This window comes from Pieris napi, chromosome 19 (assembly GCF_905475465.1).
Source record: "Pieris napi chromosome 19, ilPieNapi1.2, whole genome shotgun sequence".
NCBI lineage: Eukaryota > Metazoa > Arthropoda > Insecta > Lepidoptera > Pieridae > Pieris > Pieris napi.
Genome location: NC_062252.1, coordinates 536910 through 768948, shown reverse-complemented (window position 1 = coordinate 768948; position 232039 = coordinate 536910). Strand labels below are relative to the sequence as shown.

The following is a 232039-nucleotide window of genomic DNA, read 5'->3' as shown; positions in this document are numbered from 1 at the left end:
GTGATGAGTATTTACAGACCACTTAACAAATAGATAATTATATAGTCCGTTCCTAGATTTACTTATTTTACTTGTGTGCAGCAACATTTTATTTGTATTATTTTTAAACCAGGCAACTTTGTGTGCTTATCGATTTTATTTCAGATTGAATGTCCTGTTTCGGGTATCTATGCTTTTAATGTCTTAATTATGATAAATCTAAAATTGTATGCAAATTTGACATTTAAATAAATGATATTTTTAATTTACAATTCCGCCCACCCATCTGGGCTACACTTATCCATCGAAGTGGAATCATTAAAGCATTTTATCGCATGCAAATCCATGAATTATCATTGTTTATGTTAGTGCATCAGTCAGCATAGCGCTAAGAAATGCGATTAAGACATTATCTGGTTACTATCCGTGCGAGTGAGACGCAGCACAAATACGCCCGCATATAATTTGTACGAAAATAACTCCGCGTGTGAGTGGGATGGCGTTATTGAAATGTCATAGTCGCCGGCGCATAATGAGAAAACCTCTGTCCCTTTCCCTCTTGACGTCTTACAATCGTTTATTGTCATGTTACTGTCTCGTTTTGTCCGAGATTAAGATGAAATCGGCGAGCTGGGTCCGTGTCCTCCCGCTAGCGGCTAATAACACACGGCTTGCGGCCGGCGTAGGACGTGCGACACGCCATTTTTTCCCCGAAACTTTTTTAAAAACAAACGTTTGTTAACGTGATCTGTGTCTTTTGGATAGTGACCAGTGATGGATGATTGAATTTTATGTGAAGTTAATTGACAATAATTAGTGTGTGTGTTGTGTTAATTGCGAATGGATTGCTAGCGCTGCATTTAGTTAGTGATATAATTAATTACAAGTAAGTCCTTATTTGAATTGCAGTGTATAAATTTAGAATTTACATTTTCAGGATTCCAGGCTCTTTCATACTGATTTTTTTAGGAAAGTTCGGTTTAATTTTAAATAGTACTTTTAAGTATCCTAAGTTAAATTTAAATTATAAATATTAATTCAATTTTGAATAGTTTCTAACGGTTTTTTAAACCTCTTTTCAGTAAAGTGTTACCGTCCAGTGACACTTTAAGTCTTTTCTTTTCTACATGTGGCCCAAAGTATTTTGTACCTGCCTCAGTCCGGAGAAGGGATTACTTTTTGTAAGTTTAAAAACAAAGAGTCCCAGACGACACAGGGTGCCCCGACCGTGTTGTAGTGTAGTCACGTTTTCTGTCATTCCCAAGAAATGCCGGGTTTTTTTATTTATCACCTAACTCGACGGTTTTGCATTTTTATTAGGCGGGGTTTATATTTAGATTTAATGCGGTCTATTCATTTTATTAACGGATGTCAAGAGGTGCAAAGTGAATTATAAAGTAGTTGAACGTTCAAGCTAAAATCACTTTAGTTCTTTAAGCGCTGGTTATAGCATCAAGCATGGTGATACGTAGACGAGAACTAAATTAACGAAATCTTCAATTAAATAAGTTTTACTAAACTTTACACTTATATATTATATAAGACTTGGAATCGGCAGTCTAACATATTATTTTATTTGTTTGCACTGAGTTAGAAACTTATTTTATAAGACTTAGAAATAGATAGCTTATCAACCAATTTTAGCATTTATATCGTTGATTAAAATCTATTACTTAAAAGTAACCAATAAAACAAAATCTAAATGAAGCAGCCATATTTTTCCACAGAAAAATTGCGACGCAATTATAAGCGATATTTAAATTAAGAACACAACATAAACAAATTTAAAAATCTCTGAAGAATTATTTTTTTGAAAGTGACCTTTGGGGAATTGTTCAGGCAACATTGTAAGTTTGACAATGAGTTCGCATATCACGACCGTAACCGTCATGATCACGAACCATCGAGAAATTATTTGTTTATGATATACCTACTCTATGACCTTTGGTTCGAAAGTCTGATATACATTTGAATCGCATATCGCGTAGTGGTCACACTAATTTTGAGCACTAAACAGCTGAAATTCAATCAAAAATTCGGAGGAAAACGTTTCACATTTCAAATATTTATTTAGAAAAATCCACCGTTTGTTGTATGGTAGTAGCTCCTGGTATATATTTCTCAGTTTCCATGCGCATCGATGGTTTCTACTAAAAGTAAGAAAAACCCCTATTTCCTACATGCGCGATTACGCTAAATAAATGCTACTGAGTCTTTTTAATTAATAAAATACAAATCCTAATAGAAACTATAGTAAATATATACTATATCAAAAGTGCGTTGTCCGTCGGAAATATTTTATCAATTAAAGTTATTTTTGTTATTAATCTACTAACGATTTGCAAAAATAATTCTTTTAATTACTTTGAAATCTACAAACTCGAATTATCTTTTGTGTTTTAGTATGTGTGCCTAATTCTTCATTGCTCTATGGATAGGGCTGTCTCAATACGTATAATAATAATATTATTAGAAATAATAATTCCTAAGAAGGATTGGATGGAAGCAAATCGCTTAACGCAAGGATGTTTTGTTAGCAATAAACTCAAAAAGACTTGACCGATTTATATATTCTTTCACAATTTGATGGCTACATAATCCTTGAGTATCTAATAATATTTATTTCCAAAATATTTGGATAAATGAATGTACGGATGTGCAAAGCCGGGCCAGGACAGCAACGACTGTTATTAATATTGCTATATCTATAGTTTGTCACATTTAATAGACTTTTACGCAAGTAGATGATCAATGTTTTCTTTGTTCATACACCGTCGACTTTTGGAACTAAGGCATAAATTTCCTCACGATATTTTCCGAGCGAGGGTTTAATGCACATAGAAAGTTCATTAGAATGCATCCGGGGATCGAACCTACGACCACTAGGCCAACACTTAACTTACATATCATAATTTTTACCAATTTAAATACATACATAATTTCGTGCGTTAAAAAGAGCACCAAAAAGAAATAATGTCTAAATACAAGACCATTTTTGCTGTTGGCAACCCTATCCACCGCTCGGTCGATGACTGACTCGATTGAAGATCAATCAAGTTGATTAAGCAATTATCAAAACTATACGTTTCTATCGACATGTACCCAGCAAGGGTCTTTTGATTCGAGCCTCATTTTAATATTTTGATCCATCATTATTTCCTATATGATCAAGGTTTTGAATTTAATATGATTTTAAAGGACTTAAGAAATAAAAAAGCGGTCAACTAGAAAGTTATATGTATTTATGAAGTAGTTTAGGTTTCAAAATTTATGTTTTGATATTATAAAACGTTATAAACTAGCCCCGTCTCACCTCCGGAGAAGCACAAATCAGAAAATATAAGAGCTTTATCTCCAAATTTGATATTGTTCCCTTTGGAGAAGAGACTATTTAAAGATTTAAGTTGGCTGGTAGATAGTACCGGTAAACGCAGAGCTGGTGCTTTCCTCAACGAATAAGTATCGCAATACAGCGAGGAAATGCTGCCATCATTAAAGTTGCCACAGGGATTTTTAAATTTGTTTTAATTTTCTATTTGTCCATGTAGGTGAAGAATATTGTAAATACTGTATGTTTGTGTGTTTGAAATACATACTAAGATATACATAATAATAATAATTAAGCCTCATTTATTTCTTGAAAAATTTACAAAATAAAATTTATAAAAAGTTACAAAATATACACACACACAAAATACATACAAATATATACACGCTTCATGCATAGAGAGCAGAATCTCCACGCATATACTAAGATATACATAAACTAAAATATACATAAAATACTTTATCAATAAAGCCATTACTCAAATGAACTTGGTAACTATACCATCAACTTAATTTATAATTTCGTAACCATTTCCAAAGTGTAATACACAAATAGTTGTCCCGAAAACAGCATTATTTATTATATTGATTGATAGTTGCGTCGTCCAGTGATCGTGTATCATACATACAGTACTATCTATCACGGACAGGAATGTTTTCACCACATCATTAGTTATACCGAAAGCTGGTCTAGAACAAAAGCTTTCTTCAGCAGTAGAAATCAACTTTGTTTTCACCAATACCTTTACAGTACGAAATCCGTAATTTGTCCATAATTTTTTTTTGTCTTCATATAATATCGTCGTCCCCGTGGCAGTATTTTTTTATAGGGGCAAACGGGCAGGAGACTTACCTGATGTTAAGTGATACCGCCGCCCATGGACACATAATGCCAGAGGGCTCGCGAGTGCTTTGCCGGCCTTTTAAGAATTGGTACGCTTATTTAAAGGACCCAGTGTGCTGTCCTTTATACATACATATTTAGAAGAAGTTAAATTATGTAATTATTAAATACCGTGTCTGTTCCTGGTGAAACAAAACTTGTTAAAGGATTGTAGGAAAACCTTAATTTTAAAGAATCTAATAACATTAAAAAAAAATGACCGAGACAATAAAAAAAACTAGGTAAGTGGTGGTTGAATGGAGTCGTTAATCGATTCAATTGTCACTATTTATATGAATTTATAGCATTGCCGATATTTTAAATAGAAAATGGAAACTCTGGTGTATTCAAGAATGTTTTTCAAGTCAAAATCAAAGATAGTCTTGCGCTATCATGCATCTTAAAGAAGATTTTGACAGGTGTTTTATTCAAGTTGAGCGTAGTCCATGGTTAACTAAATTAACGAATTGGTGATAACTCCAAAGAATTTCGTTTGACGTTTTATTGAAGGGTTAATTTAGAAAGATGCCGTGGGAATGAATGTTAGCGTATTTTTATTCATTATCAAGCTTAAAATAAAAATTTAGTAATAATAGTTTGTTTATGGTTAATATTATATTTAATTATTCTTCTAATATACAGTATTCAAAATTTGCTTAACCTACATAGTAATAATAAAAATAAACAAAAAGAAAATTAAAACAAATTTAAAAAATTTGGTCTCTGTGACAGTGTGCCTTAAAGGCAGCATTTCCTCGCTGTATTGCGATACTTATTCGTTAAGTGAGGAAAGCACCAGCTCTGGCATCAACGGAACTGTCTACCAGGCGCCAACTTAAATCTTTAATAAGCGCCTGTTTCTTGAACCCCATGGAAGTCTCTACACCAAGGGGAACAAGATCGAAGTTGAAGGAAAGACTTTTATATTTATATTAGCCGTTTATTATTTTCCGCTCTGCGGCCGCCCCAGCTTTTTTGCTAGTCCGAGGGAGGTGAGACGAGGCAAATGTATGTTATACTTAATTTTGTAAAGTTAATAATGTTGGGTGAGGCAGAGAAAGAATGAGAGTAGAATTAATGCCGTGAAAATAAGAGCGTTAAGAAATATGCGTGGTAGGATAAGTAATAGAGATACGTGAGTAGTGAGAGTTAAAAGAGGAGAAGACAAGGATACGAAAGGAAATGCTTAGGTGGTTTGACCATGTAGAACGGATAGATGAGAGCGATAGAGAAATAGGATATACAAGGAAACCGTAGATGATAAAGTCAGGTTAGGTAGGCCTTGTCTTACATACCTGGAACAATCCAGGAGGTACTAGAGAAGGACAACACACACACACATGGTGAATGTCATGAAAGTAGATGAAGCGCTCTCGCTTCCTCTCTAGGAATGTCAGAACCGTAGAAAGTGAAGATCCGTGGTTTCTGCCTAGCCCTTCGGGAATAAGGTGTAATATAAATAAATATATTACACAAACAACTAATCATAAACATTCATTTCGTTAACTCGTTACTAACTAATCGAAATTAATTTAAACTATAAAAATTTCATTAAAAGTAAAACGTGTTTAAAAAAAACACGAAATCTCCATTAAATTTCAAAATTTTCAAACTCAATCGAAATTGCGTCAAACCATGACATTGCCAGAAAATACGGAACAAAATATTTGTACAGTCAGCAACGCAATAAACACACAGGAGCGTGACGGATTCCTCTATAAAAAAGCAAGACAGAGTCATCCTAGGGTAGAACTAATTGACCGGTCGTATAAAAAAGTTATTCGGTTGATTGGATAGAAAAAGTCGTGAATGTATTGGTTTTTTATTGTCAACATTAAATAACTATTTATTTACAATTATATTGAATACTTATATATACAAAGAGAGCCGCTTATAAAACTATGAACAGCCTGCATGAAATGTAAAATTAAAAATAAATCAGTGACGCTACAACCTTAGGTCTGGACCTCAGATTTCTGTATCTGTTTCATGATCTGTCAATCTTATAGGCAAGTGGGTGATCAGCCTCCTGTGCCTAAAACACGCCACTTTTTAGGTCTAAGGCAAGCCGGTTCACGATGTTTTTCCTTCACCGTTCGAGCGAATGTTAAATACGCACATAGAAAGAATGTCAATGGGTGCACAGCCGTGAATCGAACCTACGACCTCAGGGATGTGAGTCGCACGCTAAAGCGTGAAAAATAGCGGGAGAAATATATCAAAGTTATTATAATGTTATAATTTTGGTATAGAAAACTTGAGTATTGAAAGCCCAAATGTATATAGAAATATACAATATTTAGGTATAATTTCGACATATATCCGACAATATCAGCGCAAAATTAACATGGTTTTGAAACCTATTTAGTAAGAAATAGGCCCCAACTTTTCTCTATCACCAAGTACTACTCAATAAGCTTCCAATTGATACAGAACTTTGAGCTTTTTTTCAATACTATATCAATATCAGGCCTTCATCTTGATTGTTAGACACCTGTATATGTTGCTATTGTCCCGAAACCTGCCGACTTACTAACAAGATAGAAAAAAGTGAAGAGACCAAATGTCGAACAATGGTTGGGTTCAGGTAGAATAAATTCTATTGTGCCTCGCCTTTGGATTTCCTTGTAAATTCTATGAATGCGCCGAAAAACTGTGGATTTCGTCTTTAATTGCTTGGTGGATGTCGGCTCAATAGATTGCGAAATGTATAACATTTACACTAGTTAAGATTTTTTTGGAGGTTTTTAATTTGTCTTTTATTTTGGTGGCTAATGTACACATGCTATTAACGACTATCATTATATCTCTATTTACCATAGTGTAAATACAATTAGACAGAAAGTGATAAGTAATATTTTGTCAGTTTTGTTTTTATAAACGCACGAATTTCATAATTGGACTTCGAGGCAGAATTCTCGAAGCCTGGCGTTCCACAACACAGAGTTAAGGTACTTTCTGCCGCGCACCACCTCTGTGGAACTAGCTGCCAGAGATATATCCAAACCGATACGACTTCAAGACCGTACCATTCGTTGAAAGGTCGGCTACACATCCGCTAGCCCCTGGGTTTGCAGGTATTCACAGGCGGCGGTTATCACTTTATTCAGTTTTTATTGCATTTTTTGAAGTTATACTTCTTTAGGCGCGTTATGAAAATTTGATGAGAGTGAAATTTTACGATGCGCGCGCACCTATGACACAAAATTCGGAGTGTGATTATAGCGTGCGCAATCTACAAAAGAAATAGAATATAAGCTAACTTCACGCATATTCTATTTCTTAGCTTAGCAGCTTAACAAGAATTTTGAATATCCATGACAATTGACATCTGACATTGACATTTACCTTTTAAACAAATATAGGAGTTTGAATTATTGTTTAAAATAAAAGATTATCTATGTATCTAGTTATTTTCATTATACAAGTGCGAATTTTATATGTGCGTCTGAATTATAATCAGAAGTGATTTAAATTTAATATCTAAATCAAAACTAATTAATATGATAAAATATTTGTGAAAAAACTGTGCCAACCTTCCTGAGTGCTTCAATACAATTGAGGTTAACTATCCGTAGGTATTATCGAGTATTATTGTTGATTAAAACTGAAACATGAACCATTATTCATTGCTTATGTTTATTGCGTTTGTTACAGCAACGTTTTAGAAATATTCTATATATCAATAATTGAGAACAAAGATTTAAGCACGAATACTAATAAGGAGAAAATGAAGGCTTGGAGCGATATAACAGAGAAGTAAACATTTTAATAAGTACCTACCTGTATCTCAAAAAAATGACCACATTATTTAATCAAAACATGTAATTTTTCAGATTTAATCTAGCAAATATAAGGACAAGAGACAAAAAACAATTGATGAATCAGTGGAAGTGCACTAAATTGAATACAAAAAAAGAGTTGTCATCTTATCGCCGTGAAACATCTAAAACTGGAGGTGGAACAAAGCCACCATCACCTTCTCGAGACACAATGGATATGGCAGAGATGATACCGCAACGGTTTGAAGTAGATTTCAATGAATTTGATTGTGATGGTGTCGAGGTAGGAATGTTAATTATAAATATGATGTATGGTGATGTTCAAGGTTCAACCTTTCAAGCATAGGCATATGCTCACAACAGTACTTTATTCCCCTACAGGTAGTTAGAGATATTGTAATACCTCAAAACATCCATGTTGCACTTGTAGTACCGAAACTCTGTCCAGCCAGAAGTGAGCCCATTCCCACTTATAATGGACAGTGGGTATAATACACCTTAATACCTGAGTGCGAACCACTCACCATGATACTTAAATTAATAGATGTTATTTATATATTTCAGGATATTACAAATAAAATCATTTTGGAAACAATTGATATCCCAAAAGCCAACAATGACAAGGTAATAAATCAGTTTTGACATAACTTGAATACTAAAAAAGCCAAACAAAGGTGTGCACAACAGTGACAACATAACTTAACAATTTCATTATTTTGTAGGATTAAAGAAAGGTTAAAGAAAATCATGTCGAACTGAACAACAAGAATCCCCAAACAACTCCAAAGAAACCTACAAGGAAGACACCGGTATTATATTTAAATTATCTCTATCTCTAAATAGAATAAAAGAAAGTTGCTATCCAGGTCTGTAGCATGTGCTACAAATTATATTATTAACACATTTATATAATTATATTAATATAAATGTGTTAAAAAATTTATAATATGAATTATAAAAAAATTTAAGTTTTGCATGGACAGAGCTTAAATTAATATTCTCTTATTTGTTGCAGAAAGCCAGTAGTAGTTTTAGTTTTGGAGAAGCCTCGTAGATGCACAACCAAGTAATGATTAATTTAAAATTACAAACCGAAATTCTGATGAAGACAGTCACTTAAAAATAAATAGTATAATGAAATAAAAATGTTTTAAAGATAAATAGTGTTTTATTTGTTTAATGTAAGAGAATAATAATAAATATTTATTTAATTAATTTTTCAAATGTAAACTGAACTTTATTGACTTTAATGACTCCTTTTCCAGTCTTTGATTATTTAATTGTAATTAATTATTTGCATGCAATCAAAAACTATTTTTAATAATGCCAAAGAAGTATAACTTCTTACGCGCGTACATAAGTACACGCACCCTTTTTTTTTTTATATATAACACCGATAGACCTGAAGTTAAAAGGTACCCATGGACACTCACATTGTCAGAAGGCTCGAAGGTGCGTTGCCGGCCTTTATTAGTGACTCGCTTTGCCTCCTGTCCCATAAAAAAACGTATAGCATGTTCCTTAAGTTATACAGCCTTTATAAAGTTATAAAGCCTAAATATCTATACCTAAAAAAAGATGCCCAAAATCATGAATCGAATTCTATTTTATAAACACTTATAAACTTATCCAAAGCCGAATAGAAATGTCTCGTAGTCGAAGTATTCCAAGAAAGTATTAAACCTATATATTACATCGATCGAAGTTTCGATCGGCCGATAAAATTAATGGGTTGAGTGTTAGTTTTCTACCTGCTGTATTTAGACGTCAAAATATACTTTTTGTGAATAAAACTAGTTTCGGGAAACAAACCAATTTCCTTTGTGTTACACTTAATGATTTTTTCGTCACATTCAACAGTTTAGGGCCATACTGCGAAATTTTTGTACCTGAAGGTGTATTTTAACTGTCAAGTAGTTATTTATGAGGTACGTGGTGATTCCGACATGGTTTGGTTTAATAGTATGTGCAATTATAGCTCGTAAGCAAATCGGTTAAAATATGTTACGTTTAAAACAGCTTCAGCATTCGACTCTCATCCTTGAGGTCGTAGGTTCGATCCCCGGCTGTGCACCAATGGACTTTATTTCTATGTGCACATTTGAACGGTGAATCAATCTTTCCACTATAAATTCTAAACTCTAAATACATTGTAAAATATATTTATTCGTTCTATTAATCGAAGACTAGAACGGCTAAAACCGCATCGCACAGCCAGTAAAATAAGAAAATATTTGTTCTAGAAGATAAGTAAAACTCGTTTCACCACGGGATATGATATAAATTGTTGTATTAAACAATCAAGTGATGTTTGAGGACGCTATCTGACAGGAAGGGCCTGTTAGTATTCTGACAGGTTGATCTCCAAGGATTGTATAATTTGTTGGGATTGTCTTGTTGTAGCTTCTGCCCTGTTATGCGGACCGATATAGATTTAATCACCTTATATGTTCTGTCTTTATTGTTTTATATATAATAGAACATGAAATCAAATGCATATAAGCATGTTTATTAAGATTTTTTAGACAGGTGAACGGCTGCATTGGATACTCACAAATTAGAACGTTTTTTTATATATATCTTAAAAACTATGTAAACTTATAGAAACTTATGAAAATTCGAAACTGTTGTACTATGGAGGAATATTGTAGAATATATGAAACGGCGTTTAGACTGAATGTAGTTTAATTTACATAATTTAATTTTATATGGTCACGGTATATGTTTATGATGTTTTAAATATATAATTTATTACATGTAATAAATTTAAAATAAAACTGTGTCTAAGTAAATCGAACACGTGCATTCAGACACGCATAAATCTAGATTAGAAAAAGAGGTTAAATAAAAAAAAAACTTTGTTCAAAATGGAAATTTCAGCAATGAAGTTTTTTATACATTGAATATCAATTTCTTTATGTTTTTAATTATTATTGATAGGAATTGACTTGCTGGTGTCAAGTCTTAAGTCTTGGCATTGACTAGTCAACTATGTTTTTATACATTTTGTTGTAAAATCCTTGTGCGTCTGAATTAAAGCTGGATTTTATTATAATATCGGATTTAATAACTAAAATTAGAAAATGCGATTATAAATAAAATTAAAAACTATTTCTTATAGAGTTTCCGGTTAAAGTTAGTAATAAATGTCTGGCAATTCTATTTGCTGTTAAACGAATAGCTAAGATCGATGATCTAATATATTTTCTAACAGTTTTAATTAATACTCTGAAAGGTATGATTACTATTGTTATATGTGCATTAATTGGATGAAATATGTTTGAACTTACACAATAGCTATCGTATTGATTATTTCATATTAAAATTCGATTAAAAATGTCTGATAGTGTCTTGTTTTTTGACCCTTTGCACTTTCCTATGTATTTTACATTCGTATTTCATTCTTTGCCTCAGGGGATTGAATTTACTTAAAAGCTTTTTAAGCAACTTACTAAAAAAATATACAAACATTTCGCCACAATCCCACCATGTTAAGTGAGATGCGGCCTATAGGAGGGTACGCCTGTCCAGGAGATGCCTGTTTAACCGCTTAATTATATTTATTTAACATATTACGAATTTAAACATAAATTTATGTGACGGTGGAACATAATGAATTAATTTTTCTTACTAATTGTAAGAAGTACTTATAAGCAAAAATTACTAAAATTATAAATTCAGGCATATAATATTTTAATTATATCAAATTAAAAACAAATCATGACATTTATAGTCTAAAGTAAAGTACATAGGTAAAAAGAAATTTTCACAGTACATAAAACCTATATTGGTTTTTCTTATATCTACAAAGGCAATAAACGATCCATCATATGCATACCATTAGGTCCCGAGGTGATAAAAACGGTTTGTGCCCACAATTAGCACTAGTACGCGAGCTACTGAGCTATTTGAAAAATACATAATTTTGGGGATTACAACTTCCGCTTAGCCATAGACGGTCACGCATTACCGCGACTTTGTGTTAAAGAATTCTTGTTCTTGACCACAGATCTTTCTTCTTCTTCAATCGCACTCTTTACTTGAAGGTCATGTTAGTAGCGCCGCACTTCCTCTACTCTCTGTTCGGCAAGCCTGTGGTGATGGTAAGACCTGTAAAAGCCTTGATCGATCCAGCGAGTAGGGGATCGCCCTCTCATGGCCAGTCATGATAAGGTTACATGTCCATGTACTCAGAAAGTGTCGAAAGAAGGTTTTTTTTTACCTGTAACTCGTTTTATATATCGCCTATCTTTCTTTAAGATTATATCTTTTGTATCGCCAAACGCAGTGGCGCTACAAGTTCCTTCAGGTCTTTTCTCGTGGTTAATTGTGCACTAAAAAAGAAAAACCTTTAGTAGGACAGCCTCAGGGAGGCGCACGCATTAGCCTACATCCTTGCTTCACACACACACATCGTTAATTAGATCATATATACCGGTTTCCTCATGTTTTCATATAAGTAAAGACTTACTCTAGCCACTTGGCTAGTACAAAAATTTCTCGTTTTCTTTTTCATTTTTTATCCCTGAGATGGAAATGACGAGGGTTTTTTGTAAACTTGCATCACTGCACAGAGACTACTGTTTGAAATATTTACTGAAAGAGTTAAGTTGACGGCATCCGGTTAAGTTTAAACTGTTTGAACTTGTCACGGTTTTTACGTGATAATCCTGCTGTGAGAACAAATTTACACTGTTACAGTTTTATCTATTTCATCTGCGACTCAGCATTTTGATAAGTAACGTCGATGACAAACGGGACTCGAAAAACATTTAATTCACATAAGCCCATATTTATCAAAATAAACTAGTAAACAAATAGTCAAAATTTCCCAGTTAAAATTTGAACCTTCTCTTTGTCTTATAAATCGAAACGGAAATTTCACCTAGGGAGTAATGGTTAATTCAAAACCAGTTTACGGAATGCGAGTGGGCGGTGGGTTCTATTCCCGGCTATTTGGATAAGAATTTGAATGTCTTGATAACATTATTAAGTTGTTAAATTGGATCAATGTATTCTATATTTACAGCTTTATAATAAACAAAATAAATCAGTGGCGCTACAACCTTTTTAGGTCTGAGCCTCAGATTTCTGTATCTGTTTCATGATAATTTGTCTAATAGGCAAGCCTCTTGCCTGACACACGCCGTCTATATCTTGGGTCTAAGGTTAGCCGGTTTCCTAACAATGTTTTTCTTCATCGAAAGTTAAATGTCGAAAGTCCATTGATGCACAGCCGGGGATCGAACCTACGAGCTCAGGGATGAGAGTCAACGTAGCTAAACACTGTTGCGTTCTTACTTAATGCCGGCAGCATCCAGTAATAACTTCACTTGCATATTCCGAATAGAATTTAAACCTAAAAAAACGAATACTCGACCGTGCACTTATGGTCATAATTTTCGCAAATCGCCCCTTTGTCAACTAAACTGTCATCCCTTTTGTCATCGCACAAAGCCTTAAAGCCTTTTGAGTACCTACTTTATAATTCCTCAAATATTGCTATTAGGGAATTTAAATATTTTTTTACTTAAAATCCTTTTTGTAATTTTAAGTACCATTTCTATTAGTTTTTCAATATACACTTCGTCTATAAGGATTTAAAGCGAATTGTGGCCCTGGCATAGATTAAAGAGCATTGCATACCTCTAGCTCTGGTCGGAATATCACTCTTCCTATACCGTATTTTTTATCAACTAAAAAAATCGAAAGGGATTGAATTCGAAGAAATATTTTTGTTTGTTTAAGGTCCTTTAAAATATCATAGTCCTAAATTATATTTTGTATTATCTCGTAATAATAATAATAATTTATTTGCAAGAATATGGTACAAAAATATTATGCTGGTACAATCTAAAGTTCGCATATTTTGCCACTGTATATAATGGCGTGCAAATTTGTCTTAAAAGGAATTTTACATAGAAGTTACGTACATTATGAATCATATCATTATAGTTAATTCTTATATTATTATATCACTTCATCATCACATACACGTATTTTTTATAAACATACCATTGGCGTGTTTAGTACACTTTTGATTCCTAAATTTCCCTGTCAACGAAATACATATCTTTTCGTAAGTTTTTTTTTAATAGAACAGGAGGCAATACCGCCCATGGACACTCAATGCCAAGTCGCGAGTGCGTCGCTGGCCCTTTAGGAATTGGTACGCTTTTTTCTGGAAGGATAAGTCGAACTGGTTCGGAAATACTTCAGTGGGCAACTTTACATTGTGGTGGTGCGTGGCAGAAAACGCTCAGTTGTGAAACGACGGTTGAGGTGATACGGGTGGAATTTCGTATTCTGCCTCGTCGTCTGATGATGAAACTCAGCTGCTGCTCAATATCTATTAGAATAAAATAAAATAAAATCTGTTAAAAAATGAAATTTTTTACTTGGCAAGCCCAAGACCTTACATTGAAAAGTGTGATGTTCAAGGTACTTAGATGATTTTACCAGGAAAAGCAGTTTAGCACTGAGATAATATTGACTGAGTGGACCCGAGGTGAACAGTAGTCTATTAGTATTATAGATACTGCGTAGTTTAAATATTGATTTTACGAACTAGGGATTAGTAACTTTAAATATTTTTTTGTTAGGAATGCTGTTTGTGTAGTAAATGGGTTGAATTTGGGTAACTAACTTAAAATATGGTACTTGCAACCTTCTAGCAAAGTGACTGTCCATGGGCGGCAGTATCACTTAACATCAGGTGAGCGTCCTGCCCGTTTGCCATATTTATTATTACGCCTCTTATCTCTCTCTCTCTCTATTCTCTATCTTCTAGTAAAGATGGTTTTGTATGTTAAATATATCTATATATATGTTAAGCGCTGACTTCGCCACCTTGGGTTCGTGCGATAAAAAAGCAATAATCCAGCAGAAAGAAGTTCCAATAAACTATATTTCTTGCCTTAAGTTATAATATAGCCCGATTTTTAATCAAATTCGTCAAAACTATCTCTTTAGATTATCTTCATATTACCATGCATATAGAGCAGTGTTGGCCTAGTGGCTTCAGCGACTCTCATCCATGAAGTCGTAGATTCTATACCCGTCTGTGCACCAATGGAGTTTCTTTGTGCATATTTAACTTTCAATGGTGAAAGAAAACATCGTGAGAAAACCTTGCCTTAGACCCATAAAAAGTCGACTGCCTGCCGACAAATTATCATGAAACAGGTACAGAAACCTGAGGCCCAGACCTAAAAGCTTGTAGCGCCGCAAAGCAAACCTATACACGTTAAAACATACCTTATCAGATTACACAGTTGATTTATACACCTGATATTCGAATTCAAATAAAATCACATTACAAACATCTTTATAAAATTTCATTACAATCCATCGATCCGCAAATATAGACACAAGTGCAGGCAGGTTGTTATAAAGTAGCAATGCAGTGTAAACTGTTAACAGATTTTCGTCTGGCCCGTGAAAGCTTCTCGCTTTTGATGTAGGGTTGTCAAATGTGATTTTTTTAAAATATTGATTTGATATTTTGGGTTCGCAAGCCATCAGTATTTTTAATAAATCATATATAAATGGGGTATTTTAAAAGGTTTTTACAAATTCAAATTAAACATTCAAAAAATGCTTTAAAAGAACGCTTCTCTAGGCAACACTAAACACCAATCTAACGTCAAGTTTTTAAAGTATTATTCTTAAATTACACAAATAATATTTCATTGAAAAACAATCTCCGACGAAATAAAACTCTTAAATAGTATTAGGTTTAATTATGATTATTACTATGTAGGTTGAGATAATTGTAAATGACTTTATGTTGATACATTTTTATTTTACCGTAGTCTTTTGTGTACAATTAATTCGTGATAAAAAATAGAGCGTGCGCACATTAGTTAAACTATACTTTGTGAATTGGCCAACCCTGCGCGGGCGCAGCGTAAATATTGACACACTCAGTAAGCTGCAGCGAGGCGTCACGGCAAACTGCCACCAAACAAACATTTGTCAAACTGTGTTTGCTTACAGAAACCACGTTATAATGCTCCCCTATCATTCGAAATTGTCTTCCAATTAATAAATAATATATATCTCTATATATAAGCCTTATTTGGGGGCGTGACTATCAACTCTGATGTCGTATGTTTGAACCCTGGTTGTGGACCAATGAATTTTATATATGTTCGCAATTTATTCGTAAAGTGTGAGGAAACCAGCTAAGATCCAAAAATCTGAAAAATATATTGGTTCGAAAATAGTGGATACCTCGTCCTTCAAGAAAAGAGCCTATCAATTCTTAAAAGGCCGGCAATGCACTCGCGAGCCCTCTAGCATTGACTGTCCATGAGCATAAAATTGGATGAGCCTCCAGCCCGTTGTTTCTATAAATAAATAAAAACATAAATATGAGTTTTTAGAATATTTTTTATATGAATGATAACTATAGCAGTTATAAAACGTGGGATTAAGATAATTTGTTGCCATGGTAACCACGAAAACAAACGTTTCTTTTTGGTCCACGTCTTAGTAGCCCGTAGTGTTTTTAGTTTTTTTCTTATTAAGTAAAAAAATCAATACAATCTCATATGACGTGGTTCTTAAACTAATTAAATTAATAAAAAAAAAATATTAATCAGACACAACAAAAACTTTGTTAGAAATTTGGATAACATGTTCATTTGCGAATCCAAGATTACATTAGAACAGCTGTTAACACACAAACATTATTCGTAATAAAAGTATAGGACTGGTTCTAAATATTGCGCTCATTACTTGCTGGTTAAAAGAGAAGAGATTTGCACTATTCCGTCAATAAATTACACCTCGACCACCCCTCTCTGGCGCAGACAAATAAATATTACGATACACTTACAAGCAATACGTAAATATGCGCCCGCGCAGAGTGCACGTTTCAATACTCGCCGTGATAAAGTCGTGGAGCTGGAGGCTGCTAGTGACGTGCTTATATCGATAAGGTGTTAATATCGATACATTTGTCGAAACTTCACAAAACTGATAATGAACAATTTTATTTATGAAATTGACTTAATTACATAACTATTAAGACTACTATATGGAAAGGACCAAAGGGAAGAAGAAGAATGTGCCCTAAAAAAAGGTGGATAGAAGATATAGAAGCGTTTGAGAAGAGAATGGAGAATAAAATGATGGGAAGTCGAGGAACAAGAAAAAATAATTATACATTAACGCTGTATATTTAACTGTAATTTGTAAAGATTCGAAATAAAACGGCGGTATAATTATTTTTTCAAAATTTCTAATAAATATAAACGTTTACACAATATAAGATCTTGATAATTAAAATAATAATGAACCAGAAATAAACTTATGAACATTAGACTTGTTCCCAACAGACTAAGCTAACAATGAATCAAATCCAAATCCGAGATAACTCGAGACACTATTGAATACAAGAAAACTTCATTACAAAACAAAGGTACACGTTTACCAATATAATCGATAAAGCCTCTACGCTCATAATAGCCGGGGCGTGGTACAAAACGAAGAGCAGAACAGGTATTGTACGTGACGAATATGTGGGACGTACGCGCAATTCGTGTGCACAAATTAATAGGTGCATGATGTCTTTATTTTCTTGACGAAACATTACTCTTAATAAGTTTTACACTGCTTACGAAGTGATGAAAAGAGATACTTATTTAAACAAAGATTTAGTTTTTTCTGAATTATAGTTCACTATAAAGTTAGTCAGGGTTTGAACAATTCAGGTGAAAATTGATGTCCAACACACGCGGGGCCTGTGGGGCTGGGTGCACACTCAAAGCAGAGAGCTATTCAGAGGTGTAGCGAGACCCTACCCACTAAAGACACCTCAGCCCTCCACACGCCCTTAAGATGGACCCACGGGGTTCAGCAAGGCATTCAACCCAAGGGCTTTTATCCAACATAGCGATCAAGACCTACGGTCCCGGGCAGTTCAAGAGCGAGACTCCAGCCCTGAACCACAACCTCCCTTACCCAGGCCCACATGAGGGGAGTGTGGGGCTGGGTCTAAATTAAAATCCCTCTGCTATTCAGAGGGGTAGCTCCTACAGTAGGCATTGTACATGGCTTAGCAATTTCTAGGTTAGGTTATTTCTTAATATTTCTGCTATCACCTCTAAAATTTCATTAGAACTTTAATTTAGAACTCATTTACACCTTCTTAAATGTCGTGTTTTAATGAAAAGCGTTAGACACACCGTCACAGGGACCATTTAAAATTAGTTTTAATTATTATTCCTTAAGAATATTGTAAATAATAATATTTCTGTGTTTATACATTTTATGATACATTATGAACATCACAAGCAATGACTCACTACATCAATTCGAACGAACTTTAACGCTTGGCTCTATAATTGACCAAGGATTGAGTTATTAGAAGTAAGATACAAGTTTAATGCGGTAAGTATTCGGTTGTCTTAATGTCTTGAATATTCTTAGATTACGTTTATAAAGATGTCGGTGACGAAACTGAGGAACTAAATTACCTTTGAGCACATTTTTGTTGATACATTTACATTTTGAATACATTATCAGGTCATCAACGGAGTTAATTAAGTTATTAAACTGAGTATTTTTCCGAGTGGGTTATGATAAACTGTTCTGTTATTGTTTTGCTCATGTGCGGTGTGTAGAAATTATCCTAATCTTTCATAATTTTATCCAATAAATAAAATATCATACAATTGTTTAAAGAACGAGTATACTCCTTCCGCACTCTGAAATGGATGTCCATAACCATTTTTGAATAAGCTAATTAGTTTAACAATTGTTAAACTAATTAGCTTATTAAGTTTTGAATTAAATGTCGATAAAACCAAATATAAAAAGACATCGAAGAAATCATCAATAAATATATAGAATCATGCGCACACATACGAAGAATTAACTTAAATCTTCAAAACAGTCGAATAACTTTTTCAATATTTTCTTATGTCTATACTAATTAATTTTCTTTTATATTAGATGTCCCTTTGCCAATAGTCTGCCAGTCTTTTCCTGCTATTTCAAGTCATCAGCCCACCTTCTTTTTGGCCTCCTCACTCTTCTTTTGGTGGTTCCTTCCATCTGTTATCGAGGTATCGTGTTACATGATTGGCAATTCAGACAGTGCGTCGGTTGCTTAAGTTATAGTAAAGTTAGTAGTTACATACAGTAATCCCGTATAACGCGTTATTTTCCCCCATAACGCGGAAATTTCTCAAGTTATATTTCTGTATGAAATTTATAATGATTTGTCAATTCCATAATTAGTTTTGCGTACCTTTTCAATTGTATTGTTAAGTAATTAAACTAAAGAACTTTATTTTAGTTTAGTTTAAAAAAAGACGGGAATACTTCTACAACGCGGATTCCTATAACGCGGTCTAGGTCCACCGCGTTATAGAGGGTATTATACTGTATGTCTTTATAATAAACCTGTTCACTGCACCAGGCAATAATAGTCAAACATATATTAACGATATCAAAATCACTACCCAAACCTTCATAATTATCGAGTGTCGTTTTTGAAACGATATATTTTTTCTCACAAATTATCTCATTATTCGAGTCCTTTCGTGGGACGTGGGCGTAAGTTTGTCGCTTTCTTATGACCCTCTCTGAATTGATTACAGTTTTTTTCGTCCATTGTAGGGTAATCACCGCATGTCTGTATCTCTCTTAATGATCTAAGATTAACATGTTTCTAGGATGACGGCGCTCTTTTGGTGGTGTTTTAGAATTTGGTTTCGGTAATTAATGCTGGAGTTGATTGTGCATTGATAGAGCTGAATTAATAATCTGGGATGACTTTGTGGTTTTAAGTCTGTTATGAGTTATGACTTGTTTCTGATGGCTCTCGTTTGTAATTTAGTGAGAAAGTGAGTGGCGCCACAACCATTTTAGGTCTGGGCCTCAGATTTCTGTATCTGTTTCATGATATGGCAATCTAATAGGCAAGTAGGTGATCAGTCTTCTGTGCCTGACACACGCCGACGACTTTGGGTCGTCAATCATGAAACAGACAAAGAAATCTGAGTCCCAGACCTAAAAAAGGTGTAGCGCCACTGATTCATATTTAAGGCATTGCACATTACATCGCCCAAAAGAAATTATGATCCTTCGATTAGTTAAACATTCCAAAACTGTGCAACAATAACGTTTAAAAAACATTCAAACTATTGCATTGTAACACTGATATTAATTAAATTGAATTTAAGATCTACGGTTGCATCATAAAGCTTAAATAAACAGCGATATTAAATGTAAATTTATTCAACAAATTAATTGTACCTCTGACAATATGAAATCTAACGGGACATTTCATTGCAAGGTCTAGATATGCCCTGTCATCATGTGTTTATTCTTCGAGCGCACTAACGACGTCGGAATTGCTTTTGAGAAGCAATTAATTATTAATCTGTGGTTCGATTTTCATCCACGGCTTTGTAACAAAACAAAAGTTTCGAAAGCCAGTCGAGCCGGATCCTAACTAAGTCTTTTTTCTACGCCGTGAAGACAGCATGTCGGCGCACGAGACCCTTCGGGCGATTTGGGTATTTTTTCCTCCCATACCGTTGCCCTCGCCCGAGCTTGTTCTTGCTGTAATGGCTTCATTAAACCAATCGGAATCTCGGAGCGCGGCAAAAACTGGATATAACCCGACCCGATTGAGATGGGGAAAGCTTTTAACAGAATGTGTTTATAATTTAGTAAGGTTTTAAGTGGACACAATGTTAAATTTTTCAAGTATTTTTTGAAGTGAAACTTCTTTAGGCGCATGAGGGGTAAAATTTTTAAAAGATGTGCAACGAGAAAAAGCGAAGCGATTGAGACCAATTGAGAGAGAGTAAGAGTGGCGAATTACCTTATAGAAATTCTATTTTTAAAATTAAAATTAAAAGTATATAAAAATAAAAAAGACTTAAAAATTCGTTTGCCAAAATTAGTTTTGTACGCACGCACTTTTTTTATTAATATCACTTTAAGATTGTATTGTTAATAATGAAAATTATTCAAATAAACATTAAACGTCTAGTTTTTTACAATACGACATTACAGCATATTTGACTATACACCTTACCAATCGAAACCCGTTGTTACCGGTCAATCAAAACCGATTAATTATCGATACGCATGTCACATCACTAGCGTGGTGCCAAATTGTCCGTCATGGCGGTCCCGAATGAGGTAACATAATGACAGGGCTTGTAAATTCGTTGAACCATCGAATTTACTTTACAATCAAGTTTGAAGTGACTTCATTTCACTTCGCAATTAGTGAACCCGGTTATTACGCCTTCGTGGAAGCAAGATTTTTAACACAGATTCCACATTTTCGCTTCTTTTTATTGTCAAATAGCCTTAATGCTTTTTGGAAATCACAATTGTTGTAAGATTATTTCTTAAATTTTTAATTAAAATATAAGATTCGCCGACATTTCATTTTGCTCTCGCTTGAGACACTGTAACATGTGTTCTCCATGCATCCTCACAATAGCACACTTCTTTCGACTCTTTGTATTGAAGAAGTTGCATGGGTCCACTCTTACCTCACAAATAAAAGATAAATCGCTTTTGGACTACATTTGTCTAACAAACGTTACATTATGGTTTATTACAATTAAGAACCCAACTTTACAATTTCTCCCCTGTCATTAATTTCTTTTTAAGAATCCCACCATGTAACAAGATATTCACAATCTGCGTAATTCGCCATTGTTTCGGGTTTGATGTAGACATTTACAAATACTTTAGGAAGCGGGAAGAATTTGACTTTATTTAGCAGTAGCAATTCATTTTTTTAAAAACATTAAGTAGTTTGTTTAATGTTTAATTTCAGTTTTCTTTTGTGACTAGGTTTTCTGTTTCGTATAGGTATTTTGTTTAACAATGTAATCTGTTTTGGCTAGGTATGCTAAAAAAAATGTTTACTATGGAATATAAGATACAGGTATCACTTATTCCACGTCATTAAATTTCAATCGGTAAACATCCCTACTCATCAGTAAAGAAGACGAGGCCGAGTAGGCCGAGAGAAAAAGCCGGTGTAAAAAACTCTCGGTACTCTTTTAAAATAGCAAATCATCAAACAACACTTATTTTAAAAGAATTATGGCAAATTAATTAGAAGTAGCCTGTCTAGCACAAGTCCCAGGCCCTTTTATCAACTAGATAATCGTTAACTTTATAGTAAGCCTTAAGTGAGGGGTTCTTACTGTTTTCATTTTTAATAAAAGACTTAACCAAGTTATAGTTATACTAAATTATGAAAATAAGTAAGCTATCTATTAGGAGACCTAACACAAGGAAAATAGGCACTTCTGTAATGAGTATGCATTACTAACTCGTATCAAGATCTCGGCGATTATTAAGTGGCGTACATTTCAATTCACGGGACCACCGTATTTATTGCACCTTCATTGCTTGAATAGAGATAAACACATGTTGCGCGCAGATTAATGCGTCTTTTGTGTACAGAAACGCTCGCGCTGTTGCTGTGCTCAATTCTTACAATGCTTTATAAATTGAATTAATAGATCGTAGAGTAATTTAAGAATTTAAATCATCTTTTTTGAGAAGATTGAAAAGGACAAAACCATGCATTAGTGTTACGTTAGTCTTATGTGCTAAACAGTGGTAAGTGGAAAAATATTACTCATGAACTCAGTGTCTTCTCTTTAATAGAGACTGTAAGAAGTGTTATTGGACACATGTTAAGTATGCTTTTTAGTACTAGTAGTAGTTAAGCTAAATCGTAATGTTCCACGATGTCTCAGTAAAGACACATGTATTAAAAAAAACAATTCAAACACACAAAATATGACATCTAATCCTTAATTCACACGCATAGCTAGGATATTTATTCAATAATAATAATGATCAAGCCATTTTCCACCAAGTGACTGCAATTAAACGATACTAAACTAGTGCCTAAGCAATGAAAGTTGTCTTTAAAATGAGTAAGGTGGAGTGGAAGTTTCTGTGTTAAAACTCAATCTTTGTAGAATTAAATTGCTTACAATTTGATTTGTATGCGCATGCGCTCTGAATGTGCCAAAGAACTAAAACAAAATAAAAACATAAAAGAGTTATGTCTTAAAATAGTATCACGCCTCACAACTCAATACACTATCACTTAAGTAATCGATCAATTTGTACAAAACAATCGATTTTTATTCGAGTCACGTGTGGTCGCATTTTGAGATAATATCGATATTGCGATCACCGCACTGGTTGAATGCACGCTTAGGTTTGTTATAAGCTTAATAGTTAAAGATATTTTTTGAATACATAGTACGCATCCCTCATCAAGCAGATGTATGGCCAAGAAGTTGGGCAGCAGGGGAGAGTCAAGTCTCCCCTCTTAAAAAGGGGCTTTTGCTTTTTTAGGTCTGGTAGGCTTATGGCAAAAACTACTCCGGAAATATCCTCGTGATATATAGATATTTAAGTTCACCAATTAATTAATAGTAAGAATGTTCTCTCGCTCAAAGGCCCGCAACGCGCTTGCGAGCCTTTTGGCAATGTAAGTGCCCATGGGTATCACAACATCATGTGAGCCTGTTCTGCCACAGGACACAGACACAGACAAAGTATAAATAAGCAAAAACAGAGGTGAACTTAAAAATACTCAATAAATCCCAAAAATTTCGACAACCAAAATTATTTTTGAAGCTACCTTCCTCTTGAATCACATACACAATTCTAATACTGCTACTAAACGCCGGGTCAGTAATCACCCTATTGCAGCCGATCGCGTAGAATTATGCGTTAAATTGCTATACAATGTTGTGTGTTTGTGCTATGACATTATCCATAAAGAATTCCAGTTATTTTTGCATTGAATATGTGTGTGGACTTTTAGATACAGTAGCTGGTAGTAGTATCACGCCTAGGCAATATAAATAATTACAATAAAAATGTATTATATCTTTTTCATATTAATTAATAATTTAAATATAGCATTTAATACTTCATACACATTTCAGCAGTCAGTGATACTTTAGTACCACAAAAGTACGAGATACTTAGTACGCGTACGATTGTCTAATATTTTTTGTGTTTAAAATCATGTCCCTGATCGGTCAGACATGTCTGTGTCTCTCTATAATCATTAGATAACTCCACTTCAGGTGTTTCTGTGTCTACCAATCATAAAATATATATGTAAAAATACGTCTTATATGGGAAAAGTTTTTATTTGTTTTATGAATCTAAAGCCCGCTGCGCCCGTGACACATCTATTTTTGTAATCTTTGACACTGAGGTAATTTCTTTGTTTTTGCGAGTGTGTCGTCCAGGCGCGATCTCACCAGATTGAAACAGATAATGTAACTAGTATCAGGTTCTAAGATGTTAATCGTGAGCTGTATTAGCCAAGGTAGAGGGATCAAGTGACGCACTTTTATCGATATTGTCACAACACTATTAATAAATTTTCATTTCAAACATGGTATTTTTGTGTGCACTTAAGTGCTACAGAATTTTTTTTAGTATCTACTTCATCCTTAGAATTTTAATTGAGTAATATTTATGAATAAAGAAGACGTAATTTTTCGTAGATTAAGACCCAAATAGACTGGACGAACACACATGCGTTAGACAAAGAACAGTTTTAGACACAGCACCAATATAAAAGGCATACAAAAAAGCGTTGTATTCCAATCTTGTTTTAATCCGCTTCTACTTATGCCATAGATCTTGTATTATAAACACATATAAAGCATTGCTGGCAGTTAATTAACCCGCTCAGATTTATAGCGATGCGCTTGCGCCGATACAGCGATACATTTCGAGCTTCGAAAAACTTAAAATTGTTTTACAAAGTAGGAAGTATTCAATATTATACTTTACGTACTATAGAAAAGGGTTGATATAATTTGTATTTCTGTTTTTGACAACAACGGCCTGTTTTCCGGTTTCTATATCTTACCAATGTTGTCTTAAGCATTATTTTAAATGTTTAATATTACACAATAATTTAACTTTAACTACACGAGACAAAAAGTCTAGATATTGAATAAAAAAATTACTATGAAATAATATGTACTATATATTTTTTTTAATTCTATTGGTGCTGGTCTCTTCTTTCAGACAACAGGGTTTCTTTTTTTCAATACTTTTCTCTTGCTCTAATCACTGACATTCCTTTTCGCACAAAAGCCGCACAGACTATAACACTCGCTAAAATAAAAAAAAAAACCAGAAAATTGGGGTCGTGAAAAAGTCCACGTGACTTGCTATTGCAACCCTTTTGGCACAGAAGCCTTAAACGGCTACCGCAATCTTCTCAGAGTAATCTTCTTCCAGGATTTATGCTCGTTCGTTATGGTGGCCATTCACGGGCGATCCATATGGCTTTCGCGCCACGGGCTCGATACTCGACGTCGCGCCGAGCCAAATTCATGCCATTCACGAACGCGCCAGCGAGCCGTTCCATTTGATCATTTTGAGTATAGGCGTCGATAGCACCGGACGTGTTCATAATGAACTTCGATCCAGAAGATGAGTTTTATTTATCTACCATACCGATTTGTATAGTTTAAAAAAAAAGAAAGTGGTGTAAGGATTGGTTGCTAGAAAGATCGCAACTCACTCACATAAATTTAATGAAGGAGTTGACTTTTTTTTCTAAACTTATAAATACATTGAATAACAAAGTCACGGTTTGAACTCATTGCGAAAACGATTTATATTAACAATGCGTTACGTGCTTCCATCCAACGGCTAAACGCAAACTAAAATCAAAATGGCGTATTTGGCTCGCGAGTAACACCATTCACAAGCGAGCAAACCGTATGGCACGACGGCTCAGACCGATCGGTCCGTTGGTTTTCCGCATTCACGAGCGCGCCGCCTGCGTATGCGCGCCGTGCCAATTGACTAGGTGCGATGGACTTTCGCGCAGTTGGAATTCCATCGCGCCGAGCCAATCCATTTGGACCGACAGTGTTTTCACATTCATGGACGAATTTTGGATCGACAGCGTGCCAAATGTATCGATGGATTGCCCGTGAATGGCCACCATTAGCCAACTCCTCGGCTTTCCAGGATAATATCGATCACAATGTCTTCAGCTGATTTAGTTTACGTCATTAGTTAAAAATATGGGGAAGTACAAAGAGAAATGTCACGAGTTAAGGCGGCATCACACGAGCATTAAGGCGGGGCGCACACAGACTTGTTCGATAATTAAAGAGGCCAACGGATGATAAATAATCGACCGTCGCGTTTTTACAGCACATGTCATTATCGCGACCGACTCTATCAGCCGTCACTCGATTAGGCGCAGGAATTATATAGAGTTGCTACGTTTCAATAAAGTGTTATTTCCAAATAAATTAAAAAAAATAAGTAGACTAGATACATAATTTGATTCCTGACTCCGTCGTCCCCTTTCAAACAACGCTCATCTAGAAGCAAGCTGGAGTTGCACCCCATGTGCCGCTCTGCACGATTTAGATCGTCGTTCCTTGTTCACAGCAAAATATTGGTACTACTTGCCCCCTCCATCTTTCCAGTTTAATATGTGTTCATAGATAAAATAGATGATGGGTGGTTCGGATCCAAAATGTGATCGATTCTAAATTTTAAAAATAATAAAGCCTTTTATTCGTATAATAAAGTATACAAATTTAGCTCTTATTCTAATAATATTATATCTAGCACCAGCTCCTCATCCGCTTGCTAAGTGGCAAAGGCCTTCTTCTCCATTTCTATTAATAATTATTATTATCATTTATGGTCGGCACTTACTGTAAACTGGCATGGACAGAACTTCACCCATGTCTAAACCAGTCAATGGTCTCCTCCAAGCGTCTAAAAAAAACACTTACTTCTTATAATTTGGTAAATAGTACCGGTGACGCCAGAGCTGGTGCTTTGCTCAACGAACAAGTATCACACTACTGCGAGGAAATGCCCGCATTAAATGTACACTGCCAAAGGATCAAACTAGTAGATCAATTATTACTAGTAGGTTAAGAGTATTATAAATACAGTATATTTGTGTGTTGGAAATAAATTTAGTAAGTTGAAAGTTATATTAACTTATAAGAAGTATGCCGTGCTTTGCATACTGCTTTGTAAATGCGCCATACATCGAAAGCTCTATATAATTCCCGAAGCAGAGAGGACAGCGTAGCGCATGAATAATCAAAAACATCAACCTGATGAGACAGTGTAAGTGCTTTTTTGTATAGTCGATGAGAAGGTAGGCAAAGTATGAAAAAGTATATGGAGCCTATAATTTTGCTTGCCGTTTAAGTGTTAGCTACTGTAGTACGTGTAGGTCGAATCGATTAATCGATTTATTGACTCGATTATCAATCGACGCTTAAATAGACGTTTTAATTATGTCTAGCCAGCTCTGATGAATATAAACTTGTATCGTTTAACTTATAAGACTAATTGGATGTAGGGAAGAGAATACTGTATTGATAATTTTGAAGACACAACGGACCATCTTCCATATGCCGACGAATTATCTCATATTTCGGCCACACAAAGAGGCGATGCGAACTTGGAGAAACTGATCTTTGTTGGTAACACAGAATCACGTGGCTGTTCACCAATTAGACCGATTAAGTGAAGGACTTATTGTCCTCAAAACTGTAAACTGTAATAAGAGCTGGACAGAAACCGGTGGAAACACTCCGCTTCCAGATGTGTCCTTGCTGACCTCGACACTCAGGCATGAGCTACCGATTGAGGAGAGCGAGAAACAGCTCTGATCGTCTACTAACCTTTGTTGTGCCTGACAATCCAAAACTTAATTGATACTTTCAATAAATAAAACTGTGAAACGCCAAAAAACAATTACTTCAAGATGAGTGATTCTTATTGAAATTTACAACTTGTCCTCGCAATATGGCAAGACATACCATAACTTATGTGGCATCATTAAATCATCACGATTAACCAACTTAGCAAAAACGTATTAAGCAATAAACAAAGTGAAATCCAAACGCATAAATAAATATTGTAATCAACGCGCAAAAACAATAAATTGCATAGCGGTACCGCAATAAATAACAGACGCTCAGAAATTCAAATGACATTTATTAAAAAGCGCCATCTATGGATCGTTTTCGGCAGATGTAAATATTAAGAGCTGTTGAAACATTTCTCGATAATTATAAAGACATTACTTGTTAATTGCTTGTGGGTAAACATAACTGTGTGTTTTTATTATTTGTATTATGACTCAAACTCCACCTTGAATTGTCGTAATATAAAACAAAATATTAAACAGAATTTAGTTCAACAAATTTAAACCCTTTACTGGGCTTTTTTGCGTCTCTTCTGTTTTGGATTTGTGTTTTTAAGGAACACCATAAGCTTAGTCTAATCAAGACACTAACCCATCAAAGCGGCTTGCACATGGCTTTTTAACGAAACCATAATTCTTTTTTTATTTATTTATTATAATCAGAAAAGAAGTTTACGATAGTGTAGTGTAATCATAAATTGGACACAGTTTTTTGGTCCACCAGGAAGTCGATTTAAAACGTATATTATACCAATGATATGTCATAAAATTATAATTATTGTATCTATAAAGCGGCACACCCATTTAAACCTCGACGCTCAATTGATAACTGGTGCTAATTATATTATTTTTAAGATAATGAATAAAAAACCTAGAGCTGGTGCTTTCCTCAACGAATAAGTATCGCAATACAGCAGGGAAATGCTGCCAGCGTTAAAGGTACATTGGCCACAGGGACCAAACTTTTTAAATTTGTTTTAATTTTCTTTCTATTTATTTTTAATTATTTTTATTATTACTATGTAGCTTAAGAAAATAATGTTTAATAATAACAAATGTCATAGTTTCAATTGTCAATGTCAGACACTCATTTTTCACTACAACGAAAACAGTAATTATATAATAAATACTTATTTTGTAACGTCCGAATTTTTTCAATGAGTTACGAGCAAGTCACGGCAAGTGTTACCAGTGTTTAAAGGTCAAATTTTCCCATTTAAAATAATTACTTGAAAGTATTTCAAGCATAAATCAACCATTAGGCCACATCTCGTTGTCTTCAATTATGTCATTAATTTAAAAATTATTCTCGGTCGTGCAGTGTAATGAAACGCAATAAATAAAACATAATAAGGTAACACCTGCCAATCAAGTTCGGTGATACCATTTCGAGTTTTTAGAACATTTCGTTACTAATTACGTGCAAATAATTGTGCTTTTTAATTATTTATCGAGATAATTGATTAGATCGGTGGGAATATATTTAGGGTTTTTATGAAAAATTGCATTACAATTGCCTGTGATAAAGGGCTGGTCAACTTCTTGTTTTTATATTGGAAGACTTATTATGAAGGGTGAACTTATACTCAACCATTTTTAAATTAAAACTGGCAATACAATTGATCTGCTCTCAAAAGTAGTAGAAGTAGGAAAAAAGTCAAATCATTTATTTAAAAAGGCACGTTTGAAAGTCAAAACAAGTTAAAAATGTAAAAAACAAATATTAGTTGCCCCTTCCAAAAGGTATCATATGGTGAAGAATAGACAACTTAATAAATACTCATTTAATAGTTCTTACAATATTTTATATACATTGATTTGATATGTGAAGACCATGTACATAATTAGAACAAGAAAACAAAATAGGCGCATGGTGTTATAAAAAACAATGCAAAAACAACTATATTATTATGTAGATAACAATAATGGTTCCACAGCTCAGGTTTAAAGGTAATAATAATTCCAACTTAAACCATTTAGCTAGTTCCTACTAAGCTATGTTGGGGATGCTTCGTCGACAATCTGTCGAAACCTTCAGTGTTCGTACTCAAAATTTTTGTTTATTCTGCGCAGTGAAGACTTGAAGCAACTGAAAGAAAATTATCAATAACTAATGCAGGAATGTCTGCCCCATAAAAGATAGGATGAAATAAAAAATAAATAAATAAAATTTTTAATCCATCTTTTACGGGCATTTGTTAAAGATAGGATGAAAGTCGCAGAAAATACATATAACAGTAGAAAATGTATTAAGTTATTTATAAAATATTTCATTAAATAATGACCGCCTAATAAGGCTTTATCATCTAATTATCTTTGGTTTTAGTATTAAAATTTGCATTAACATAATTTTGCTATTAGAAGATTAAAATGTAGTAAAAGAACAGTAATTTAACTTAACGCTCTAGTCGACAATGTTTGTTTCAACAATTTTTATTAGCTGTGCTAAGCGGATTCAGTCACTTAATTCTAAAATAATAAAAATGAGTTTATTCATTATAACAATGGATTACAAAAACCCTTTTGAAGTAAAAATTAAGCTGTCCCAGGCTCTTCAATAACAAACTTAATAGTTCCAGAACAAAGTTAATAATTTTCTTTTGATTTTAACAATTACAATTAAAACAACACAATTTTATTGTTTTTTAAGAAACAATATTATGCGACGCGTAACACGAGTGGATGACTGGGTGTGTTGGTGCATGTGAGTGTGTGGTAATTCTGTGGTAAACATATGTATAATACAGCCTTAATCCAACACAAATAGTTATGTATTCATTTCAGAGAAATGTTTGGCAGATTAAAATGAAATAACATAACTTTAGTGTACGACTATGATTCAGTCCTCTCGGACTGACACACATTCTTTAAAGCTATCAATACGTGGGGCAGGGGTATATGTTTTTTTTTAATCTAGAGCTTACAGCCATTTTCGGTTTATTTATGTTTTTGGTAAAAAACTTCCTTAAAGTTTACTTCGTTATTTTAAAAATTAAAGGATCTCACGGAAAGCAGTTTCGTGACAAGAGTTAGTAATAAAGAAAAATATATGAAAATAAATATAACATTCTGGACAGTTATTGCGCTTTAAAACTGAAGTGAAAAACGTTTTACAAGAGTTAACACACATTAAATAATCCAAGTTACCGACCCGCGTCAAACAATTAAGATCTATAAAATACCCGGCCATATTAAAACAGCCCTATATTAAGAATTGTAAACTTACAATGTATTTGAGATATTTTTAAATGGCAACATTGTATATGTTTGAACTTGGTCACGCGCAGTGCAACTTATTGCCATATTTTGTAAAACGAAACCTATAATACGCCATTGAATTGTTCGCAATTAGACTTTGTTTAACTTTTTAAGTCTAAACCGATAAACTTATGCTCAGAGCCTAGCACGGGCTTGGCGATAGCTTCATCTCGTCAATAAATTTTGAAATACAAAAAAACAAAACACGGTAGCGATTGTCAATGGCGTTTCTGGACCAATCACAGACACGCGAAACTATCTTTGACGTCATCGTTTCGTCTTTCGACTCTCCAAACGGCTTCTGTCATAATGCCTTCCTGAGGTCCCAAATTCAATAAAAATATTGTACAAGCTTACACCGTTGAGCAATAAAATTAAAAGATATATGTCGATTTCGTAAAATATTTAAAAGGGCCGCAGGGTGCATCCGCAGGGCACAATAAGTGAGACCCGTTTGTCCCTGTTCCTATAATATTTCCTAGAACTGCGCCCGCGCATAATGCTACCTGATTAAGGCGAAGCGGTACAGCAGCTTATCTGTTGTATACGATTTTGTACAGTATTATTATATTTATGATTAGCAGTACTCAATTTTTGTTGTCAAAAAAATGTGTCTAATTACACAATTCTAAAGCAGTCTTACTCTTTTTATGACAGCGTAAACACAATTAGACAGAAAGGGACAAAATGGTACATTAGTAAAAAGCGCCATTACACTGAAGGCTATATGAACTAGACTGGCAGTCCGAAACAAACGTGTTTATTTATCAGATGAAAGTACTTTAACAGGTGCCCATAGTCTAAACGCAAATGAGAAAGACGATTTAGAAGGTGGATAGACCAAATTAAGGAGGTACATGACAGAGAATGTCACAGTGCAGACAGGAATAACGGGATTTGGAGGAGGCCTTTGCCTGACAAAAAGAATGAAACTATACTAATAATGTGTTTAATTGTAAAAGTAACTCTAATTAAAGTTTATTATAATTTATCAGATGATTCAAATCGATTGAATTAATAAATAAAATACATTATTTTTGTAATGCGAAATAGAGTTCTTTAAACATAATAAAGCTTCTATTTTCGAATAACCGTCCCCTTAAGCAGAGTGAGCCTACTTAAGTGGGCACTGTTAGAATATAAAGTCTGACCCTGGAGCGTACTAATATGAATAGAAAACATCTGTGTCCAAGTTATTTAAAGTATTTACGTTATCAAGTGCTCATCTCATCACGAGGTGGTTTATTTAGGTCCCATAGTTATCCCAGAGTTATTTTTCACGTTTTCAAAACTATGTACAGATAAAACCCACTACCATCTACTTTTATTATTGACTAGCTGCCCGTCCCGGCTTCGCACGAGTGTACATTTATGTGTATAACATTTTTGTAGACATTGATATAGTTCTTTAATATTGTGGAATTTTTTGTTCTATCGTCAATAGTTTTCGCAGCGAATGCGATGAAAGATATTTTATAGGCATTTTTTTACACCTTGGGTAGTAGTTGGGTAACATTATTGTAGTTTTAATTGGGTTCTTTATTTTTTTCCTTGCAATTAAAATAGCCTGTATTAATCAGTGATAATGTAGCATTCAAATGGTGAAATAATTTTTAAACTCGTTCCAGTACTTTTTAAACCAATTCACAACAAACATACACACAAATCTTTCCTCTTTATAATATTAGTATAGAAAAGGAGTTTGCCACTTTATACAATACAAGAAGTATTTAATTTGAATTGGGAATTATAAAACTACCTTGATTTCAAGTTTATAAATGCATCCTAAAAAGTAATAAAACTATTTACTACGTAGATATTTTTTATGTAACGCTCTCACGATTGTGATTGATTATTATCTGTCATAAAAATTATTTTAGAAGTTGGATTTTCTATAAAGATAATACGTTATTATAAATTATCATTGTAGGCCTCAAGCCTACATCTAGCGCAAACTTGTCTCTTCCCCGCGGCTTTGAACGTTTTCTCGTCGTTATAAAAATATATTGACTATTACTTCACTTGCCAAGATTAGAGGAAGATTGGCGTTTAGTTTAAGTATAAACCTTTATACACGAAATCTCACATCAAAAATGGCAATTTGATCTTATGTTTTACTAAACCAATCCTATGAAGTGTCGTAGTTGTTCGATAACTGACTAGATTTTTTTAATAGACAGATTCGGCAAGTAGGGGCCAGAGTCTGGCATGTGTTGATTCTTGGGTCTAAGACTTACAATGTAAAGAAAGAAAAAACTAATGATTTGAATAAAGCACACATATTTATAAAAGAAATACAAACACACTTTAAATTCACTTTAATAAAAAAAAAATTACAACAGAAACCACCATATATGTACGAGCAAGTGTTAATTTCCCACATTGAGAAAAAACATTGGTTTGGGTTTGGGATTAGGTTTGTCAACAACAACATGCCATTTTAAAACCATTTTCTAAATGCTCTATTTATACAAAAAACAACTAAACAATAATAATTTTAAGACCTTCTAGCTATCCGGAGGGGTAGAGGCCTGATGACCTGTAACACATGTACCTACTCTTACCTAGCCTTCACACTACAAGCATTGCCCTGAATGGAAGAAAGAAAATTATTAATTTAAAATTAATCAAAATATATTAATAATGAATGGAAATTTATCTAATATACATATTTGTGAACTAAGTTAAAGCCAAGACTTTAAACCGAGTTTAGTCCAAGTAAAATTTCATTGTTCGAGCTAAAACTATTCATCTTGCGGTCACCATTTTCACGGTCAGTTGGTGCCAACGAGTAATCTTTGTAAGTGACCACAAACTCGAGAATTGCATTCAGTGGTTACGTTTAACTGTACTTAGCTTTAATACCATAAACGATGTTCGAAAATTGAAACAAACATACATTTTTTATTAAAAAGTATTTTAGTTTTTGATACGTAGTCAGCAGTTTACCTAATCTTGGCCGAACTAGATTAAGCGTACTCAAATTCAAATTCAAAATCATATGTTCATTATACATTGTACAATTATGAACGTCAATTAAGAAATACATATTAAATGCTTCTAATTTTATATTTACTGCCAGTTCTCAAGGACGTCGAACGGACGAGAAGAACTGGCAATAAACTCTCCGCCACTCTTTTCCTTTCTTACTCTGAGGTTGTAGGTTCGAATGCCGGCAGTGGACCAATGGACTTTCTATCTATTTGTGGATTTAATACGCAATATGAAAACGCGAAGAAACTCGCATGCCCAGTTGACCAATAGACCTAGTTGATGGCGTGTGGCACAGACTTCAGGCACAGAAGGATCACCTGCCTATGAGAAATACCAAAATGATTATGAAACAGATTCATAAATCGGTGGCTAAGACCACTGGTTGTAATAACACTGTTTTTTGCACAATCAAGGAAGGAAAACGCGATAAAATTAGTATCTAAATCAAAATTCGAAAAGGCACTAGGCACGCTATAAAATATCTTATCTATAAAAAAAGTTAGTCTAATACCCTGCCCCCACACGGCATTTAGCTCATTACAAAAACACTGTCAAATTGAAAGCTTTTTTGTATTCACCTACGGGCTACGACAATATAATTTAACACCGCAAATGTGAACACCGTGTACATTTTAATTAGTTTGTCAGAAATCATTCGAAGTGATCGATTTATTTCCAACGGATGCGTCGAATTTTAATTCAATCTCGAAATAACTATTCAAACATAATCAAAGTAGCCAGCGAAAGTTTTAGAAAAAGATTTATTGGGGTTATTAATAAACTCGGACTCAATTAACGCATAAAGATTTATTTCTTAGATAAAGGAAAATACATTTTTACCCCAAGAGGTAACACTTCTGGTGCTGGAGAATGTCTGAGTATGCTCACTCAGGGTGCCCGCGTATTCTAAGGGGGACACAGTACTCCTCCCTCAAAGGTCGGCAACGCATCCACTAAAATGAGAGTCCATGGGGCTGCGATGACTGCCCTTTTTGGGCGTCCCGTAGGCTCGATTTCAATAATAAAAAAAAGAAAAACTGTGTCAAATAAAAAAGGTGGAATGGATGAAAAACTAGGCTTGTGCGACTTAGTATGGAGGTCATAGGTTCGATCCCCGCAGATGTCTGTGCACCCAATGGACTTCCTGTCTATGTGCGCAGTTAACACTCATATGCTGAAGGAAAATGACTCGAATAGAAAAATTCCCGACATGTGTCAGACAGAAGGCTGATCATACTTTTCTATAAAATAAAAATGATCAACAAAACGATGCCAATCTGACGATTGTTTTGCTCTCAATTGTTTTGCGTGGACCAAAACTGTTTAGACTTTAAGAGACGAAATAAAGTTCTAATAATGTAGAATTTTAACTATTAAAGTGTTCAATAAAACTATTTTATATCCAAGACTCTTAATAAAAATATTTTCGTTTCTAAAAATTATTACATTTGAAATGGATCCGCGCCAAATTTCTTCTATCGATTGCACTAGAAGCTGAGTGCCGACGTTTTTATATCACTTGTAGAATCAATTGAAATGTATTTTAAAAAATAAACTTCGTTTTATATAGAACGGGCGGGAGGCTCACCTGAAGTGATACCGCCCATGCACACTCTTAATAAGAGGGCTCGCGAGTGCATTGCCGGTCTTTAAATAATTTGTAGTTTTCTTGAAGGGCTCTACGTCGAATTGGTTTGAAAATCAGGGCAGCTGGTTGCGTGGCAAACTGCCTTAAAAACGCTTAGTTGTTGAACGACAGAAGTCGAGGTGATACGGGTGGAATTTCGTATTCGACGTGCTTAAATGTTCATGTACCTTCATAGTGGAAGTCTGATCATCCAAAATACATGACACCTGTATGTCATTCACCAATTCGTTATTGACTTATGCCATCAGTTTCGGGACTTCAACAATAATATACGTACTAGCTGATCCGGCAAACGTCGTTTCGCCATGTATATCATTTATAATAAAAAAATAGGGGTTGATCGTAGAGGGGTGAAAGTTAGGGGTTGTATGTATTTTTTAATGCTGTATCATAAAAAAATAGAAATTAAAAATTTTGTCTAAAAAATAAAAATAAAAATTTAGGGGTGGACTACCCTTAACATCTGGCGGGCTGATTTGTGAATCTAAACCATTCCCAGATCCCCTTGAAGACACACAAAAAATTTCATCAAAATTGGTCCAGTCGTTTAGGAGGAGTTCAGTCACATACACACGCACACAAGAAATATATATATTAAGATATGTACGCATAAACCGTGCAGGCCAACAAATGTCTTTTATCTTGTCAATTCCTAAAGTACTTACTATGAACATTATTCCGGTCATTCTCACTTCTACGAACAAATAAATTAACAAATAAAAAAGACAACAATCTATTTGTTATAAAACAAATAAAACACTCGTAAAATGTATGGGAACCGAATAAATCTGTGAAAATTAACTCTTGTATTGTATATATAACTTCCTACATTCGTGTGTTGAATAAAGTTATTTGTTAAAATAGCCCTTAATACTCTTTAAATATTCATAGATTATTAAAAATAAACTGTCACTCGAAAATGCGCTTTAATACTTAGAAGTTATTGGCTATTTTGTAACAAAGTTGTGTTCGCTACAAGTCATATATTATGTAGTCGACATGGTATAGCAATAAAAATGAGGACCATAAAATATATAGTGAGTTGCATTGCAATGTAACATCTAGATTCTAGTTTCGATCCAGACAGACTAACTTATTTACAGAAGAATAATTATAATTGTTCATTATCAGCACATAGTTTCGTTTGCTATTATTTCACAGCAACTTTTGGGGTATCCTTTATTTAACAAATATTAGGATCTTTCTTGAAAAAAAAAAGCACACAGATTTGAAATTAATATCGTTCTAAAAATTTATCTCATCTCTTCCTGCTTCTATTATCATTATGTAAGTGTTTAACTACAAGTCAGACAACTACATACAACTACATAGAATGATTTTATTAATTCTAAATACGGCTCTTAACTTTATTAATAATATATTATAATAATATTTAAGCGTTGATAATTTGTTAATATTTTTCTATAAATATGTATTTAAAAGACTTACATTGGTTAGTTCCATTAATTTTAAAGTTCAACCACTTAAGATTAAGCCCACTCAAGAATTAAACATAGCAAAACAAACAATTATGGCTTCCGTCAAGACATTTAAAATTCGCATCTGATAATCGCTAAATGAAAACTATAAAAACATATGAATTAATTTTTTATTGATTCCGAATTAATTCACGATCAAACTTGCCGCAAACAGCTGTATTTTTTGCTTTACGCACCTGCGTGTACCTTAGTGTTAATGAAGTAAAGTGTCTTTATAAATGCGAAAGTGTTTTTGATAATAAAAATAATCCTGTACCCCGTATATCTTAGCTCATTGCATTTCACTTGAACCACTCGAAGTGTAAATTGCGTACGTAAGAAAAATCGACTGTACGCACTTATACTTGGAGGAAATAAATAAGCCTCGCCCATGTGCTTTAAACAAAAGTCGAGTAATATAAATGTAAACATTTGAAACATCAGCGCTGAATATTACTCCTGGCACTCGACCAGTGGACAATCGTTGAATGGATCTATTAGCTTAACAAATGCTACACAATGGTTAAGATTGCTATCCAGTTGCTAATGCTATACATCCACGATTTATCTTAAATACAAATACAATTGTTATTTAATAATTATAAATGTACTGTAAGGCCAAAACGTCTATGTATTTATTTATTCATTGAGGCGTGTAATGTCCACTTTTATTTTATTTATAAAAAAACAATGACAATATATAAAGCCAAAACAGATTGTCACATTGATAAATAAAATATACGAAACAGAAAACATTAAGTTCGTACATTCATAGATAGAAAAAAGAAAACTGAAATAAGGCATTAAAAAAACAACATAATATTTTGAAGAAAAAACGAAATTGTTACTACTGCTAAGTAAAGTCAAAGTCCTCCCGCTTTTTAAAATATTTCCTCACACCCTTCCAATGTCTAAATCTTCATAATTTGTTGTTTAAGTTAGATAATAACGTTTTAACTTGGTTGTTAGGTGGCGGATAATGTAGTAAATTCTACCAATTAAGGCATATTATTGTCAGAATCTTTTACAGTTATACACTTTCAGTAATCTCCACCAAAACTCCTAACTTTTATCTGAATAGTTTAGCTTTTACTATACCGCAGGTATCATCCGGACGCACGTACGAAGCGCTTTTGGCCCTGCCGCTCAAAGGGCCTTATACGCAGAGTTAGGCTCAACTCATTGTAATTTATGGATGTCCACAGAACTGTGTATGGAATTCTAAACCTCGCGATAAAAGGATCAGCCGATACGGCTCGAAATGACCCCGTGACGGCGGTTTAAGTTTAGTAACAGTAGTACGCTTGAATGTTAAGTGTATTTGACGTTTAAAAAATGCGGTCAGGTGTAATTTACGTTTTAAACATGTCTACTAGTACTGTTCTAGTGTTAAGGATAATTCTTATATTTAAATGAATACAGGTCTTTGTATCGAAACAATTTCGCTACCTTAATTCTACTATGATTGATAGCATTGTAGATGAACTTACAATTATACAATACAGAAATTTAGCGCAGTTAATGTCTAGATTTAATGTCAGAGAAACAATTTTAGAACTCCTGAACTATTCAGTGTATTTTAAAATTTCATATAGAATCGTTTAATAAATAATAGACGACACTTTGGAAGGAGGTCGCCGCTTAAAAGGTTCTATATCGTCCTCAGAGTACCTAATATGAACGTGGAATTTTGACATGTATTCTTTTTGAGTGAAATCTATTTAACATATCAAACTATTCAGATTATTTAAACATTTTATAATACACGTTTAATTCACAATAGACAATACTTTGGAAGGAGGTCGCCGCTTAAAAGTTTCTATATCCTCCACAGATTAATATGAACGTGGAATTTTGACATGTTGTGTATTTAATCTAATTCCATTTTCAAAATTGAATTTATACCTCCGCAAGAGGCCGTAAATAAATTACCTCACCAATCCGAAGTAACGTTAATAAGTTAATTCGTGTTCCACTCGCGCGCGTGTTAGTTGAGGCCATATCTAATGAGCGACTATTGTGAATTGTCTGTGAATTATGGTCCGAGGTAAAAAATGCGTGATGTGGTGTATTAATGGGGTATTAGCGATCTACGGTAGTGTTTAGCATACTCGTGTAAGGGTTGGAACTTTCGTAATGTGAAACTAGGATAAATATTGCTTGCACATTGGAATAGTGATTAGTAGAAAAGATGTTATTGAAAATGATAATAAAACATATGGTACGTGTACATAGAAAGTTTCTCTCGAAAACATTCATGATAAACAATGCATTATAATGTGTAAGATTTGGGAACCCTTTTAAGAAAAAAAAAACTTTTCCATAACAATTTTTATTTTGTTTTTTAATTAGGTATGTTTATTTTTTTAGACTTGTACATATCTCAATTTTTTTAACAAAATGCATTACGTGAGTACATGAGTGAGCGTGTGGGTGCATGTGAATGAGTGAAATGTGTAACTTGTCTCAGGAGCATCTCCAACTCTGCGTAAAGGCCGATTTACATTATCTTAGTGTTTAGGAGAGTACAACTTGAAAGGCAAGTTCTTTAGTGCTTTAGTGCGTTGCAAGTGAACGTTTACATTTCTTCCAGTAGAGTATCATTTCAGCGCCACAATGAACGCGCAACGACGTCGGCAAATACGCTCTATACTACGCAACATACTAAATGAAATTATGGAACAGATAGAAGACGAGATTTTATTCGAAATAAATAAACTAAATATAAATAATAAACAAAATAGCTTCTTTTAAGGCAGTGTATGCCGAATGCCTAGCCGGTTTGTTTTTGTATAAATCGTTTTTAACGTTCCACAAACATTCGTGAACATCATATTCAGACACAAATTTGATAGTTGTATCTTCCGACCATTTAGCCATCTATAAAAATCAAAAAACACGAACGCGTTTCACGGCACTTATGCACTCTCCTAAAGATTTGACAAAATTACGTGTTTACACACAAGGAGGGAAGATCTCGGGGGGTGCGCGGGCGCGGGAGGGGTATCACTTGAAACAAAAATAAAAAGCGATTCCATTTTGATTCAACTTGAAAGTCAAGTAGAACCGTACTAAAGCAAGTAACGTTTACATGTTTCAACTAAAGTACTATCCTAAAGCACTCTCCTAAACACTAAGGGTGAGATCTATAGTGCGCACTTGGACTTTGCTCAGACTTTACTTACGAAAAACACTAAGGTTAAACTATGATTTAGTATATTTATAGACATTTTAACGGTGAGATTAAGCTAAGCTCAAGCTAAGACAGAAATTGATGTTTCATTTCATGCAATACCTTCTTTATTATCCTTTAAAAAAGTAAAGAATGGTTATAGTTAAGTCTGAGCAAAGTCCAAGTGCGCACTATAGATCTCACCCTAAGATAATGTAAATCGACCTTAAGGTGTGTTCATAAGCCAGTCGTTTAACCGTTTTTTGTGGCGGTGAGCGGGTAGATCAGCCTATTTAATTTATGATAGATGTAGTCTGTCTGCGAAATGAATTTGTTTCTTACATCAACATTCAATAGCTAAATAGATGTTTAAACAATAAACATAGATCATGGTCATCAGACAGGACTAATTGATTTTTTTTTAATTTCTGTTTTTAAAAATCCTGCATTTACATTTTTTTTTAAATCCCAAAACGTTTAATAAAATATTGCTTAATTATCACTGTAATTATTTACAGTTAAACTGAGTTTATCGACCCCATTCGATTACCAATGATGAAATATAGTTCAAGACACGCATCTCGACACCATAAAGACAAAATATTTCTCGGAATATTCGAGACAATCGCCTAAAAAACAATTAAATCGTAATTAAGGCCCGTATTAAGACGGTTGGCATGCGTCTGCGCATTACACTGTTTTTGGGGATAGGGAAGTGGCGCAATATCGCTATTTTATACTGACAATATTATACAAAAAGTACTACTTCGTCCAACACAAGTACACACACATACACAGTATTTACAATATTATTAACCTAAGTTACTATAATATACTGCGCAGTTTTTATATCATAATACGGGCAATACATTCTTTTTATTTACCAACAAATATACAGTATATAAACAATAAGTATATGAAATAATAATAAAAAATAGAAATTTAAAACATATTTTAAAAAATTGATCCTTTAAAGCTGGCTGCCATATTGCGATTGATGATCATATTGCTTATAAACTCATGTTATCTTAATAAATCTTTATACATTAACATATTTGAGTAGGTTGATAATTTTAAAACGAAAGGTGACTATGTCTTGGCGCTTCGTATAATATTGATATTACTATGAAAATTTCCTCAGTTTAAAGGTTTCTCAGCAATGTGTGAAACTAACATTTAGCGAGCAACATGCTATTTAGCTAATACATGCAAATTATAATCTGATAATCGTTTCTTATATATTTTACGATTCGCACATGTGCTTATATAAATGTCTTTAAATAGTAGGTCGTGTTTTACAAATTTATACAAGTTTCTTTCTCTGGTAAAGAATATTGCATGGTTTTTAGGTAATTTCTAGAAATACTAAAATTATTTCAGTACTGTAGCTGTATCTTTTATCTGAGTAGTACTAACGAAGTAACGGCAATAGTTTTCCTGTTTTTATTAACTGACGTATTAACTTATTGTTACACATATATCGTACTATATCTCTAATGATGCCACAGCAAAAGAGGAGACGCGAGTCCCGCCTGCCTGCGGGCTCCGACTTGCCCATAAATATCATGAGGATATTCCCTATGCCCAGGCCCGACTAGGTCGTCATTCACTGAATGAAGTCCCTATTTAGGAAAGGGGAGAATAGACACTCCCCTTCTGTGTAGCTTTTCAGCCACATATCTGCCTGATCGCGTGGTTGGTAGGCTATTAGGGGAATATATATATTTGGATGTTGCTACTTTCAAGTGTATTTATTGTATTTAAAATAAAAACAAATTTAAATCGCCACTACAATAGATTGCAATGTCCCACAAAACTATCGATACATACGAACATCACTGTTCGTACCATTTAAGGGACAATGCGGCTTCAAAACAATCACATCTTCATTAATTACGAGTGGAATTTTTACTAAGGCTACCTTAATAAGACAGGATAAAAACCTGTTGAATCCCAATGCTGTCCTTTTCAGGAGAAAACACGTCGTTATGATTTCATAATTCACTTTGCGTTTTTATGTCTATGTGTAGGAGCTTTGGATTTTACAATACGCCGTTTTTGGCAATCGTATATGGTATATAATAATAATAAAGCATGATTCAAATTTACTTTGCAATCAATTTATAACACAATAATGTTATTTACATTCACTTAAAAGCGGCAACTTATCAGCTTCTGCAAAGTGCCAATTAACTCTTCATTTATATAATTAAAGTGTGAATGAATCTGAGGCACTTTTGCCAGTTGCAATGGTGTAGAATTAATTGAGGTTTTGACTCACATTGAATTACTTGACCGAATTCAAGTAAAAGCGATTCGAATCATCGATGACCAGTCACTTTCCGAGAGTGTGGAGTCTCTCTGTATCTTCTTTCGAATTTACCATGGATAGTGTTCAGTGCAGTGTACACATCCTGTGTTCGGATTAATGCAGCTACATCATCGGACGTCGAGGGAGAATACGAAATTCAACCCGTATCGCCAAGAGGTCCGTCGTTTCAGGACTGAGCGTTTTTTAAGGCAGTTTCTGCGTACCACCACTATGTGGAACCGACTGCGACTTAGGTTCCTTCATGAAAAGAGCGTAGCAAATCTGAAAAGGCCGGCAACGCACTTGCGAGCCCTCTGACAATGTGAGCGTCTATGTGGTGGTATCACTTAGAATCAGATGAGCAGCCTGCCCGTTTGCCACTGTTATACATAAAAAGCAATATTAAATATAAATTAACGAACAGCTACTATGTGCTATTTAATATTATCGATATTTGAAACCAAAATAACCCGATCCATTTATCTTTGTTCCAGTTACAATGACATCAAAGAAACGGTACCGCGCTGCGAGATAGTGAAGAAATGACGCAGAAAACAGGGAAAGGGGTGGAGATGACTTGATTGTGCGAGTGTTTTAAATGATGATAGGACTTTATAATGCCTGATCGGGAAGTGCCTGGAAGCGGTTTCTTGCCTCTGCAGTTTCCTTCGGCTTTCGCTGCGTTCCACGCGACAGCTGCGCAGGCGCCGCCGGGCACCATGCACCACGCGACGCATTACCATCATCATGCTCAGTAAGTTAATTATATGTATTTTAAGCTATAATGCAACTCCACTAAAATATAAGTCTATAGAGTCTGCGAGTTAATATCGGTACGGAGAGTCCTTGATTTAATATATATAGTATGTCATTTGCAGGAACAAATGTTAATAATTCTAAATTGTCTATCTATATGTATCTATACAAATAAGTACATTTTTGATTATATAGGTTTTATTATAAACTTTAAGAACACATCTAATATTACGCTTTGGTATATAGAACCTTTGAAAAGAAGGCTTTGACTTTGATTCAAAGCTTGTTTACCATGTAAAGTAATAATAATAACACTTCATTTATCACAATAAGACAAAACAGGAAAAATAATATAAGGATGCAAATGGGCGGTCTTACTTAAGTCGTTTCTTCCAGACAAAGTATAGCATCTTTAAGTAAATTATAATATATGTATTTCGTTGGTTAACTTGACAAATGAATAATGAAATAGTTGCCACAGTAATCAACGTGCAGGTAAATTAATATCGAACAAATCGCGCTAATATATCAACTGTCATTTTGCTCATAATTACTTCATTCACGAATGCTTTGCATTTTTGCATCTCAATTTACAAACAGCTGCCTTTCGAGTCACCTTCAAGTAACACAAAATAGTTGTGCCTCCTTAACGTTACGACATTTTTGTCTACCACGTTTGTGACAAAGAATTCTTATGCTTCTCCCTAACATACAAAATGTTTAATATCAAGAATTGAACCGTTCGCTAAAAGAACTTAAATGATAGGTTTTAGGAAGAAATCGCTAGGAAATTAGTGTAAACGAAACACAATAAATAAATTTCAAAGCATAGTGAATAACGTCGAGTCAATTTTTGAATTGCTCCCTTAACAATCAAATTGACCCCACGTTGGGAAACACTGCGACTTAGGGTCCTTCAAGAAAAGAGCGCACCATTTCTTAAAAGGCCGGCAACGCACTGGTGTCCTGACAATGTGAGTGTCAATGGGCGGCGGTATCACTTAACATCAGGTGAGCCTCCTGTTGAAAAAAAAAAACTTTGGGCGTATTTTGAGCTATAAAATAATTTTCACTTAAAATAAATTTACTCCTTTTATGAAGACACCTTGCTAATTGCAATCTTCGCTTAGCCAATGAATTAATCGATACTTAACTACAATGTTATGTTTTAATAAAATTTAATTTACAGCTATTAAATAATCCAGTTTATCTTTGAGACTAAATTAATTTTAGTGCTTCTTGCATTAAAACTTGTTTGTTTTAATATCTTTTTCTTTATAGGTATTGAACACTTAAAATAACTAGAGTAGGAGTAAAATAATTACGAGAAAAAAATAAGCTCTTCTATCGTAAGCTTTTCAGTTCCACACGAACGATGAATTAATCGTGTAAAAACGATTAAGTATAAACATGCCTGGTTCTATTATTTTTAAAATTAACTGTCTATAAAACAGGACCAGAAAAATAATTACAACGTATGTACTGTGCATTAATTGCTTTATTTTTCACATGACATTCAAGTTAATAATTCTGCATTTAGTTTATTACATTTTAATTGCATTCACTTATCGTATTATATTCGAACGGGTTAAGCGTATCGGATGTATTCATCTACATAAGTAATTTTATCATTCGCGAGGCAAGTGTCTTTTCATATCGTTTCATGTCCTCGACTCATTCCGAAACGCCAGCTCCGTTTATTGGACTAGACCATAAAATTGAGTGGTTCATTAAGCATTTGTATTCATACACGCCGCAAGTTCATTGCGTAAGTGCTACCTTATAACGCGATAGTCCCTCACAATCTGCTAGCTTTGCTGTCATTAGGGAACCGATTTATTGAGCCGGGAGCAGGTAAAAATTTAGATTAGAGTCGCCATATTAAAGTTTACGGTCGCATAAAACTCGCTTCGGTGAGACAAGGTGTTACTTAATAATAATTTATTGCAATACGAGACCCTGACGATAACATTAATCTCCTCTAACCGGACAATGAAAAAAGGATCCATCGGAGGTATAGACAGGAAGTCATCAAAGGAATTGAGACATTTATGTTAGAACGGACGTAAATAAAAGCAATCGTTTCAACAAATGACTCGGTCGCAGTTTTCAAAGGATAGGTGATGTATGTAGGCGCACGGCTCGCTCGACTGCAATGATTAATGTTCTGACCGCAGCATCCCAGGATATTAAAATTTTAAAACGTTAATTTACTAAACAGTTCACTTTTAAAACGTTGAGTGATGTGACGGCCCGCGGGCCCGGTACAGTTGCAATATTTTAAACTTTATTGTTCTCAGTCTTAGCATCAATGGGGGCTTTGTGAAGAGAACTGGTGTAAATCAGAGCTGGGAAGTCTACTAAATCATTCGCTTGAGATGGAGTCGATCCAATAATTAGTTGTTCGTATTTCTAAAATTTACTACTAGGAGGTTTTCATACAATATTCTCATTATTAGACTGCAGTACTTCATCAGTGTTATCTTCTTTTTTTTTGGGAGAACAGGGTCCTGTTGGGCAGAAGGCTAGGACTTATCTGATGTTAAGTGATACCGCCGCCCATGGACACTCTCAATGCCAGAGGGCTCGCAAATGGGTTGCGGGCATTTTAAGAATTAGTAAGCTCTTTTCTTGAAGGACTGTTAGTTGAATTGTTTCGGAAATACTTCAGTGGGCAGCTGGTTCCATAAAGTGGTGGTTCGCAGAAACGGTCTTAAACACCCTCAGTAGTGGAACGACGTCAAGGTGAAGTTCTTCGCTATGATAGCCACTCTCCTATCATCCATTGCAATAAACTATACACGAGCGGAAGTCCCGATCGGGTGTACCCATTAACGGTTCCACGGTGCCTCATTTAACCCAGCCTCGATAATTGCCACCACGTGTTTATTTCTAAGCATTCTAATTATATCACGCACAATGGCTTGGACACGTATTTTCGTCTTCGCTTCGTCAAGTCGATTCTGTACTCGGTCGGTGTTCGTTTGATTCATTAATGTTTTGTCTAATGAATTAGTGTTACGTGTTAATAAGAAGTTTATGTTTTGTATATAGTTTTTAGGTGTTTAATTATTTTTATGTAATTTATTATGAATAACTATGAAAGAGTACTTACGGACACCTTTTTGAGACTTTTAAAGATTAATAATATAACCATGAATAAAGGTTGTTTGAAATATAAAACATAAAAAATTGCAGTCTGAGGTTTTTTGGCAAGTTCTTTAAGAATTAAACGACTTGAGTGACGATCAAATATTATACTTACATTTTAAGATTATTGATTTTATTAGCTGAGAATGTTATTAACTTATGGTCAATATTTAACATTGTTTTCATGCGTTGAAAATATTTTTGTATGTATATGCTTTCCTAGATGAGTCGTAAGATTAATTTTAGTATCGCATCCAAGATATTTTTACTGTGACAGAAATACAATTTAAATATTAATAATTCTTATCTAAATTCTTATGTCATTTTAAACCCAAATTTATTATGTGGCGTTGAATAAGTTGTTTACATAAATAATAGACGTCGTAATATTTTTAACAAAATCCCCGTGGGTAACATGAACCGGTTGGGTTCGAATCGATAAAAGTGATATTGAAGATACGAAGCTCAAGATAACTTTTCTTACGGCTTTATTCGTAGTTTTGACCCATCTCAGTATTTGTACGGATGTGATGAAACTTCTAAGTCTCGTAATGACACAAGAATTCTTCAAATAACCCTAGCAATCCCAACTAATGTTTAGCGACAGTTTCTTCTATTTATTCCAAAATAAAACTTATATATATATATTTGACATGGTATAGTGTCGGCTGTACTGACTATTTGATACAATTTTCTGCCAATTTGCCTACTGTATTATTCTTCCTTTTTACGCCATTGTAGTGTGCTATGTGTATATTAAATATTAAAAGAAAAATAATATATGAGCGTTATTTGAGAGCAAGCCTATTTAGGAGGTACCTTTTGAGTCATTGTGTAAATGAGCCCATAAATGACACTCTCTTGGGAAGTGGGAAAGACAAGAAGTGATAATTTATAGCATGAGTAGGGTCTTCTATGACTGCAAACCGAGATCATCACTATTTCGGAAAAGAACCCGGGACCTCCAGCCAATTACCGATACAGCATCGATAAAACTATATATATTAGATCAAGATATAAGGTATACTAATTTAACTGTTTTAAAAAAGAGTATTATGACAGCAAGTGTATATTTCAAACTAATAGATAGTTATTGGGTTGCCATAAGCAGTAAAAGCTTTTTTGAAGACCTTTATGCTACGCAAAATAGTTTATCAATTAAAAAAGGCTAATTATTATCATCATTCGCGATGGTAAGCAAAAGTAACATAAATAAATAATTTCTGATTGTATTGTAAAATATAGTCTATAAGTAAAAGCTTGCTAAGATATAAAGCAGCTTGAAAATTTAAAGTCATGTAAACGCGATCATCTTTACTTATCTGTTGTCCTATACATTTAGCTTAACAAACTTTAGACATTTTTCTTAAAGCATTATTAAATGTTTTCAATAGAAGGGTTTGATTTTGAGCTTTAGGAAGAGCTTAACATGTAACCCAACGCGTCTGATAGGGATCTAATTGTCAATGAACCACACACGGAGCTTTTGTTTTAGTTTGTGGATGCGGGTTGAAGAATGGCTTGTGGGAACATGTGTTTAGTGCTTTTTTTACGTTCGATTTTTAAAAATCTCTTGACACCTTACATTGTAAGATGCCAAAGGCCTAGTTTCTTTATCACAATTGTCAGAAGATTATTTCTGTTTTTTTTTGCACTATAATTTTTGCTATCATTAACCATTCGCAGTAATGTATTGTGTATAGAAAAGTCTGGTATTTTTTTATAGAACTCATCTAATGTTAAGTGTTTTCGTCACCCATGGACACACAATACCAGAGGGCTCGTGACTCGTGAGTGCGTTGCCGGGCCTTTTAAGAATTGGAACGCTCTTTTCTTGAAAGACCCTAAGTCGAATTGGTCAAAAAGTCACTTAAGTCAAAATGGCTTTTTCCCTACACAAAGTCAACATATAAAATCCTTTAAAAATAAAAAGGGCAGGAGGCTCATCTGATATTAAGTGATTAAGGCCCATGGACACTCAATGATAGAAGGCTCGCGAGTGCGCTACTGGCCTTTTAAGAATTTGAACGCTCTTTTCTTGAAGGACCCTAAGTCGCATTGGTTAAAAAGTCAGTAAAAAGTCACTTAAGTCAAAATGAATTCTTCCCTTCTACAGAAAGTCAACATATGAAATTAACCAATTCGACTATTAGGGTCCTTCATGAAAAGAGCGTACCAATTCATAAAAGCCCGGCAACGCATTGAGAGCCTTCTGGCAATGTGAGTGTCCATGGGCGGCGGTATCACTTAACATAAGTGAGCCTCCTGCCCGTTTACCTCCTATTACATAAAATATATAAAATCCTTTAAAAATAAAGCATTTACATCATAGTCATATATTAAGCCCATTGGGAAAGCTTTTATACTCGAACTTTCAAGTTAATAAATAAATTCCTTCCGCGCGTTTTTGTATTTCCAAGAATAATTTGTTAGCACGAGAAAACCCATAAATGTCCTATTCATATTTCATAGACTTGCTTCTAAACACGTCGCGACTAAACGTTCTTATATATTACTAACGGATGTTGACGTTTAAACCTCGTTTAAATATATTTTTATATGCCACTATAATCTATATAGCCTTGCCTTCCTTTATAACCGGACTAATCACAAAAATCATTATTTGACCAAACAAACTATTTAACTCAAACACAATAACTTATACGAGTTTTTTTAAACTTGACGAATGTAATTAAATAGCCAGGAAAGTTTAAATACAAATTTCTTTGAATCTTCTATTGTATCTTTATAAAACAATTAATCCAACTGAATCATTTACAAATGAGTCTTTTATGCTCCAAATCAAAGAAAACTTTGTCCTTTATAGTTCACTTCTTTAAGGAATATAAATGCGACTTTATTAGATTAACATGGCATGACAGACAGCAATTGGATATCATATATGTATATAATATAAAAGCCTATTGAAATTTTATATTAACATCCTCTATTGGCGCGATGTTATTATATGCAAAATTCCGCTGCATTATTGCTTAAACAATATAAAGTATGAAAATTAGCGTTGGCCTAGTGGCTTTAGCTCGCGACTCTCATCCGTGAAGTCGTAGGTTCGATCACCGGCAATGTGCGCATTTAACATTCGTTCGATCTCTGTAGAAAACATAGTGAGGAAACCGGCTTGCCTTAGATCCAAAAAGTCGACGGCGTGTGTAAGGCACAGGAAGCTGATCACCTACTCTCCTATTAGATTGACAAATGGTCATCAAATCTGAGGCGCAGACCTAAAAACGTTGTAGCGCCACAGATTTATTTTTATTCTAAAGTATGAAATAGATATACCAAGTTCCCGATTTATTAATAGTACGTTATTACAATAGACCTCTGTGAAGACCGGAAATACCAATTTATGACCGGAACTCGTTTAACGAGTGGCCGTCATAGATTTTTTGTTCAAGGGCCAGTGCAGTGATTGTTTAAATAGAAGACTGCCGATCTCAATAACTTTACCACGTATTTGAACCGAAGCACAGATCTTCGTAAAGGCAGATGTTAGACTGTTACAAAATTAAGTGTTTTAAGGCTTTTATGCTGCCCTTTACATACTATATGTTGCCTATATAACATTTATTCATTCATTTGTAAAACGTCTTTACAAAATGAACACCTAAATAATCATGTAAGAATTACAGTAAACACAATAGTGAAAAAAAATAGAGAACTGTCACTGTAAAAAAACTGTTGAGCAGTGTTGGCCTAGTGGCTGCAGCGTGTGACTCTCATCCCTGAGTAGTTCGTAGGTTCGATCCCCGGCTATGCTGCAATGGAGTTTCTTTCAATTTGCTCATTTAACATTGAAGTGAAGGAAAACATCGTGAGGAAACCGACATGTCAGACCCAAAAAGTCGACAGCGTGTGTCAGACACTGGAGGCTGATTACCTATTAGATTGACAAATGGTTAAGAAGCAGATTTAGAAATCTGAGGTCCAGATCTAAAGAGGTTGTAGCGCCACTGATTTATTTTTTATTTTTTTCACTGTAAAAAAACGATGGTGTTTTCAGGCAAAATTTACATTGTACTCAAGAATTTCTCTTAAAAGGCGAGTGAACCAACTATTTTATATCCAATTGCTCTTGTCAAAGTACAAAAGTTAATCTCGTAAGTGCAAGGATTGTATTAATCGAGCCACAATAAATCGCTTGAACTTTTTACGTTCGATTGTTCCCGCGCAGGCCGCGTGTCGTATTAAAACCTTTAATAAAATAGGTCTGATTAAGGGCGAAACTGGAATCGAGAAATGGGTTCTGTTTTAAAATTAAAAAATAAATAGGGCACTACAACCTTATTAGGTCTTGCCTTCAGTTTTCTGTATCTTTTTCATGATCATTTATCAATCTAATAGGCAAGTAGGTCGACTTTTAGGGTCTAAGGCAAGCCGGTTTCCTTCACCGTTCGAGCGAATGTTAAATGCGCACATAGTAAGAAAGTCCATTGGTGCACAACCGGGGATCAAACCTACGACCTCAGGGATGAGAGTCGTACGCTGAAGCCACTAGGCCAACACTGCTAAGCGGGTTCTCTTATTAGCCATGTAAAAACTTTGAAACGATTTGAAGTTTGAACTTCAATCTTACAAATTTAAAATGTTACGCAAAACAAATCAAAATACACTAGGTATATCTATTCATCTCATTTCTTGTAATATACGCTTCATAAAGATTAAAATATTGATTTAGGGAAATATCTAGATCTAGATCTAAGGCATGAAGGTTTCATCATCATTGGTGCATAGGGGTGAACTCACGGACGCAGAGTTGAGAGTCGGCCAGAATATTTAAAAGGATTAACGACTCTTTCAGAGAACTCCAAACCCATTCATTGTCAGGTGGCGTGTTAAAGCTGTTTTATTTACAGCAAATACGAGAGCAATAAAATATTGAGCACAATGGTATAATATCGTTTAATAATTATATCGATAATTTATATTTATTGACGAACATATAACCTATTATTGTTACACCCATACATACAGCCTTCACGACTAGTTAACATGGCGCATTTTATATTTTTATATATATAAGTCTACTGTACGTGTGTATGTCACTAAAAACTCCTCTTAAACGGCTGGACCGATTTAAATGATTTTTTTTGTATGCGTTGCGTACCTGGGCCACGTGTTGCGCCACTTCCATCAGCGAATTAAAATGGGTAAAATCCAGGGTAAACGGCGTGTAGAAGGAAGAAATCATGGCTTCGCAACGTTAGGGACGGGTATTGCAACTGCAGAAGAGTTGCTGCATCTGGCACAGGACAAGACACGCTTCACTAGAGAGGCACTAAAAGAAGAAGAAGAAGACTGCTCATGAACAACAATTGTATGCGTTGCCAACTTTTGAATGAATACAAACTTTGAAAAGTTAAAGCTCATATCTCCTTGAGAAGTCGTATGTAGATGTTGTTTTAAAAATAAAAAAGTTTATGCACAGTAGTCGAACCCATTATCCGTTTTAATGCGTTGAGATCGAATCCCATAATGCCTGGTTAAAAAATACAAAAGTGCGCATGCGATGTCGCGTGACGGAGCCAGTTGCGGTGCGTGTGGATTTAATTGGTCCCATAAATGCTTTGATTGCGCAAATATTTGCGAATTATGAGTATTAAGCGTAGCCGTTATTTAATTTACAGTTGTTGATATAATAATCCAGGGGCGTTTTATTGGTTTTGGCTTCGGAGAGGATCTGTTTATTTGAATTTGTAATCAGTCTGTGGTCATACAGGTCATAGCTAAGGTTGTGAAACGATGGTTAAGTCTGACTTCCGTACGGCAAATTACTTTGACACACCTTTTTATTTATTTTTGGTCTCAAACATCACACATGTCACAAGGAGGACAAACACCCTTTTGAAAATATGTTATAGAAAAGATATATATGTGTGGATTACAATCGAGTAGCCCCTAATATATCAGCACACAAGGGGACTCTTTGTATTGATGAATTCGCATGGGTCTGCCAAGCATCCGCGAATATACGGGAGTTTGTCTCGATTAAACATACTTCGTCTTTTCTCTGACTCTGAAGTTTAGGGTTTGCATTAACTTTCCTCATTGTAACTTTATTGCACTTCCCGCTGGACAGATATGTCTTAACACTTGGCCATTACTGCTTGTGACAATTTTTTGTAGACAGTTTAACACTCTAAACAGTATTTCGCCACTCGACAAGTTCCACTAAATTTAGATAATGAATCTTCGTTGTAATTCAACACTGACTTCAAAGTCGCAAACTTGATTCATGGCACCTGGATACGCTCCATGTTAAATTGTGAAACCTTCCGTACAGCTGTCATTAGCAAAATTTTTACACGACAACAACTTGGTATTGGGACACCCAATAATAAATTTGTAGCCTGATGAAGTTTTTTTTTCTACATAGGACTCCAAATAGTCTAAGATAGCAGGGAAGTGTTTCCTCTTTCCTAAAACGGGACTATTTACTTAGGTCTAGTGGGCTTGACATCTCCCGCTAACAACTGTGACTCGTCATATTAAGGGATGAATGGCTGGTTGAACCTGCATCACCTCTTGTGCTAACTCAAACTCAAAATATCTTTATTAATGTAGGTTTAGAGTACACTTATGAATTGTCAGAAACAAGTTAAATTAATTGTAAATTTATATTTACTACCACTTCGCAACTTAAAGGCGTAGAGCGGGTAAGAAGAATTTTCCGCGACTCTTTTTAATCGCCAAGTATTGTCATACAAATTGTTTGAACTGAAGCAAATAAATCTTACTGACATATTTGACAATTATGTAGCTGGATTTTACCAGCTATCAAGATTTATACCTCCTCGCCTCCCCATACCCAGGGATAAATGCCCTAGTCCGACCTGAATCAACAGGACGCGGAGAGGGAAGCGGATCTAAAAACTGTTAACAAATAATATTCACCGTAATATCCAATTAACACACAAAAATCCATAAATATTCGTATAATGAGAAAATTTGACCAAATCATAAAAATTTTACAATTTCATCTCGCGTGACATTTTATTGTGCTATAAAAAAGGCGTAATTTTTTATTATCATACCGGAATTGAGATCGCAGTGAAATATATAATGTTAATTAATATTATAATTATATTAACAAATTATTTATAAAAAAGTAGATTGTAAATAAACTAAAGTAGTAGTAAAAACTACATTTTCAAAGACAGAAAATAGAAGGCAATCAATATTAATATTTTTTTTTTTAAATTTTGACGTACTAACGTATGTATAATTATGTCACACCATTATATTTTAAAAAAAATCTTCATTTTTGGCATTTGGTGCGTTGCCGACCTTTTAGAGAAAAGTGTGCTCTTTATTTCATTTGGAGGTCGTATCTCCCAGAGAAGACCTCCACTGGAAGGCGATGCCACAAACCCAGTTTGCAATGCATAGAGAAGATGACCGTGGAAGACTGATGTTCCCATCACTCCTAGGTTCCAAATCACCCATATCATAAAGGTCGAACACCAAGGTCATTAAACCTTAATAAAAAACCCCTAGGCAACTTTACGACTCATTCAAAGTTTTATAACATGTTCGTATAAACATACAGTAAACTGAACACCTAAATGGGAAATTTAAAACTCGCTCTGTTTACAGAGTCTAATTGGGATTTTATTGGTTGTAAAATAGTTCCATGTGGTGATGGTGTCTCTGGTTTGTTTACCCATCCCGGTATTGTAATGTAAAATTGTATGGACGCTTACTTTCAACTGGCGTTAGTTGGTTACGCTTTTTGCAAGTTTTTGGACCCTGTATTATTAATTTGAGTTTTTGGATCGCTTGATAGCTCTTTTATTTACAAGAAAATATTGCATAACAGCTTCCATTCAATATTCTGGTCTAAAGAAAAAACGGAATACTATAAGGACAATACAATTTATTTACTTGTAGTATATTTATTGTATGAACCAGTATTCGAGAAAAGAGCGAACACATTCTTAAAAGGCCGGCAACGCATTCGCGAGCCCTCTGGCATTCAGAGTCTCCATGGGCACTTAGCATCCGGTGAGCCTCCTGCTCTTTTCATGAAGGACCTTAAGTCGAATTGGTTGGGAAATACTGGGGCAGCTTGTGGGTGAAATTTTGTATTCTGCCTCGACGTCCGATGATGAAACTCAGTTGCAGGTTCTATCCGAACTATTCATCTGAACACTCTCAATGGTAAATGGGGTAGAAGATGCAGAGTGACCCTACATATTTACGCAACGCCAACGGGTCAAAATCCAATATGTTTCTAGTATACCAGAGTCACACGTCAGCAAGTAAATTGATAAAAAGGCGTTAAGAAAATGTTACCAACTCTGCACTTATCTCGGGTCAGACGCCGATAGCCCCGTATTAATTACTAAATACTTGCACACTTATATAAAACATGGCTGATCGGAATTTTTTGTATTTATTAAATTTTTTTTACAATTAAAATCTTATTAAACACTTCTTTACTAGATAGATAGAGGACAAGTGTTTGTTTTTAATTAATTAATGTTATTATTATTAATTACGTAACATGTCATGTGTAACATGGTGTAATGGTTGCAGCTCCTTACAAATGCTGTGTAAAAAAAATTTCGATTAAAAAGAGTGGCGCAGAGTTTATTGCCAGTTCTTCTCTTCCGTTCTACGCCCTTGATTTGAGAACTGGCACTAATTGTAAAGTTACAAGCATTTCATATACATTTAATTTTTTTTGACGTTCATAAGTGTAGATAGCGATACCTATATGATTAAATGATTTTTGACAAATACAATTAAGATTGTTATGCAAAATAGTAAAATTAACAAATTGTTTGTTACAATAAGACTTGAATACATGATCATGTTTTATCATCGGACCTGGAGGCAGTTCGCCGTTCTACAACTGAGCTTTTTTTTACGGCCGTTTCTATCGCACCAAGACTATGTGGAACCAGCAGACCACTGAAGTATTCCGAACCCATTTGAAGAAAATACTTACCAACTTTCTGGCATAGAGTGTCCATGGGCGGCGGTATCATTTAATACCAGATGAGCCTCCTGCCCGTTTGCCCCCTGTTCTATAAAATAAAAAAATAAACCAGCCCCGTTACTCTGTAAATCCACTACACATTGCAATGATTGAGTCAATATTTAGTTAATAATTTTACTACAGTGAAAACGTCTACAATTTCGATGTCATTATCCTAAGAACTAATATCCTGAACTTGGAATTACGTGATACGATAACACATCATTAAAACTAACGCTATCACTTGTGAAGGTTGCGTGGTAGCATTACTGTGCTTTATTGGCGAAAAATATAAACGCACTTCAATAGAATAGCAATAAGCGCAAATAGACAGGTCGTTGGCTGTCAATTTCAGCCTTGTCCAGTCAATGCCCGTATTAACCCTATCTCTAAGTGCTCTGTATGCAGATGCGCCTGCGCATGACGTCATTGCAAAGACGACGATGATTTGCAAAAACGACGACGAATATAACGACAGAATATTCTACATTGACAGGTTTAAGCGATCTAAATCAGTCCTTTTGTGGCTATTTCATTTATCTACTTAGTGACTCCGCTGTCTCTGCGACCCAAAAAGGGTGTTGGCTTCCGATATGATAAACTTTCAGCGCTGTCCTGTACTACTTCCCGCCAATTGCTAGGTTTCAGCTGCAGCAGGTCTTTTCCATATCGGAGAGTACCTGCTGAATCTTTTTCTGAAACCATTTATTTCAATGGTCTAAGGGGTGATATAAATCCAAATAATGGATGTTCCTTTCAATTCTGTTTTGTCAGCAACTCTAGTCCCAACATGCGTAAATACGCAACACGATATGTACCTGATATTTTGTTCATTTTTCCAATGACAATAAATCGCAAAATAATCGTACAAAAATATAATTTATTCATATATGTAACTGGTACACATATGAACGATAGTTAAAAAATACATTTACTGCCAGTTCTCAAAGGGCGTAGAACGGACTTGAGGAACTGGCAATAACCTCTGCGTAACTTTTTTAATTGCCGAGGTTTTTCTACAAATAGGTACTTAATACGAAACAACTATTAGTTCATGATATTTGATTACAATTTTGTCAACATTTACTGCATTATAAAGCAGAATGTGGAGTAAAAATTGCTTTAATAGTAAATTTCGTAAGTGGATCAGCGATCGATCGATCGATCGATTGATCGACAAATCTTACATCTCTATGAATCAAGTCCTTAAATCCTTAAAGCTGGTTTATATAGTATTACCTAAGTAAAGTAGCTGATTAGTCTGGTCTTTATAACTCAGTGATAATATAATTTTTTTCTATATTTTATAGCACACTATTTATCAGCAGCCATTTGGTCAGGTTGTCTTTCCACTTGAGCTTCCCCTAGGTGTTTCCACTCGTCTCTTGACCTGATCTTCGCCTTTAAAGAAAACTACGCTGAAAAACTTTCCTTAAAGAAATGAGCGTACCATTTCTTAAATGACCGGCGACGCACTCGCGAGCCCTCTGGCATTGAGAGTGTCCATGGGCGGCAGTACACTTAACATCAGCTGAGCCTCCTGCCCGTTTGCCCCCTGTTCTATTAAAAAACTGAAATACATTAATACTTAAATATAATAATAATAATATAACTTACGTAACAGGTCTTCGTTGATACGCGGTGTTTATTAACAGTATAATCTCCGGCCTTAAAGCCTCAGTCACAAATTTCAGGTCACCGACCCCACCGGAAGTACATGGCTCGCCAGAGATTTATTTGTAAACACATGTGTCAACGCTCTCGCCCAATACACTGATTGTTTGGTTACATCTATATTGAACTTTATTACCTATATGCCATGTCTTGTCTTAACTCAGATTATGGGAGACTCATAATTATGGAAACGACTTAATGTTTTTATGGAGAAACTTCAAAGTTTATTACGATTAAATAATGTTCTCAAGTAAGTGCTCTCACAATTCCAAACTGTTGACGACGACTGGAGTTTGGCTGTCGCAGGATTGGAAACTTCAGGCTCGTACAAGGCATGTGGGTGTTTAAACACAGATATATTTTTCTAAGTAAAATGGCTTTTTTAATTCACTACCACCCCTGCGAATTTTGTAAACGTTTTTGACATTCATAAGCATGCCCTAAGACGTATCTAAACTGAATAAACGTACTTTGATTGATAACCACAAGACCATTTTAGCTGTTAAATATTTATTTATTGTTACTCGTACACCAGTATTAAGACGTAAGAAGTTCAATATCAGAGGAACGAATATATAAGGTGTTTTCAGGACCAGGAAAATGTATTCTTCTTATTTATTCTTTTTGTATTCACCTTGCAATTAAAAAAGCGCCAGTGGATATATAATTAAATATCGTTTACAAATCCTCAACTTAACAATTAACTATTGATTACTTAAGATGTCACGTACAGCACCTTACAAACATTGTGTTTAACAAAATACTTGGCGATTAAAAAGAGTGGCGTAGAGTTTATTGCCATTTCTTCTCTTCCGTTCTACGCCCATGATTTGAGAACTGGCAGTAAATTTAAAATTAGAAGCATTTAATATATATTTCTTTTTTGACGTTCATAGGTGTACGTTGTGTTACCTATATGAATAATTGACTTTTGACTTTTTCACGCTGCGTGTTACATGTCCAAAAAAAAAACCAGAATGCGTTGAGTTTATAAAAACGTGTCAAAAGACGGTTTTGTACCTGTTACTGTCTTAGTATGGACACGTTTTCTTAGCTGTCCAGAGGGACAAGCATCCGCCTCCAATACCACATTTCCAGAGCATCTATTTTTTCCCTTATCTTGACTAGACACCAAAAAAATATTTATTACGATGTATATTTACATTCAATTTATTACCGCATTTTGTCGGTGATTGTTTAGTTTGGACGTCCGTGTTTATTTTTTCTTCATATGGATTAAAAGGGAACATTAATGTACTGTTTAGTTATAGTCGAAAATGGAATCTTGTTCCTAAATTGGTAATGGATAAATTGGTATGCCTTTGGTTAAATATTATACTATAGGCTGAGTTTAACTTGAATGACGATACAGTACCCTCCCAGGTTAAATTGCCTCAGATTCTCATCATTATTGTTCGAACATATACTAAAAATATATAAGTATACTAGCGGACTTGACAGACATTGTCCTGTATGATATTTCAAGCGATTAGGATATTAAACAAAGAATGAAAGTACCGACTGCAGCGCTATCTGCCAGGCTGATTTGTGAATCTAAACCATCTAGGGCGCCACCCAAATGCATAACAAAAAAAAATCATTCAAATCGGTCCATCCGTTTAAGAGGAGTTCAGTGACATACACATACAGTAAAATTATATATGTAAAGATGAAACGTTATTATAACGTGTAATAACTATGCGAATGCTATGTTTTGGTTTGGTTTTGGAATGCAAATGAATTACAAAACACTTAATAAAGAAGTGATAGCTAAATTTAGTCCAAAATCATTTTTCATTAGCAAGATAAATACGTCCTGAAACATAACTACCAACCAAAAGCGTTAGCAAGCGTTTAGGCATACATAATATACAAAATATTTATTTATATAATTGCCTTTTTCCCGAAGGTGTAGGCAGTGACCACGGATCTCCACTTGCTACGGCCCTGACACACCTCTCTCGCTTCATCTACTTTCATGACATTCACCATGTGTGTGTGTTCTTCTTCTCTAGTACCTCCTGGATTTGGTCCAGGTTACGACAAACCCTGCCCAACCCCATTTCAACATCCAGGGTTGCCTTATATATCCTACTTCTCATTCTTGGCCAAACCACCTCAGCATTCTCTTTCATATCCTTGTCATTTCGTTCGTTAAACCCACACTGCTAATACAAAAGAATAATAAAAAGCACCTCGCACCTAAATTGCCGCATTAAATCTATTCAATATTACCATATAAAATGGGTCATAAAAAAAATAAAACCGATTTCGTAACTGATAAAACCAACATACTGTGTCAACGGTCATAATAAATTAAGCTATAACATAAAAATTATTTCGACACATACGCTATAAATCCATTATTTTTAGTACCACGGTTTATAGGTCTGCGCGAGAGTATTGTCTTAACAGGAGTGTAAAAATATTTTTATTGCGTAAAGATAATATTAAAAAGTCCACGCAATTGTTGATCTTCATAAATCTCTGCAGCTAAACGAAGAAGTTAAAGAAGAAAAGAGCTAGACAATATACCTTCGATAACAACGAATCATTAATTTAATTTACCTATTTTTATAAATTTAACTAGACATATGTCTATAAATCAAATTTAGCTGCGTTAATATGACTCGACTTAAGGTCCTATGTCCAGCGTAGAAAACCAGCCTGTCCAATCCAGTCATCCGGACCGATACTAATTTATTAGCCAATCATTTCGTACATATATTTAACAGAGAACTAGCGATTATGCATTTTATATATTCTTTGATGCACTATGTAAACATTAACATACACGGCTTGCTGTTTTTCTAGCTCTATCTATCTAGCTACATTTATAAGAAAAATAAACACTTAATTTCATGCATTTTATTACGTACATTGCGATCTATTTACTGACAAGTAATATTATAAACAGATCGTTACTTAACGAAATGCCATCTAAAGTTCGCTTTACAAAGAGCGCTGTGTACTCGGCTACACAAATAACTACAAAATAGTTTTAATTGGTACATCAATCATTTCTATTCACGATGTTAACTCATAAATATGATAAGTTATCACTTTCATTGACTCAGTTGAAATGGATATGATTTCGTCATCATTATTAATAAGTAATCCATTGTCCAATATATTTATTCCTCAGTATCCTTTATAGGTAATTTTTAAAGTATTTTAAATACCGTTAACCGTCTCTATCCGTGTATCTCTCTAGTAGTAGTATATACTTTATACAGTTTGGATTCGAACTCATGACCACTGGGTTGAGTAGTGAATCATTCTCAACTCTCTGCCACACTCTCAAATACAGAGTGCACACTGCACATATTATACGCAATCACACCCATTCGTATACTCATACACACATACGGCCTTATATGAATTTTGTTTGATTGGATATAACACTAAGACTACTTTTTCTTTTAAATAAAATGTTTTTACCACGCACCATGTAGGTGCCACGGAATAATTGTAATCTAGTTACCAACAACACAGGGGCTCCCTAGCGTTAGATAAATTTGGTCAAAACCATATTTCTGTCATGAATAAAGTTAAATTATGATTGTTATTATTAATTACTTAATAATATTTTTGCCATGATTGTATTTGGGAAATCTATTTGAGGTAAACTGTTTCGTGCGTTTGATTGTGAATATTACAGTTAGCTCGTGATGACACAATTCATTAAACGTTTATGAAATATCGGGTCAATATTATAAGCAAGTTATGGAAAACTGTTTTCCTAAATATATTTACTTTGTTAATTCAAATTATGAATCAAATCGTAATTATAGCGGACTCTTGTCGCGATCTTTGCTCTATAAACATTATCTTAATGATATTGTTAACATTTAGATCAAAACATTAATTATTATATTTTGATTAAGTTGTTTTGGTAATATGAATAAATGAAAAGGAGGTATTATTAAAATATATTATATAATGATAAATATTTCAAAATATATTTTTCTAATTTATATGTTAATTTAATGGGAATCATTATAATTTATTATTTTACCACCGCTGTCTATTCTATATTCGTATAAGTTTGTGGTCTCTTGGTGATGCAGCAACTCCTCTTACGGTGAAGTAAGACATTGGAAACCTTAGACACAAAAATCTATGGCATGCGATGGTCACGCAGATACAGAAAACTGCACTTAAAGCAATGGCGTTTTCATTTTACCCTGCTTTGGATGGTTGCCATCATAATAAGCAATAAAATCACATTAATTTTCTTCATCCTAAACCTCAAAGTCTCCTTCTAGGATTGATGCCCTTTGCATGCCTTAGAAAATCGACCGTGCCCGCCATGTATGGCTTAAGCCCGGTACCGGATAACCCCCCCAAAGGCAGAGAAAAAAATTAATTTAATAGAAATAAACATGCGCTTCGACTGGGAATCGAACCCGATCAATCTAATCCTAGTAGCACTAATCCTAGTGGCATTAATAGGTGTCCCCGCTAAGCTATGAGACCCTTTCCGAATCTTACCCTAAGATTATGAAAGAAAAGCTTACTAGATTTACCAGCTATCTATATTATTTTCAGTTATATAAAATAAATAGCAATAAATCTATTTAAAAAAAAACCTGTATCCCAAAGCTTTCACAAGTTAAGGTTCTCCGGTGTCAATAATTCACCAATTGTCAAACACAATAGTCGGTCACCCGCTGCCTTCTTCGAATATCGATACACCACAGGCAACACTTTTCATTTATTTTAATTGAGCTGTCATTTTGGCGCATTGAAAAATAAAATGTCAAAATTTTCCGTAAACTCGGCGGGGGTCTTTTAAAATAAAAACAATGTTTAATGTGTCAGCTTTGGAGTCTGAATGTAGACTGCGCAATAGATTTTATTTAACAAACAAAATGATAACATTAGGATTTTCACCGGCATAGTTCATAACGCATCCTTCGAAGCTGACTTCGATACCTGGTAAAACAATTGTTTTGCATTGGAAGATATGCTCGCATGTAACAAAAGTTATGAATACTTCAGCCGTAGAAATAGGTATATTTTTCCTACCCATACATACATTTAAGTCAAAGATATCATTTATTTGCCAATTAAATTATTAAATAACCTATAATTATTATGTTATTGTAAAAATTGCCTATAATTATTCTTCATTTCAATGACCATCGAAGCAAAGAGAAGGGAGGTCCCGCCCAATAGGAAGGTTCCGTTTTAATAAGGAAAAATATTTCATGCAATAATGACTCAATTAACTATGTGGCTACAAGGTCAAAGGGGCGTTTTGCCTTGTATATTAATGTTGTTTATGTATTATACTGCTTTAATTTAAAAAAATGTATTTTTAACGATGTTTTTCAACTGTAATATAATATAACAATTATTTTTAATCATACCACTAAAAAGTCCAAATGACATATATACATTATACAATGTATAATTAAGATATAAAAATGAAAATCTAATAATCATGAGCTTTTCTTACCAACCACGTATATAATTTTATTTACATAACTTGTACTATATTTTATATATATTCTAGTTTAAGGGAAATCAGTAACATTTCAATAAACGCATGATAAGAAAAAGAAGATAACGGTATATGTTCACGTTGAGGAGGTAAGATATTCTGGGCGAAGTTGGACGGCCTAGATGATCTGGTAAGGGTGGAGGGAATACGTTGGATGCAGAGCGCGGGGACGCGGTCGTAGTGGAAATTTTTGGGAAAGGCCAGATCCAGCAGTGGTCGACAACATGCTGCAACAATAAGAGAATATTGTTAAGTTATATGAAAATGTCCAGGCTAAACAAATATTCTGTGTATAATAAAATATATTTTTCTTGTACGTTCTATACTCAAATTATGTACTTAATTCCAACGATAACATTTTAAATGAAAGACTGTACATGTGCACCTGCAATTTTATTTGATTTTATTAGTATATTTTTTAAAACAACAAAATTATACGCCATATAAATCACGCTTAAACCACGGTTTAATAAAAATGTTAACACTAAGTTTTATGTCGCTTTAATAAGTTCGCAGTTCGTTTACCCGTATATAAATTAAGATTAGATAAAAAATAACAATGAATAAAGACAGATTTATCGTTTTGGGATTCTGCGAAAAATATCGGAATATCTTTGATATAAATATTTTATTAAATGCTATACTTCAACGCGTTGAACTTGGCGGGCCTTGGGTTCTATTTTTATGGAAATAGGCTGGCTTGCCTATTATTTATGGGACAGAATGTTACAAATAAGTTTCTCCCTGCAACGCCGGGAGGCAAGTGCGTTGTCGGCTTTTAAAACTACATAGTTATTATTTGAATAATAAACTCTTTATCCTGATTGATCTATCACCACCACCATATAGAGCCTATACCAATTGAGGCTGAAACCACTGTAGTGGTGTTTTTGTACCCTTAGTTTATTTATAATGTTTAGTAAAAAAACAATGTTGCGTACATTATTTTATTAATTTGTTTTTTCATGATTAATTTAGTAGTAATTGACAAGAGTTCTATAATATTTTTTTATTAATTACAAGAATATTACCATCCACTGTCGTAATGTCCAAAATGCCTGAAAACCTCATTAGTTTATTTATGGTCGGCTAAAATCCAGTAATTTTCGCAGCTACGAAAACATACCTGATGCGCAGTTACCACAAACCAGCTACTTATAAAGTGCTTTAGATTTGTAAGTTGACCAAGGATAAAAAAGATAATATTACATTACAAACTGGTTACATGAAAATACGTCTGTATTAACGATAATAATCTATGTTGATTGGCGTGTATGGACACGGTACATTAGGTAATAATATTACCACCTAAGTAGTTTTTGGTACCTAAAATTAGCTTTTTGAAACTGGTATTTTAATACGGCAGGCCATAGTTATATAAATGAAAGGTATATTTATGTGTTTAATGAAGCAGAGTTTATTGCCAGTTCTTCTCTTCAGTTCTACGCCCCTTGATTTGAGAACTGGTAGTAAATGTTAAATTAGAAGCATTTCATATATGTGTATATTTTTTTTGACGTTCATAAGTGTACATTGTGTTACCTATCTTTAATTGTTTATAACTTTTGCAATTTTTTATGTGCTAATACACGCTTTTGGCATTTTTCTAGACGTCATTCCGGATCCAATGAGCTATCGCACATAATTTCTCTATTTTGTGCAAGATCGAAGAAGAGCAATATCTCTATTTTGTACCATTTTCAACTTGTCGACTAAACTACTATATTAATAAATGATTTTGACTTTTGACTGTAACGTGGAAACTGTTAGGTCTATTAAGAATTTTTACGCTCTTTCTCGAACCCTAAGTCGAATTGGTTCGGAAACAATTCAGTGGGCAGCTGGTTCCACATAGTGGTGGTGCGCGGAAAAAATTGTGGCTTATTAACTTTGGCGCCGCCAATCGGATAATCACGTAATTATGTAATGTTTAACTGAAAATACTTTACTGCGCTGAATGACTTTATGGTTTAGGTGTAATATCTTGCTCCCCATAAATGATCACGAGCTTTCGAGCTTTCCGAACTTTGTTTACTTAGGTTCGATTTTGTAATTAACTCATATCAACAATTGTATTATTAAAATACGTGCGCAAGATTCCAGACAGTAATAAAACGTTCCAATGTTAATTAAACACAATAAATAATTAAGTTTCGCAATAAAATTATGAATAATTACCTCTGTAAAGTTTCTGTAATTATAACAATTGTAGATAATAACGTCGATTATATTTTATAGTCTACAATATGGCGTTGTTTGTTTATGGATAGAATAAAAGTATTATTTCTTGTCTCTAAGCAACACTTTTATACAATTTGTTAGTGCATTGGCTACTTAAATATAAATTACTTTGATGCTGTAGATTCAAAATATGTTCAAACACACAGGTCACAGGAAGGAACATTTTGATGTTTTTTCTTATATAACAGGCGGCAAACGGGTTGCTCATCTGATGTTAAGTGATAAGGCTCGCAAGTGCGTTGCCGGCCTTTGTCTACTTGATGAATGTATAGTGAAGTTCGTAAGGCCACAGAAGTGTGTCCCTTTCATGTCCTTATTACCCACAAAAAGACGTATACCCAACAGTACGAGCTGTCATCGCTTAATATTGAATGACTAAATAATTCTCACACAATGACCCTTAAAAACACAGACTGCGAAATCTGTAAAACTTGTTTCTACTTTCTTCCTGTTAGGCATTAGTCTGTCCTCCTCACACCCGGGATTCTAGTATGGACCGTGACGTGTCAGAGAGAGATAGATGTCATGAAGACGTCACGCTGTGCAATGGCGCGCGAGTTGCACTTTTTATTTTGTTGCCAGACATATTTTTGTTTTTTTTCGATCCCAACGTCTTTGTTCGTCTGGAGTTGGATAATTTCTTTATTCTGGGCAGACAATTTTCTGAGATGCATTATTATGTTATGATTCGCGTAATAATTTTATTACCGGCAATGGAATGCTTTTAGCTTTTATTCTTTTGCGTCGATGTATAACTGTTTTAACTGATTCAAATAAATGTTAAAATGTAGATATGTTAAGTGGATATTACTATGAATATATTAACGCTTCTAATAGTGTTTTATTTTATCTTTGAATACGTCATATTACGTCGACATTCGTCACGACGATTCAAGAGTTGCCTTTAAAGAATTATATTAATAAAGATATCCTCTTCTTCAGGTTAGCAGCAGCAGCGGCGGCGGCAGCAGGCGCTACCAGTGAGCTGAGTTATCTCGCAGCACTTCACCCGGCCTACAGGCCAGTACCGTACGACCATCCATTGTATGGCGCTAACACATTACGAGGTAAGTTGAGCTTAATTCACTGTAGTAAGAACAATATTAAAAAAAACATTATCCTAGCGTTAGCATGTGTTATGTAGACGCCTGTAGACAAGAATCTCTATCAAAAATCCCTCCAGCCTCGAGTAACCTAACATTAGTTAAGTAAGTTAATATTTATAAAATGTAATCAATCATCGCACACTTGAAGCCAATATGAGCCCTTTAGTTTTTGCCACACTCATAAATTCTATTGTTTCGTTTCCGATAATGTCAATAACATAAGTGTCTTTATAAAGTCAAGTTTATATTTATATATCTCTCTGAACATATACGTATACAACAACCGCTACCGAACTTAATTCTCGTTTCACACCGCATGAGCCGTGTTAACTCAAAATTTCTTACTCCTCCCCTTGGTGGCTGGAAGACTTCCACGGTCCGCTGCACAACTCATTATCTTTAGAAACGGTGGAAGAGACTAATGGTGGGGGTCTACCTTGGGAGATACGACCTCCATCTATTCAAACTCCCTCATAGGCCGGCAACGCACCCACTAAAATGGGTGTTCATGGGCTGCGATCACTGTTTAGGGCGCCCCGTAAGCTAGTTTGCGCTGTACTATAAAAAAATATTAAAATATATTTTAATAGTTGACGTACTATACTCACACAATACGAATTAGACCACTACCTGATTGTACACTGCGTAAAATATTTTTATGAGCTTGTAGTAGTTCGCACAAAGTAATAACAGTAAAGTAATAAGTTAACATTACGAACCAACCTAACTAATAATTAGTAATTTAAAACTAACCTTATAATTATAATTATTAATTACTTAAAAGGATATTTAATATAAGAAAACAATAACACTTAACTATATAAATAAACAAATATACTTACTGTCTCTATTAAGGGGAAGACACTATTCGTGTACTATTTTCCACTTACCACTGTCTAGCACTAACGTGCACTCACACTTAGTCACTAATTCGAACAGTTTTGCGCTTTTCAATTTTCTCACTAGGCTCATAGTGTCAACATGAATAGCCTCGACATTCACGGTGGAGCCTTTGTTCGTGGACTTCAGAAATTTATTTGATTATTGTGGCGTCGTCTTCTTTAAGGTCCCGATAGAGTTCGTCATTACGAATGTACCAGGGATGAACCTATTCCCCTAAGCACTCTGTTTTGGAATCGTTGCATTGGATGTATCTCTTATGGGTTATATTTGGTAACGATTTTATAAAATCACTAGCTGCTGCTCGAACTTCGTTTCTCCTTAACGTGATTTTACTTAGCCTACCTTTTTAGTACATACCAACATGGAACATTTTACTATGCTATCCCAGAGACTGTTCGGTTTTTTGGAATGACAACTTTTAAGGTTTCTCTGTGAATTTTTCTCTATATAAACCTCAGAGTTCCAGTCATAAGATTTTAATTAACCAATAAAAAATAGAGGTTGATCGTAGAGGGGTTGTATGTATTTTTGTATGCTGTATCATAAAAAAATAAAAACAAAAAAAAAATGTCTAAAAATAATAAAAAAAAATTTGGGGCACTTAGGGATTTGAAAGATATTCCGATTCTCAGACTTACTGAATATGCATAAAAAAATTCATAATCGGTCAAGCCGTTTCGGTGGAGTATGGGTACGAACATTGTGACACGAGAATTTGATATATATATAGAGATTATATATATTTCCTATATATAGGTAGGTATATATAATAATTTTCAATTCAAAACCAGCGTAGTTGATACTCGTATACGTCTCGTATCACTTTATGTGCACCTACGTGTAGTATTACTGAGTAGTCAGAACTGAGAACTGCACTTGATAAGGCTCACGTTTTATCGGTTTTGCAGTATTGCATAGACTTTAGTTCTTAGTATGTTGATATATGGATATACAAGCAATTTATACTCAAAACTTATTGTGATTAAACGATGTTTAAATAGTATATAATCGTACTTAAAAAATAATTTATTTTATTTATTTATTTGCTTATCAGTTTTTCTACAGCTATTTATTATAGAATATCTAAACAATTACATTATATACTTACGCAAGTGCCAAAAATGGAATACATATTCAAACATAAACATTGTTAACAATTATTACATATATATATATACAAAAAAAAGTAAGATTGCTCAATATTCAATATAAAAGAGGAATAATAAAGCCATTATTTCTAATAAAGGATACCAGAGTTTTTTATAATTAAGTAAAGTATTTTTAGTTACATTACTTAAATATATCTATTTGCTGGTATTTTTTTATAACATGAAGGTATACGATACATGACTGGAATTGGAATAATTTAATTAGTAAGACTTATTACTATTCACTTATGACCTACTCTGGCTTTGCACAGCCGATAATTTTTTAATTTAAAAAGATTATCGGATGTAGATCTCTGTTGTTTGATGTTATTTAATAAAAACAAGTGGCATTTTAATTTACACGACATTTGAGAATTCAATAAATTATTTTGCATAAAGTATAAAATACTAGTATTTTATAAATTCTTTTTACGAAATTTTAATTTCAAAAATAGAATGTCTATAATGTCCTTCTCACTCTCTTTCAATCGGTCTCAATAGCTCTCTACCGTTTCTTCGACAAAAACGCTGCACATCTTCGTGACGTTCCTAAAAAAATTACCCTCATTTGCGCCTGAAGAAGTTTCAATTTTAGTTTTTGGATTTGATACCATTAAATGTAAAAATAGAAACTACTAACGTCTTAATTGCAATGAAATCCCAACCCTTTCCATGCCAATTTTAAACCACGCTCGCTCCCTTAATAGTCACATTTGCGTATCTCACATCTAACTATTTTATATACAATTTTGTACTCTACCACATTGAATTAAAGTTTATTTTTATTTAAATTATATGTCGCAGTCGTGAGTTCAAATCCTAATTAACACCTTCGTGTTTAGATAAATTGAGACGATAGTGAGAACTCTACGGTTGCACAGTTTTGGGTCTTTCGGCAAACAATTTTACTTACATATATACGTAATATCGAGGAACTTTAGTTAGTATTCAAAATATATACTACTTCATCCAATGTAAATGCTCATGGAACATCAGTTCTACCAAATGGTAACAAATACGATATTTTACCTATAGGTACGGATTGTAATATTAAAAATGCTATCGACTTTTAGTAATCCCATCATCAGGTCCTGATCTGATGATCGTATTACATATGAAGATCATAAACAATAAAATAAATCAGTGGCACAACAACCTTTTTGGGTTTGGGTCTCAGATTTCTGTATTTCATGATCATTTGTCAATCTAATAGGCAAGTAGGTGATCACCCTAATGTGCCTGACACACGCCGTTATTTTTTTAATTAGAATTCAAATTTTTAATCGAATTAAGTCAAGAAGAAGCCTGTAAAGTTTGGGCAAAAACCCATGAATACTGCGCACAATTGTAATTTTGTTTGTCTATTTATTTTGGTTTCAATATTTCAAGGCCGTGTAAATAGACTGTTACACTTTAGTTTAATTAACTTTTTATCATATACATATTATGTAACAGGAAATTTATATAAATAAAAGCCGTTTGGAATATAGCGAGGCAAAACTATGGCTTAATGAATTTAATTAAGAAAGAAAGGGACAAACCATAACCTAAATATATGTATCATATATATATATTTTTTGTGTATAAATAATATTAATAATTATATATTACATATTATATTAATAAGGGAATAATAATTACTTTTTTATAACCTAGAAGAATATAGGTCTGTAGTGAACGCTCCTTCCGGTCACTGGTTTGTAATCCGATAGGGCTCCGGTCTCAAGTATAAACATAGCACCCGGCGGGATGGTGTCATGCCACCTTTGTTGGCTTTGCTTTTTGAATTAGAAATAACATTTTCAATTGATGTAGAAGAATCTAGAAGTTCTTTATTAATCTACTATATAAAAATATGTCGGGTTTTCCTTCCTGACGCTATAACTCCAGAACGCACGAACCGATTTCCACGGGTTTGCATTTGTTGGAAAGGTCTCGGGCTCCGTGAGGTTTATAGCAAAGAAAATTCAGGAGAAAAGCGGGATCACCAAACGAAATGTTACATAAAATGAAGCCATCTGGTGGCGAAACGGAGTTCGCCGAGTTTGCTAGTCTATTATATAAAATTCTCGTGTCACGGTGTTTGTAATTAAAGTCCTCCGAAATAGCTTGACCGATTTTTATGAAATTTTGTGTGCATATCGGCTAGGTCTCGAATCGAATAGCATTTATTTTTCACCCCCCTAAATGTTAAAGGTGACCCCTAATTTTTTTTCTTTTATGATACAAAACTACATACAACCCTTAATTTCACCCCTCTACGATCAACCCCTATTTTACTATAATAGTAGATAGTTATTTTTATTGCACTAAAAAAAATCTTAGAAATAATATACATGGCAAAACAACGTTTGCCGGGTCAGCTAGTTATTTATAAATAGGTTGATAATGAAAAACAGAAATAATAGCAAAAGATCTAAATTATTTTTCATATATTATATCTGTAACGGTTGAATAAAACCATCCAAGTTTGAAAAAATCGCACCTAATTGAGCGTTATCTAAGGTTGTAAGGCGAGTCGGTTGCGGTAAGTCGACACTCCAGGTCTCTGGACGATTTCGGGCAGCCGCCGAAGGTTGCCATCAGAACGGGTCGGCCTTTTTTTAAAAAAGATTTTCCGCGAAAGCGTAACTTAAGAAACAAAGGTTTGGTTATTTTTTAACGATTTTTAATTCTTCCTTTTACATATACCTATATATTATGTATAATTAAATTGAGATATCCATTTATCACTTCCTGTTAGCATTCGTTAAAAACCTGATTAAACGCTCTATCAAGCATGAAATATGATATTTAAATCACGGACTAAGTATTCAATTAATATAAAAAGGCACCGAGCAAAAAACCTTCGCAAAAAACCCCTATAATTTATTATAAAAACCTTAATATCATATAACATTTTAACAATATAATTAAAGCGGCTAGCTCACCCGACTGTTATGCTAAATATAGACCGCGGTCGACTGCAAAATTTCGCAAGCGAAGTGACACGCCGAAACTTAATAACTTACTCAGAAATGCACCAACAAATTGGGAGCCGGTCCTCCAACCGGCTCTGTAACCCTACACTGCCTTACCGAACTCTCCGACACATATAAATCGTATTTTTATTCAAATCGAGCTTGCGTGCCGCGATAAAGCCTTCTTAAAAACAAATAAGAACTCTCTTAACAAGCGACAATCGAATATCAACCTTATGTTCAACGTATAGAACATATAATTGTGTTGGAGATACTCAAGTTTTAAACGAGGCACACAAGAAGCTTTAAGATTGCAACGGGGATGTTCTTTCCGAAATAACAATTAAATTAAGCGGAACACGATAATTCGAACAAACTAATGTACTGACAATATATGATATACTATATGTTTAACAGTCACTTAGACAACGCTATTGCTGATAATATAATGATATTATTTTATTATTATTAATTACTTAAGATGTCATGTGGAACATGGTGTAATGGTTGCAGCTCCTTACAAACGCTGTGTAAATCAAAACACGTGGCGATTAAAAAGAGTGGCGGAGAGTTTATTGCCAGTTCTTCTCTTCGTGCTACGCCGCTTTTTTTACGTTTATAAGTGTACATCATGTAATACCTATATGAATAAATGATTAAAAATAAGTCAGGACGCCAAAAGGGAATTGATAATTCGCGTGTTAAAAGCTTAATTTTCGAGATTTCTACTCAATTTTTATTGGTTAGGGCTCAGCCTTGGCTAGAGTTAAAACAACTGAGTAATAACAGCACAGGTGATTAAGTACAAGCCCGTAAATGGGCGCGAAGTTAATTTACTGACGTCATTTTAACACCAATTAAATCACGACTCTGGAGTCATAACGAATCCCCAATCAAGAATTCCAATTTTCGATATATCGTTAAACGTCTTTAAAATCGATACGCCGAATTATTATTAATGTATTCGTATTGAATCGGCGTATACGTCTCCGTCCGATAATCGTAAATTAAGCTCCAACTGGTAACTGAGCGTAAAAACAGAACCAAAGATTGAGAGTTCATGTTACTTCGGAGTTACAAAAGGAAAAAGGCTCGAGTGAAAAAGTGAGAAGGATAGCAGATGTCAAGTGAGTGGATGGGTCTTTGGTACATTGTTAAAGTGATAAAGAAATTTATTATGATGAATTCTTGCTGGTTAACAATGGTGTTTATAGCCGATATGGTTTGTAATGTACTCACGCTGTACTGTGACATCAGTTATTGGACGTAGATTGTCTAAGCCCTGGAGAAATAATAATTAATTTATAATTCAACTTAGAACGTGGTTTAAGGATTCATCATACATGGTTAGGAATTTAACAGTTATTTTTAACTAACTATTAACAATATTTCGTTGTAAGTTGAGCAGTGTTCAGCATGCGACTCTCACCCTTGAGGTCGTAGGTTCGATCCCCAGCTGTGCACCAATGGACTGTCTATGTGCGCTTTTAACATTAGCTCGAACGGTGAAGGAAAAAATCGTGAGTAAACCTTGCCTTAGCGCAAAAAGTCGACACGAGTCAGGCATAGGAGGCTGTTCACCTACTTGCATATAAGATTGACAAATGATAATGAAACAGATACAGAAATCTGAGGCCCAGACCTAACAAGGTTGCAGCGCCACTGGTTTTTTTTAAACAATATTTACATACAGTGTTTTAACCCAAAATATAATCGAATAAACGTAGTTCTTAGTTTCTTTGTCAATTAATGCTTATAAAATATATTTATAAACAAAAAACTTTGAATTAATGTAAGTCAATTATCAATTTTACAATACGAATGTTACCGAGAACGGAACGCATTATGATTATTTAATCAACCCTTTATGTATTTAAAGGCACTTAAAAACGTTCCGTTTATCAAATGAACCGAATCCCAGACCCTAATCATTGTCATGGTGAAAGAGAAACCGGAACGAGTTTTAGAGCGAGATAGAACGAACATGACAAGTCGTCGGATTAAAGAAAACGAGATTGAATTCGATGCAATGTTTGGCTTAGCTATACATTGCTGTGTTTGTTTCGGTAATGTTTCTCAAAATTTAGTTTTTATAGAACGGGGGGCAAACGGGCGGGAGACTCACCTGATGTTAAGTGATAACGACAGCGACACACTCAATGCCAGAGAGCTCGCGAACGCTGCGTTTTGGTACGCTCTTTTCTTACATTCGACATACTTGAGTAGGCAGTTGGTTCCACATATTGGTGGAGCGCAAAACTGCCTTAAAGCGTTCAGTTGTGGAATGACGGACGTCGAGGTGATACGGGTGGAATATCGTATTCTGCCTCGACGTCTGATGATGTTATTATAATATACCTATGATAGTTAAGATAAAAGGTGACTGTTATTTGCAATTTTTAGATTATAGTTACTGCAACAGCTTGCTAATTTCTTTTAAATCGGTAATTAAATAAATCTCTTTCTTAATTTTTTAATAAGGATTCCAAAAATATCCTCTCGTGCCGCCGTACACTCAAAAATCGCTAGTTTTACAACTTTGTTAATTAACATTTTATTATCAAAGCTCGCCAACGCTCGGCGCACTGATACATTGGTAGAGAAGAGAAGAGAATAAAAGGAAAATTGATTTCAAAATATTAGGAGAAACTATGGGTATTCAGACCTAGCTCGTTTAGCAGAATGCACTTTCCAAGCTTTGGCCAAAACGCGTTCTTCTGAATGGAGGGACAAATACGATGCCTGAACAATGAACATGAAATAAATAAAACAGTTTTAGATCGTCGCCAGTGTACCTATTAATTAATGACAACCGTTATTAAATATAATGGTATATGTAAACATTATTCAATATACCATCGTAATAATTATAACCACAGATATTATTAATATAATCACGGAGCAATGTATTACGTGTTGATAAAAATTGTCACCAGCATACAGGATATTTTAAAAATCAGAAGGCTTAATTTTGATTTCGGCTTTAATTGAGCCACTTTTTATTAGAAATGTCTCTGGAATTTCATGTTATAAAATTGGGATACATTTGTGTATATTTTTTCTCGGTCGAGCAATGCGATTTTATGTCTTGTTGCGAATTTTAAGTGCGTCGGATTTGCATAATGGTTTTGGCATAATGTGATTTACAAATTACCTTCTTAAGTTTAATATTACGTTAAATTATACAAGGTTAAGGCTCTAAGCTTTTAAATTGAGTAACTGTAAAAAGCCCAAAGCTTTTTTAAAACAATTTATTATTAATTATCCAACAGAGACAAACTTCAAAGGAATAATGTTGAACAAAAGGATAGCCGTTCTAAAGATTCTGTAAATGATACATTATACAAGTTACAAATGTTATTTTGCTTATACAGACGACAATATAGACAGGAAGGCTAAAGAAAATATATATTAAAAAAAAAAACAATATCCCACTAAAGCTCCTAAGAGAGCGTGGTTATTCTTAGTAAGGCAGTATTGCCTGATTTAAAATCTAAACAAAACTCCTGGAGAAATAATGACGTCTTTTCTAGTTACTAAAGTTAATTATATTAATGCTATATTAGTTAACGACTGATTTTAGTATATTATGACAAAGACGATGTTTTTAACATACAACTGAATCTAAAAATTATAATATAATTCGACGTAGGGACAAAAAAGGGTGTACTAATATTTTAAAAGGCCGGCAACGGAACTGGCTTCAGGCAATGTGTGTGTTACAAAAAATAATATTTTTATAAAAATAAGTTTTAAGTCAGTGTTCACCAAATGCATTTAATTAGATTAATGCTTGATTATTAAAATACTTAAGTAATTCTTAATCGACTGTAGATACTATAAATTGCAAATACTTAATATTAACTTATAAGCTATCTATCAATGCCAATGCAACAAGGCCTGCTTTGTATGATTGACGATATACACCCCATAACCTGCTGTGTTCGTAAAGTAAAATACGTCTTCAGCTAAAGTTACAACCTTTGTGTTAATGTTATTATCATTTTATACAGCTTTATTAATATGAACTGGTTTTCATGTTAACAGTTCCAATTATAGAAGTTAAAATTAACTAAACTTGAATAATTAACTTCCAACCCACTAATATTAGTCCATTAATAATCGCCTTCAAAAACAGAACGTACCAACTTTTAAAAGGCCGGCAACGCATTTGCGGGCCTTCTGGCGATGTGAGTGTCAATGGGAGGCGGTATCACTTAACCCTTAATAGGTCGCGTGGGGTGTCATACACCCCAGAGCGGGTTCCCAGGCGCACAACTTTTTAAAATTTGAATTTAGCGCGCTGCTCTTCTAGGTAGCTTCGTAAACACGTAAAACGTACATGATTCAGTTGCGAGCGGCGCTCGGTTGTGGACGGTTGGGCTCGGAGAGTGTGTTTGGGGTGCACGACACCCCAGGTGACTGTTTGTGTGGTCTAAATTCCGAGTAAGTAAATAGTTGTTCATTTTATGTGCAACCTGAGTGCAACCTGATGGACCATTCAAACTACCCTCTGATACCAAAAGTCTAGTAAAACGATTGATAGAACCTATTTCCGGGACTGGAAGAAATGTTACCATGGACAACTGGTTCACTAGTGTCCCACTGGCCAAATCGCTTTTAGATGAACATACGCTTACCATGGTGGGCACACCGAGAAAAAACAAGCCCGAAATACCAAAGTGTTTCTTACCGGAAAAAAAACGAGAGACGACTTCTAGCATATTTGGTTTCCAAAAAGATATGACTTTGTGCTCATATGTGCCGAAACCAAGAAAAGCAGTTCTGCTTTTATCGACAATGCATCACGATGATAATGTTGAGGGTGAGAAAAGAAAGCCCGAAATTATTAATTTTTATAATAAAACGAAAGGGGGAGTTGATACGAACGACCAAATGTGCGCCACTTATAATGTAGGAAGACGTACCAAAAGATGGCCGATGGTAATATTTTTTCATATTTTCAATATCACAGGTATCAATTCTTATGTAATATACAAATCTAAAATTGACTCCAATATATCCCGAAGACTATTTATAAAGCTACTGGCTGTTGATTTAGTCAAACCTCACCAAATATCAAGAGCCAGCATACCCACACTACCACGACCGCTGCAAAAACGACTAAAAAGACAACATGAAATTCAGGACCAAGAATCTATTTCTGAAGCAGGCCGATCGCAATCATACATAAGGTGCCATGTATGTCCAAGAAGTAAGGACAGGAAAACAAAGACTGAATGTTTTAAATGCCATAAACATGTGTGCAATGACCATATGAATATAGTCTGTAAAAATTGCAACGATTAAAACTAGGATTTGTAAAAAATCTTTTTCATATTCAAAAAATAAGTTGATTATATTAAAAATATGTTTAAAAGTTGATTAATATGTAAGTTAAAATGTTCTAATTAATACAAGTGTGATTTTGCATGTATTTCGTATTTTATTTTATTTCCTAATTCTGGGGTGCTAAGCACCCCACGCGACCGCTTATGCAACTTTGTAGGCGCGCCCAATTAAGGGTTAACATCCGGTGAGCCTCCTGCCTCTTTAAAAATATATTTTGTTAGCTTTTTAAAGGCAAATCTTTTATGGCTCTGGGCTATGGCTATATATATAATATATATAGATACTTTATATATAATAAGGCTATATAATACTTATGTAACTTAAGCTTACTCGTATAGATCCTTGATATAGGCTAGTACGTCTCTTGTCGATTTTTATGTCTCACGACACCTGACGATTTCCTTACGATGAAGAGTTCTTGCACTTAGATAAATCAAGACTAGCGACAGACTACTAAAAAGCAAATTTAATATTTTTTAGTTTTATTAAAAGTAATTAAAAACTCAAAACTAAATTACTAGTTAACACCTAAACACAGAAAGAGGCTCAAAAATCATAGTTTAGTAAAATTAGCGGACCTGACAGACATCCCATCCCGTACACACGTTACATAAATACTAATTGTAAATCTAAACTCCACGAATCCACTTAAACACGCACAAAAGATTCATGGAAGTCGGTCCAAATATCAGGAGTTTAGTTACAAACACACGCACATATTTATATATACATACTTTATATAATATGGCCCGGAAGTATGCGCAGTAAGCTTTTTAATAATTTCCCAAAAGCTTAATATTATGTATAAAATCCAGGTATATATATATGTATATATATATATTTTTATATATTGTAATTGTAGATTTTTCGGCATAGTATTGTGTAGTTCAATCATATTAGTAGTCTGTTAAGATATTATATTAAATATGTGGAAAATAAATGGCCTTTGCCATATAAAAAGAGTTATATATTCCCAATAGTCCCGAATACTTGATATCTGGAGATTAACTAGTAGATAAGTTCATAATAAATGTTTTGAACGTTTCTCTACACACTGAGAACCAAACCCGTTTGATTACGATGAAAAAACCGTGAGTCGGAACGATTGATCAGCTTCGTATCGAGATTGAGACATCTTAAAACGAGTTCCAGTATCGGCTTGGTGTTTGGCGCAAGTTGGTGATGGCGGCGTTCTGTTTAAAAAATATATATATAGTTTGTTTATGTGCATGTATTAAACAAACCGTAATCTACATGCTTTATATTTTAGATTAATAATATCTTTTGTCAATTGTGGTTAGAAAATCTAGATTAAAATCTAACGGTTTATATTTTCGAACAAGAGATTTTGTTCATAAATTAATACCAATTCACAATTATAAAAGCAATGAAACAAACATGAAATGCTTCGGCAATCAGCCATTCAATGAGCAGTTTTACAATTCAACGCAATCATATAAATATTAGGTAATCATACAAATAATATAAAACTTTATGGGTATCATAACTACATATATTTATTTAAATATTTAAGTTTGCGCCTGGTCGAGAGTAACGGTGTCCCCAGAGCTGGTGCTTTCCTCAACGATTAAGTATCGCAATACAACGAGGAAATGCGAGTTAAAGGTACATTGCCACATGACCAAACTTTTTAAATTTGTGAAAGTTTTCTATTATTCAATTTGTTATTATTATTAAGTCTTAAATTATATGAATGCCATATAATGTTTCTTTTAAATGTCACGCTTTCCGGCAGTCATTTGATCTGTTCTGGTTCACTCTCCCGAACTGATTAACATAATCTATTTGACAGGCAAATTAAATTAATGATATCCCTTCATCGCATGACTTAGACCAAACAGTTCCGCCCACGACACACGCTTAATAATCGTTCTCAGAAAGTTTTCCAGTTTTTTAACCACACCGATAGAAACGTATAATAATTACTTCATGCGTTCGATACTAGTTTTATCCGATTGTTTTATTCGTTTCCTCTTTGATAATCGATTTCATAGGTTGTATTTCAATTAGCGGTATGATTCAAATTTGCGTAGATAGGAAATTAAAGGTTTTTATATGAATTCCGTGGTAATAAGGCGAAACGTTTATTAACAACGTCAATCAAAATCTTGCCTTGAATGCTTGAGTCATACAGAAAAGGTATAGCTCTTGACATAAGATTTAAGTTTTGATTGACCTGAATGAAGTTAAGTTAATATTTCCTATATTTGCATTTGTATTTTTATGTTATGTTAATCTGACTTGGACATACAAGATTACATAGTATTAAATAACTGAACATAGTAGAACGCGCCATATCGCTACTTAGCGAGCGAACTACGAGAAACAAAAGAAAATAAATATAAGAGGAATGTGAAGAAGAGCAAGAGTTCGAAAATTATAATACAAAATAATAATAATAATCTACTTAATATTAATAAAGACAGCCAAGAATAAACAAAACACATATCATGCATACAGCATTGTTATTAAAATGAGTATATACGAGTAGTAGACTCATCTAGGAAAATTTGTTTATGACAATTAAATGCAAAAACTACTCGACCGATTTCAGACATTGTTTCACCGTTAAAATACTGCATTATGAGTAACATAGTCTAAAAATAATTAAATAATAAATACCCGCCATATTTGCCGCTACTAAATATATCCAAAAAATACACAAATATAGTATTTACAATATTCTTAACCTACATAGTAATAATAATTAAAAATTGATAAATAGAAAATTTAAATAAGTCTAAGCAGCTTTAATGCTGGCAATTCCTCACTGTATTGCGATACCTATTCGTTGAGCGAGGAAACCACCAGCTTTGGGGTCACCGGTACTATCTACCAGGCGCCAACTTATATCTTTAAGTTTCTACCTCAAAGGAGCAAAATCAAATCAAGTTTTCCAAAGAAATTAGGAAAATAGAAATATAAATATATTAAGAAATTCTAGCTTTAGAAGACGAGAAAGGTTTTCAGCACCACAAACTATAATTTTTATAATTTCTCTCATACATCGAATCAATTAAGAAAGCATAATCTATCTCTAGGTTTATTTGTTTAGCAAAATATGTGTTGAGGGAAACATAAATCATTCAAAGAGCATCAAGCGGTAAGGTTGTTTCCGAGAAGGTTAATTAACAAGTTAACACGTGTTTTTGCGAATTCGCCCATGTGGTGACGATATGCTGCATAAAATTAGATATTTTGTCAACTGAACTTTTTTTAAATCATTGTTTAACAGGAATTGTAAAGGGATCGTTCAAGTAGGTAGGAGGGGTAGTTCAAGTAGAGGGGTGGGGGGGGGCTGGTCTTGTAAAATATCGATATCCAGTTACGATACGTTAAGAATAATTGTTTTTAATATTATTATTAAAGCGCTTAAAACAATACTAGGTATTTTAGAGACTTTCCGGTACTTTACGCCACATATTTGTGGTAAAAATGATCATGTAACGTTTTACTAGGGGAAGGGGTACAGAAAAACATTACGGTGCGTTACATAAGAGAGAGGGTGGGATACAGAAAAACGTTACGGGGCGTTACATGAGAGAGGGGGTAGAGTACAGAAAAAGTAACGGTGCGTTACATAAGAGAAGAGGGGTGTCCAATTTTTTTTTCGTTTTAACTAATAATATTTTCAATACACATTACCATTACCTTACATTACTTTGATGGCTGGAAGTCTTCCACAGTCTGCTTCACAAGACACAATCGACACCCGGTAAGGGGTTTCCCTGGGAAATACGACCTCCAATTGTTTAAATAAAGAGTATACTACTCCCTCAAAGGCCGGCAACGCACCCACTAAAGTGGGTGTCCATGGGCTGCGATAATTGTCCATTTTGGGCGTCCCCCTCGTTTGCCCCCTTATAATATAAAAAAGTTGGTTTTATCTCAAAATTCTATCACATATTTTTTAATCCAGGCTTATTAAAAATAGCCGCTATTTATTTCCAAGTATATAACAACAATGAAGCCATACATTAAGGCAGGTCGTATCTGTATATGATATCCCCATTACATTACATAGTCATGAATGAATTATCATAATTAGTAAAACAGTATTGGTTGGTAATACTTAAATATTTACCTTATAGTTGATTGGTTAGAGCTAACAAACATTGATTTAGTATTGCCGTGCTATGTATTGAGGTTATGGCCAATTACCTATAACACGGGTCACATACGAGGTTTTAAGTTCGAATCTCTAAGTATAAGTTTCAGTTAAAATTTGCATAGATATAAATCGGTGACATACTTCTATAGTTATATGTTTTCTATCTATAACTGTGTTAATAGCAAAAGATCTTAAATAGAGTCTCTACTCCGGGGAACAAAATCTAAGTTGAAAACTGTTATATAGTTTTAGGTGACCACAATCCATAGAAATATTACACACACACACATCATCATCATAGCACATCGGTTTCCTCAAGATGTGTACCATCACTGTTCGAGAAAGTTTATTTGCGTTTAGAAAGAAAAATCCCTTACTAATACAATTTCTTTGAATAAGCTTACATTTCTTGGTCAGCATTTTCTTCATCAAAGAAACATCACAAAATTTTAAACAAGCTTTTGGAGGGGACTTTTTCCCAGACAGATGCGGTTTTGAACCGAGCCCACCTTCGGAAGACGTGTAAAAGCACAAAAAAGTTACGGAAGCTCACTAGTTAACAAGTTTCGAAATAAACCCCTAAATCTATTTCGGAACGTAATTAAATCACCCTTCGGATAATTGGTTCAGAATTCCGGAAGAGCATGTGCACACAGCTTGGGGTATCAGTTTCAATAATTACTGTTTACCCCACACCAATTATCACTTTAATTTAAACGAAAAACACTATTTCCAAAGTCTTTTAAATTGTGATTACCTAATCACTAACCAGCCATAATTGTTTAATATGTTGTCTACAGGTTGTATATATAATTTAAATCGCTATATACAAGTATATATCGCACACATAATATGTGTGCGATATATACGTGTTTTTACAGATTAATTTATCTTATTTGTTGCAAGTGTTTTCGTATATCAACTTAAATATATTTTTATAATTTTCTTTCATTTATAGTATTGCAACAAAATATTTAATATCATAACCATATTTTGCTATTTTGCGAAATTAAAACGAAGGCTGTAAACATTTCTATAACGTTTACGAGACGTAGCAATTACGAGTCGTATTGTACACACGGGTGTGTATTTAAATTATGAACTAATAACATTATGATGAATTAAGCGGGCGACGTGTAAAATAAATTGTTTGGTTAACGAAAAGCCACTGGTCATATCAATCAAAGCCTCAAATTATAATTTTTTACCTTTTTGGTTCTGAGAAGGTCTACCTGCTATCAAGTATCACCTTTGATTATAACATAAAAACCTCGTTATAATAGGGTTGTCTATACACTTTTTATTAGTTCTCGCTAATAATAAGGTTAGGAAACAACCAATTCTAACATTCGTGTTTCATATTTTATTGCCTGCTGTCAAGTATTTTCTCTATACGAAAATTATTAGTAAATGTTTTTTAGGAATAGGAATAGGTTTTTTAATAAAATAACACATGACTTGGCAGGAATTATTTAGAATTACAGGCTGATATTAAATTTAGCTTATAAGTGTTTAAATTATCGCGCATTATGATGTTATCGTAGTTAATTAATGAAAGTACAACACAGTTGAGTGACATATTTTAAGATTAGAAATAAAGTTCTTTATTTATTTTTTAAGTACACCACATCATATATAATTAAAAAAATATATAGTTTAAGTAACAATTTATTGTTTTATAATATATAACAATTACAGTAAACATAAAGTTTGGAAAGAATATAAACTTTTACAAAAACGAGAAGACAAATTAATTCAGAAAATAATAAATATCTTAAACATAAAAAGTCTAAATTTATGAGGAATAAAAACAGCTTGTGTGTCTCCAAAGTCTCATCCACACTGACACACTCAACAGTTAGTCAAAACCAAGGAGTAATTTGATATATAATCTGTGTTAAACATGTGGCAACCCTGAATGTGGCTAAAACAACGCAGACTAATCAGTTTTATGACATTTGATGTTTTAATGCTATTTGGTAGCAATTTAATTTTACGCCAACATTTTGGAAAACTTAAATTAACTGGCAATATTATTTTACGAGTTGTAATTGCGGGTTTTCGAGATTTTTCTCTCTGGACGGATTAAGTTAGTGCTCAGTGCATTTTTGGTTTTCTAAGTAACGCCATTTTGTGGCAATTATGCCAACGCGATAAATAACATGGGAACAAAAAATTAAATAAATCAGCTGCGCTACAACCTTTTTAGGTCTGAGCCTCAGATTTCTGTATCTGTTTCATAATCATTTGTCAATCTAATAGGCAAGTAGGTGACCAGCCTCCTGTGCCTGACACACGCCGCCAACTTTTTGGGTCTAATGCAAGCCGGTTTCTCACGATGTTTTCCTTCACCGTTCGAGCGAATGTTAAATTCGTACATAGAAAGAAAGTCCATTAGTGCACAGCCGGGGATCGAACCTACAACCTCAGGAATAAGAGTCGCACGCTGATGTCATTAGTCCGACACTGCATTAAAAAAAGTGATTAAATATGTGAAAAAATCATTTATACATATTTTCACAGATCTTTAAACGTTTCAAATAATATTATACTTTGAATTATATTAAACATTAAATCATTGATCATGCCGCCGAACCTAATTAAAATATCAGGTCGCCATGGACAATTTTACGCCCGATCGGAGACGATAACACATTCGAATAAAAAGCGACTCAATCGAATTAATATTCGACTATTCGAATAGAATTCCCTAAGACGGCATTCGTAAGTTTTTATTGATTCTCACGGAATGAAGACGTACTCGGCACGACAAAAGGGACCACACTATACGCGATTTTCGGAATCGCGATTTCTTGAGTGTCCCCTAAATTGGTGGTCTCTCACGCCTACACGCCATTATTTGGAAACTTAATCAAGACGTTTAAATCTTTAGGTGTATGGTATAATGATATAGGGTTTTAACACTGGACTACAAACTCTTGCAGTCCAAAGTCTAGTTTTATAAATTTATAAGGCTTTTGGACTGATGTGACTTTAATTTTGTTATTTATAATAAAGTTCAATAACACTCAGTAGATAGTAACGCTCCGTCATAGATAATAAGTAATAATCAGAGACTTAACATGTAGTTACACATTACACTCACTCATTCACTCACTCACTCACACACTCACTCACACAAAGGGTTCCCAAATCTTTTTTATAATGAATTGTTTATAGTGAATGAAACCTTTCCTATGTACAATAAAATAAATATAAAAGCGTAAATTACAACTCCTAAAAAGCACCGTCAAAGATTCGCCCAAAACCATTCAGTTAAATATTTTCTGCCATGTTCAAACATATAATTAACTGGCATCACGTACTGTTGATTAATAACTAAATAATCACTTTGCAGTAATCGTTTTTGTAAGCAAATATATATCTTGTTAGCGTTTTTATATTATTAAGACAAGAATTATTTGTATTTTTAATTTATTAAAGATTTATATTATTAACGTCCAATTAGTCAATTAGTGTGACGTTAGTCGTAAGTGGTAAATGGACAATTTTTTACACAAGAACGTAGTGTCTTCTTAATAGAGACTGTAAGTCGTGTTATTGGACACTTTCTTATGTTAAATATCCTTTTTAGTAAACTAGGTTAGTTATTAGTATTGAGTAAGGCTAGATCGTAATGTTAAATGTTGTCTGTGCAGAGACAAATTAAAAAAAAAACATGTGTTTGCACTTATTTACACGCGTTAGAAGTTCTACTTCTTTGGCGTAACAAGATAAAAAATATTTCTACATAATTAATGCAATGGACATTTTTTATTTTAAAATGTTTACTATGTTCACTTCAGGGTGTCAGTTTTTTGTGACGGTTTGCGGGTGTCGGTGTTTTGTGAAGGTGTGCGCGCGCATCATAAAAAATTACTGTCATCATTTTTCCCTAACGCGCCAAAAGAAGTATAACTTCAAAAATACGCCCAAATTCCCTCTGCCTGTTTCACAAACATAAATTTGATTTTTAAAGCAGTTTTTGTCATGCACTATAATGTGGAACCAGCTACTCATCTAGGTATTTAACCAAGATATATAATATCTTAATAAATACGTTTGTCTTTTGTTCTATATAAAATATTCAAGTTCTATTACTAACAATCAACAACAAAATTCAACAAAGAAGTCGAATTAAAACCATAATATTCTATTCAATAACACTTATAACCAAGTAGGATCTACAAAAATAACTACGCATATATAATATTAGTCAAAATTTTTAAGTCAAACTATTAAAAATACTACATAAATTAAATCTAAGATTTTAATACAAATAGCTTATGGCGGCTTTTTACACAAAGATCTAGATCGACGGATACCAATACGATAAAATAAGAATAAATCAGTGTTAATGCGATGTTGCGTGAACTAGTTTCATTTCTAAGAAAATTAAGTTATTAATCTTTTACGCCATTTTATATTCGAGTTGACATATTAATATATATGTCTCGATTCGTCATAGCGGCGATTAGCTCCTAACGAGCTGTGACCTCAGACGTGGTAATTTAAGATTGTAATAAATTACCGTTTTTTAAATTATATTTAAATACAATTAAGATTATATTTGGATAATATATATATTAGATATCATTTGGACTTAAATTGATGAATTGAAATTGCAATAAATATGCAAATAAATTTCACCTATTTATGTATTAAATGCAGTATGAATTTCCTTCTCTCACTGAATTACTTTTCAGGTCTCGAGTACTTGAGTGCTGCTAGGAGTCTTCATCCAGAACTACACGCGGGTAGTACACTTGCGAGTCAAGACTTTCAATTGGGTTTAGAAGGTAATTCTTCTATTAACATTTTCTTTAAAAAACACCTCTACTTTGATACTAGCTGTACAGATAACCTTCCAGGAGGTTCTAAAGTCGGTTCTCATTGAAACAATGATTATATTAAATAGATGCGAGGTGGAAAATAAAATAAAGAAATTGAATGGAAAAAGGAAGAAAGCTGTACCACATTCAAATGCATTTGACGCTGGACGCAGTATTTAATACTAATATTATTAATACTGTATCATTTCAGGTTCTAGATTAGCATCACCAAATCGTCTGCGTCTCTCTGGCGGAGCGATAAGTGCATCAGCTAATAGAAAACGAGCTGTTTCCTGGAGCCCCTACTCTGCGGAGTCATTGGATCTGGCTGCCGTCATCAGGGCGTCTCCGGCTAGCTTAGCTGTGCGGGCACCTTCTGCTGCCTCTACGGGGAGTTATGGGCACCTTAGTGCTGGTGAGATTTGCACTGATATTATTTGCACTAGGTCGAAATCTGACGCCCTTATTGGAGCTTCTTTTCATTACTTATACGGTAATTCCTATTAACTCCAACATTCTTATGTAATCTTGTACTTACGGATTCAGCTTCTTTGCTGTTGGTATGCAAAAACATAAGGAAATATTTTGTTTTTCTGATAAAACGGGCAGGAGGCTCATCTAAGTGATACCGCCCATGGACACTCACATTGCCAGAAAGCTGGCAAGTGGGTTGCCGAACTTTTATGAATTGGTACGCTCATTATTGAAGGATTCTCTATAATGTATGTAGCAGCGTTGCATGTCGCAGTGCTCAATACAACAAGAGGTCTTGTCATCTGAAGATGTCTTCTATAATTTTTTTTCAGGTGCAATATCACCGGCTCTATCACTCTCCCACGCATCGCTAGCGCAACAAATTCTGGCTCGCGGAGGTAGTGGGGTGCTGCCTGCTGGTGTGCTGTTGGACCCCGCACATCAGCAGGCGGCGGCTGCCGCTGCGCATCATGCTGCTCATGCGCACCTCGTTGCTGGTATCCATAGGTAAGAACTATAAATTTTTAATTGACCATCTTTATAATTCCCTGATTGTAAATATATACATTAATATGGAGAAGTGTTAGCCTAGTGGCTTCAGCGTGCGACTCTCATCCCTGAGGTCGTAGGTTCGATCACCGGCTGTGCACCAATGGACTTTCTTTCTATGTGCGCATTTAACATTAGCTCGAACGGTGAAGGAAAACATCGTGAGGAAACCGGCTTGCCTTAGACCCGAAAAGTCGCCGCCGTGTGTCAGGGCCAGTAGTGATACACCTATTTGCCTTACCTTACCTTGCCAGACATGCAACTATTATTTTCTAAACAGTTATTATATTTATGTAACATCGGCTTACAGATCTCACATATCGTCACCAACCCAGTTACTGATAGGCGCTCCAGTGGATGTCGGGCAAGGTTTGAGGTTAGATGGAACACCACCACAGCACATGCAGCAACCTCCACAACCACAGGAAATCACCAGTGTTATGGAAGCTGATAGGTAATTAAATGTTTTAGTTAATTTACTAAGGAATAACATTTCGTAAGACCTCAAAACATGTTTTTTTTTAATATTTACGTTATGTATGGCAAAAGAGTCTTTCCTACAAAGGGCGAGAACCTCGGACCGTGGGATTCATATGCACAGGCGTTAATTAATGATTTAAGTTGGCGCCTTTCCTTAACAAATAAGTATCGTTTTACAGCGAGCGTTTTACAACTTTTAAAATTTATTTTAGATTAGTATTTGGGTCGTTCTTCTTTTAAACCTACAATTTGATAAAGCTTTAGCTCAATTTTTAAAATAAAAATATAAAGCTTTCTTGTCAGTTTATATATATATTCTGATAGCAGATTTTCTATTCTATTGGAAAAAGTGGTTTGCCGAGATGTTTACAGATTTTTGTACGATTTTCTAGGCCTGAAAGAAAAATTCGACAAAAAAATTTACTATTTCGGCACGAAATCTTTTATTTTATTCTATCGAATACTCTTTGTCAAATAACTTGTACTTTTGTAATACATTAATTAACTAAATGAGCTTTTAGAAAATATATTAATATAATACATTTGTATGTATAAATATGATTTATTCGTGACCTAATTCCACTCCGTCACATTTTCTGCTAATATAAATGTATTTTTTGCTATAAATCAATTTTTACTATCATTTAAAAATAAATACCAATATCACAGATAGCAATATAATCAAATAATATAAATATAAATTTTAAATGTTGCACAAGTCATAACAAAATATATAAAAGACAAAAATAATTTTCCTATCAGGAGACAACATCGTGACGGAGTTTGATATTCTAGGGGACACCAGGCTGCGTTTTGGTATAAAACAGGTTTATTTTTCTAAAATTATTTATTTTGTTATGTACATCTTTTCAGTCTTCATCATTGTCATATAATAATATGAGATCGAACTTAGATAATTATTGAAATCACATTTGAGAACCTTTAGAATAAGAGATTCATATTAAATGACTACTCATTCGTTTTAAGTAATTAAAGTCTAGTATAGCTGGACATCAAATTAACGTTTCCAAAAACATAAAATAACATAATCATTAAGCCATTGATAGAAAGTCTTATTTTTCGAATATTAATAGTGGCTCTTCGAACTAGAAATATTGTCTCTTCCCTTTTTATTAACATTCGGAGCCTGGAGTGTTTGGTAAGAAGTACCGCAGACAGCAGTTTGATCAGTTGGATCTTTCGTTTTAAGCGTGGCGAAAGGCTGATCTTCATTGGTTGATTCATCTGGGCTGGATTATGTATACATAATATCGTAAAATCTTTTTCGGGGCATTTTAATTGTGTTCATAATATCAGTGAGCATGAAATCTTCCACATCATGAATTATATCGTCTTCTTTTTCGTTAGATAAGAACACGCCCACAGTATATATATACATAGGCAGAGGCTGATAAATTTAGAATAAGACAACAACGTCGTAAGAACAGAATTGTTCACAGCAACAACTAAATACCCTATGGTTTAAGACGAGTATCCGTGAACATTTGGTGAACTTGCTTTGTTCCTTTCAGGGGCACAATATTATTTGGAATCGTTGTTGCTACCTTTTCTAAGTCTTAGTCTGTCAAAACGAACCGTTTCAATTTGTTGGCATCTTGAAAGTGGATAAGAATTCGAACATCTGCAATATAGTTTCCTCTACCTACTATGGCATCACCTTGGCGTTTCATTGTCCCTCCAACCATCAGAAGCTCTTTTTCCATGCCCTTATTCAAAGAAGTTCCAGGATATTTGGCGAAACCCATAATCTTCGAAAAAATTGTTTGCCATTAGGTAAAAGTGTGACAGAGTTGACATGTGACGTAGGGGTAAAAACTTGTTGCTAAGTCGATAACATTTAAAAGCTGACATAGAATTTATAATTTACTCATTGACAACAAAATATTTCTTATAACGTAAGAGTAGACAACAAAAAGTAACAATAATAATTATATTTTGAATCCATTACTTACGTGACGAAGCGGTAGCGGAATAAAAACACACACCTTCTGTCACAGCTTTCGAGCGATTGACGCGCTGACTTTTGATCTCATAGGGGAAAGTGTACCAAGGGGGGGAAGGAGGTCTAAACCTTCAATCACAGGCCACAAAGACGAGCGGCACAAACGCGTATTTCGAAGGACAACCCACGTGACAGAATTTACAAAATAAAACACCAGGCAGTAGGAGACAAGTATTTGATATTTTTTAAATATTTTATTAAAAGTGATAAAAAATAATGGTTGCTATTGCATGATAGGTAATATATTTAGGATCTATAAGATATTTTTATGTTTTGTGTCATCATATAATTTTTTCGTAATATTATGGATTAAACGCAAGCTGAGGTAGCGGGAGACATAGGGAATTTGTATGAGATACACTTCTGTCACGCGAATTTACTACTTTGTCACGTACTTTTACAATTAAATTATTCAATATATTTGTTATTTGATCGTGCATAGCCATTATGCATATAGTACAGTGCATGTTGAAATACAATTGAGAAAAAAATAATAGTAATTTCCTTGTTTATTTTCGCATTGATTGGTGGAGACAACTAATTGTAGGTTAAAAAGAAGAATGACCCATTTATCAATTTTTTTAATAATTTAATTACAATGTACGTAATTTTTGGCGTCTGAATCATAAACTATCTTGATTAGCTAGTGAATGTTTTGTCAAGGGACGAAAGGACAATTATGAATAAATAAAAAACCCTTGAATAATTCAAATCAGCTACGTATAGAACAATATTAAACTTATATTTTTTTAGTTCACATTTCCATTACAGTGCCTCAACAGCGATGAACCAACGCAAGTCACCCCAAAGTCTAATGTCCCGAGATATGCATTGTAAACCTCTCTCAGCCGCTGCAGAGAGCACGGTGCACGATGGCATCGACTGTAAAGATGAGCCAGGGGACTTCATTGAGACGAATTGCCACTGGGTAAGTCTATTATCGTCGTTTTTAAAAGTAGCAAGAAATAATTTGTATTTCGAACTCGAAGTCTCAGGGTATTTTTCATGTGTTAACGGCTAAGATACGAGCTGGATATTAAATTATTTAGTATAAACATTTATGTTGGTGACATATATACTTGGTGACCAGCTTTTAAAGCATGTTGCCAGTCGTAACTATATTTATTACGTATCTGCTCTATAGCAGTGTTGGCCTAGAGGGTTCGGCGAGCGACTTTCATCCCTGGGATCGTAGATTGGATCTCCGGCCTTAGAATTTCTGTCTATGTGTTTTACTCGCTAGTACGGTGAAGGAAAACATCGTTAGGAAACCACTATGCATTAGACCCAAAAAGCCAACGTTCTGCGTGTGGCACATAACGTAGATGTCCTGTTTGCTTATTAGAAATGATTACGAAACAAATGCAGATATCTGCCCAGTCCTAAAAGGTTGTACCATTGGTAATGTAGGGATTGTAATGCATAAAAATTTATTCAAAGTCAATGTCAGAATTAGTCAGTTATATAAGTTAATAAGTACGAGTACACTTACGAACGTCAGAAAAGAAGTTAAATTAATTCTAAATTTACATTTACTACCAGTTCGCAACTCAAGGGCGTAGAGCGGGCAAAAAGAACTGGCAAGAAACTTTCCGCCACTCTTTTCAATCCTAAGTTTTGAGTCATACAAATTGTTTGAACTGTAGCAGTCCCAAGGATTATGATCATTATATTCATATAAATATTAAAATTACATGGCTATTACAGGTGGATTGTAAACTAGAGTTCCCGACACAAGATGACCTCGTGAAACACATAAACACAGACCACATTCATGCGAGCAAAAAGGCATTCGTGTGCCGATGGGTTGGCTGTTCGAGAGACGAAAAGCCGTTCAAAGCTCAATATATGCTGGTGGTGCATATGCGAAGGCATACGGGTGAAAAACCGCATAAATGCACGGTAAGTGGTTAGCTAGAATTTCTTTTTCTTTACGAACAACTGGAGTAAAATATTATTCATTTTATTTATTTATTAAAATTCACCACATTACAAAATGCTATATTTAAAGTATATGTTACAAGCTCATATAGTCATATCTTTTCTGAAAGATATGACTATTATGGTAATCATAAATGATACAGAAAAAATTAAAACACAATAAAAATACTAGTATTTTTTTACTTATAAGTAAGAATTTATGAGAAAAACAGCGAATTATACACACTACTGAATATGTCTACTATTGACACCATTTTTCATATAAAAATAATTGATTGATTGTGGTTTTGAGCAATATTTTCCTTTCTCGATAGTATGTTACTTCAATGTCATTTATGACTAAAAGTAAATTATTGAAATGTATTATCTTCTCAACAAAAAAATTGTTTTTCCAGTTCGAAGGATGTTGTAAAGCGTACTCCCGTTTGGAAAATCTAAAAACTCACCTCAGGAGTCACACAGGCGAAAAGCCGTACACCTGCGAATATCCCGGGTGTGCGAAAGCATTTTCAAATGCTAGCGATAGGGCTAAACATCAGAACAGAACACATAGCAACGAGGTAAGTTTATAAAGAGTTTATATTTCCCCTATTTTTAAAGTTACAATCCGTATTAATGATAACAATATTTAGAAGTAAAATTTATTCAGAAGTTCAACCAGTTAAACATTACTTGGTTGTAATTGCTTGTTAATATCAATGGCGGTTGTATTGTGTACATATATGTATATGTTGTATGTTCAAATAAATGAAACAGCATTGTCTAAACCATGTCAACGATCTTTAATCGTTTAAAACAAGTGCTTATAACATAAAATTAGGCGTAGTGGGGTTGCGAAGCTGGACTAAAACTCAGTGACCCATATGTTTCTTATAAAGAATAAATACAATTAATGAATGTATGAAAAACCAATGGGGTCATTTATTACTACCAAAACTGACTTTACAATTTATTGTGTAAGATTGTTAACATTTCGATTGCGCTTTTTATTATTAACCAAAATATCTTTATTAGTAACTTAACTAATGTTAGGTTACATATCTCTCGGTAAACTCTTTTTTAGTATCTATAGAATCTCCAATTATCTCTTTCAGAAACCATATGTATGCAAGGCCCCAGGCTGTACCAAGAGATACACGGACCCATCCTCTCTTCGGAAACATGTTAAGACAGTTCATGGAGCAGAATTTTACGCCAGTAAGAAACATAAAGGTCAGTTTGTCAGTCATTTGAACATAAACTTAAAATGTCCTAATCAAAGTTGGACAGGATTGCAAAGATTAAAAACTAAAATATTTATCAAGCGTTTGGTTTAATTCATGAATGAATTAAGTTGATAATTAAAGTGTTTTTCTAGTTTGATTTGTTGTTATCGTCAATTTAGTAAATACTTTTACACTTGAATTACTGGAGTAAATTATTTTTTTGCGATCCCAATTGAACACGTAAAAATGAAAACTGAAATAAATTGTAAATTATAATTTCAGGATGCAGTCGTGGTGATGATTCAGCAGAATCCGGTGGTGGAGGAGCTGGGTCCTCACCGCGTTCGGAGGAAGGTGGAGTACCCATTGGTATACGAGGTCATACTTCGTCAGCCTCTGTCAAGAGTGAGAGCCCCGCATCACCTCTACCTCATGGAATGCATAATGGTCATCAGGTGAGATGAATAAAGATTTATAATATTTAATAAATATTTGTTGAAATTAAATATAGAATCCTATTTCACTATTACTATAATTTTTAGTTAATATCAAACACTACCTTTACACCGCCGACTAAAACTTCAGTACCTAGTAATAATAATAATCAAAATCGAAATCAAAATCATTTATTCATATAAGGTAACACAATGTACACTTATGAACGTCAAAAAAGAAATATATTATATTAAATGCTTCTAATTTTACATTTACTGCCAATTTTCAAATCAAGGGCGTAGAACGGAAGAGAAGAACTGGCAATAAACTCTCTGCCACTCCTTTTATTCGTCAAGTTTTTGTTTTACAAAGTGTTTATAAGGAGCTGCAACCATTACTCCATTTTAATAATATAAATAATAGCCGTTGCTCATTCATTACGAAAAGTCTGATTACTCCGTCTATTAACAAAAACTCTGATGTCATATCATTAAAAATAAAGTATAGGAATAAAATGTATGAATTTTTTTTTATATAATAATAAGTATACTTCTACCACTGTTATAAAATATCTTCAATATTATTTTCAGTTGTCTGCTCAATGTGGTGGGGACTTGGACTACGGTGGTTCTGGTCTGGGTGGTTTTAGCGATGAACATGGTGTCCCCTACTTCAGGATAGATGGAGAGGTAAAAATACTTTTTAGTTTGTTTTTTTACGGTCCTGGTTCAGAGCTATTGATACATTGAATATAGATTTTTATAGATTTTTTTTTAATAGATTTTGAGAAATTACTATATTTTCCAGTCGCCTGCTTAAACCATTACAGCTTTATGTTTACTTTGGAATAGAGACTGTTGGGCCGTGGTTCAAGTGCACAGGCGCTAATAAAAGATTTAAGTTGGCGTTTGGTAGATAGTACCGGTGACCCCAAAGTGCTTTCCTGGCTCAACGAATAAGTATCGCAATCCAGCGAGGAAATGCTGCCAGATTAAATGTACACAGCCACAGGGACCAAACTTTTTTTAATTTGTTTTAATTTTCTTTTTATTAATTATTAAATAATGTTATTATTAGAGGTTTAGGTTTAGTTTTTATTTAAATAAATTTTAAACCTCAAGTAGATATTGCTAATTCATAGGTCAGAAACTAAACTATATTTAAGTAGTCGAAATCTGTATAAGACTAAGATAAGATTTTCATTTTTCTTTTAGGTTGAACAAGAGGTAGTAGGTGAAGTTGGTCAACTTCCGCTAATGTTACGAGCCATGGTGGCAATCGGAGAACCGAGAGCTCAACACCACGCTCCTCGACTGGGCCACAAGATGGGTCTTGGAAGACTGATGCCATTACATGCTCCAGATATTGGAGGTAAGAAAATGGCATTAATTATACTTGTAATTGGCAAGAGGCGTTAGATGCACAAACTTCCTTTTTTTATAGTTTTTAGATTGAAAGTTTCAAGTAAATTTATCCTTAACTCCCTAAAATCTTGTAAAGTTGTGTCAATAATATGTGTTCAAACGATATGGCAAAAACAAGAAAATTACCTATAATCAATAAAGTGCAATTAATTTTATAAGTTCAACAAGATTAAATACCTACATACTTTTTTAATTATAATCTTAAATTTGCATTAAAGTTCCAAACAGGAAACTTTTATAGTAAACGGGGCAACGGGCAACGTTATTGCTAGCAAACGGTAAATTTGTCAGGGAAACAATATTTAATATTATGAATCCATTTTTTCAGGTGGACCTATGCCCGGAAGAACAGAAATTGGGGGCACCAATGTGGCTGTTGAATTAAAGACGGGTCCTCCAAACGCGAGACGAGACTCCGGCATTTCTTCTGGAAGCAGCCTGTACAGTGCCAGGTAAAAACTGATTCTTTAAGATATTTCTCTATATACTAATGTATTTGGAGGCATTTTTGCATAATCACCTTCATAATATTCTCAGATCGTCTGACATATCCCGCAAGAGCAGCCAGGCGTCTGTGGTGGGCGGTGTGACGTCTCACGTGACCCAGCGGTTACTGTCGCAACCAGCTGTTTATGACCAGTTATCACCGGACAGTAGTCGAAGGTAATTAGGACGCTGTCCATAATGTTGCCTACGAAACGACAAAGACATAACGTTACTTTCAGACGAAAAATATTTTGTTTGTCGGGTCTTATTTACCTAAACTTTTACCTTAAATTGAGTTTAAATATGTACTAAATGCTAAGCTGCGTCGCTTCCCATAGATAAGAATTCATTTATTTCTTCAAGATAATTTCAGTTTCCTTTGTAATCTATTTATATACTTAATTGACTTATTTTTTCTGTTTCGTTTATTTTGTTTAACTGATAATAATAAATAATAATCTGTTTTCAATTTTTAGTTTAAGTGTAGCTGTAAGATTACTTATAAATAAACTTTCGAAATAAAAAGTACAACTCGCTTGTTTCAGATCTAGTCAGGTGTCGTGTGTGGGCTACGCTCCACCTCCATCATCAGCCCTTGCTGCTGTCCAGGCTGTCAGAACTTCTCAAGGCAATCAGGTAAGACATTGAATCCTCCTCACAACACTTGATGAGGGATCTCTTAATATTTATGGAACGTCAATTTAAATCAAATATTGTAATACTCAAGAGACATTCTAAATTATAATTTTTTACGTATATTGTATATTATGTTTATTTCGGCTCCATTGGTTCTTGCTTATTAATGCTTGTTTATTTTTACAGGCCGTACTGTTACGAGGAGTGACCTGCACAGAAGTAAGAGCTGAAGAACTGTCACTTGAGCTGGATCCTAACATTCAGGTCAAGGAGGAAGCCAGGAGATTGTCAGAGCAATCGAATCTGAGTGACCAGCAGTATCAGCCATATCCTTGCAATACTGATGTAAGTACAAACAGAGTTTCAGCCTATAGAAATAAATGCTAAAGTATTCATGAATGCTGCTTGAATTTGAAATTTTGACCGTTATCAGCAAAGTAAACAATTCGATTATTTTACAGGCCGACCCGAATTTCCAATTCAAGACCGAAGATGACCACGATGCCAACACGTACAAGGAATCACGGTCAAATTCAACCGCTACAGTCGTTATAACTACTGCACAGGTTCACCATCCAAACCAAGAAGTCAACTTGGAACAGGTAATATTTCTAAGCATACAATTATTATTATACTTGACTAGCCTTACCATTGATGTATTTGGTGTAGGAATAGAAAACTTTTATGATGAGTAAACAGCCGTGGTCAATTACAATGCTCTTTATTAATTAATAATTATTTTTAGGTCGCAGAAGGAGAAATGGTGGAGAATAAGCTGGTGATACCAGATGAAATGATGCAATATCTTAACCAATCCATATTGGGCACCGACACGGTTAAGCCAGCCACCGACTCCACCAAACAAGAACCAGACACAGAAACCGATAAAAAAGTAACCAAAGAGAATATAACTAGTGAAGTTCCAAACACAAACAATTCCAGTGACAAAATTAGTGACGTTGCAACTAGTGACGATTCTCTCCTCAAAAATCTAGGTGCCATAGGTAGTGATCTCAATATAAGTGATATTCAAGTCGATTTAAGGTCATTAGATGTTAGTATGTCCGGCAATAGTGGCTCTCTCTTAGCGAAGTCGCCCGACGATAAGAATCCTCCTCTACAAGAACAAGTTATTCCAGAAGTCCCGAACGAGAATTGCGAGAAAGAGTTTAATAGAGTGCCCGTAAATCAGACAGCAACAAGTAATCCTCTACAATCGTTGCAATCGATGACAGCGAATCAAACTGAACAATCTAATAGGATGAGGTTAAATAACCCAGTGCCACAAAAACAAAATACAAATATCAAAACGAATTTACAAACCACTATGACCATGCCACATGGAATGCTAAGCCCACAAAGCTTACCGCACAGCGCCATGAGCCCTCAAAGTGTAATGAGCCCCCACAATATGACAAACCTCATGAGTCCCCCCAGTGTTTACAATGTGATGAGTCCCCAAAGCGTGATGAGTGTCATGTCACCACAACACAACGCCATGAGCCCTCAGTCCATGCAGAGTCTACTGAGTCCCCGGCATAACAATATCGGAAGCCCCATGTCACAGAACCTTAACAGCCCAATGATGAACATGGCCAGCCCTATGCCTCAAAACATTGCAAGCCCAATGAGTCACGGTATGCCCAGCCCCATGCATCCAGGTCTACAAAGTCCTATAACCAGTCCCATGATTCAGAACATGACAAATATGACAATGAACATGCCGTCACCTCAAAACCAGAACCAAAACATTATGATGATGAACGGCAACATGGCTGCTTCCCAAATGGCTAATTCTCAAATGGCTGCTCCTCATATGGCGCAATATAACAGCAGACAAAACTGTAAAATGCCAAATAAGAATTTTAACGTCCCTAAACAATACCCGAACCAAAGCTACAACCAGCATCCAATGCAAAACCAATCCATGCCTCAGCAGAATATGGCTCAATATCCAGTAATGCAGCAATTCAATCAAAACATGCAGATGCAGGGCCCACAGCCCCAAATGCCCTATATGGCAAATTATCCCCAGAACTACATGAACCAAAGCGGTCAAATGCATCCCATGCAAATGTCCCGATCTTCAGTTATGAGTGTCGATAACAGTGGTAATATACCTCGTGGAACCATTAACAGTTACTATGAAAACCAATGCCCCCAAAACCTGCAACATACACAAAACGTACAGTACCCTCAACCTCCTTATAATACAGCACCAAACCTCATGGGACCTCCACCACCTAAAAACAACCAGTTTAACAACCAATATTACAACCGGCAATTGAACCAGTGGGAATACGCTAACCAGTACAATAAAATGAAATCGGCACAGAACTCCGTGAACATGTCAACGGGTAGTCAGAAACCTGTAAACGGTATGCCTCCGATCAACCAGGCCCTCAAAAATGGGGACACAGATTGTAGCATGAACAGTTTACGAAGTCAAAATCAGCCGAGCGACGTTCAAGTATGGGACATATCCCAATCACAAATTGACGCTTCAAATAATAGAAAGAAACAGAATAGCATGCGGCAAGACACCTATCAGAGAACTTTGGAGTACGTGGAGAATTGCGAAAATTGGAAGAGTTCAGAAATGGTATCCAGCAGCACCCATCCCCTACAAGGTGGTGATAATATGGTTGTTAATGATTTGCAGACGTCCTTATCTTCATTTTACGAAGAGAACCAATATCTCCAAATGATTCAGTAACTTTGTGTTGTGTTAAAAAGGTTGATTGCAAATGCCAAATACGCTCATATTTGTACGTAATCACCATTTTAATACGTTTTTATACAACTGAATATTAAAATTTAATTTATATGAATTTAATCTAAATTGTCAAATATGAATGTAGTTAAATTGTTGAAAATTATCTCTAGTACCATTCAATAAAAATCAGTTTCCATATCAAATCGCGAAGAAATCGGCATATCTTAGACCTAATAATTGACGATGTGTGTCAGGCACAGGAAGAATTACTTGCCTATTAAGAAAAAATTAAATGCCGAAATCTGAGACATCTATTTTGGGGTTGTAGCACCGATGGACTTATATTATTATTAAAAATCGCTTTCCATTTTAAGTCCTTGTCTTAAACGGTGCATTTGACGTTGTTAATATTATATAGACTGATTAATTATTTTTAGAATAAGTACATAATGTAAAAGACACGCACAGGTTGTATATAATGTAAAATTTTATGTCTTCCATTTAAGTACATATAATGTAGTTGTATATAGGCGCTGTAACGAATTATGTAATGTATTCCGAGATAAATTTAAATATTCAAATTAATTTCGTTGGAAGGATTTTTGTAAAATAACATAAAACTTGCGAAATAAAAAAAATACTTTACGTATTCCAAATACTTTTAATTGGTATTTATTTTAACAATTACTCTCAAGTGCCTTATTATACACCTTTTTGTGAGAAACATGGACTATTTACATAAATAAATTCACTTAAACTTTGTATAAATACTTCAGGGCAGTTGTTGTGTATCACGAATAAAGCTTATCAAATATGTCAAAAGCTTGTCATGAAAAGCCTCCGACTGTCCCTCTCTTGTTATTATTACTATTTACCTACTAATTGAATAAAGATTCAATGGTTATCTTTATCAGACGATCTATCAGACTGTTATATGTGATAGACCATTAATATCTTGGAATACAATCCCAGTGCCTTTATTAATGAAGTGCCTTCGAGATTATGTACAATATTTGCATTATTAGTTTTGTAAGAGTAATATTAAAGAATCTCCTAGGTTAGTTTTTATGAGATTACTAGATTTAAATGTAGGTGCTAGTGACGCACAAATGTAGAATTATGGTGTATTTTGTAATAAATTATTGTTACTGTTTGTACAAACATTTGACATTAAACAATATTTTAATAAAATAAAGATATTTCGGTATTTGATTTTTCATTTTATTCAAGCTAAGCATCCATATTATGAAGTTCCGTCACCTACCAAAGGGAAACGGGGCAGACACATTTCTGTCTCTAAGAGTCTTCTGTGCCTGACATACGTTGTAGATTTTTGTGTGCCGGCTTTTCACATTTTTTTTGCTCATAGCAAGTATTGTTTGCGTATATAGACGGAATAATCCACTGGTGCAAGACCGTGATGCGTAATCTATTATCACTTCTCATACACTATTCCTTACGCATGTATATGTAGAATGTACCCTAATCACCATAGTAACTGCCTCGGCATAATGAATGGTTAGCTTGTTGAAATCAAATCTCGGGTTCAATGGTGCAGTTGTGAATTAATAAAACAACATTGCGTTTTGTTTCTACTATAAAATATATAACCACAAAAGTAGCTGGTGGTATAGCACAATCGCCTTAGATATTCCGGTCGAATTATTCCAATGGGATATGGGAGTGTACACTTTAATATCTGCTATTAATGAACAGTCTAAAAAGAGATTATCTAAGAAATCAAATCTTACATAAACTAACGATTTATAGACGACATCTATTGTTAACATATAAAATAAATAATAATTTATTGGTGAGTAGGCAATTTTTTTTTGATAGTTCGTTTACCAAATACATCCGTACGTCAAAAGCGTATAAAATCTTGACAAACAGTAGACATGAGTTGTATAAGAAAAGCGTGAAATAGCTATTATTCACGGAACCAACCACCGGATCTCGGGCGTACTTCGCCAGTTTTTATTATTCATTTTATTGGGAGTCTGCTGGCAACATTCAAAAATAGACGCGTCTATTTTAACATAACGGCTGACGTAACAGCGTGGAATGTGCGCACCAATATTCTGTCTACGATATTCTTTCAAAAAAATTATTGAAAACTTTCACCGACCAAACCAACCACGCATTAAACAGCTGATGAATTTAATTTCTAATTTATTCTAATGGTTGTAGCCATCACCGCCAAGTTTCGTTTGAATCTAAAAATAAGATTAAAGGACTGGCTTATGAACACACCTTACGCAGTATTCTTCTGAGACCTAATATTTAGTTACATATTTCACTCAGTCACTCACTCACATGCACCCACACACTTACTCATTCACTAACATGCACCCACACACTCACTCATGCACTCACGCGTGTTAAAAAAGATATTTAAAAAAATATGTAATTAAATTATATATTTTTATGGAATTTACTATTCAATTTGTTATGGCCTTCCATTTAGCTGGTATTTTTTACTTAAAAAGGTTCCCAAATCTTACACATAATGAATTGTTGTCAAATGAAAAAACACATTTTTATTTTATTTTATTTTTTAATGTTGAACCTACAGATGTCAAATTCAATAAATATCACTAAAGATACTTACATTTGTGAAGACACTGAATTCTTAGAATTGCTTTTCACTATTAATACAGATAGACATAATAATTTGAATTAACATTTAAAGATGTGAGAATCATGAACCAATAAAAAAATAAGTACTGTAACTTACTATTAATAATAAGTACTTTAAATTGTGATAAAAAAAACTATCAGGACAAGTGTTTATAATACGAAGGGGTGATCATATTTTTTTATGTTATATTGTATTTTTACAAAACGCCTATCATTAAAATGAGAATTATTATAATACTACAGATAGATAAACATGAATTATCTCCAAATTTCTTAAATTACAAAATCATATTAAATTACTTTCAATGGCCATCTATAAAAAAAGATATCTCGAAACAGATATAGAAATCTGATGACAAATTTAGAAGTTATCAGCATCTTATTTCATTTTAGTCAGCGCTACCAAACATGTCGAGTCGCATTCGGTCATAAAAACTAAACCTTTTAATAAAATCAATTCAAAAATAAAACTGTAATATTTAATATCACTGTAAAGATCCAACTGCTCCTTAGATAATAAAAAAAAATCCCTGAAAACATACAAAAATATAGTACTGATTGTATTATTCATTACATCATTATATACATTAACCAACCAGGACGGCCAACGGTACGACAATCCCGACTAATACAGCCGCAAAGGACGCAATTTTGTATCTGTGCTTTCTCGCGTTCACGTTCATATAAGCCTCCAGTCGTTTAATACCTCTAACGTCGTAATTTATTCTTTGATACTGCTTCAACTGGTTCACAAAGCCTGGATTCGGATTGATGAACCTCCTCCTCTGTCGTACGAAGTTAAATGCTTGCTCATACCGCAATCCATACTTTTGCATGATATACGCAATCACTAAGGTGGCCGACCTGGAGACTCCGAAGTGGCAGTGCACGAGAACGTTGCCTTTTTGGATCCCCTCCTCAATAAAAGCATTGGCCATTGGGAAGTACGGTAGGAGATTGGTTTGAGGAGTGTCATTGGCCCTAATGTAGAGTGTGCTGATGTCGGAATCGACAAAAGCTGACTTCGGTAGGCGTCGCGCCTCAACTGTGAGCACATGGGTGATTTTAAGATGTCGAAGCACATCTCGGTCTGCTGCGGCTCTGGCATTGCTGAGGTAGAGTCCGGGGATGATCTGACTGTAGCAGGATTGGGTGCAAAGGTCTATCTTGTTGTACAAGGCACGACGGGACCAGTTCTTGAGGGTCCCGAAGGCGATTATCGGATTCTGTATTGAAAGGAAGTTGACGATTGCATCTCCAAACATTACAGTCAGAGGATCTCTGACATTGGTATTAAATAGTTTCACATTTTAATTTTTAAGCGTTTTGAAAATATTGTTTACCGTGTGATTTTGACGTTGACGTCATGATTGATAGAAAGATTGACGGTTTGAAGATTGATGAAGTTTCTTTTGTTCTTATTTCCTCTATGAAGATTATACATTTTAGTAAAATTATATTATATTACCCTACATATATTTATTTCTTAACATACAAAAGTAGATCAACAAATTGTTACAAATGTTTAAATCAGAAAGTGACCAAATAAACAGTAATTTAAAACCCCCTAAAGCATACAGTAAATAAATCAATCGAAGTGTTAATAAAATCTTAATTTCGCAAAATAAATGCTGAAACGGTGAGTTTTGACCCAAATATCGAATTTAGGTCGACCGCTTATAACTACGGTGACATTGACTGAACTCCAGTCAGTGGTGAGACACTCGAAGCCATGGGAATTGAGTTTATATAGAAATTGACAGTAGGTTTATAATTAAAAGTTTACGATTTATATATACATACGTATACGTTATATACAAGACACAATTTATATATTAATATTTTATTACACACCGATCTAATTTAATCATTATTCATTATTTTAAATGGTTATTAGAAATAGTTAGCGTTGAGATAAAATAAATCTCACTGACGCATTTAATATCGCCAAACAAATAATATTATAACATCGATAACAGAATTAAATAGTTATGATAGAAATGACATGTAATATTATAATTATGATATAGTAACATGTAATAATATAGTACATTATTCACGAATATAAGTATTCATAATCTGTTGGTCCTAGTGTTGAAAGGTTTCAATCTTGTATCTTTGCTTTAGTTATAAATAAGACTATTAAGAAATTAGTAATTATTTCATTCTTCAACCATTATACTACTTGTTTTTCTAGATTACAATACCATAGACTTGTTAATTAGATCTATGATGGCCTTTTTAAACAGGATGGCTATACTTTTAATTAACATATTAATAAACAAAGAGGTGTTAGTGTATTGTAAAGCTCACGGCAGAGCTACAAGTTCTGGTTTCGGAAATAAAATATTCTCTTCTTAACTCACATTTAATTTGTTTGGGTTTCAAACCCTATTTTTAATACAACTGCTATTCCAATTTTTAAGTATTTTTCTACAAGGAGAAAAATGGATGATCTGGAAATGTAGTAGGAGGCGGATGTGTCGGATACCCTGGACAATGGACATCTAAGGAAACTAACGTGTCTACTGTCCATACTAAAACGGTTCCAGATAAAAAAACGTTTTTCGACACTTTGTTACGAATGCACCCTGAGTTCTTTTGGACATGTAACACGAAGAGATCCAGAAAGTTTAGAAAAACTGATCGTGACTGGCAGAGTGGCCTAGAGGTCTAGGCCGTTCATTTACTCGCTGGACCGATCAAGTAAAGGCCCTTACAGGTCTTGCCATTACCCAGATGCAGAGACTTGCTGAAGATAGGACAGGTAGGAGGAAATTATGCAGCACCACTAACACGACCTTTAGAAATGAAGAGTGTGACTGAAGAAGAATATAAGTAAAAATTACTAAGTTCCAAAGAAACAGCAAGAATGTTTTTCTCTAACGCTCACTATTAATTGGCAAAGTATTTTTGTTCGTCTAATTTTAGATTAGAGGTTAACTCCGCAGGTGCGAGCTTCACAACACTCAAAACACGAGAATTATCTACCTAAATTTATGTCTATTGGTCGATCTATTGCGCAGGTAACTAAGATGTTAACATTTTTTATTTTATTAAATAAATATACCGTTCTAAATTCTAGAGCAGAGCAGCGCTGGTATTCTATAACTTCTAATAGTGAAGGAGATCCCGAAGGTTTTGTATGCATTTTCATAAGACGTTTTTTCAATAGTAGCGCTAATGTTTCAACTTGAGGATAACAATCGAATGTCAATCAACATTGTTAACATGAGTTAAAGAGAGGTTAAGAATAGGTAGTTGAGGACAGGACCACGCCTTAGTCCAGTTGGTAAGGAGGTCACTTCAGAGGTCGTTCTTTTGAACCCTTGTGCTTATTTCTAAATCCAATACAACACACATGTAGACTACAATAAAGAAAAACTCTGTGAGGTGGAAACTTACGTTTTAGACCAAATAACGTTACAGAATTTATCGGCAAATCTGCGTTAAATTGCCTCCGATTAAGCTAGATAAAAACTTTTTATTTATCAATATAGTTATTGAACGACGGACGTCAAGGTGATACGGATGGTAGCTTCGTTAGTTCAATATTGTATAAACATAATTATTTCTGGAATAGTATCAAATATGATAATTTACTACACAGTACCAATAAAGTGGTTGCCGGCAGTTCTTAATAAATATAAATTTAATTATAATTAATATCATTTACTATACCTAAGGTATCCAGCTGGAAGACGACCAAGTTCATTACCGCTAAAATATTACATAACTAATGTATATATCTAATGGGTTAATATATTATAATATTTGTGGTTATTAATATACAGTGACTTCTCTAGTTTATCGATTAAAAAATAAATTTAATTAATTGTCGAAATGTTGAAACCTAAACGACGGCGAAAACATTTTGATAATCCATTTTTGTGTGTTCGTTATTACAATATAAGAATTTCTTTATTTCAAAAATATTCCTATAGTGGAGCATAGGCTGCATACCAAAGTTTTAATATATGCGTTCTTTGTGCACACATTCAGGATACCATTGCTGGTAATGGTACCATTACCATATTATTATAAGGTTTATAATAAATAAATCGACCGGTTCAATGCAGGATGTAAAGAAGTTTGCGGTGAAGACTGTCGGACTCGCATTCCTCTCAATCTCAGATGGAACGGACCCATCTTAAGTTAAACTTATGAAATACAGTAGACGAATGTTTGAGTGTTTACATGTTTGCAATATAATACCTCCTACGCGGGCCATAATAAATAAAAGAGAAAGTTATAATAATTATTACCATCGCATGTATTCGTAACGTTTAATAAACCATCTACCATCAGGTATTTATCATTTGCATAAATTTTATTGAAATAGTATAAAAGTTTTAGCAATTTGTAAAGTACTTTGATTGATTTAATACACACTAGTAGTATTAAGATTTGGTTTTATGTTTGTAATAGAACTATAAAATTATTTAAAAGACGCAATCCTACGTGCGCGGCACAAAAGGCCTGCTGTTCTGATTATATACAAGTTGATGATAATAAAAGTTCGGAAACCTGAGGTCAAGGTCCATGAAGGAAGATTTGCATCAAACGTAGTTTAATCTCTTTGGTGGGGTTTCTTTAGAGTCAAACAAATAAACAAAACTAAGCACTTAAATAATGTAAAACATATATAAGTATCTTACTCATATATATTTATATCAGCATAGACAGAACATCACCTGTCTGTCAGTTTGAACTGAGCAAATTAAAATAGACAAATTTTTGAAGACAACGTAAAAGCTTGGTTGTGAAATATTGAATAAATTCCCGGTAAATTTAAAATGTTGAACAATGAAAATAAACGTGAACTCTCTGGAGACCAGCACATACTTTCGTCTGATTGAGTCTTCCATGATTCTCATTTTTCTCTCAACTCATTTTTCATATGATACATTCAGCAAAACAACGAACAAATTTTTTTAACCCTTATTTAACAAAGGCACGAAAGAGGGACTACGGCATATTCAGGCATTTATGACTGACTTGACTTAATGACCTATAGCCCCTAGATGGGGCAGAGGGCGTCCACAGTAAGTGTCCATTGCGTTCGGTCTTGAACTTCGTATTTCACCTCGCTCCAAGTCTTTCCGACTCTCTTTGCAACTGTCCGACGCCAGGTTTGCTCGGAAGGGCCACGTTACTCTTTCCTTGCGGATTCCAATTTGATATATAATTGGACTCTGGAAAGATTGGGTATATAATTGGAGTCTCTCTTCTGAGTGTATGGCCTATCCATTTCTACCTGCGCTTAGTCTAATCTTATCTAATCTAATCGGGGTTCCTCCGCAGCGCTCCCAAAGTTGCTTGTTAGAGATCTTCTCGGGTCAGTAGATACCCAGAATACGGCGAAGACAGCAGTTGATCAAAAGATTATTTAAACAAAAATAATAATTCAGGATATTTAATTAATGGTTATTGGCAATTGAAGGACATATGGTAGGGGAGCCCAAGAGGGGATTTCGGGATTTACTAAAGCGCGGCAGATTAATATATAGGGGGATACCTTGTACCCGGTTAAGTACCTCCACAAAATATGAGGCCCATATATAAGGCCGCCCGTGAAGGAGACAGGATCAGATTAGTAAAAAAAAATTGACCATCAGAAATTCCCGAGCGCGTCAGATTAAGGTAGGGTGAGTTAATTACATCCTAAAAAGTGTATATTCCACTAATCTGACAATTTGAGGGTGACGGAAAAAAAGGGGAGGGCAACAAAGTTGTAAAAAAAAACCGTTATCTCGACATTCTCGAGCGTAGCTAATTTTTTTTTATTTTGAAGGAAATAATTCAAGAATAATGAAAAATATATAATCTGACGATTTCCGCAAGCCGAAATAACAAAAAATCGTCGATAAAGTTAAATGCGTGCAGCTGCGTGATGCCTACATTTCCTTTAACCGATCGGAATCTACTAAACGGCGTTCTAAATATTTCCCTCAAAATTACATTTCCTGTGAATTTGAACCGATTCGGACCGATAGATTTTGAGAAATTTTGAAAAATCTTAAAAAAATAAGAAATATTTTTTTTTAAAGTGGTTTCTTTATTGATCAACTTCAAAAACTAATCCGCCTTTGAGCTTGAAAAACCACGTCGATCGCCACCAAGCTCGTCAAAAGCGGTTGATTAGTTCGAGAGATATCGTGAACGAAAGAAACCCGAAAAAGTGTTTTTTCGGGATTACTCCGAAATTTGTGGTTCTATCAATTAAAATTGCAAAATTACTTATGATAATGATAAAACTGCGTCGAATGCCGCCAACCGCGTGAAAATTGCTTGATCCATTCATAAGTTATTGCGGTTTGAAAATTCCAAAAATAGTGTTCTATGAAAATTTTATCAGACTTTCGAGCTGGGAGAGCTCAAATGCATAGACATGTTATTTCTTTGAACTCAGCGAGCTCAAAATATCAATTTTAAGCGCCCAGGAATGGAAGTAGCGGGAAGTTGCAGGAATGGCCCTTTCGGTGAATCGTTTTTCTAAATTTTTTTTGTCAGATCAGGCGAATCCCTCTAGATAATCGTCAGATTATGAGACAGTACGTTTAGAACATAAAGATGAACCACATATATCTTAATCTGACGCGCTTGAGTATTTCAAAATTGCGATTTTTTTTTGCATATTATGAAAATGGCCGTGGGTTTGCGTCCCATCGAAATCGTCAGATTAGTGAATGAGAGCTTTTTTTTGGTGCACTTAACACTCCCTTAGAAAATCTGACGCGCTCGATAATTTTTTTTTTTTTCATTTTCAACCCTTGAATACAACCACCCGCATCATGCAAACGATCAGATTAACATACGTACATTATTAAAAATACGTAGGGCATAGATGCTATCAATATCTGACGCGCTCGAGGATGTCCATGCAACAGTTTTTTTTTACATATTTAACTATCTATAGCCGCTTCCCCCACCAATGAAAAGGAATTTATCATATAACATTTTTTTCTTCTTTTTATCTAAGCTGGGATGCAACCCAATAGGTCTCTACGACGCTCGAGTAAATCCCCATTTAGCATCGTGGGCTCCCCTACCAATAGGTAGAGATTAAACAATCAAATTATAAGCGATTGATTTTAAAATAATAATAAAAGTGTGAAACTTGGCACAGTTGATATGAATGTAGAATTGCAATAAACTACAGACTAAAATAGTGACACTAAAAAGTGTTAAAAATAAATACTTGAGGTATAGTTAAATTTTATGAAGTGTCCGTTTGCGAGTTCTCAATATATTATGTGCTCCTATTTAGCTATGCCATGATGATAGGTTGTATTATCATCATGTCAAGTGTATAATGGTTGCAGGTACTAACAAGCATCTTGTAAACTAAAAAGTGACGATTGTTGCAGAGAATTTATTGCCAGTTCTTCTCGTCTTTTCTACGCCCTTGATTTCATAACTCATTATAACTGGCTGTAAATGTAAATTGATAGTATTGACGTTCATAATTCTAAACTAAAAAAATTGAATTTAAAAACATATATACGTTCTTTCATTGATGTTAATGTAATCCCAATGCAAATCTAATAAAACTATTTCTTTTTGATACTCGCACTGCCAGAAGGCTCGCAAGCGCGCTGCCGGCCGTTAAAAAATTGGTATGCTCTTTTCTTAAAGGGCATTGCCTTAAGAATCGCTCAGTTGTGGAACAATGGACGTCAAGGTGATACGGATGGTATTTTGTATTCTGCCTTGTCGTCCGATGATGAAATTCAGCTCCAGATATTAGTCCGAACAACTCCTCTGAACACTCTCCATGGTAGATGCGGTAGAAGATGCAGAGAGATCCCACATCACTACGCTACGCCGCTCAGAAAGTGACTGGTCGTCGACGATTCGAATCGCTCTTCATTGAATACGGTCAAGCGGAAGGAGCTGGTACTGGGGAGCTCCAGCCCAGAGGTGAGAACAGTACTCCATGTGGGGCCGAATTTGTGCTTTATAGAGTTGCAAGCGGTGGCCCGGGATGAAGTACCGTCTCGCCTTGCTGAGCACTCCAAGCTTCTTAGAGGCTGCTATCGATCCTGATGCTAGCTTAGGATTTAAGGAGAGTGTCATCACAGAGAGGAGTAGCGCAGTATTACAAAAGGTTCGTAGTAACTATGAACCTTTTGTAATACTGTGTACACATAATCGTATTGACATTGTTTTAATTAGAATTTGACGTAAAAAATCTCTTTTTGTACCTTTCGAATTGATTTTTGCTCAGGCTTTTATTAGGAGTAAAACGAATGAAATAAATGCATTAGCTACTAATTCAAGAAGAGGTGTAGCATTATCAAAAATAAGAAGAAACAAAAATCATTTTTAATTGTGTAATAGTTTTATCATATTCTTATTTAAAATTTGGCGTATGCTGAGAAATAAATCAACTGAATAATATTTTACAAACAAGACATGACTTAAACATGAATAATGATCTAACTGGTTTAATAACAGAACCGATTTAGAAAAACATCCTTAATAAAGTTATTAAGGATTAAAATATTTTATTTTGTTTCTTATTTAATATATACAATAAAGGACACATTATATATGGTCGTATAATGGACAAATTCTGTATTATAATGCTTATTCTTCACTACTTCTTCTTCTTGTAGTGCCTCTCCACTGCTGGAGGTTGGCGGTCAGCTCGTCATACTTCTTATTATTCTTCGCCAATCGCATCAGCTCTTCTACTCTGGCCACTCCCGTCCATTCTCTGATATTGCAGAGCCACGACTTCCTCCTGCCAGCGCGTCATTTCCCTCGATTTTGCCCATCATGATGACTTGAAGAAGTACTATCAAATAGTATTCACTACTGCATTTATTATAAATGCAATAAATATACTTGAATCAAGGCGATTCTTCACGTGAAACCCTCTTCTATGTATGCAATTTACTTGCTTATCACGAAGAAATCAACATGTCTAAGGTACAAACATCTACACTGGTATCAGACACAGAGGGCTAATCACATATTGGATACATAAAACTCAAGCCTAGACCAGAACTAAGTATAAATTTAAGTGTATTAATTGGAAAAATAATTTAACAAATTCTCATATCTTGCACGATATTGGTATTTGCGCAAGAGTTGCACAATATTTAATTTAAAACTACTTATATATATCAAATCTTCCTACAAACAGCATGATCTGTCCTTTAAAAATTAAGTCCTTAACTCGCTATCCAGGCCGTATCATTGAGGTTAATAGCAGACTGCAGTTACTCCAAACCGGTCTATTTTTAAAGCGGCCGGCTTTGAAAAGCCTAGGTATTATAAGTGTTACAAAAGAGTATTTTTGGAACGGGCAAACGCACAATTTGAAAGCAGTGTGTTCGTGGCGCGCGCACCGAGCGTACCGTGTGTTCTGTGTTCAACCAGTGTAAGTTTCAATGCTTCAGTGGCGGTGGAAGTGGCTAACACACTAACATGACCGGCGCGGGCGGGGGTCGCTTGTCAAATGGGCGTGTGTGGGCGCGCGTAGGCAGAGAAATTCGATAAGCCGACGTTCAGGCCACTTTTGTATGCAACGGCGCACGTCGCGGACTATTTTTGAACGGATATGATATTTTGGCTATTTTCTGCGAGAGCTCGCAGACTGCGGCCGTGCTTTAATTTGAGCTTTGCATGCTTGACGATGTGTAGCTTTAAATTAGCGATGACGTCACCGGGTTCAAGATACTGGCGAAAAAAAATGTATATGACACATTTAATATTGTTCATGTTAACTCAAATAAGACATACACATAGAAATTCATGAACTCGTGAACAGTGCATGCTATAAATACCTTACAATTGCCAAAAATATTTTATGAATATCTAAATCACACGTGATATGATGAATACCAACTATTCATATTGTTTCTTTACCTAATACAACAATGCATTTACTATAATGCATCGTCAAAGTGTGATAACTTTGTATATTTTGTTGTTAGTACTAAAACTCAAAATAAACTAAAAACGTGTTTTTACTCCTAAGGCACATTGAATATTATTGTATAGTGCTATTTAATAATATTGTACTAAGTATCAATAGTATATCAATAATAAAAAATAAATATTAATTCACCTTACGATTAAATACACTTTAAAAAGTATTTCTTTTTGTGGTTTTTTATACTTTTATTAGTTTCACATACTTGTGCAATATTCCAATACGATGTAAAAATACTCTGCTTAATAAATCAATGTTAAATAATAATATACTATAATAGTAATTTAAAGTAGCAATAACTGTTAGCAAAGTAAATCGTAGACCTTCGTAGAACTAAATAAGTAGCTACGTTCTTATGAGGTCAGTGCTACAAGCTACGCCGTAGCTTTCTTATTGTTTCAATACATATAAGAGTATTCAATAGAACCCGATAAATATATAAACTTTACATTAAACAAATGTTATCATTATCGATCATTGCATTAAGTTTAAACACATACATGTGTTTCTAATTTATTAGTTTATAACGTTTAAAAACACATACAATAAATAACAGTGACAACTTTAAGGAGAGTCTGGAGCTTTTTTCTTACAATACATATACACAAATAACATATTAAAGTTATGAAATACATGAAAAACATCTTTAATTTTTAATAATTATTTTATATTTCTTGGAAGTGAGCATTCTCCTGTAGTTATTATAATTTGAAATTGTACATAATTCAATTTATAAATGAATTTAGTTTTTGCGACATACTACATATATTCGATACCTTCATTGTTTAATTGTTAAGGCTTAAAACGTGTTAAACCTCTGAAAACAATGATAGGCTATATATAATATGAACATCTACTAATATTATGATTTATAAACTGAATTATCTGTATGCGGAAGTGCGGTCGTGTTTAATTTGTACAACTACCGAGAAATCTAGAATAAGTCAACACTAAATGTCAGATAGATTTAATTCAAACTTTATATTATAAGTGAAAGCTTAGACTTAAATAATGACCATTTATAAACAAAAATATTAGACAAGTTGATGTTTGAAATAACCTTCACAAAGCAGAGATCAATCAATAAAAAACAAAACAAATATTGAGAATATATTGATGTTAAATTATTATACATACTAATTACACACAATATTAAACTCAACGTTTCTTGAAAAAAAAAATACAAATCTAGTCATATTTTAATGCGCGTAATATAATATTTAATATTATTTGTGATTGTTGCTTTGAAATGAACATGCAAATTTGTATTTATAAGAATGTAAATTTAAATAATATTTTCAATAAAACAATCTTAAATAGTTAATATAGTGTTTCTACGGTGATTTAACTAAACTCAATTCTATCTGCCTGTGTTTACTGTAGGTGATATATATCAATTTAGTAAAACAATTAAAAAATAGAAACTTTTTATAAATGGGTTAGTTTACGATTTCGTTCGTTATTTTGGTTCAAAAATATAACCACAACCTTAGCCAAACAAGCTTGGTATCAAAACATACACCTTAATATTATATTAATGTAACTGGATCAATTATCCTAACTAATAATTTAATTTAGAGATAGAAAGTTGGAAAGCATATGCTACATTCATTCTTAAATATTGTCTAACACAGTATTTGAAATGTGTTTATGTGAAAGGATTTAATTGAATGTAATTTAATGATTATATTAATATGAAGATAAGCTTTTTATTTGACGTTATGAAATCAACGATGATTTGCTGATCATTTTTCGAAAGTCTCATTAATGTATGTCCAGCCAGTTTTAGGTTTGGCGTCAATTAGTGAATAAATCGATTCGAATAAATATTAATTATTATTCTTATTTTGTAGTGCCCTTTTTGCAGTTGACTTTAGTAAATATATAAATTCTCCACCTGCATAAATAACATTCATGTTTTATAATAACTCTTTAGATTTCTGAAAATAATTCCTAAATGGATTGATTGCATTTAAACTAAATTTGAAAATCCCGTTTTTGACTTTGCATTTACGAGTCAATCAGCAGTATACTTAATTACTTATGTAGAAGTCCAATAGTGACGCTACTACCCTTTAGCTTCAGGATATTACTTGGATAAATAGATTATATATGCTTTCATGAAATAGAAATGGGCGTTCAAGACGTCTGTCACGTAATCTAGATCAAATCACAAGACCTAGAATGTTTGACACTACAAATATCTGGCGTCTCTCCCAGCTCATTTTAAACGTGTTTTATCAATGACTGATAACCTTTTTCTATAGTGAAAGTAAGAGTTGATAATCGTGATGCAAATTATTCACAATCAAACCATTTTGCTGATGACAAATTATCATTACCTTTTATAGTTATGTTTTAGTTGCCATATAATTAGTCTTGTTGTAATTGTAACAATAATACTTATAATTTTGATAATTAAAACATTAATCAGAGCCGGCTTCAAATTCATATCTCATATCAGTGTTTAAATCTTCACACACATCTTCAATCTGACACAGAAAAATATTTTTTAGATTATCATTTACTAGTCATATCAATATCATAACAATGTTTCTATTTATTTATTATAGTAAATAAGGTAAATTGAGTTTTTGTGTTGCAGAAACATCAACTATACATACATTTTCTGTCCACCAGGACGTCGAACATTTACAACCAATACCCATGATAATATAATTATGTTAAAGAAAATATTAAAACTATGGGTAGTAAAAAAGAAATGAATACCTCTGTTTGAAAAAAATACAACTAGTTATTGTTGCCTTTACAAAAACCACGTCAAAATAAAAACAAAGCTACACACCAAAATTAAAAATATAAATTAGGTATTAAATAAAACTGACTATAGAAGTCATAGAGGAGACATTATCAATAAATTAAAGACATCCAACGAGAATATTCAATGATAATCATAAGTTTTGCCTTGCAGAACATTTTAGACAGCATATCTATTTTTCAATTTATTTGGACCTTGGTGTATAAACATGATACTAAAGTTATTTAATAAAATACGCTAACATAAATATTTTAACTCGCGCGTTATATTTAACGATCTTTAGCTTCAATAACTTTTAACATTCATTTTACTGGAGTGTGTCCAGTAGATAGAGCATAAAGCTGTCTCTGTGTTACTTAAATCATTTAATTAACTGGAAAATAAGGTCGCCACAGACCTAATCAGTTGCTTAACTGCTCAGTTTAATTAGTCGTTATATAAGGTAAGAATTTTTAAGTTCGATGCAACTTCATTAGAAATGTAATTGAATAAATATATAATAATAAAATACCTAACTTTTCTTTTTCACAAACGATACCAAAATAATTCTTTAAATTGCGTTTTGTTTTTTGATTTAAATTTGTAATGCATTGAATATATTTAGACAATCATTTCATTTTATATATATGAAATCTTAATATTATATACATGAGATTGTTTTCATATGATTCATAGAACAATACATTTATTTATCATCGATTGGAGTTGAGCCAAATGAATCAATACACATAATAAATAATAGAACGTGTCTATATTGCACCAATACATCGATCCTGACCCATCTCCGCATCCGGACTCGCCTATCTAGCATAAGCCGACAACAAATTGTATCGTATTTCGGCCATACAATGCGCAGAGGCGATGAGAACTTGGAGAAATTGATTGTGGTTGGTTACACGGAACGCAAAAGATCACGTGGCCGTTTACCAACCACATGGACCGATTAAGTCAAAGACTCGTCGTCCTCAAAACTGTACACTGTTATAAGAGAGGCACTGGACAGGAACCGGTGGAAACAGATTGTCTGGTACAGATGTTTCCATACCGACCACGACTTTCAGACATAAACTACCAGCTGAAGAGAGAGAGAGAGTAAGAGATATAAGAAATACACGTAAAACGTTGAAAAAGGATCATTAGGCAATGAAAGTCATTTTATAGCAAATGAAATTCTTGTCTCTAGACGTTTCACTCACCTGAGATGATCAGGCTGGATTTTTCTTTGTTAACACTTGATTGTACAGTGAAGAAAGAGAGGAAACTAGATATTAGACCAAAAAACGGACTACGTCTACGATTTAGGTTCACCCATCATGTTTCCTCAGGTTGATGATTATTGATATCTTAGTAATAAGCCTTTTAAATGAATAATAATCCTCAATTACTTAAACAACAGCTATTTGGGGTTCATTATGTGTATGTGTATTAAGAAACCTGAATATATAAATACTATTGATACATCCATTTTAAGATCAACACTGATTAAAGTGTTGTGCAATACAGACTTTTAACGCAAAATTAATTGTTGCACAGATGTGTTTTAATCTTCATAAAATTAACGAACAGTGTAAACAGACTTGGCACTAAGATGGTAATTGCAGTTTTATCAGATTTGGCGCGTGCGATCGTGATAAATTATTCTCTTGGGCTGTGATAAGAATCACGTAGACAAAGTTTCATAACGTCTCAGTCATGCACTAATTTGTAATTCACGGTTAATTTGGTGTTGAGAAATCTTGAAGATAAATAAAGCTAATCTATTCCTTTTTATTGTGCAATAGCCATTTACAACAGCAATATTTCACATAGGGTAGGCCGTCAATATTTCGGATACGAGAGTTAGGGCGGATTTCGACTGAAATCAGAATAATACTCCTATTTAAAGTTTATACAGTGTGTATAACACGTTGTTAGATATACCATATAAAACGATTACAATAAAACTACTTGATGCGATAATCACAATTTACATGTAATTAATATTTACTATATTAGAATTTGAATGTTCACTTACACGAAATAAATTAAAGTTTGCATACATCTATATTGATTGCCTTCGTGTGAACAAGAAATAATTCGACAAAATTCATAATTCGTATAAGTGACGGTACGACAGCTCGCAAAATTAACAGATCATAGCATTATTGATAGATAAGCTTATTGTATCAAATTTTGCATGTTTAAAGTTCAAACGTGTTTTAATAAAATTTTAGAAGTAGGGCTATTTAAACCACGAAACTGTTATTTGCTTTTCCAAGCAAATCTTCAATCCTAACTGTCAACAATTCAACGTAAACAATAAAACTTTACACAAACCAGAACATTTTAGACGTTCACCTTCAAAAAGGCAACAAAAATAGCTTCATCTACTAGAAATCGCTTCGCAACCGAGAAAATTTTTCATGAAAATTGTATTTTGTCCCTATCGCACTCATACGTTGAGACAGTCTACTCTGTCACGCGTGGCAGGTTGCCAGACTTATTACGAAATATGAAAATAATTGTGAAATTCGTTATTAATAATGCACTTACGCTTTTATTTAGCGTTTGCTCTTGACTTCTATAGTTTAGTGAGTAATTACTCATACAATTTTCTACTTATTATATTTTACACACCTTGCTATGAAACTCTAATTCTAGGGCTGCGCTACATAATATTCACCAGCTTTGTATTGCATAGAAACGGGAAAATAAATAAAATACAGTAGGTACGCTTATGACTCTCCTGATTTTTGTATGTTAAATATACAAATTCGGTATATTTCGAATATAGTTTCGAAACTTATTAGTTTAGTGACTCAAACATTCCAATAGGCAAGCTTACAAATTCAATCTTCATAGTTGTAGTGTAGAAGCCAAGAGGTTTGATATAAAAATTATTGCTACAATTTCACTAATGAGCAATTCTTTTTTAGTTTAATTCTGGTAGGCCCAAAAAGCTGATCTGACGAAGAAATATCCAGTAGAAATGCATAAACATTAAATATACTGATCAACTGTTTTCCAATAAAATAATGCCAGACGCAAGATTTCATTGTAATGTTGTGTAAAAACTAAAATATTTCATGTTATAATCAATCTAACTTGCTTCCTTGAATTATCAACTAAGATGTATTAAAGTAAAATGATTAAAAATAATTCTTAGTAACTTTATACCTAAAATTATAGGTTAATAACGTGTTTGACGTTCCCGAGTTCAAATCGTATAAAAATACACTTTCCAGAAATGTATTGACACCGTTACAATAATAAATTTATTAAAAAAACTTACAATTTTGAATTATTTGTTGTTTATTGTATTTTCATTTTCAATAGTATGTGTCAAATAAGGAGTTGTAACACACCTACAATTGTATGGAGAGGAAGAAAAGCATTCTTTCGTTACCATAAAGTGTAAATTAGGCGGATTGACATGTTGTGTAGTGGTTTATATTGTATCTTACAATAATCATTTCTTATATTACAAAATACAATAGAAATTATTAAAAAATTCTTCGCCACAATAAATTTATATACTATCAAATTATTAATTTAATTTAAAATCTATTGTGAGCCACTTAGTTTAAATCATCTATAATATAATAGACAACCCGTATTAGCCGCAATACTTAATAATAATAAAAAAATTATTCATGACAAATTAGTTGTGACAAAATTCATCTATTGCTAGACCCCACACTATCTAGTCCCTGTTGTGGGTAACTAGATAACAATTAGTCACTGGTACATGGTACTTGGTTAAAACAGTTTTTTGAGAAAAAATGTAATAAACAAAATTAAAACCTAATAAAAGCGTGTAGCTATTTTATAACCCACGCAACAAGGGGGTTGTTAAAGCTTTGACTTGGGTGGCATTTTCATCCGTTGCAAAATTGTACATGCGGTCACATTTTTTTCTAGATATCCTTAAAATGTCTTTCGTGCATCATTTGGATCTCCGTTCTATGGAACTCCTTGCGCGTATATATATAAGCGTTTCCAATATAACATATTTCCTTTAAAGAATCAAGTAGTGGTAAAATAGGCACCAACTATACAATACTGTTTAATAGGCCACGCACATAACATTACAAATTGCGGTCAAACGTCTAGTTTAAAAAAAACAGACGTACGTCGTACATATTTAAAAATTCATGTGTTGAAAGCATTCAATCACAGAGTTATTTTCGATACTTACAAGCGTAGAAAAGCTAAGAATGCATATTATGATTCATTGTCATTAAGTGGTCCATACATTGAGTGTAGCGTCATAACATGTACTACATAGTACGAGTATAAGGTCGTTCTATAGTTAAATATACATATTACATAAGTTGCATTCTAAGACTTCCAATTGTTATCCTAAATTGTAGATTTTGAATGCGCTGACGAATGGGTTGTGGGAACATTGTTTTAGTGCTTTTTTTATACATTCGTTTTATAAACATTTGTTTACCACAATTGCCACAAGTAGATTATTTCCGTTTTTTTTCATTTAAACGTAATTTTTTTCCCACCCGTAGCAATAATGTATTTTACAAAGAAAACTATAATATTTTTTTAGAACAGGGAAGCAAACTGGCTCACCTGACGTTCAGTGATACCCGCCACCCATGGGCACTCCGGGCCACTCATGGGCCTTTAAGAATTAGTAAGCTCTTGGTGATACCCGCTACACATGGGCACTCTGGGCCACTCATGGGCCTTTAAGAATTGGTAAGCTCTTGAAGGAACTAAAGTAAACGAACTGTGAATGTACGACTCAACACACGAAATACAAATATTTTTACTTATAATCCATACCTGCCAGTTATATTAGACTTAAGTATAGGTATAATTCCAGACACTGTTCTTCGGATTGCCCTGCTTTCTTTTGATTGCCACAAAGAACCTTTCCTTTTCTCATGTCATTCAAGTCTTTTCCTTAATCATCTTCTCACCTATGATATTGCCGCCCTTTTCTCCTCTTTGTCTTTAATATATGCTTTCAAAATCTAAAATACCGTTGTGACTTCTCTCGATGAAAGATTTGTTTGTTTGTGCACAAGACGGGTAATATTAAAATTTCAAGTAGGTTGCAAATTGTTCAATAAAATCAATGCCAACGAATTTACGTTCGTAGCGGTTAAGAATATACACGATGTTAAATGAAATACAATTTGGTGTATTTGGAGAAAAATTTTGATTTTTTATTAATAATGTTATTTATACACAAGTAATATATGCGTGTCTACTTCTACTACTTTTTCAACTTGCTTTAGACCAGTGTTGGCCTAGTGACTTCAGCAACTCTCATTCTTGAGGTCGTAGGTGCAATCCCCGGATTTCTTTCTATGTGAGTATTTAACATTCGCTCAAACGAAGAATGGAAACATATTTTTTATGGAATAGGATACAAACGGGCAGGAAGGAGGCTTATCATAAGTTAAGTGATACCGCCGCCCATGGACACTCTCAATGCCAGAGGACTCGTGAGTGCGTTCCCGGCCTTTTAAGAAATGGTTAGCTGTTTTCTGGAAGGACCCTAAGTAGAATTAGTTCTAAATCGGAAATACTTCAGTGGGCAGCTGGTTCAGACAGCTAGTGGTGGTGCGCGACAAAAACTGCCTTGAAAAATGCTCAGTTGTGGAACGGCTAACGTCGAGGTGATACGGGTGGAATTTCGTATTCTACCTCGACGTCCGATGAGACTGATTACTTCTTCCTGTGACACTCATCCCTGAGATCGTAGGATCGATCCCCGGCTGTGCATCAATGGACTTTCTTGTGCGCATTAAACATTCGCTCTAACGGTGAAGGGAAACATCGTAAGGAAACCGGCTTGCCTTAGACCCAAAAAGTATATATGTAGTACAATATATAGTAACGGCGTGTGTTAGGCACAGGAGGCTGATCACCTACTTGCCATAATAATCATGAAACAGATACAGAAATCTGAGGCCCAGACCAAAATGGTTTCAGCGCCACAGATTTATGTATTTTTTTAATATAGGCATTCATTACTCGGGAAATCATATTTTTTGTATCTTGTTTCAACTTTAGCTCTACTTTACTGGTATAAAAAATGTCTTTTGTGTCCAACGGCTTTTTGTTATACAAGTTTTGGAATCTATTAATTGTAATGCTTCTGTATATTATACCTCTAGTGGAGATTACAATTCTGGTTAGTAAATATGCGTCTGGATCTAAGTGCTCTGCTCAAAACCCAACTGCTCCAAATGGAATGTGGAAGAATAGGAATAAATCTGAAAGTTTCATTTTTATTTTTTCAATTAATTTACGATGATGAGAAAATAATTCGAAAAATTTTGAAGTTTTTAAAGACCAAGATCGAATAAAAAAAAAAACGATTGCCTGAACAGGCAACATTGACAGTTCACGTATGTCATTACATCTTTTCGAACAAGGGCGTTGACTGCCCTCATATTACTCGTGACTTCGTGTCATTTAAAAGTACGATTTTAATACGCTCCGCTTTATTCATCGCGTTTAATTATAGACTAGAAGAAAACCCGAGAAACAACCCACGCACGTATTCGTTACACATAAATAATTACTAAGTAATGACGGATCATTTAGAAATAATTAGTACGATGTTTTGAATCGAGTTCAAATTCGAAGAATTATTTTTAATAAAATCTATTTAAAGAAAATGCTAATTATTGTGCAACAAATGTGTAACAACCTTACGAAATTGCTTAAAAAGTCCATCGTAATAACGCTTTTGTATTTTCTTTCAAAAATTATAATTGGCTTGGCTCTCAAAGCTAGTCAATTAGTAAAAATAAAAGGATTTGCCATAGGTAAAAAATGTCCCACATACATAAATGTGACGCGCCTTACAAAACTCAAAATTTTGGATGGTTTAGTCTTTTAGATAGGATTTTGAAGTAAGAAGCGAAGGGTACGTTGTGCCATCCGACCTCTTAGCGAACGAATTATGTTTCATTGATCAGAGACGCAGTGTTTAGCCTATTTTAAAAAATAACGTATTTCTACGGTACATATGTACCACTCAACGCTATCTTAACATAACGTTTATAGGGATGCAAACTTTTGGCTTACGCTAGATATGAAATTACGCTTACGCTATTGAATTCAAATAATACTCAATGAGTTTTACTGAAAATGTATTTATTTATTTCGTAATCCTACAGCTAACAAAAATAATATATAAACAGTAAGTGGTACCTAATTTGGCTGTGTTGTGTGATGGTGTAAAAGTGACGGTAAGTAGGTACGTGAAGATGTGTATGTGGGGTATGCTCATGATGCAGGTGATTTTGCGCTATGGATATTCTTAATACTCCTTTTAACTAGATTCCGTGATAGCTTAAACAAGTCAAGGCTTAAATATTGGTCGTTGTATGCCCGGGCTGCGCGACACAAAACAGAGTTTTTTGCTTAGTTAGTGTTGATGTGAGAAACATTTCATCAATATAATTGTGGCCTAAATTCGATTTCGAAGCTAATATTGGCATTTAACATAGACGAGACTAAACTGAACATAATATTTATTCGATATTATCGGAAGAAAACGTTGACCCAAAATCGGGAAACTGTATATAATAATTGAAACATTTTTGTCTGTAAGACTGAAACTTTATCGAAATGCATTCCTGTGTGAGTTAAGATCTAAAATAGAGCATTGTTTACGCAGACTTCAACGTATGCTGAAATAGATTTCCTGTAACCTAACTTCTATAACGTTCTACATTATAACTGCGATATTGTAGAAGCATTCCCAAAATCCTGTTACCAAGCAAATAACTTAACGATATGATTAAATATTAAAATCACCCATGCGTATTCTTGAAAACATGTATTTTTAAAAGCTGCTATAAAATCTTGACGTACGTAGTCTGATGAAATTAGGCTAAATAAATCATTCAGATAAGAACTTTTTTAAGAACCAATTATATTAAGGTTCTAAAACGAGATAGCACGAACTACGTCCGATATGTCACAATCCAATATTTTTTTGCTTTTTAGAGAAACCCCGATTAGACAGCAGATCAAGTGACGCAAGTGGACAAGGATAGGCCATACACTTAGTAGTGACTGCAATCATATATCCAAGCAGGCGCTTAATTAAAAGAAAATAAGAAAAAATAAAGAAAAATAAAAGAAAGAAAAGTCTTGTTTCCAAATCTTAAAAAATACATATAAAATTACTTGAATAAACGTAAAACATAGGGTATGTTCTGCTGCGGCTTCAAACAGTCGAAAGTAAAAATTTAAAACTTAGCGATGTTACAGTAAAACTCCGGGTACTTTAAGGTATTTAAAATTGATTAAAAAATATATATCGACTGTTATGTTATCGCACTCAACGACGTTTCTTTTGAGGTACGTACATAGGTAGTATACGTATTAGGTACTATAATTTATATAAAATTATTGGAAGACATATTTCAAAAATCTTTCTCTTAATAAATGTCATAATATATCCACTCCCCGGTATAACCGGTCAATCACAGTTGCCAAGAAAAAATAAGACATATAGCACTGAAGCCACTGAAGGGCGAATTTTAATATAGAGATTATGAAAGATGATATAGGTATAGTAAAGAAAATGTTATTACTTCATTTAATTATTTAGATGCATTAAATGTTTTAAATAGGAACCGTATTTTTCAATATTTTATCTGTTTTATAAGCAGAGAATTAAATAACCTGACCTAATTAAAGCTATGAAATGGTTCAGTGTTCGATTTTTAAACGTCGAATATACAATTGCAATTTCTAAATACCCTCAATTGTTTTTGTGTTGAGAGTGTTATAGTAAGTAAGTCGTTGTAAGTAAGTGTTAGTAAGTGTGAAATCGTCTGTGTTCCTACACCTACCCGCATTCTCCCGGACATATTGAGGAAAAAAACATATTAAACTATATTTGATATAACGTATATCTACAGTTAACATAATGCTGTCACAAAAACACATACTGTAACGAATCGTATAAATTATAATTTTTTATATATTTGGTCGGGAGTTGGAAAAAATTGGATGAAGATGGCAAAAAATAAAATATGATGGTAAAAGTTGGGAGGCCTTTACCCGGACAGGGGCCGCATCTTAAGGCCGATTTACATTATCTTAGTGTTTAGGAGAGTGCTTTAGGATAGTACTTTAGTTGAAACATGTAAACGCTATTTGCTTTAGTAAACGTTACGGTTAAGAACTTGCCTTTCAAGTTGTACTAAAGCACTCTCCTAAACACTAAGATAATGTAAATCGGCCATTAGAGTAGTAGTTTTTTTATTTATGTCTATTTTTGTATGTATGTATATACGATGTGGATGAATAAAGGCTCATTATTACATTATTATACATTTGGTAGGATATTGTTTAGTTGGAGATGTATAGACCAATCCATGCCTCGATTAAGCTCCTTTGCTGTCCTTCGGCTGTTATTATTTCAAGTGCATCCATCGGAGTACGGGACTTATGGAATACAGTTCACTTGTGTCTGTGCCCTTACCTGCATGGCCAGTCTCAATAAATATCGGTCTGTAGAACATTTTGTATAAGCAAATGACAGCCTTACACAAGCCGTTTATAAGGTTAATAAGGACAACGAACTTGTATTGTTGTAATGGTACAATTATAGATTGAATGACTTCAAAACGATCTTTCAAGACCTGACATAGACGAATGAAAGCAATAATTTATACATAATATTGCTTTAATTTAGCTTAAAAGCTTTTAGCATTTATTGTGACATTAAATTTTGTTTATAGCGTGTGATTATTCTTCAATCTTATTGTTACTCTTTTTAAAGGAATGTTTGTTGTGAATATTTAAATATTAAGGTTTATTTTTATAAATTATAGCATTTTACACACAAATTAACCAGCCATAGGCAAACATTACAATTACAAGAAATTAAACAGTAAAAGTGTTAATACTTTAATAATTTCAATAATATATAATGTTGTTAATGCGAGGCTCACTTTTCTTTACATCTGATTACCAAGATAATCTAGATATGTGACGTTTAATGTAAATAACTTTTGTACATAGATTGAATATTTTGGGTTTTATAAGGAATTTCATTTCCAAAAATTGTGAGATCTGCTGTAATGAGAATTAATAAATTGTCTTTAATAGAAATTCTGGAATATCAGCCGCTTGTATCTTGTTTTCCTAACCAATACCACGACTAACTGATAGGTAAATTCAATAAATTGGTCAAGGCTAACCATATTTTAAACATTTCAAATAAACTTTCAAAAACTGCAGCATGTATTATCGTGGTGATGAAAATTGTACTGTCAGATATGTACGATTTATAGACTTCTCAAAGTGGTTCTTACTTTCAAACTTATGAAATTCTTCTTAGTATCTGCGAGTAAACATATCCTGCATAAAAGACACATTCATGAGTTCTTTAAGATTGATTTCAAAAAGTATTTACATATTCGTTAGATCATTTTCTATCTTAGTCGGAAAACACCTAACGTCACTGTTATCCAACTTGCAACTTCCTACGCAAATTCCCACACTGCCTCGGAACCCCGCCAACTTTCAGTTTAGTTACGATTTCGAAAACGAACCGACGTCCGCCGCCGGCACTTACCGAGTTTCGAACAGTTTCGAATATTTCAGTACCCACTTCCGGTCCAGTTCCGTTGTAATTGTGTTTGTGTGTGTGATTTGTGGATTGGATTTTTACTTTTGTTGTTGGTATGTATTAATTTACCTCTAATTATTTCATATCATTAGCGGTGATCGAGTGAAATTCCCGCAAGACGAGGCCTTCACATTTACAGAAATAGAATTATTCGTTCACTTGTGAAAACTAGGCACCCACACGCTTAGCCTTCGTTAGATGGCGCTGACCAGATGAGTCATATCGCTTCGCGCCAAGTTTGTCTGATGAATGATGGTATGATTGACTTATGTCAATCCTGGATTTTCATGATTCATAGAATTCCCTACAAGATGTGCAATAATATCTCCTATGAGTGATTACTGTGCACGCGTCACTGCGCCTGGTTGCCCAGAGTTTGCGGCTCGAAGGTGAAGGTGCCTGTTCAATATAGATCTAATAAAATATAAATGTCAAAAAAATGTGAAACGTTAATCTCGTAGATTCGAGAAAGAACTATTGAATATAAAAGAAAATATATTTGATGTTTGTAACCATGATATAGACAGATCTTCATTATTGTAAAAACGAGTAGATTTGTAGAATTTCTGTGCTTAATGCTAATAAAATATTAGTATTATTGGAAATTAAGCTTCACTAATAAGTGATGGAAGTGGAAAAAAAAGTTCTTAAAATCTCACACAAATATTAATTAATTAATTTCGTTGACTAAACGTTCCTCAGTGCATCTTTATGTCAATTAATGAAACAAATTATTTTTTGTGAAGTTTTATCGTTAACACATTTGGAAATCCTCTACTTCATTTATAAAGAATAACAATTTCATTCCACGTTTTTTGGAGGTTATGAATTGTAATCATTTACATATTTATATTTGATAACTACTGCACTGCTCTTGTAAATGTTATTTAATTTTTTAATAATAATAATACTGTAACGACCCATATGATTCATTTATCATATGAAATACGTTTCTAAGGCTGGCTTTTTTAAAGAATTTTACTCCGTTGTATATACCACTTTCAAGACTACCACTATTTTTAAGTAAATCTCCATAATTCACGTGGTTTCTTATAATAAGAGCACATCATATTCATCTACCGAAACAGCAACAATATTTTTTTTCCCATACTTTAATTTTCAAATTGATGTCAGAGTAGTCTGTTATACTTATTTTGGCACGTTAGGGAAAAATTATGAGAGTAAATTTTTACGATGCGCGCGCATACCGTCACAAAAAAACGACACCCTTAAGTTAGCATAGTCAATCTTTATTAAAAAAAACAATATAATTCCAGTCTGTTATCGTTTTAAGGGATAAATTGTAGGATTTTAATAATGGTTTCTGCAGTTTACAAATTCACTTTCTCTACAAATCATATTTACGCGTGTTTACATATAACACATAAAAAAAGAATGGAAGCAGCTGGAAGAGGCCAAGGACACGCTAATCACCAAAACCGGCACATCTGATGAATTTATATATATATATTATGCTGGGCGTCAGCAATAAAGGCTTATTAATAATAATATATTAAAAAATTAGATATGTTTTATCCAGGAAAATAAAACACTGTCCATTTTTATAATCTTTGTTTTCGCGTACTAATGCTACGAACACCGTAGCAATGTCGTAGCATTGTAGATATGTCGAAACTTATTAAGCATAGTCATGTTACCGACGTTTTTAAAAAATACATTTTTAATAATTTATGCTATAATCAATATAAAATATCAGAGTCAATAAAGCACTTATTATCTCAGTTTATTAAAATAAGTAGGGAAAATAAAGTTGGATTGGTTATACCAAAAACTAAACGTATATATTAATACCAAGATAAATTTTATTATAAATACAAAATTAATTGCAAAAAGACTAAGCATTATAGTATGAATGAGGTGAGACGGGGGTAACGCTATACTAGTAGTATTCAATACAGTCCCATCCTCCATGGGGTCAAAAACATCCGGTAATTTTCCTGATGGCTTCAAAATTGCTGGAAGAAGGCAATAAAATATGGTATAAGAATACGCATATTTAAAAAGAGTGTGTGTACTTATGTACACGCGTTAGAAGTTATACTTCTTTAAATCAACAGAAGCAATAATTAAAAATTATACATACCGACAATTAACCTCAAATCTATAAATGCACTCAAAACAGTTTATTCGAATCAGTTTTATCACTAATATTCAATATATATAGATATACTACTAAATAATAAATTATTATTAGTAAATATGATAGTATTATCGTATATGAAATTCATTAAAATAAAATACCAAAATAATATTTATTTATTCACACTGTTTAAATGTACTGTTACGAAACACGTGTTCTAAATATAAAAATGCTAGAATATACAACTTGAACATAGTTATTATCCATTTTCATGCCACCTAGAACTAACTTTACGATGTTGAATGTAGGTGTCGTTGTTAGCGCGCATCGTAAAAATTCACTCTCATCATTTTTCTCCATCGCGCCAAAAGTATAACTTCAAAATTAAAGATTTGAAAATTACAGCATGGGAAGAGATAAGTAAAATAATATTTAACAATGTTTGGGATAACTGACCGTCTCTCGAAATCCATAAAATGACGCTTCAATTTCAAGAAAGTGTTGTCACTCACCCTTCGTGAGCGCACTCCACTTTAAAAAACATGACGTGACAAAACCGACACCCTTAAGTAGCAGTCAACATTTTAAAATAAATAATGTCCATTTCTTTAATCATGTAGAAATAATTTTTTTTGTGATATTTCAATAAACTTTATATAACTATAATACCGTTTTAGAATAAGGCGAAAGATAAAAAAAAATTATCTTGTTCACCAAAGAAGTATAACTTCTAACGCGTGTACATAAGTACACACACATGTTTTTATCATAGTATGCTGGTCTCTTTTTCACTTCTTTAATAATGATGTCATTATCAATATCGTCTTCTCGGATATTCACTTTTTGTGCAGATGATGACGCCATTTTGATGATGACCGAATGGCGCGGTGACAGTTTCGTCATGAGCTTATTCTATAAAATAAATGTCACCCAGTTTTTAAAGACTTGTTATGAGTGAGGAAACAGTACCTGTATCCTTACAAAAGTAACCTGTGCGCCCGTGTATATTATTTTCTACTCTATAATTTTAATACTCTATATTATATTATACTCTATACTAAATAACGGTCTATATTTTGAATCATTTGCAAAAATGAGTGTACCGGAGCTGCGACATTTGAATACTTTGTTGTGGTTGTGTTGGGGTTGTGACCAGGTACTTTTAAAAATGTTTGTCATGATATTTCGCAAGTTTACATGAACAGCGAGTGAGCCAATTAATTAGGAGAATCGTAATTTGTAGTCCTTGATTTGTATGTACAAATAAATAGGTGCTATTATTTTACTCGAATTTTTATCCTCAATGTGAAGGTACTTTTAAAGTTTTGTCAGAATATTTTTTGTATGTTTCTAGACGTCGAGATTTTGTTCTTATGTTTCAGACCGATACTCTTAGAGAAGGGTGCAGTTGTATATTGAATTATCAATTTAAATCATTTTTTGAAGCACAACTTCTTCATTACCTTAATCTTTAAACTGGCAACAGCCAGTTTTAAGTAAATATACTTAACACTCAGTTAAAGCAGGAGATTAATTACACATTTTAGAATTAATGATTAATTTGTAAACTAATTAATTTGTACATTTTCTCTAGATCAGTGTTTCCCAACGTTTTTTGGGCCATGCCCCACATTAACCTACAATTTTCTATATTCATTTAGTGAGATCTTTATGCTTGACGCTTACTGCACAGAGATTTTGTATTAGGCTCCAATTTGTATAGTTTCAGTCTCAGCTCTCCACGTTGTGTTATATCCAACTGATTTCGATTATCCCCTGTGGGGCGTGGTCCCACGTTGGTATACACTGCTTTGTATACTTTTACCATCCCTTTTAGAAATAGTTTCTATATTAACATACAAAAAAAAATGTAACATTAAAGAGTATAGACACTTATTTCCTGTCCATTATTATCACATCTATATATAATATGTATGAACAAAATTATTTCAGGTTTTCCCAGCGACGGCAGCTTTCCCCCGCCAGTAATGACAAACAGCTAGCAATATGGGGGTGGCCGACGATTTTGCCCCAAGCTTCACGCAGAAGCCGCAGCTGAGGCAGGAGGATGACGGGAACAAGCTGGTCTTCGAGTGCCAGCTCTTCGCAGGTCCCAAGCCTGAAATCAGCTGGTATCGCAGTGATGAGCTGCTGAAAGAGGATAATAGGACACAGTTTAAGTAAGAATCCATACATTTGTTGGGCAACATTAGAATAATATTAATTGTTCGAAAATACTCTGCTCCTGAACCAGCAACTGAGTTTCATCATCGGACGTCAAGGCTGAATACAAAATACCTCGACGTCCGTCGTTCCACAACTGAGCGTTTCTTAAGGCAGTTTTTGCCGCGCCGACTAGTATTTCCGAACCAATTCGTCTAGGGCCCTTCAAGAAAGAGCGTGGGTACTCTTTTCTTTAAGGACGGCAACGCACTTGCGAGCCTTCTAACATCTCCTTCTCAATAGCTCATTTGAGTGTCCATCGGCGGAGGTATCCCTTAATATCAGATGAGCCTCCTGCCCGTTTGCCTCCTATTACATAAAAAAGCTAGTTCAATAAGTTAAACATGTTTATTAGGACTTGCATACTCGTAGCAGCTTTTGTAAGCTTTCTTTTTAAATAAATACATCTATATTTGAACGTAGTTGTATTACTAGTTTTTGTGATATGAATGATAAAAATGTATCATATCTTTAACGATTTAGAAACTGTATTTTAGTGCATTTTGCCAATATTCACCAAGAGTAGTTTCCCTTGAAAAAGGGCATACGAATCTTGTACAATGCCTGTAGCAATAGTTACTTAAAGACTTGCGGGGTGTGGTGAGCAACCCAAGTGTTCTCCAAGAACTCGGTTTCTTTGTGACGGCGAAGGCCAAGGTTGTTCGTGATACCAAAGGCCAGAAACAGTCTGTTCCACAGATCCCCATTAACAAAGACGTTGCGCTTACTGAATGCTGTCTCTGACACTATAGACATCTTTATATGTTTCCAGAGTGAGTTCACGGTAGCGATATTGTGTATCTTAGGTGTTTAATACTATATTTATTTTTTCTTTTCGTCTTTATCGTGTTGGCTTTTACTGTAAGGATAGTGTATGAATTTTTGTAAATAAATAAATAATTTTCAGAATCCAGAGTGTGGCAAACAACAAGTACCTGGTGGTACTGGAACTGGATGATGTGGTGGAAACAGACGCTGGACTTTACAAGGTTAAAGCTAAGAATAAGATGGGCGAGGTGGCCGCCTCCATCAATCTTAACTTTAGCCGTAAGTATTCTGAGGTTCTAATTTACAAATAATAATTAATTTCTTATGTTATCCAGAAAATTACCAAAATGTTCAATGTCCTCGGAAGTAATTCATTTAAAATGTCTTATATTGTAAAATTTAAGTGTTTTACAAATAAGCAATGAAAGAGTTGATATGATAAAATTTGATTGTCATACTATTTTTAAGAGCAAAAATAATGAAGGTAATTAATTTTCGATTTTTGTCTTTCAGCTGCAGACGAAGAAAAACAGAAGTGAGTATTATTTACTTTTCTTAATATTATATTTTCATTTAATGTTAAATATGTACTTTCAAAAGCATTAGAGCTAATGTGAAAATATATCTCTGGTATATGAAAACTGTAGCTTTGCTAAATATACTTTAGAACAGTGATTCCTAACGCTGCGCCCACGCCCAATGGGGGCAATTTGATTATTAACGGGGGCTATTCGAAAAATTGTTAAAATTATTTGTAATTTATTTATTAAATTTTCAAAATTAATGTTATAGTTGTAATGATACAGTATGTAGAAAAAGGGGGGGGGGGGCGTTGGCATAAGAATTTTAGTAAGCTAAGGGGCAAAGCACAAAAGAGGTTGGGAAGTGCTTTAGAGGGTTTATAGAGTACAACGTTAGGTCCCAATAATGTTATATATGACACGTTGTAAGATAACGCTACAAAAATGATAATTCATTTTCATTTAATTGTGTTTGATACCACCACAGAATACTCCCTGTATGTACTGTTTGAAGACCGATTTCAAAGAAAAGTTTTACACGTAACTTGAATACGACGTCCACTGTTAAAAAAATATTTCTTTACTATGCTAAACCAATTAACCGGGATTAATTAAGGAATTTCTATTTACAGACAAGTAGACGGTAAGGCGCCAACGTTCGCGCGCAAGCCAGCAATCCGACAAGAAGACGACGGCAAGCGATTGATCTTCGAGTGCCGCATTGAAGCTGAGCCAGTGCCCAGTGTCAGCTGGTCTCATAACGGGACCGGCGTCTCTCCCGGTGCTAGACACAAGGTATTAAATTCAACATCTATTTTGATGTGACAACGTCTAATAAATCGATGAACGCAGGCTGCACGCACGAAAAAGCATGACTCGTTGGCCCGTTACGCTCATTGTACGATTGCGCCGCATCTATCTCTCTTCCACTTGATTGGCCTATCGGCCTATGCGTCCGAGTACTCGGCGAATAGTGTTAATCCAATAAAAATGATTCAATTTTCTGTCAAAAAATGCAAATGTCCATAAACCGACTTTACAGTCAATTAAATTTTTTATAATTTTTTTCTATAATAAATTATCGATGTTGACTTTTACTATATCTTATGGCGAGACGAGTAATACTGATATCCTTTTAGTATCCTAAAAGAAGTTTAGTTCTTATAATCTAGTTCTAGATCGTATAAAAATAATTATACAACCAATAGATATATTTTAGTTATAAACAGACCTGTGGCCATTTAATATGTATAAGAAGTGACCTTGACCTCATTAGTTCTTCAGGACACATGGACGTCCTTGGCTTTGATAACCTATATATAGAATTACCTAATCTAGAGGTTCAATCAAAATTTCCTCACATCCTATTTTTTAAATGCACATTTTAAGTTAAGTAATTTTTAGAAAGATTCTATTAATCCATCTATCTGTCAACACAATATTTTTTTTTATTATTATATTACAAACTAAAAACTCATTATTTAAAACACATAAATACCACCCAATTTTTTGTAATTTGACAATTTTTATCAACTCAACTCAATATATTGAATACCTTTACTAAATTTTTTACAGCATACTAGCAATGGTCTATGATTCAAGTCTTATAAAAGTTTGATTATACTTAGTCCATTTGTGAATACTTTAATAGGATTCTGGCAAATGCTTATAGCTCTTGATTGCCATACAAAAATCTATTTTATATAAATAATTAAGAGATCAATTTTTGTCGTAATCAATATTACTCATTACCTACTTCCACAGCTGTTAAGATCTCCCAAAATTAATATTTTAATTTGTTCATTTAATTTTCAGTTAACGGTTAACAAGGACGGCAAATCTTATTACGCGTCGCTAGAAATCAACAATGTGACAGTTGAAGACGCGGGAAAATACAGAGTGACCGCTAAGAACGAACTAGGAGAGAGTAACGCTACAATAAGTTTAAACTTTGACAGTAAGTATCGAAAAAAAAATTGTAGTCCGTTTTAATTCACCGAAATCGGAAGAATTTAAGCATCAACTTTCAAGAGAAGAGCCTTTTTAACTAACTTTACTATTATTCTATTATGAAAGTAAGCTAATTCGGTATTCACTGAGGCAGATTTTAAAGCACGCAAAAAGTTACATAATTTAAATGTTTCGTAAATTAAAACGCGTATTGTCGGAGCAATGGCGCTGGTCAAATTAGTTCAAAACCGTTATATGGTTTATTTTCTTTGCCAATATTAATAGAACTACAAATTACAGACTATTTGATAGTCTGTAGTAATTTCATAGTCTTTATTATTTATGTTGAAGCAATGGTGTTAGTGTCAGCTGCCTTTGTTCCGACAAATTTAAAGTATATTATTAAATTTCTTATCTGTCTTTTTTCACCACAGCGTAAACATAATATCAGGAAGAAACGAAAGAGTACTTCAGTTAATCAAGTGCAATGTAACTGATTTAGTTATGATTGATAATTATATGTTTTACAATATTTTAACCAGTTCATTCGTTTCTTTTTTCTAAGTAAATTAAAGTTTATGCTTTGATTAGAAAAGAAAGACAGATCTTAAAGTTAATAAAGGGATTAGAAAGCAACGTTTGTATAGTTGTAACTTTACAGGGAGGGTATAAACTATATGTTAAACTATTTCAATAAAAAAAAACCTATGTGTTTATGCCATATTTTAATTTAAAAATAATACTGTGTTTGTGTAAACTGTCAGTGTTACACTTATTTACTTTAAGCTTTGAAGGTGCGATTTTTATTTAACAATCTGTGTCATTTTGTTTTAATTCACAATATCGTTGTAAATGTAGAATTTGCAGCTTTTGTTTCATGAACTAATTTCTATTATACACATTACACTTATATACATGTATTGTTATCCGTTTAAGATGTTTTCTCACACTTCAATGCATGTATATTATTTATATATTTTTCACATAAAAATTCTCAATGAATTACACTGCACAATTTACTCTAATCATCTCTCATATTATGCACGCGTAGCATTGTATTCATTATTATTTTATTCAGTTGCTATAACGCTTTATTAATTTTTCTTATATTCATTAATCAATGTAACTTTAATCTTAAACTTATTGGCAACTGTTATGCGTACTATTCAATTATATAAAATAGGTTTATTATTTGTATTTTTATATGATCCAGTTATACTTTTACTATATTCGTATTCATTAACTTCTTCAATACGTTCCTCATTTAACTCTTAAACCTGCCTGAATATTAATTAATAATTGACACAAAACGTAAGAAAACATCTTAAATGCGATATTAAGCTGATGACTGAATTTTTGCAAATCACGCCCTGATTGATTAACGAATGTAATTTGATGATTAGGCGATGAAGCGCCCGTACCTGAAGATTATATTAAACCTACTTTTACGGAGAGACCAGTTATCAGACAATCGGAAGATGGTACCAAAATAACGTTTGAATGTCGATGTGTTGGCAAACCGAAACCAACCATTACATGGTAAGGGCCAATAACTATTCTATTAACACTGACAATACTCGAATATCAATTAACTGAAACTTGACGAAACAGGTATCACGGCAAAAAGCTAGTTAAGGAAAGTAGTCGTTACAAAATATCGCTCGAAGAGGATCAAACGCTGTATCACATAGCGCGACTTGAAATAATAAACGTAGAGAATGCAGATAAAGGTGAATATAGGGCTGTTGCCAAAAACAAGCACGGTGAAGGCGTAGCAAAGATCAATTTGAATTTCCAAAGCGGGGACAAACCTAAGTATGCATTTGTACTTCTATTGTACTTTAAATCGTTGTAGGTCAGAAATAATAACAATTACCCTTTTAAACAGAATTCCCGACGGTAAAGCACCCAGATTTCCCAAGAAGCCTACTATTAGACAAGAGGGTGATATCCTCATTATGGAATGCATACTAGAAGCTCATCCATTACCAGATATAACATGGTTTCATGGAGATAAAGAAATAAAGGACGGTGTTAAGATGAAAATGTCTAGGAAAGCTATTGGAAAAGACACGTACAATTTAACGTTAGAAATATTAAGCCCCACTGCAGAAGATGGTGGAAATTATAGATGTAACGCCTTTAACTTGTTTGGCGAGAGTAACGCTAACATTGCTCTCAATTTCCAAGGTAAAATGGAAGTTAAATATATAGAGTCAGTACGCATACAGTAGCGAATGCATGTTAGGTAGATTTGTCAATTGCATGATTCAGTATTCAGTTTATCATTGAAAAACATCACGAAAAAATTTAAATAAGATTTTAAAGTTCATCACCACAGCTTAAAATAAACTAAGCAGGATAAATAAAGGATTACTTAAACAATAAAATAGGAATAAATTCTCAAAGCTATGACTAACTCTAAAATAAATTATTTTATTTAGGTGGGGATGACGAAAACGGTTTCGCACCTTCGTTTATTGAGAAACCGAGAATTATTCCCAACGAAGATGGCACGCTCATCACAATGCGTTGTGTTTGCAAGGCTAAGCCGGCGGCTGAAGTCACGTGGTACCGGGGATCAACCGTCATTAAAGCTAGTAGTAAAATTCAAATCAAATCATCAGTCATTAGCGAAGATGTTTACGAATTAGTGTTGCTTTTATCAAACCCGACTGCAGCGGATGGTGGCGCTTACCGCTGTCATGTCGTAAATGAGTTCGGAGAAAGCAACGCTAATCTGAACTTAAATATTGAAGCAGAACCAGAACCTGAGGGTGAAGGTCCGACATTTGTTGAAAAACCAACTATTCAATCAAAGGACAATGGAAAATTAGTAGTTATGGGTTGCAAAGTTAAAGCTAGCCCGAAACCAACGATCGTCTGGTACCACGAGGGTAAAGAAATACGGGACTCATCAAAAATTAAAACCAGGATCGAAGTGAAAGAAGATATTTATACCATAATATTAGAACTTATCGATCCTGGAATTGAAGACTCCGGATTGTATAAATGCAATATTAAAAATGAACTTGGGGAGCTCAACGCGAATTTAACGCTCAATATTGAAAGTAAGTCTTTTTAATTTTTTTAATTAGTAAGAATAATTAAACCGTTTTTTTAATTATTACATCGATAATATTTTTTTTATACTAAAATTTGTTTTCCAGTCATTCCAGTTATTAAAGAGAAACCAAAGATCATTAAAATAGTTAAGAAGAAGACTGTGATTGTTGAATGTAAAGTATTAAGTAAATTTGCTCCTGCGTGTACGTGGTATAAAGAAGCTAGTGCTGTTAAAGAAAGTTCGAGACATACAGTTTTGATAGAACCATCCAGAGAGGTAAATAATCATATCTTTGGTGTTTAATAGTAACCCAATTTCTATATTTTTATTTAAAAACTATTTTTTTGTAGGGTGAATTTACAGTTAAGTTAGAAATTTCGAATGTTAGCCAACAAGACAAAGGTTCTTACAAATTAGTAGCTAAAAACGAAAAAGGTGAAGCCACTTCACAAGTTGTGGAGATCACCGAGATACCTGAAGAAAAGGGTGAAAAACCATATATCATCAAACATTTTAGAAGCTTGGTAAGTAACAACTACAAAATTATATTAAAACGAGGAAATTTTATTGAGCAAAGGTTGTTAAACATACAGTTTAATTACAGGCTAAAAAAGAAAACGAAGAAGCTGAATTTGTTGCTGTTTTGAAAACATCTGATCAATCATGTAGATGTACATGGTACAAAAATTCAACAGTTATAAGAGATTCTTCAGAAGTTAATACATCATTTGATGGTACAAACGCTCGCCTTATTATAAGAAAGGTGACATCAAAATATGTCGCAAATTACAGAGTTGTAATAAGAAATGAATTTGGAGAGGATGAGTCTAGTGCAGATTTAACACTTGTTGAGGAAAAGGTAATGTTTACAAATAAACATAAATTAATTTAAAAATTGATTGCCATAGTAGAAAATCATTATGAAATATTTTTTTTTTACTTTAGAAAAAGAAAAAGGAGGAAGAAGAAGAAGAAACTACGGTGATTGAGGAATCTGAAGAAGAAATGTCAATCGTAGAAGAAAAATCAATTATCGAAGAAAATCATGTTGAGGAAAGAAAAGTGAGTTGATAATAAATAAAAAAGCCATCTTCTTTCTCCGATCTTCCATACTGTTTTGACATTTTTTAATTTTATTTTTAGTCAATGCAAAAAAAATTCAACATGTAAACTTTTCTCTTTTCCTTCATATGCATTTCCTTATCTTTCATTATCTCACCCAGTGATCAGTTTCCGAGCGTTGGCTTTTCATTTTTCTATTTCTTTATGCATGCACACTTAAGGGCATACCTATTAGTTAATAAATAAATTCGTTTACGTATTTTGCTATTTGTGTTTTTTTTTTAATTTTTATAGTTTCTTATTGTGTAGAATTTGACATAATTTTTGTTTTTATTAAGTTCATTGACTGTTTCAATAATATCTCAAAAATTTTCTATAGCGTGAGCGAGTATTTAGACCATAAGTTTAACAATTATTAATGACTTAACTTCTTATTATGACATTATGTTAATGTTCTTATTATATGACATTGCAAAAAATTTATATGACATTTGCATGCCTATATGTATATAGCTGATTGTGCGGATTTTTCTTGTTGTTGAAGACTAAGACATCCAGAAAACGAAGGTGTCTCAGATGTTCATAGTCAATATTTAATCCAAGGTTTATCCAATTTATTTTTGGCTAGATAGGGTCTGTACACGCAATGATGATGCTGCAACATTATGCAGTTATATATTGATATGTAATAAAAGTACTTTTTTTCTAATAAGGAACAGAAAAAACAAGCGGAGGAGGAAGAAACTACTATCATCGAACAGAAAAAGGCAGCTGCTAAAAAAGTTACAAAGAAGCAAGAAATTAAAACTGAAACTCAAAATGAAGAAGTCTCAGTTGAGGCAAAGAAGTCTGAAACAAAAGCTGAGGCTAAAAAAGTTGAGACTAAAGTTCAAGAAACTAAGAAAGCTGAAGAAGAACAAGAAGAGATCAAGAAAGTTCTAGAGAAGAAGACTGCAAAGTCAGAGGAAGAGAAAAAGGCACTCTTAGAAAAGATTGAAAGTAAGAAAAAACCAGAGCCTGAACCAGAAAAGAAAATTGAAGGTATTCCCAAGCTCAAACCAGTTAAGCCAAAAGAAGAACCAAAGGAAGAGACAGAAAAAACAACAAAGAAAACTGAAGAAAAGAAGAAAGTTATTAAAAAGAAGATTATTAAGAAGAAAGAAGAAGATGTAAGTAGCTAAAATATTTCTTAAAAAATCACGTAGTAGTTCTATGTTAAATTAACTAAATGTTATTTGTTTGGTAACAATTTGATTCATTTCAGATATTCAAGGAGTATTTATTATGTAACTTTATGTTTCATGCTAATAGTGTTGTGGTAATTTTGTGATAACCTTTGTTATAATATGTATTTATTAGGAATTCAACTTTGATGACGATTATGAGCGCCCTGTTCTGGAGAAGTACGAAAGAATCACACCTACACCACTTCAAAAAACACCTAAGGTTGATGAAACACCAAAGGTAAACATAAATACACAATCACAAAACACATTTTATTTTTTTAAATTCGTATAACATAGCAAAACTCAAACCGATTTACGTTTCTTTAGACCAAGCGTGCTTCAATTTCTGAAAGTACTAAGAAGCGACAAGAAGAACCAGAAGAGATACCTAAAGATACTCCTACTGCAGACAAATACCATAAAATTGATACAAATGACGAGGTACATTTTCATTATCAAAAAACAAATAAATAATAATTTAAATTAATCATATATACATCTCGTACGTATAACTTGGCAGTCGTATTAAAATACTAAACTTTTTAACGATAGGTTGTTGAGGAAACACGAAGAACAAGTATTAAAAAAGGTATTCGGAAACCTGAAGAACCTATTGATGAAATATCACAGGTTAAATTATCCAAAACTCCTACTAAACCAACTGAAATGCAGACCGAAGAACCCCAAACTGCTCAATCTAAAAAGGCTGTTAAAAAGGTAGAATTGTATTATGTAATTAAACAAATAGGAGTAGTATTGTAGGCAAAATCATTTAATTTAATTATTTATATTTTGTTAAGCCTGAAGAACAGAAAGAGTTTGTCGATGATTACGAAAGACCAGACCTCGAAAAATACGATAAGGTCTCTCCATCGTCTCTTGATAAAACAAAGAAAGAAAATGGCGTTTCTGAGGTATATAAATAATTTACTCACAAAATGATTAACTTCCATTTACTTTATATATAAGTACATTTAACGATAAACCCCTCCAATTTATAGGAACCATCAAAGTATATAGACGATTATAAAAAACCTGAGCTTGAAAAATACGATAAAGTTACACCTACACCTAAAGATATACGTCGTCCAAGTGATACTCAGGTATTTTAAAACCTTTTCATGAACTTCTATTGATTTCTAATCTCGGGTATTAAGAACAGTTAAGTTAAATTCAAACAAAATTATATAAAATCGTAATGAAATTTTCATAGGATGAGACGGATATGATGACTGGTAAAATTAAACCTAAACCAAAAGATGGTGAAACAGAAATGCCTGCACTCCGGAAACGAACTATCGTTAAAGATAAGGTAATAAAAAGAAATTTCATCAACAGTACTAGATACGTTAAATAAATATTAACTTAACTTATTATGTAGGAGGAGGAGAAAAAGTCTGATGAGAAACCAAAGCCCAAAACTACCAAGAAAGATGACACTAAACCAAAGAAACGTCCATCTCTTAAACAGAAAGAGGTAGCTTACAAATATATACATTAACAAAATACAACTAAACAAATAAAACACAATGCATCGATTTTAGACAGGCCTATAATCTTTTAATAATTGTTAACTTCTCTTTAAATCTATACTCTATCTTCTACCAACAAATAATTTTCTTATTTGCTTCATTAATTTAGCTCTATATAACGTTATTCTTCGTTACTGATGATAAAAGGCAAAAGGATATAATATGCTGCATGGCTGATGAAAAATAATCACCGAGGCTTTGTATTCCGTAAATGTGTGTAATATATTAAAATACCAGTGTAAGTCATCATTCAATGTTTAGTTTAAATCAATAATGTGCTTGTATTGCCTTTGTCGATTCTTTAGTTATTTAAGTTTTTATCTTGAAGGTTGATGAAGAAGAATTTATTGATGATTATGAGAGGCCAGTTCTTGAGAAATACGAAAGAATTACTCCGACACCTATAGAGAAAAAGAAGAAGGTACACTTTTACACTAACACTATATTGCACAAAGGTCAAAAATATATTAACGGTTTTAAGAAAGTTACACTACGATATCATAATATAAGTAACGTTTTATTTTTGCCGTAACAAAATGAAATAAATAGATATAGTTAAAACACAAATTTACATAAACTTTTTCATAGGAGGAAAAACTTCCAAAAGAAATCACCTCTACTTCATCCGTACAACGTCAGTCAATAAAAGATAATGATAAATCGGAGGTACGGCAAACATAAATTTAATTGTCTTTATTGTAATTTATAATATAATAATTAAAAATATTTAATAAACAAATTTTAATAGCCTATGGAAATTGACGAGAATGAAGATTATCCAGACACAGAATATAAACCTAAACCAAAGAAAGATGAAGACACGACAACAAAAACACGAACATACCAAAATGCACAAAATGAACCAATGGTTTGTATCAAACCTATAAAATAAATAATAAAATTTAAACACGTTAAATATCATAAAATGAGTTGTTTTGGTATTTTTCTTAGGAAGAAGACGATTTTGTAGAAACAAAGACACGATCAGTAGGGCCAAATAAAGAAGAAACGCAAAAGTATCCTTCTTTCAAAGAAAAAGAGGTAATCTTAATTTTAGATAAAAGTTAAGCAAATCTTTTACTGTTACATTTGTTAACTTAAAATATTTTTATTAGGACATTCCAAAACACACTGACGACCGAAACCAAACAAAACCCGAAAAAGATAGCAAATATGTAACTTCACCTACAGATACTGAAAGCCCAATTGTTAAGGTATATTGATAATCAATAAAGAAAAACATTAATCAGAATCAAAACAAGATAATGATATTTTTTTCTATTAGGATGATGACGCGCCGGTTATTGATAAATCAAAACGTAAAGATAGCGTCACTAAAACTAAACCGGAAGAATCAGATGAACCAGAAGAAGTTAAAAAACCAATTCTACGTAAACAATCTATTAAAACAAAGGTATAAAAAAACGAATTAATTAATTCCAAAAAAATATTCTAAATTGATATTTTAATGTATTTAATTTAATGTGTAGGATGATGAAAAGACGACGGATGATAAAGAAAATATTACACCAATCAAAAAAGTTAAAACAATTTCGAAAAAGCGTCCTTCTATAAAAACAAAAGAGGTATACACTTTCACAACAGTTACTGCTCACACACATTAACATGCACAGGTTTTGAAATTTCGACACACGGCCTCTAACACACTACAAATTATATGGTTATGAACATATTTTAACTCCAGCTCACTGCAATTTTTATACACGATAATATAGTCTAAAGTATTCGATAAGTATTGTTTGGTTTGTACTTAACTTCACAGGGCAGATTGTCTATGCTTAAGTTTTCTTCGACTTCTTCGACTTTAGCTCTGCAGTGTTAAGGAACGAGGTTTAGCGACTAAATACGTGATGAGCATTGCATGTTTGAAAGCTTTTTCAGCATCTTCCAGGTGTATCTTTCTTCACGTTGTTTGTTGTGTATTATACTTAGAAAAACGTTCTAGCCTTAACTATCCCTTATAGCAATTATTATTTATGTCATAATTTTCAAAGGTTGAGGAAGAAGAATTTGTCGATGATTATGAGAGACCTGTCCTTGAAAAATACGAAAAATTCACGCCAACACCAATTGAAAAAAAGAAAAAGGTACACAGTACCCTGCACGCTTTAAAACACAATAATCTCGTAGTATAGTGAGAAATATTGAAAAAAATACACATGCAAAATATATAACACCCACGGCTTTAGATACGATCCTATGCACAAATGAAATAATTATACTAAAAGTTATACCTTAGTTACATCTTAACGCAGGCAATTACGACCTTGGCTTAATTTAATTTGCTTAACACTTTGAAATCGAATAATATTATTAAGAGGCTTTATCCTTGGAAAATATTAGTTACTAAGTAAGTAGTTTAGTAAAGCGATCAAGGATTTTTTAATAAAACCAAAACATAACAGGAAGAAAAGACACCTGAGGATGTTCCTTCTTCAACTGTTCAGAGACGCCGTTCGGTCAAAGGCAAAGATAAACCAGAGGTAATCTTTGTTCATTGCATAAAACAAATATTTATTTTTGGAAAGTGCAATAATATATAATCATCTTCTATAGCCGATGGACGTTGATGAAAATGTCAATTTGTCTGCACCGAAAAAACCAGGAAAGCCTGAGCCGGAAGACGTTACACTTACACACAAAACACCCGCTGATAGTACACCTACGGTTCGTATATTGATAACATCAACATTTTTATCAAAATAAAAAGCGATATTAATAGTATATAAATTACATTTAATAAGGTGGATGAAGCCGAAGCAAAACTAAAGGTTAAAAAACCTGAAGTTGTTGAAGACGCAACCATCAAACGGCCTTCGGATAAACCTAAAAAGGTATTTTTTAAGAAGTTTACGATACTAAAATATCATTATTTTATAGAATTTTTTCCTCGATTACTTTTAATTGAGAATGTTTGTAAAAAATGTCAACAAGTTTTGTTTAAAAATAATTCGCAGATGTTTACCAACCCTATTAAATCAAAGTCAGAACTGCCAATAGAACGAAGATTCTCATATATTATAAAGGTACAAAGATAAAAGATAAAAATAATCACATTGACGTAACGACACGGAAATAGCACAAGATATTTATGTAGCACTTCACAAAAATCTAAATATAGTGACTAAACTGTCAAGCACAAACAACATTCGTAATTGTACATACACAAATAGACTGCGTCAAATTCTTTCTTCCGTTCTTGTTACTTTATATTCACCCAAGTTTCTGCAAATCTTCTTTACTTTTCTACCTATGGAATGTATTCTTCTGTATCTAATACCATGTATGTGTGATTGTGATGTTAGGGAGAGGACACCGAAGAGTCAGTCAGCCTCACCAAACCCAAAACTAAGACAAGCACAACTGCTCCTGAAGATGCAACACTGACACAAAAAACTCCATCAAAGAAAAAGCAGACGGTAGTATGATTTAGTATTTTAAGCATTTCATATTAGAAAAACAATTACTTGATTATCAATTACCATTGTTTTACACAGGAGGGTTCTGAAGCTGCTAAACTCAAAATTAAAAAGCCAGCTGTCGTTAAGAAAGATAATGAAGATGATGTTGGGGTAAAACATATAACATATGAGATGCTTAAAATATATAAACTGCATGTTATAATACACGGTTTGAAAATTTGAAACAATCCGACTAACAAATAGAACCCGCTTTGTAGAAATAGTCATAGTAGTTAAGCGATAAAAATCCTTAAATAACTTTACGACTTCGTAGGAACCACTCACGATACAAGGTGGTAAATTCCAAGTGCCACAACTTAAGAAAACAACAAAGAAAACACAAGACAAACCCAAAAATGCCACTGCTACTGACAATGAAAACGAGGATGGGGTAAACACAACACATAACTCTTCAATGTTGTCTGTATCTTCTAGATGTATCCGCAACACTACCATTCACTTTCTTTCTGTAAATACATACTTTACATAAACCACAATGCACACAACGCTTACCATACCACTTTGACACTTTCACGGAAGTCGTCGTGTTGCAATAACCTATTCGTCGATGTTTTTTTTGATGAAATGGTCGCATGGTCGCATTTCGCTTTCAGCAATTGCAGGTTAAAAATCAACAGCTTACGTCCGGCTGCTTTATGGAATGCTGCGTCAACATATAATAGTTTAAACACATAGCATAAGACATCTTTTACGATTTCAGTACCAACTGGACTTCGTTGACGACTACGAAAGACCAGTATTGGAGAAATATGAAAAGATGACGCCAACTCCGACAGTTCGTGAGAAGAAAGAAGTTACACAGGTAGTTATTTTTTGTAGATTATAAAGTGACTACTATACTTCTATTTCTACTACTTTACCGATAGGGACGTGCGATTATGAGTTCTGAAGACATACGTTCCAATCCCGTATGTTTTAATACATTGTGTTTGAATGTGCGCCATTAACACTTGCTCATACGTTGAAGGGAAACGTCGCGAGGCCTGATTTCCTAGAAAGAATTATTATCAATGTAACCGATGCATAAATCTCAAAATACAATGCTATAATCTATTTAAATGGAGTTAATCCAAAATTAATCATACTACACAGATCACTAACTAAAGCATAACTATTCTAATTTAATATTATTCTTCCAATCTAAAGGTCGCACATGCAGAACAGCATTTAGCTGTGAAGGTATTTTACTGTCGTGTGTCCCCATTGTTAATAATTTTGGTTTTCTGAACGGGTTTTTTATTCTATTAGACAAGTTGTTGAGCATTATGCTAGGCTCTTTTCTTCTTATCATGCATGTGTCATCGTGATTTAGAAGTTATGGAATTATGATTTGGAGGAATTTAGTCTAAGGGTATTTAAATAATGAATTAGAGTAATATATGGAGCTGTCTTGACAGTTGTGTAATGCTCAAAGTTTTACCACTATTTGTATATTTTATTCTAGAGATTTTTAACTTCGTTGGACAGATGTCGAAATAGACAGTAAATCTCTTTATGCCAAAAGTTAATCTCAAAAAAAAGAAATTATATTAAAGATCCCTATTAAAGCCTTTAAAATCTAATAATATTCACACAGAGTAAGGACTTATGAAAAAAAGTGACTGACAGTTTAATAATGTATAATATAATAATTTAAAAATTAATTAAAACCTTTACCAGATTGTCTAAGACATATTTGATGAAGTTTTTACTTATTCATATTATACATGTACCTACTCCATATTCGAGCAAATAAATGATTATTATAAAACTTGTCTATTAGAATAGATCAAATAATCTTGTGGTTTCTTCATTGTATTTAAATCATCAACATTTGTCATTTTGTATGGTTTTAAGGTGTTTTTATGATTTTAATATTTTAATCTCATTACCTTTATAGACTGACAGCAGGCGTACATCAGTCGCGTCCGTTCAAAGTGAAGTAAGTTAAAACCTATTCAGTACTTTATAATTAACACTTTCTGAATATTGCAGAAATTTGTCATATTCTTTAAAATAGTTTGAGTAATACTGTAAATAATTATAATTTCAACGTAATTTTAACATAATATACTTTTAGAATTTATTAAGATTATGAAATATATTTCACAGTAAACTGTTACTCATTTGTTTAATTAGATAATCAATCCATAATATTGTAATTATCTCTTTCTTCACTGCATCTTGGCCCATTCCCTCAAGGTCCACCCCCATAAGTCGACGGGCCTTGTGTTCGAATACCAATTCCTCTATCTTCTTTTATAACCTCGAATTTGCTATTTTATATGTATATTTGACGATAACTTAATAATTTGCTATAAAACTAAAGCTTTTTCTAACGCAGGTCGAAATGAAATCCGAGAGCCGCAGGAGTTCGATAATCGAGAACAAAGCAATAAAGGTACGATTTATTTGAATAATCGAATAAGCAAAAAATAGAAATAAACACCTACAATTTACGGCTACAATCACAGCTATGATTACAGAACCTAAAACGCGCTAACAAAGTTATTCTGACCGCTAAGGATACAATTACTCGACCTTAAGTAGCCACTTGGCTCTCGGGCAGTTAGTGGTTAGTGGACTAGTCAAGGATCCTCCTCCTCCTTTAGGTCGAAAGAAGAACAGCAACTTTCTCCTCTATATCGTAATCAGTTACGATATAGAGGACGCGAGTATTTAATATTCAATCTTCCTCAAGTTTAAATACATAAAATTTTGATAAACGCTTTTTAATCCAATAAATTAATATGAATAAAATATATAAGCTTTCATCTCAACATAAAAAATTAACATGGATGAAAACAAGCTTTTATAACATTATATGTTGCAGAAAAAATAAAAGTTCATTTAAGGTTCATAAACGCATTATAAGCCTCGATGAATATTTGTGACATAGTTTTTGTAACTTTATAATATAAAAGTTATATGTTTATGTATGAAGAGTTAAAAAGGGGGATAAGTATATTTGTTTTATATTTTTGTCCTATATTTAGATGACGAAGGAATCTGCTGAAAGCAGAAAATCTTCCATTTCTTCGATATCGGAACAACAACAAGTCTCTTCTTTCAGAAAGGGATCACTTAAGGTATGGTTATATTTAAAAACAAAGGATTAATTACATTTTGAAACAAATTAGACGGAGTTTAAAATATGATTTTAACCTGAATTAATCAAGCCAGACACAAATTTCCTTGTTAATACATATTGGCTATATCTCGCTAGCCTTATTAAGCAGCGTTGAAACTGGATTGATAGATGCTATACTAGCTGAAAATTTTACCTTAAATCATAAGTATTATAAACCTTAAATATCTCTTGTGCGTTTTCCCCATATTCATAGAAAACTCTATCAGTCTATTTCCCCATTTTAACTAAACTATTCACAGTTCTCTTTCCATCACAGTGTAAACACAAAATAGAAACAAATGAAAGTTTTAGTTAATATATGAAATTAGATTGATTTTGTTTTTATGAATAGGGTTTGTTTTTTTCACTAAACGTCTTTTTCAACTATGGTTTATAATACGTGTATGGCCCTGTGATATATAAACAGTGTTATAATTAAGTTTGTGATGTAGTTAGAATAGTAGATAGAAGTAGAATGAAAAACACTAAAGTTTAATTTGAGTTTTGTAGATTTGGAAGCTTCAGGTTTGGTAGAACTTTTGCCCTAAAAATCCGAATACCTCGAGTAGAATTGGAGAAACGTAGACTGATTTTGTAGTTAGAGCTATCCTGTAACGCTTTTAATGAATTGTTTATAGACTGCAGTTAAACAAGAGGCTCAAGTGAATGAATTAGAGAAAATTAAGTTAAAGGTAAGTTTATGGTTAGATAGTTGCATGGATAGTTTAACTCTATCAGTAGTAATGTCCATGTGTCTCAAATTTTTGATATTATTAGAGAAACATTGACAGTTGAATTCGGAGTCTCCATTAACTGGACCTGTTGATAGATTAAAATTAGAATTGTGTATCTTAAGAACAATACAATTAATGCGCAGTTAGTTAAAGATTTAAGAAAAGGGTTTTTTTGGCTTCCGAATTTTCCATGGTGAAGTAACGATAAACGACGAATATATACCATATCAATGAATGTTATTACTACTGATAGAGTCATATATTTTTCTATCATTTCAAAGCACTATTTAAATGTAAATGTAAATACAGTTATCTCCTACTTCTTTGTTCTTCTTAAATGTTGTGTGTAACGTGATTAAATGTTTATCAATGTGCTAGCAAATGTATAGATTATAATCGCATAGTGCGTTTGTACATACTTAAAATTTTGTTAGGATGACAACATTGGAGATATTAATGATACACCAGACTCACCTCAATGGCGACCTACGCACACAGACACACAGGTAACAAAAATATTGATACAAACATTACATTTTACTATAGTACACATAACACATGAACACACTGGTTTATAGGTGACAGACAAATCTCAGCCAAAACGTAGTTTTAGCTTAGATCAAACAAAACCCAATGATGAAGTTAACGGTAGACGAAGACACAGCAAAGTTGAGGTAATATACAATTTCATAAAATTCATAATAAAAATAAAGTTTTAAGTAATCTGGATCAGTACAGTTAATCTTACATTTATAAACAGGCTACTGAAGATGTAACCGAAACAAATGAGACAAATATCAAACGAAAAACATCACTAGATAAACCTATTGATTCCACATACCCGTGGCGTCGATCTAGTAAGGTTGAGGTAAATAAACTTTAGTAAGCAACAGAAACAATCATTTAAAAATATATTTTCTAAAAATGAGTAAATTCTTATAATAGGACAAAGATGATTCGGATGAAGAGTTCTTTAAAAAGAGAGACAGTCGCCGGAAAACATCTATTGACCGACCTACTCACCCTAGTTTTCCGTGGAAGCCCTGTACAGATGAGGTAGTAAAATATTAATACTAATAAAACTATTGCTTAATAGGGCAAGGAAATTAATGTTTCTTCAAAACGTAGTGAAAAACTTTGGGTTACCTTAAAGTAAATTAAAAGTTCAAATTTTATATTTGTCTCATATTACTATTCTATGCTAGGCAACCTTGACCAATGAAACGCTTGGATCAGATAAACCAACATCAGTGTTGAATAAAGATAATGATTTGGCTCACACTACAAAGATACCTACATCAGACACATCTGAATCTAAAAAAATACCTTCACAACTACACACAGAGGTACATATTATATTTTACTCAATAACATCTTTATACTTAAACTTTTAGACTCAACATCTTTATTTATAATTACATCATAATATTTTTAACACAGGACTCAACAAAAGATAACTTAGGAAAACTAGAACCCGTAATAAATAAAGCCGATCAATTAAAACAGAACAACAACAATATTACACTATTTCATAATCGCTTAGATGATAAAACAGATAAAGACGAAATATATCCTTGGCGTCGTCCAAGTAAAACTAGTGAGGTAAATATAACAGATGATTTATTATAATGAAATAACGAAAAAGAAATACATGAATTTACACTATAATACTATTCTAGGAGCCCTTGAAGGTACAAGAAGAAAAAGTAAATAATGATGTAGCGAAACCAAAGGTAAAAGATTTAGACTACGTAACGCATATGTTTATAAACAAATATCTAATTTTTGAGATAAAATATGACATTTCTTTAGGTACCAGAAAACGTTACACAAACTGACGCAACAGATATTACACAAAATACACTATATCCTTGGAGAAAACAAAAAGAGGTAACACAGTTAATTTGCGATTACTTTAAATGCATATTTTAATTTAAATAATATTTTTAATAAAACGACTATTATCATAGATTCCAGTTCTAATAACCCCAGAACCGGATAAAAAACAAAGCGAGGTGCCATTCTCGTGGCAAGTTATCCCTGAAATTCCGCAGGTATAAATTTAAAAATTAATGTTCTTTTCAATACCGTCGGACATACTTAAATCCAACCTTTCTTGACCAGGCTGAACAAACACCAGAACTAGAGGATAATTACAAACCAACTTTACGTGAACAAGATATTGCACCCTGGAGAAGATCACGATCTCCTCAGGTTCACACACTAATTGAAATCTAAACACATACTTTGCTTTATCTACATCACGCATTACATATTCGCACTCTGGCACAAGCACAACACATTTCTACAGCGCACTTAGATGCACTTAACAAAAACTTGAAAGGCACAACTGATAATTTACACATCGTACGGTCGCCATTAAAGTAAATTATTTTCTATAGGCTGACATAAACATCCAGGAGGAGAGAAAGGCTTCATTAGCACGCAATCAGTTACCTGACGAGGTAGAGAATCGGTCAAATTAAACGCACAATCTAGCACAAATTGTATTTTTATGCACATTGGCCACACATACGTAGTTAGGCACTGTAGAAATATAAAACTGTAGATGTTTGGAATGAATGCATGTCAAAGAAAACTAAACCTACCTACATACTATTAGACTTATTTTCCTAGCTTTCGCTTGTGGTAACACCAACTGTTATTAAATCAAAGGATCTGTTATTTTGCTTATAATCGTTGAAAATTTATATTAATTGTGTTCGTAACTTCTAAAAAAATCGATATTGACACACAAAGAACGAAATATGTTAAAAAATAACGGTTCCTAATAATAGTGAAGGTAAGTTATGTAATAACTATAAATAACTAATGTTCAAGGTAATTCAGTGTTTAGATGGAGCCTGGAGAAATTTCAAAAGTTTATTAAAGAAATGGGTAAATTTGTAATTTTGTACTATGGTTACATTCTTTATTTAATTACAGAAAGTGGCTCACAAAGAAGTAGCGGTAGAAGAAGAGGCTAAGAAAGCAAAGGTCACTTCGGTGAAGAAAAAGGCAGAGGACCTGCCTGAAATTGCTGACTATGATAGACCTGATCTAGAGAAATATGAGAAGATTTCGCCAACCCCGACTACCAGGGAAAAACCAGAAAAAGAGCCGGTACTTAGCGAAAACAAAAACTTACGATTTTAATAACGATATCATTTCTCACTGCTAACAATATTAACAATAGTCTTTCGGTGTCCTTACCTTTTTCTAAATATTTTGTATTATAAAGTCTGTATTTACATATTTTGTTTAGCAGGCTGAGAAGCCTAAAGTGCCCGAAATCAAGGCACCTGAAGAACCACCAGCAGCACCTAAGATTGAAGTTATTAAAGAGAAGTCACCAAAACCAGAAACGCCTCGTAAACCATCGCTATCACCAGCTCCTCCAGCAAGACGTGGGTCTCTCATTCCTCCGCCGGAGGAAATGGGTAGACGCCCTTCACTCTTAATCAGCGACGAGGTATTTAAACTTTTATTTTACAAAAATAAAATTGTTAATATTTATTTTAGCAAAATGATACTATTACAATGAAGGTAAAATGTAGATACTGGATATTGTAGTGTCTGATTATAAACTTTTTCATGAATATACTGATACAAAAATATATTAATTATATCTCAAATGCTATTTTCTATTGGTATATTCAACAATGTTTTTATCACAGTGTTTAGCCCCGTAGATACCCCGTTCTGTCAAGCCGAACCCTTAACAATAGTTCGTCCTAGAATTTTTATGACACTAATAATACCTACACAAATGTTAGATAAGTGACCCTTGAGCTTTAGTAACGGTTGAGGTTAGTTCTTTGATTAAAGCTTCGTCCTCAAATCCCTGCTTCTAGACTAGATGTTAGGGTAGTACACACACAAATTAAGATAGTAAAAAACGTAATTCACAGGAGAATAGAAAACTAAGACCTGGTGAAGTGATCGAAGAGAAGAAGGTAATAGCAGATAATCTGCAAACGTTTAATGAATGCTACTCGTTATTCTATGCCGTTGCGTCATTTAACTATATCTTGGAGAAACCTAATTTGCATTTCGCGGTTCGCAATACTATTTTTATCAACAAAATTTTCTGACTAATTACATGCACTTTAATCAAATTTATTGAAAAACTCAGTCATGTAATTCTTCAGTAAATTCCTTCGCTAGAATTTCTCGTAAAAGCACAATTCTAAATGCACACACTTTTGCAATTCGGAGCACACCAATAAACTGCACAGCTTGTTAGCACGTTTGCACACAATAACGGTGAAAAATATCTCTAAAGAAATTGAGTAATTGAAGCAGGTTTTTTTGAAAACTGATCGAAAGGGTAACTAACAACACTTTAACAAGAAAATTGAGGCCAAGAATAATTTAAGCACTGCTGGTGAAGTCATTGCACTTAATAATGCGACTAGGTATATAGAATAGGTTGGTCACTCAGGTTCGGCGGCAGAGGTAGATAGGCAAAACTGTCTTGAAACGATTACTATCAGTATTTTTTAACAACAGGTCACGAAATTACGGCCAGGCGAAGTTTTAGACGAGAAAAAGGTGAGAGTTTGGGTCTGGTCAGTTTTAGGTGGTCGCTGCTCGCTTTCGCAAGGCATTTTGTTAAATTTTACTTTATCTTATTTTTGTCGGCATTTTTATTTTAATATTTTTGCACTTTCAACTTGGAACACTGTGACACTAAAACATACATACAATTAGTCACTTATACAGTCCCACAGAAACTATTAGAACTAGTAAAATCTATCAGAATTAAGCAAGTTTTTATAGCCTGATAAAGTGTTCTTCTACTATATATTACTACAGAAATCTTTCCTGTCTAAGTCACATACCTTAAAGCCGCTTAGCCGACTGCGAAAAATGTTGCATATCATTTTTCAAGCAATGTAGTGACTATTCCTACTATAAGAGAACTAAATTTTCTGACGTTCTCTTCTGGCACCTTTTAATCATGAATGGCAGTTCTTACATAACAGGCTTAATCTTCTTTATTTATCTTTTAATACACATTTTAATTATTTTAAGAACTTGCATCTATAATGTGGCATCTAACATACTCACACGAATGTGACTTTGCACACAACGAAACTGTACATAAGGAACTATTTGATTTGCACGACTGCACACTCACAGACACCTAGGTATAAGTCTATAGGTTTGACGAAATAAAAATTGACTGCAAATGAAGAATGAAAAGCACCCTCATTTACATTAGCACATTAACTGAATGTCTTACTAAACTTATTATTTTTTTCCAAAAAAGAAACGCGGCAGGCCGGGAGAAATTTCAGAAGAGGTATACATTGAGTGAAAATATATGTTTAAATCAATGTTATAGAGAAATTAGATTCGTGGCTAACATGGATATGCCAAGTGATTAATTCAATAAATGTACAACACAACTCAAACAAACCAGTAATAAGACTGAAAAGGGTTTATTATTGGTTAAAATTTCTTGAAGTAGAACGATATAGATTTAATAGTGCAAATAATACCTTCTCGTCCTAACAGTTTGGTCAACCATCATATGTCCTAACAAATGCATGGTAAAAGTGCTGGAACAAAAAATTTACTAGCTACTACAGAATAGCTGCAGAAAATTTATTGTTCAAAAAGTGCTATCAAACGCCCACGCTGTCCTAAATATTTTAGACATTAATGCACCACGCTTAAGAATGTTATGACGCTCATTTCAGTTATTTATTATTTAATAATTGAGAAACACTATGTCTTCCTAAGTGGTAATTTGTCTTTACGTTGATTTATGTTTTTAACTGTTAAAGCATGAATGAAGTCTGCCGCAAAACAACGAGAATCACAAATATAGTTTATCATTAAAGCAATAGCAAAAGAGAATGTTATTGTTCTAAATCCAAATTTACAGTTACGCAAATATGGATGTTCTTCAGATAAATTATATAAAAATACTATAAATATTAACTATAATATAAAGGAGCCATTTATAATAACTCTTAAATATTGCATAGCAGCCAAGACATACACGCTGCCCGAGTACCACACACTCTTTAATAGTCGAAAACTTGCCAAAGTTCATGAATTATTGCAGCTATCGTGTATTGTAAAGACGATATATGTCTTACAAAATCAGCTGGCATATTGCATTATTGATCTGACTAATAAAAGTATTTGTTGTATAAGCAGGTGTTCATCGACTACATCAAATCAAATGCAAAGCTTTTAGAGTAGCGTTTGGTAGCGTTAGCGTTAAAACTACCCTTTTACAACAAAGTTTATCCACGATAAAAAAGTAAATAAATATGAATGTATGATGTTATAAGGCACTAGATGTATAGATTACTAATGTTGAAGCTCTTAAATGAGAATAAATGCCAAGTATAACGTTACTAGACGAGACTATTATTAAAAACAAGGACAGATACAAATAGACAAGAACAAATATAAATCTGATTGATAGATAACATGTATAGATAGAAATACCTGTGGATGGCGCGTGGGCCGACCGCCTGCTATCTGAGCTGCAACAATACTGGTATCTGAAGAACTTTTGGCATTGATGTTGATTCAACATTCGACTTTCGGCGCCTTTAAATCAATTTTGACACATGCCATTGAGGAAAAATTAAACAAATTTTTTCCTTGGATGGTTTTGGGGCGAGCCTATTTTCCGTTTATTAGAATCAGAGCAAAACTGCGTATCGAATTCGATATGATACTAAATTTTACTTATGTTTACAAACATCGACGCAAGATAAAAAAATCTGTTAAAATCGGAAAACTAAATTTTTTATTATTGATTTAGGTATTTATAGGCAAAACGAATAGATCACAACAAAGCAATTAAATCATATGTTTACATATGGACAGTTTACAGTGGGACAATATTTAAAAAAGGACACATGAAAGGAAAAAGTGCTCATGATAACAGTGATTAACTGTAAAGATATAAGAATAATATGTGGAAAAAAAGTAACAAGTATAAAAAGTTGCGAAATGATTGTCGAGATAAATATTCTGAAACATTGACATAGTTTTACTTATAGTAATATGATGGACAATGTCGCTCTATTGTCGGTCAAGACATTGAGATTGTTTTAGACGATTCAAAGATCAACAATTTGGCTCTTAATTATTGCTAGAATTAAACTTGTTAAGTGATCGTTTATGATATCGTTACTAGAAATGATAACGATATCGACTTTAAAAAAAATAGATAGTTAAAATAAGTTACAATCCTTCTCACAGTACCTTCATGTTTCATACCAAGATCTGAAGGATTAAGAACCAAATTCATTACTCAAAACTTAAAAGGCTAGTGACGACAATTTGGTACAAAATAAAACTCTAAATATCCACATGGATACCTCACCTTAATCTGATAATTAATTGAATTGGTCTGCTGATTTGTGCTGAGCACAAATAGACGCGCCTCCCCGCTCCTCATCCCTCTACTTTGGAGGCGACTATGTCCGCGCGACCCTTTCAGTCATTTGACATTCGCGCCAATTTTTAGATGTAACGAATCGAACTGCCCAAATCGAACTTTTTTAATTATTTTGTAAGCTCAAGCATTTAATTCCAGATATGTGTGTTTATGACAAAGGAAACGAATCAATAATAAATTGATTGAAATAATACGTGTAATTATGAAGTGACTGTGAATTTGTTTCGAACAGTTTCTGTTGTTTTGCGGTTGCTTTATTATGTGTAACAATGGCAGCTGTTATAAAAAAATCTAGTAAATCAATAACATCATCTTCTGTTTCTACTAAAACTGTTACATCTTCTGCTACTGGTAAATCTGTTACTTCTACTACTGGTAGTAGATTATCTGTAACTGCTATAGATTTTCAGCTTGATGTGGTAAGTACTATAAAGCTTACTTTATAATTTATGCAATTCAACCAATGTATGAACTTCGTAGATCATTGGCGTACGCGAATAATGATTATTTATTTCGTTACTAATTATTTCGTACAATTATTTTTTGCCGATTCTATAATATTGTGGTATTTCATTTAATATCTAGAACTAATTGTATATTTTTGTATACATAATATGGATAAGCTCATTAAAAATCATTACTTCGATTGACCGTTATAATAAAATTTAACTAGTCAAATTAAGTTATTCTCAAATTTTATATATTAGCATATGAAAAATTCAACAGACTAGTATGGCGGAAAATGTTATAATTTTATTATTCATTAAAAAAAAAAAATAAGTAGGTATATTATACGATTATGATATTATAAATTTTGTATCTACCATTACCATAACATTGCTAAGGTAATATTTCTTTAAGTGACGTTAAAGAATTTATGATTGCCACATTAGCACTTGCGCTACATATATCAGGAAGTCCAGTATTCATTGTCGGGTCGACTCATTTGGCGAACGAATATGATGTACAGCATCTGTCAGAACACAAATAAAACGATATTTTTAATCTATATTCAGACGCCAGTGTTCTAAAAAGTTCTTATAGTCCTTTAATTGTTACAGTATATATATGTAAAAAAGTAACTGAACAAAAATGTACAAAGACATTTTTTTTATTAATCAAACCTGGATAAGAGATAGTAACAGCAGATTATATCTATATATTATACTATTCGTGATACTAAGTTTCACGTTTTATGAATTTCTCAATCACACATTGTAGATTGGTTTATGTTTAAATACAAGAAAATTAACATTAAATACAAGAAGTATAAGTGGTGAAACACTTTAGAACATATATACTAAGGTTTTAAATTTTTTAAGTAATAAATTTAGATTTACTACTTCTCAAATCAAGGCGTAGCACGAACTAGCAAGGTAGTGTACCTTGCTTCTTCTTTTCACTCTACGCCACTCTTTTTTATCGCAAGTATTTTATTTACGAAAAGATTGATTGCAATATCGTTTACTTAGGTTTGATTAATTATTACCTTATCGTCAAACTAAATAATGTAATGTAAAAATCTTTATGTACATAGATCACTTATTGCTATTAAATGTCAATTAACATCGAAATCTTTAGCGACTACAAATATTCACATTGATATCTGATATAGCGAAGAAAATCCGGTGATTCAAGAAGACCATCGATCCAGGACTTGGAGGACTTAATCAACAAGCCTTCAACACCTCTTAAGCCTTCTGGAAATGACGGCCCACCAATTGTCGAGGCCCAAGAGAACTACAGTGCCGTTGAAGGTTATTATTTTTTCTTTAATTGAAAATCAGTGTCATTTTTTATAATTCAAATCTTATATAACGCGTATTATTTTTTGTGATACTATAATATTTACTCATGGTAGTTTAAATATTGAAAATATAATTCTACAACGTTGAACTACGAAGTCTAAGGCTTTACTTAAAACTACAATTATAATTTCATTGGTTTACTTTTAAATTAAGTATGATTGATCTAGTTTTACTTAGTAATTGACAAAATACCTGATTTATATTGAAACGTTATAATTTTTACCTTTTGAGACAGGTGTTGCAATATTTAATAAAATTACTAATATTCTATTTTTACAAGTATCGATACAGGTAACCAAAGAGCTGTGCCAAATTCCAAGTCGATAACAGAGTAATTACTGAAATAAACAAGCGTGAATGATAGATATATTATATATATGTCGGCAGTATATTGATTCTAATACATTCTGAGACGTTAACACCTATTTCGTTGCTACTTATAATGTAGTTTGTCTATGCATACTCTGAATGTTAGAGATTTCATATATCTGTGTCGATACAAGATTTTCTTATATCTATAACAACCTACCTATTTAGGTAGCTAGATAAATCATTATCAATTTGAAAGTAAACCTTTGAATGAAATTAATATTATCAGATATTTAGATATAGATGTGATTATTTTAATATATCTGATCTTTTCTGTTTCGCCCCATTTCAGACTCGATTTATATTACTACTATTAGAATATGGACTATAGTTTACTATAGTCCATATTCTAATTTGAATCTCGTCTTGAGAAATATGTCATCAAAAAATGTTTTGACAGCTCTTGAAACGAGATTTAAGTTTGATTGATGTTCTATTTGGGTTTTCAAGTAAGGTATCTTTGTAAATTGTCGTTTAAATACATATTTTCTTACGTGAATATTCCTTTAACACAGATCAAACTGGATACATCCAGGTTTCGGTGGAGGGTAACCCACCACCAACATTCAAATTCTACAAAGGTGTCACTGAGATTATCGAAGGGGGTCGCTTCAAATTCGTCACAGATGGCGAAGCGGGTCTCGTTACGTTATGTATGAGAAAGGTTAAACCTAATGATGAAGGTACATACAAGGTGGTTGTTAGCAACATCAATGGCGAAGACTCAGCTGAAACACAGCTTTATGTCTCAGGTGAGATGATGGTCAATACATTAAATACTGATAAGGCGAAAATTGCTATTGATTACAAAGTAACCGATAGCTCACGAGCAACCCTTAATATTTAGATTATTCTTACAACAGTTAGGTTCTTTTTCTAAACTAATCTTTCTGCAATTTTTAAGTCCATATTCGAATTAGAAATGCTTAATTTAAAATATATAATTAATATTTAAACAGACGCCAGTGGTATGGACTTCCGTGCTATGTTAAAGAAACGGAAATACAAAAAATGGGACGAAAACAAAGGTGATCCAAACTGGGGTGATTTGAAGGAGGTTGAAAAACCTCTACCTGCTCTAAAGAAGGTTGAAAAGGTAAGAATAATATTTGAATTGATATTGTAATTGAAGATGGTGATATAAACTAAATAACAAATAAACTAAAACACGAGCACAAAATCGAAACGATTTCAATCATTTGTTATTGGATTGTATTGGAAATTGAAAACATTTCGAATTTATGTTTGATTAAAAAAGTAAATAATAAAAATATGGACGACTCCATCAGGCAATTACTTTGAAACAAATTATTTAGGCATAATATTTGTGTAAATATTAAATTGTTACAAAAGTATTCACGTTTGATACTCTATATATTAGTATAACTCAGTCACACTCCACTTCTTATATATACATAATATATATTATTGTGACTAATGATTGTAATTCATAAGATAAACGAGAACACCGCATGCATCATTGTATATTGGTTCTTAGGGATTAGAAACTGGATATTTTGAAGAAGAAGGCAATATTGTGGTTGTGTCAGAAGGTCGAGAGATGCTTAGATTTCCGGCACAGCGCAGAAACTCCTCAAACTGGTCCTGGTTTAAGGTCATCAGTTTTGTAAAATTCGTCATTTCATTCCACTTTTCACACTAAAGAACACGAACGGTAAAGAGCTACCAAGTGTTAATTTTGTTTCCGTACACTGCTTCGAATTAAATACTTTTAGCTGAGAACTTTTTGGTTTAGTACATACTATGACAATGTCATACGATTGTTATTGTGAATTCTATGCGTGTTGTGAATTTGTTCTTGCGAAAATTATGGCTGGATTATTTAGAAAGATAACCGCCGCATTTTATGTAAGTAAATGGAAATCGATGATGAACATACGACAATAAATATTCGACAAACACATAGCTTACATTAACATAGCTTACGTCATAAAGAAATATACAATTTAAATGGTACAAAATATATAAACTAACTATAAATTCTAGGGTATATATCAAATTCGGAGACGAATGTCTCTACCTGAAATAATACCCGATTGGCCTGACTTGATGGAGGCTGTCAAAACGAAGGTTCGATAAAAAGGAGGTTTAAACAAGAAAGATAAAATTTTAGAAGTTCTATTCTATTGAAATCCAAAGCCATCTAGACTCCACATAAGATTTTGGAGCGGAGAAACAAAATTTCAATAGGAAAGAAATTCTATTTAAATAATGGAATGAGATAAATTAAATAAATTTTTAACTAAACCTGTCCTTGAAAGTTGTTATCATCAAAACCGTAACTAAAACAATTAAAATAAGACAATTGCAATAACATAGACGAATATTTTTTTAAAATTTTGATGATAGCAATTAACAAGCGATTTAAACAAAATGCATCATAAACTGAATTTTAAATAACTCGCACACGGTTTTGTATCACCTCTTCACTTTTCTTCTTTAACGTTTCCAGGGTGAGAGTGGAATGAAACTGATGATCATTCACTCTTTTCGGTCTTATCTTCCTTTCAGGTTGTGACGTCAGTTTGAGGAGCTTTTGTCAAATCTTGATTCATTTGTGTCATTAGTACGACCAACGTTTACGACCTTATTTATTAAAGTGTAATTAAATCTCCCAATTTGACTGAAACATGACATGACACAAGCTGATTCTGATGTTGACTTATAAATTGTAAATTGGAAGATAATACTATAATCTTTCGGTCATTAGGTTCCTATTTGTACATCTTAAGGTGCTTCTTAGGACAGGACGGAGGGATAAGCTTGTTTAACAAGTTTAGACAGTTATACATCAGAATTAGCACTAGAATAGTATGATGGCGTTTTTTACTGCAGTTCTATAAACTTCTCTGGTAATGCTCTAGCATCTGAGTTGGTGCTTAATCTGATGCATTCGGTGTATGCAGATTTTGGAATTTTAAAAATTTAAATGAAAAGCACTTAAAAGCAGTTACACTACAATACACGTAACGCCATTTACACATAGTGGACTGCTAAGATAATTTAATATCGAGTAAGTTAATTGTAAAGAAAGTTCAGTAAGGTTCTCTGAATGTGTTGTAGAGACCCTCTAGTAGAAGACAGTCCTTGGCGGACCTGATTCCGGATTGGCCGGTGCTGCACTCGTTCAAAAGAAACGAGGTTTGACACCGCGTTTAACGTCGTTAGATGACACAATGCATCTTGAACTGTGACACAATGCACCACACGAAACGCACAAAAATGTTCACTTTCACACCTCGATCTCGATATGTCCGGGACCATTATAAATTAAATACTTGTGCTGATATCGAATAATTTACCTCTGAGTACCAATTAATTATATTGGAAATAGAATGAATGATAGTTTGAGGCCAGCGCACGCGTCATCTTCTTGGACTTGGGTTTAATCTTAGTCTATTAAATCAGACTTTCATTTAATTAATTGTAATTGAAATTAAAGTACAATTGACATTGGTACATTAATTGGAACTGATATTTGTAACAAAGTACCTTAGATGTCAGCACAAGGGTGATTTACCCGGACTGTATGATGGCGCACATACACCTAGTTCAATATAAAGAGAGCACAACTATTGAACCCTTCTTATCTTTACTCTGTCAATGGCAGCTCTTTTGCACTCTCAAAATCTATAGTAGCACAACGCACTGAACATGGCACAGTGACATTTAAATGTATCAAGATATCTGCACTTAAAAACTGTGAACCTATCACTTTCCTTATGCAAAATTTGGTTCATAATTTTTTGCACATTCTTCGAATTGAAATAAATTCCAATTTCTGTACAGTCGCATGCAGTTTGATTTGATGAGTGACAAAAGAAATAAAAGATATCTAATTGTCCTTGGTTATCTCATCAAGTCAAGTGTTTACTCTATTTGACATGCATTGGATTTATACACTTTTCGTACTGAGTGAACGTACACACATTTCCAGCGTTCTAAGAGCAAAGGGGTCAATGGTGGACAGCACCTAGCTTTTGTCTGAAGAGCACCTTGTTGTATGCACCGTTAAACAACAGTTAATATTCGGTCATTTTATTATTTACCGCATGTTTCAGAAACAAGAGTCCTTCTTGAAGCCACTTGTAGACCAAAATGCTAAGGAGGGCAAGGACAAAAAGGTTACCTTCGAGGCGATTTTCTCGAAGCCAAATTCTAAACCGAAGTGGTTCTTCCGTAAGGATGTAAGTTTATATTTATTAAATATAACATCATCTATATAGTCAATGGTTATTTAAGTTAATTTTAATTTATAAATATCCTTTAAACGTATGAAATGTGTTTATCATCAGGAACTTTTCCCTGGCTCGAAGTATAAGATGACAAATGAACAGGATTCGTACAAGCTGATTATTTTCAACCCGAAAGTGGAAGATACTGGAAAAATTACAATTGAAATTGGTGGTGTATCTTGCACTGCTTTCCTGCAAGTAGAAGAACCAGATCCCACATATAGCTTCACGAAGCATTTGAAGAAAACTTTGACAGGATACACGAAGCATGAGGTGGTCTTGGAGTGTACTATTTCAAGCAGTCTTGCTATTGTATCTTGGTGGAAAGGAGAAGAAAAGATCGAAGATAGCGATGATATTACCATATCAAAGGATTTGTCTGGTGTTTGTAAGTTGATCATAAAGAAAGCTAAATTGGAAGATGCAGCCAAGTACTCTTGTCGAATTGAGAAGCAGAATGATAAGACTGAGTGTGACTTGAAGATTGTGGGTGAGTTAGGACTTTAATTTTAATAATATATAATAGTTTATGCTTATTTAGTAGTTAAAATACAACAGCGTAATAGGGAACGCTCCTAATACGCATCCAATAACATCTAGTAGTTTTATCTACTGAATATTAAAAAAAAATGATTAATTACTTTAGGTTTACACTTACAATATAAATTTCTTTTAGGTATATTACCGTAGAGTATAAATATAAACCAATCATTCGTCTTAAGCAATTAAAAATACTATGAACAGTTGAAATTTTGAAAGTAGTGGTTATCGTTATTATTTCCCAAAATTACAAATGTGTTTCAGAATACCAATACAAATTCACCAAGGTGCTGAAGTCACAACAAGCTATTGAAAAAGACACAATAACATTACTCTGTGAGCTGGACGATGCTGCTGGTGATGTTAAATGGTATTTGACTTTTCATTTTATACAGTTGGCGTAAAAGTAGATTTAAGCGGGCCTTAGACGGACCGCGTGTTGCGAATATGAATTTAGTATGGAAACTGCAGATCGCATATTGCAGTCGGTCTTGACTGCAACATGCGGTCCGTCTATGGTCAGCTTTATATTCACTTACTGACATATTATCTGTTTTTCCTGCCAAATTAATTATGAAATTCCATCCGGGATTTACTAATAATTTAATCAAAAGTATGCCAAGATGTGTCTTATGTATTGGACGTCATAGAAGCGATACATTTTTTGATAACCAATAACGTGAAAATAATAATTTTTAATTAATGTAGGTACAAGAACGACCAGCCCCTGAAGGTAGACAAACGTATATCCATAGTAAAGGAAGGTCGCAAGCGTAAGGTCATAATCAAAGATGCCAAAGTAACGGATGCAGGCCACTTCAAGTGTGTCAGCAACGCTGATGAAACTACTTGCGAATTGATAATCAATTGTGAGTATAGATATGTTGTAATATGTGTGAATTCGCGATAGTGAACATATGTATGTAGAAATGTAATTTTCTTAAGAATTAGTGATGTCCTTTTCGTGATGATGGCAGAACTTCTGTGTTCATAGATTATATTTCTTAGAAGAATGTACACTACAAATTTGTGTCTAAGGTACTACAGTAGCAGTAATTGTTAGATACAATTTGAATGCTCCAAGAGAAAGTTACACATGTCGCAGCCAACTAGCTTTAAAAGCCTAATAATGGGCTGGCTAATGCTTAGGCCATTCGTACGACAGAGTGACTTTGTGACAAAGATAAAAAATATGAAACATCTGATATAAAAAAATATTTCTTAAACATTAAATTGCTTGAGTCAGTCACAGCTAAACTCACATTATTATGGTCACTATACTCTTCCATTATACTTGTTGTTTTTAATTAAATTTTTGAAAACACTGTCAAAGTTGTGGTTTGCTGACGCCGATGGTTTGAAAAGTTTCGTTTCGAGTTTGAGAGCAGCAGAAAGTGAAAATGAAACGTCATCCATCCATGTCATTTGCCTAGCTATTTGATCAACTGGCTATCTTAGTTAAACGGCGCTGTTTAGTTAAGAGTCTAGGCTGTTAATTGAACGGCTTATTAAGCTAGTTGGCCGCGACATCCACTGTACGTAGCCATCGTAGAATCAGTAGTTTCAAATAAAAGTTTTTTTTTTGCTCCTTAAAGCAAAAATATACATCATTATATTAATTAGCACCGACACATAACTTCTTTTGTAAGACGTCGAAATATATATGTCGATGTCTTCCAGACTCTAATCGCTTCAACAAGAAGTTGAAGGATACAGAAGCAATTGAAAGGGAAAAGGTGGTTCTGGAAGTGGAACTCCAGGATCAGACTGCGGAAGCCGTTTGGTCTTTCAATGGAGAGCCCATTGTTCCCAATGAGAGGTTAGTTACTATGCCTTATACTATTGTTATTACAAAATAAAACTACTTTCTATAAACGCGTATTCTTTACGTTACGTCGACATTGATTGCTTTACTGCCCTGCTTTTAGTCTTTCACAATCGCTTTTATAATGGTTAAAGAACTTTCATTTTAATCAGATATCATTATGTTGTAATCTAATTTATTGTGAGACATGCCATTTTCAGTTATATTTTTGATTTTATTTAATTCTAGGGATTTTTTTTATCTATTTGCCTTCAAGCATAAGGAATAAGACTGAAAATAAACGGCTATCTCTCTCTCTTGAAAATCTCTATCAGTCTTAAACTTGCAACTTCCACATTTTTTGCAGTGTTTCTTTAGTGCGTATCTGTAAATAAGGTCTATATATATATGTGATTTGTATAAGCAAATGTATGTACTTATTCGTTAAAATTGATGTTTACGAAGTGTCTAAAAAGATTTATTATGTCTAGGATTGAAATCAAAAACCTGGGTGGCGGTAAGCACCAGCTGATCTTTAACAAGCTGGAGATGGAAGATGATGGAGAGATTCTATGTGAATCTGGCAAACTTCAATCATCATGTAAGCTGACTGTGAAGAAGGGAGAGTCCAAGCCAATGATTGAGTGTCCCGATGAATTCCACGGTACTGCTGGACATCCTTTCGTTATCGAGGTGCCTTATAAAAGTAAGTAAAAATTACTTGTTGCTTTTTATATCAAAATATCTATGCTTTTTACCAGAAAGAGCCTAACATAGAGCGTATCCCTTATAACATTAAAAAGGCGTGGAGTAGATTAATCATTGCTTATTTTTGTGTATTGGCAACCACGCCTTTAATCACTAACAACGCTCTTATTATTTAGAAAACCTTTAAAACAAAAATCCTACTTTTTTATTAATTTTATTCAGATTGAATCATATCATATTATACCTTCTTTTCAGTATCCGGCAACAGACAAACACAAATTGAAGCGAAACTTATCAAGGACGGTAAAATCCTACCTAACAAAGAAGTCGAAGCCGTGGTTGAACAAGAAAAGGTTCTATTCAAGATCAAAAAGCCAGTCAGAGAGGCATCTGGAAAGTACCAGATCAAACTATCGAATGCTCAAGGTGAAGACTCGAAGGACGTCAACATTTGCATGCAGAGTGAACCAACAGCGCCACAGAATGTGGAAGTCAGCGAGATCTTCCAGACGTCGTGTGTGGTCACGTGGAAGACGCCTCAAGATGACGGTGGTTCACCGATCATCAAATATATAATTGAACGACAGGTAATACGTGGCAAATACTGTGCTTAAACACACCTTAAAACAAATCATTGATAACATTACAATTCACGGGATTACAATCTAATATTGCATTAATATTCCTACAAGAGATTTTACAGATAGTATTTGTTGCCCCAGTCAACTTGTTATCATAAGTTCTAGCCAGTTCTTCTTGCCCCTCTACGCACTTGACTTGCGAACTGGTAGTAAATGTAAATTTAGAATTCATTTAATATATGTTCTGTTGACGTTCATAAGTTTATATGGTTATCTATATGAATCAAGTTATTTTGAGTTTGAGTAATCGTTAGGTGAAAAATCTGGTCACTATTAATTATAATAATTTCCTTAATTTGGTTATATTTGCAGAAATAAGAGGTTTATGTTTTCCAGGATCTGTCTCTAAAAGCAGCGTGGGACAACGTTGGTGAAGTTGCCCAAGGAGAACCAACCAAATACAAAGTGGAAGACCTCATTCCCAAAAAGACTTACAAGTTTAGGATACGTGCGGTTAACAAGATTGGTTCTAGTGAACCGGGACTCTTTGCCAAGCCAGTTTTGGCTAAGGATCCTTGGGGTAAGATATGCGATATGACTTGCAATTTGATTTAATTTTGATGTGAAAACTGAAATGGCTATTTAAGCTAAAAACTTAAATAAGCATGATATAAATATTCAACGAAGTCATAGCAGATTTTGTCTATATACTTACATAGAATCAATGGAGGCATAGGAAACCACATTTACGATATTTTACACTAATAATGTCTTTTATTAGATGAACCATCCAAACCCAAAGGCGTGGAACTCACAGACTGGGACAAAGACCATGCAGATCTCAAGTGGGAGAAACCAGACAATGATGGGGGCGCAACCATCACTGGATACCAAGTGGAATATAAGGTAAATGGAATATCACCTAACATGACGAAGAAAATTAAAAGACAAATTTCTTAGCAAAACTTTCAATGAAAATGACAATTATTAGAGCAACATACAAACTGAACTTATTGTTGAATGACATTAATAAATGTAAAATCATTAATACTGTATAATTATGTATGTGCACTTACAAGTAAATACAAGAAACATTAATTAAAGTAGCAGTCGCTGAATGCATATGAGGGAAAAAAAGAAAAATGTTGTAACTAATGTAATAAAATTTTAGGAGAAATTCGGCAAAGACTGGGTGAAGGGTGTGGAAGTATCTGGTGATACACTGAAAGCAACTCAGGATGGACTAAAAGAGGGATGTACCTATGAGTTCAGGGTTCGCGCCATCAACAAAGCCGGTCCTGGTGAACCTAGTGACAGCACTAAGCCTATTATCGCTAAGTGCAGATTTGGTGAGATTCTAGCAACTATTATATATTATATCATATATTTTTCATTACAGGAAAACTATATGCTTACTTACAAAAACGAAATATTTCTCTATTACCTTAAACTTCAACATAATAAAATATAAAACTTTATTTTTACAGTGAAACCATACATTGTTGGCGAGGGTCTTCAGAGTATGATCATCAAGAAGGGACAGGTTATCTCGTTTGACATCAAGTATGGTGGTGAACCAGAACCTGAAGTGAAATGGATGAAGGGTGAAGAGGTAATTACTTTTAATAATTATTTTAAAATGGAAAATATAATTAATGTAGACAATGGAGTTGAAAAAATTATGGTATTCCTATGAAGTGACATCCTCTAAGTAGAACTAAGGTTACTACAAAAGGATGAATGATCATCACGAAATTTCTACACCAAGGATGGCAAAAGGTGAGGTGATGAGTCAGAGATTCTATTACTACTACAGATATCTATAGATAGCTAAAGCACATTTGTGTGTATTATAGCTACGTTTTTACTGTAATTTTGTAGTAATCTAAGATTATGAAAAAGTGGCCCCAGTGTATACCCAACATATACAAGAACATTCCCATTTCCCAGTTTATAATTCTTCAAAATCCTTTATTAATTTAATTATTTTGTCCACCAAAAGAGACGCGGAAAGCCGTTCACGGAGAAGGTTAGATGGGTGAAAAATAAATGTTGTCATAATGTTCTAAACTGTACTCATTCTCTTTTACACTTCTATGTGGCTAACACTACACTTTTTGTACGTTTTTTTTTATGTTTAACTGAATTCAGAGTGATGACTATGCTTGAAGGAATCCTTGACTCTTACATTTACTCAAATGAACAATATTTAACGTAACATAAATTAGATTTGATGATATTGATATTTTAGTATAGCTTTTTTCTGCACGAAGCAGATTCGTAACATAATTAGTACCTACCTTTCACAATAGCAATACTAATGAATTTAAGACATAGTGTATGGCCAACTATAACGCTTAATCCAAAGAGTAACATAGAATCACCTTTATATAAAACTGGAATACTTCTGTAAAGAACCTAAAAGCAATCTAACTCTAAGTCATCACTTAAAAACCCCCCCTTACGGCGAATTCAGTCAAACATAGGCACTTTATCGCTATGGACGCGATAAACAGCTTTAGATGTTTAACTTTAAGATGTATTGTTACTATCGAATCATGATTAAGGTTCAATTATGTACAAAAATTAAAGCTTCTTATAATTTTGGTAAAACAATTAAAATAAAATTTAATTAAACTGAAAAAAATTAACTATATCGTCTATAATTTCGAGTCGGAGTATATATCTATAGTTTCGAGAAGGAGTTTTTATCGGAATTCGAGGAAAGCCTCTATTGGCATACAATGTAAAATAATTAATAATGCATCTTAATGAATGGAAAAGTGAAACAAATGAGTAACGATATACTCAATCTTCAAGAATCACTCAGACTGTCAATATTTAACAACTTATACTCACTAAACACTCGATGTTGTGGTTTATACTTCAAAGGACATTCATTTGTAATAATTAACGTGAATACATTTTCTTTATGAAGAAACAAATATTGTGAGTCGAACCTTACTACCAACCCACAAACAAATAATTTTTAGATGATTTTTTCTAATATTTTTATTTGGTAGCAACTCAATCATAAGAAAGTTCTAGCAACCTCAGCATCAGATATTACGCGTAATTTTTAGGACACCAATTAATATCTTTACACACCCCTCTATTATCACGAATTACATTTCTGTTTTAATTTAAATGTATTCACGTTAGATTTATGTTGCCATAACATACAATTTGTTTCCATGCTCTCATTATTAAATTATTCAGGAAATTAACGACGATGGCGAACGTATCACCATTGATAAATACGAGAGGAACACGGTTCTCACCGTAAGGAAGACCACGCGACCGGATAGTGGAAAATACAAGCTGGTGTTGACCAACTCATCTGGTACCTGCGAAAGTATTGGTGACGTCGTGGTACTTGGTGAGTATGATATCATGGATGCACGTACTTTATGGAGTCAAAAAAGTTATGTTTTTTTGTCAATAAAGATTTTCTTAGTAAACTTTTTTACACGGAAATAAAATCTAGACATCTAGTTTTTATAATATAACATATTTTATCACCGTTATATAAAACTGGAATACTTCTTAAAAGAACCTAAAAGCGATGTAACTCAACGCTCAACGTTATATTATTATTATTGTTACTTGTATAGTCAGTTCATAACCCTTTTAATCTTGAGAACTTGTACTACGATCGAAGCTACGAAGGTCCGAATTCGAATCCGATTTAAAGTAGCATCGTTGCTGCTTGCGCAGATTCAGCTAGAAGATTTACGCCCTGATACGGCCTTGTTGTTAGATCGGATTAGAAGTGGTAACCCACTTTGATAGGACAACGAACATAGCGTATAACCCCGAAATGATATAACGAAACAAACACTGTTTCGGGTAGGCAAAATAAATATTAAATTATATCTACCTGCTACAGATAAAAAAACATTGAAGCCTTTTAACATGATTTCATATAATATTTTGTTATAGATAAACCCAACAAGCCTAACGGTCCGATCGAAGTTACGGAAATCCGCGCGGAGAAGGCGACAGTCAAATGGCAGAAACCAGACGACTGGAAGGGATCCGATATCACAGGCTACACGCTGGAGAAACTCGATATGGTGAGTGAATTAACCTAAAAATACCTTCATTTAAAAAAGGTCGGTAACGATAAGGTCTCGACTTTGTATCGTGTGTCTGTTTCTGTTAGTAAAGTTTTATATATACATACAATGTGCTATTAGGATTATTATACATGCATTAGCTATTCCGTTCCCTCGTCATGACATTTTCTTTTATCTTCGCACATAAGCGTAGCACATTATAGCGCGGAGAGAATACTCCATGCGTGTAGAAAGCCTTATTAAGTACTAATTTTCCAGATTGTATTACATAAGTATCTAGATAAGTAGTTACTACAGATAATTATTAGAATAATTATACAAAAAAAATACTATTTATTTTTATGTGTATCTAAAAGGCAATCAAGGGAGTTTAATAATAATGTCAATAATAGGTATATTTCTACTTACAAAATACAATTTTCTCAGGATACCGGAAACTGGATCCCGTGCGGCGAGACTGGTCCAGAACCGACTCAGTTTACCGTTACAGGTCTTACCCCCAACCACAAGTACAAGTTCAGAGTTCGAGCCGTCAACAAGGAGGGAGAGTCTGAACCTTTGGAGACTGATGGATTCATCGTTGCGAAGAATCCATATGGTATGTTGGTTTTTAATCACCTAGTTCAATTAAAGTAATTTCCTATTCTTTGATGTCCAGTACAGTCCACGTCCTCAATAAAAAAACAGGGTTTAGAAGAACTCAAACTCTTTTTGTCTTTTTGTGTCACAACTTTCGCCTACAGAAACTAGCAGTTAAATTTTAGGGTCAATGGAGAAATGTTTATCTTAACTTACGAATAAATCAACACATTCACGAATTGATGATATGATAAATATTCCTATATTATAATGATTTAATGGTTTTTTTTTTTAATTAATGTCCATTGACCGACAAAAACAACTTAAATGAACAGCTGTTATTGTTTTATAAATCATTTGTATTTTGTTGTCATTTGTCAGTAAACCCGCGAAAATTAAGAATTTAAAAAAATTAAGATGACGTTACATTACAACTTATATTATTATTTATTATGTATAAGGTTTTATACAATCGGCTGATTACTCATAGTGAACTTTTGATTTTATTTTAATAACTGCGAAATTTTTATTCGTTATAATTAGCACCATTCACTGATTCGCAGTGTTAAGAAATTTGTTTTGATAAATGAATCGTTTTATGCCTACTATGTACTTAAACGTGAGTACTGAGTTAATTTTGTACTTATAAATTAGTTCGTGTGATTTAGTAATTTAGGGGATTAAAATATTTAGTTTACAAGAAAAATATTTTTTAACTGTAAAAAAAATCATATTAATAAACAAAATCATAGAATTCGATAGAGTCTATATAAAATACGTAAAATTAAATGTTAGATGAAAGACATAATGATTTTTTTCTTGTTTCAGATCCTCCAAAGGCTCCAGGAAAGCCAACTATTATTGATTATGATAATATGTCTGTGACCCTACAATGGGAGCCACCAACTGACAATGGTGGTCGCGCGGTGATGGGTTATGTGATTGAGATGAAGGACAAGTTCTCACCAGATTGGATAGAGGTATGACTTAATTGATGTTCTAATTATTTACATACTTATATGATTCTTGGTTGTCTCTGACAAGTTTCTTAACTGTATTTTGCATTACTAGAAGCAGTATAAATATATTGTACATATATTGTATTGCAATTACAGCTTAAGGTTTTATTTTCAGATACTTAATGTTATTTTATAATATATTTAATAAAGCAATTTTATTTAAATTATATATTTGCTCTCATCTTAATATTTTTATGACATTAGTGTAAAATAAACAGTTTTTTCAGTGGAGTTTAACAAGACAGAATAAATAGTTGTATTTCTTTATTGTTTTTTTATATAAGACAGATTAGTTATATTTATTTTTATGAAAAATGAACATTAGTTCCTATTGCCCTTAAAAAAATGTGTATATTTATTAATAAAAATATTATATATTATTTAATCACATTTTCTATTGGTGACAATCAATAATTCAGTTTGCAATAATCTATTCAGGTTGTTAAAACAACAGACACCAAGACAGAGGCGAAGGTGGAAGGTCTTAAAGAGAAGATGATCTACCAGTTCCGAGTGAAAGCATACAATAAGGCTGGTGTTGGTGAAGCTTCTGAGCCCACCGCAAACCACCTCTGCAAGCATAGGAACTGTAAGCAATATTCTTTTTTATTTGATATAAAAACAATAGTAAGTAGATAATCACTTTCGGGCAACACACTCCTGGAAATGTGAGTGCCATCGGCAGCGTTATCACTTAACATTAGATGAACCTCCTGCCCATTTGCCTCCTGCTACATAAAAAAATAGTTTGTTGGTGCAATTGATTGCCTATTATTTAAATATTGAATAAAATTGGATACCAACAGATTTTAATACTATTTTAATACTATAACTTTTCTTTGAGTATTTTTACCCACATAACTGCTAGAAACTGTCATGCTCTAAAAAACTAAAAATTATTCAGTGTCATACATCTTATTTATTGTAGAAGTGGTTACATTATAACAACAAATTATATAAAAGGAGAGTCTCTCTGTCTCTTAAGACATATATTTTTTTTAAATATACAGTTGTACAGTAGCAATGTAGGATTGTGGAATAACACCAAATTGTTTTGTTTAAGTAATAGTTAGCATGTTTAAGTGTGCATGTAAATTTGTGATTTTTATGTTATTATGAATGCTTTACAGTGAAACCACGCATTGAGCGCAGCACCTTCAAGTCTGTGATAATCAAAGCTGGACGTACACACAAGTGGTCAGTGGATGTTACTGGTGAACCTCCACCAGAAAAGACCTGGTATGTAACTGCTTATGATTCTAAAATATTGAATATTTTTTACCGACTCTCTTAATTAGTGAGTGTGACATTTGAAGGTTTAAAATATTAAATTTTACTGCTAAAAATCTATAGAAAATTTAACATCAAAGCAAGTTGATTAAAGATTTTTAAAATTGACCTTAGTTTTCCTTACAGTTGTTAAGATATAAACATAATTAAATTTTTGTTATGTATTGTGACTGACCTGTGCTTGTTAGGTTATGTTATGTAAAAGAGATTATTGTATAAATGTTATAAGTATATATTATGAAGTAATACAATAACCACTAAATTATAAGTCCACTATTTTGACTCTCTTAATTTTGTTACTATTAGTTAACAGCTCATATTTATATTGCATTTCAAATATTGATATGTTAAATCTTTTTAGTTAACACAGTTTAACTATATTATTATTACTACGCCCTTATTACTGACACCCAGTATTATATATATAAACACTTATTTAAGTTACATAACCTAACTTGCCTAAAATATGAGCCGGTTTTGGTAATATTCGTTGTTAAGTGTTAACTATAAGAAAATAGTTATGTATATATATAAAAGAAAGTCGTGTTTGTTACAACACTTATAACTCGAGAACGGCTGGACCAATGTTAGTTATCTCTTTTTTAGTGGATTCTTCTCCGCTCCGAATAGCAGAATAAGTAATAAAATATCAGATAAGTTATGAAATAAAAAAAAAAATTAATTAATTTTACGAATGCAAACAGCATGTGGTGCCATCTATTGATAAAATTACGCATATAAAATAAACCTATAACTTTCTTCTTGCGCCAGATAACAAAAAAAAATGTTGTAAGTATATCAAAAAGTACTTTAACATGCAGTCTTGCAATATTAGCGCTAGAGAGAGGAGGCCTAATGTGTAAAACCGTCATTCTTTTTTCGCAATGGCAAGCAATAAAACATTAAGCGGAACGAAGTTCGCTGGGTCCGCTAGTTAATAAATAAAAACCAATTCGTAAACGTAAGTAAAAGTAAACGCCATCTAGTAAAGACATGAGTAAGAGCAATGACTATTCTTACAAAGGGACATACTACACTTCTCTAAATTAAAGTTATAGATAAGCAACCACTAGAGGGCGCTCTTTGCTAGCAAAGGAAACCTGAAACGCGGTAGTGTTTGTATCTTGGATGCACTTATAAGCTTCGGGCGAAGCATCGGAAAGCATACTTACCTGGCGTAGGGGCTACCGTGATCAATAAGGCGGTTCCCCCAGAGCGAGACTTCTCCATTGCACTGCGGTTGAGTTGACCTCTGCGATTATCCCTAATGTGGATAACTCGGACGCGTAATTTTTGGTAGTGGGGACTGCGTACGCGCCGTCCCCCCATTATGAACTATGAACAGTTAACTGTTAAGACTTTGAGTTAAGTGTTATTAAAGTAGTTAACTTATCAAATTAGTTTTGATTTTACTCGCTACTCGCTAGCTATGACTAGTGGTAGTGATTAGTGAATAGTGATATTTTGTGAAACATCTTCAGTTCCTTTACACGTAACAGCGATCTGAACTTAGAACTACGAAGAAAACAGTCGCTGCAGTTCGACGAACAGTTCTAGACACGTTTCTTTATGGCATATATAATTGCAAATTACTGATAATATCGTAAACTTTTTGGTTTATTAAAACACACTGAACAAAAGAATGCGTCGCACTACCCTTATGTCCTCTCTTAATATCAAACTCGTTATAATATAGAAAACTGCTCCAGTTAGATTACCGAACACATACATAATATTACTAATTATTAGCCATTCGTTAAGACATGGAAACTCCGTGACGAAACGAAGTTTTGACTGTATCTGCGAGTATATTTAGCTTTTCTTTTAGATTCTCTGCGAGTGTATAAGATTTTTTTAAATAAATCAAAACTTAACAAATGTGAGAAAAAGTTTATATCTTTTAAGTACTTGTTTGTTCACGGCTAGTTGATCTATCAGTAGGTACAACAAAACATTCGTTACGTTAACAGTAATATTCATTAAGATTATATCGTCTTCAATACAGCGTTAAGTCTTAATCATTTATTCGCGGTACTTGTGGGTAATTTAAAAATAAAATTGTTATATATTTTTTCTAGGTCTTGGCGTGAAAACATCAAGCTAGTAAACACAGAACGTATTAAGATTGAGAATCAAGATTACCATACAGATTTCACAATCGTGAATGCTGTGAGACGTGACACTGGCCAATATACCTTGAGAGTTGAGAACTGCAATGGTTTTGACCAAGAGACAGTTGAACTTACAGTATTGGGCAAGCCCAGCTCGCCTAAAGGTAATTTTTTTTTATGTAACAGCACGCTCATCTGATGCTAATTGATAACGCCGCCTATGGACACTCACATTGTTAGAAGGCTCGCAAGTGCGTTGTCGGCCTTTTAAGAATATAAATTTAATTTGATAGCATACAGAACTTTTTGACCTTGCGTCTACTAAAAGCTGTCTCCGACACTATCTGTATCTTTTCGCAGAGTGAGTTAACAGACGCGATATTGTATCTTATATATTTAATATTATATTTTTAATTTCGACATTATCGTATCGTTACAAATGAAATAATAAATACATTATATTTTTTTTATTATCTACCAGGCCCTCTCGAAGTATCAGACATCCACGCAGAAGGCTGCAAGGTTAGGTGGGAGAAACCAGAAGACGACGGTGGATCTCCCGTCAAAGAGTATGAGTTGGAGAAAATGGATCTTGCAACAGGAAAATGGGTGCGCGTCGGCAGGTATGGAAATTTTCTTTTTACTATTCAACAATTACAATTTACACGATTTTGTATATTATTGATAAAAAAATACCAAAAGGCGCTTAGTCTAGAAAGTATGGTACTTGCTTGTATAAAAGAGTCAATAAAAAAGAAACAAAATGTAAAGAAATCAGATTTTTTAAAGGTATATTAGTTACGTTCATTGGACTAGATGACCAAGTGTATGATATATTTTTTCTCTAGGGTTGCTGGTGACAAGAAACCATTGGAAATGGAGGTGACAGGTCTAGAACCAGGTCACCAGTACAAGTTCAGAGTGACAGCTGTCAATGATGAGGGTGATTCGGAGCCTTTGGAGACTGAAAAGGCCATACTCGCTAAGAATCCGTTTGGTGAGTTTTTTTTTAATTAATTTATTGAAACAGTGTCTTTATATGATTTAAATACTGTTATATGTTTTCTGAAGAAAATAAATCTTTAAAAAAGAATTTATTCTTATATATTAAGTATGTTTATGTCCGTTATTTTATTATATGGATTCAAATTATATATTCATATATATATATATATTAGTATATAATTTTATATACTAATATATAAAATTCTCGTGTCCCAATGTTCGTTCCCATATTCCTTCGAAACGGCTCGACAGATTCTTATGAAATTTTTTATGCATATTCAGCAAGTCTGAGAAATCCCTAAATTTTTATTTTTTAGACAAAACCTTTTGTTTTCATTTTATTATGATACAGCTACAAAGTACACACAACCCTTAATTTTCACCCCTCATCGACCCACCCCTTTTTTAATATAGTAGAAAGTAAATTTTGTTGAACTAAAAAAAGGTTTCCTAGAAATAATGTACATGGCATAACAACGTGCGGGGTCAGCTAGTAATAATATAAACTCATATTTACCATCCAGATGTGGCAGAAAAGCCAGGCAACGTGGAGGTGGCTGATCATGACAACCAGAGTGCGGAGATCAAATGGGAGCCTCCCAAAAATGACGGAGGCGCGCCCATTCAGAAGTATATCATACAAAAGAGGCCCAAGGGCGGAGACTGGGAGAACGCCGCTGAGGTATATTTCATTTTTATTTATTTTTTATTCCCGTCATGACATTAAGAGCTTGAGCAAATCTCACCGATGTTCAGAATGAGCATTCTGATATACGAGCTGGGTCTGGATATCCATAGTTGCTCTCCTCACACTTTAAAATCGGTTTTATAATTTAATTGTTTTGTTTAATTTCTTGTTATTATCTCTTCGTATATGTTATGTTTGCATATAATTGCTTGTCATTAAAAATTGTATATTGTGATTCTTTTATTACCGTATCAGTGTGCCGCGCGTTGGCAAGCTTTTGACGTGATAACGTCTTTAAAATCGTTTTAGTCGGGTGACATGTTCAGAAACTTGTGTCACACCAAAACCTCACGAGCGCGATCGCAGGTATAACGAGAGAGAGACGGTCCGATCTCCCGTCTCATCTCGAGCGCTGCCAGTCATTCCGTGAAACTTGTCACGCGGAATCCTCACGAGCGGAGGCTGGCATAGCGTTCGAGTGAGTGGACCGATCTTCCGTCTCTCTCACTCTAGCGGCATATAAACGAATGGAGATTTGTTATCTTCATTAATTCCTTACTTCCCAAAAACTTATATCACCAATAAGACGTTATCACGTAAACATCTCGATCGTAAACCTACTTTACAAACAACCAATATTTTTTTTTATCAATAAAAGAAAATAAAATGAAAAGTACCAATAAAATCAGGTACAGCGATGTCTGCCAGGCAACCCTAGTAAGAAAAAAAAGTAAAAGGAATTTAATTTAAAGATGTTTCATTTTTTCTTGAAAGAGTATCGCAGTACCAAGATCGGCCTAGTTACTTTCTGAGCTTGGAGAGACAATATAAAACAAAAGTCATCAACAATGTATTTCATCATCGTCTCGTTCATCGTATGTAATTGCGCTTAAATTATATCTATACAAAGAGCCTAGTTTATAAAGTATTTAGTCGTTTATATGAACTTTGATAAAAATTTATTACAAATTTTATGGTCTGTTTCACAATGTATGGATAAGTTCTACATAAGTTCTAAATTAGCTATTAATTATTTATTGGTAGGATAAACACTATTGTTGCGTTTCACGACTGTCAGATAGCGCTATTCGTCACATAAAGTCCATCATAAGTTATGAGTTCGATGAATGTCAAATAGCACAATTTATATTCCAAATAATTTATGTGTTGCATAGCTATTTGGTACTTTATCTATACATTTTGAAACAGACCCTTAATGTATAAAAGTATATATCTATTACTTATCTTCGTATTAATTTGTTTTTAAATGCTTGATAAATATTACTATGAAAAATCGTAAATTTGTAATCCCGTAGGTTCCTGGTAGCGCAACAAGTGGTAAAGTCGATGGCTTACCTGAAGGTAGCGAGTTCGAGTTCCGCGTGATCGCAGTTAACAAGGCAGGACCTTCGGAGGCCTCTGAACCCACCAAGATGACGACCATAAGACATAAAGCATGTATGTATTATTTCTTTGTCTATGAATTTATTTAATTGCTTAAATTAATTATTCATAAAGATACATAGCTCAGTAGAAAAATATGTTTTATAAATTTGCATTTTGCTCTTTTCTTGAAGGACCCTAAGTGCAATTGGTTCGGAAATACTTCAGTTATACTCACAAGATTTCCACACACTACTCAACTAATAAATGATTAGTAAATTTTCTTTGTTAGTGCATAATATACGTAGTATATTAGATGTAAACCGTTTTGGTTATATTTTTAAATGAAATAAATAATAAAATATTTATGCCTGGAAAATTATTAGTTATATGGTTGAGCAGGTCATAATTTCTGAAAAGATAATGATGATGTTGTCAATGGAGTGCAAAGTTGGTAATGTCAACTTATATTTTTCAAGAGTGATGATGATTTATATAATATTTCAGTGAAACCACGCATCGACCGAACCAACTTGAAGGCAGTTGCGGTGCGCGCAGGCAAACCGATATTCTTCGACGTCAACGTCAGAGGAGAGCCCGCGCCCAAGGTGCAGTGGTTCCAGAAGTGGAAGGAGGTCGAGAAAGAGGTCAGTTCTTCAATCATGATCAGCTGGTCGTGTATGTTCAAGCTACTTCTAGAAATTCTACGTATTTGTTTGAGATAACCAACACTTAATAGATATGTTTTGATTATTTCGTATTGGTAATATTCAATGTAATATGATAATGGTGGATATAATTAAAATCCTATAATTATAAATTCAGAAGTAATGTTACTATTACGCCGACATTAAAAATTTAATTACTATCTGATATTTTCACTACGCGCGCTACTTCAGACTGGATTAGCACATAGGATAGTTCCTGTAGGTCTTCTATTCACAAAGACATGGTCAATATAATGAATATGTTGCATACATTTTAGCTGATTTATATTGAAATAAATATGTGTCAGTCATAATTAACACGAATGACATTCACAGGTCACAGAAAACGTTATCAACGTGGACTACAACACTAAACTGGACATCAAGGATTCGGTCCGTGCTATGACCGGAACATACCGTATTCTAGCGACAAACGAACACGGAAAGGATGAGGCTGAAGTGGAAATCACTGTCCTCTCTTCACCGAGCAAACCTGGCGGTCCACTCAAGGTCACGGATGTTACGAAGAATGGCTGCAAGTTGGCCTGGAAGAAGCCGGAAGATGATGGCGGTAAGTAAAAACAGCTTTTGATTTTGGCTCTTGGAATATTATCTATTTTGTCCGGCAATCAATAATAAAATACCTGAAAGGTTCTTCAGATTTGCTAAAGTAAGGTATTTTGTTTAAAATCATACTTAGTTATTCTTAATCAGTGTATCAGATTTGGTTTTATTGGGGAAATAATTAAACCATTCTATAGATACTTAATAGAATATAAATTACTCATAATGGACAATCTTGACTTTGAAATTATATTTTTAAAATATAAACATAAGCATAACATTTATTATTAACGAAACATACACACAGAAACACACAAAATAATAATTATAATTAAAACCTTATTCCTTAAAAAAATAACAATTTTTTAAAGGTTTAAGATGCATTTTAATTGTTGTGTGTGTGTGTTGTAGTTGTAACTTGGCCCTGGCTCGGCGCTGGTCATTCTGCCAGAAATCACAACAATAATAAGGAAGCTTCAGATAGCTATGATGTTATATTGTTACAATTTAGGTTTCTTAGTTTATTTCAGCCAGTTAATTTTAACACTACCATTAATTTTTATTTACAGGTAAACCCGTGACAGGTTACGTAGTAGAGAAATTGAACAAGGCGACTGGCCGTTGGGTTCCAGTTGGAAAGACCGATGACACAGAGATGGAAATTAAGGGATTACAGGAAGGAGAAGAATATGAGTTCAGGGTTAAGGCTGTCAATGACGAAGGAGAGTCGGAACCACTTAAGACTGACCACTCTATCGTTGCTAAGAATCCTTATGGTAAGTTGTAATTATGTCCGCTACTCAACGTATACGTGTACGCTGATTAACGTACACACACGTTAATCTTTTTAACGAAATAGCTCAGTTTTGCGTAGTTAATATTAATAAAAACCAAATCTTATAGCTGAACTCTATAAATGAGATTTGTTTATTCCCAGATATCCCTGGTAAGCCATCGGTACCAACTATCGAGGACTGGGACGTGGATCGCGTTGACCTGAAATGGGAAGCTCCCAAAAACAATGGAGGCGCTCCCATCACTGGCTACGTTATTGAGAAGAAGGACAAGTTTGGAACATGGCAGGAAGCACTGGTCACAACTGTAAGTGTTATTTGAATTTCACAAGAAAATTTTCTTTTGCGAACTAGAGAACTGTGTAAGGTAAGACCTCTAATTGTTTAAAGAAAGAGTATTCATCTCCCTCAAAGGCCGGCAACGCATCCACTAAAATGGGTGTCAAAATAAGTATTTATGAACTAAACAAATATCATAGTTTATTTTTAAATCCAAATCCTTAAGGTGATAATAAAATACCAAACCATCTTTTATAATTATTAAGAAAGCTGCGTTTTTTAACAAAACACAAATACAATACATTATTATTTTTATTCAAATAATATAATCCTTTTAAATATTTATCCAGACGCCAGAGTGCAAAGCTCGCGTACCCGATCTAAAAGAAGGCAACACCTACCAATTCCGAGTAAGAGCGGTGAACAAGGCGGGTCCGGGTGAACCGGGCGAACCCACGCAACCGCATCTCGCTAAGGCTAGGTTCTGTAAGTACCTCCATTCTTTTTTTTATCATTTTTTTATAAGTATAAAAAAAGTTTAAGTTGGATAACTGTAGGTTGGAGGTTGTGTTTATTTAATTTAATTTGTTTTTTTAAATAGTGAAACCGCTCATCAACCGTGACAAGATGGTGGCGATCCGTGTTCGCGCTGGTACCACTATAAAGTTGGATGTTGACATCAAGGGTGAACCTCCACCGACCAAGACTTGGAAGTTTGCCAACAAGGTACGTTAATATAGGAACTATGGCCGGATAATCCGATTTTCCGGACATCCAAACTAAAATAAATTTTATTGAAGTACTTTGAGCAAAGTTATTTTCTAGTACATTTATTTATTTAAGAAACAAAACAGATACATACTCTATAAAATAAAAAGTAAAACATAAATTTAACACACTGGATATATCCATAAATGTGGACATAAAAAAAAAGAGCAGAACGTTAGCTAAGTACAATACAACACAAAATGTATAAATCAGGACAACGACAAACATACTAGTAGATAAGAAGAAAGATACAGGGCTTAGGACAATAGTTGTTTTAATTAATTCATGAATAAAATCTTATAGGTATATAAAGTTCTCGTGCTCGACCGATCCGTATGAATTTTTTATGTATATTCAGTAAGTCTGAGAATCGGCTACTATATCTATCTTTCAAACCCCTAAGTGATAAAGACTGTCCACCCCAAAAAAGAATGTTTTTATTTTTTTATAAAACAAAAATAAAAATAAAATACAATCCCTAATTTTCCTCCCTCTACGATCAATCCCTTATTTTTATTGAACTAAAACAATGTTTCCTAGAAATAATATACATATACATATATAAAATAGAATAATATACATGACGAAACAAACGTTTGCCGGGTTAGTTTGTATCTATATAAATTACATGTTAAGACTGATTTTTTTTATTCGATTTCAAAATAAGATCGATTTTATTAGTGTATCTGCAATATATTGACACGTTTTCTTTGTGTTATAATTTCAAGATAAGAAAGATTTTTAACATATACATTATACATTGTTAATTCATTTTCTCGTTTCGTTGAATAAATATATCTTTTATATGGTTTTTGCACTATCATTTGTAATAATCTAGTATATCGGATTTTTCTGTGTGTAGGCAACACACACAAATGTATTCAGAAGAGGAATCTGTATTAAACCTTTGCATCCAAACTGTTTTAGGTCATCGAGACCGGTCCAGGTGTAAAACTGGAGAATGAGGACTACAACACCAAACTGCAGATTTCCGAGTCCTCGTGGAAGAACACTGGCATTTACACCCTGAAAGCGGAGAACGATTCTGGAGTGGACGAGGCGACTGTTGAGATCACTGTACTTGGTAAGTTATGTTTGGAAAATAGATTTTGACGACAGAGCCATCTATTGGTTCAATTATGAAGTATTATTATTTTTTTATTATAGATTTATAGTATATGCATACATTAGTATGCAACATGAAGAAATGTATTAAAGAAAAGCTGTGTAAAAAGGCTTACTATAAAGTTAACGATTATCTAGTTGATAAAAGGGCCTGGGACTAGTGCTAGACAGGCTCCTTCTAATTAATTTAATTTGCGATATTTATTTTATAATAAGTGTTGTTTGATGATTTGCTATTTTAAAAGAGTACCGAGTGTTTTTTACGCCGGCTTTTTCTCTCGGCCTACACCCGCTGTCTTCTTTGCCGATGAGTAGGGATGCCTACAGATTCAAATTTAATGACGTGGAAATAGTTATACATGTATTTTATGTTCCATAATAAATATTTTTTAATTTATTAAATTTTTCATGAAAGTTTTTCTTGGAAAAACTATAGAAAGGGGGGAGCCATGTAGAACTTGAATTTTCTTAATTAACTTTCTGCTAAAAAGCAACTGAAATATCTTTATCGTAATAAAAAATTAAAGGAGGACACACAGGAAGGACTCCTGAAAGAAATTCCAGACTTTTTTTGTATTAACAACTTGTTATATCTCCTAACCACAGACAAGCCAGGCAAACCCGAAGGCCCGCTGGAAGTGTCCGACGTGCACGCGGAACACGCGAAGCTGTCCTGGAAGAAACCCAAGCACACGGGAGGATTGCCTCTCAGCGCCTTCATCGTTGAGAAGATGGACACGCTCACTGGCAAATGGTCACCCGCTGGTACCATTGACCCGGACGTCACTGAGGCTACAGTTACAGGTTGGTGAAATAGAAGATCATACATGATCATAGATGAATCTTCCGCTGCACCAGACATTTTCTTTTTCAAACTAACAAACTGTGGAATCGTCCGGTGGGAAACTTCCCTGGTAGATACGAACTCCTATTTTTAAATAACTCCTCTCTCAAAGGCCGGAAACGCACCCGAAACCTGAAAGTAATAGCTTTTGTCTTTCAAAGTGTTTCAAATATTCGATTATTGTAAGTATATACCCTTATTTATAAATTAATCCAATTGCACTGTTATGTCTCTTTTCATCACAGTGAAAAGACAATTTGACAGAAAGAGAGGAACGTGTACTTAAAAGAGTGCAATATTACATTTTTTAAATAATTACGTATACTAAAACCATCGCGGACAAACATGTTTGCTGGTTATGCTTCTCAACCTACACAATTATAACTTCTAGGCCTCGAACCGGGACACACCTACCAATTCCGCGTGAAGGCGCTCAACGAGGAAGGAGAGTCCGAGCCATTAGAGACGGACCACGGCATTCTCGCGAAGAACCCGTACGATGTCCCATGTCCCCCTGGACTTCCGGATATCGTGGATTGGGACGAAAAATCTGTGAAATTGAAGTGGGAGCCCCCGATACGGGACAATGGAGCACCAATTACTGGATATATCATTGAAGCAATGGACAAAGATCGTGGAGAGTTTGTCAAGGTAAGTTTTTATGACTATACTTATAACTATCGTTACTGAATAATTTATGGAAATTTATAGTAGCCATTTTGCCCTTAATAATTTAATATATCGTAGATAGGTATTTTCGTTTTACAACGACCTCCGTTGTTCCACAACTGAGAGTTTTTTAAGGCAGTTTCTGCGCACCACCTCTATGTGGAACCAACCACTGAAGTATTTCCGAATCAATACGACTTAGGGTTCTTCAAGAAAGTAGCGTACCATAAAGGCCGGCAACGCACTCGCGAGCCCTCTGGAAATGAGTGTCTATCACTTAACATCAGATGAGCCTCCTGCCCGTTTGCTCTATTACATTAAACGAAAAAGGATAATGCTAATAATATTTTAAAGTAATAATTAATCTAATATTTACTTTAAAATCTGGTAGAATTAGTGAAGTAAAAATGTAAATTTATTGTAATATAGATGGCAGAAGTTCAAGGCAACATCTGCCAAGGAACAGTACCAAAGCTGGAAGAGGGCAACCAGTACCAGTTCCGTGTACGAGCTGTCAACAAGGCTGGAAAATCCGAGCCTTCGGAGAACACCAACTGGCATACTGCTAAGCCTAGATTCTGTAAGTGTATATTCATTTCTAAACAAGTATAACTATGAATAACCTTTGTTTTTAATGTTCTGCTTGCACTAGCAATGTACGATAATGCGAAGACTGCCATTTTTAGGCGTTCCGTAGGCTCATTTGCATCTTATAAAAATAGTAATTATTTTAAATAATATTTGGCTCAGTTTTATGTAAGACTCAGAATCGAAATTAAGCGCTAAGTAAGACTTAAGTTATATTAATTTCACATTTAATAAGAGTAATTGTTGGCGCTATTTCTCAACTCTGAATCTTACCCTTAACTCTATTCGAGACAGGTTGCTTAGCTTATGACAATTTTAAGGTTCGAAGGAACCTGAAAGTAATAGATACAATCCCTTATCATCAGCATAGCTTTGGTTTTCATTTTTGTCGTTCAAAGTGTTTCAAATATACGATTTTGTTAGCTTACAATTAAAAATTTCGATAATTTTGTCGCTTATTTATAAATACCAAATGAGTCCAATTGCACTGTTGTGTCTCTTTTCATCACAGTATGAAGACAATTTGACAGAAAGAGACGAACGTCTACATTACTTAAAAAAGTGCAATATATGATCAAAGTTTCTAGTATTATAGGATTACGTAGATGTGAAAATCCGTTAAAATATTTATAAAATTTAAAAAAAATTATGTTTTAATAGCGCTAATAACTTAATAACTGTTTTAAAAATATATTTTTATCTATAAAATGTGTTACATAATGTGTTTACAATATTTATTTGAGTATTGCTAATTCACAGTGAAGCCACGCATCGACCGCACAAACCTGAACCCGATCACGGTGAAGGCTGGTCTTCCTGTCTCCTTGGACGTGAAGGTGTTCGGCGAGCCTCCGGCCACCGTCACTTGGCACTTCAACGGCCAGGAACTCGCCAACCGGGAGAACCTGGAGATCATCAACGTGGACTATAACACCAAGTTCTTGATGATGAAGAGCAAACGCGCCAACAGCGGCAAATACGTGATTAAGGCGAAGAATGAAGTCGGTGAAGACGAGGCTGAAGTGGAGATTATTGTTGTTGGTTAGTTTGGTTCATCATTATAGTCTATACTCTATGTCAACAGATTTCACTCATATAGAAAACGGTAGTTGTCTTTTACTGTGGGTACTCAGTATATTTAACAGATTTTTGGGGGCAATTTTTTTTTCTTTTATGATTGACCAACTAAAAATTCGATTACGATAGAAATATTTTGCAAGTTTTCGTGTGATTATTAAATATCAAATTTTTTAGGTAAGCCGTCCAAACCCAAGGGCCCCTTGGACGTGGCGGACGTGACCAAGAACGGATGTACACTGACCTGGCAGAAGCCGGAAGACGATGGTGGATCACCCATCGAATACTATGAGATTGAAAAACTGGATCCACTCACTGGTAAGCGATAATTGTTAAACAATATGACTGTGCTTCTATGCTGGATATTATTTGTTTTCTCAGCTTTTTGACAGTTTTATTTTTTTTAAATTAAAGATAGTCTGTTAATCTGATGAATCTGTTATTGCGTTATCAAAAAGTTTGTCGAAATATTGTTTTACATTAAAATTAAATTAGTTGACTAAGGTCAAATATTTTCAGTTTTATCGTGACATTATCCACATTGTTTGATTACATTTAATAAGGAATAATAACTTTTAAAACGTGTGTGATTTGTGTAAAATATTTTTTTAAATAATATTACTAATAATTTAACTTTTTTTAGGTCAATGGCTCCCATGCGGCACAGCAAAGGACTGCAAAGCAAACGTAACAGGCTTACAAGAAGGCAAGCCTTACAAGTTCAGAGTAAAGGCTGTTAACAAGGAAGGAGAGTCAGAAGAATTGGAGACTGAGAAGACCATCATAGCTAAGAATCCATTCGGTAAGTTTGGTGGTTCTTTGATTCATTTTGGGTCTTAGATTTAACTTTTTTAGTTAGTGTTTTTATAATATAGTCACTATATACTACGAGATAATTTTATGGACTATACATATAACTGAAAATGTAATTATTTATTTTCCTTATTTCCTATTTTTACAGTAACTTAATTCTAATACAATAGAAACTAACTATTAAACTAAAAACAATATAGACAAAACCAGTAAAAACTTAAAACCTTAACCTTCTTATAACTAATTAATAAATAATGCAACTCTTGTGAATTGAGCCAGTGTACAACATATTATATCTATCTCACAAGCAATAATATTTAGGGTGCGCAAGACACACGTAATAATCACTAACATACAGAAGTATGCCTTTTGTGCAAGTTTTTACGAATGAAAATTGAATATTAATAAAATATCAGATGAGCCCGGCAAGCCTGGCAGACCAGAGCCACGCAACTGGGACAAGGACTTCGTTGACCTGGAATGGTCGGCGCCGAAAGATGACGGTGGGGCTCCCATCACTGGATATATCATACAGAAGAAGGAGAAGGGCAGCAGGTATATATTATTGATAAGTCCCGACTATTCCCCGAAGGGTCTTCATATACCACTCTCATAATATACACGCTTTGCGACTCTCATACCTGAGGTCGTTCGATCCCCGACTTTGCACCAATGGACTTTCTTTCTATGTGCGCATTTAACATTTGCTCGAACGGTGAAGGAAAACATCGTGAGGAAACCGACATGTCTTAGACCCAAAAAGTCGACGGCGTCTGTCAGGCACTGGAGGCTGATCAGTGATCACCTACTTGCCTATTAGATTAAAAAAAATGGTTATGAAACATACAGATATCTGAGGCCAACACCTAAAAGTTGTAGCGTCACTGATTTATTTATTATTTTTAATGTACACTCTTGTCGATAATCTGTTGTTCAATACCATCTGCATCTCATTCAGAATCGTACGAGTAGGTCTGGTAACCCTACCCAAATCATTATCTTTGTTTTATTTTCCAGAACATGGCAAGACTGTCTCCGTACAACTGGCGATCGTCCAACGGGCCGTGTGACTGACGTGGAAGAAGGACACGAATACCAATTCCGGGTTATCGCTCAGAACAAGGCTGGCCCCGGAGAACCTTCCGAGCCCAGCAAGTCTGTTATTGCTAAGCCGAGATTCTGTAAGTATATGTGGTTCTAGGTATAATAATTAAATAAATTCCGCGAATTTGAACCTTAGATAATAAATTATCGATTAGAAACTAAAAAGGCCGGTAACGCACTCGCGAGACGGGCATTGAGTGTCCAAAGACTGCATGGCATCAATTCATGGTTCTATAAAAAATCTAAAAGCCATGATACGCATTGAAATCATTCAAAGATCATTAACTCGACACGTAGTCATTAAGATTTTTCTCATAGGCCCCGCCACCACCAGCGACTTAGGAAATGTAATATGGTGTTACTGTACGATCGGAGATCTCTAGCCGGTGTTAAGTTTTTATACAAATGATTAAATGTAGTAAATACAGTACAGTAACCTCTTACAGTCGTCCCTTACTCATTCCCAATGTTTAAAATTAGCAGAGTTTTCCAAATTCCGCCTGCAAAAACCCACCTAGGAGTTCAAGCACCTCTCTTTCGAATTCTTCTCGATTAAAACGGATTAAACAGTACTTATCCGGACCTGGATATATTCAGTAGTGGGCTGATCATTAAAAAAAATTAAATTGTATTTTTTTTCTGCTTAATAAAAATTAAACTAAATTATATATTTTTATTTATTTTATGTAATATTTATGTTACCATAATTGTCGTATATTTAAGATAGAAAGATTGTAGATATAGTTTTATGTATGATGTGGTAAACATCAATAAATAAATACTTATCACAGACTATAAAGGGGCATACGGGACTGAGATATGTACTTATATTTAATAGACTATTAGTTTTAGTTAATAAGTACAGTTAATCGCCAATTAACTAATGTGTATTAATGTCTATGGTTTCTGAACAGTGGCTCCACGCATCGACCGCAAGAACCTTCAGAAACGCAAGGTCAAGGTGGGTCAGACTCTGAAGTTCGAGGCTGACGTGAAAGGCGAACCTGAACCCACGATCACTTGGACGCTCAATGAGAAACCCCTCAAGGTCGAGGAGCGGCTCAAGATTGAGAACCAAGATTACCACACCTCGTTCACCCTGCAGAAGGTGACGAGAGCTGACGGTGGAAAGTATGTGGTGACAGCCAAGAATGACACGGGAGTGGACAGTGTGGAGATTGAAGTTATGGTCGTTAGCAAACCGGCTAAGCCTAAGGGACCTTTGAAGGTATGTTGGACTAACTCTTTTAATACTTCTAAGGAGACATTACTGGTTAAGTTTAAATAATACTAATTGAGTGTTTATGACCGGCTTACAATAAAACACACTCACACAGAACGTCATTCCCGAGGTCGTGGGTTTGATTATCAGTTGTGCACCAATGGACTTTTTCTTTTATGTATTTAACGCTCGTTCGGTGAAGGAAACCCTTGTGAGGAAATCGACCTTAGACACAAAAAGTCTATTAGAAAAAAATAAGACTAAAACCAAGGTTTGCGCCTGCGCTGGTTTTGAATTGCAATTTTTTTTTTGATAATTTTTGTCATAATATCAATTCACCGCAATGACCATCCGTATATTGAAGTACATAGTTATGTTTAATAACTATATGTGATCTCCTCAGGTCTCTGACGTGAAGGCAGACGGATGCAAGCTCCAATGGGAGGCTCCCGAAGACGATGGAGGCGAACCGATCGAAAGCTACGTCGTGGAACGCATGGACACGGAGACCGGACGCTGGGTGCCCGTTTGTACCACGAAGACGCCGGAAGCTGACGTCACAGGGTTGAACGAGGGCAAGGACTACCTGTTCCGAGTGAAGGCGGTCAATCCGGAGGGTGAGAGTGAGCCATTGGTCACTGAGACCGCGACCACGGCTAAGAATCCTTATGGTAAGTTTTTCTTTCTTCCTTATCTCCTTTTAATTCGTTTTTAAATGTTTAATTTGGTATGTTAGGTGCTATAAACTAATTCAGTAAAATTAATAATGATCGAATCATATTAGTAACTATGTAAACTTATTATTATTATATTAAATAAAAAAACAAATTAAGAATATTAAATAATTACGTTTCACCTTTGACGAAAATTTGTATATGCAATTTCTTTGTGTGTGTTTCTTTCGTTTTGTATTAGGTTGTATTTGAATCGATAGACATTATAAAAATATATATTTATTAATAATAGTATTTAATTTTTGTGCTGATTTTCTGGAACAGGAAGGTACATATATCATGAATAATATTTCGTATTGTCTTAATAATTTGCGTTGATATTAAACTATATTGCATTTCAATATTTAATTTAAAATTTCTAGTTCTCTCATTGAATTATAAAAAAAGTAAATAAAATACTTCATTATATCTTGTTTTCTATATTTTAACTAATCTAAAAAATAATGTACAGGCGAGCCAGATGCGCCAGGCAAACCAGAGTTCAAGGACTGGAGTGCGAACCACGTAGACCTGAAGTGGGAGAAGCCAGCAAGCGATGGTGGGGCTCCCATCACCGCTTACATCGTGGAGAAGAAGGACCGGGATACTGGCAAATGGGTTAAAGCTGTCGAGGTGAGGGTTATTCTTTCAATGTATATAAAAACATCGTTTTAAAAGGCGTAATCTATTAGTCAAAACAAAAATGTTTTCTATAGTTTTATAATTTCGAATCGTAAATTTTTTGTAACGGGCTCGCTAAGTCGGATATACCGAGATATTCAAAATAGAGTCGATAGGTACCCTTATATAAACCAAATATTACTTTTTTAAATAATCTCTCTATTGACATCTGAATATCCGTTCAAGAATACGATTTATTATTGCCACGTATTGCGTATCCCCGACTTCTTCGGAGAGTAGAGCTTCGGAAGTGTTTCCGAACAAATTCGACTTAGGGTCCTTCAAGAAAGTAGCGTGCTAAAAAGCCGGCAACGCACTCACGAGCCCTCTGGCAATGAGACTGTCCATGAGCGGTATCACTTAATAGTCCAGTCAAATTACGAAATAAATAAACATGAGCGAACACAGTTTGGGGATTTTAAGGATCGATAGGGGGGTGTATTCTGAGCATAAATTCCAATTTGAGGGGTTGTACTGAGGTCAGCTCAAGGTCATTTCGATGGAAACGCGTTTAATTCGATATCTCGAGAATGGTTAGTGTTAGACGAAAAATTGTAGAGACCTTTTCTTTTTCAAACAAAATTTACTAACTTTTTTTTTGAAACTTTTTTTTATAACATTAATATTTTTCAAGTTATAACTCCCGCAAGGCAAAATTTTTACTTTTTTTTCAATTTTTCGTCGTTTTCTCCCCAACCATTCAATTTTATTAAATTTTACCGATCATCAAAGTGTAGATCTTTTAATTATTAACAATTTTGTTCTTAAACTTTTTTCCGTAATGCCAATACCTTCGCAGTTATAGATTACTTTACCGAGCGAAATCCGCGCCACTGTCGCAATATAAAAAGGTCAATCGATTAAACTATTTAAAATTAGGTATTTAATTTGGGTTAATTTGGGTAAGAAGTAAATTAATAATTAAAACTGTTTTACACATTGTGCCAAAAGAGGCCGGCCTTTCTGCATCCGCACGCTTTGCCGCATTTGGTTTTGCTTTTGCACGCAATCGATCTCAGTAAATTATCCGGAGCCGGTTTCAATGACATCGCTATCGGCTGCAATCAACGGGGAGTGCGAAGCCAGCCCCATTCCTCGGGTTCCAGATAATTTTCCAGCCAGTATTGAACTTGGTAGAAACACCTCAACGAGTGGAAAAATGCCGCATCAGAGGTAGGAGGAAGGGATTCTAATTTAACCCTCCCACTGCCTGCCATTTTTTTTATATCCCTTATATCGGAGCTCGTTGAGATTGGTACAATTCGTGTCACCTGCCTTGCGATACAAATTCAAAATTAATTGTTCGCCGTATGAAGCTATAGTTGTTTTATCTGCTTTGTCTTGCAGAAAAACTTCATTTAACAAAAGCAAATCCGGAGATTTTTTCAATGCGGTCATTGTTTTCATCTTGCCTAGGTTGAATGGTGCCGACGCTGTGTCGCAACCACTAATCGCGTGCAAAAATAAAAGGTTTTTGCGGCATTCGGCCCATATATCGGTTTGAGGCAGTATGGGCTATATGTAGCATCCGTCGATTTGCCTCGGCCAGGTTTTCTCAAGTAAATGTTGTTGCACGCGCCGGCTGTTGCAGTCAGCAAATCCACATCCTCACCAATAACAACCGCAGCACTATACTCTTGCGAAATTCTCTTAGCCGTACTGATAATTAGACCATCCGCATCCTCTACGGCTTGCTCCACCTCTATGTCTGATTTGATGAGAACCGTTTTCAGTAGTGAGATGAATCTGGTCTTATTACTCTCGTTGCCTAAAAACTTATCTGTGGATACACGTTGCGACAATGGCGCGGATTTCGCTCGGTAAAGTAATCTATAACTCCGAAGGTATTGGCATTATGGAAAAAAGTTAAAAAACAAAATTGTTCATAATTAAAAGATCTACACTTCGATGATCGGTAAAATTTAATAAAATTGAATGGTTGGGGAGAAAACGACGAAAAATTGAAAAAAAAGTAAAAATTTTGCCTTGCGGGAGTTATAACTTGAAAAATATTAATGTTATAAAAAAAAGTTTCAAATAAAAAAGTTAGTAAATTTTGTTTGGAAAAGAAAAGGTCTCTACAATTTTTCGCCTAACACTAACCATTCTCGAGATATCGAATTAAACGCGTTTCAATCGAAATGACCTTGAGCTGACCTCAGTACAACCCCTCAAATTTGAATTTATGCTCAGAATACACCCCCCTATCGATCCTCAAAATCCCCAAACTGTGTTCGCTCATGTTTATTTAACCCGTTTTTAGCCATAATTTGACTGGAGTATAACATCAGTTGAGCCTCCTAACCGATTGCCCCCTGATAAAAAAAACAACCTTGTCTGTACTGTAGAGAAAACCTCTACCAGTCGAGGGTACTGACTATCATTACTTTAGATAATAATTTAAAATTGTTATAGGTGCCCGGCACCAAGACTGAAGCCCGAGTGCCGGATCTGATTGAGGGCAAGACTTATCAGTTCCGAGTGAAGGCTGTCAACAAGGCTGGCCCCGGAAAACCTTCCACCGCCACTGACAACTTACTGGCTAAGGACAGATTTGGTGAGTTATCAAAAGATTCACAAAAATTTCCTAGTTTGGTATTTCCAAATGTAAAATATTCAGGAAGTAAAAAAAATATGGAAATATAAACTTTTATTTAACTGAATAGATTTTAAACGTCCTACTGTAATATCTGTTATTCAAGGATTAATTTGGCCAAAAGCTACTAAACTTAAAAAAAAAAATAACTTGTAAGCAATTTGACTATTATACCGTAGAAGATTGTTTTCATCTCAACGTTGAATAGATTATTATCTTACAATTGTTGTCTTGTAGCCCCACCACGTATCGACCGCACAAACATGCGTGATCTGACTCTGAAGGCTGGCCAGAACATCAGGCTGGACGTCAAGGTCACTGGCGAACCTGCTCCTACAAAGACTTGGTAAGTGAAACCATACACCCTGTCTTGTGTATATATTCTCTACTATACAGAGATATTATTTAAAATAAATTTTATTAGTAATCATAACAATCAAATATACAGTATTTACAATTTTTTATCCTACATTAAAAATTAAGAAAAAGAAAATTAAAACAATTTAAAAAGATCCCTGTGGCAAGTGTACCTTTAACACTGGCAACATTTCCTCGCTGTATTGCGAAACTTAAAAGTTGATCGAGAAAAGCACCAGCTCTGGGTTCACCGGTACTATCTACCAGCCAACTTAAATCTTTTAATAGCCTTGAACCCCACAGCCCAAGAGTCTTCTCCAAAGGGAACAAAATGGAAGTTAATAATAAATAAATTATTATTAATTTTTCTTTTAATATACACTCGTATTACAACTAATTAAATTATCACAATGCGCTACATTTTGATAATTTTATCAATCTAACATTTTTGTTCAGAGGATTTATGACACACACTATTATTTCCACTTAAGCTTACTGTTAATAGGATTGCGATTTCTGATTGTCAGTATATAAATGTGATTTTTATAGGTTCCACAACAAAGAGCGTCTATCAACACGTGACGATCTCACGGTGGACGTGGAAGACTACAGGACCAAGTTATCTGTGATCATCGCGTCTCGCAAACACAGCGGCACGTACGTGCTGAAGGCTGAGAACAGCAGCGGAAAGGACGAGGCCTCCATACAAGTCATCGTATTGGATGTGCCTGCTAAACCCGAAGGACCGCTTAAGGTGAGCAAGCTTATATATGTCGGTGTTTTGCTTTTGTGATATAAATTTAGTAGTTTTACTGTGAAATATATTCAATTATGATTGGGTAAAGTTATTTGGTTTCGTTATCCTTACTGAGATATGATACTATACTACATGCAAAAATTTTCATGAAAGAAATAAGTTTTAACAAAATTCATCTATCGTTAGTCCACACAGTGGACTCCTGTGTTGGGGTAACTAGATTTCAATTATTCCGTGGTACATGGTGTATGTTTAAAACTGTATTTTTTTTAAAGAAAATAAAGTCTTAGTGTTACATCTAATGAAACAAAAGTCGTGTAAGACCGTAAGTATGCGTATGTGTGTGTGCGTATAATACACTCTGTATTTAAGTGTAGCTGAGAGTTGTTATAAGCGTGCGCTGTGTGTGTGTTCGTTTATGGAACCTCAGAGTCATGCCAAATACGTAGTAACTAGTAAGGCCTCTGCAGAATGAATCGAAATCTAATTTAGCATAATTTTTATATGTAACGTTATATCTGGATTTATCACCAAAAAATGAATTCGCAAAAATAACTGTTAAAAGCATGCAAGCAAGCAGTTATATCTTTACTTACAAATATCTTTTTCTTTTTCCAGATTTCGGACGTACACAAAGAAGGCTGTACGCTCAAATGGAACGCCCCGTTGGACGACGGTGGTGCTCCGATCGACCACTATTTGGTCGAGAAGCTCGATACAGAAACCGGTAGATGGCTTCCAGCCCTCAAGACCAAGGAACCCAAGGCTGAAGTTGAGAACCTGGTTCCAGGACACGAATACAAGTTCAGAGTTTCTGCTGTCAATAATGAAGGCGTTTCAGAACCATTGGAAGCAGACCACTCCATCATTGCGAAGAATCCGTTCGGTGAGTAAATTATTTATCTCTTCTTCGAGAGAAGTTAAATAACTTTTTATTCGTAACACACTTTGAATGCTTAAGATTCATGCACTTAAAAATAATGCTGTTTCCAGATGAACCCGGCAAGCCTGGAACACCGGAAGTGGTCGACTGGGACAAGGATCATGTTGATCTCAAATGGCAGAAACCTCTTAAAGATGGAGGAGCACCCATCACTGGGTACATTATTGAGAAACGGGAAGTTGGATCGCCCAAATGGGTCAAAGCTTGTGAGGTTAGTCTTCATTCATTTAAGGTGAAAACTGAAGAGATACATACAAATACTCGTCTTAATGTAGAAACCAGCGATTTGCGCTCGGGTTCTATTAGATACGATTTTTTTTCTCTTTTACCAATTTGTTTTTTTTTTTAATAATTATAATTTATTACAAGAATATGGTACAATAATTTGTAAGGTCGCATATTCTGCCACACACAATGGCGCGCAGATTTGTCTTTAAAGGAATTTTTCATTTCACATTATTAGTCATATGAATTGGTCAATTCTTATAATATTTGTATCGTACATATCTTATGTTTTCAAATTTAAATCAACTACAGTGTCTCACGAAAATAATCATTTATTGAATAATACATTTTTTTCAAAAGTAATACACCAAAGTCGATTTTTAAAAACTCTAGTAGGAAGATCTTTTAATTCTTTTGGTAAATTATTGTAAACCGTGATTGCCATACAAATGGTGATTTCCTAAAGAAGTAACCTCTTATTAGATAACTTTAAAAAGAGTACTGTCATATTCACGAGTAAAGATGTAATAGTCATTTACTTTTAAAATATAACAGAATGCCATTTTCAGTGCTTTATAAGAAATGAATAATATATGAGTTCTTGGTATAAGTCACCTTACTTAATAAGATCTATAGTCGAATTTTTAATTAGACGATATCAACTGACGTTTACGGTGTTGTCAGTTTTTAATGAAATAAAAATAGTGTTGTGACAAAGTAAAAACCCCTGAATTAATGATCGGTGATGGCACTAGTCGCCGCGCCGCGCTTTGTAATAAGACGTCAAAAAACTGATTGTAGTTACATAGTACTAGTACCTAACTTATATCAGAGCACTTTTATACAATTTTGAAATAGAAATAATATTCTTTTATTGTTTGAAATGATTGACTATTCACACTCATTGTTCATTCATCTGATTGAATAAGATCTGAACGCATCACTATTACTTTAAATATGGCAACATTATATTACAAAGTGACATTAGCTACTGTCAGTTGGCTTCGTCTAATTAAAAATACGACTATAAATATATAGATTATAGGTATATTACATACGTCACAAAAAATGCAAATATGAACTTAAAGTATGTCCTTAAATTTAAAATGTCTGTTTTGTGTAAACGATAACGAAAATTAGTAACGACATATTTGCTTATCAATTTCATATCCAGTTATAAAAACAATTTTTATTTTATTTTCGTTTGTTCGGTCCATTACCTCGTTTTACCAAATCCGATATTCCTAGGTCGGTCCAAACGACAATGAAAAAGCGACTGTGGGCAACTTGGACGAAGGCACCGAATACGAGTTCAGGGTGCGAGCTATTAACGAGGCTGGTCCAGGTGAACCTAGCGATGCCAGCAAATCTGTCACCTGCAAACCTAGGAGATGTGAGTAAATTCTGTGAAGATTTTCCAATCGGTTTAATGGGATGTTGAAATTTTGTCTAATATTAATATTAAATGTATGTACATTTATATCAATAAAATTGAACATCCTAATTCATAAAAAAATAAATTAGACTAATTGCAATTTTAAGTAAAGTACTCTTTCCTATCATTCCGTTAAACTTAGGTTACGCTGTGATAAAAAAAGAGACAGATAATTACTTTAATCAAAACAATGCAATCAGACTAATTTATTTTTTATGTTGGATGTTTAAGTTTAAATGTAAATGCATATAATAGAAATATTTTTGACGCAATGCCATATAGCTAAGATTTTGAGTAAAATTTGAATATCTTTTATCCAAATTTCATTTTTGATAGCGATATTTTAAAATATTTAATTATTTCGACAGTGGCACCAAAGATCGACCGCCGTAGCTTACGTGCCATCAAAGTGCGCGAAGGCGAACCCATCTCATTGGACGTTAAAGTTTCCGGTGAACCACCACCAGATGTCGCTTGGTCTCTAAACGGAAAGATGGTCACCAGCGGTAACGGACTTAAACGTAAGTTCTACTCAACAATTTTTTTTTTCTCTAAAATATTTTTTTTTGTTGATAATTGATACTTTTCGTAGAAATGTGTCTGATATTCCCAGTACAGAAATAAATTATTAGAATCTTTTTTTTACTATTACTTTTGTTTTTTTAAAGTGGTGAATGTTCCGTACCTGAGCAAGTACCAGCATTCAAGTCCGCGAAGAAAGGATTCCGGCGTTTACAAGATCCAAGCCGTCAACAAGTACGGATCAGACACGGCCGAAGTTGAAATTACTGTTGTTGGTAAGTTATATTTTCTATTTATTTTGAACCAGCGAAGATAGCTCAGGTTTTTAATATAAGTTAAACACGTTGTAAAGTTTCTTAAGGGTGCGTGGGCCAAACACATATCTGATAAAAGCTAGTAAATGATGAGAAATGCAGTGTCCGATAACCAGAAAAATTATTGTCGAGTATTGCATTCAAGGCAATTTAATGAATTTTCACATCGTTATGTATAGTCTAGTTCTTGAAGATTATTTACATTCATTATTACGTTATAAATGTTATATTTCGTATATTATTTCCAGGCAAGCCGGATAAACCCGAAGGACCATTAGAAGTGTCAGACATTCACAAAGAAGGATGTACGCTGAAGTGGAAGAGACCTAAAGATGACGGAGGCGAACCCATCGATGCCTATCTGGTGGAGAAGTACGACACGGAAACTGGCACTTGGCTTCCAGTCGGGAAGACTATTGGGAATGTTCCCGAGATGGAGGTGAGATTTATTTTTTATATCATTCATTCGTTACCTTTAAACACAAACTTATGTTATTGCACATTAGGTTTGTAAAGTATCTCATTTTTAAATGTGAAGTGCAGTAATCTATGGACCGTGTTGTAGGGAATCACGTTTTATGATTATTCGCGTAAAACCGTTTTCTTTAACAAATTAAAAACTAAGAACTCGAATATAATAAAGTAATTTTATAACAACACAATTGAAGGTGCAAAGGTACGCAAATCTAATTATGGACTTGACAAATCATTATAAATTTCATACAGAAATATAACTTGGGATATCTTCGCGTTACAGAGGGAAATACCGCGTTATATGGAGGATGGAAATTGCGTTATACGTTATCACGCGTTATAATGGCGATTACTGTATTTAGTTTGATTTGTTAAAGAACGGTTTAAATATTACAAGAAATTATAAATATTTACTGTCAGCAAAAAAGTTAAAGGGAGACTATCAAATATATATATTTTTTGAACTGTACTGAACTGACAGTTATTTCGTATACAAGGTTCAGAAGACTGATAACGTAATTGTCAATGGGACAACACTTTTTGTAGCACTCGTGGGATAGGGTAAATCATAGTTGCTATTAACATTTGCAGGTTGACGGATTAACACCTGGCCACGAGTACAAGTTCCGAGTGAAGGCGATCAACAAGGAGGGCGAATCTGAACCTCTCGAAACCTTCGGACCTATTGTTGCTAAGGATCCATTTAGTAAGGGAAACTTTTATCATCATTTATTAAAATGCTATATCTACAGAATACGTTACAAGCTATGTTGATAAACATAAATGTTTCAAAAAATTTAAAAGCAAAATATTACACTTACAATTTTAGATTCCTTTTTGTTTAATTGATCAGTCCACTACCGAATATATGAAGGTCTGAATAAGTAGTGTTTGTTCTGTTATATTAGCGAAAAATTTAATTTCAGACCTTACTAAATGGAATTTAATAGTAAATTACATTGCAAAATGCTGAAGTCATAATTCAGATGGAAAAAAATATAGTTCAACACTACCAAAATTTTTTTCTAAAATATGTTTTATTTACAGCTGTCCCAGAAGCACCATCTGCGCCAGTGCCAGACGACTGGTCGGCCAACCACGTGGACCTCAAGTGGGAGCCCCCCGTTTCGGATGGAGGGTCACCGGTCATTGGTTACATCGTGGAGATGAAGGACAAATACAGCCCGTTGTGGGAAAAGGCTATTGAGACGCATACGCCTAACCCAGCTGCTACTATTAATGGGTAAGATTTTGTCTTCGACACAATTTTCATAGAAGGTATCAATAAATGATTCCTTGGAAAAAAAATTCTGAGTTAAGCATAACATTTTTTTACAGAAATTTTTCTCGCTTAATAAATATATTTTTGATTATCACGCATACATTCGTCTTGTATCTCTAATTAAATTATTAAAATCGGTAGTCTTTTAATCTACTCTAATACTAAAAACGCTAGATAAAAATTTTTACCAACACAATGAATTTTACAGCAAACTTACTCTTGTGGACATGTGCTTGTGGTTTTTATTGATCATATTCGGACGGCTGTTTTTGACGGATTTAATTATACTGATGAAATTTAATTTCCAGCTTGATCGAGGGTAACGAATACCAGTTCCGAGTGATCGCAATAAACAAGGCTGGCCAGAGTAAGCCCTCGGAGTCCAGCAAAAACTTCGTGGCTAAACCACGGTTCCTCGCTCCGAAGATTGACAGGCGCTACCTTCGCGACGTGACCTTGTCTGCCGGATCCACTCTAAAGTTGGAAGCTGCCATCACTGGAGAACCAGCTCCGGCTGTGGAATGGAGGTAAATTTATATTTCATTTATTACTTTTATTATTTATAAAATTTATCAAACGTGTTTTAATAAGAATAACTATGGATAACTGTACCCCTATTAAAGGTTCCTGGGTGGCCAAAGGTTCTTGTGACTAAACCCAAGTAGTGATTTGCAAGCAAAGCCATTTATAAGAGTGCACGATCGAACTATTCTATACTTTCTTCCCTACTATTATATTCAATTCAAATTCAAAAATTATTTACTAATTTCTTTAGGTAACAAAATGTACACTTATGAACGTTAAAAATTAGATATATATGAAATGATTCTAATTTTATATTGAACTAGCAGTAGCGAGTTCTCAAATCAAGGGCGTAAAACGAAAGAGAAGAACTGGCAATAAACTCTCCGCCACTCTTTTTCATCGACAAGTTTTTTTGTTTTACACAATGTTTGCAAGCAAATATTATAATAAAATAAATTTGAAACAAAGATATGTCCTCTATCAGCAGGAGGCATGGTAAAATAGGAGCACGCACTTACATTCTCGTGGGAAAACACGCAAATACATGCTATCTGTTAAAAATCTTAAAATATTTACACTTTGTCACAATAGATACCAGAACATGCCACTGCGCTCATCCAAGGCTGTGACAATCGACTCACCGGAGTACTTCACGAAACTGATAGTACGGCCTGTGAGGAGGGACGATACCGGGGAATACACCGTGACGGCGGCCAATTCCAGTGGAAAAGACACTGTCACCATCAATGTGCTGGTCACCGACAAGCCTATGAAGCCGGAGGGACCTTTACAGGTTCGTGTTTTTATTATCGTAATAATAATATTGGGCTCACTGGACGTACGTTTATCAAATACATTTGTGCAAAACCACATCTTTGACTTTTAGTACTCTATAGTTATGATATTGGTTAGTTTTAGTTAATTTTATATTTTTTTCCTAGAAGCTCTCAACAGTTACGTTACGTATTATACGTACGTGCGTATAACTGCTCAACCTTTTTCTTGTATTTTTGCTGAAACCCCTTGATAAGTTTCTATTCAAATTTAAAATGATTGTATTGGTTTACTTTTGATTCAACCTCATGACTTTATTTAAATATATATTCTAGATATCGGACGTTCACAAGGACGGCGCCACCCTGAAGTGGAAGAGGCCGAAGGACGATGGCGGAGCTCCGATCGAATATTACCAGATCGACAAACTGGACACCGAGACTGGCGTCTGGGTACCTTGTGCTAGATCTGATGAACCAAGTATGTAAAATAATTATACACACTACCTGAATATAACATTTATAACATTAATGTTCATGGAACAGCTGCTTTTAAGAATTTTTCAATTCTGTTATTTTTTTTCCCTGGATTTATCAATACTTAATGTTGAGAGTTAGCTGAGTATGTGGAAAACGTATTGGATTTTGACATACGGAGTTAAGATTGAGTTAAGTTTGGACTTAAAATCCGACCAATAACGTGTTTCAACCAAAAATTTTGATATGTTATTTAATATTTTGAGACAGGCTTTATGTTCAAGAACCCATATCTTAATAAAAATAATGTTTTCAGAATGTGACGTTACAAACCTGACACCAGGCAAAGAGTACAAGTTTAGAGTAGCGGCAGTCAACTCGGAAGGAGAATCTGAACCATTGGTGTCGGAGACTAGCATTGTCGCTAAGAACCCGTATGATGAACCTGGTGAGTGAGATAACAGATGGAAAACTCTTTATTTACCTCTAGAGTTTGATAGTCTCGAGAAAAATAACGATTGGAAATATATACTATAAAAATCCCGACTCTACAGGTGCACCTGGAACGCCGTCAGTGACCGACTGGGACAAGGACCACGTGGACCTCAAATGGACTCCGCCCACTGAAGATGGTGGAGCTCCCGTTGAAGGATACATCGTGGAGAAGAAGGACAAGTTCGGAAACTGGGAGAAGGCGTTGGAAGTGCCTGCCGATAAGACAAACTGCACTGTGCCTGACCTGGTCGAAGGACAGACTTATGAGTTCCGGTGAGTTCTTTTCAAATGATGGAAGAAGAAGTATTATATTTTTTGTAGTTAAACTTCTTTAGGCGCGTTATGAAAAATTGATAAGAGTGAAATTTTACGATGCGAGCGCACCGTGACACAAAATTAACAGAATGAAGTTAGTGGCGCATGTTGGCACGCACGCCGCCTCCGTTCACTGTGTATTTATATTTATCCACATGCTTTGAGTTTCTACATTTAAAACACGTGTTTTCATTATACAAGTGCGAATTTTATATGTGCGTCTGAAGTATAATCAGAAGTGATTTAAATTGAATATTTTAATAAATACTAATTAATATTAGAAAATAATAATAAATATAATATTAATAAACATTTATTTAATTTTTCAAATGTAAACTGAACTTTATTGACTATAATGACTCCTTTTCCAGTCTTTGATTATATAATTATAGTTAATTATTTGCATGCAATCAAAAACTATTTTTAATAATGCCAAAGAAGTATAACTTCTTACGCGCGTACATAAGTACACGCACCCTTTTTTTTATTTTATGTATGGTATGGTTAGTACTTAGTAGTGTGAAGCCTGAAGATGGTAAAGTTTATATATTTTTGCAGTGTCCGTGCGGTCAACAAGGCTGGTCCAGGAGTGCCAAGTGACAGTACCCACCCGATTGTGGCCAAACCCAGGAATCTGGCCCCGAAAATTGACAGGACCAACCTCATTGATATCAAGATCAAGGTTGGACAGAAGTTTGCCTTTGATGTTAAGGTGAGTTGCAAATAAATTTCTTTATACTCTGATTTTTAATTCCGTAGAATTCTGACAGCTATCATTTTTTGACATGTCAGAGATGGCAAACCTTTTTGGCCGGGCACATACACTGTATTTGTTTATGCGAGTGATAATTATTACGTCCCTTTTCATCACCATTTTTAAGGTTTAGTAAACCTGGAATTAGTAGGCAGTGATAAAATAAAGTAAATACATTTTATTCGATATATTGTTCGTGCTATTGAAATATTTGTAATTTTTGTATTAGGTTACTTGAGTAAGTAAATATTTAAATTTACCTTTTTGTAGGTAAAACATAAAAATACATAGCATTTTCTTTTTTATTGCCCTCAAATGAGTCAAACTTGTCCCTTTTTCGGTGGAGAACTTTTTAGTAGCAACACTTATGAAATATCAGAATTATTCTATGAAATGAAAAATCAGAGTTTTATTTGATTATTACAATGATATTTTGTTATTGATGATGATTATAAATAATAATATGATTTATAAAAGATGATAACCATTTTAGAAACTGGAATCACAATTTTTTTTATATTTTTATAGATTAAACCTGGAAAGAAGACACGACTTTTCTGACCTAATAAATTAATTTCTAATCAATAATCAAAAACAGGTATCTGGAGAACCAATGCCTGAAACCAAATGGTTCCTGGGAAAGCGGGAAGTCAAATCGAGCGGTGATGTTAAAGTACAGCATTCGGACTATAACACCAAAATCACCTGCAAAGCGGCCAGAAGAGGCGACAGCGGGAAATACACAATTACTGCTGAAAACGTCAACGGCAAAGATGTCGCTGATGTGGAAGTTATTGTGCTGGACGTGCCCAGCCCACCTGGAGGACCACTTAAGGTAACGTTTTTAGTAGCATTTTCGATCAACTGCGACTGTTTTAGAATTATTCCTATGAAAGGCTTTGCAGTAGGAGATGTCACGGGGACAAACTATTTGTATTCAAAATATAATTTTAAGATATATATATATATTTTCATTAAATTTTTATTACACAGAAACATACTATTTCCGAAGAATTTTTGATTCTAGAATATAATGTTTTATTAAAATTATATGAAAAAAGTGAATTATGTTCATACCAATTTTTTTTCTTAACAGGTGTCCGACGTCCATGCAAACGGTGCTAAGCTGTCATGGAACCCACCAGGAGACGACGGTGGTCAACCCATAGAGAAGTACGTCGTCGAGAGGATGGATGAAGCCACCGGAAGATGGGTCAACGCCGGAGAAACCGATGGACCCACCACTAACTTAGCAGTTGACGGATTACAACCCGGACACAAGTACAAGTTCAGGGTCCGAGCTGTTAATAGGTAAATAAATCTTACGCCATCTTCAGGAATAAGACCAAAATAGCCTATGCCCTCAGATTTGTCAAAATGAATTAAATACACTAACAGTTGTGTGTACGTGTTTATACAATATTTAAATAACCTGTTACAGGCAAGGAAAATCAGAGCCATTGACGACACCGCACGCAACAGAGGCCAAGAATCCCTTCGATGTCGCAGGCAAACCTGGAACGCCCAGGATCAAGGACTTCGACAAAGACTTTGTGGAACTGGACTGGACTAGACCAGACAGCGACGGCGGTGCTCCCATTACTGGATATGTTATCGAGAAGAAAGATAGATTTGCGCCAGACTGGGAAGAATGTGCACAGGTAGGCTCTTCACACTTTTTTACTTGTTAAACAAAATATATTTTTATTTATTTATTACTATTACTGATAATTGACCCTTATCCTATATATTTTACTTTTAGATCGAAGGTGACGTCACATCTGGCAAAGTTCCCGATCTGATCGAAGGCAACACCTACGAGTTCAGAATTCGCGCCGTGAACAAGGCAGGCAAAGGTGAACCCAGTGACGGAACAGCGCCACACCTCGCGAGGCCTAAAAACCTGGCCCCTAAGATCGACAGAAACTTCATGTTCGATATCAAAATCAAAGTGGGACAAAACTTCGAGTTGGACGTGCCAGTCATCGGAGAACCGACGCCCACGAAAGAGTGGCTTCACGAATCAAATCTCGTTTACAATGCGGACCGAGTTAAGATCGTCAACGACGATCATTCCTCTAAAATCAGGGTCGTGGACGCTAAACGTGCAGATACAGGAATATACACGCTCAAAGCCAAGAATATCAACGGAACCGATTCAGCCACAGTCAAAATCCTCGTCATGGACGTCCCGACGGCTCCCGAAGGACCGTTGCGGGCAGATGATATTACGAAGAACGGCTGCTCGTTGAGATGGAGGCCGCCCAAAGACGACGGGGGCTGCGAGATCACACACTACGTTATCGAGAAGATGGATCAAGAAAACCTGCGCTGGGTTCCAGCCGGGGAAGTCCAAGGCTGTCACAGTCGTATCGATCACTTGATTGAAGGACACGATTACAACTTCCGCGTCCGCGCTGTCAACAAGCAAGGAGAATCTCAGCCATTGGTCGGCACCGAGCCGATCACCGCTAAAGATCCCTACGGTACGCCCGACAAGCCCGGAACTCCGGTCGTCAAAGACTGGGACAAAGATCACATGGATATCGAATGGGTCCCGCCCAAAAAAGATGGCGGATCGCCCATCACCGGCTACGTCATCGAAGCGAGAAAGAAGTACGGGCCGTGGGAGGTCGCCGCGACCGTCCCCGGAAACAAAACTACGGCAACTGTTCCCGGATTGCAAGAAGGCGAAGAGTATGAGTTCAGAGTCATCGCTGTCAACAAAGCTGGAAACGGAGAACCGAGCGATGGCTCCACCCCTCAAGTGGCTAAAGCGCGATTCTGTGCGCCGACATTCGACAAACACCTTCTCTGTGACAAAACTGTCAAGGCCGGACAGAGGATTCAATACGAAATCCCGATAGAGGCCTCTCCGAAACCTACGGTCGAATGGCAGATCAACGGTAAACCCGTTCAACCATCTGACAGAATCGATATTCAAGTCCTTCATAACAGGGTCATACTAGACATTCCATTCTCCGTCCGCTCAGATGGAGGCGTTTATAAATTGACTCTCAAGAATGATCTCGGAGTCTGCTCGGCCTCTGCCCAAGTTGTTGTACTAGACAAACCGTCGAGGCCCGAGAAACCTTTAGTCGTAGCGGATATTACCAAAGATTCCTGCTCGTTGTCATGGAAAGTGCCTCTCGACGACGGCGGCTCACCCATCTTGCATTACGTCATCGAGAAGATGGACCTGTCTCGCGGCACCTGGTCAGACGCCGGCATGAGCACGTTCTTATCACACCAAGTGACTAGACTAATACACAAGAAGGAATATTTGTTCCGAGTTAGCGCAGTGAACGCAATCGGACAATCTGAGCCCCTAGAATTAGATCGTGCCATTGTTGCTAAGAACGAATTCGATGAACCGACCGCTCCGGGCAAACCTCAAGCTACAGACTGGAGTAAGAACCACGTCGACTTGGAATGGACTCCGCCGAAATCTGATGGTGGCTCGCCGATCACCGGATACATCATTCAGAAGAAAGAAAAGGGCAGTCCCTACTGGGTTAACGCGGCTCACGTCCCGGCCAACAAGAACAAAGCTACGGTTCCTGATTTAGTGGAAGGACAAGATTACGAGTTCAGGGTCATCGCGGTCAACCAAGCGGGACAGTCTGAACCTAGCGAACCATCAGATATTATTACCGCTAAAGACAGATTTGTCGCACCGAAGATTCTAACCCCACTCAAAGAGATCAGCATCAAAGCTGGTCTTATCTTCCACTTGGATGTCGACTTTATTGGTGAACCGATTCCTGAAGTCAAATGGACCTGTGACGGCAAACCAGTCGTTACTAACGAAAGAACTACGGTTACGTCTGTCGGTCATCACACAATTATTCACACAGTGAACTGTAAACGATCTGATGCTGGAAAATACCACCTGTCACTCAAGAACGACTCCGGCTCTGATGAAGGTAGCTTTGAGCTAATAGTTCTCGATGTACCTGGACCTCCGCAACCACAATTTGAATACGAAGAAATCACTGCCCAATCTGTCACATTGTCTTGGAACGCACCTAAAGATAACGGTGGCAGTGAACTGACAGCTTACGTTATTGAAAAGAGAGATTTGACACACGGCGGTGGCTGGGTGCCGGCTGTCACGTACATTAACCCGCGTAACACCCACGCTACAGTACCCAGACTGGCCGAAGGCACTAAGTATGAATTCAGAGTGTTCGCTGAGAATTTACAAGGACGTTCAGAGCCCTTGGTAACAGATAAGGCTGTCGTAGCAAAGAACCAATACACGGTTCCCGGCAAGCCTGGAAAACCAGAGCTTTCGTCTGCTGACAAAGATCACATTAAGATCAAATGGTCGTCGCCAATTTCAAATGGAGGATCAAACATACTGGGCTACGACGTTGAAAGACGGGACAAGGCGACGGGCCGCTGGATTAAAGTAAACCGAGAACCCGTGCGAAACAATGAATATAAGGACGACAGAGTACAAGAAGGTCACCAGTATGAATACAGAGTATCTGCCGTTAACGCCGCTGGCGCTGGTCAACCTTCAGACGAGTCTAACGTATTTATCGCTAAGCCAATGAAGGAGAAACCCAAACTAAGCTTAGACCACCTGATTGGACGTAAGATTAAGGTGCGAGCGGGAGAACCGATTAATATTAACATTCCAATTGCCGGTGCGCCAACACCGACCATCTCTTGGACTAAGGGATCCATTCCGCTTGTACCTTCGCATAGACTGTCTTCTGAGACAAAAGCTGATCTTACTAGACTTTGTATTGAAAAATCTACTCGAGATGATGCTGGAAAATACACAATTACGGCCTCAAATGAACACGGCAAGGATTCGGCTGATATTGAAGTAATTGTTGTCGACAAACCTGGACCACCCAAGGGACCGCTTTCTTGTACACCGGTCACTCATGACACAATCAGTTTGACGTGGAACCCGCCATCAGACGATGGTGGCAGTGAAATCACTGGCTACATCGTTGAAGTCGCTGAATTTGGCGTCAATGACTGGCGCACAGTAGCCGGTTTCTGTCCCAAATGCTCGTTCAACGTTAAGAATCTGACAGAGGGCAAGAAATATGTATTCAGAATACGCGCTGAGAACTTATATGGTATCTCAGAGCCGCTAGAAAGCAAACCGATCATTGCTAAATCGCCATACGACCCTCCAGATGCACCTGACACACCTCGAATCACCGGCTACAGTGCAAACAGTTGTTCTCTAGAATGGGAGCCGCCGAAGAACACTGGTGGAAAGCCTATCACCGGATACTATGTTGAAAAGAGAGAGCGAGGAGGCGAATGGGTGAAGGTCAATAACTACCCAACTCCCAACACTTGCTACACCGTCCAAGACTTACGTGAAGGCAACCGCTATGAATTCCGCGTAATCGCTGTTAACGAAGCCGGACCCGGTAAACCCAGCAAACCTACCGACTCCATTGTGGCTGAAACACAGAGACTCAAACCTAGCACTCCTGAACCTCCTAAACCTGACAGAGTTACTAAAGACTCTGTTACGTTATCGTGGAGGCCGCCCAAGAGCGACGGTGGATCCAAAATCAAGGGATACATCATTCAACAAAAAGCCAAGGGCGACAAAGACTGGAAGGACGTCAACGATACGCCTATCCCGAGCCTGGTGCATACTGTACCTAATCTTAAGGAAGGAGAAGAATACCAGTTCAGACTCATCGCTGTCAATGAAGTTGGCAAATCTGAGCCCAGCAAACCGACATCGGATATCGTCATCGCTGAACAGCCTAACAAACCATGTATGGATCTTGGAGGTGTGCGAGACATTACTGTCCGAGCTGGAGAAGACTTCTCCATCCACGTGCCATACACTGGCTACCCACAGCCGACGGCGTCTTGGTTCGCTGAGGACAACCTCCTTGACGTCGATGGAGATTCAAGAATATTCCAGAAAATTACCCCAGAATCGGCCTCTCTGGTCGTCAAAAATGCTAAGAGATCAGACGGTGGACAGTATCGCTTACAACTGCGAAACCCATCAGGATACGACACTGCTACAATCAACGTTCGCGTCCTCGACAGACCTGGAAAACCAGAAAACCTGCGCGCGGATGAGTTTGAGGGTGAAGCTCTCACTTTATACTGGAACCCGCCGAAAGACAACGGCGGTGGAGAAATCACAAACTATGTCGTCGAGAAACGCGAAGCTCGCACTCCAACTTGGACCAAGGTGTCCGGGTACGTCACAACACCGTTCTTACGGGTGAAGAACCTTTCGGTTGGCAGGAGTTACGAGTTCCGTGTGATGGCTGAGAACCAATATGGACAATCTGAACCGGCTCAAACCCTCGAGCCGATCAGAGCGAGACATCCCTTCGATCCACCGGGAGCGCCCGGAGCTCCCACCGCTGTGGAAACCACGGAATCCTCAATCACACTCACATGGAACAAACCACGTCACGATGGAGGATCACCGATCACCGGTTACATTCTTGAAAAGAGATTGATAACCGAGGACAAATGGACGAAGGCGTCCCACGCACACATTCCAGACACGACTTACAAAGTCACAGGATTAATAGAGAATCATGAATACGAATTTAGAGTGGCAGCAGTGAATGCGGCAGGCCAAGGGCCGTACTCCGCCAGTTCAGATGCGATACGCGCGTGTGCGCCGCCCAACGCACCTAAAATCACTAGCGACCTCAGTCTACGCGACATCACAGTTATCGCAGGGGAAGAAATTAAGATCACCGTGCCATTCACGGGCAACCCCAGACCGAAGGTTAGCTTGCTTAATTATACTAATTTTCATGGCACTCGATTTCAATTTAATTATGACCCTTAACTTAATAGATTTTCATCCAAAATCTAAAACTATGCTTGAACTTATTTCCTTATTTGTTTAACTGTATCAATTTTTAAAAATCATTGATTTTGTAATTTATGTCATTGATTTTCGAACCAAAACAAATTGTTTAGTAATCGTTATTAGAGTCGCAATATCTGTATATACATCCTTAACGTCTCCAGGTATCATGGATCGTGAACAACGACGAAGTCTTCCCAGACCACCGTATTCGCTTCGTCACATCCGACGTCAACACTGTCTTCTACAATACCAGCGCTAAGAGATCAGACACCGGCTCATACACTGTCAAACTCGTTAACACTGAGGGATCAGACAGTGGAACCTGCAGGGTATGTACTAAAAAAAGGCGATTTTCCAAAATTTTTAAAATTATATTTAATCTGTTTTTTTTATGCACTAAGACATCATGGAACATTAAGATCTAGCCTAACTTAAGACCGATAAGTAATTTAAGGCTAACCTGATTTACTAAAAAGGATTTTTATCATAAGGAAGTGTAACATACTTACAGTCTCTATTAATGGGAAGACACTCTGTTCTTGTGTTCTACTTTTTCAGTCACTGTTCAGCACTTAATACTAACGTGCACTAACTCGAATTCACTAATTCAAATGGTTTTGTCCTTTTCAGTCTTCTCACTAGGCCCGTGGTGTCAAAGATCTGTATTTGTCTGTGTTAATCTGTATTTAAGATAAAATTACCTCCAGAGGTTTTTGATATTTAAGAACAAGTTTTAAGTCTGCAAACAATCAAATGTTCATGAACCGCCTTAGGCATTACTTAGCGAAGAACTTGATTGCGACCCCAATTAACTAAGTGAAATAGAAATGCTCACTCTATTATGTACTTGAAGAGCAGTGTTGTCCTAGTGGCTTGAGCGTGCTTATAACCCTGAGGTCGTGCGTTCAAATCACGGCTGTGCACCAATAGAAATTGCTTTATATGCGCACAATTAACACTAGTTCGTACGGTAAATAAACCATTGTGAGGAAACCGTCATGTTTTTAATTTGTACTGATAGTGTGTCAGGCACAAAAGACTGATCACCTACTTGCGTATTACTACTAATACATTAATTCTGAAAATGTGGCTTGAAGGTTGTTACGCCATTGGATTTAAGTAAGACTTACACAAGAATGGGAGTTAAAATTATATATTTTTTAGGTTCTGGTTGTAGACAAACCATCCCCACCAGTGGGTCCAATGGAAGCGTCGGACATCACACCGGACACTTGTACCGTGTCCTGGAAAGTGCCGCTAGATGATGGCGGATCGCCTATTACCAACTATATCGTGGAGAAAATGGATAATACTGGCGTAAGTTAATTTAGAGTATTGGTACAACTAATATAGTTCAAAAATATACTTTTTTAATGATGAATGTTAGTAAATTATTACCGATTATAATAATTCCTAGAGTCCTGGCCCGGCTTTGCACGCCTAACGCCACGCCTTTGTAACCCTTATGTTACTCAGAGATAATGTAGCATTCTAATGGTGAAAGAATACGATACAGTTTTTGAGTTTTTACTGATATACAATAGAATTGTTCCTCTTTATAATATTAGTTTAGGAAACACGGACAGAGGAGTTGGAACATCAAGCTTTTCAACCATACATTACTTCCTAAATTAAAATTTTAAAGTATTTCCAGCGCACAAATATAGAGTATTTACAATAATCTTAACCTACATAGTAATAATAATAAAAATTTATAAATATAAATTTGTTACAATTACTTTACTTACTGAATTACTTTTCTTGATATTAAAATCTCTCAGTTTGATTTTTCTCCCAGATGTTACCCTACTACCTGACTCTAGTATAAAATAAAAATAATTATATTTGTTACGCAGGTGTGGTCAAAGATCTCATCCTTCGTCCGAGGCTGCCATTACAACGTGATGGGCCTGGAGCCAGAACGCAAGTACCTGTTCAGAGTGCGCGCTGAGAACCAGTACGGTGTTTCGGAGCCGCTTACTATGGATGACCATGTCGTTGCTAAGGTATTTATAATATATTAACTAATATCCTTACTCCAAAACGTACGCTGCATGCAATGTAATGTCTTTTTTTTCTTACAATAAAGTTCACAAAAGAGAAAGCGACTGTACATGAATCACAATCTTACTTATTAATACAAAAATTATGGCTAATAAGTAATATTATGTTGACTAAATTTTCTACAATATACAGTCATAAAATGTGGACTAAAACAGTACGGTGTTTTTGAACGACTTCAAAAAGCCCGAAAAGAGGTTTCAAATAACTTGTATTTTTTTATATGGAAATAACGTCGTTTTCAAACACGATTACTTTTTAATAAGCCTGGTTAAGATAAGTTATTTAATGAATTACATCGCCTAATTTTATTTTTAAAATTTATCGATATACCTACTTAGTTTTTAAGATTACTTCTATATTCGCACAATTATCACCTTAACCCCATACTCCACAGTTCCCATTCACGGTACCAGACGCACCAGGCGTCCCACGTGTCACCGATTGGGACGGTTCGACGGCTACCGTCATCTGGGACCGTCCCAGATCGGACGGAGGGGCCCGTATTCAAGGATACAAGATCGAGTACAGAGACGTACAGGATAAGATTTGGACGAGCGCCGACTATCTTGTTAAGGACTGTAATTATCAGGTACGAAGTTGTGGATTTTGTTGAATGGCCAAAAGTACCCAAAATCGAATTTGCGACTTAATTTTATAAAAAAAACGTATTTACTTAGAAGTTTAGTCACATTAGTGAAAACTTTGATAAATATTAAATAAAAAATTTCTAAAATTTTGCCTGTTACCAAATTTTATTTGTAAGGGATACCTTACAAATAAAATTTGCTGATTTTATTTGAAGATCTAATAGTATTATTTTTTCTTTTTAATTTATCTGAAAAAATTATATTATTCTTATTTAATTAGTCCCCTAAATCTAGCAAGCAAAGGGTGGGTCCCAAATCAGAGATAATAACCCCAGCGACAGTAATTATTTTAGTTAAACATTTAATTTTTCAAATAAATAAAATTATATTTCTCTTACCCAGGCATACAACCTGGAACCCGGCCACGAGTACGAGTTCCGCGTGCGCGCTAAGAACGCGGCTGGCTTCAGCAAATACTCCAGTACGTCGCAAGTGTTCAAAGTACGCGGACGCGCCGGACCACCTTCGGCCCCGAGGGACCCTCGTGTCTTGCGAGTCGGAAGGAACTACGTTGACGTGGCTTGGGATGCACCTGCTAGTGATGGAGGTGAGGCTTTTTATTATTTATTAGCTTGATTTGCCTTCCTCAATAATCGGTAAATTCACTCACGATACGAATAAGATTTTCCTGATAGAACTCTTTTACTCAGGTTAAATAATAGCATTTCCAAATATAATAAGAATTTAATAAAATATATACAATCGCAAAATAAACATCAAAAAGTATCATTATTAAACATTTTTATACCAATGCCGCTACAACCTTTTAGGTCTGGGCCTCAGATTTCTGTGTCTGTTTCGTAATCATCCATTTTTACTAATAGACAAGTAGATGATCATCCTTTTGTGCGTGACGCACGCCGTCGACTTTTTGCGTCTAGGACATGCCGGTTAAATACGCACGTCCATTGGTGCACGTTGGTGCACTCATAGAAACCACTAGGCCAACAATACAATATATAATACGCGCTTTGAGTTCTTTTCATTCGTCAGCAAGAGAGGACTGCATTTATTTTATCCATATTATATAGTTATTTGTGTTAAACACCATTTATCAACTTCAACGATCGCAGGTGCACGTATCAGCGGCTACATCATCGAAAGACGCGAGCTGTCAAGCTCTATTTGGGTCAAATGCAATGACTACACAGTGCTGGACACCAGCTTCACTGCGCTCAATCTCAGCGAGAAGGCAGACTTCGAATTTAGGATTATTGCTGTCAATTCTGCTGGTGAGACTATTTTAAATCTAGATTATTAGTATTCTTTATTAGTTCATTGAGTGCAATATTTATTGTTTTATATACAAAAGTATACTTAGTTTTTGAAGTGAAACTTCTTTATCGGGGTTGGAAAAAAATTTAGTGTAACATTTTTTCGTTACGCGTCACGTTTTTCGGTTACGCGCCATGTTCCTTTTTGAAGTCAAACTTCTTTATCGGCGTTGGAAAAAAAATTAACGTCACATTATTTATTATTTATTAATTATTAATAATTGTTATTTATTATTTATTATTGAAGTGACACTTCTTTATCGGGGTTGGAAAAAAATTTAGTGTAACATTTTTTCGTTACGCTGTACGCGTCACGTTTATCGGTTACGCGCCATGTTCCTTTTTGAAGTCAAACTTCTTTATTATTTATTATTTATTATTCGACACTTAATATTTTAATGACAATTAAATTCATTAAATTCCTAACATATCTTCCTTTTTCCGTCCCTCTAAGTATCGGAAATCTAAACTTTTAGATTTGTATAAATATGAACAACACTTCAAGATTAGTTTGCCACTGAAGTTTCACTTCTGACATGTGTACTTTGTACACACACACACTTTTTTTTTTTTGATAGTGTGTTTACACTCAAACTCAAAATAACTTTATTCATATACGTAACCAAGTACACTTATGAACAACAGAAAAGAAGTTAAATTGATTCTAAATTAACATTTACTACCAGTTCGCAAGACAAGGGCGTAGAGCGGGCAAGAGAACTGGCAAGAACTCTCCGCCACTCTTTTTAACGCCATGTTTTGAGTAGTATAAATTGTTTGAACGGGAGCAAATCAATCCCAAGGATTAGGATAATTTAAATAATCGTCAAATTTATATAAAGCTTTATTTTTAAATTTTCAATTGTAATTAAAGTAATATCTATTAAATTATCTTTAATTTTGATAACAGGCAAATCGGAGCCATCGTCCTGCACGACGCCCGTAAGGACTGGTGAAGAAGTTGGTGGAGCCAAGCCGGAATGGCTGAAGAAGTTGGCGCCTCATCTCAACGTGCCCATGGGCAGGCCTTTCACTTTGGAGTGTGTCGCCTCAGGCAGCCCCTTGCCCACAGGCAGGTGGATGAAGGGTGGACGGGAAGTTGTACTTGGTACCAGGTTAGTGTTGTTTTACTTGTATTTCTAAATATTTTATATCAATTTTTTTTTAAGTATCAACGCATTTATAGTATCTTCTCTTCTTTTGGTGCCTCTCCATTTCTGGAGGTTGACCGTCAGTTTCGTGAAGCGTGTCTTGTCTTTTATAGAATAAAATGTATTAATATTCCAATTAAATATTTTTCAGATTTATAGCGGAATCGCGCGAAGGCACCCTCCGCCTGAACATCCTGGAGGTGACGGAAGCAGACGAAGGCGACTACACCTGCGAAGCCTCCAACTCCATTGGACACATTTACTGCACTGCTCACCTCAAGATTGGAAGTGAGTTTAACATTTGGATTAACCTTAAATTCTCCAGAACTGGCACTCCTGGCGTTATTTCTCGTCCGATCGGATACTTTGCACAGTAAAAAAAGAGTGATATTTTTACTGTGCAAAGTATCCGATCGGACGAGCTCGAGTCTTTAAATTTATTTAAGAATCTTCCTTTTGAGCATTTCTCATTTGCCTCGTAATTAGCTACTTGTAACACTTAGTAGTCTAGTGTTACATGTAATTTAATGCTTTTTCTCATTTATTTTACATATTATGTATATTACATATATATTATTATTATGTACTTGTACTACTAAGTAGGTATTTATTTATTTATTTTTTCATACTAGAGTTACCTGAAAGAAATCGCTTGTTAGCGAAAAGGCCTTTCGTTACTATATGTTTAAGATAACGAAGTATAAAAAAACATAGAAATCAAATTGTCATTACTATTTCCCAGGCCCACCAAGGATTACCCGAATGCCGGGAGACTTACACTTGCCGGAGCATGACAACACCAAGATCAAGATTCTGTACACGGGTGACCAGCCCGCTGACGTCACGATCTCTAAAGACGGCCGTGCACTTAGCGAGTCTGTTCACTTCAAGTTCACAGTGTTCGATGATTACATCCTTATCTTCATCAAGGACATCACTAAGGATGATATGGGTAAGATTTTATGACAACTTCGATAGGAATGATAATACCTAGGCTAGAAGACTTGTGTGACTACAAGTTTCGACCTTAAATCTTACACTAAAGTTTCGGATTTAAAAAGCAAATATTTCACAGTTAAAAGTTTTATGACAGATTAATCTAGTTGGGAATATTAAATCTAATAGCCTGTGTGGAAAATTCTCAATCTGATGAAGAAATATTATTAGGATATGTATTGGGGAAAAATAAATTATAATAATCCAGCTACAAAACCTTATCTCTGCCTTTCATCAGAGCTTTTGTTACTTTTTTTTTTCGTTTTTTTCTAAGTAGATATTTAGCCTTCCAACGCGTCTTTCTTTACCGGTTTTCTTAAGATATTTACCTTTACTTTAAGATCAGCAATAGGGTCATTACGTATTAAGAAAGAAAAAACTATTAAAATTATATACAGTTGGTACACAATCAACGCACATTTTTAAATCTCGGAATACATGAACATTTAACACTGAAATTCCAGGATTATACAAAGTGACAATCAAGAACAGCTCGGGAGAGGTATCGGACACCTTCTCGGTGACAGTCACGGGATTGCCCGGACCTCCCCAAGGACCTCTCGAAGCGACAGATATCACCAGGCACACGTGCACTCTCGCCTGGAAACCGCCCACCTACGACGGTGGATTGCCTGTCACCCACTACGTGGTCGAGAGGATAGATATTTCTGGAACGATCTGGATAACCATCGCGTCGTGTGTTAGAGATACCAGGTAACATTATTTGTTTTAGCCGTAACAGCTCAAAATTAACTTTGTACAGACACCGGCAAATATCTTGAACAAATGACCTTGCCTGCGCAGAAGCGATTTTTAGGTATCACTGGGAGAGGGTGGGCGGCGGGAGAGTGACGTGTCGATCGCGTGATTGGTAAATCAGTTGACGTTTGTATCCCGCGCTGCGCATACTTATTCCCACTCCCTTGTTTAATGTTCAAGATGTTTGCCGGTACTGTACTAACCTAGCCAATGTTATCCTTATATCTACAATCTGCGCTTACTCCTATGATATCATCCCAGAGACACCCTAATCAAGTTATTCTGGTCGCTATATGTAGAACTTCTCGACTTCGCCCACAGGGGCTTTCAGCCCGGCCAGTTAGTGTTTAGACAGTTCGAGGATCCTCTCTGTACGTTGGAGGAACAGTACACCACGCTTCCTCCATAAATTAAATCATATGTACATCATTAATTCAATATTTTGATTGACTATAAGAGAGAGACAGCTTTAGATCATCTTTTTCTCTCTTTGAATTGTCAAATAAAATAATAATATAAAATCTCATGATTAAACATTTCTTATGTAACATATTAAATTTTCAGGTTCACAGTCCACGGCTTAACTGAAGGACAAGAATACAACTTCAGGATTCACGCTGCTAATGAAAACGGAATCGGACCCGCCCTTGAAGGTGTTAATCCTGTTAAGGTATGTTACATATACTATATCAAAATATATATCTCTTTGATATGTATTTAAAGTCCTGTCTGTTTTATTAAGCCGTTTTTTGTTGCGTTTTTGGAAATTATATAATTCTACATACATCTGATTAAGCTAAAAAGATTTTCTTGTCTGTTTTTTTTTAAATATTACAATGTGTAAAGAAAGAAGTTTTGAAAAGAAATTACGCACTTACGTATATCTTTTTTTACAAAATCTACCTTTCTTTCGCTTAGGCTAAGGCGCCATTCGACCCGCCATCGGCTCCTGGAGTTCCCAAGATCGTGGAAGTCGGAGGACACTTTGTTCACCTTGAATGGGACAAACCTGAAAGCGATGGAGGTGCTCGGATACAAGGTATTGCATTTTTGGCACACTTGTCTTTATTCACGATTATGGGGATACAATCTACTTTTAACCCCTTTTTGTCTTTGGATAGAGTTTTTGAAGTGAACCTTTTTTACGCGCATGAGGGTACAATTTTTAAAAAACGTCACGAAGATGTGCAGCGTTTTTGTCGAAGAAAAGGGAGAGAGCGAGTGAGACCAATTGAGAGAGATTGAGAAGGGCGAATTCTGACATGTGTACTTTGTACGCACGCACTGTTTTTGACATGTTTTTCGTTTCGCCTTAATAAATAAAATTATTTCCCAGGCCTCCTTCTACTATGACACTGGTGTATTTTCTTGGCAGGGACGGTCAAGTTTATTCTATATATCTAATCAAAACTATTCGAATTCTTTTAGGCTATTGGGTAGACAAACGCGAAGTGGGCTCTCAGAGTTGGCAGAGGGTGAACCCTGGTCTCTGCGTGGCCACGCAACTGAACTGCGCCAACCTCATCGAGGGACGCCAGTACGAGTTCAGAGTGGTCGCTCAAAACGAAGCAGGTTTATCACCACCCAGCACTAACAGCCAACAAGTGCGCGCACAGGATCCTGCAGGTAATGATCTGCTATATGTGATATTTGAATCTACCCTCAAAACTTCATGAACCTGTTATGAGAGGTCTGTTATCCTTAATTCAGTCTCTGTAAATAACTTTGCTCTTTTAAGAGAATTTTTGTTCAATTTCTTTTAATTTCCAGCGGCAACTCCGCCAGAGATAGTGAAACCATTGAAGAACGCGAACTGCATCCAGTACCACAACGCTAAGTTCCAGTGCACCATCACTGGAGTACCTCGGCCTACCATCTCTTGGTACAAGGGTGAGTGGCATGAGATTATACAGATTCCTTATTTAGATCCCGTACATACAGATTGGATCAACAAAAGCTATTTCGATTTGTGTTACAGGTGCCCGTGAAATAATGAACGGCCCACGCTACCGCATATGGAGCGAGGGAGACAACCACTTCCTGACTGTCTTAGAGGTGTACGGCGAGGATGCGGACGAATATCAGTGCAGAGCCGTTAACAAGGCCGGTGCCAAGAGCACCAGGGCTGAACTTCTTATTATGAGTAAGTTTACATTTCCTGGTTTACTTTTCGAGAGGCAGTATGAAAATGTCTTTAAGAATCTTATCTTGAACAGAAGTCCAGTAAAAATCTGATTTTGCGGACTATTTAGTAATGCAAAGAATTCTCAGCATTGTAAAAATTAAATGACATTTGCATGCCTATTTATATATTGTGCGGATTTTTATAATTAATCCATCTAATCGTACCAATATCTTAGCAAATAAACTATTTTATTATTATAATTAACGTTATAAACACCTTTTTAAAAAGCCACGTTTGGCCACACCAATATATTTATGAAATTAAATTCGAATGTTGAAGCAAAAAAATATAAGAACTAATCCTTGTAGTAGTCCAATCTGTTAATTGGTACGCTTTGTTGCTCATGCCTACGTACATGTACGTAGATTAGATATTGTCCCGATTGTAATTATAAAATTTATTTAAATTTTAGCTGCACCAAAACTAAACGTCCCACCACGCTTCCGAGACACGGCCTACTTCGACAAGGGCGAAAATGTCGTAATCAAGATTCCCTTCACCGGACATCCGGTTCCCAAGATCACCTGGGTCAGAGAGGGAGAGACCATCGAGTCTGGACTGCACTATCACGTGGAGAGGAAAGGTAATAGTAATTATTTTTATAAGTTTTATTAAACGTACAAATATACATACGCTGCTCGTACGTAATTTATAATATTACGTACGAGTAGCGTATGTTCTACTTCTAAACAATTATTGTTTTAATGAAAACTACTTGTGTTTATGATTTTTTGACTCATTTTTTTTAGAACGTCACGCGATATTGACAATCCGTGACGCAAGCAAACTAGACTCTGGCCCTTACCGCATCACGGCTGAAAACGAATTGGGACAGGACTCCGCCAGCATCCACATCGAGATTAGCGGTAAAATTAATAATTATATTCATCTCTTAAATTTATTTATTTATTTATTCTATACATTATCAGAAAGAAATGAAAATAATTTTACACAGTGTGGTGGACACAGGTTTTTATGAAGTATTAAGACACATTTTTTACGAATATTATAGTTTGTGGCCTAGAAGTGTTGCTATCATAATGATATCTAAAGCTGTCAAAAGTATTATTTAAAAAAAAGTATAGAAATTGTTGTTATAAAACATAAATTCGAAATACCGCTGAAATAATGTTACACCCAATCATAAAATAATATTAATAATGAATCGTCAAAATATACAATCAATATTTTCTTAGATCGTCCGGACCCACCTCGCTTCCCAGCGGTAGACAACATTGGCGTGGATTCTCTAGCTATGAGCTGGCGTGCTCCACTATGGGATGGCGGATCAGATATCACCAACTACTTGGTTGAGAAACGAGAACACCCTATGTCTAGCTGGATTAGGGTTGGCAACACCAGGTAATTATTCTCTAGTTCAATCGTCTGAATCAAAAAAATGGCTGCTTGTGTTTACTACAAAACATAATTTACTAGAAAACTAAACTTGGAACTAATTGAAAAATATTAATTTCAGGTTTACAACGATGGCAATAACGGGTCTTGCGTCAGGCAAACAATACGAGTTCCGCGTATACGCCGAGAACATCTACGGACGTTCGGAGCCAAGCGAACCCACGTCACTTGTACAAACTAAGTCTATTATTAAGAAGGAGTTCAAGAAGAAGGAATATCCTGGTAAATTATAACTTTTTTTTAAGTTTATACAATAAAATTTAACTTGAAATCGACTTTTTGAAGGACTAAGAGTCAGTCTTTTGGCCTTAAAGACTTAGACTTAATAGATAGTACTAATAAAAAAAATATATTATTATAATATATAATTATTTAAAGTGATAATGATCAAAAATCTTTATTAGATGAAGTTTAGTCGTTTTTGGTAAATTTACTCATAATCATTTTACAGTGGACGAAAGCGGCAAACGTATACGTACGAACGCAGACCACGGCCCAGTAAAGGACTACGATAGCTATGTATTTGATATCTACAGCAAATACGTGCCGCAACCTGTCGAGATTCAAACTTGCTCCGTCTACGACAAATACGACATCTTAGAGGAGATTGGTAAGTACTTAACATTTGCAGCTACCCTCCGAAAGTATTTATCGAACTACCTTTAAAAATTATTTTACCCTCGAAAAGTTATATAATAAGGAATTTCTAATTTTTATTAACGGGTATAAATAATAGAAAATATAGATATATTATTACTTATTAATAATTAAACTTTTGCATAGAGCAGTTATTGCTTTTACGTAGGTAGAACAAAAAAAATAGATTTCAATAGTTACGCATGTAAAGTAGATTTTAACTCACGAAGTTGCTTGAGAAATTTAGTTAACACAAACTAACCCGAGTAGTTGAACTTGAACCCTAAGTCCGTGTAAATAATGTCGAATTTCGCAGGTGACTTCGTGAGAACATCTAAACGGAAACGTACCAGAGGTCTGTTTGTGAATAGATCGATGTAGTTGCTCTATCTATTTGCATCTATCTCTCACGCATTTTAATTTATTTATAGGTGTATCTCCCTTACTTAGAATGCGTTATATTTAACCACACCCTTTTAATTTTTTTAATTATACGGCAATAATTAAGGGAGATATAATATGTATAACGCAATATAATAAATTCAAATTATAAGCGATATATTAGAATATTTTTATCTGCTTTAATAATTTTTCATTAAGTAGTATAACGGTTTGAGCTATATATTTATATATGTTTAAATTTAATAGCTATTATCATTTAGTATGTCAAAATATAACTAAAAATTGCACATTTTTATTTATATTTTCTAGCGTTAAAGATATAAACAACTGTATTATGCAATAATTATTTATTTTGAAATAACTTTAAACGCCTTATATTCTAATAAATTAATTTATATATAAATTAAAATAAATCTAGATGCCTAAGGTTTAATGTAATGTTGTAGGCACAGGTGCGTTCGGCGTGGTCCATAGATGTCGCGAGAGAGCAACCGGCAACATATTTGCGGCTAAATTCATTCCCGTCACTGGCGCTATGGAGAAGGAATTGATCAAGAAGGAAATAGATATTATGAACCAGCTGCACCATAGGAAATTGATCAACCTTCACGATGCCTTCGAAGATGATGACGAGATGGTGCTGATATTTGAATTGTGAGTATATTGTTGGGTTGTATAGCTGATTTCAAGTCAAACATTTTTAATATTGTTACTTTTCCTAAAATTTGAACACAAACCTCAACGTGTTCGCTCTAAAATTCTTTAAAATTTCAAGAATTTTAGAGCGAACACGTTATTTGACTATAAATTATTAAATTGACAAATTTCTTGTTTACCGACATGCAAAGATTTATTTATTTATTTACACTTCGTTGCAAATGAAAGAAACACAATACATAAAAAATTATAAGGGATGCAACGGGCGGCCTTATCGCTAACAAGCGATCTCTTCCAGGCAACCCTAGTTAAGAAAAAAACTTTAAAAAAAATAAAAAATAAACATGCGTGCGAGAAGTGCCGAATCCTTAATCTTAAGTAATACAAAAAAAATATTAATAGCAAACTAAAAACTTAAAAGCTAATCTTACAAATACATGAATAGCGAATAGTGATGTAAAAGGAAACATAAGAATTATACAAGTCACGATTGATGAGGATAGAATAAGGTTAAGAAATGATTATACAGAAGAGTTTTTAAAGAAAAACGCTTTTTACCGGATTAAAGTTATGTATTATTATTATAAATTTACAACTATTTGACATAATTTTAAATTTATCCGACGTTTCGCGTGCTTTACAGCGTGCGTGGTCACGGTGACTGAAGACAAAAGATGTTGAATGTCAAAAGGTATCACAGCTGCAGAGAAAGTTGCCTTATCTGTATTTGTTTCCCCGGAGTTGGTATCGACTAAAAGATGGAGGGTTTTGGCAAAAATGGCTCACGGTGTCCTCTATTTGTTTGGTATTTGGTGTCTTAGACTGTGGCCTGTCTTACATAGGGCAAACTAAACGCAATATGTCCAGCAGACTCAAAGAACACATTGCAGACATAAGACATAGACGACACACAAAATCAGCAGTCTGTGAACACATACTAGATAGGCCTAATCACTACATACGCTTTGACCAACCGAAAGTACTTGCGAAAGAGAAAAGATTCTTCCCAAGATTGGTACGCGAAGCCATTGAAATCAAAAAACACCCCAATTTCAATAGAGAAAACGGCCTAAAATTGTCAAACACCTGGGATCCAATAATATCCAAATTAAAATCTCAAAAAGAAAAACAATCCGCGAAAATAGAGGACACCGTGAGCCATTTTTGCCAAAACCCTCCATCTTTTAGTCGATACCAACTCCGGGGAAACAAATACAGATAAGGCAACTTTCTCTGCAGCTGTGATACCTTTTGACATTCAACATCTTTTGTCTTCAGTCACCGTGACCACGCACGCTGTAAAGCACGCGAAACGTCGGATAAATTTAAAATTATGTCAAATAGTTGTAAATTTATAATAATAATACATAACTTTAATCCGGTAAAAAGCGTTTTTCTTTAAATGTGTAAAGGTTATGTAAATCAAAGACAATACAGAAGAGTTTTAATATTGAAGTTTACTCTAATTTCTTTTCTATTTAATAAAGCCCGTTTATTTGCAATCTTTATAAATGTTGACAATATACAGTTTAGATATGTATTCAATGTCCATTTTTTTCTTGATAATCGTTATCCTAATTTCCTTCAGTACCATTGATTGGAATCCCTTCACGGGTAAAGGCTTCCAGCTTTTTCCAAATTTCTTCATCCATGGCTTTCTTTCTTCTTTTCGCTTCCTGATAACTCTCTTCTATCTCTATCTAAGGCGCCCTTTTCTTCTTCCTTTGGTCGATAGTGATCTTTAAAGTCCATCTTTTATCTGTGCATCTATATGCCGAGATATTAATATTTATATTACAAAAACTATATTAATTCGCAGCTTGTCCGGCGGCGAGCTATTCGAGCGAATAACCGAACCTGGCTATAACATGAGCGAAGCCGAGGCAGCGCACTATATGAGACAAGTTTGTGAGGGAGTCAAACATATGCACGAACAAAACATTATTCATCTGGATCTCAAACCTGAGAACGTCATGTGTCAGACCAGAACTGGTACTGATGTTAAGGTAAGGCTCAGACTTATTAAAAAAAATACTTCTTATGTGTCGAATTTATTTGCTACTTTTGTTTTAACTATACCAAAGACATTTTTTTAGGATTTTTTTTTATTTTAACATTGCTTAAAGGTCTTCGAAAGTAGCAGACACGTCCTACTTACAATGTAAAACAATTATCGTTAAAATGAAGCTTAACTTTAAATGTTGTGTGCAGAGATCTGGCGCTTTCGTCAGAAAATATCCCGTGTTGAAGCCACAGGAACCTTCTATACCTTAAAACCTGATTTATTTATAAAATTTTCAGATCATCGACTTTGGCCTGGCCACCAAATTAGATCCCAATGAAGTGGTCAAGATATCGACTGGCACGGCTGAGTTCGCAGCCCCAGAGATCGTAGAGCGGGAACCGGTCGGCTTCTACACTGACATGTGGGCCGTTGGAGTCTTGGCCTACGTCTTGTGAGTTTCCAAATATACTTCAGTTGCCAGCGAAGCAAAAAGCGTTGTTAAAAGTCAAGTCTAGTCAAATCATTTATTTCAATTAGACCACTTTGAATGGCACTTTTAAACGTCAAATAAAATATAAAGATGATTCTAGTTGCCCCTTCCAAAAGATAATTTCGTGTGGAGAAGAATGGACCAGAAACTCCACATTTACTCTTTAAAAAGATTTGAATCACGCATCTGTAAGAACGACCTATTCTTAAATGAACAAAAATTTATAATAACTACAATTAATAAAAATCGGTCGAGCCGTTTTGGAGGAGTGCGATCACAGACAAGATAATACGCGATAGCAATATAATTTAGATTGTAATGCGTGCGAATAAGAGTACCTAAATTTGGCTTTAAAGCATTTGATACATTTAAAATAATTAAATAGGTTATCGACGAAAATTTTTACAAAAATTTAATAAATGTTTCTTCCACGATATAGAAATAATTTAAAATTCCATTAGTTGGATGTAACAATTTATACGGTACGCTCTTCAGATTATCCGGACTCTCGCCATTCGCGGGTAACAACGACATCGAGACCCTGAAGAACGTGAAGGCCTGCGACTGGGAGTTCGACGAGGAAGCTTTCCAGCACGTATCTGATGATGCCAAGGACTTCATCAGACGGCTGCTGGTTAAGAACAAGGAGTGAGTTTTGTTTGGATTTTAAAAGAGCTTCAAGATTTCAACGTATTAATTATTGTTATAAAAAAAAGTATGACACTCGGGGAATGCTGCGGTAAAGCTATTGCATTGCATTTTTTATCAACTTACGCAATTATAATTATTAATTTATTTTTTATTTATGTAGTATTTTTTATCTTTGATATTAATTCTACCTACCACTCTACTAGAGATGTGAATACGCAGTATGCGTTCTGTACCGCTCTAACTCGTATTGGTCGCACCTATATTACGTCATCGTGTGTTAGGTTATTTTCGTTACGGAATTTCTTGATTCGGTCGCCGCGCTCAAAGCCTACGATAAAATCTATGCAATAGCTTAAAATATAACTCGCAAATGATGACATGGACTTCTGCTTACGTAAATATTGAATTTCAGAAAACGTCTGACAGCACACGAGTGCCTCGTGCACAAGTGGTTGGCGGGCGACGCGTCCGCTTCTAGGACCGCTACTATCGCCGCCAGACGCTACGAGGCTATGCGGGACAGGCTTCGAAGGAGATACGAGGTGGGTGAACCGACTCGAAATAGTATTTCTTTCTTTAACCGGCAATAATACGCAAAATTTTAAATTTCTGAGTATTCTGGCAATTTCAGTAATATTTGCTGTCAAAACTTGGACTAATTAAAATATTTGAAGAATTTGGTATAACTAATTATTTTCACTCGTTTCGTGTATACGTAAAATTGGTAAAGTAACCAATATAGTATATTTCATTACGAGTGCGGAAAGCTTGTCATTGCAAAGAGTTCCGACAAATGTCTACCCGAGCCGAGGCGCAGCCGAAGGTGAGGGTTGACAGTCGGAACAAGTTGCAATGATGGTTCCGCACGTGTACTGAACGACTATTTTTAAAACAGTTGCGAAAAAATTAAGCAATTTAATAAAATAATAAAAACACAATAAACTCAACTAACTAATCATTTATTTCTTATAAAAGTTATAATTCACATATACATTGAAATTGGTACAGTTTTTTTACGAACTGGGGAAGTTTTAGGTTGCATATTTACTGTTTGAGACAAACTATTATTAATTTCGTATGATTGTTCATGTATATTTAATATATAATATAACAAACAACTAAACTCGCAAAGAACATTTTTGGAAAATGGCGCCAACTGTAAAAGAATATGAGCAGAGATTTTTTTTTCTTCACCCATTCTGGGTAGGCAAAGGGAACTATGCCCATACAGCCAAATCTTCAGTAGAATTTTTTTATTGATATGAAATTTAATGAGATGAAATGAAATGAAACCTAACCTAAAACTCATTGAATCAAATCATTAAATCTGATATTAAAACAAATGAGTAGCTTCTTTTTTGAAATATTTGCCTGAATTATAAAAACTTCTATGATTTTTTTTAGTAAAAACTTCGTGGTTGTTTTTTTTTCTTTTTAATAGACATTATCTTGACAGTTGGGAAAGAAAACGCACTAGTTCGGAAAAGGTAAAGAAAAAGCACGAGTGTGTAATAGCCCACATCCCGAACGCTATACGTCCCTGCAATACGCCACTTTTTGAGCAACCGTATTAAAAATTTAATTTCAGAACTGGTCATCATTCGTCCTGCCGATTGGAAGAATCAGCGAATATAGTTCACTGCGTAAACTACTTATTGAGAAGTGGAAGATCTATGATGGACAATTCGGTGAGTAAAGCTTTAATTTCATTATTAAAGAATCTTTTGTTAATTTAGTTCAGTAGTACGTTAGTTTGTACGTTCACTTTGATTTCATCATGACGCGTTTCGCTTTCACAATTTTACACTCATTTATTAAATATGAGCAGTGTTGGCCTAGTGTCTTCAGCGAGCGACTCTCATCATTGAAGTCGTAGGTTCGATCACCGGCTGTGCACCAATGGACTTTCTGTCTATGTGTGCATAATACATTCACACGAACTGTGGAAGAAAACATCGTGAGGAAACCGGCTTGCCTTAGACCAAACACAAAAGGTCGATGGCGTGTGAGGCACAGGAGGCTGATCCTACTTGCCTATTATGATAATGAAAAAGCATACAGAAATCTGGGGTCCAAACTTAAATAAGTTTTTTTTTTTTAATGATTTATAATTAATGAATAAAAATGAACAGACCGTCGCCAAGCGGCACCACGGTTCGTGATAAAGCCCCAATCGGCCTTCTGCTACGAGGGTCAGTCCGTGAAGCTGTACTGCCGCATCATCGCCTGCGCCGCCCCGACCGTCACCTGGAGCCACAACAACAGGGAGCTCCGCCAGTCCGTCAAGTACATGAAGAGGTATAACTCCCTCTATCACTATTCATATCTGCCAGAATTTATAAATTAAGAAATAATTTAGTTTATAACAGGGTAAGTCGTTCATGGTAATTCGTTGTACATTGGTTTTGTAATTTTTATAAAAGCTGTTGGCTATGTAAATAAAAATAAATAAACAAAATTATAATATTTTTTTCATAATTAAGTGAGGGCCACCGGTGAATCACAAAAAAAACAAAATATATGACATTAATCGGTCCGAGATGAGGTATCCCATCAAAGCTGTCGATATTTGTTGTCTGCTTCTTTTTATAATGCTCTGTTGCGTCAGAGAGGTGCAGAGGTATTGCTTATGAGGGGAAAAGGGGGTCCAATGGGTCCAATGTCCATATAAAAAACAATGCTGTAGCGGTATATGACCGTGTTCGGTTGACCATCACATATAAATAGCATTTCTCACTAATCAAGTTCAAAAAATCTTTGTTTACCAGTTCTTGCCTTTTTACAATTACGTTCTTGTCTAAAAATATTCTCTGTTAATTCTACTTTCATGAATATTTGACATGTAAATGTTTAATATACAGATACGCGGGAGACGACTACTACTTCATCATAAACCGAGCCAAGTTGGAAGACCGCGGCGAGTACATCATCAGAGCGGAGAACCATTACGGCTTCAGGGAGGAAGTTGTCTTCTTAAACGTACAACGTGAGTAGTTCTCTAGATTATATTAATTATTTGTGTTCATTTGTGAAACCTTGTCCGTATAAACAATTTCATTGTTAGTATAGAGGGAGCGTTCAAGTATTACGTGACGCAATTTTTGGAGGTTATTAAACCCCCCCCCCCCATGTAACGCGCCGTAACGTTTTTCTGTACCCAAGTATAGTTAAAACGTTTCGTGACCACCTGGTGACTCTTAACTGTAAAGTACTGGAAAATCGAAAATAATATTAACAATAACGCGTAATTAAATCCCCGCCCCGTATCGTAACGTTTAAAAGGTCAGAAAAATTCGTTACTTAATACTTGACGGCTCCCAGATCAAAAATATATTTTCGTATTTTTAACAAGTTGTTACCACAATAATGGTAACGCAATTTCGATGTTAAGTTTTCTCTGTAGGAGACCATATAGGACTCTCGAGTGATGAAATATAAAAAATACTTATAATTCTTGAATTATATTCCAGCGGTACCTAAAGTGCAGAGACAGCACGTGCCCGAAGCCCCTCGTCGCCGCGAACACACCCCGTACACCTTCTGGCAAGAAAGCAGCGAGACCGCTCCTTCCTTCACCTTCCAGTTGAGGCCCAGGGTCATGCAGGCCAGGGACACTTGCAAGCTGCTCTGCTGCTTGAGTGGAAAACCACCTCCGACTGTCAAATGGTTAGTGTTACGATTAACTGTTGAGTAAAACGAAATCTTTTAGAAGTATGAACATATCGTCGCTGTACAATGATAGCCTCGTATGTCCAGAAAACCAAACATTACAGGAAACGAAATCGTTTTGTCCATAGTTTTAGAGGTAAAAAGGACTTATTTATGTTATTAATAAATAAGTCCTTTTTACCTTACTTCATGATATATATAGTATACGAATGAAAAATAAATGTTTTTGAAGTGAAAACTTCTTTAACGGCGTTGTACACTTTTTTTGGAATGGGTAAAAAATGTTAAACTCGCGTCAGGACACGTGACTTGATCGAAAATTCGTAAGACGGATGGAAAGTAGACAGCTGGCGCGGCGTATTTAATGTAATATAAATTTTCATGTTTGTGTACGATAAGTGCAATAAATAAATATTGTATTCTACCACATAAATGATAATTAAAGCAATTCGTGCAAAATTATTCCCTAACCATTCCAAAATGTCAAAAATGCACAACGTTAATATTCAAGTTTTCACTTCTGCCGGCACTCCCGGAGTGCGACCCGTCGTTTTTTATTTTGACATACAAGGTTGTTCTACAGTGACGATATAGAAAACGTATTTGAAATAAATGAATGGAACTAAAACTAAATGGTTTACTTTGCCCCAGGTACAAGGACAAACGCGAGCTATCGAAGTACGACTACGCGATGTCGAACTCGGACGGCGTGGTGACGATGGAGATCATCGACTGCCGGCCCGAGGACAGCGGGAAGTACTCGTGCGTCGCCACCAACGTGCACGGCACGGACGAGACCTCTTGCGTCGTCATCGTTGAGGGTAAGTGGATACCGCATGTGCAGACATGACATGACAGACTTTTATTTGAATATATCTATACTCGTATACGTATACTCAAACAACAAATTAGTATCAGCTAAGAGAAAAAAATTGTTTTGTTAAAGGTTAATTTTACATTGCCTGTAATTATTTTTATTCTATCTACTATTACAATGTTTTATAGTTGAATTATTTGTTATTACAAAGTTTTTTTCATTCGCAGGTGAAGTAGTGAGCGAGGAACAAGCGGCCTTAGCCCACAACTTGCTGCATTCAGGCGAGAGACGATACATCGAGAAACATCTTAAACCTGCGCCTGCGCCGATCATTACTAAGACTAAGGTACAGATTATTAAATTCCCAGTTCGTGGTTTTAAAATATAAATTGGCTCATTTTACTATACTTTATTTTTGTAAGCTACAGTAAATAAAAATACAGGTTTAAAAATTACTATTTCGTATATTTAAGTTAGTCCCATCAAAAAACATATAGTTCATAGCTTAAAAATATATATCTTCAAAATTAATGAATATAGCTGTTATATAGTACAAGTATCACCGAATATAATATCTATATGCCGCATTTTGGAAAAATTCGCGCTTGTTAAATAAAAAATGATTTATATTTATTGTTTGTTTCCAGGTGACAATTGACCCGCCAAGCAAATCCACCACGATGAGGCCGAAGTATTCGCCACAGAGCTCGGTAGAGGCCAGTAAGAAGAAATATGGCTCCAAACTAGACTCGGACTCTGCGTCTCGGTCGAGAAGTGCCACAAAGGAATTAATATGTGAGTGTGGAAAAAATATATATTTAAAGTAAATGCAACGTTACAAAACTTAACGTAAACGAATACTATATTTATATAAAATCGGATTCGAAATACTAATTCATTGCATTTTGTGTATCTGTCGTATTGCCGTATATTCTGCCAGGCGTATAATAATTATCGAAACAGCGTATACACGTGAATAAGTACGTACATACGTACGTGTAAACTATTTTCTTTAAATTTTTTGGTTAATGGTTTTTTTGGTTATAAAATTCATAAATTGTGTGAGTAGCTATTTGGAATAATATCTAAAAGAAAATGAACTTGTGGACAACATTTTTGACTTAATAATAATTAAGTGTATTTGTGACGTAACATAATTTTGAATACCTCAGTGCCAGCGGCCGACGCGAGCATGTGCGCGCCATCGTTCGCGCGCGCTCTGCCGGACGCGTGGGCGGCGAGGGACGGTGCGCCCTTGCTGCTTTCCTGCTCGGTGCGGGGAGACCCCGACCCTCGAGTGGAGTGGTTCAAGAATGGGCAGCCGCTGCACTCCTCTGAGGTGAGTAGAAGAGAACAGAGTTGGAGTTGTACATTTGACGCACACGTTTTGCACTTTGCTTTCTCGCAGTCAAGTAATGCATACTTTCACACAATAGTAAAGATCTGAAATTAATAATAATTTAATTGAAAGTGTTTTGGAAATTTCATTTATGAATCAAATACACATTGAAATATTCGTAAAAAATTACTCTCATTATTTTTCCATAACGCGCCTAAACTAAAATGATGACTATAGCTAACAGGGTGTCGGTTTTTTGTGACGGTGTGCGCGCGCATCGTAAAAATTTACTCTAATAATTTTTCCCTAACGCACCAAAAAGAATGATATCTTCAAAAAAATAACTGTCCTCTTATGAACTTTTTGAAATCTTTGACTCTCTTATCCTAAAAAAATACAAAATTGAGTAAATATTTGTTTTTGCAGGTTGTTGACCTTAAATACAAGAACGGCGTAGCGTCGTTGGCCATCAATGAAGTGTTCCCTGAAGACGAGGGTGTGTACTCTCTGAAGGCCATCAACAGTCAGGGAGAAGTTGAGACCAAGTGCAGCGTCAGTGTTAAAGGTAGGTTCAATTGGATAATTTAATTAATATTACGATTTCTAAAGAAAGTAATTACAATATTTTATATCTGTTTGTGTTTTTCTCTTCTTTCGCAATTTTCAACTAAACTATTCAGCAGCCCAGAAACATCAAGTTGAACATTCCTTTAAAATTGTAAATATTTTATAGTATATCTTTAAAAAAACATATATATAGGAGCTGTTTAGCTTCCACAAATCTATATTTTAATGACAAAATGTATATCTCAGCATCAGACGGAGGAGCCAGCGCGAAGTTGGGCGACAAGCCTCCGCGGATAGTGGACCACGCCATCTCGCAGATCGTCAACGATGGAGATGCTGTCACATTGTCATGCAGGTGAGACGGAGATAGAGAGGAATTGGTTGCTTTAAGCGTATGACTGGATCTCTTGTGTTCCTTTCCAGTTTTAATGCCGTCAATGAGTCAAATATGTGTGTTCAAACTGACAGGAGGCTCATCTGATGTGCAGTGATACCGCCGTCCATGGACACTCACAACGCCTGAGGGCTCGCGAGTAGGTTGCCGGCCTTTAATTTTTTTTCTAAATTTCCATTTTACATTTATTGCTTTAAAGGGTGTAGAACGAACACAATTCAGTAAAAATAAAAAGTTTGGAGAATTACACCTCGCTTTAAATGTTGTCAAACATGAAAAATAAATCTAAATGTGCCATCAGAATAACGGGTGCCGAACGATTCGATGTGGTCTGGCTGCACAACAACAAGGAGATTAAGCCTTCGAAGGACTTCCAGTACTCCAGCGAAGCCTCCATTCACAAACTGCACATCGCTGAGATATTCCCAGAAGACGCTGGTCAGTAGTTCCATTCAGTTTTTCATTTCTACTCTATTCTTGTTCTCTGGTTAATTAAGTGATTGTCGTAAATCATAGAGAACAAAATATATAATAGCTCTTTGAAGTAGAGGGGATATTTTCCTTTCGTATGAATGTTCGAAGAGACATTAAAAAAATATCAGAAAAGATTGTGCAAAAAGTATTTATGATATTTAAAACTGTTTGGTATCATTTAACATTTAATAAACATAATTATTTAAATTTACATACACATTGACACACGCAATTATTTTATTTTTATTACAAAATAAATGTGCTTTGTTGCACGTTCCTCACATCAACACAAAGTATGCAACACCATCACTCAAAGCCTAATTAGGTATTGCTTAGTTAAATGTATTGAATAATTTTTATTACTTTTTCCCTTTTGGAAATGTTTGAATCTTTTTGTAAATATTATGTATTCTGGCTATTTTTAATTTAATTGTTTTATTGATATATATTTTTTGTTAGCTGTAGGAGGATTACGAAATAAATAAGTATCGTAAACTTTGATTTCAAAATATATCAGGCGCAATTTTTTATTCACATCATTGTACTAATTTCGTATGGTGTCTTGTAAGAGATATTTTTCTAATTAATGAGTTTTTTTTAATAAATACAGGTGTATACACATGCGAGGCGTTCAATGACGCGGGTGAATCATTCTCGTCGTGTACGTTAGTTGTTCGTGTTTCGGGCGAAGAGATCACCACGCCCCAATTCACGAGCTTCCCTAACTCCACGACTACGGTTAGCGCCGAGCCGGCTGCCTTCATAGCTGAGTTGGAGAAGGTAATTAAAAATATATTTACGTTATAATCCTTATTAATAATGGGTGCAATAATCTTCCAAACGTAATTGCCAAGAATAGTAGATTTTCTACGAAAATGTATGAATAATTTGTTCTGTAAAAAAATTGTTTTGGAAACCAACGTAAAAGATAGGTTTAACTAAAAACACCTTTTTTTTCAATAAAAAAATAAATTAACGGAAAACTTACTTCTAAGCGTTGGTTTTCTACTATAGCTTAAACTTATTATGATATATATTTATTTTAATATTAAATTATGTTACAGCCACCTCTCCAACTCCAATGGTTAAAGGACGGCAAACCCATCGACGAAACATCAACCCGCTACAGATTCACAATGGAAGGCGACTCCAAGTATCGCTTTGAGATCGCCTCCAGCTCGAGCGACGACAGCGGCCAGTACCAAGCGCGCGCCGTCGGCTCCAAAGGCGACTCCTTCGCGGCTTTCTACCTTAACGTAGTCGACAACTAAACGACACTGACTGACATATAACATTTAAAGTAGCGGCCCCGGCATGGCACCCTGCGGGACACCATGAAACTCTCACAAAAACGCTATTTATTCGAACTTTTCATACGATTTTTTTATACTATACGGAGTCTTCGAAACTCGTTTAAATATATTATAATTAATTTTAAAAATATTTATTATTATTTATTAAGTAATTTAAGTGTTACCCTATCGAATGCCTACGAGAAGCTTGGAACGTTTCGCTCTAGTCATTAAATGTTTATTTATTGTCCTCTAACATGCAGCTTCTGGAGATTTAAGCTTGAAATTAATATGCGAAGATTAGAATCGAACCGACGACCCTTTGTCCAGTATTCCGTTCGCCACCGCGGAGTAGGATCAGATGGTCGCCAGTGAATCGCAATCTTTATTTTTTACATAACATGTAATATTAAATTGTAAATAAATTAATTTATATCATGTGACCGCAATTTATAAATAAATATGTATACTTAAAAATATAGTTGTGTTTTATTTTTTATATACCGCACCCATAAATATACTATATTATATAGAGTTATAAAATTGTATACGAGGTGAAGATTAGTTGCTTTATTGGGGCAAAGTAAGCCAATGTTGAGTAAATCTCTAATTAAATAATCATCAGACTTCCGCGTGCGACTCTAATCCCAAAGGTCGTAGGTTCGATCCCCGGCTGTGCACCAAATGGACTTATTTGCGCATTTATCATACGCTCGATCGGTGACGGAAAACATCCTGAGGAAACCGGCACGTCTTAAAGTCGACGGCGTGTGTCATGCACAGGAGGCTGATCACCTATTTGCCCATTAGATTGACATATCGTGAAACAGATGCGGAAATTTGAACCCCAGATCTAAATAGGTTGTAGCGCCACTGATTTTATGTTATCTAATAATTTATAAAGCAACTAAAGTCTAAAGTATGAAAAATCATAGCATATTATTAAACATAAAAATCAAATTGTATAAATGTAATAAAATCTATTTCGATTAACAAATTAAAATTAAACACTTAGCGTTACAAGTTGACCGAAGCAATAACACTAGTAAAATTAATAGGCCATAAAACAGTAGCTCGGACTCCAGGATACAAGCAGTAAAGTGTTCGGAACGCCATTAAGAGGGAGAAATTAAAAAACTAAACGTAACCAAAAAAGCTTTGTAAAGCGTGCTTACGGTTGGGCGATAGGGGTTCCGTATTTTGAAGTAGGTACAATAACCGAGATCGGTGGTTATTTATAGTAATTTGTAGATGATTAATTATTAAATTGTTAGTCAAGTTTATAAATTTTCAAGGAATTTTAGATGGAATTGTAATATCCATCATTCAGTCACCAGAATTCAAAACACTATCACAATGATCCACGTGCATGCGCATCATGAACTAGATATACGAAGATACCGAAAGACAAATTCAAGAAAGACGTCTTAGAATGGTATCCCAGAGATGGGAGAAGGAAAAGTAGCATTTACATAAAGAGATGGGAAGACGGACTCGGAACTCGTGAAAGAGAAGTTAAACGGAAACAATAAGGGGAGGTTAGGTTAGTTTATTATAAATTGTTTATTTTTAACTGTTATTAATACAAATTGATATAATTTAGATACTTGATCCCTTTAAAGACTTTATTTATTTATTTATTACAGAAATACATACATTATCCTTACAGACTATGCCAATACGATAATGTCGAGAAACATTGAATAAAATATAATAATGTAGGTACATATATAATATTAAACACATAATATACACATTATCGGACTTAATAATAGTACCGAAGAAAAATAATAATTACTGAACAGGAACTTTGACAACAACAAATTCTTGATCAATGCAAAATAATATTCTATTTCAAATCAAGACTAACGTAACGTTTCTTACTAACAATGAAGAACCCCAACTCATTTCAAGAACAAAAAGTATCACATCTCATTCCATATTTCAATATTTATCACAAGATCGCTCTTTTCGTACAAAA

At 34.5% G+C, this 232039-nt stretch overlaps 3 protein-coding genes and 1 non-coding gene across 41 annotated transcripts; 3 read left to right on the top strand and 1 right to left on the bottom strand.

Moving 5' to 3' along the window:
* The first annotated feature begins 633 nt into the window (after nucleotides 1–633).
* On the top strand, nucleotides 634–98922 carry LOC125059059 (transcriptional activator cubitus interruptus). Of its 2 annotated transcripts, none has more exons than XM_047663251.1 (20): nucleotides 634–865; nucleotides 43077–43336; nucleotides 65856–65980; nucleotides 85221–85313; nucleotides 85558–85761; nucleotides 86153–86327; nucleotides 86680–86823; nucleotides 89644–89800; nucleotides 90580–90774; nucleotides 91209–91373; nucleotides 91908–92025; nucleotides 92301–92473; nucleotides 93044–93142; nucleotides 93668–93824; nucleotides 94206–94329; nucleotides 94415–94540; nucleotides 94909–94999; nucleotides 95186–95344; nucleotides 95461–95601; nucleotides 95745–98922. In XM_047663251.1, the coding sequence occupies exons 2-20, from the start codon at nucleotides 43200–43202 to the stop codon at nucleotides 97713–97715; spliced, it is 4554 nt and encodes a 1517-aa protein (XP_047519207.1). In that variant the 5' UTR covers nucleotides 634–865; nucleotides 43077–43199; the 3' UTR covers nucleotides 97716–98922. The 2 variants fall into 2 exon arrangements, with proteins under 2 accessions (XP_047519207.1, XP_047519206.1); XM_047663250.1 differs by having other exon boundaries at nucleotides 89626–89800.
* Nucleotides 98923–100820: 1898 nt separating this feature from the next.
* Nucleotides 100821–101747, bottom strand: LOC125059011 (dual specificity protein phosphatase MPK-4-like). The gene is made up of 2 exons (XM_047663095.1): nucleotides 100952–101747; nucleotides 100821–100885 (listed from the first exon to the last, which is right to left on the bottom strand). The coding sequence occupies exons 1-2, from the start codon at nucleotides 101618–101620 to the stop codon at nucleotides 100865–100867; spliced, it is 690 nt and encodes a 229-aa protein (XP_047519051.1). The 5' UTR covers nucleotides 101621–101747; the 3' UTR covers nucleotides 100821–100864.
* A 7929-nt stretch (nucleotides 101748–109676) lies between these two features.
* Nucleotides 109677–230537, top strand: LOC125059015 (twitchin). Of its 37 annotated transcripts, none has more exons than XM_047663109.1 (163): nucleotides 109677–109746; nucleotides 127747–127973; nucleotides 128924–129063; nucleotides 129298–129319; nucleotides 129938–130100; nucleotides 131121–131262; nucleotides 132659–132794; nucleotides 132867–133070; nucleotides 133144–133445; nucleotides 133700–134326; nucleotides 134426–134598; nucleotides 134673–134846; nucleotides 134927–135181; nucleotides 135268–135384; nucleotides 136098–136553; nucleotides 136744–136848; nucleotides 136938–137051; nucleotides 137163–137327; nucleotides 137411–137524; nucleotides 137612–137713; nucleotides 137824–137922; nucleotides 137992–138087; nucleotides 138471–138563; nucleotides 138731–138808; nucleotides 138891–139010; nucleotides 139094–139183; nucleotides 139258–139356; nucleotides 139428–139556; nucleotides 139633–139728; nucleotides 140158–140250; nucleotides 140569–140646; nucleotides 140720–140830; nucleotides 140908–140997; nucleotides 141469–141582; nucleotides 141661–141735; nucleotides 141899–142015; nucleotides 142346–142447; nucleotides 142792–142824; nucleotides 143525–143566; nucleotides 143969–144025; nucleotides 144621–144713; nucleotides 145393–145446; nucleotides 145923–145994; nucleotides 146067–146162; nucleotides 146249–146356; nucleotides 146434–146544; nucleotides 146694–146834; nucleotides 146929–147090; nucleotides 147168–147221; nucleotides 147301–147378; nucleotides 147459–147542; nucleotides 147613–147702; nucleotides 147891–147953; nucleotides 148435–148611; nucleotides 148754–148960; nucleotides 149400–149444; nucleotides 150001–150042; nucleotides 150764–150796; nucleotides 154539–154680; nucleotides 155616–155852; nucleotides 156060–156196; nucleotides 156599–156715; nucleotides 157108–157191; nucleotides 159183–159308; nucleotides 159417–159846; nucleotides 160161–160266; nucleotides 160605–160765; nucleotides 161577–161715; nucleotides 162192–162406; nucleotides 162664–162995; nucleotides 163386–163569; nucleotides 163771–163895; nucleotides 164161–164338; nucleotides 164477–164601; nucleotides 164992–165018; nucleotides 166209–166368; nucleotides 166932–167065; nucleotides 167495–167666; nucleotides 168476–168627; nucleotides 169105–169255; nucleotides 169797–169905; nucleotides 172035–172231; nucleotides 172549–172690; nucleotides 172916–173064; nucleotides 173597–173754; nucleotides 175077–175218; nucleotides 175651–175790; nucleotides 176187–176421; nucleotides 176984–177190; nucleotides 177352–177515; nucleotides 177838–177973; nucleotides 178089–178213; nucleotides 179183–179339; nucleotides 179987–180184; nucleotides 180616–180875; nucleotides 181323–181473; nucleotides 182241–182522; nucleotides 182736–182876; nucleotides 183202–183360; nucleotides 183788–183926; nucleotides 184389–184552; nucleotides 185390–185703; nucleotides 186101–186368; nucleotides 186883–187043; nucleotides 189507–189648; nucleotides 189925–190033; nucleotides 190594–190798; nucleotides 191420–191687; nucleotides 191795–191955; nucleotides 193218–193362; nucleotides 193773–193925; nucleotides 194073–194201; nucleotides 194489–194679; nucleotides 195306–195420; nucleotides 195762–195957; nucleotides 196305–196523; nucleotides 197113–197314; nucleotides 197631–197775; nucleotides 198088–198219; nucleotides 198326–198539; nucleotides 199140–199293; nucleotides 199934–200170; nucleotides 200432–200646; nucleotides 200777–200996; nucleotides 201098–206086; nucleotides 206335–206502; nucleotides 207338–207490; nucleotides 208030–208179; nucleotides 208632–208826; nucleotides 209227–209431; nucleotides 209958–210116; nucleotides 211069–211273; nucleotides 211461–211597; nucleotides 212052–212261; nucleotides 212770–213019; nucleotides 213629–213734; nucleotides 213983–214103; nucleotides 214493–214690; nucleotides 214835–214954; nucleotides 215043–215207; nucleotides 215662–215832; nucleotides 215999–216115; nucleotides 216446–216611; nucleotides 216727–216887; nucleotides 217117–217275; nucleotides 218150–218357; nucleotides 220180–220366; nucleotides 220662–220816; nucleotides 221351–221503; nucleotides 221919–222048; nucleotides 223095–223194; nucleotides 223639–223804; nucleotides 224368–224492; nucleotides 224977–225172; nucleotides 225827–225996; nucleotides 226220–226338; nucleotides 226640–226787; nucleotides 227165–227331; nucleotides 227758–227896; nucleotides 228145–228253; nucleotides 228594–228730; nucleotides 229377–229546; nucleotides 229831–230537. In XM_047663109.1, the coding sequence occupies exons 2-163, from the start codon at nucleotides 127801–127803 to the stop codon at nucleotides 230035–230037; spliced, it is 29781 nt and encodes a 9926-aa protein (XP_047519065.1). In that variant the 5' UTR covers nucleotides 109677–109746; nucleotides 127747–127800; the 3' UTR covers nucleotides 230038–230537. The 37 variants fall into 37 exon arrangements, with proteins under 37 accessions (XP_047519065.1, XP_047519100.1, XP_047519066.1 ...); XM_047663110.1 differs by lacking the exon at nucleotides 109677–109746 and adding an exon at nucleotides 123590–123745 and having other exon boundaries at nucleotides 148757–148960; XM_047663108.1 differs by lacking the exon at nucleotides 109677–109746 and adding an exon at nucleotides 123590–123745.
* Nucleotides 171121–171282, top strand: LOC125059457. Its single transcript, XR_007118666.1, has one exon. It is a non-coding gene; the product is annotated as a U1 spliceosomal RNA (small nuclear RNA).
* Nucleotides 230538–232039: the final 1502 nt, after the last annotated feature.

Excerpts from the sequence above, each read along its gene's own strand:
- LOC125059059 (XM_047663250.1), top strand. The coding sequence starts at position 43,200 with ATGCCTGATCGGGAAGTGCCTGGAAGCGGTTTCTTGCCTCTGCAGTTT. Across the intron at positions 85,762-86,152 it reads TTATGGGCACCTTAGTGCTG|GTGCAATATCACCGGCTCTA; the intron begins GTGAGATTTGCA and ends ATTTTTTTTCAG. Across the intron at positions 89,801-90,579 it reads TTGAGACGAATTGCCACTGG|GTGGATTGTAAACTAGAGTT; the intron begins GTAAGTCTATTA and ends TGGCTATTACAG.
- LOC125059011 (XM_047663095.1), bottom strand. The coding sequence starts at position 101,620 with ATGTTTGGAGATGCAATCGTCAACTTCCTTTCAATACAGAATCCGATA. Across the intron at positions 100,886-100,951 it reads TCGTACCGTTGGCCGTCCTG|GGATTTTTTTTTATTATCTA; the intron begins GTTGGTTAATGT and ends GTATGTTTTCAG.
- LOC125059015 (XM_047663109.1), top strand. The coding sequence starts at position 127,801 with ATGGGGGTGGCCGACGATTTTGCCCCAAGCTTCACGCAGAAGCCGCAG. Across the intron at positions 142,825-143,524 it reads AACAGCATTTAGCTGTGAAG|ACTGACAGCAGGCGTACATC; the intron begins GTATTTTACTGT and ends TTACCTTTATAG. Across the intron at positions 222,049-223,094 it reads GGCTTCGAAGGAGATACGAG|AACTGGTCATCATTCGTCCT; the intron begins GTGGGTGAACCG and ends ATTTAATTTCAG.